Source organism: Rattus rattus, chromosome 3 (assembly GCF_011064425.1).
Source record: "Rattus rattus isolate New Zealand chromosome 3, Rrattus_CSIRO_v1, whole genome shotgun sequence".
In the NCBI taxonomy this organism is placed as follows: Eukaryota; Metazoa; Chordata; class Mammalia; order Rodentia; family Muridae; genus Rattus; species Rattus rattus.
The window spans coordinates 63,948,996-64,199,270 of NC_046156.1; the positions used below are offsets into that span (position 1 = coordinate 63,948,996).

At 48.4% G+C, this 250,275-nt stretch overlaps 1 protein-coding gene across 2 annotated transcripts; it reads right to left on the bottom strand.

The window, feature by feature from the left end:
• Positions 1–51,192: 51,192 nt before the first annotated feature.
• On the bottom strand, positions 51,193–200,501 carry Kcnn3 (potassium calcium-activated channel subfamily N member 3). 2 transcript variants are annotated; one of them, XM_032897952.1, is made up of 8 exons: positions 199,230–200,501; positions 157,501–157,596; positions 111,182–111,600; positions 76,481–76,622; positions 69,916–70,026; positions 60,347–60,474; positions 59,085–59,154; positions 51,193–54,710 (listed from the first exon to the last, which is right to left on the bottom strand). In XM_032897952.1, exons 1-8 carry the CDS (start codon positions 200,166–200,168, stop codon positions 54,414–54,416), a joined length of 2,202 nt encoding a protein of 733 aa, XP_032753843.1. In that variant the 5' UTR covers positions 200,169–200,501; the 3' UTR covers positions 51,193–54,413. The 2 variants fall into 2 exon arrangements, with proteins under 2 accessions (XP_032753843.1, XP_032753844.1); XM_032897953.1 differs by lacking the exon at positions 199,230–200,501 and adding an exon at positions 198,199–198,249.
• Between the last annotated feature and the right edge of the window lie 49,774 nt (positions 200,502–250,275).

The window sequence follows — 250,275 nt, forward strand, 5'->3', positions numbered from 1 at the left end:
GCTGCAGGACTTAGGCGTTCTATAAGTAGCAGGCTTTGTGACGAGTTCATAAGCTCCAGACAAACACGGCTAAGTGGCTAAAGATCTGCTTACTTGAGTAACATTTAAAACACTGGGGCAGGAGGTAGGGCTCCGTGTTGCAGAAGCAAGGAGCTCCCTTTAACCTAGGAACTCCCCATCTCCATCTGTAGCAAAACAAAACCCTTCTTGAATATGCAAACGTTTGGGCCTAGTGCCTCTAACAGACTTGTGAGTTGATCTCTTCTGGTCTACTGTGATGAGATAAGCAACTGAGGGGCCAATCGGCTAGTCCATGCTTGTTCCGGTTATGCAGTGGCTGGCTAGTCTTTGTATCTTTGTGTTTTGCCCATTTAGTTGTCAGTCAGTCTGCTTATGTAATGTGCACGTGTTCTTTGTTGATTTTATTGCAATTTTTTACTTCCATTTGTGTCTTTTCACTTTCTCCTTAAAAACTGGTATTCCTTTAATCTTTGGCCTTTTTTGAGGCTTCTTTTTGGGCTCATAGCTTATTTAAACAATATGTTCAGGAATAGGGGTGTCATTCAGTGCAACCCAGGTATACACAAGGCTTTGACTTCAGTTTCCAATACCACACATTAAAAAAAAAAAGAAAGCAGATTTATTTTAACTGTGGAGATTTAAAATTAACCTTTCCTGTAATGTCTTGTTATCACAGAATACTTTTTATAATTACTTTTCATTTAAATGTGTTATTCGCTTGATAAAATTTCGTATATCCTCATGGGATGCAAAATTGTTATCTGTCCATTATTGAAAATGTGGTGATTTTGATGTTCAAAATATCCTGTATCTTTAATGATTTATGCTTCGTCAATCAACAGTCACAGAGAAAGGCATGTGAAAAAAAATCTGTCAAAATCATAGTAGATTTGTCAGCCTTAGATATGTGTTTGTTTATTTATTAGGGGCAGAATGTTATGTATCTCAGGCTGGCTTCCTGTAGCCAAGGATAACCTTGTACTTTGATACTTCTGCCTCCAGGCGTGTGGCAACAGGCCTGACTATGTCTGTAGTCTGAATATGGTTAGAACTGTGTTACTATTTTTAGAAAATTAAAAAATATTTTAAACATAGTTCTAGGGGTTGGACCTCAGGTCTTGTGCTTTCTCTCTTTCTTTCTTTTTAAATTTTCTTTTTCTTTATTTTATTTTTATTGGATATTTAATGTATTTATATTTTAAATGTTCTCCTCTTCCCCCCTCTCCCATATCACCTCCCCCTGCTTCTATGAGGATGCTCCCACACACACCCACCCACTTACACCTCAACACCCTGGCATTACCTTACACTGGGGAAATGAGCCTTCACAGGACCAAGGGCTTTACCTCCTATCGATGCTAGACAATGCCATCCTCTGCTACATATGCTGCTGGAGTCATGGGTCTCTCCATGTGTACTCATTGGTGGGTGGTTTAGTCCCTGGGATCTCTGGGAGGAGGTTTCTGGTTGGTTGATATTGTTGTTCTTCTTATGGGGTTGCAAGCCCCTTCAGCTCCTTCAGTCTTTTCTCTAACACCTCCATTGGGTCCCCATGCTCAGTCTGATGGTTAGCTGCAAGCATCCTCATCTTTATCAGTAAGGTTCTGGCAGAGCCTCTGAGGAGACATCCATATCAGGTTTCTGTCAGCAAGTACTTCTTGGCATCAGCGATAGTGACTGGGTTTGGTGGCTGCATATGGGATAGATTCCCAGATGGAGCAGTCTCTGGATGACATTTTCTTCAGCCCCTGCTCCTGGTACTATTTGCTTGGAATTTTTTTTTCTAGCCTTTTACTCTGGGGTAGTGTCTGTCTTTGTCACTGAGGTGAGTTTCCTGTATGCAGCAAAATGCTGGGTCCTGTTTACGTATCCAGTCTGTTAGTCTATGTCTTTTTATTGGGGAATTGAGTTCATTGATGTTAAAAGATATTAAGGAATAGTGGTTGTTGTTTCCTGTTATTTTTGTTGTTAGAGGTGGAGTTATGCTTGTGTGGCTATCTTCTTTTGGGTTTGTTGAAAGATTATTATCTTGCTTTTTCTAGGGTGTAATTTTCCTCCTTGTGTTGGAGTTTTCCATTTATTATCCTTTGTAGGGCTGGATTTGTGGAAAGATATTGTGTAAATTTGGTTTTGTTTGGAATATTTTGGTTTCTCTGTCTGTGGTAATTTAGAATTTTGCTGGGCTGGCATTTGTGTTCCCTTAGGGTCTGTATGACATCTGCCCAGGAACTTCTGGCTTTCATAGTCTCTGGTGAGAAGTCTGGTGTAATTCTGATAGGTCTGCCTTTATATGTTACTTGACCTTTTTCCCTTACTGTTTTTAATATTCTTTCTTTGTTTTGTGCATTTGGTGTTTTGACTATTATGTGACAGGAGGAATTTCTTTTCTGGTCCAATCTATTTGGAGTTCTGTAGGCTTTCTACAGATGTTTATGGGCATCTTTTTCTTTAGGTTAGGGAAGTTTTCTTCTAATGATTTTGTTGAAGATATTTACTGGCCCTTTAAGTTGGGAGTCTTCAATCTTTTCTATACTTTTATCCTTAGATTTGGTCTTCTCACTGTGTCCTGGATTTCCTGGATGTTTTGGGCTAGGAGCTTTTTGCATTTTCTATGACTATTGTGTCAATGTTTTCTATGGTATCTTCTGCCTGAGATTCTCTCTTCAATCTCTTGTATTCTGTTCATGATTCTTGCTTCATCTATGACTTCTGACTTCTTTCCTAGGTTTTCTAGTCCCAGGGTTGTCTCACATTGTGATTCCTTTATTGTTTCTATTTCCATTTTTAGATCCTGGATGGTTTTGTTCAATTCCATCACCTGTTTGGTTGTGTTTTCCTGTAACTCTTTAAGGGATTTTTGTGTTTCCTCTTTAAGGACTTCTACTTGTTTTGCTGTGTTGTCCTGAATTTCTTTAAGGGAGTTATTTATGTCCTTCTTAAAATCCTCTATCATCATCATGAGATGTGATTTTAAATCCGAATCTTGCTTTTCCGGTGTGTTGGGGTATCTAGTATTAGCTGTGGTGTGAGAACTGACTCTGATGATGCCAAGTAGTCTCAGTTTCTGTTGCTTAGGTTCTTGCCTCTCACCATGTGGTTATCTCTGATGTTAGTGGGCCTTGCTCTCTCTGACTGGAGCTTGTCCCTCCTATGGACCTGTGAGCCTGTGATCTTAGGAGTGAGAGTGCTCCTGGGAGACCAGCTCTCTCCAGGCAGGTTTTGGATCTGGAGGGCTATAGGACAGACAGCCTTAGCTTAGCTCTGGGCACAAATGGAGACTGGAAGGGTCCTGTCCCAGGCTGTCCCCTTGGCTCCCGAAGCTCCTGTGCTCCTTGAACAGTCAGTGGAGCAAAACTGGGGTCCTACCTGTAGGCATAGGTGTAGGATGATGTCATCATGCAGGTGAAGGCAGGTACAAGATAGAATGAGGCCTGTCATTGGGCGAGAAGGCAGGATGGGCAGGAGAAAAGTTTTAGAGGAAGGAGGAGACTGGAACATGAGACAAGAGAAGCAGCAGGGAGAACATGGAGGCAGATGTTAAGATTCCTCTCTGCACATTTACAGGTTGTTATGAATATTCTTAAGGGATGGATATGTACCGGACTTTGTATGTCTAGGTGGGCAATTATATCTTATCAATTGGATCAGAGGTTATTGTTTTGTGTGTTCTTTCATGTGTTGATTTAATTGAATTTAAGAGAATTTGTGATGGTGGAGACACTAGGCCGCCACGGAACTGAGATGCGTGTGTTTGACATGGTGGCAACCTGCCTTGGGAACTAGATGGGTAGAGAGATTGTTGCCAGGCTCAGAGAGAAGCCATCGTCAGTGTGATATGGGATGGAGCAGAGCGGGTGAGAGGCTTTGCTGACTGAGATGAAGATGTCTACCAGATATCTTGGGGCACTAGGGTGCCTGACTTAGTGGGGGTTAAAAGACAGCATTTTTTATAATTTTACAGCAACACTTAGGAGTGAGAGCGCTCCTGGGTGACTAGCTCTCTTTGGGCAGGTCTTGGGTCTGGAGGGCTGTGGCATCGGGCACAGATGGAGACTGAAAGGGTCCTGTCCCAGGCTGCTCCCCAGTTCCTGTGCCCTGTACGCTCTGACGGGTCTCTCTTAGGACAGTCAGTGGAGAGAAAGTGGGGTCCCACCTGTGGGCTTAGGAGGGAGAGTGCTCCTGGTGACCAGCTTTCTGTGGGCAAGTTTTAGGTGAGGAGGGCTGTGGGACAGCCTTAGCTCTGGGAGCAGATGGAGACCAGAAAGCAAATTTTATTTTTCAAGACAGGGTTTCTCTGTATAGCCCTGGCTGTCCTGGAACTCAATCTCAGATGAGACAGAACTGGGAGAGATTCACCTGCCTCTGCTTCCCTAGTGCCTGATCAAAGACATGTACCACCACCACCACCACCACCACCACCACCACCACCACCACCACCACCACACTCAACTGCTGGACTATGACCCAGCTCAGTTTTTACGTTGTATTTCTAGTCAGGGTCTGTCTTAGTTGCCCAGACTGCCCTTGACCTCACTCTTTAGTCCCAGCAGGCCTTAAACTTCCTGCCTCAGCTTCTGCAGAGTAGGTGGGATTCCGGGCCTAGATCAGCGAATTACATTTTATATCCCAATAACTATTTTTTAATTAAAACTTATCCCTTTCTGCCTCTATAGTGCCTTTTGCCTTAGTCTGCTTTGTCCTTATTAACATAGCCAAAGCATCTTTTTAAAGTTAGATTTTGCTTGTAATTCCCACCTTTTGGAGGTCTTTTCTGTATATACACTCATGCATGCAGCTGAATAAAAACCCTCACTGCCTGAAGGGGACATCCACATTGTGGGAACTGAGCAGGGGAAGAAGGTCTTAATAGGTAAATATTCCTTCTGTGTGTTTGTTTATTTGTTTGTTTGTTTGTTTCAGAACAATTGCTCTTAGCCTCAGAAGTCTCTGATGACCCTAGACATCTTTGGTGTTGCTTGGTACGATAGCCCAAGCCTGTAGTCTCAACCCTAGGTAGCTGAGGTAGGCTGAGGTAGGCTAAGGTAGGCTAAGGTAGGCTAAGGTAGGCTAAGGTAGGCGGGTTGGTCCAAGTTGCAGGCCAGCCTAGATTTCAGGCCAGGCAGAGCTGCATAGCAAGCAGGCTAACAGCAAACACCTCCAGTCCCAGCTCTAGGGAGGCAGAAGTGCTTTAATCTCTGTGATTTCTAGCCCAGCCACCTGGAACTATGGAGTGAGACCCTATCTCAAAAGCAAACAAATAACAGAAAGTAAAATGAGCTGGGAGTGATGCGTGCCTTTGACTGTAGCAGTCAGGAGGCAGATCTCTGTGAGGTCCAGGCCAGCCAGGGCCACACTGTGAGACTCTGTCGCAGAACAAACAAACAAGCAAGCAATAACATGGAAGAATGGTCAAGAAAGGTTCCTGTTGTCATTTTCAAGTCCCCACATATTCTCTCTCTCTCTCTCTCTCTCTCTCTCTCTCTCTCTCTCTCTCTCACACACACACACACACACACACACACACACACACACACACACACACAGATCCATACTTGAATATGAACATGCAGGCACTCATAACCCATGTACACACCCCAAACTCCAAAATAAAAGATAAGAACAAAGGTGGTGAGGTGGTGCACCGTCTGTAATCCTAGCACTTGGGAGAGGAAAGAGGGAAGACTAGGAATTAAAAGTCATCCTGGGGGGTTGGGGATTTAGCTCAGTGGTAGAGCGCTTGCCCAGCAAGCACAAGGCCCTGGGTTCGGTCCCCAGCTCTGAAAAATAAAAAGTCATCCTGGACTACAGAGTGAGTTCAGGACTAGCCTAGAACATATGAGACCTTGTCTTTAAACAAATATGAGTGCTAGAGAGATTACTTAGCTCTCAGAGGACCAGGGTTTGATTCCCAGCACCCACATGGTAGCTTACAAACATCTGAAACTTCAGGGAATCTGGCTTCCTCTTATGGCCCCCGTGGGCACTGCATGCATATGATACAGAGATACACATGTAGGAAGCTACTCATACACATAAAGTAAACATAAAAGAGAGGATTGCTAGATAAATAGGTGAGCAGACAGACAGCAAGCTACGTTTGCTCCCCCTACCCCATAAAATAGAGCTGAGGAATTCTCTGCATTGGGAGAGGAGGCACAGTGTGGAGATAGGCCCAGGCCTTCGCCGTTTTACACTGACTTTTAATTGATCTTCCCATTTCTACCTCTGCCTTTATTTTCATTCTGGAGTCCTGAGGTGTCAAGACATTGAACTTGGAGTTCCTTCAGTGTGTATCAGTTTGCTTCTCCCATGGGAATGTCCCCACTTCTCCTGTGATGTCACTGATTGCTCAGTTTCTGATGAAAATGAGATCAAGCCTTCAGTCTTTTCTTTCTCTTTTGGGATGTCCCAATCACAGCTTTTTGAATGAGTCATCCTTTTTCTCATGCATTACAATGGTCGCATTTAACTGCCATAACAAATAACCACTATAAACTAAACTAAATGCCCATTTATAAGTGGTGCTCTTCCTGGATTTCATTAGATATCATTGTTCATTTACTTAGGGCTGAGCATTCAACAGTCTGTTCGTCTCAGAATCTATATATCTTCTTTGGTGAGATCTCTGTTCATGACTTTGATCTTTTTTTCTTCTTCCCAATTTAGAAGTTGAGGTGGAAACTTCTGGTTTCTTTGAAAGTTAAGTCAAATGTTGTTTTGCTGGGGCAGACAGGTGAAAGAATGTTTTGGTGAATCAGACTGTCTTAGTTAGGGTTTTACTGCTGTGAGCAGACACCCTGACCAAGGCAACTCTTAGAAGGACAACATTTAATTGGGGCTGACTTACAGGATCAGAGGTTCAGTCCATTATCATCAAGGTGAGAGCATGGCAATGGTGCAGACAGAGCTGAGAGTTCTACACCTTCATCTGAAGGCTGTTAGTGGAAGAATGACTTCCAGGCAGCTAGGAGGAGGGTCTTAAACTCCACGCCCACAGTAACACACCTATTCCAACAAGGCCACACCTACTCTAACAAGGCTACACCTCCAAATAGTGCCTCTCTCTGGGCCAAACATTTTCAAACCATCACACAGACACAGGTGAAAGACAGCAGACGTGTGAAAGGATGCATGATGTAGAAGGAATATAAATGGCTTCACAGACAGTTGGAGCTGGTACTGATGGCACATATGTATTGGTTCGCTTTACATCATTGCCAAGCTTCTCTTGTGGTGACTTTATAGAGAGAAACTCACCAAAGAATTTCTCAGGAGGTTCCTGTGACTTCTTGCCACTTTTGTGGACTTGGGCCCATTGGCGAGCCTTTCTTTCAGTTTCTTCTGGATTGAACTGCCCTTGATGATTTGCAAGTGGTGTCCCCCGCGTGGACTGGGCTGCAGTTGCTGGTTCATGTTTGGTGTTTGCTAGTGGACTGGGCTGAGAACAATGAAGATTGGAATCACCCCAAAGAACTATTTCTAAACAGATTCACTTTTCCAGTACCTCTGGTGGGTGGTGGGCTGGGGAGGGGGGAGGTTGAACCCTTATTAAAGTAGGCTGTAAAAACATATGCTTACAAATTTTATTTTACTGTGTGTATGAATATTTTGCTTCTATGTAAGTTTCCTACATGCATGCCTGTTGCCTGTGGAGACCAGAAGAGGGCACAGATCCTCTGGAACTATACTTACAGACAGTTGTGAGCCACCATGTGGGTGCTGGGAATTGAACCCAGGTCCTCTGGAAGAGTAAGGACTGCTCTTAACCACTGAGCCATCTCTCCAGCCCTTGTTAGCTTTCTTATTGCTGCTTAAAATTCCTGTGTATGTTTTTGAGGATGTTTTTTCACCAGTCATATCTTTACAAATATTGTCTCTATTACATTTTATAAGATTCTCACAACAATGGCTTTCACAATTCTAATGATAATAATGTTCATCTTATCAATTCTACCTTTCACTGGTCTCACATTTAAAATGTCATCATCAGAACCTATCATATCTGAATCTTTTTTTTTTTTCTTTTCTATTTTTCGGAGCTGGGGACTGAACCCATGGCCTTGCGCTTGGTAGGCAAGCGCTCTACCACTGAGCTAAATCTCCAACCCCTCATATCTGAATCTTAACCTGTATTATCTTCTATGGATTTTATGGTTTTTTTTCATTATACAGTTTTTGAAACAAGGTCTAGCCCAGGCTAGGCTTACAATAGCAAACTGTAGTATCCATATCCTAGTTATAGTTACTACTGCTGTGATGAAACACCATAGCCAAAGCAAGTGGGGAGGAAAGGGTTTATTTGGCTTTTACTCCACATTGCTGTTTGTTGCAGTAAAAATTAAAGAAGATTGTTTGCTATCAGTTCCCGCAGGCCGGAACCGCTCACTCAGGGGGCTACTCTGCCACGTAGTCGGCAAGCTGCCCTCTCCCGGCTGTCTCCCTTTTAGCCACCCTTTCCACGTGGTCCCCTAGGTGGTAGTTACCACGCCTGGCACACACACACACACACACACACACACACACACACACACACACACACACATCTTGTTCTGCAGGCCCTGCGAGTCCTCACTCCACACAGAACCAGATCTGCACACTCTGCCTCTCTGCCATTTCTTTCATACACTGTCCTCTTTAGCCTGGTAATATCAAAGTTCTAGAAACTTGTAATTTAACAATTAGATTTATGTGTTAAATTCTCAATCCACAATTCATCCACACAATAAATTCACTGCCAACTGACAAAGATAAACCTCGCACCTAGACGAGATAAAATCGCTCTAGCTCACCTAAATCTGAACCAGGCTCCTCCATAGTCTCCATGTTGATCTCACTCCTCCACCTCCCCCCTTCCTAGACTTTCCCCCTCCTATCCTTCCTCCTCATCCAATGAGAGGCTACACCTTATCCTGGACCCGCCTTGCGGCATAATAACAACATCCTACAGCTGTTCATCCCTGAAGGGAGTCAAGACATGAGCTCAAACAAGGCAGGAACCTGGAGGTGGGAGCTGATGCAGAGGCCATGGAGGGTGCTGCTTACTGGCTTGCTCAGCCTGCTTTCTTATAGAACCCAGGACCACCAGCCTAGGGACAGCCCCACCCACAATGGGCTGAGATGTCTGCCATCAATCACTAAGAACCGAGCTTCAGGCTTGCCTGCAGCCCTTTCTCAACTGAGGATCCTCCGCTCAGATGACTCCAGCTGTGTCAAGCTGACATTAAAACTAGCCGAGACAGTTAAAGAGTCTAATGAATTGAGCTTCGTGGCACGGGCTCCTGGGGAATCTGAGCGAGAAATGTTCAAAGATGGACTGAGCTGCAGAGGCAACAGAGGAAGCACCACGAAGGGGAATAAAGAAGAGGAAATGTGTCTATCAGCTTAAAAAAAACAAAAAACAAAACAAAACAACAACCCAAGCCAAACAGCATCTTACGGGCGTGGACATGCCTGTCATCCCAGCACCTGGGAGCTGGGGGAAGAAGTGTCAGAATCTCAAGGTCATATTAGTGAGTATGAATACTCTGTGTCCACTGTACTAATACATAGCAACTAACACGTGCCAACACGTAGTTTCTCTGAGGACAGCTTAGGCTACAGGAGATCCTGCCAAAAACAAACAACAAAACAAACAAAACCAACCCAAATAAAGTGAAATAGATAACCCAAACAAACCCCCGACTTGATTTTTCCATGCTAACATCCATTAGTTTAACATCTACAGTTCAGGGATTACCTTATGCACGTACACAGATGTGCAGCCAGCACCCACAATCTGATTCCAGATCATTTTTTGTCAAAACAAACTCCAGACTCACCATCCCCCCAAGCCAACCTTTCTCGGTCTTTTTAAAGAATCAACTATAGCTGTCTTTTTAGAAAGCAGAGCCTTATTATGTAGATATGAGTGTTTTAGCCATATGTGTGTCTGAGCACTGTGTTTGCCTGGTGCTCAAGGAGGCCAGAAGACGATGTTGGGAGTTGGACTCTGGACCTTTGGAAGAGCAACCAGTGCTCTTAACCACTGAGCCATGTCCTTAACCCCCTCCCCAGTCTTATGCCACCACTAATATAGTTTCTATTTCTATAGATTTGTCTATTCTAGCTCTTTTAAATTAGTGGAATCGTATGTGTTTCGCTTTTTGGACTTATCAGTCTTGCTAAGTGCCCAGGATAGCCTGAAACTAGCCATCCTCCTGCCTCAGCATCCTCAGTGTTGGGGTTATAGTTATAGACTGCCACACCTGGGGTCAATACAGGTTTCTTTGCCATAACAGGGCGTTTTTGAGGGTCACCTATGCTGATTTCTTCCCAGAGTTCCACACGCTAATGCAGCTCATTTGTTTGTCTGTTTCTAAAGTGCTTTATCATCTCTCAGGGATTCCAGATAGCACCACTATGAATGTTTGTGTGTTTTTGCACGGAAATGCTTTTGTACTGTTGTGTGCATATTTTCATCTTTCTTGGGAGAGAGAACTAGGGGGAGAATTTCCGAGTTAGATGATAATCCTATGTTTAACATTTTGAGGGGCTGCCAAAGTATTTCCCGAGTGTTGGGAACACTTTACCTCCCCATCTGCAGTGTGTATGGGGACTAGTTTCTCCACATCCCTTCCAACACTTGTTAATGTCTTTTTTAGGATAACCACCTGGTCCAGGCAAAGCCACTGCAGATGGGTGATAACTGATCATAAGGTACTGTGACTCCAAAGGGGCAGACTGATCCAGGACCACGCTGAGCACGATTGGACTAGACACTTGATCACAACACCCTGTGATTTGGGCCAGAGCGACGAATACCGCGGCCAGAGCGAAAGCAACTTTTGCTCACACTAGAATGTGCCTGGCTTATTTTGATCTCATATGAAAGGCATCAGGCAAGTTCCTGACCTTCACAGTACCAGAGTCTGGTCTGAAAACTCGACCGGCTGTGGTCTCAATTCCTCCTGGGTCCCTGCACTGTTGTAGTGAGTGCATTCTGTGATTTCAGTCTGCCTTTGACTGGCATTTCCCTAAGAAGGGTTGTGTAGTTGTTCACTACAAATTGACAAACTCCCTCCTGGACGGAGGGAAGACGCGGGTAAGGGTAACCAAGCCAATTTACCTCACAAGGCTTGAGTTGCTTAGGAAGTCACACTGTTCACAGAGCTCCTCCCCAAGGCTACGTAGCAGTGAGCTTGGACTGTGGAGACTCCGCTGTGGAGCTGCCTGGGAAGCTCAGAGCCCCAGGGAACAGCTTTTGTCATTGCTGTGCTGACCTGGGCTTTTACTCTCCAGTGCTCTGGTAAGCAACCCTAGTAAACTCACCAGTGCATCGTGCTGCCCTTTGGTGGGACTGCTATTTTTAAGGCTCCCATTGGTGCTCTGTCTGAGTGAACAGAAACCTGTCCAAAATTCCTCAGAAAAAGTCACGCCACTACCGAGAGGTGTTTGTGCATCTCCTTGAGGGGAGTCTTCAAACCCTCTGTCCATAGTGTTAATGGCTGGTGATTTCCTTATTAAAGCATGAGTTTTTAAATATTACATGTATACTTGCCGGACACAGGATTTGCAAATGTTTCCTCCAGCATAAGGTCTATGCCCCCCTCCACTTCCTTTCCAGATGGAGTCTTCCTAAGTAGCACAGGCTAGTCTCAGACATGTGGGAATCCTCCTGCCTCAGCTTGTAGGGACGAATAGGCTCAACTCTCCACTTTCGTAAGGTTCACTAGAGTGTGAGCATGCCGCACAGCGCTCTAACACTCAGCTGTCCTCCAAGCCCCCAGATGCATTCATCCTGCCCTTTTATTTTGGGCATGGGTGCATGGTGTGAGTACACTAGTGTGCATACAGGCGAAGGCCAGGTAAGACATTTGGCATCTTCCTCTCTCACTGCCTGCCACAGTGACATGAAGCAGGGTCTCTGGTGAACTAGGGGCTTGTCTTTATGACTAAGTTGGCAGGCCAGCGATCACTCAAGAGCCACCTGTCTCTCATCCCTTCTTCAGTGCTGGGCTTGCAGGCATGTGAAGCCATGGGGGTCGGGGGTCTTCATGTGGGTGCTGGGTCCTCATACTTACAGAGTAGGGGGTCTGATCCAGTGTTTTGTGAGACAAAGTCCAGACTGACCTGGAAGTCACTTGAACTTGCTAGAAGACCTTGTACTTGCTGGAATCCTCCTGCTTCAGCCTCCAGAGTACTGGGATCATAACACCTACACCATCAGGAATAACTAGCCAAAGACTTTTTGGCTCTATAATTTATTCTATGCTTTCTTTCTTTTCTTTTCAATATAGTTAACTCTTACATTAGGCCTGTGATAGTTTCTGTACTGGGTATGAAAAAACAGATCTAACTTTATTGCTTTGCATGTCGTTATCCAGTTGAGTCAGCACCGTGTGTTGAAATGTTCTTTCTTTATTCACTTCTATTGGACCCCTTGTCAAAACCCAGCCATAAATGTAAAGGGTTGTTAGTGGACTCACAGTTATTTTCTATTGACCATTCTTATGCCAGCACCACATTTAATTGTAATATTTCCATTTAAAAAAAAATAAGAAGTGGGAAGTGGGGTTTACCAAAATTATTTTTAGATGCTTTGGGTCCCTTGGATTTTCACAGGAATTTTACAGTTAACTTGATAATTCCTACCAAGAATGTATAGGCCAATTTAGGATGTCTTGTTATTTTAATATTGTCTTTTATTTATAAACATGAGGCATATTTCCATTCATGTTGATATTCTTTAATTTCCTAAAATTATTTTTCAGTCTTCAGTTATGTTTTATAAAGTTTTGTTAACCCGCCCCCTGAGCTTGTTTCCTTTTGAGTGTGTGGTGGTTTGAATATGCTTGGCCCAGGGATCAGCACTATTAGGTGTGGCCCTGTTGGTGGACCTGTGTCACTATGGAGATGGGCAATGAGATCCTCCTCCTAACCATACAGGAGTCTCAGTCTTCTCCTGTCTGCCTTTGGATGAAGGTGTAGAACTCTCAGCTCCTCCTGCACCAGGCCTGCCTGGATGCTGCCATGCTTCCACCTTGATGATAATGGACTGAACCTCTGAACCTGTAAGCCAGCTCCACTTAAATGTTGTCCTTTTAAGAGTTGCCTTGGTCATGGTGTCTGTTCACAGCAGTAAAACCCTAACCGAGAGAGAGTGCAACTGTAAATGCTATGTGCTCTCTTCTTTTCCCACTTATGTATTTACTGGAGTACACATGTCATGGAGCACGTGCAGGGTCAGAGGACGACTTGCAGGTGGGTCCTGGGGACCCAGTTCAGGTCATCGTCCGGGGCAGCAAGTGCCCTTGCTCACTGGGCCTTCTTGTGCTCTTTATTTCCTTTCTCCCCCCTTTTTTTTTTTTTTTTTTTCTTTTTTTTTTTCTTTTTTTTTTTTTTTTTTTTTTTTTTTTTTTTTTTGGAGCTGGGGACCGAACCCAGGGCCTTGTGCTTGCTAGGCAAGCGCTCTACCACTGAGCTAAATCCCCAACCCCGCTCACTCCTTTTTAAAAACTCATTTATTTTTATTTTTTGTGCACCAGTGTTTTACCTACATGGGTGTCTGTGTGAAGGTGTCAGATCTTGGAGTTACAGACATCTATGAGCTACCATGTGGGTGCTGGGAATCGAACTTGCGTCCTTTGGAAGAGCCGTCTGTGCTCTTAACCGCTGAGCCATCTCTGGCCCTCTTGTTCGCTCTTTGAGTGCAGGAGAAGAATTATTTTTGTAGGTGATCTTATACTCTGTGTCCTTAGGGAAGCTGTTAGTTCTAATAGTTTTAAAGGATTCCTTAAGACCATTTGCAGGTGAGACCGTCCTAGCATGTTGTTCTCCCTGCTCTCGGCTGATCGCGTTCACTTTCCTTTCCTTGCCTAATTATCTGGACAGGAAGTTCCATTACAGTGTTGATTAGTGGCAGGAGCAGAGATCCTATGTGGCCCTTGATTTTAGGGGGCTGAGTATGAGGGTGGCCATGAATTCTTCACAGATTGCCTTTGTTAGGCAGAGGAAATTCATTGCCATAACCAGGATTGAGGCTTGTTATCACGAAGGAGTTTAGATTCTTCAGGTTACTTTCCTTCCTTTCTGTTGACATGAACCCGTGTTCTATCTTCATTCTATGAGGACGGGAGCTGGGGCTCAGTGGTGGCTCACACCTTTTCTTGGTCTTTTGGCCAAGGTCAAACACATGCAGGGTGCTTGGCTGGCATGTGTGGGCCTGTGTTTGCTGCCCAGCTCTGGAAAGGGCATCTCTATCAGTGAGGTACATCATACTTTTTTGTTTTCTTTTCTTTTTCTTCTTGAGTCAAGGTTTTGAAAACCTAACTTAGCCTTGAGCTCACAGACTGGCCTTTGAATTCACAAACTGACCTTAAACTTTTGACGATTCTCCTACCCCTGCTGCTTAAATTCTGGGATTACAGGTGGGCTACCTTGCCCAACTTTGATTTTTTTTTTTTTATAGTGCGAAAGCAGTTACTATTGGAGACCCCATATCTGCCTATCTCTCTTTCAGTCATTTTCCCATTGCTCTCATTTAGAATTTTTGCTTCAAATGTTTTGATAACTAATCAATAGATACATAAGTTTTTATAATCTATTTTGTTGTATTTTAAAACTTTCGCCAGCATGTAATTCATACACACACACACACACACACACACACACACACATATATATATATATATACATATATATATATATACACACACACATATATATTTTTTAAATCAAGTTGGGACAGGCAGGATGGCTCAGTGGGTAAAGGCACTCACCACCCAGGCTGATGACCCGTGTCTCTTCCCAGGACCCACATGGTGGAAGGAGAGAGCTGACTCCTGCAGACTGTGCTCTGATCGCCATGTGTGTGCCTACACGAGCGGAGAGATGTACTGGAGATTTGTTTTATGGATATGTGTTTTGCCTGCTTGTATATCAGTGTACTACATGCCTACCGTGTTCACAGAGGCCAAAAGAGCATTGGATCTCCAAGACTGGAGTTATAGACAGGTGTGAGCTGCCCTGTGGGTGCCAGGAATCAAATCTGAGCGCTCTAGAAGGGAAGTCAATGCTCTTAATGGCTGAGCCATCTCTCCATCCCTGAAAAAGATATTTTTTCTCTAGACAGGGTCTCTCTATGTAGTCCTGCTGTCCTGGAACTTGATCTGTAGACCAGGCTAGCCTTGATCTCAGAGATCCACCTTCCTCTACCTCCTGAGTGCTGGGATTAAAGGCCAGTACTACCACTACCCAGCTTAAATATTTATTTTTATTTTCTGTGTGTTTGCCTGAATGTACATATGTGTAACACGTGAGTACCTGGTACTCAGGAAGGCAGAAGAGTGCATCTCATGCCCTAGACCTAGAGTTATACACAGTTGCGAATCACCATTAGGTGCTGGGAACTGAACCTAGGTCCTCTAGCAAGAGCAGCCAGTGGGCTTATCTGCTGAGCCATCTCTCCAGCACTGAAAAAAAATTAAAATGTAAAGCCTGTTTGTTTGTTTTTTTTTTTTACATGATGTTACTGTAGTCATTCTTTGTTTTAGTTGGAGTTCGTATGAGATACTGTTTCCTGAAATACTTGTTTCTCAGGTGTCTGGATCTGCAGCACTACAGTCATGGCTACAGAATAACATTTGGCTGCATATTTGGTGGTGAGCTCCTAATGGAGCTGGAGAATTCCCATTGCACAGTGTCACTGTTGCCCTTGTCACATTGTCATGAAAACCTCCTCCGTGTTTGCGGTGATGCTAATAAAAGCAAACCTGTAGCATTTGTATAAAGGCCCCACATCTCCCCATGTGTTTAGCATCTAACACTCAGTAGTGTTAGTAAACAGCTCTGCTGCTGGCTTATGCACTTACTGCACCATACTGCCATTGCTGTTTGAGCTGTACTCCTATGACTATGGAGAAGTCTGCTGTAAACAGCGAGCCGTGCTTGCGCAGGCAGCAGCCTCATGCACAGGATGCTTTCACCGTGTTCAGAGACGCGTCATCTGGGTTTGTTTAAGTACATTCTGTGGATTTCAGACATCTACGGAAGTGCCTAAAGAAGCTCTTCTCAGAATGCGTCCCCAGCATTAGTGACGCACGCCTGTGTTTGACTCTTGTGTCTTTAACTGCTGCGAAGTCTCTGTCCTTCACACAAAGGGTTTAATCCATTTATATCTAAAGAAATCACTAACATAAAGGGAATTATTACTTCCATCCTAGCAATTTATTCTCTATTTGTCTTACAACTTGTTTGTTCCTCATTTCCTATGTCGGTGTCTTTTAAAACACATATTCTTTTGTTCATTTTATTTTTTTGGAGTGAGATGTTTGAACTCTGTCCTCACTTGGTATTCCATCCTTTAACTAATCTATTTTTTATGTGCATGCGTGCTCTGCCTGCATCTGTGTCTGTCCAGCTGTGTGTGCATGGTGTTAGAAGAAGGAGTTGCATTTCCTGGAACTGGAGTTATAGACATTGTGAGTCACCACGTGGGGACTGGGGATCAAACCTGTGTCCACTGGAAGAGCAGTCAGTGATCTTGACCACTGACGCATCTCTGTTTAGAACTTTCTATTATCAAGGTAATCTTTATACTGTTTTTCCTTCTCATGTTTGTCTTTTAGAAAAATGATGCATATCAGATGCTCCAACAGTACACTTGGTCAGCATGTGGTACACATCTGTCACACACACACACACACACACACACACACACACACACACACCGAGACAGAGTCTCGGGTATCCCAGGCAAGGCAGGAAATTCTAAGGCTAGCTTAGCGGCCTGGAACTCTACTTGGTTTAGCTTGTACGTACACTGCTCTCCTAACAGGAACCAGGGACCTTACCTGAATCTAGCTGCACATACATCAAACTAAACAATGGAGTAGGTCTCTCTTCCTCTAGCAACCTTTAGCCAGTCTTCTTTGTGGTAAGTTTCCACTCAAGTGTATTGGGTTCATGCCTGGGTGCAGGAAGCAGGAAGCTAACTCACTTGAACTAGTGTTGGGTTTAAGTGTAATAAGGCAAAATATGTCCTCAAACTAAACTTTTAGGGGGAAACTTGTATTTACCTTCTTACGCCTGATACATAGATGGGCACACACATGGTTAAATCGGTTACACTGTAGGAAAGGATGCCCACACTAAACAAAGGCTTACATAACCCAGCCTGTCACTCAAAACAAAACCCACCCATGCCTTGCCTGTTACCAAGCAACACCTTTCCCTGAACCCCATGAGGGCTCCAGGTCGTGCTCTAATTCAAGACCCCTGGCTGCTTGCTGCATGTGTTTAATCTATATGATCTCTTTGCTTTAATGTTCCCCCACCATTTATCAATCTATATGCACACTCTCAATTATTTTGTGCTGTAGTGGTTTGAATAGGAATGGCCTCCGTAGACTCAAGTGTTTGAATGCTTGTCCCGTGGGGAGTGGCACTGTTAGGAGGTGTGGTCTTTTGGAATAGGTGTGGCCTTGTTAGAGGAAGTGTGTCCATGTGGGGGTGGCTTTGCAGTCTCCTTTGTTCATGCTACACCCAGAGTGGCACACAGTCCCCTTCTGCTGCCTGTGGATCGAGATGTAGAACTCTCAGTTCTTCCAGCACCAGGCCTGCCTGGATGTTGCCATGCTTCCTTCCATGATGATAAAGGACCAAACCTCTGAAACTGTCAGCCAGCCCCTAGTTAAATGTTTTCCTTTGCAAGAGTCGCCTTGGTCATGGTGTCTCTTCACAGCAATAAACCCCATTGAGACATATGCCAAAAGAACCTGGAAACACCCTATCCAGACGGCAATCATTGGAAACTGGCTGTCTTCAACTCCCTGGGTAGCAGAGGGTGGCCTTGAACCTCACATCTTCCTTCCTCCCTCCTGGGAGTACAATAGCAGGCATGCACTGACACACCCAGTGTATGGGGTGCTGGAATTTGGGGCTCCATGCATGCCCTAAGCACACCACATCCACAGTCCTTACAGTGTCAGTTTGGTGTGGAATTTTTTGTGAATCTGGTTTTGCTTCTTTCTCTCTCTGTTTGTCTGTTTCCCCACCTTCCCTTGTAGTCCAGGCTGGCCTTGAACTTCACATCTTCCTTCCTCCATCCCAAAGTGCTGGAATTAGACGGGCAACGCTGCATCTAGCTTCTTTTTTACATCCTGACATTTTTATTGTGGTAGCGTGTTTGTCGGCACTGTCCTTGTAAGTCCTGAAGCTACAGTGAAGGTCTGATCTTTTAGAAAAAACGCATATCCACCCGAAGAAAATGAAAGTAGATCTGTTCCTTCTTACTCTACACACACACACACACACACACACACACACACACACACACACACACACACACACACACACCACACACACACACACACACACATACACACACACCACACACACACACACACACACACACACACACACACACACACACACACACACACACACACACACACACACACACACAACTCAAAGCACATCTTAATTTAAAACCTGAAACATCTAACAGCAAACACTTCAGAATAAATGAGTAGGCAAGAACTTTCTGAAGAGAACCCCAGAAGCACAGGAGGTAGCCCAAGAAATGACAAAAGCAGTTACAGAAATTTTTTTCTGGAGATGAGGGGAGGGGGTTCTCTCTGTGTATCCCTGTCTGCGCTGGAACTCTTTCTGTAGACTAGGCTGGCCTTGAACTCAGAGATCTGCCTGCCTCTGCCTCTCAAGTGCTGGGATTAAAAGCATGCACTGCCAGTGCCAGCCCAGCTGCAGCTCCGGGACATTATGGAGTGCACAGCAGAGAAACTGAGCAGAGTGAGTGGACCGCCCACAGGAGGGCAGAGAACCTTTGCTGGCTATGCTTTACACAGGGCTAACACGCAGAATATATAAATAACTGTGAAAACTGAACACCAAACCCAAGATTCTCAATGTGGTAAATGGGTCAATGAACTGAACGGACCTTAAGAGAAGAAGCACAAATGGTCAATAAATATTTTAAAAGATGCTCCACAGCCATAGCCACCAGGAAAATACAAGTGAAAATTAGCCTGACCTTCCATGTCCAAACCTCAGGCAGAGCTGCTCTCATCAATAAACGAATGATAACGAATGCTGGAGGCTATGCGGAGGGGTGTGGGTGCTCGCTGATGATGATGGGGTGCTCACCGATACAGCAGGGTTCTACCATATGATTCAGCTGCACCGCTAGCTCCCTGGACCTGTACCCAAAGGACTCTAAGTCATTCAAGCCACCGAGACACCTGCACACCCATGTTTATCGCTTCTCTGTTGAAACAGCCAGGAGAAAGAACCACCATAGATATCTTTCAACAGGATGGATGGATGGATGGATGGATGGATGGATGGATGGATGGATGGATGGATGTACAGATGGATGGATGGGTGGATGTATGTACAGATGGATGGATGGAAGGAAGGAAGGAAAGAAGGAAGGAAGGATGGAGAAAAAGTAGCACATACACCCCCTGCAGTTTTATTTAGACATAAAGAAAGAATTGATTTTTAGTGCATCAGGATACTTCAAGCTCAAAATCACTTTGTTGGGTGTGGTGGTACATGCCTGTAATCCCAGCACCTAAGAGACTGAGGCAGGAGGAAAAGGACTTTGAGGCTAGCTGCAAGTTCTAGACTAGTCTGAGCCACAGAGGAAGGGAAGCCTCGTCTCAAATGCTAAAACAAAACCAAAAATTTAACCAACCAAATCAAAGCTCAAGGCTACTCTACGTTCTTGACTTTAGTTTTTTGGACCACATAGCAGGTGGGAGTCTCAGCTCCGGTGCCTTGAGAGGCCGACTTGACAGGTGGGGGCTGTTTCAAGAAGTTTTATCCCATTTTTCAAAGCTAGGTTCCTCTTTCATGAGACAGGCTTTTCTCTCTAGTTCATTCTTTCACCAAGCCCAGGGCAGGGGTCAAGGCTAATGGATGGCTGAATAGCCACTTCTGCAGCTGAAAGGGGCTAAGCCTGGCTTCAGTGTTGGTCTGACAGGGAAGCTTAGAAAGCCACAGGGTTCACCCGCTAGGTCTGTACTTTCCCCCTTTAAATTGTGTGTGTGTGTGTGTGTGTGTGTGTGTGTGTGGTGTTTGCATTTGTGTCTGTGGGTATTTGTGTGTGTATTTGTGTTTGTGCATATTATGTTAGTGTGTGTGTTTGCTTATGTTGTGTGTTTGTGTCTGTGTGTTTTGTGTTTACTTGTGTGTATGGGTATTTGTATGGTGTGTGTGTGTGTGTGTGTGTGTGTGTGTGTGTGTGTGTGTGTGGTGTTTGGGGGGTATTGCTGTACGTGTGTGGAGGTTCGAGGACAGCCTTGGTCTTTGCCTGGCACCTTGCTTGAGTCAGGGTCTCGTTGTTATTAAGTCCTGTGTACACCAGCCTAGCTGACCTGAAAACTTCCTACAACTTTCCTGTCTCCACCTCCCACTTCCTCACAGGAGCACTGAGACTGCAAATACACACTGTGTGGGGACCTGAGGTTGGCTCATGACACCCCGAGACCAATTTCTTAGCACAAAGAGATTTGTTTGCTGCAGAAGGACAGAAGCAGGAATAAGAGACAAAGACAGGAGATGGAGGACTAAGGAGAAGGGGAGGGAACTGGGGAGAGGGGAAAGGATACTTGTCCAGCAGGGATGGGCTGAGGACAAAGGACTGTCCCTGGATAGAGAAAGAATAGACAGGACGCATAGGAAAATGGTGGTTTGTAAAATTACAAAGGGAAAGCCAGTGTTAGGATGAGGAGTTTAATTTTGATTGGACAGATTAATTGGATGAGCCAAATGGGGATTTTCGTTGCTGGACTTGGTAGTCAGCCTCAGGAGGAGGAAGTGGCCAGATAAGGGGATGGACCTTGGTGACTAGTTTTAGGAATGTAATCTAACGGTTTCTAACAAGGCAAAGGGAAGAGGGGAAGGGCAAGGACTACCAGAGCCATGTTTTCGAGCTGGCTAGAGTTCCTAACCACTGCAGTGTCCAATTTTTCCATGGGTTCTGGGAATTTGAACTAAGATCCTCACACTTGCCCAACCAGTGCTCTTCCCACACTCATCTCCCCACACTCTGAATTTGTGGCTTTGGTTTATTTTTGGCCTTGAAGAAATGTCCTTTCTTTCCTGGCAGGTCAACTATTATTCAGTAATTAAAGAAATTTCTTAGTGTTAGTTTTTTTTTTTTATGTTTTGCTATTTTTTATTGATAATTTATGTGGCTTGTTGCCAGAACGAAGCCCCATTCATTCTTTGACCCCGGCCAGTTTCTACCTCTAAGGCGGCAGTAGCCAGAGCTTGCTCCGTGGCTTCCACTGCAGTGGGTCACTCAGCCTGCTGTACTCTGCACGCCTTACCCGGGCCCTTCCCCGAAACAGTCAAATAGAAGACTCACGCCGAGCCTCACCTGCAACCCCAGCTAGGGAGGCACAAGAATGAGGCTCCTGTCTCCTACACGAGGAAGCCCGAGGGCTTGAGACCAAAACCTGTTTGATTTAGAACCCGTGCTTCTAAAATTTCCCCCTGGGTGGCAAAAGAAGCAACGATTTAAAAATAATCTCGGCATATGTGGAATTTCCAACTAAAACATGTATTGTTTTTATACAGGAGAAATGGCCATTAATGTAATTTTCCTCTTTGCAGAAGACATTTGACATACTTAGAGTTCTGTGAACTTAGAAAAGGTTCGTCCCAACCCAAGTGTCGTTCCCGGCTTTGGAAGGCAAGCCTTGTTCAGTGAATACTTAGACGATCAGAGATGAGGTGAGGAAACCTTCCCCCTGCCCACACAACTAGGGAGACTGGCTATTCTGAGAACCTGCCCTGTCATTTGTTCCAGTGGATAAAACACTAGTTGTACAAACATAAACATGATTGTTACATGTCCGCTTGTCTTTGGCTTGGTTCTTGTCCTCCCCTAATTTGTCCTACCCTGACAATTATACCCAATCTTTTTCTGATGCAGGGTCCCATGTTGACTGGGTTGGCCTTGAACTTGGTACATATCAGACGTTGGTCTTGAACTGCCTCCGTATCCCCAGTGCTGGGGTTACAGGTGTGTGCACCACACACCCCACTTCACATTTAGTTTGTGGGCTGACAAGAGACCAAGAAGCATTGAGAACAGATGTCTAAAATGGTGAGCAAACCAAAAGGAGCAGCATGGTGCTGCCGAGGGCGGGGTGGCTCCTGGGTGGCAGCTCCACGATCTTCCTTCAACAAGTTCCTAAAGCATGCAAGCATCAGCTTCTACATTTATAAAACTACGCCAATAGTATCTCCTTGCTCACTTCATAGAACATTGAATGACCAAAGGAAACCGAGGCAGGTTAGAAAGACAGGAAAATTATGGGGGCATAGTGTTATCACTGATCGGTGTCTGGGCCAAGTGTTTTCAGATCCTTAGCATCTTATTCAAGAATGAAATAAAGGCTCACGTAGATGTAAGAGCAGCAAGGCGGCTTCAGTCAAAGCAAAGCGATAGCGCTGATCACAAAGAAAAGAGCTGTCAGGGGAGACTGTGGGCCACATGAGTGGGAACGAGCCTGGGCTTCTTTTATGTGGTCTGAAGGAAGAGGGGGCTAGTTACTAAGGGGCGTACTGTGGGCAGTTCACGGTTTTGATTGACAGGTTTAAGTTACAAAGCCTTTTCTCTACTGCGCATGCTCCTTCCCATAATGCATCTGACTTTAATCATACGTACTCTCAAATTACATGGTTATAAGAAGGCAATCGTGGGTTTCTTTCTTTTTTTTTTTTTTTTTTTTTTTTTTTGGTTCTTTTTTTTTTCGAACAACAGGGCCTTGCGCCCTAGAAGAAACTGAGCTAAATCTCCCGGTTTCTTTTAACTTTTCTTTTTTTTCTTTTTTTTTTTTTTTTTTTTTTTTTTTTTTTTTTTTTTTTTTGCAGGTCCTATAAACTATCTGAGGCTAGATCAACTCCCCTTCCCTTGGACCTGTGTATAACGAGTGTGATTGAGTGAAAGCTATCCACGCTTGATAGTTGTTAGGAGAGGAGAAAATTACTCCATTGTTTGGAGTATGGGAAGGGTGCGGCTCAATGTAGGTGGAGTTCTACTCTGCTCACGGGTTGCTAGGGTTATTATTTGGAGAGGGGTCTGTGTTCATAGTATGTGCAGGTGAGACGCTTGAGGTGCCAGATGGTTTATTAGAAAAGGAGTTTGCACACAGCCCAGACTCAGTAGAGTCACAGGCTGCTAAAATATCCCCTATGTTTTCCTGCTCCGATAATAAAGGACAGAAGTCTGGAATCTGCCTGGGAATCAAATATTTTCTATCTCTGGATCTAAACAGTGCACTATCTGGCTTTACCAAATGGTAAAGACGGCGGTTACTGAAGGGGACTCTTTAGGATACTAGCGGTAACGCTGGGCAGTATTGCCCTCTCGGACAACGACAAGGCAGATAGGAAAGACTGTAATTGGAGAGTTTAGGGAGAAAGTCTGGGTCCTGGCAACCCTAACCTGTGACGCTCAGCTACCCCTATCCAATGTACTAATTAAAGAGATAGGAGCGAGTGGGCAGCGGGAGAAAGGAGAGGTCTTCAATGTAGCCATATTGGGAAGGGGTGGGAACAAAATAAAGTGGCCCAGTGAGCCTCAACCCAATGTTGGGGCACTGGCATGGGGTTTAGGTTTAAATAGAGGGTCATTAATATGAATAATTAAGCGGTCCTGCCAACATGTGGTGTTTGCTGTTGTCTCAACATCATTATTTACACTCAAGCCTGTACAGTGCTTTTCTAAGCTAATGAGTGTCCTTCCTGCGTCAGAAGGGTGCAAAGGCAGAGCCTTCCCGAAGGTTGCTGCAGACCTCCCAGGCTTGTTTTCCCCTCCTCAGTCAGCCTTGGAAGGTGTGATCGGGGCTCCCCCTGCAGTCAGTCACAACTCTCACGACTTTGGGACTCCAGTGAAGAAAGGTACCCCTACTGGGTTAGTTTGCTGTTCACACGTTTACCTAGTCAACTGCTGCCCTGAATGGTAAGCTTAAAAAAAAAAAATCTCTGGAGCATTTGAGTCAAGGATAAAATGGCTTCTTGCTAATAGCTGTCTTTTAGCCCAACAGCTCTGGGAGGAAAACCAACACTTTAAGATGCCAAGGCTTTAAGATGATGGTAAATCATTATTACCTGTATACAGGAATAAATAAACCTCAGCCCTCTTCAAAGAACATTAGGAAACTTTATTGGGTGACAAAAACAAAAAAGAACAAACAACAACAACAACAACAACAACAAAAACCAAACAAACCAAAAACAAAAAAGAACGAAGAACTAGCAAATCAAAAACAAAAAACTAGACCGAACAAAGGAAAAATGGTCTGTTGACAGATGAGACACTAACTCCCAAGTCAGTTGTCACTCCAGTAAAAGTCCTTCTCCCTCTCTGTGGTGGTTAATCTTGATTTCAACTTGACTAGATCACATTGCATGGCCTGCCTCTGAGTGGGAGGTATCTGAGAGGTCCTCTCCAGCAAGGATGATGAGGAGACCTTCCTCCAGGGTGGGCTGCACCTTTCGATGGTTGTCTCAGACATACAGAGGTCTGAGGAAATGGAGTGTGGCTTGCCTGTCTACCTTCACTTCTTGCAGGTAAGTGCATCTGCTGTTGCTGCTGCTGCTTCATTTACCACCGCAGATGCCAATACCGACGCTGTGGCTGCCAACATCCTTCACCAACAGGCTCAAGAGTTTTCAACCTGAATGGATAAGCAGAGGCTTCAGAGAATCCCTTAAGGCTTCAGGACAAGGCCAGGATTGTTGAGACATCCACTCTGAGGACTGAGCCAGGTTCTCAGTCTCTTCAGGGAGTAGAGGACCACTATTGAAGTACATGGACTCTATTGCATAAGTCAGTCTAGTAAGCTCCCTTACACACACGCACACGCACATATGCACACGCACACTATCACATGTATTTATACATGTCCCATTAGTTCTGTTCATCTAGACAATCCTGCTTGACACACCCTTGTTGGCCCCTGTGGTAGTTTAAATGACAATGACTCTCATGGGCTCATATGTTTGAATGCTTGGTCCCCAGTTGGTGGAACTGTTTGGGAAGGATTAGGAGGTGTGGCTTTGTTGGAGAGGTATGTTGCTGGGGGTGAGCTCTGATGTTTCAAAAGTCCATGCCATTCCCAGTTAACTAGTCCCCTTCTCCCTCTCCCTCTCCCTCTCCCTCTCCCCCTCCCTCTCCTTCTCCCTCTCCCTCTCTCTCCCTGGTTGTTGTATTTCAAGGTGTTAGTCCTCTGCTACTGCTCCAGTGCCATGCTTGTCTGCCTGCTGCCATGCTCTCCACCATGATGGTCAGGGACTCACCCTCTAGAACTGTAAGCCCCAATAAACTCTTTCTTCCATATGTTGTCTCCATCATGGTGTCTTCACAGCAATAGCGAAGTAACTGAGAGAGCCTTGTACTTCCTATTTGAGCCCTAGGTTTTGCTTTGTCTCTTCCCAATTAACAAATGGATGTTTATTCCTTAAGGCAGGCTTCAAAACCCTAACCTCCCTGTATCTACATCCTAAACTACATACTATATTATAATTTGGTTTTTTTTCAGACAGAAGTTTGCAATGTAGCCCTGGCTAGCCTCAAATTTATGTCAATCCTCCTGGCAGTCCCTCAAGTGGTAGAATTACAAGCATGTCTGGTCTTAGCAGATATTTGGCACAATCCTAATCCCCAGATGGCTACATCAAAAACCCAACCTAAAACAGACTTTCAAGACCTTGTTCGTGTCCTCAAGACCTTGACACAGGACTACAACTTCAAAAACAAGGCTTTCAAATTTGCAGTCTTCCTTCCCATCCCCTAGGGTGATCCTAATTCCAAAGAGAGCCTTGGAATAGTTTCTGTCTGGAGTGTTCTATTCTTTAATAACCATCTTTGATCCACAGAGTTGTTGCTATGCTCCACTTGACCTTCCTCATAGAAGGGGGACCGGAGAAGTGGCTTTACGGTTCCGAGTACTGACTGTTCTTGCAGAAGACCCAGGTTTGGTTCCCAGCATCTACATGGTGGCTCACAACCACCTATAATTCCAGTTCCAAAGGATCACACACGTGTGGCTCATGCACACACATGGTGCACAGAAACTCTTGCAGACGCATACATACAAACACATAAATAAAAATAAATCTTTCCAGGTAGTGGTGGTGTTTGCCTTTAATGTACACACTTGGATGGCAGAGGCAGGTGGATCTCAGAGTTTGAGGCCACTCTGGTCTACAAAGCGAGTTCTAGAACATACAGGACTATATAGAGAAATCCAATCTTGAAAAATAAGACAAAACAAAAAATATTTAAAGTTAAAAATGAATAAATGCAATCATTTTCGAAGGGAGAATACTACCCTGGGTGATATTGGGCTCGTGAGTGGTCATACGCCCGTGACTTTTTTCTCTCCTTTGATATTTTAGTGTACACCTCTCTTATTTAATCTGTTGATGGTCAGTTGATTTCAGCAAACCTTCAGTGGATAGATGGGAAATTCACTTTGTCCTGTGCTACCATATGTACAGATATGCACAGAGAAATCGAACAAACAGCCCAAGACTACACAACTACCCTTAGGATGTTCTTTAAGGGAAGGCACTGGGTTCTAATCCAAGGGTGATACTTGTGTGTGGTGCTAGGGAGCAGGCCTAGGGCTTTTCACATCTGAGGCAAGCAAGCTGCCAAGGAGCTATGGCCTTCATGCTTCCTCAGTCTCAGGATGCCGATGTAAGATCAATGGGGACATACACGTCTTGATGGCATGCTCTGAGTTGCCTGGACTCACAGGCCATCCCTTCCCCATCAAGACCCCAGCCTGGGACACCAGACATCTTATCTCTAGGATGTGGCTCCTGAGAAGGGGGCTGTAGACAGGCACTTGCTATTCACCTGCTCCCTTCCAAGCTGTGTTATAGCTTCTCTGGGAAGCCACCTGTGCCATGCACCTTTGCCTTCACCGGGAACTGAGGGCTTGGTGACCTTCATGCAGCAGCCAGAGCTCTGGGGGTTGGGGAAAGCACCTTCCACACAGCATCTTCATGTCAGCCTCTCTGAAACCTTGTGAGTGAGTGTTGGCCAACTACCTCATGGGTGGGGAGCCTGAGGCTAAAAGTGCCATCATGCCAGGAGTCAGTGGCATCTCACAGGAGCCAGTGACCTTGCACAGTCACACCATGCTAGAAAACACAGACCCTCAACAATGTTCTGGAAGGTAACTTGCGAGGTTACAAGGGCACTGTGGCCTAAACATTATGACTTGGTCTTCTGGGTGAGGTACCTGGGACAATAACCAGCTTTTCTTGACTCACACAGGGGCAAGAGCTGCAGATGATGGTGACTTCATATACTGTGGTGGCAAAGGTTTCTTTGGAAATACTCCGGATGCTGGCAGGATGGAGTTTTGTCAGCCCCTCATCTGCTGTTTGTTTCCTGTGCTCCTCTGTGGTCCGTACCTAGCACCTGACCCAGAGCCTCTCCAACCAGGCTCTGCTCAAGGCCTTGAGCTAGACATGAAGCACGAGCCCTCATTGTCTTCTGGTGCTTTCTTCCAGATTTCACCAGGATAGGAACTCCTGCCACACAGTCCGAGTGTCTGAGGTCAAGGGTGGGAAATGTGAGCCAGTTCCTCCTTCCCACTCCTCCTCCCACCTGCAGCTTGAGTTTGTGTCTCCATTACAGCAAAGCAGGTAGCCGAATTCCTGGCCTCCCAAGCTTACACTTTTGGTGCCAAGCAAATAAAACACAAGTGATTTTGTTAACCAAGTAGCTGATGCAAAGAAGCCTTTATCAGTCAGGGTTGCCCAGCTGGAGGCTTGGGCATCACAGTCAAAGCAGGTGTCAGGAATGGTCATCAAGCAGAGGCGTCTAACCGTGGTCACCAGAGAGTGAAAGTAAAGTAGTTCCTGCCAGGTTAACTAGGAGAGAAGGCCTAAAAGAAGCCTCTGTGCCCTGTGGGAGACCTATCCTATAGGCTAGACAGGCAGCATGTGACAGTAGGCTCTGCCTGTCCACACACACACACACACACACACACACACACACCCTATTGTGAGAGTCTCCTGGAAAGTCTTCACTCATCATTGATGTATACTATTCCCCTCTCCTCCCCTTTCTCCCTCCTCTTTCACATCCCTCCTCCCTCTTGTTTCTGGCATTGTGGCTCACGCTGTCCTAACACTGTGATCATCTGGCCCCAGCTCTTCAAATGTTGGAGTACGAGTATGCCCTACCAAACAACATTGTTGTCCTTTTCTTTAAAGAAATTAGTGTGTGTGTGTGTGTGTGTGTGTGTGTGTGTGTGTGTGTGTGTGTGTGTGTAGATAGATGTGCATATCCAGGCCAGAAGAGAACATTGAATCTCCTGGAGCTGGAATTAGGGGTGCTTATAAGCTGCTTAATGTGGGTCCTCTGCAAGAATGTTAAATACTGAGAACCTCTTAGAGCCATCTCTCTAACATGGACTGTCTTTTTTCACATGCATGGGGTGTGTATGTGTTCATGCCTACTGTACTCTAATCTTTTTTCCCTCATCGTAGAGTGCTTACTTATCATGCATAAAGTCCTAGGTTTTATCTCCAACACTGTATAGTCTGGGTGTGGTGGCACTCACCCTACCACTCTGAAAATGAAAGCAAGAAAGAAGGTCAACGTTCAGGGCCAGGTCCAAAGGACAGCTCAGTGGATAAAGAGGTTGCCACCAAGCTCGATGACCTGAATTCAATCCCTGAGACCCATGGGAGATCACTGATTCTTTTTTTTTTTTTTTTTTTTGGTTCTTTTTTTTTTTCAGGCGGGGGATGAACCCAGGGCCTTGCTTCCTGAGCAAGCGGCTCTACCACTGAGCTAAATCCCCAACCCTGAGAGCACTGATTCTTACTGCATGTGTGAGCACTGATAGTTTGAATGAGAATGGCCCCCATAGGCCACTTAATTCTCAGTCAATGAAACTGTTTGGAAAGGATTAGGAGGTGTGGCCTTATTAGAGAAATTGCATCCCTGGAGGTGGCTTTAAGGTTCCCAGTACTCTTAGTGGATCAAGATGTGAGCTCTCGGCTGCTCCTTGTTCTGCTCTCAGGGACTTTAACCTTCTGAAGTTGCAAGCCAAACTAAAGAGTTCCTTTGTAAGTTGCCTTGGTCATGATGTTTTATCACAGCAATAGAAAAGTAACCAAGACACACGCACATGCAAAGTACACACATTGAAGACAGCAACAGGCATATGCCGCCATGCCCAGCTATGTATTTATTGTGTCTATGTGCAGTGTGTGTGTGTGTGTGTGTGTGTGTGTGTGTGTGTTGAATAGGTAAACGTCACACGTGTAGACAGGTATGCTCACATGTAATGTCCAGAGGTTGACATCTGGATATTTTCTCCAAACACTTCTGGCCCCTTTTATTTATTTCGGGGCAGTCTCTCATGGAGCTTTGCCATTTCGGATAGAATGGCTGGCTATGAGATCCCCAGGATCTGCCTATCTCTAACTCCCAGCTCTACATTACAGGCTTGGCTTTTATTTGGATGCCGGGGATTTGAACTCAAGCTTGTACAACAAGCACTTTATCCATTGAACCGTCTCCCTGACTCCTGAAGAATATTCTGTTCTTCATCAAGATTTCTATTTAATCTGCATCCATTTAGGTTCACATTCCTTACTTTATCCAGTGAGTTTTATTATGATACTGCATTATTTGCTTTGATGTTTTAATCAAAGATTTGGCCCTGAGAAAGCCTCCACACCAGCATCTCTCTCTCTCTCTCTCTCTCTCTCTCTCTCTCTCTCTCTCTCTCTCACACACACACACACACACACACACACACACACACACTTCAGTTCTACAAAAGGATATTTTATTCTGCAAGCTAGGAGCATTCCCTATATCTTTCTGACATGCTCCACTTATTAGCCAATGTTTAAAATCCTTTATGAAAGACTGAATTAGCTGTATATAGAATTTGGCTAATTGCATTTGCTCAGAGTGGTGTTTTCTGTTAAGGCAAAGTATCCCGATAGAATGTTAAATCACACGGCAGAAAGGATATAAAGGAAAACGCTGATTTATCAATGGGAGCTCTTGGAGTGTCTGGTCTACCAGGAGAAATGAAGCCATCTCATGTTTTCTCCTCTAGGAGATTATAATTAGAAGCTGAGCCTTTGCACAGCATTTTAAAGTTACTCTTAATCTTCAGCATCTCATTAAAATGTATATTTGTTGTCTGGGAAGACTTATTAATAGTTCTGCAAATTCTCTGCCGCTTGTTAGGAACAGATTGTATATGTAGATAGGCTTTTCAGGCGCTTGAGAGCAAGCCCCACCCTCCTTGGGGCTGTACACTTGGAGAATACTAACCAGGGGGCATCGTGCAACGCTGGTTGCTCCAGTTCCTTGCCAGCACCTAGAGACAGCACCTTCAGCAGCAGCACCTCCGAATCCGCCTGCACCCATCAGGGGACTACGGCTCCTAGAAATCCAGGAACTGCTGGCTTGGGTGGAGCCCATGGTCGTTCAGGCACCTCCCTTCTGTCCACAGGATGGCAGCATTGAGTCAGAGCTGCAGCCTGGTAGGGCCTGGCTCTGGGAACCAGAAAGACCAGGTTTCTTCCTGAGAAGGAATGGTTCCTGTCTTCTCCCAGGCAAGCCTCTAAAGCCATGCTGGGTGCAGTCTGCCCACCCCCACCTTCACGGCACCCAGTGAACAATGACAACATTGTGGTGTATTCGGTGACGTTTTGCTTTGAGAATACGAGGATACATCTCGGATAGGCCTTCAAAGTCCAGACTTGGAAGGTGCGATTGAGCAAGCAGGCTGAGCTCCCCAGCTCGGTTCATGTACAGGCCATTCAGTGTAAAGGATTATGGGTGAAGCCAGGGGTGCTTCTCAGGTAGAGAGGGCTTGCCAAGCATTGCAAAAACAAGACATACCTTACAAACATGTAAAGAGAAACAGAAGGCAAAACTGGTGTCTGTTTTGCCTTCACCTTAGCATCAGAACTTCATGGAGGGACTCGTTAAAGCACAGATTGCTGGCTCCTTCCCCAAAGCTCTTTGCTCAGTAGACTTAGGCTAGGGTCAGCTTATTAGCATTTTAACAAGTTTTCTGGGGATGTTGATGCAGCTGGACCAGGGAATTGGTGCTTTAAACACATTTAATCCTTAGCAGCCCTTTGATATGAGCATTGTCCTCCTTTTGCAGATAAGAAAACCTGGGTTCAGAAACATAAGTACTTGAGGCTAGGGATGTAGTCTAATGGAAGAGCTTAGGCAAATTCCCTAGCAGGCTGTGGTACGTGCTTGTTGGTCTGACTCCCTCTGTGCACTGTACCTGTACTTTGGTGGTTCCTCTGAGTGCCATGGCTTCCAAACACATGAACATGGGACTGATGTGGATATGACATTTGGAAACACTAAGAGCTTAGCACTTCATCTTTGCAGTTACTCAGGGTGAAAGCTAAGAAGGAGCTGAGCTGGCACGGCAGGCGAGCGTCTGTGTGCAGGACGAGGCTGTTTGCACTGTCTGTTGAAATGCCTTTGGAAATGAAGTGTTGATGCTATTAGGTATTTCAAGACCCAAACCCCATCCATGGATCTGGAAGACAGTGTGAAAACCAGGCAGAAGGGAGGAGCTACAGAATCTGTGAACTTGCCCACGGAGGGGAAACAGTTTGTCTATGGAAATGAGCAACTGAAATTGGGTGGCCTTTCCCCAGCCATGACTTGACACAATAATGACTCTTCCACAGAGCCCCGTGTTGCCTGGGCTGGACTGAGCAGAGGCTGTGTTTGGGGTTTACTCTTCAGGTGACTGATGCTTCCCTCCGACTCTGGATCCATGTTCAAACCTGAGCTCTCAGAGGCAGTAAGGATTCGGAGGAAGCATTTGTAAAGAAGCGGGAGAAGACACGGAAAAGAGAATGGAGGGGGAGGTGGAAAGAGGGATGGAGGGAGGGAGGAAAGGAAGGAATGAAGGAGGGAGGGAGACAGAGAAGGAGGGAAGGAGGGAAGGCAGGCAAAGGCAATAAAGAAGGGCTTATTATGGCTCAAGCCTCCAAGAGGACACAGTCCATTGTGGCAGGAGAGTGTAGCAGAAGGAGCATGAGACAGTGGTCACACTGCATCCATAGCCAGAAAGTGCGAGCGAAGAAGAGCCATGAACCTTGTTTGAGCCGGTAATAGTACAGTGCATCATGTTGGGGGGGGGGCAGGATTCAGCGATGCCTGTTCACCCCAGGGTGAACTTGTTCTTCCTTGTCAGGGTAAGCATGCTCAGCTCAATTTGTTCTTTTTTGGGACCCTACCCATGGGATGATGCCACCCACATTTAAGGCGAGACTTCCCACCTCAGTGAACCAGAATCTAAATATTCCCTCGCAGACACGCCCAGGGATCGGTTTTCGTGGTGGTCCTAAATCCTACCAAGTTGACAAGACTGACATCACATTGTCCAAACACCTGAGAGAGAGAAGCGTCTACCTGGCAGGGACTGAGACTAAAGCTGGTGGAGACTGAGCTCGCGGGAGCCTGGACCTGAAGGGCAGCACTTAGTCCCGCCTCCTCCAGCCCCGCCCCAAGCCTGCTCCAGCTCATTCGGAGGTCAAGGCCAAAGCCTAGGATTGCTAGTCCCTTTACCCTCATACTGTGTACTTGCTACTTCATTGTGGCCAGAGCTTGCAGGAGGGAAGGGGGTAGGACTTTTGAGGGGAAAATATAATAAGAGAAGGATGAGAATCTGTAAAGATTGCATCAGGTGTGTGGCTGGTTTCGCTTTAACCTTCAGAATAGCGGAGATGACTCAGACAAAGCGAAGAGTTGTTGGCTCGCAGTCTCAGGTTTCCCTTCAGACTGCTTGCTCCTGGTGCTCTTGTCTTGCTCTGTGAAAGGTCCGCTCACCTCAGGGGAGCCGGGGAAACAAAGAAAGACAGGCAGGGCTAGGGTCCCAGTGTTTGTTTTGATGGCCTTTCTATTACTAGCCCACCTGTTCTGAAGATCCCACTGCCTCTCCTCAGTGCCACAGGTACAGACAGGACCTTCAAACTTACGAATCTTTGGGGGACACTCCAGACCTTCTAGACCCAAAGTAGTATACTAGAAAGCAAAACCAACCCTTAGAGATGAAACTGATCTGGAGGCTGGGCCAGTGGCCTTGACGCCTACATTGTCATTCTTCCCAGCAGCTCAGCTCATACCAGGTCTCTGAAGTAGAGCACCCTGGGGCTGCTTGGGACAAGGTTTTAGGGCTCCAGTTCCAGTCCAGGGGAGGCCACCGCTATTCTCACAGTTAGAGGAGCTTCCTTCTGCCCCCCAGAGAGTGTGTCCCCTTCATTAATTCCATTCTGCTGATGTTGGTGCTTAACCTCCTCTAGTCACCCACATCCACAATGTAAGCATTCAAACGTCTCTCAAAGGCAGACTCCAGAGACACAGTATAACCCTTGATCAAGTAGAAAGGCCGGGCAGGAATTCCAATGTCCACTAAAGAGGGATCTGCAAATAAAACATCAACAATGGCACTTTCTTGACTGATCTCTGTTTACTGTCTGCTATGGACTAAGTGTCTCCCGGCTCCTGGGTTGGTGCTCCAATCCTGTTTGATGGTATTTGGAGATGGGCTGTCTCTTGGACCTCCCAGACTCCAGGGCTCTGAGAAAAGAAATGTCTGCTAAGTCACCCAGTCTACAGTATGTCTGTTTTAGCACCATTTCATAGCTACTTAGGAAGTGAATACTATATTAAAACACATGTGGTGTGTGTGTGTGTGTGTGTGTGTGTGTGTGTGTGTGTGTGTGTGTGTTGTCTGTGTGTGTCTGTGTGTGTGTGTGTGTGGTATCTGTGTGTGTGTGTGTGTGTATCTGTGTGTGTCTGTGTGTGTGTGTGTTACTATGGATTGAACCTGGGACCTCACACATGATAGCCAAGTACTATACCACATTCCCAGTCCTTTGTAATTTAAAATTTTTGAGTTAGGGCCTTACTAATCCAGGCTAGCCTTGAACTAGCTCTCGTTCTCTCTCTCTCTCTCTCTCTCTCTCTCTCTCTCTCTCTCTCTCTCTCTCTCTCTGTGTGTGTGTGTGTGTGTGTGTGTGTGTGTGTGTATCTGTGTGTCTGTGTATCTGTGTGTCTGTGTGTATATCTGTGCAGGCATGTGTGCTTGGGTGTGTGTACATATTCATGAGAGTGTGAAAGCCAAGATTACCTCGGATGCTGTTTCTAGGAGAGATGTTCACCTGGTTTTTTGAAACAGGGTCTCACTGGCTAAGCCAGGCTGCTGGGACACTGAGCCAGGGATCCTCCTGTCTCTACTTCCCCTGTGCTGGGATTATAGAATAGCAGCACCATAGCCTGCTTTATGTGATTACTGAGGCTTGAACTGTAGTCTGAAGGCTTGCGTGACATGTACCTTACCAACTGAGGCAGCTCCCCTGCCCTGTTCTGGAATGTTCCATACTCCTGCCTTAGTCTCCCAAACAGCTGGGGCTACAGACCTGTACCCCAGGTCTAGGCAGTACATTTCAAAAGGATACTATTGGGCTGGAGAGATGGCTCAGCTGTTAAGAGCACTGGCTGCTCTTCCAGAGATCCTGATCTCATGATGGCTCACAATCTGTAATGGGATCTGATGCCCTCTTCTGGTGTGTCTGAAGACAGCTACAGTGTACTCACATACATAAAATAAATAAATCTTAAAGAGAAAAGAGACTATTAATACACAGTAATGGTGTTATTGGTCACTTATTTTACCTACACTAACTCAGGTACAGTTCCCAGCAGCCCTAGGATATCAACGTGCTCGATTCTTCCTCTTCCTCATTGTTTTTTAGGTCAGACCAGTAGGCTGTGGGTAGCAGAGCTGTGTTTCAGACCCAAGATGTCTAGACCCAATGCTTGTGGTCTCAGTGCCAAGCCCAGCATAGCCCCTCAGCTGCAGCCATGTGTAAGAGTCACCTACGAGTCTATGGAATTAATTAATTGTTCCCCCTTGTCCTGGGAGGCTCCGAGGACTTGGGCAGGACTCTCTAGACTTGGGTTTTGAAAGACAAAGTAGAACTTTCTAGGCGAATGTAGATAAAAGTGGAAGAGCGAACGCACTCACAAACTGTAGCTCAATAGTTCTTAACCTTCCTAGCTCTGCAGCCCTTTAATGCAGTTCCTCATGGTGTGGTGACACCACCCCCCAGCCATAAAATTATTTTCATTTCTATTTCGTAACTATAATTTGCTACTGTTATGAGCTGTAGTGTAAATATCTGAAATGCAGCCACTGTGAAAGGGGTCGTGACCCACATGCCGAGAATCTCTGCCTTATTAAAAGCACAGGAACCAGGTTTAGAAAATCCAGTTGATTGTGCACCTGTGGCCCCAGGATGGCGTAAGGGTAGGGGTGGGGAGTGGGGGGGCAGGATGGGGGGAGCGGGCATAAGAACAGGAAAATTGGAAGGAAAACCCGTTGGAGCCCTGGCTGGTGGTTTGGGACCACACCCTGTGTTGGGCTTAGACCCCCAACAGGGTAACCTCTGAAGAATTCAAGGTTAAATAGCCAGAGCTTTGGACGGGTCGTTTTCTTTATTCTAAGACTGTAGACATGTTGAAGGAATATTAACATAAGCAGGAAAACAGGAAGATGACAATTTATAATTAATCTAGCCAGAAGCACTGTACAGACAAGGGCTGACTGCTGGAAATTGGATGTATTGTGAAGTGGTTCTTATGCCTCCCACTTACCTTGGGCTAATTGAGGAGAAAGGCATAAAAGTCCCAGCCATGGATGGAAAAGACCCACTGGGAGACTAGGTCTTTGTGCTGCCCGACAGCCTGGTCACCGGTTGACCGAAGAATCCAGCTGCAAGAGCTGAGCGGCTGCCTAGGGGAAGGATGCCCGCAGTTCCCGGAGATGCCACCCCTCAGGCCGCCTTCTCTGTTGGTGGCAGGGGCCCTTCCGGCTAAGGTTTCCCCAGTGCCCCGCCTTCCCTTTTAAATGTTCTTTGAGGAACTCAGATCTCTGTGAAATTAGATGAGGAGAAAACATTTGTCAGTCCTAACGACTTTTTGATTACTGGGAAGATTGTCAGGACGGAGTTCTGGAGGCTGGGAAGCCTTTTTAATCAGCTCGCGATGTGCTAGACCCCTGGGGCGCAGTGTGAGCCTCGCCAGCGGCCAGCTTGCTGCGCAGCCCCTGGGATGCCATGGGGACTTCCGGCTTCCTGACAATCTATGCTGACAATCAGTAGCAGCAGGTGTGGCAAGTACTAGACACACCAGTAAAAGCAAAAGAGGCAGGTGTTGAGAAAGCAAGCTCTCTTTGGATATAATATGAATACCAACAGGCACAAGCCAGGGGACCCTGAGGACATGACCTCAGCTGCTGCGTTTAATCTTCATGGCCGTCCCTCCGGCAAAAGAGCCAAGATTATTTTTTGTTTTGCAGGTGGGGAGACTGAGTTTGGAGATGGTGTCAGCTATTGCCTACCCATGTCAGATCAAGCAAATTTAACATTGTTTCGACCCGGTACACTTAACAGGAGGACGCCCTTTCTGTGTGCCATTTTCTCCCGAGTCCCCTGTGACCAGTTTCCAGGACTTTGCAAAATACTCAAGGTCAAGGTTCTCAGGGATAAAACTCTGCACTTACCTCAAAATGCTTGGCTGTCATTTAGGGAGATGTTTTGTTTGTTTGTTTCTAAGGCTCAAATGGCATCAAGGGACCCCCAAGAGTGGTCTTTCACCCTGGTTCCCTGCTTCTTGTCCCGACTCTCTGCCCTTCAGATGTCCCATGTCCTCTGATGCCTTGCTGCACTAGACCTAAGGTCGTTAAAACACTAAATATAGCAGACATAGAAAAGAATGCCAAAGAACAGCCTATGGTTGGATGTGAAGTGCTCCCTGAACGCTCATGAGTTGAAGGCTTCATTTCCAGTCCTGCGGCACTCAGAGGCCAGTGGATTATGGGAGGCTCGACCTGGTCAAGGAAGTCACCCATTGCTGGACTTGGTGGGGTGCACTGGCAGGCACAGTAGATTGCAGGGATCCAGGAAGTAGGTGCAGGCAGGCCTATACTCAAAGTGTAGTTTCCTTTTGGTTTTATTTTGTTTGTTTTAGCTTTTTAAAGCCAGAGTTTCATTTATGTCAGACTGGTCCCAAGGTTAGTGTAGCCAAGGCTGACAGTGAACTCCTGATCTTCCTTTCTCAGCCTCCCAAGTGCTGAGAAGATAGGCGTGAGCCAGCAGGCCTGGCCCGAAGGATACTTTGTTCCCAGAACCCTTCCCCTACTCTATACTCAATTTTTTTTCTTGTTCAAATCTGCCAGAGGTCTTTCGAAAGAATCAACATCAGGGTTTAAAATATAATATACAACATATAATACTATATATAGTATATACTATATATACACTATATACATATAAATGATATAATCTTATACAGTATATATAACATTATACATTATATTATTATAGTTATATATTATAGTTTAATATTAATTATTAAATTTAATATGATTATTTAATTAACTATAAAATATAGAATATCTTGTATATACAAGTATTCAAAATATATTACTATAAAACAAAATATTAACATTTAATATTTTAATAATATATTATATTATTTTTTAAAAATTATCTTTGCACTGTCTCTGTTTGTTCGTTTTGCTTTTTGCCCACATTGGCCTTGAGCTTGTTTTGTAACCCAGGTTGTTTTCAAAATCACAGGATAGCTGCGAGCCATCTGTTCAGCTCCACTCACGTATTTGGAGTTATTATGTTACTCTTTTAATTCCTTAAGTTGTACTAAACTCATTTTGAAAAACAGTGTCTCATTAATGTTTTGTTTTTCATGTTTAAAAATCTCCATTATGGTCTATTCTTTGATCTCAGAATCATTTATAGTTCTTAATTCTGGAGAGAATTCTTTTAGTTGTAATTTTTGTTTTACTCAGTTTGAGTATCTGTCACATGGTGATCAGAAATGTTTGTTTGCGTGGTCCCATTCCTTTAAGATGGACTGAACTCTCTTTAGGACACACTCATTGGTTGGTCTCCATTGATAGCCCATGGAGGACGGAGTGGACTACAGATTTGGTGATTATTGCACATTTGGGTGTCCTATCCTTTCACAGTGTTTGTGTGTTTGATCTACTACATACTCAGAGATGTTAACATTTCATGCTGCGGTCGTAGGGTCATCTGGGCTTTGTAATGATTCTACACCTTTGTCCTGCAGGCTTTGCGTTCGTTATTAAATGCTCGTATACTTGGTGGCTGAGGATTTATTTAGATCGGTAAAGAGCTTGCCTTGCAGGCATGCAGACCTCAGTCTGATACCCATGTCAGATCAAGCAAATTTAACATTGTTTTGACCCGGTACACTTAACAGGAGGACGCCCTTTCTGTGTGCCATTTTCTCCCGGTCCCCTGTGACCAGTTTCCAGGACTTTGCAAAATGCTCAAGGCCAAAGTTGTTGTGGTCACTGGTAATATCAGCCCTCCGAGAACCAGAAACAAATGATCCTTGGACCCTGTTTGGTGAGTTCCTATGAGAGACCCTGTCCCAAAACCAAGCAGGTCAGCACGAGAGGAATAACAGCCACATTTGTCTTTTGGCCTCACCAGCTTGTGCATGTGCCCACACACACACGCGAGTACACACACACACACACACACACACACACACACACACACACACACCACACCACACACACATTAGATCATAAAGCAGACCCCAAAATGGTGGAGCTGCTGACAGTGTCCTATGTGGCCTATGTGCAGCCTGGCCCAACCCAGACCAGATTATTGGGTAAATAGAAACCTAATTTAGTATTCCTCAGAAAACTCATAATGTGGGTTTTTGTTTATCAGGAAACCTACTTCTTCCCTTCTTTACCCCTAATGGTCCACTGCCATGGGCAAAATGTATCTCGCTCCCTTAACCCAAACAGCCTGCTTAGCTCAAAGACCCCTTCCTGCTATCTTATGAAACCCACCGGCTTTCCCACAGAGCTGGTGAGCTCTCTCCTCTTGTGCGAGTCTGGCAGTGTGTTCCCCTAATAAACTTTTTCTACTGTGGTCTAATTTGATGGTTTTGCTGTGCTTACTTACAATGTGTGCACACACACACACACACTCACACAACTGCACAGACACAAACACTCACACGTATATGTGTACACACAGTGCATTTAGAATCGTTATACTTTGGTTGTGAACCCAGTGCTTTTTACATTAATATTAATATTTTCCCCACCTGCTATTTATGTAACTGTGCTCACTTTCTTTGGATTAACATATTATTTGCATCTTTTAAAAGTACTTTACGCGGCTAGAGAGATGGCTCAGCAATTAAGAGAACTGGTTTCTCTTCCTGAGGACCTGGGTCTCCCAAAACCCAAATGGCAGCTCACGACCACCCATAACGTCAGTCACATGTGACCTGATGCTCTCTTCTGGCCTCTGATGACCTATATATCTGATGACCTAGGTGTACAGGCCATGTATAGACATGCATGCAGGCAAAACACTCACACACATAAAATAAAAATAAAAATTACAGTGCTTCCTCATTCTGTGTTTTAGAAACACCCCCTTCCTTCCTCCCTCTCTCCTCCCTCTGTTCCTCCGTCCCTCCCTCCTTCCTTCCTTCCTTCCTCCCTCTCTTCCTTCCCTTTTGAGACATCAACAGTGTAGCCAAGGCTTCCCTAGAATATGAGAAGCTCCTAGCTCAGCCCCTCCTGTACCTATAATGTTGTAATTATAGACATACACCACCACACCCACCTTATTCTCATTCATTCCTTTTTCTCTTCCTTCTTCCTCCTTCCTCCCTTCCTCCTCAGTCTCTCTCTCCTTCCTCTTCTCCTTCCTCCCTCCTCCTTTTCCTTGCTCTCTACTTTCTCATCTCATTTCATATACAGGCTGGCTTCGACCACGACCTTGTGGTACTCCCCCTCCATCCTGCTCAGCCTCCCGAGTGCTGGGATTGCAGACATGCTGCTCCACGGTTAGCTGTGCTGTCCACACTCATCTTCAGTTTCTCTGGTCGTGGAAGCCACCATGGCTCAGCCCGCTGAATAGCCAGGGTACAGTACCGTTCCTGGATGTCAGTATGCTTCCAGAATAGCTTGGGTTTATTGTGAGGGATACCATGGAGGATGCGTGTGGATATATAGGTGCATACACTTAAGCCCTGGGTTGTTCTGAGTGAGGGGCTTTCTATCTACCAGGCTAGAGTGCAATACATTCCCAGCATGTGGGGGCTTTCGCCAGTCAGGAAGCTTCCCACAGAAGGTTCGTCATGTAGGCACGATGAGTTACTAATGCAGTCTCCAGAGTGGGAGTAGGCTGCTAATTAAGGCCTGGCCTTTCTGAAGCTATCCAGGTGCTCAGCAAGACACACCTTGTTGAGAGTGAAGGACGCTCCTGCTGCCCTGGAAACTCTGGAATTTAGGGGCCTTGAGTCAGGAAGCAGAGTCAAAAACAAAATAGCAGAAAAGAAGGCTGCTAAGGGGAGAGTGCAGCATTGAGGAACCAGAGACAGGGGCCCAATAGGTATTTCTTCTTGGGCTACCTAGGGTCCCCTTGTACCCTGCACTCCTTTGGTCTATGATGGTTTAAGCTTCTTCCTCATGTTCCACAGAGCACCTCTTCCTCATGCCAGGTCTTCCTGAGTCCAAGGGACTTTTCTAAAAGTTCCAGTGTAAGCCTTGGGTCTGGGATTGGTTCACTTGGCTAGTTGATGAGGTGCCCTCATGGTCTTAAGTTGGCCGTGCCCGCCACAGATCAGGGAGCACTGTATAGTGGGAGAAGGGAGGAAGGTGACTTCACCAAAGAAATCAGTGTAGATTGCCACCCAGAGGGTTTGGGGTAGGGGCTGTGGTGGCAACATGTAAGTGTCCTCTAACATTCTCATCCATATGCTCGAAACAGAACTAAAGATGCAGATCCCTCTTTTCTTTGTTCTGATCATGGGTGGTGAGTGTTTTCTTATTTGGACTGAAACCAAACAGAGTCTTCTGGTGTCAAATTTGTGAGCCAAACAAACATCGCATTAGTATTCTTAGGAAACAATCACTAAGAAATCGATTAAGAGCCAACCTGCTGGGACTTCTAAACGTTGAGGTTCAGACCATGCTGTGGACGTACCTTCTCATTCCAAAAGGTGGGAGTGAGGAGAGTGTCTTTAGAAGGGACACTAGAACCACAGCTCTCAGGTGCCTACCATGGACTGCAGATGAGTGACTGGGGCGTGGGTACCCCAGTGTTCTCTAATATAAACTTGACTGCTTTTAGGTGATACCTGGGTCCTGGAAGCTGGAGGCAAACAGATTTGGGAGGCAGCTTTAACTCAGTAAGAAGGAAACTGTCTGTCACGGTGATAACATCTCGTGTGCAGCTTTTCCTTTTCACCTTCGGGCTTCTGGGAGACAGAGCCGCATTTTAAGAGATGTGAATACGTGTAAATTGTTTCTAGAAAAAAAAATAAAGTGTAAATTTCAAATTCAAGCTGCAAAAAGATGAAGCCAATTTGTGCTAATTTTCTCATGCTCTTTGCAGCAGTAGTGGCTACAATGAGGGCTAATAACCTTGACTACCATTAGCCTAATCCACTGTGCTGCTGAATATAAATTTGCATCATTTTGGTAATCTAATTTGGTATATCCTAACTGGTAGGGGTTCTTTTAGCTTTGTGAGTATTAACTCTAAATTCCTTTAATGATCTAAACTCCGAAAGTGATCAACACCTTTGGAATACAAAATACATGGCAAATGGATCAAATACGCACACTGAAGTGCTCTGAGGGAAATCAAGTGCTCGAACTTGCATATGTGTGTTGGAAAGTAGGTCCTTTTCCATTTAACAATATCAATAGCCAACTACTGAACGAGGGCGAAGTGAAGGAGAACTTGGTAAGGCTGCAGTGGGGTCTGGGTTTACTGTAGCGGCACAGAAAGCATTCTCAGAGCCAGGTGAGCTCACACACACACACACACACACACACACACACACACACACACACACACACACACACACACACACACACACACACACACACACTCCTATAATCCCAGAATTCTCAAAGTAGAGGCAGGTGAATCATAAACTAAGGCCAAAGCCTGCTATGTGGCCAAGCCTCACTCCCTCAGTCTCAGGATGACAGCTTCTGTCTTGTTTTTTCAATGTCTCAATGATTCTAGGAAAGTTGTTCCTCCTGGACTTTCACTTTCTATGTGAGAGGTGATGTGATGTGAATTTTTATTGTCAGTTTGATGGGATTCAGAATTACACAGGCCATAAACTTATGGGATGTCTATTGATGGGGGTCTTAAAGAGGCATCACGGAGTGGTGGGGTTGGGGAGAGACATCCCAAATGTCCATCATCCCATGGGCTGGGCTTCTGGACTGCAGAGAAGGAAGGGGGAAAGTGAACTGAGCACCAGCATCCGTCGCTCTCTGCTTCCTGACTGTGGGTGCAGTGCGGCCAGACGCCTCAAGGCCCTACCTTTCCTACCTTGATGGGCTGTGCTCCCAAACCATGAACCAAAACAAACCTTTTTGTCATAGCAAAAAACCAAGAAACTAATATAGGCCGCAAGGGCTGTGAGCTAGATGGATGGAGAGCCTGCTCTTCTCACCAGCACCTGGGTTTCAGGGCCAGCGCCTCGTTACTTATTTTAGTTATGAGTATGAATGGTTTGCTGTGTCTGTGTATGTGCGTCATGTGTGCACCTGGTGCCCATGGAGCAGAGAAGGGTGTCAGATGCCCTGGAACCGGAGTTACAGGTGGATGGTTATGAGCTGCCATGTGGATCCTGGTACCTGACTCGGGGTCTTCTGAAAGAGCAGCCAGTGCTCTCCGCAGCTGAGCCACCTCTCCAGCCCGCGCTCCCTCTGTTGACAGACATGAGCAACATGACACGAGCCTTTTCCTGGAAACGGAAGCCATGTGTGGTGGTTTTAATATGCTTGGCCCGTGGGAAGTGGCACTATTAGGAGGTGTGGCCTTGTTAGAGGAAGGGTGTCACTGTGGAGGTGGGACTTTGAGGTCTCAAGTCTGGCCAGTGGAATCAGAGCTTGCTGCCTCCGGAAGACAGTCTCCTGCTACATGTAGAACCCTTGACTCTTCCACCACCATGTCTGCCTGGATGCTGCCATGCTTCCAGCCATGATGATAATGGACTGAGCCTCTGGAACTGTAAGCCAACCCCAATTAAATGTTGTCCTTATAAGAGTTACCTTGATCACATTGTCCCTTCACAGCAATGAAAGCCTAACTAAGATACCATGGTTCTTCTCTCTTGAACTATTCTATTCCCATTGACCTGCAGGAGTCATTTTACCTATGACCCCTTGTGTTCTGCCATTAGTCAAATGGTCCATTTTGAAGAACTGGGGCCACCTTTGCACGCTAATGCTCTGTTTTCTACACTCAATCATGTGTAATGTAATAACGGTTCCATTTTTTTTTCTACATAAGAGACAGGATTTTATTCTGATTGGGTGTAATTTTGAAAAGATAAATGGGTTTAATAGCCGATACACTTTTTCTGTTAAATTCAGTGACATACCTGCTAGCAAGGATAGTGTGTTATTTTTAATTTTAACTTTTTCCCCCTAATAAAAGATGCCAGGCTGGGTAATTTTGGAGCATGCCTTTAGTCCCAGCACTTGGGATCTCTATGAGTTCGAGGCCAATTTGGTCTATAGAGTGAGTTCTGGGACAGCCAGGGCTACACAGAGAAATCCTGTCCTCAAAAAAGAAAAAGGAAAGAAAAAAAAAAGATGATCCTCCCCCATCATCTTTTTGGGGTAAGGCCAAAGAAAGACATGATGTCCAGACTGGCAGTGCCTACAGAAGCTGGAGGAGCTAGACAGAGAGGGCTGAGCCAGAGTAGGGTGGCTTTGTTTGCTTTTACAAACAGCATTTGAATGCAAATTAGTGCAGGTTCGTGGACCTAGGATTGAAAAGAAAGGGATCAGGCGTGATCACCCCCAACACTGTCTTCTTCCATAATTTTCTTCTCCCAGCCTCTCAGCTGGATGAAAGCCAAGTTCCCAGGAACTTGGGGCCAGGCATGGCCTTCACTAGCATCCATTCCCACACAGACAACCCTGCTAACCTTTAGAAGTACCCTCAGGACCCAAGCACCATCCTAGACATCTTGTTGACTCTACAGGGCTAAGTGGACCAGTGAGAGTGTTTTCTAAAGCTCCCCAGGGAGTTGTACTGTGCAGCCAAGCCATTAGTCTGGGCTCAGGTGGTTGGAGTCACTGCCTAGGGTGTCAGAATGGGGGTGGGTTTGTCTCTGGCTGGCCTAAAACTCACAGAGATCTACCTGCCACTGCCTCCTAAATGCTAAGATTAAAGGCCTGAGACACCATTGCCCGGCTAAAAACTCCTCCTTTTGAAAGTGCCTGTTTAAGAAACTGAGGAGATTGTTCAGTGGTTAGAGTGCTTGCCACACAAGCTGACTAGCAGACTCAGATGCCCAGCACATACATAAATGCTGGACGGGCTTGGCAACTACCAATAATTCCAGTTCTCTTGGAAGGTGCCAACCAACCGAGGATCCCTTAAGGAAGCTGGCTAGTCAGAGAAGGAAACAGAAAGTTCTGGGTTCAGCAGAGACCCTGCCTCGGTGAGAAGACAGTGTGGAGAGAGAGACTAAGTAAGTCTGTAGACAACACTCTCAACCTCCATGCCCACATGCACACGTGTGCCCAAACACTTATCAACATGTATGTGTACGTGCACATACATCACACACACATGTAAAATGATTTTAAAATATCCTGTTTAATGCTGAACATGTAACTCCAGCACTCTGGAGGCTGAGGAGCTTAAGTTTGGATGATCTATCTCAAAAAAAAAAAAAAAAAAAGTAGGAAAGGAAAGAGATGGGAGGAAACAGTTGCTTGCTTTTTCGTGGGTTGCGTGTGTTGTTTTCCTCTTGTTTATTTAATGCTCTCATATCATATCAGCATATGCTACAGCACATGTACACACCCGTTCCTTAGTATCCATTTAGGAGTGAAGAAGGCCACAGACTGAGATCTTTCCATGCCACACTCCTGTCTTTAGCACAGAGGAAAAAAAGTAGTCTCTCTCAAATCTTTCAACCTAGTACCCCCCACCCCGCTCCCTAACACACATACATATATTCTGATGCCCTAGGCCGGTTAATTGACTGACTTCACCCTGGGAGAGAGGATGTCAGATAGTGCACCCATTCTCCCAGTGGGAAAAATGACACCGCAGAAAATTGGGCAGCAAGTGTTTCATGGAGGCGAGGAGTTAAATGGAATGGGGAACTTGGGGGTTCACAGATGAGAAGCTGAGTGATGGGTCGGGTGGGCCCCAGGATTCCTGATAACCAGGAAATGTCACTGATTAGAAGAAACATAAGTAATGATTGGTTTGTAATTGTGGAGTCAGAAAATACATTTGTTTATGGAGACTTTTCAGGACAGACCTCTCAGGAATGAGCAGCAATAGAAATGGAGAGAGATGAGCTTTTGAAAAAAAAAATTTTTGGTCTAAAACCTAGAAAAATTTCCAAATATTAAGTCCTCTACAGGAAAGCACCTCAGTCATGTGATAGCGACAAGTTTCTGTCCAGAGCTCTGAAAAATTCATGGAAAGAAAAATAAGGGTCCAGGGTATCAGGTCAGGAACTCTGTTTCCTATGTATCTCCTGTTCTCCTGCATTCAGACCTATCAAGTGACAATCCTCCATATGTGCCCGCAGCCTGAGCGGCCGGACGTGGCTGTCTTTCTGGTTCCCGGACGCACACAGGGTCTCCTGTTCACACCATGCACACATGACTGCCTGTGACACAGATGGAATTTCAAAGAGGCATTTTACCCTTGTGCGTACAGGATCTGGACTCGGACTTGATCCCGGCTGTTGCCTGAGTGTCACCGCAGGCTGCTAGACAGAGTTAACCGGTTTGAAGAAGTACATGATGTATCCTCAGCTGCTGAGCAGGGCCCTGGGAACCAGAAAACCCCTCTGGAGTTCTTGATCCTAGCATTTAAGTTGGAGGGTGGAGGTGGGGGTCTGCGACTCAGGCAGAGGGGCTGGGCGCATCACTATAGAAAGGCAGGGCCCAGAGAGCTCCAGGGCTGTGCTAGGGGCCTTTTATCACCTGCTCAAATCAGAGGTGTCTACCCGGGCCAGGAGGAGGGGCTTTCCTATTGAATTTCCAGCGGCAATGTCAGAACTACATCCGCCGTAGGTCTGAGCTCCGCCCCCTATAAAAGAGTCTGCCTTTTCTCAGTACTGGACACAAAAAAGTCCTCTGCCAAACCATGCTGCCTCGCAAGTACGATGCCCAACACTAGCAAACCATGCTTGTCCACGCGAGGACGAGGTCCTTCTGACGCAGATGTGTGCAAAGGTAGGCACCCAACTGAATAAAGATCTTAGAGTTGTCTTGTGGAGACAACAGATACGGATTCTAACGGACGGCACAAAGTCACTTCGCTCGTTCTTATTTGTGCACTTCTCTCACAGAAAACGAAGTCACAGAAACAGAAAAATATTTCTCAAGTGGAAATTAGTTTCTTCTTTGGTGACTTGTGAAAGTTTATCACAACCCCATTCAAAACTTTCAGGCACTTTGCTTTTTTTTTTTTATCTTTTAATATCCTTTACCTTTTTAATAAAAAGTAAAAAACAAACAAAAAATACATCCATGTCCTGAATAGAACCTTTCTATGTAAAGATCTCACTAAACAAATAAACATAGAACCAAACAAAATAAGAAGCTGTGATTAGCAATATGATATATTATGAAGCATTTATATATGTATGTATATATTATATATGAATGTGCAGGTATATGTGTATGCACCTGTGTATGTATAAATATGTAAATATTTGCCTACATACACATCACACACACATACATATTTATACTGACCTCTTTAGATTGAAGTCCAAGGCACTTTTTACAATGAACAGGTTAAAGCCATTAATTTAGAACATAACTGTTTCTGGGTACATATCAATTTAGGGTGCCAATATCAGAATTCACATCTCTCCTTGCCCACCTTGCTTGACACAACAAAAAGGAGAACCCTCAGGAGATTAGGAATGTGTCGGAATGGCTGAACTGAGTTTTTTTTTCTAGTCCCCAAGAGGAGAGTCCTCACTGGGAGATGCTGGCTTTCTCCTGGAGGGACAGAGGACCTGAAATGTCCCATTTCTGCAGTATGCTAAGGAGGAACTTCTATCCAGGGACTTGCCATGGCTCCACCTTATAGTCTGAAGGCTTCGAGGTGGCTCAAAGCTGTGACTTGAGCAGTTTTTCACATCAGACTAGAGAAAGGCCACCTCCAATTGACATTATAGTTCATGTATATCATGTAAACTGTGCAATACCACGTGGAATTTTATGATACATCCATCTTTATCCTTGCAATCCTGTCAGAGCTGTCTATCATCCAACAGTTTGGTAACTTGAGATTGGAGGAAGAAATCGCTGAATTATTGGTTACCACTGCAGTGTGGTGAGGCCAGCGTGTCTCAGTATTGGTTGCTTACAGATCACCAGGAGCTCTGGTTAAAATGCCAATTGTGATTGAGTGGGCCTGGCATGGAGCCTGCTTCTAACAGGTGTGTGGGGGATGTGAATGCTGCCGGCTTTTGGCTCTCACCTGGAGTAGCAGGGATTAGCATATGGCTACACACCACACATGAATTATCGCCCAGAGCTTGCTTCCGCCAAATCAAGGATCTGGCTGTTTCTTTGATTGTGGATGAGTTACATTTTAAATGGGAAAGGCCAGAATATATGTGTTCTCTATACCTGTAAACATCTTAGCCAGTCTATAGATCACTAGAAGAAACAGCCAAAATAGCTCCATTTGGAGCAGGAGATGTATAAAGAAACAAATCAATGTCTCTCAGTCAATTACCAAATTGAGAGTTAGCTCATTTCCATTGCTCAGTGAGTAAGTAATGTGTTAAAAACAGGTGCCCTGGAGTTCTGATGGCTTTAATGGAGCTCAGCCTAGCACATAACTGAGGAGTAATTCAGATGCTGAAAGAAGCAGACGCGATTTGTTCACACAGACAGCCCTGGATACTCCAGCTGATTGAATGTTTAGAAACGTTGTCTGTCCTTGGTATGACTAACAGGCATTACGGGCTGAAGTTCAGGGAACTTAGAGGCTTCTAGTCTCTTTCCCAGAGCAGCACCTACGGTTTTGCATGGTCTGTGGATCTGTGTGCATTTCCAGGGTTTGTGAAGGGAAGAGGCAGGCAGGTAACTCTCCCCTGATGCTACTTGGTCTGCACCTGTCCTGTGCTGTGCAGAAGTGATGCCGGGAAGTAAGGTCCTCATCGGAGATGCGCAGATTTAGGGAAGACATCCTTCATCCACTTTAATATAGACTAGGACCCTGGCAATTCAGAGGAAGGAACTCTGTAACTCTACACGTATATCTCAGGTACTGTAGCGAGAAGGAGGGAGTGGGTTTCATGAGCTGTTTATTCTTGCCATAAGAGGAAATGTGATATTCAGAACCATCTTCCCCTCGCTACAGTGAATAGCAAACAAGGACGCTGGCTCTTTACTGAGTCTTGCTGTGCACATCCTGCCTTCTCCTCCAGCACCAATGACAAACTGGAGAAACCTTGATCTTCCCCTTCCTGAACCATGCCCCCCTCCAAGAGATCGCCAACTCAGAGAAGCACACCTCCACCCCCACCTCCAGTTCTCACTGGGCCCAGAGAGAACTCTAATCTTGGTTGCCCTCTTATATAGAGAAACTCGATGCTTAGAATTTTGAGTATTTTGAGGCAAAGTAAACAAGACTCTTTTTAATGCCCAATTCTGATATTGCCAGAGGAGAGCTGGTTGGCTATGCCTGAGGCTAACTTACAGAATGGGCCGTTTGCATTCAGATAGAAAGAGTCTAGCATTTACTTAACTGTCGGCGGCTACTCAAGGAGGGATGGCTTTACAAATCGCTTCTGAAATGGCTTGATAGAATTTAGGGTGGAATTATTCTTCCATGCTCACCTCAGGGCTATTTTTGTCCCTACTGCTCAGACTTAGGGAATGAGAATATGGCCGTCTGGCGTGCTGCGGAACCAGGACCCTGGGTTTGGGGGTCAGGCAACCGCTAACAATGATGTGTACTCAGAAACAGTCATTAGGAAGGCAGGCTGTCACCCAACCTGCTAAAGACTAGCTCAATACAAAATGTTAATCGAAAGTTACAATATATTTTATAATATAGCAATATATTTCATATTTAAAATAAACTGTTATGCTTTCTCCTATCATTAAAAAATAGCAAGCAGTACAGAGGCAAGATGCAAATTCATACTGAAGCCCATCTGGTTTGGAATATAAACACCTCCATTTCTGAGTTTGCTATGAAAACGGTTCCTCCATCAACATCCTATCTCTCAGGTTTCTTGTTCTCTTGTGGCCAGCACAGAATGGAGAGTCTGGGACTAAATTGATTGCACTCTTGCGCCATTAAACACCATGTATGACGAAGGTGGATCAGCTCTGGTTGGGATCCGAAAAGTAACACAGCTGGAGAATGTCACTTAGCCCCGTCCTCCCTCTGGGAAGCTGGATGTCAGCTGTTCCAATCAGATTCACTTTTTTATTTGTCACTGTTCCTATTTATATATTATTTATTATTTATTTATTTATTTATTTATTTTTGCCAGAAATGTCAGCATCTCTTTGGGATCTTAACTAGAGGTTGGTATTGAATTTGTGCTTTTCCTCCACCAGCTTGATTGGTCACAGGTCTCTTGTCAGTCCAGGCCCAAGGTTGCAGCTTCCAGAATATGGTTCTCAGTGTGTAAACAGCTGTTGCAGGGCTCGTGGCACCTGGTTCGGAGGTCGTCTGTTGAAGATTTGACAATGTTGTTCCGAGGGAACTCCAGTTCGTGTGTGGGCGTTTCCAGTAATGGCATAAGACAAAAAGATCACAGTTACATCCCCCTCTGTGGTTGTCTACAGACCACTGCACAGAACACATGTTCATAAGCTGTGGCCTAGTTCAACGGAAGTCTACACATTCCTTGTCTGGCAGGAGTTTACTGTTGGTGACTATTCATACAGCCTGGTGCAAGTTTCCTATTACTATAGGCAGACACTATCACTACCCTCCATCCCCCTGCCCCTGTCTTAGGGCTAGCTATAATCCCATTCCCCAAATGTTTGCTTTGGCAGTAGTGGAGAAGGAAGAGATACTGTCCAAGGCGTGAACAAGCCAGCTGGCTACAGGGGAGAGAACGAACTGTTCATGTCTGCCAGGAAGCCTCCAGATAGCCATCTAAAGGACTGAAACCAAAGACCATGAAGTCAACGGGGACAGCGAAATGACCACTAATGGATCCTTAATCTGCTTCTAGTAGCTTTGGGGGAAGTAGAGTGACTGGATGAAGTGGGAACCTATTTGAGCATTTAAAAGCAGTAGTTTGGAAAGTTCTGACCTGCTGGCAGTACAATGGTATCACAGTGTCTCAGCGGGGTTTCTCTAGCAGTAGCCAGGGTGTCTATTTGGAGATGAACACTGACTCTTAATTTGAGATACACTGTTTATCATCCTCCGGAGGAGGGGGGGCTTCCTGAACTGTGCACAGACCCCATGGTTCTCCCTGCAAATCACTACCTATCCCCTGTGCAGTAATTACCTTTAGGTAACTATCACTACATTCAAATGTAACATCTGAGAGCGGGTTAGCTAGTCAGTCAAGCAATAGCGTCTCCTTTTGTCTTCTACTGAATACTTTGAACTTAATATTAACTCATCTTCACTTTTAAATACAGGCAAACTGAGACATATTGGTGGGATATGTGACTCCAGTCTCAGGCTTTTACCTATTCTGATTTTTGTGTCACTAGTTTTCTTCTTTCCATGACTTCTTTGCAAGGAAGTTACTGCAAAGCGAAGGGGAAACTCTGGATACATTGAAATCATTATTTGTCAAGGCTGTGCTGTTCCCTCTTGGCCTTTAATAACTTTCCCAGCACTTGGGGGCTAACTTTCACATACAGTTTCTACATCTTCTAATTTACAAGGTTGCTGTTTCAGCGTAGGACCCTGCTGGGATCACAGTCACTGGTGATGCATGGCTATAGCCCCTCTCATTCATTTGGGTCATATCTCGAGGCATGATGTCATGGAGTTCTACATCATGGAGGTGATAAGAATGGCTCACAAACACTTCATGATGGTTTATTGATTGTGATCACACACGTGGCCTTTGCGCCAAAGGTGCAGATTCTTATTTGGATGTCAATCTAAGGAGAAATGAGCTTCTAGTCGGGCGTAAATTACCAACTGATGCTATGTCCTGAAATCCCACTGAGCTCAGTGGCCTTGGAGTATCACAGTGCATCCCTGACTTCACAGTACCTGAAGCAGTAATATGGCTTAAGCAATGACATGGTGGCTCTACAGTTTTCATTCAAGTGTCCAGATATTTGGGGATATATTGGAGTGCTTCTGTCTGCTACTGCATTCCTGGGAAGATGCCAGGAGGGCCTCTGTCACTGGTCAGCCTTCTAGGAGTGAGCGGAACTGGACCAGTTCAGGGCTAGAGCGAAATTACAGTAATTCATAGTTTTAAATTGCAGCCCACTCCTGAGACTCAGACCTCTCCCACTACCACATAGCCTGAGCGAGCACCCACTAGCCTCCTTCCTAGCTCAACTGAGATGCTTAGGTGACGTGGGATCATCTAAAAGATGCAAGGATACATCTGGGTGAGCTAAGCAGGGTCCTCAATACCTAGGTCGTCAAGGGTCAATATAATTGCAAGAGAATTATCACTTCCCTCATATTAGGGAAATATTAGGGCGAAGAAGCAGCACTTCATTTAACCTCACAGAGCCAGCCTTCTGATCCTGTCACGTTTCTCGAGGTATATTCTTTTGCTAGCAATAAGACCACCCAGACCTATTGCAATACCAATGGCCCAAGCCACCCTTCGAAGGCCCGTGTGTCTCTCTAATGCTAGTGGTACCCTCCTGAAACAGTTCTAGCCATCCTCTTGAAGCATCGCTAGCTTGGCCTTCAGGGTTTACTTAGCAAGAATAACAACAAAAGGATGGATTTTAGACCATGTCCAGGATTGATACACGGCAGGAGAAGTGGTAGGATCTTGCGTGTCACTTGTGTGAAATGGGAACTAAACCCTAGAGGTGCCATGCTATGGTCACACAGCACAGGATCAGAGCAAGCAGCAACAGAGAGCAGAGGAAACACTTGAGGGCCGTAGGTCAAATGATGAGGAGGTGGGCCCATCAGCAGCCCTCATTTTGTCAAATGCAAACAGTGACACAAAGAAGGTACATGCCTATTTCCTCTGTCTGCACGTCTGCCTGTAGGTACGGTCAAACTGAAAACAGGGATACCATTCTCGGGATAAAAATAATCTTTCAGATAATTAATAATTAAAAGAACAAGTAAAAAGAATTAAATGCTAACGACAAATGTGGCCTCTCTGGTGTGCAAAACGGCTAATGAAAATGCTCGAGGGAGCGATCAGGATAGACCATTAAGAGGATAGGCCATTAAGACAACAGCAGCAGGCTGGGGTGTGGTTGAGTGGAACAGCACTTGTCTAACATGCAGGAAGCCTCGAGCCTGCTCTCCAGCACTGCAGAAACAAGGTACAGACAGCAGCAGCAAGGCGGAAAGACAAACAAGAGACTTAGCAACAAACAAACAAAAAACCAAGGCGTGTCCTCCAGGCCACAGTTGTCTGCCTTGATGTCCAGCAATTTCCCTGTCCTGAAAGGACCAGGCCCAGCAGTGCACAAGAGAAATGCACAGAGTGAGGCGATACCTCCAGGGGGCTGTGGTAACCTGCCACAGGACTACTCTCCGGACAGCAACTATACACAGACAACGTCCTTTGGGCCTACCAAAAGATGGATGAAATGTTCCACATATAATTTCTTATAAGCAGAAATCGAAGACCTCTGGATGGAGAAATGAGAGATGACTCAATAGCTCTCCCGCACGGCTGTGTGCTCGGTCAGATCACGGAGCAATGGGGGGTGAGGGTGGGGCGTGCCTGTCCTTATACTGGGTCTGCTTCTTTCTGGAGTCTCTTGGAGTCTGAGATTCACTGGAGTAGGTTTTACCCCAAGATGAACATGGCACAATAGGACAGGCTTCTAACAAATGTGTCCCCTCACTTTACACACAAGTGTCCCTAGGGCTCCTTGTGTTCTCACAGTGTTTCATTTTTGAGATGATGTCAGGTAAGGTAGAAGGGGCCACAGGAGCCACTCCCCACCTTTCTCCTCCCAACCTAGCAGGGTTAGGCACTGATCCTTCCATACTCTTACATCTCTGGCCGGAGCCTGCTGCCGGGTGAAGATGCTTTGACAGCGCCCCAGACAACAGTCCCCGTTCACTATGGGGGCACTGAGCATACTTGTCTCCTCCTCTCCTACACACAGACACCTGGGAACGTGGGTTCCAAGGGCACACAGCTTATCTGGCTGGAAGAAAAGTCTTCAAAAGCTGTCTTGTTTTTGTTTTTGTTTTTGTTTTAGAAGGCTGCTTCTCTCTCCACAATGCCAGCAGTGCGGGCTTGGCCTACACTTGAATCAGGCAGCATGGGTGCCCAGGACACTGTCAGGGAGGGACCTGCATCTTCAGTGAAGCTCAGAATATGGCCCATCCCCTCTAACTTCCTCAACAAAACACACCCCACACATCATCTCAATGAGGAATTAGAGCTTGCTTATTGTGTGCAAGGCGAAGTACCAGGTCCCTTTCATCTGGGCTCAACTCAAACAGAAAAGGACCTGGATTGAACATCTGTGTATATATGGTGGATCGTATCATTGGATGGAAATTCTGGCTTTTTATTTGTCTCCATCACCCTCCTCCCCAGTCTAATTTGGGTATGTCCATTTTGGAAAGTTCTGAGTAGCTCTGTTTTATTTTTACCACCCAGAGGCTTCCTTAGACAAAAGGATAGGTGTGCTGTGGTCCCAAGGCAACCAGGAACCCATTCCCCAAACCTCATACCACCCTCGCCCAGCACACCCCTCTTTGGCTGGCTTCCCTCTCCTCTGCTTCAGAGTGGCTGCCCCTCCCCCACCTCCCTGTGAAAACCTGAGATTGAGCAGGGATTTCTGTTCTCCGCCAACTCTGCAGCAAGGGCCCTGACAGAGGCGTTGCTTCCCGTCACCTCCTCTTCCAGCTCCCAAGTAGAGGCACCTAAACAGAGATTAGATTTCTGGTTTCAAGGCATATCGAGCAAAGCACGCTGAGAGAACATGAGTCGGCTCATCGTTCCATCTCTCTTCGTTCTGTTCCCTGGTCTGAAACTTCCTTGACAGCAAAGCGACCAGGAGAGAGTTGATTTGCATCTTAAGACCTATGGGTAATGCTTCTGGAGTGGGGAGTTTTATTTAGCAACTGCTTGAACTTGTGTATGGGGTTGGGAAAGAGGTGGAGCTGATCCCGATAGGGCTGTCAGAGGGAGGGGCGTGGCTAGTTCCCACAGCCACACTGATGCCCCGGGCCTCCACGAAGGCAGTGAGCAGCTGCTGCTGCTGTTGGCGCAGGGTGTCTGCGATGAGCAGGGGCAGGGAATTGAAGCTGGCTGTGAGGTGCTCCAGCTTGGATTCCAGGCTGCCAATCTGCTTTTCCAGGTCTTCGCTCCGGTCGTTGAGCTCCGTGATCAAGTCATACATGACGTTCTGCATCTGGGAGAGACAGAGGGAAGACAGGAAGAAGACCATCACCCCAGAGGAACCCATCATGGGAAGGTGAAATGCCCTCCACCTTGCAGCAGGAGTCACCTCCACCCAGCTGCCTCTCGTGTCACCAAAGGAGAATTCCAGAACCTTCCAGGTGATAGACAGGCTGGGGTGGGCACTTTTTTCTTTTTCTAAAAGGAATGGATATCAATCATCAATTTTATAATTTGTTTTGTTCTTTTCCTACAGGGTTTTACTATGTACTCCTGGGTGTCCTAGAACTCAGTATGTAGACCCAGATAGCCTTGAACTCACAGAGATCTGCCTGTTTCTGCTTCCTGAGTGCTGGGATTAAAGATATGCACCACCACGGCCAACTTAGTTATCAATTTAAATAGCAAATATGCATGGAAGAAAAGAAGCATTTCTCCTTTCTTAAATTGAATATGTCTCTAAATGGATCTCAGATTCATACAGAGTGCTGCCATCTAATGAATCAGGAGGAGACTCGGAGGTGAGGCTGGCCAATGCTGTAGACTCATAATTAACAAGTCAAGGTTCAAGTGCAAGTCTTCAACTCACTGGCAGGCCACTTAACCTCTCCTACCCTGGCTCCTTCTACAGTTGGAGTTAATAACTACACAGTTATGAGATCGCATCCTCACCCCACTCCCTTTCTATCCAGCAGCCAGGATATAAAATGCAATTAATGCCTCAGGCCTGATCCTGGACCACAAAGGGCTGCCCTGCTGAGGAGCCACCTGTCTGTCCCTTGTCTCAAGAGGAGGTAGAAAGACCTGGAAGAGGTTGCTTCTTCTAAGGGCTGTCTGACCTGGCTGAGGTCTTGGTTGAGTAGATGACACTTGCCTCCTCAGAGCAGGGATGCCTCCCATGCTGCCTGGCAAATGCTGCACAGAGGGTACTTCTGATGGCCTCCTGCTCCCAACACTGTCACACACTGTTCTTGGATCCTACTTGTCATCAGTGCTCCCTGCACAGACACCCCGTGATCCCTGTGGCAGTTGCAGAACTCTAGACTATATACAACAGCCAATCAGCACTGGGAATGCTGGCTTGCAAGTCTCATACCCAGAGAGAGGAAAAGGGGTTCGGATGCCTGTGCCCCTGTGGGGTATGGTGTGTGTGTGTGTGTGTGTGTGTGTGTGTGTGTGTGTGTGTAACACTCTAGTCTCATTCTACCTGCCATTCTCTAGGACAGGGGTTCTCAACCTATGGGTCAAGACCCCTTTGGGGATGGCTTATCAGATACCCTGCCTATCAGATATTTACATTGTGATTCATAACAGCAAAATTACAGCTTCTAGGTTGCAATGAAGTAATTTTGTGGTTGGGGGTCACTGCAACATGAGGAAGTGGGTTCAGGGGTCACAGCATTAAGAGGGTTGAGAACCACTTCTCTAGGAGGAAGATGTAGAAGCCACAGTGACCAGAGGAGCAGGAATCAGGATGGGAGAGAAACAGGAGAAGGGGAGAGGGGAGACGAGCAGAACACAAGGTAGCAGCAGAGGAGCAGAAGGGCCATGGTGAGATTACAAGAGAGCCCCCTGCAGTTGGAATTTCGGAGAAGCAGGTCTGAAGATGGCTCCTCTCTGGTCAGCTCTGCCCTCCCACTGAGAGGGCAACTTGGCGGTGGAGATGGGCGTGGGGGTGGTCAAGTGTCTCCTCACAGGTCCTGAAAGGACGAACCATGGATTGCATGCTGGGCCACAAGTGCACCCTGAGGAACTCCAGTATGGAGTGTGGGTGACGGTTGTCTTATTTCTTTGGGTTCTGGTTTCTTATCTGTGCTCATAATCAGAACTGCCATTTTGAAACCTCTATAGCTCACAAAGCAGGCTCACAGCTCCTGTCTTACCTGACCACCCAAGCTTCAGATGGCGGGAAATGCTTTTATATCCCAGTTGAAGAGACTGAAGGAATTGTGTTAGGGGTCCAAGCCCTCCCAGTTCTGACACCATACCTGACATGGGGCCTGTTTGACACAGAAAATCTCAATCTAGGGAGGAGCAAAGAGCAGAGGTGGGGAGGTGAGGAGTCGGGAGGTGAATCAGGAAGGCAAAGGAGCAAGCGTGGCATCACGATGCGTTCTTTCCCTTGGCGGTGCTGCAAACAGGATGCTAAGGGAGTGGAGACCAGCATGAAGCATACATGACTGCTGCTTGAACCCGGGCTGGTCTCCTGGGAGGAAAACACAAAGATGGATGGATGGACGGATGGATGGATGGACGGATGGATGGATGGATGGACGGACAGACAGATGGATGGACGGACAGACCGATGGACAGACGGATGGGTGGACGGACAGATGGGCGGACGGATGGATGGAGGGCAGGGGCTGCCTCCGTCTCTGGTTTCATGCTGTTCTTTACAATGGCTCTGCACACTCTTTCTTCCACCGACTTCATTCCTCAGTGATATATGGCTTTATTTCCCAAACCAATGCAGGAGAGTATTTTCTAACTCCCTCCCCCTCCTCTGCTCCCCTTCCCCTTCCCTTCCCCCCTCTGTGTGTGTGTGTGTGTGTGTGCGCGCACATGTGTGTTTTGCATGCATGTGAGTCTGTGGGTGCCAGTTCATAGGTACAAGCATGTGAAAGCCCAGAGAATATGGAGTCGCTTTCTCTATGACTCTCTGCCTTATTCATTTGAAGCGGGGCCTCTTACTGAGCTAGAAACTGCTGTCTTGGCCAAGCTCACTGGCCATCAAACTTCATTTTTTCTGCCCACCAATGCTGAAGGCACACACAGCTCCTCCTGGCTCTCAGTGTGGCTGGTGGGCATTCAAACTCAGATCCTCGTTCTCGCCCAGCAAGTGCTGCAAGTCTACCAAGCCATCTCTTTCACCCCATCACTGAGAGACTGTGGACAGCCCTGCAGGAAGATGAACTCAAAACCTGGATTAACCTGATAGGGCTGGGGAGCCTCAGCCACAGTGTCCTGATGGTGAGTGGTGAGATGGGAAACATTGCTTGAGGCGTCTCATTGAGCCCCTGCTGAGACTCACAGAGTCAGTCCTAGCGGTTTCCTTCTTCCTAGTCATACGTGATTTGTCTAAAAGCAGACACGTGACTAAAACTGGCCAATCAAATCACCTCGCTCGAATTTAGCATTAAGAACAAAAGAAAGTCAGCTAAGCCCCAAGGTGACCTGGACTGGGGTAGGGGTTTGGGTGGGGGAACAAGCACCTGAGCAGGAGAGAGGATGTGGTATGGAAGTGTCTCTGGACACCCCCACATCTCCTGGGAATAAGTGGCCCCAACATATGGGGAGTACTTCCTGTTTTGATACTGGAACTCTAGTGTATTAACTAACATGCCAAGACTCCGAGGTCCTTTCACCCACCCCCACACTGGGCTCTGGGAAACCCCACATTCCACCTGAATGCCCCTTCCAATGGCACATGTGTCTGTGGGCGTCTCCCCAGCTGTGACCGAGGACCTCACTGGCATAGGAGGCTCTTTCTTTGCCTTGATCCCTCTATTGAACGAGGAGCCTGCACGCGGCCCAGCAACCAGTAATTTCTGCTTGCAGGCTCTTTTCAAAGGGGGCCTAATTGGCCCGAGGGAGTTTCCTTTGCTTTCTCAGGGAATAAGGTTCTGTTACAATTGACATCTGCCGGAATGTTCTTCCAGCCCAGCCCTGGGCTAATGCATTTGCTATATAATTTCTATCAAAAGGTAGTAGGGGGCAGGGAGCCCTCCTGGTCTGAATGCCCACGCTCAGTTCTGCCTGTGGTGCTGATTTTCAAGAAGAGAGACTGTTTATGACGTTTATGGCAGTAAAGGCAAGAAACACTGAATGGCAATGTCATACTGGGCCTTAAGACCTTAGGCTCTCGGGAACTCCATGTTCACTGTCAGCTGTCTGCCTACTATTACACACACACACACACACACACACACACACACACACACACACACACACCACTAACAGCATGTATTTGAGGTCGGGAAATCCTGGGCTGTAAAGATTAGAAGACACAGGTAAATGGGCTTCCTAGTATACCAACAAATTGTAAGAACTGTCATGTACAACCCAAGTCATCTGCATGGCCCTCGCCCCATTTGGTCCTCACTAAGATACTTCCTTGTGTGACTTCCGCTCATCTTTAGAAGCCCCTCCATACACAGATAATAACACACCAACAAGAACCGGTTAGCTAATTAGTTATGAGCAAAGACAAATCTGAGCTATTTCACTTTAGAAACAAATGCCAAGTATTAAAAGACAGGACACCCTGGTAGATTACAAATGTCAAAAAAACGCAAACCTAGACGTTTAAGTAAAGGCTGCTTTTGTCTTCCTGGTCCTGCACCGTGCTCTGTGAATGTGGGCCAGGTCTGCCCTGGATGACACTCACCTTGGAAAGGTCCACCAGGGTGTTGGCTTGGTCACTCAGCTTCCTTTGTTCCATCTTGACACCCCTCAGTCTGTGGGGAAGAGTTGGAACAGGAGTTCAAGTTCACACTAAAGTGTCAGCCCGTCAGTGTACCTGAGCTTGGATCAGCATTCGGACCATGAACACAGGGGTGGCTGGCAGAATTAGACTTGTCAGGACCCCAAGAAAGCAAACCGTTGTCTCCGTGCACACTTCCCTTGTTCTTTTCGGTGCCTGGCTAGCCTCAAGTCACTCCACTGCTGCCCCGCCTTCGCTTGAGATGTCCTCTCTCCTCAATTGTCTGCTTCCTGACTGTCCAGGCTCCTCAAACCTTTGGGTCAAAACAACTGTCTTTCCTTTGTTTCTCTGTCCTATTTATTTATTTATTTGCTTATGTATTTATTTCAGGGTGGGCAGGGTCTCACCTACCCTCAACCTGAGTGTGTAGTCCAGGGTGGCTCTCAGCTCAGTGATGCTCTTGCTTCAGCCTCTTGAATTTGAGGGTTTCAATAATGAACCACCATACCCAGCTCTGTACTACACTTAAAAAATCATATTCCTCTATCACAGAAAGGAACTAGTGACATTACATGTGTGTGCACACGCATGTGTGAAGGCCTGTGGGTCTGTATGCATGTGTTTGTTTTTATGAATATAAATGTGTTTATGCATGCACATATGTGTCTGTATATGTGTGTGTCTGTGTCTTTAAGTATGTGTTCTATGTATGTCTGTGTGTTTGTCTATGCATCTCTGTGTGTGTCTGTGTGTGTATGTGTCTGTGCATGAGTCTGTCTCTCTGTGTGTCCATGTGTGTTCATGCATGTGTATATTTCTGTGTGTATGTGTCCATGTATATCTGTGCATGTATCTGTGTCTCTGTGTGTATCATTGTGTGTATGTGCATATGTGTGTGTCTCTGTGTATATCCATGCATGTCTCTGCCTGTTGTGCATATGTGTGTATGTGACACTCTGCATGTTCCTGTGTGTCTGTGCACATGTGTGTGTATGTTCATCTGGGTTGCATGAATGCCTTTAGGTCTTTGCTATGCTCTCTTTCTACCACAGCAGCCTGCCCACTGCCTCACAGGGAGTCCAAGGCTAGCCCGGACTGCGTGCTTTTTGAGTAGAGCAGAGTGGATTTCTCCTGTGTCTCCCTGGTCTGAGAAGATGCAATGGAACCGTTGTATCCTGCCTTGGGTTTGGTCACATGGTCCGCTGCTCTGGTGCTCTGGTACTCACTGGTGAATAGCTTGGAGGAACTTCCTCTGGTGCTTCCTGACTTTGGCGTGGTCAATCTTCTTTAGCAGCTTTGTGTGTTTGTAGATGAGCCATGTTTCCCGGAGGACGTTGGCGGCGGCGTTCTTGATCTGAAGAAAAGGTAACAAGTTGCTGTCCGGTTAATTCCTAGGTTCGCACAATATTTTTTTTTTTCTTACATGTGTGGCTGCCATCTACCTCCTGAGAAAATGGCTCTTCAGAGACATACTTTCTTAATCAAGATCATGAAACTCTTAGAAAAGATGATTAAAACACGTCTTTTATTAATCCTGTATCTGAGGCCTAGACTGGAGCTTAGAGCCAAGAGGCATTTCTCCTCCTTAATGGCTTCATTGCTGCCTCTCGGCTGCCGTTGCTGATGCTATATTTAGATGGGCTGCTTAGCAAGCCCTTGAAGTCTGGGGTACAGTTTGGATCAGTAAATACATGCCATAAATGCCCTCATAGTCAGGGTACCACACCCCACTTGGGAGTAACAGGCTCCATACCGAGTGGAGATGTTAAAAGGTGTCTTTGAGAAAAGGCCTTTCTTACAAACTGCAATGACAGGTACCAACAAGGCCACTGTTCCTTTCCTAACTGGCCAAAGATTATGCGTTGTGATTTCACTTGTAAATGTAATTGGCACAAAACTGAAATCATTTCTGTGTTATCTGAGAATCAGGAGAGATGCTTAGGTGCGACAGCACAGCTGCCTCCTTCCTGGGGCCAGCTTCCCCAGGCACTGCAGTCACACTGTTCCATATACAACTCTGTCTTCTGTTGACATGGAAACCACTGATATCATCCAGCTCATGACTGAGCTGAGACATATCAATGGCATCCAGATGGCAGGGGACAAAGTTTTAATCCAAACACAGACATCTCCAGCAATTACTAGCAAGAACAAGAGAAAACACTCCTTATTAAGCACAAGCTAAACATATTTTTGATTAACGGTCTCCATTTCTGTCAGCTATGCACACTGGCACAGGCCCACAGGCCCAGGGCCTGGAAGTGAGGAGACCAGCCTAGACGAGATCAGGTGACTTGCCAGATAGGATTTGGATAAAATCAGAGCATACAGACCAGCTTCTGAGATTGACACCAACAGATGGGGCGTTGCTAACATGCTGAGACATGTGGGAAGGCCTAGAAAACATTGCTTCGCAGGCTGGTAACTTGTATATGTTTCAAAAATCTATTACTAAAGCTGGGCCGTATTCTTCATTGGTGTCGATGTGATGTTTTTAAAAGAACATCTAAGTATTTTCAGAAATGTCTAAGTGACATAAATATTACTTTTTTTGGTTGTTCAGGAAAAACCTACTGTGAAATGGTTTTAAATGGTTACATTGGCTACTCTGCCACTTTCTTGTTTGACAGGGAGCAGGTGGTAGTAAGACAAGGCTGGAGGTGGTCAGTGTCTGGCTACCAAGGCAGGGCAAGCAGATGATGGCTCTGGGCCTTGGCTCTGGTTGGCTAAATAGGTGGTGGGGAAGGAAGAGCTTTTGTCCCAGCACAGAAGATGCTGCTGTTGTCCCTTCAAGGAATGGGCAGTTTGATATAGGATATCTTCAGCTTCTGTGGATGCTTAGCCTCCAAGGAAAGCCTTACAGATAAGGAGGAGAGGAAAAAGTCTGCCCAAGATGTAACAAGGATGGGCAGGACCCTAGTTATACAGTGTCTTCTTAGAAATGTGGATAGTACCACAGAATAGCAGAACTGACAGCCTTTGACAATGGTGTCTCGGTGTCTTGCTAACAAACATTTGAAATGAGAAAACCTATAGGCTGTATGCATCATTAAGCAGTTTAGAAGCAAATGCTTAATTCTCTATAACAGGAAGGGAAGACATCTGTAGGCTAACACACGCACACACACATATGCATGCACACACATATACAAACACACACATGTATGCACACACATATACACATGCTCAGGCATACAAACATACACATACACATACATGCTCAGGAACACACATGCGCACACACTCAGGTACACACTCAGGCACACACATACATACATGTTTAGGCATGCACACATGCACGTGCACACATGCACGTGCACACATGCACACACACATACTCCCACACACATACACACAAATACATACATGGACACCACACACTCAGGCACACACACACACACACACAAGTATACACATGCATGTGGGCATACTCAGGTACACTCATACACGCATACACATGCTCGGGTACACACACATACATACACACATACACACATGTACATGTTTGGGCACACACACAGACACACACATTTGTTAGGCACTGCTGATGTGTGGAGGGAACAGCTGGCTTTAGCAAGGCTCCCCCATCCAGGTCTGGCTGACATCCTTAAAAAGCCCACTATCACACAGGGCTAACAACCACCTTGATTTTACATAGCCTCAGCCCATCAGCTTGCCAATGGCAAACAGTGTGGATTTGAGCACTATATAAATTTTAAAGTATCAGACAGATATCGGTTATTATTATCCCCGCTTAAAATAGAAGGAAACAGTTTCAGAGATGGGATGAAAGGCCAGACTCACACAGGGAGCTAATGGTGAAGCCTGAGCAATAGTCAGGTCCAAGAGGTGCACACAGTTCCCACAAGGTCTGAAGGAAGACAGGTCTGGATCGTATCTGAATTCAAACAGAACCCTTTCCTCTTTCCCAGGATCAAGGAGTTGAGAAGGACATCGTTTGTTTTTTGTCTTTCTTTCTTTCTTTCTTTCTGTCTTTCTTTCTTTCTTTCTTTTCTTTTTTTTTTTTTTTTAAGGCATCTGGCCCTCTTTCGGCAACATGACAGAACACAGATTTCAAGTCTTGCCTCCAACTCCAGCCTAAATGAAAGATCCTGAAGTCATGGTGTGGCGGGGCGGCAGAGGACTCACATCATCTTTATGGGTTTGAGAGGGAGGCCCCTGAGCATTCGGGAAAGTAATGGTAAGCGCGAGCCCTTGCTCTGACTGAAATTAATTGCTAGCAAACAGCCTTGCACAAAGCTAAGTAGATCGATATCTGCGACAGAAAAAGCAATAGACTTTTAACAGCATTGGCTCTCCCGAGCCTTCCTCCATTACACCTGGTGCCCGGCTCTGAGACAGCACCATTTCAGCCCCTCTTGGGGCCTGCCCAGCCTCCATGCTGTGAGACACCTTCCCCTGACGAAGGCTTAGGCACTTTCTGAGCTCTCCTGATGAACAAGGGTACCACACCTAGAAGATATTCCCAGGATGCAGGGTTGGGAGGGTCAGGGCTTGAGAGGGAAGCAGTGAACTAGAAAGGACTGTTCAAGCTTGGCTCTGATTGGTTGGGTTGAGGTGCCACTGAAGATGGCTGGGTGGGATCCTTTATGTGTAAATGGTTAGCGCTCCAGACGCATAAGCACAGGCTGATTGTGTGTTCACTGAGTCTATAAACCCTCTAACACTACACTGCTCTTTTCATTCTGATTAAGTTCTAAGTACCATATACCATATACCATACCATATATACCATATACCATATACCATATACCATATACCATATACCATATACCATACCATATACCATATTCTATATACCATATACCATATACCATATTCTATATACCATATATCATACCACATACCATACCATACCATATACCATATACCATATACCATATTCTATATACCATATACCATACCATATACCATATTCTATATACCATATACCATATACCATATTCTATACCATATACCATATTCTATATACCATATACCATATACCATACCATATACCATATACCATACCATATACCATATACCATACCATATACCATATTCTATGGGACTGTCTTTTTTTTTTTTTTTGAGACAGACTCTTACCACACAGTCATGGAAGTCCTGGAACTTGCTATGTAGACTAGGCTGACCTCAAACTCACAGAGATCCACCTGCCTCTGCCTTCTGAGTGCTGGGATTAAACAAGCCACTACCATTCCTGGCTAGGAAGGACAGATTCTTCACATTAGTGGGACTGGGGAAGAAACCGCTCCATGAAAATCTCCCAAACAACTGAGTTAATTTCTGTGCCGGGCCTTGCAGAGCACCGTGGTCGGCATTATTTCGTGTGTTAACCTCCAGATAAATGTGGTAGGTGGATGGGTTGTTTGCTCCGCCGTGGATCTATTGCTGAGCTCTCTGACACTCACTTTCTCTAACCATCGAAGGACAGTTAACAAATATTAGCGAGTGCCTGTGATGAACCAGACACTGTTCTAGAAAGGGAGAGGATAAAGGTCAACAAATCAATAGCATTCTCTCTCTCTCTCTCTCTCTCTCTCTCTCTCTCTCTCTCTCTCTCTCTCTAAACTGGGTCTCACTCTGTAGCATAAACCAACCTTGAACTCATTATTAGCCCAGAATGACTTCAAACTCAAAGTCCTTCTGCCTCAGCTTCTTAGAACTGCAGTGTGTACTACCACTCCTGGTGAACCGACAGCATCCTTGCTGTCGTGGAATTTATAATCTTTGGGTGAGGAAGTATGCAGTTAAAAACCCATAGTATCAGATCCTGAGTGCTTCAAAGAGAATTAAAGCATGGCTCAGGGCTAGAGTTTCACAAGTGCCCTTCATCTTTGAGATGGCCTCTGTGTTGCTCAGCCGAGAACACGGGTAGAGTACTCGGCAGAAAGCCTGCCCGTGGTGTGTTTCAAGGCACAGTTCCTTTGGTGTTGCTTTTTAAAATGTATGTTTCTCATTACATTTATCTGTTTATTATGGGGTGGTATATGCATCCCTGTGTATGTGTAGAGGTCAGAGGACAACTTCCAAGAGTCAATTCTTTCCTTCTACCGTGTGGGTCCCAGGGATCAACCTTAGGTCAACAGGCTTGGCGGAAAGTGTCTTTTCCTACTGAGTCATCTTATAGACCTGCTGTCCTGTAATTGATATCACTTTCCCAATACGTGTCAGCTTCTTCTCATGGCCCTAGCCCCCAAGGGAAGAAAATATACAAGAGGACACATGTCTATTCCCTGCAGTCTTGATCACGGCATCCCACGTGACAGGCTGCTCTGGCCAGCTCTCTGCCAAGGGAGCAGTGTCCCTCTTGTTTGGAGAGGGCAGAGGGGGATCCAGAGCAGCCTGGCAGCCACGAGCTACCATCCCAGCAGGCAGTGGGTGGAGTCTGACTGGCAGAGCTGAGGAGCAGCATGTTGAGAGACTGGGAGCCAGCCTGTCTCCAGAGCTTGATTGGAGAAGCCTATTAAACAGCACTGCTCCCTTCCCTCCTGCCCGTCCCTGACTCTTCCTCATCTCCCTCCAGTGACGACTGAACCTCTCTCTCATCACCCTGCTTTCCTTCCTCTCTTCCTCTTCTCTTCCTCTTCTCTTCCTCGTCTCTTCCTCGTCTCCTTCCTTCCTCCATCCTTTTCCACAGTGGCTTCCTCACCTGGAAGGGGCTTCATCAACATTTTTGTCAGGACTTTGGAATGGGGAGAGAAGCAGAGAACAGATGTATTCTGTGGCTCCGTGTTGGAGTTCGAGCTCTACCCATAGCAACTTAGCAATGAATGGCGGGTGACTCGCAGTGCTGTTAATGTGACACTGGGCTAGTGGAGTCAAGCTGGCCCCTTCATCTCACAGGCCTGGGACCTTAACCACCCCGCAAAGCTCAAGGGACTAACCACGTTACGTTGGGTAGTGGCTGGAGGGCTACTGCTTCCTGTGGGCAAACCAGATCCTCGGCAGGTAACAACTAGCTGCATGCTGGGCAGCCACCCCCCACCTCTCTGGACCTCAGTATCCACATCTGGTTTGAACCAGCTCATCTCCCCCAATCTTTCCTATTTTAGCACCCCACGTTTCTATTGTTGCTAGGAAAGAAACGCCATGCCCCGTCTCCCTGGGTCACAGCCTTTGTGGGAATGTCATTTTCAACCTTCTTCCAGGAGGATTAGCATTTCTGGTAATGGTATGATTGATTACCTAATGAAATGCTTCTGCTGGGCACCTGCTCATGAGCCATGCCAGCCATGGCCATCCACCTAGAGGTCCTTAGCCAGCCTTCCATGTCAGTATAACAGTGACAGCCATTATGTTCCCCTACAAAAGACTACTGCTAAGAGTAAGTCTTTGAATAAGCCTGCTGGAAACATTTTCCTCCCCAAGCCTTTGCCATTTTCTCAGAGTTCAAGTTTTATTTAGGACCGATCAGTAGGTTCTGGGGCTGCCAGAGGTTTTTTGAGTGTGTTAGTGATTTGTTCAGGGTGAAATCAGGTCTAAGGGGATGCAAGGTAAAGCACGGTGCAGAATGACTGGGAAGACCATGATCTGATGCAAGATAATTAGGTCTTGTGGCAAGAAAAAGCAGGAAGGGAATGCTTTATGGATGGGACAAGGGGAGCCTTGGGGATCATCACCTGTAAACAGCTAAGATAAGTGAGGGGTGGGGCCCTGAGGGGGTACAAAGTACAGACCAGCCTGAACTGGTCTGACAGTGGAGGGGCCCATCCAGAGCTTGATTGGAGATGTCTATTATAAACAGCTGGACAGTGATGTTTGTAAGCAGCCCTGGAGAGTCAGGAACTGGAAGTAGTTCAGAGCTGCTGGGTTTGACTTTATGCACTGATCTCATGGGAAATGTAGTTTGATGAGACTTTGGGGCCAAGGAATTCTTCTGCAAGAAGAAGGAGTCCACCCCAAGCCAGCAACACACACTTATCAAGTCGATTGGAGAGCCTACCACAGGTCTGACTGGAGAGTCGGCGAGGTCCACGGGTCATCTCCCAACCACACACAGCGTGTTATGTGTCACTTCCTTGGACATTATTGAGTAGCCCAGGGCTGGCAATAAGTTACAGTTATAGGTTAACAGTGGCCGTGACTGTGAAGTCAGTGTGGGAAGCTGTGATCCCACTAAGTACAGAGGTGACGTTGCCACCAAAGTTGACAAGTTATTCAGGTGAAAGGAGACACACCACAGGGTTTGGGAAGTCAGAGGTGAGTCCCTCTTCTATGCCTCCATTCCCCATGAGTAAACTCATGCCAACAGCCAGGTGCTACCTGGAAGGGCTGAGTGGAAGCTAGACCGGCTGAAGTGACATTAGAATGACTCCCATTGGTATGAGTCACAGGCTACAATTCATGTTTGCTTTCTGCTTAGATATTCAAGGGATTAACATTGCATGTACTTGCAAGGTTTTATCAGGGAAGCCACTAATTTTCCAACAGCAGCTCCTTTCACACTGGACCTTGCTCAGAGAATTCACTGGAGCCTTGGGAACAGACTGGAGTTGTTACATCTCTTTGACCCGTGAGTCACTCTAAGTGGTCACACGGGCTGTTTGGAAAGGGCAGCGTTCAGGTCAGGGACGCTCTAGGCTTCTGTAGTGGTCAGAGGTCAGGGCCAGCTTCAGTTCAGACAAGGCTGTGTATCAGGGCCTTTGTAATGCCGTGCCAGCTTTCAGTCTCCCTCTGAGAATCGTCCCTTTTGTGATCATTTCTCTGGGAAAAGATCTAGGATATTAAAGGGACATTTCAGCAGATTTAAGTGTTCTGGGAAAAGTGAGATGTTATTGAATTAAGAAGGCACCTCGCACTCACTGGCGAGCAATAAATATCTGCGGGTTTGATTTTCAGCCCTATTTCTCCAAAAGTAAGTGGACTCGAAGAGGATTTTAGTGAATTATTTTCGAAAGATTGAAATTAGCAGCCACAACCTCATCTCCCTCTACAATTATAGTGCAGGGGGAAAAAAATGTGCTTATTCTCCCAGCCCATGAGAGAGCTGGGAGCCGGCTTTCCTCGGCTTTATTTCCCTCCAGTGTCTGATTTACTGGGTGAAAAAGGGAAAAGACAAAGGAATAGAAAGAAAACACAGAGTATACGCTAGGCTTTAAAAAGCCACCAGAGCAAACAGGGAATGTTAATGCTTCTGTTCTTGGCAAACAGCCTCGGAGAAGATCTGGGAGACAAAACTCCTCTCCCCTCGCCTGCCTGCGGGGTTTCAAAGCAGGGAGTTGAGTTGACTGGGGATGACACTTGTGTTTTAGACCACCCATACCCCGAGACTTCCCCTTGGTGCTGAGCCTGGCTGGGGCACACTTGGAGAGGAGGCTGAGGATTGGGGTCCTCATAGCATTCAGTGTGACTGCTTCAGGGTGACAGTGTCACATAATGTCATGCTGGAGCTCCCTGTTTTCTTTTGTCTGGCTGGTGGCTGGGGGCCGAGATGCTCCTTGTGGTCTGTATGCCCATGGTATGTCAAGATTTGCTTGCACAGGTTCCTTTCTCATATCTGTGGCAGCTCTTTAAAGAAACCCCCAATCAAAGACCCAACAATCAAACGCCATAAATAATTCTGCTGAGAAGCTGAAAGGCCTTGGCAACCGCATACTCTGTACCGGCTTCCCCGAGGGCCCGCCTGCTCCTTCCCAGTCTCTTTTTGTTCTGTCTTCCCGCCTGTCTCTATTTCTAACACATTTTTATGGCTTTGAAACGTTAATCACAGAAGAGTTTCTCTAGTACTCAAATCCCCCAACTAAGACTGTGGGTTTGCTGGTAGATTCCTGCCGCCTGGAAGCCTTTTCCCTGGGGATCAGTGCCTGCACAGGGCCCAGCTTCCAGGTTTTTCCTCCAGAGAAGAGAAGCCATTCAGGTCATACACCTGACCTTCCTCCCTTCAGGCTTCCGTTTGTTTACAGGGTCTTGCTTGAAAGCTTTCCTTAAAGAAATAGCTCCTACCTAGTTTGCTGGGCCTGTTGTTGTCCCGAAAGCCGTATCCTTTTCTGTTCTAAAGACGCCTTATTAATCTTTGCTTGTGTTTTTATTTTGCTTTAAGACAGGGGTTGCTTAATGGCCCAGGCTGGCTTCGTACTTGTGGCAGGCCTCCTGCCTTAGCCTTTTGCGTTCTGGGATCACTGTGCCTGGCTTAAATGAGCTTCCTTTTCTCTGACAATTCAGTGGGGGGATCTGAGCCGCAGCTAATCACCCCATCCCTGCACTTTCGGTTTATCCTCTCCATAAGCTGAGTTCATAAGGAAGCCAGTGAGAGCCATCATCCAGACAGCCCAGAAGGGGGAAACGGAAGATGACATTTTGACGAGCAACACTGTTTGGGAATGTGGGCTCTACTGGAATCATCCCTTTAAATGACTTTTTAAAGGGATTGGATTTAGGTACATCTCCAGTATAATTTTAAGGCTCTCTACTGGCCTTAATGAGAATCATGAAAATGTCTGAGCATAGTCAAAAATATAGCATCATCCTGCGTGATCGATTTGACCCCATCAGGCAGGGAGGCAAAGCAGCTTCTTATCACTGTGTGCTATTGATCTAATTATCAATTAGGAAAATTATTTGGTTGCTTGATGCATGTGGCGACTTAACGGTGGGCTCACCTGGTTTTTGGGGTTCGTGCACTAAGTAGGGGCTGTGTGCCTGAGCTGGGGTGCTCTTAACCTTGTACTCAATGGAGCCTTGCTAGGGCACGCCTGTCGTCTGATCTCTCTCTCTAACCAGCTCCCACTTCAGCTGTGGACCTACACAAAGGCATGGGCATGAGGCGGCTTACCCGTTTGGTGAGCTGAGTGTCCATCATGAAGTTGTGCACATGCTTCTCTGCTTTGGTGAGTTCGAGCTTTCGAGCAACCACAGCTACCACGAGGGCAGTGCAGCCTGCACCCTGCCAAAGGACGTCAGAGGGTCCCCAGGAGAGAAAACACACAGTTAGGAGGTACAACACAAGGCTCAGTGTTGGCATTCCAAGGGAATGGTATAAGACTTGGAGTCTCCGATCAGTCAAGACCCGCCATAAAGCTTGCCAAAACCTGCTTGGTCCCTGATAGCCCTGTCAAAGAGGGGGGTCTGCAATGCTTCCTGTCCTGTGACCCTGGATGACCTGTGGGAGATGACTCTTCCCAGTGCTGGCCAGTTCTCAGTGCTTTGTAGTAAAAGTGAGTCTTGGGGAGGTAAACCCTTGGGCAATCAGGCCCCTTGCAGTGTGGCAGGTGACAGCGTCCAGTGTGGCAGGTGACAGCGTCTAGCGCATGGAGGCCCTGTCTGCTTTGACTCATTTGTCCCCGGCTCACATCAGCAGGCCCAGGGGGAAGACCCTTGTGCAGACCGTAGTGTGCAGGCCACAGCTGGCATTTGAGAGAGTCCTGAGAATGGCCAAATGAAGAGCTGACACCTTTTCGCCAAAGATGACAGTGGCCTCCCAGAGGGACACTTTGATAGTCACTGGCTACAGTGCTTGTCCCAGTGTGGGTCTTTCTTCTTGAGGCTCTAGGCTCTAGGCAGCACAGGGATCAGCTTTCAGAAGGAGCCGCACGTGCATTTTCAAGGGGACAATACTTCTGCCTACAGCTAGGATTTAAGTGACCCAGTAGAACACTCTCTGCCTTTCCAGGATCATGTTCTCAGTCTGTTCATCAGTCTCCCATCTCCCAACTCCCACAGGAGAACACAGAGAGGAAGAGCAAAGCAGCAGGCCTGAGAGAGCCACAGAATACCAGGCCGTCTTTCCTGCCCAGTCCATTAGCTATCCACCTGACTGTCAGTGCAAGGAGCGGGCCAGGACAGCAGTATGTCCCTGTGCTGAGAAACACCCTCCTCAGTGCTGCCTGGTGGCCTGTGAGTCGTGAGGAAGGCAGACAGAATCCCTTCACCTGGTTCTCTAGTGGCCCATGGAAGCCATCCCTGGCCTCTCCTCACAGACCACTGCTCTCTCTCTGAACACGGTGCCATCTTGACCACCACCTACGGGGAGAGGTGGAGGTCTTCGGAATTCCAGCGGTGATCCCCCATGCTACAAAGCAGAGCATGGAGCCCACATTAGCAGTTTGAGATGCTGGGGTGAAGGAATCTACCAGCAACACATTTGGTTTCATAGGTTTTATACTACGTGTGAGAAACAAGGAGAGTATTTCTCAGAAATGCTACATTCTATAGCCAACTTGGGACAAGTGTATTTCACACCTTCCCCCGTCCCTCTGATGAAGGCCATCCTGTGTGAGGTGCTAGCGTTGAAGGTGGCAACCCCTTCTCCTAGCTTTCCACACGATCCCATTAACACAGAGAAGTGACACTCTGCCCATTTGACCACCCAGCCCAAGCACAGAGCCCAGCCTGTGAACGTCTCTGGCCTCCTTTCCCCTGCCCATTGGGGGATGGGTGCATTTTCTTGGCATCTGGGACTTACTGGAGACTTTGTGCCCAATTTTTAGAGGATATGGGCAACTGGACAGCTCAGTCTATAGCTGTAATCAATTTAGCCAGTCTGTCAAAAGCAAAAAATAGCTTAAAAGAAACTGTCCTGGAGGGAGGATACGCCACCCCCCCCCCAAGCAAAGCCAGAAACATCCATCTCCTCTGTATGGAACATCCAAAAAGAAGGATGTGTCCTAACATTAAAAATGGAACATCAGAGGGAGAGGGTTCTCCCCAGGCTCTCCTGGGTCCAGAAATAATTCCACTTAAATCACCCCAGAAAGCCGGGCGTGATATCTAAAGAGCGAGTCTCCCTTTTGCTACATGGATCTTGGGAACATCATCAAAACAATTGGTCATGCACCAATTGCCGGGGTCTAGACAGGCGCTCTGCAGCTTCAGCCCTGGCCCTCAGCCTTGCTGGCTGACGATCTGACTACAGTGGACTGCTAACGGTAAGGGCAGTGCTTCACTCAGGAAATACCCATCTCACATGAGAAAGAGACTTTGGAGGGCAGAAGGAGGCAACCAAGTGCACTAAACCCCAGTACCCGATTTCTTTCAACCTAAAAATGTAAACATTCCCTCACAGATATTCTTCTTAGGATGCTACCTTCTTCACACCATTCCCACTTCAGTGGATTCGTACAATTTTAATGGGGAATTTACTAAATTTAATGACCTGTGTGTGTGTGTGTGTGTGTGTGTGTGTGTGTGTGTGTGTGTGTGTGTGTGTGTATGTATCTATGTATACAGGTGCAAGCATGGCGGTCAGAGAACAACAGAGAAGAAGCCAGTTCTCTCCTTGTACCTATGAGTCCTAGGGGTTGAACTCAGGGTATCAGGCTTGGCCTTTAGCCGATGTGCCATCTTGCCAGCCTGCACTCTTTGCTTTCTTTTAGATAATTCATTGACTGGATGTAATTAGGGAGATCGCAGACAATGATGCCGGGGCTATTAATGTGTATTAAGAGACAACCCTGTGAATGTGGTACCAAACATCAACACCCCCAGAGAATGGTGTGAGAAGCACTGTGCCCCAGGCTGCTGGTCCTCTCCAGGATGACTGAGAAGAGGGAAGGGAGGGGGGAGAGATGGAGAATGAGATAGAAAACACTTGGCCCTATTCTAATCAGCATTAATCAGAAAACAGAAGAAGGAGAAAGCCAGGGATAAGAAAACAAACAGACAAACAAACAACAGTTGGGCATGAGAAGGAAGAATGAAGAACCAGGGTCAGAGGTGAATGCTCAGTCTGAGGTCTTTAGAGGACACCCAGGAAGTGCCATGAGGCCCCCGTCCCAGTGGCCAGTCTATCGATCCCTATGGGTTTGATGTTCACTACTCTGTGTTCCCTTGGAAATGTCTTGCTTCCAAGAGTGACCTCGGTTCTCCTGGCTACCTGGGTGTGTTTGTGAGACTCAGCCATTGTGCAGCTCGCTGTGATATATGGACTGTCAGGAACCTGCCTAAGTGCAGTATGGGAGTTCATACTGTTCCAGTGTGGAATCTCAGTGGAGGTGGTGGGTAGACAAAGGGGGACAAAGAGGCATTGAGGAGAGGGCAGGATGGGATAGGAAAGATGGCAGCTACTGTAGTGACTTCTCTGGGGAGAAATGGGGAGAAAATCTGTGAGCAAATCAGCCTCTTGCCTTCAGATGCTAAGACTCGACTCCCCTGACGTTGATGGGAATCTTCGGTTCATTCCACCCAAGTCCTCTTTTAACAGAGTAGGACAGGACCTGCCTCCAACAAGCCCAGACTGCCCAAGGTATACAGGTAAGCAGAGTATTCAGACTGACCAGAGAAGGGGTGTCTAGAGGGGTGAACATATCTAAGTCATCAGCAGATTTGGGCTCAAGTCTGGACCCCAACCGCTCCACACCAGGCCTCCCACTTCCTGTTTCCAAGAGATGTCCAGCTGGAAAATCTTAGATGTTGGAAAAACAAGTGTCCCGAGGGGGAAAAGTATGAGGTGTTCTTAACTAAAGAGGCATAAAAGGAGATAAAACATAAATGAACGTGACACATGGAAGAGGGCGGCCAGGAACATTTATGGTCGACTCAGGGCTGCAGTAGATCCTGTGGGACAGCCAAAATACCATCAGCAGCTTGGAAACCAAGGCGTTTGAGGAGAGCTGCATGGGGCAGGACACTAAGCAGATGTCTTCCTAAGCCATCTGCGCTGCCCCCAGTGTCATTCTGTTTGTGTCACCTCTTCTTCATCAGTTCAAGGGGCATCTCTCAAGACACTGCTGGGGAAAGCTCACTGTCCCATTGGACAGCTACAAGGCCCATTTGTCTGCAACCCGCATTGGGGAGGCAGAGTGCATCCAGATCTGGGACACAGAGCTGACATGAAATTGCCACCAGGAAGACTCTGGGGACCCTGCGGCTCTCCCAGATACCCACAGAAGTTAAGCCAGAGCTTTGTTTTGCTTCTGGGTGCTGAATAGTAACTACATTGTAAAGTATTCTGGAAAATTCCTCATGGGGAGATGCCGGAGCTCTAGGTAGATTTGTGTTAATGAGTGAGCGCTCAAGTGCTCCAGGCCTAAGCCAACAGTGTCAAGTTGTCCAGACAGCTATAGGCTCTGCCTAATGGTGGATAATTATGCAGTTGCTGGATTGCCAAAGGAAAACAATGATTAAGGCCGTTTGCAGCAGGCACACAAAATCCTTCCCTTCCCTTCCCTTCCTGCGCAGCCCTTGCCTTGGCCTCGGTGGTGTCCATGGTAACCAAACAGGAAGCCCTACCTTTAGTCAAGGCCCTTGGAATAATAAGCAGGAGATATACATCATGTTGAGGGAGGGTGGCCTTAGCAATGTGAGCCCCTAGAAAGGAATGACTCAGCTGGAGAGTCGTGTTGAATAGGAAAAAAAAAGCCACCAGGCTTCCAGAGTGAGTGGCATTTAATATGGGTGAAGACATTGACAATGAACAAAGGGACTGTGCCATGCTGGAGCCTTTGTGGGAAGAGGCTTCTATTCCTCGAGCCAGGCTGTATTCCTGCGCTCCCAGGAAAAGCCCATGCTGGAATTTTAATACAGGAGGGCAGTGTGGGGTCCCTTGCCTGCTGCTCTTCCCACTTGAGTCTCACCACAAACTGCAAGCAACACCGTGTGCCCCAGCAGCCATAGAGGTTGCTGGGGAGGCAAAGGCAGACCACCGCCTACGCCTACAGAGAAGCAGTGTCTCGGGTCAGTGTCTCACGACCTTGCTTTAGAGCCCAAAGCCAGGAGATGTGAAACCCGGGAGCCAGAGAAACTGTGGGCCCAGGCAGCTTCCTGGATGGGGCACAGCTCCATGCTGAGAGGGAGAATGGCTGGTATTTAAAAATAACAGAGGCTCTTGCACCTCTTGGTGGAGAGGCTCCTAGTACCCTGCCTGAGAACTAGGGTGGGGCCGAAGCTCATCCAGGAGTCTCAGAAGGAGAGCCACAGCCTTCGGGTGGCATTTAACTCCTTTCTGGTAGGGAGACTCTTTGCCTGGTTTCCTGGTGACAGTTGGAGTTGTGCCAGACAGACTCCTACTGAACCATGGGAGGTGTTTGTTCTATAGCCTTACACTTACCATGATTTATCCCAGCCTGGCACTATGCCTCTGTCACTACGGCTGTTCCAAGGATGCTCGCTCACATGGGCCTGCCCTGCTTGGGAGTTGGAAAGAACAGGAGGTTGCGGTCAGCCAGCCCAGCCAGCCACCGCCCTGGGGTCTCCTCTGCTCCTAGTAGCCGGCTGGCTCCTGTCTCCCTGCCCTGGGTGGAGGTGGGCTGGTACCTTCCCTTTTGCAGACACAGGTTACTGCCTCACAGGAAGGCTGTCCTGCTTCCTGGGAGCAGTGAGAATGGAGCCCTGACAGGAGGACAACTGGGTGGAGGACAGAGCAAGACAGCGCTGAGAGATCTGAGGGTCAACCTGTGGCGACCTAGAACCTCTCTGGACTGAAACCCCGTTTTTAGCTTCGATGCCCCCCACCCCTGGCAGAGCTGTGTGCTCCTCTCTTCAGGGTTTTTTCTCTTCTAAGAGGAGGCTCTCCCTATGCTGAAAGAAGGAAGGCTGGCATTCATTCTGAGACTCCATGTAGGACATCAAAGTGGACACCCCTATCCCACCCCTAAAGTATCCCCCAATCCCGATTGTTTCAAAAGTGGGGAGATAGCTTGGATACAGCTCTCACTATTTACCCAAAATGTTCACATCAATTACTTCCTGAGGTCCACAAGCCAGTGAGGAGGCCAGCCAGGTGTCCAGCTACACTTTACCCAAGAGATTGCAGGCTCCACAGGTGACAGCCGAGTGCCTGGCCCAGAGGCCACAGTGAGGGGATAGTGAAAATTCTGGTCCTGTGTCTAACCTGTGCACCACATCCCTCCCACAGGCTGCACACTGCACAGGGAAAGGCAGAAAGAAAGAGGCCTGGAGCCTGAGGCATTTGGTTGAGGGTAGGAAGAAGTAGGCCTTGGTGCTGGTTGCCGGCCAGGAGACCTGCTGGTTTTACCAGATACCTATGCTGAAAGCATTTGACACTCACTAGAGCCTGTGCTCCAATGTTCAAGAGGGGAAGACAAAGCCTGGGAAAGTCAAGAGTTGGCCCAGAGCCATGTGGATGCGCCAGAACTCAAGCCAGCAGCCAACCCCATCCAGGACCCAGGTCCCTTCAGGCTGGCTCAATGTTCTATTTCTGAGCTCCAGCTACACTCGATCAGGACTGATACCAAGGAGCATGGCAAACTATAAGCTTGATGTTCCCTGGTAGTGAGCAGAGCGTCAGAGCAGCAACCAACTCCAGCTCATGCTTGCCCCGTGACTTGCAGGGGATAGGCATGAGTGCCTTGTGACTAGCACCCCTCCCTCTCCCCAAGAAGGCCCCTCTGTGCTCTTGCATGGCCCTTGAGGACAGGGCCACGAGCAGAGGCGGTACTCACCATGATGCCAGTGAGAAGACAGACACCTTTCCCACAGTATGTGTGGGGCACCATGTCCCCATAGCCAATGGAAAGGAACGTGATGGAGATGAGCCACATGGCACCCAGAAAGTTACTAGTTACGTCCTGCTGGTCATGGTACCTGCCGAGGGAAGACAGGAGTTAGTCCATGAGACCCCCATTCCCGGGAGCAGAGGCTGAGGACGACAGTCTAAGGTGGTGTGGGAAGCCACCTCTCTTTAGGCTCCTGAAGTTGCTGCATCAGAGCCTACCCAGGCCCTGCCTGCCGACAGCCGCTGAGTCCCAAAGGTAAAAATGTTTCGTCACGATCTGCAACACGTTGTGGATATACAGATATACAGACTATTGGTAGGACAGCTTCAGCTGAGATCGTGCATGAATAATATTCAAAGTTTCCTTCTAAATCGACCTTCTATATGACTATATGATTAATCAGAAATCACAGGCTCTTGGTCAGATCTCCCCCCCTCCCTCACACACACACACACACACACACACACACACACACACACACACATACACACACACACACACACACACTGAACAATGACTTAGACTGGTGTCTCCTGTGTGTGTAGAGGGAGGCCCTTGTGGCTTGGGTCTCTTTGGGAACTGACTCCACAGGCTGGGGCTCTGGCATGTTCACAAAGGCTCAGCCTCCTTCTGACTCAAATATTTGTGGCAGGACACAGCTAGAAATATCACGTCCCCTGCCTGGAGGCCATTCTAGCCATGTTTCCTCCCTTTCCTCCGGAGAACCTGGCCCCGGGGCTCTGCTCTGTGGATATACAGACATTGGCAGAGGGCTTTGTAGGAGAGACACCGGCAGGTACCTCCCTTGTTTTCTGGAAGGGGTCTCCCTATGTAGCTCTGGCTGGCCTGGAAATTGCTATAGAGACCAGGCTGACCTCGAATTCACAGGGATCCTCCTGCCTCTGCCTCCTTGAGTGCTGGAATGAAAGGCAAGAACCACCACATTCAGCTTGAAGGTGCCTGCTATTGTTCAAACGTATTCCCTCCTCAAATGCAGATGTTCCCCAGATGATGGGAGATGGCCATTTAGATAGATGGATAATTTGTACTATGTAGTTCAAGTTAGCCTTGAACTTCTGGTCTTCCTCCACAAATGACAGGATTGCAGGCCTGTGCCCTTTCACCTGACTTAAAAAAGTTTTTGTGCATCAGTCTGCTTGCTTTGCTCCTGTGCCTTCTAGATTCGAGGACATAACTTCCTTCCCTCTGGAAGATGTGTCAACCAGGTGCCTTCCCAAACACTAAACGTACTGGCATTTGTATAATGCCATGATATAATGGGCATCCTAGTATCCAAAACCATGGGGGCTAGCCTTTTCTTCTTTGTAACTTATCCTGTCTGTGGTGCTCTGTGACAGTAGCACTGTGGACTGAGGTGGGAGCAGGGCACAGTTCTGCAGGTAGGCAGGGGGAAAGGGGCTCAAACTCAGCATGCAGGGGTGGGGGATGGCAAGGGAGGAAAGCCCTTCCTCAAAGGGTCATTTTACTGGACCAGCGTGAGTGGCACCCAGGACAATCTTACTCCTGATAAATCTCCCAGCTAGCTATTTAGAACCCACTGGGTGGGGAACATAACAAGGGGCAGAGAGATCAAGCCAGCCTTTTTGAGGAGAGGGGGCAACTCTCTGGGAATGTTGATAGCATACAGATTCAAGGGCTGGTAAGGGCTGAGCCCTAGCTACACTGAGCTGCAATCTCCATGCCCTGAGACTGGTACCCGTGAGTGATCCCCAGCACTGCTTCCCCAGATCCACCCTCCCTGTGCCTCCCTTCCTTCCGTGTGCAGGGGTATCTGAAGCACAAGTGTATCTGGAGATGCCCCTGGAGGAAGCAGAAAGGCTGCTAGCCACAGAGAAGCGTCTAGTTGAGGAACACCGAGGCAGTACAAAGGATTACATCCACTGAGCCCTGCTGAATAGCTCTAAACCCACTCTATTTCTTATGGCACCCTTCGAAGTCCTGACGGGCCAGCAGCGAGAAGCACAGAGACGCTGAGTGATGCATAGGAAGTAACTGATGCAAAGCCCGTGACCTCTGCTGCCCCACTGGACAGCAGAGAAACGGAAGTGACTGGCACGTGTCCTAGGGAGAATATGTCCATGGAAGGTGGGCACCTGGGTTTCTGCAGTAGACAGATGGCTTGGGAGACCAGTGCTCAGAAGAGGCTGGAGGGCCTGGACAAATGTTTGTATTTGGCATTAGAGGGCTTGGAGGAAATTCTGGGTCCCTGGTAGAGGAAGTACGAGCAGGATGCTTAAAAAGATGATACACAACAGCAAGGAAGCCAGGTCTGCATAGTGCAGAACTGGAAGCAAGATGGCTGCCGCTCCGTACTGCCCTCAAGTCCAGTTCCAAAGCAACAACGGGTGGCAGTGGCTTTCACTGCTGCCTGTACACGGGCCTGGGCACCTGGAACCTCTGGGGACAGTTGAAGATAGCTTCAATCGCCCCATCATCCCTGTTTTAAAATAGGCTCCCTCCAATTCCCAGCCATGCTCTGCTTCTCCTAGGAGCCTGGCTGGCTGCTTCTTCCCAGCTCATGTGCCCAGGCTGACCTGTTCTGATCCCCTGGTCATCCTGGAGAGGCTCAGATTTAGCATCCCACTCTTCCCTCAGGGATCGAGCCTGCCACTGCCCCACTGTGCCACCCTCTCCTCTCACCCCAGCTGACAGGTATCTGTCCACCGTCCCGCTGGATTGTCCTTGGTCTGCAGCCCCTTTCTGATGTTGGGAGATGACAGGCTCTGGCTCCCAGGCTCTAGGCTACAAAACTAGATTCTGTGATTGGTGGCCTAGCAAGACTCAGTGGTAGTGGGAAGGACAGACAGACTGACAGAGCCTGCACAACAAACCAGCAGCACAGAAGCAAACGTTGCAAGGGCACAGCCGGTAGCACACAGGGCCTGGGCACCTGGAACCTCTGGGGACAGTTGAAGATAGCTTCAACTGTGACTAGCCAGGAAGAGAATTTTCTGGAGAAGAAGCTCCGGTCAGGTCTGAGGACAGTGAGATTCAGTCAGGATGGATGAGCAACATCTGGGTGTGGTCCAGTGCCAGCTGCACTGTGCTCCATGGCTGTGGACAAGTAGTGTAAAAAAAAAATTCCTCTGTGACTCAGTTTCCCTATCTGCTAATGGGAAGATTAAAAGAAAAAACCTGCAGGAAACACCAGGACGGTGCAAGTCTGTAGCCCCGAGTGGGTTCTCGGCACATATCAGCAGTGACTGTCTGTATGGGAAGGGCAGAAACCGAAAAGGTAGGATTTATGACACCAGAGGAAAGTCCGACAGGGGTATAGTAAGGAATTCACAGGACTGTCCCAGATGAATCTGCTGTGAGGCCACTGACAAGAGACTTGGCATGTGAGCATGAGCTGTCCGCAGTCTACAGAGGTCAGGCCCCAGGCGGGAAGCGTTTGCCGCTGCACCTGAGGCAGTAGTGGGAGCCTTGAATGACAACCAGCTGACCGAGATTAGCATGCGGCAGTGCAGTAGTGTGTGACCGGTGCGTCCCTGTGCCTGCAGCACCTCGCAGGTCTTTTCTGGCAAACTCTTGAGCAGCTGCCTGGCCTCAGCGTCACAACACCCAACTTTCACATGCGTGAATTCTGGGGTGCAGAGATCAGAGATAAAGGGCAGTTACATACAGGGCAAGCCAGGTATGGTGGTTCGTGGCTTTAATCTCAGCACTTGGAATGCAGAGGCAGACAGATCTCTGTGAGTTGGAGGCTAGCCTGGTCTACATGGTGACTCGTAGGACAGCCAGGGCTAGATACAGAGACTTCATCTCAAAAGCAAAACAAAACAAAGCAAGCAAGCAAACAAACAAACAAAAACACTTAAAGATGACAAGTAACTGCTTTTTCTATGATTTTTCAAAAATACTCTTGTGGGTTACTTTTATCTATCTATCTATCTATCTATCTATCTATCTATCTATCTATCTATTATGTATCTATTTATTATGTATCTATCTATCATCTATCTACCTATCTATCTATCTATCTATCTATTATGTATCTATGTATCATCTATCTATGTATCTATCTATGTATCTATCTATGTATCTATTATGTATCTATGTATCTATGTATTATCTATCTATCTATCTATGTATTATCTATCTATCTATCTATCTATCTATTATGTATCTATGTATCATCTATCTATCTATCTATTATCTATCTATCTACCTATCTAAAACAATGCCTTAAAACAAAATAACATTTTTTAAAAATCAAGTTTTTCCTTAAATATACATACATATATAAACAAAAACACCCTCTGCTGTGTGATAAGGAGAGGAAAAATAGAACCTAAGAAAGCCACCCACTCACTAAGTGCCCAGCAGCTGCCCTTCTTCTTGCAGGGTGACGGAGAGGCCAGCGTTAGTTGACCTGGCCCTGCTGCTGGGAGCCACTGCTGAGTTGTGGCAGGAGAGCTGTGATGGAGGTGAGACCCACTTGCAACTCACCAACAGGAAGTGATGAGCGACAGTCAGCTGGTGATTCAGACTGTGGGAGGGAGAGCAGCTCGAAGCCTATTCACAGTTTTAAGTGGTTTACACATCTCACACATCCACGTACTAATCTCATGCTATTTTTTGCAATAGAGAAATTTGGGGAGGAAGTAGTTTCATGTTTTTTCTTTAAGGGCTGAGGAAGAAAAGATGAAGTTTTTCTTTCAATTCAAGAATAATTATTATAATTTTCCCTTCAGGGTGGACCATGGCCTGCCTCTCTCTCTCTCTCTCTCTCTCTCTCTCTCTCTCTCTCTCTCTCTCTCTCTCCTATATAATATTACAAAATAAATAAGAGCTATGGAAGAGTATGACTGGAGAGCTATCTCATTAAACACACATGCCTACCTTTGTTCTACAAATCTCTTACAACTAAGTTTGTAGTCCCTTCTAAAAATAAGCAAACAACCGGGAACCTCTAGACATCTGGCGAAGGCCTCTAACATACAGAGACAAACTAAATTAGTCACTTAAAGCAAAGGAAAAGGAATAAGGATTGATCAAACAGATCGTTCACAGGGAACTATTGGGCAGGGCTAGTCAGCCGTGGGAAGGAACCTATAATTAACATTGCAAGGGAGATAACATAAGACATTGCACCTATGAAGCAAGAGTGGAGGGAGGGGAGCCTGTAGCCAGGATGTATCATATGACAGAAGAGCCTGTTTTCAATGAAGGAAAAAGAACGGGCGCTCTGTGCTGGGAAAGTCAGTCGGATGGAGCAGGAAGAGAAATCGCGCACGTCTCCCAAATGGCAGAAAACTGAAAGAATGAAAAGGAGCATAAAGCATGAGAAAACGGATAAATCTGTCTACTGGTGCAGGTAACAGTTCCTGAGAGACAGAACTCATGGGGTGGGGCTGGGAAGATCATCACTGAAGAAGTCATCCCAAAAATTCCCCAGACCGGAAGAGCTGAGCTTCTACGAAAGCCCGTGGTACAATGGACAGCGACAGGCTCCGGGCCAGGCATATTACTGTGAACGTTCTCACCTAGGAGGGAGATCTGCACAGATCCATGATAACAGGAGAGGAAGGGGTGAAAGTCACATAGAGAAATCACTGATTATGACTTTTGACTTCTCCCAGAAACCATGGAACTTAGAAAGTCATGGGATGCATCTGTCAAAAGTCTAAAAGAAAGTGAGGCTGGAGAGATGGTGGAGTGGTTAGACACACTTGTTGCTCGTGCACAGAACCCAGGTTCAGTTCCCAAAACCCATATGGTGGCTCACAGCCATTTGTAACTCCAGTTCCAGGGGATCCAATCAGTGACCTTCTTCTGGCTTCCACAGGCATCACGTGATGCAGATACTGGCACACAGGTAAAACATTCATACACATAAAGTCTAAAAGGAAGTCTAAAGGAAAATACTTTCCAAATCAGAATTCTGGTCAAGAGAGACAATCTGTGATGGTTTGAGTGACAGTGTTCCCCCATGGGCTCAGACATGTGAAGATTTGTCCATAGTTAGTGGGACTGTTTGGGAAGGATTGGGGAGTGTCCTGGATGGTTTTCTGTCCATTTGATACAAGGTAGAGTCATCAGATAGGAGGAAGATTCAATTGAGGGAATGCTCTCATGGGATTGAACTGTAATCAAGCCTGTGGGACATTTTTATAATTAGTGATTGATATGGAAGGATCCAGCCCATTGTGGGTGTGGCCATCCCCAGGCTGGTGGTCCTGGGTCAATAAGAAAGTAGACTGAGCAAGCCATGTGGAGCAAGCCAATAAGCAGCATCCCTCAAAGCCTCTGCACCAGCTCCTGCCTCCAGGGCCCGGCCTTGTTTGAGTTCCTCTCCTGGCTTCCTTCAGTGATGAACAGTGATATGGAAGTGTAACCTAAATAAACCCTTTGTTTCCCAAATTGCTTTGGTCATGGTATTTCAGCACAGCGATAGTAACCCTAACCAAGTCAAGAAGTGTGGCCTTGTTGGAGGTGTGTCACTGGAGGCGAGTTTAAGGTTTCAAAGGTTCTTTTCCAGTTAGCACTCTCTACCCTGTGATTGTGTCTCAAGGCGTGAGCTCTCAACGGCAGCCCCAGTGTTATGCCTGCCTGCCCGCTGCTGTTCTTCCTATAATGATCACAGAGCCTCTGAAACTGTACGTCCCAATAAACTCTTCTAGAAGTTCCCTGCCTCATGGTATCTTATTACAGCAACAGAAACCTAACAAAGACAGTACCGAAGCATCAGCTGAGTCTGAGAGAGACAGAGTAAAGGGCGTTTCCCTATTTCCAAGGCTCTAGAACAGCAGCTCTCAACCTGTGGGTAGAGACCCTGCTAGAGGTCTCATATCAAATATTGCATATCAGATATTTATATCAGTTCATAACAGTAGCAAAATTACAGTTATGAAGTAGCAGCAAAATAGTTTTATGGTTGGGGTCACCACAGCATAAGGGCCCATACTAAAGGGCCACAGCATTAGGAAGGTTGAGAACCTCTGGTCTAGAAGCTTCATTTTCCCCAGGGTGCCACACTGAGTGCCTTATTGGGGTCACTATTGCTGTGATGAAACACCATGACCCAAAGCAACTTGGGAGTGAAAGGGTTTGTTTCACTCACAGTTCATCATCAGAAGCAGTGAGGGCAGAAACTCATGAAGGCTGAAACCTGGAGGCAGGAGCTGATGCAGAGGCCATGGAGGGATGCTGCTTACTGGCTTGCTCCACGTGGCTTGCTCAGCCTGCTCTCTTATAGAACCCAGGCCCACCAGCCCAGAGGTAGAAGCAGCCACAGGCTGGGCTCTCCCCGATCAATCACTAATTAAGAAAACGCTCTACAGCCAGATCTTATGGAGGTGTTTTCTAAATCAAGATTCCCTCCTCTTAGATGACCTTAACGTGTGTCAAATTGACATAAAACTGGCCAGCCCTGTGGGGTTAGGTTCTCCAAAGTCCAGGAGAAAGAAGACCAGGGCTAGAGAGGTCTGTCCTACAAAAGAGAAAAGACCAGGACACCAGTCTGAAGGCAGGAGGCTCTGGTGCCAGCCAACTTACGACAAGTGGCTCAGACAAACAGCAACGCTGGAGTTAACAGGTGATCAGTACACAGAAACCCAAGCAAATGAGGAAAAGTGATAATTAGCAACTCTAGAGAAGATGAAAGGCTCCGGAGAAGAAGGAAAACGATGGAGTTTTACTATGGGATCCAACTATGAATAGACTCAAATTAGCCTTGATTAAGTAATGTAAACATTGATTTTTGATTTAGCCAAAGTAATATAGTTATTATTTAAAAAAAAACAACTGGGGACAGGAAGAGCTGAGGGGGAGGAGAGAGCTAGAGTTCACCTTTAACAGGAAGTGAACAGACAATACTTGACACCAAAGCTGCCAGAGCGCACAGTCTGAGCATGACTTTCAGAGGCCTGGAGGAAACGCTGAGTTCATCAGCAGAACCTTGGAAGTCAGATGCCTCCGGAAACAGATCAGCAGGGAGAGCTAGGCTCGCGCAGGCTTTAGAGTCTCTGCAGGAAGCTTGCAGGAAGATCTGAGACACATATCTGCAATCTCAGCATACAAGGGTCTGAGGCAGAAGGATTGTAGTGAGTTCAGAGGCTACACAGCAAGATAGTGTCAAAAAAAAAAACCTAAAATAAAATGATCAGTAAATATTAAAACATTTTGCAGCCATGCCTATCAAACATAAAAGCAAACCAAAGGTCAAGTACTCAGTTGGTAGGCTGCTTGCTTAATGTTATGGCTTCAGTGAGAATGGCCCCCAAGGCTCATAGATTTGAGTGCTTGGTTCTCAGTTGGCCGAACTGTTTGGGGAAGGATTAAGAGGTGTGATTTCATTGGAGAAGGTGTGTTACTGGGGTGGGCTCTAAGGTTTCAAAAGCCCACATCAGGCAGTCATCCTCTCTCTGTCTTTCAGATAAGACATAAGCTGTCTGTAACTTCTCCAGCACCATGACTACCTGCCTGCTGCCATGTTCCCTGCTGTAATAAGCATGGTCTAGCCTTCTGAAACTGTAAGCAAGCCCCTAATTAAATGGTATCTTTTATAAGTTGCCTTGGTCATGGTGTCTCTTCACAGCAATAAAACAGTAACCGAGATACCTAACACGCATAGAGCCATGGCCTTGAAACCCAGCACTGACATGACTGAATTATGGCACACATCCATAGATCCCAGCCCTCGGGAGCTGGAACGGGAGGATCAAGGGAGCTACTTAGCAAGTTCAAGGTCAGTCTGGGATAGAGGCAAATGACAAACTTAACAGGGCTTAGAATCAGCAAGGAGCCACCCCTGTGTGTGTTTATGAGTTCTGAGAAGTTTAATTAACAAGGAAGACCATCCTGAACATGAGAGCGCTGCCTCATGGACTGGGGTCCTAAAGAGGACCGGGTAGAGGTGAGCTGAGTGCCAGCATCCATGTCTCTGCACCCTGCCTGTGGACACAGTGATCGGTGGCCTCATATCTGACCCCTATGCTTTCCCGGCCAGAGTGGACTACATTCCCAGACCACAAGCCAGAATAAAGTCTTCCCTCTTTAAGTTGTTTTTGCTAGACATTTTGTTGCAGGGATAATTAAAAAAAAAAAGTAACCAACACACAAAACATAAAAAGAAAATAATAAGCATCCAGAAGGGCTCTCCAGCCCCAAGCCCCCGCCCCCACCAGCGTGCTCCCACAGTGCTCCATCACCACCTCACAGCAAGATCAGTACCCTGGATTTTTGGTTTCTCTCTCTTGTTTTCTTCACGGTGAACTTTACCTCACAGTGTGCTCTGTAGCCTTTGGAATGGCTGCTCCTCATCCCTCCCTTCCGAGGTAGTCACCACCTTTGCAACCCCGTTCTCTGAATATGGAATGAACTAGTAATTTGCTTCTTATGCATACAATGTAGCAGAGGCAACGGAAGTTCTCCTCAGAAGTTAGACTGTGGCAAGGCTGCGCTTTCTGTCTTGGTAATTTTTCGCCTACTGTCTCTGGCACTGCTCTTCCTGAGAGGATTCATTGTCATATCTTGAAGCAAGCCAATGGAGAGGCCCCTACAGTGAGGGCCTTTCCCTTGCCACCAAGCACAGGAGTGAGCTTGGACACCTAAACACTGGAAGAAAAAAGGGTCCTAACTTCATGAGACATCTTGAGCCAGAGGTACCCACTGGAGATGCCTTGGAATGCCTGGTCCTTGGAGATCATAATCATGTTTGTTTATTAAGGGGGCTCATGATATGATATGATGTGATATATGAAAGTCAGAGGAAAATTTGTAGAAGAATATTCTCTCCTTTTATCATGTGGATCAGAGATGGAACTCAGATCATTTGGTTTGGTGACAAGGGCCTGTGTCTACTGAGCCACCTTGCTGGCCCTCAAGTGTTGTCGATGGACTTTCAGACTTCGTTGGAGCTGTATTTCTCCGTAGTCATTACACTTACTGCTTCATGTTTAGGAAACCCCTCCATCCCTAAGATGAGACTTTCTGCAGTTCCTCTGAAACTGGTTTCCTCCCCCTGACTCTCAGTGCGTCCCCCATGTGGAAGTGGTTCTATTTCTGAGTTCTTCATACTGTTCCATTGGCCTATTAACCCTACAGTTACATAACAGTTCTCTTGTAGCCTTTTCTGGGTACCACCTCCATACCTATCATGTAGTAGGTGCTCACTAAACGTCTGTGGCACGAATATGGCTCTCTGATGTTCCTGTGCCATCCTGAAAGCAACACCAACTGGAGTCGCTCAGGGGAGTATGCTAGGAGCCCAGCTGTTGTCTCCGGCCAAAGTGGCTGCCAAATTCCTTGAGCTTGGCGTTGATTTTCACTATTAATAAGAACTCAGCTTCTTGACACTGGCTGTGACCAGTTCCAGAACAGGGTGATGGGAGTGAAGCCCAAGGGAAGAAGAGCATATGCTTCTTCCTTTGTCTCCAAGCGAGTTGGGACACTTGTGTGAAGTAGACTCTCTTCAGGAGTCTTTCCATATGGATCTCAGTGATGTGATGGCTCCAGCCATTTGTCCGGGGCTGGTTTGTTTGTTGGAATGTCGGACAGCTCAAGCCAGCCCTTCTGTAGAACTCCCTCCAAATGATGATTGCCCTCAACTTAGAGTTCACGCTCAGATTCCCACAGTCAAACCCTGTGCTGAGCCTGGAGATCTCTGCCCAGGTCACCGATGAAGAACTCACAGCCTGCATCTGGCTCGGTGGGAGCCTGGATCCCACTGCACCGCTCTCCTCAGATCATCCTGCCCCTTGGCATCCTCAGTAGCTTGCTGTCCTCCCCCCACTCCCTTTGACCTTGCTTTCTAAGCCTCTTGCCCTGGTTCCCTTGGTGTCTGTCCCAAGCTTACCTTGTACACACACCTCTCCATCCCACCATGTCTGCCTTTATCTTCACTGATGCCCTCTAATTGATCCTATAAGACCCAGCTCAAACCCCTCTGGTGGCTGGAGCTCTTCCCCTGACTTCCACACCGTGCAGCACCCCCACAATCCAGCTGTTGCTCTGGCTCTGTGCTGCTGTTTGGCGTCAATGTGAAACACAGGCTCTGGGACCAGACCACAAATTCTTGGTGCTTTCCCACAGTACATGCAGTACATTGTCTCCGGCTTTCCAGTAAAAGGAGACACCAGCTCACAGAGTTCATATCCAGTGAATGGGAACAGAGCCTGGCACGGGGCTAACTGAGCACTGTTAGCTGTCCTGCCATGACGGCCTTTCGGGTGAGACTTGTTTCAACAGACCTGGAGAAACACCCAAAGGCTGTCCTTCATACCTTAATGGCTTTGTGACCTTGAACAAATCCTGTCCCCATCCTGTCTTCAGGGAATCAGGTCTACTCACTCCAGCCCTATCTTACCAGAGTGTGGAAGAGCTGTCAGCCTTCTGTGCGTGACACAGATAGAGGCATGTGATTGCCTCCGGAAGAGCCTCCCACCTGGGGCTCTGCCCTAGTGGCAAGGACAGCAGCACAGACGTGGGGAAAGCGGGCATCAGAGAGTGCTGCTTGGGAAAAGCCCAGCTTCTCTGCAGTGCCTTTCGTCTGCTGAGCCACTCTGCCTTCTGGGTGGACCACTGCCCCTTCCCTGGCTCCACCAAACCTTGTCAGCTTTGCCTTAAAGAGAGTTCCAGAGTGTGAGCACTCAGGCTTCCCTTGTCCTGTCACAAGGCCCATGAAGGTGCCGGCTAATTTGGCCTCTCTGTTTCTGCTTGCACAGCCACCGTAGTGTCACTGCAGCAAGGGAATGGCCTATCAAAGAGCACAACAGACATCCCTGGGTCCTTCAGAGCAAAAGCTACCACTTCCAAGTGCCTAAAGACCATCCCTGCAGACCCACGGGGCCTCTGTGAGGTCCTTTGCTGTAAACCTCCCCTTCCTCCTCTGACATCTACTCAGCACCTCAGCAGCCTGAACTCTCCCCATCTCCTAGCTTTCCTACTCGCTACCAATGCTCAGAAGCCCCTTCCCCTAGACTACAGTAGTCCTTGGCTCACATCAGCGTCTTGGTAAGACTCTGGGTCACCCTGTTCCCACCTGCACTCCTGCTGCTCTTACCAGGCCCCGGCTTCCTGTCCTGGGACACCCCTTCCCCACCACCCCTTCATTGCAGCACCCAGCACGATGCATGTTTGATTTTGCCATTGCTGTTCCTATTTGCCACACCCCTTTACTGATGCGTCCCTGCTACTCAGTGAATGCTTGCTAAGCAAATGCATGGAAGGAGACAGGGGACAGCCCACTTAGTCAGAGCCCTGGCCCAAACAGGCAGGACAAAGTTCACAGAGCTAGAGGGTTGTTGCCTTAATTTCACATATAGGCAACAACAACAACAACAACAACGACAAATGATAACTGACCAAACTGGCTTCCCCTAGCAAGAGAAAGGAGAAAGCTGGAACCTGACCTCCTCCCAGCCCAGGCACAGAACCCACAGAATGCAGGACAAAGCATGGGGGCAGCCTCTGACCCTAGCTGCATCATCGCTGGCCTAGCAGTGTCTCTGCCTCCGGCTAATGGCAAGGCTGTGTGTGACTGGCTATTGCCAGCTCCTCAGAGGGAGCCTGACAAGTTAGTGCCGAAGGGGAGACTGGTCATGGAGTCCTTACTTCTGCCTTTGTCCAGGCCCCTACTTGGCTCTAAAAATCAAATATCCTTAGCATACCAGGGCCTGCCATCACTGGGATTTCTCAAGGGCTTTGTGGGTTCTGGGGAAATGTGGGGTGTGTGTGAAGAAGTCACTGAAACTCAGAGTTATCTGAAAAGTAAATGTCTTCAGGGACATCAGAACTATTCCTGCTTATCCCACCCAAAAGACAGCTCCTTCTATAAAGGTCTTCAAAGGTGAAACAAAAGTCAGAGCACAGGTCCTAGAGACCACTTGTCACGACGCGGTCAGAAAGCCACGTCCAGTACACTGTTTATCAAGAGCTGACTTCGAGTTTAGAGATGTGAGGATGTTCCCTTTTGTCAGCTGCATCTTTCCAAGGCCCATCTAAATCCAGCCGTTTGTTTCCAGGCTTAGGAACTAACAGCATGCACCCAGAGGTGAGGAAGCAGAGCCCCCAGAGGTCAGGGACATCTAGATGACACCAGCTGAGCTTCCCCGCATCTCTGGTTGTTTCCACTCCCCCCACCCTGCCACAACCTTCCCAGAGGAAGCAGTGTTTGAGGGGAGCCAGCTGCTAGTCCCTCCACAATCCATCTTCTTCTCAGAGGGAGTGCTGTCCACCTCTTTGGATGGTTATTAAATCAAAAACCAGATGGCTCATCTGGCAAAGCGTTCTCAATTTGCAGTGTTTCTTTCTTCTTATTAAAAAATATTTCTATGTTTTCTGATTGGGAAATGTTTAACAAGATGTGTGGAAGTGGAGAAGAGTGACTGGCTGGAAGGAGAACTATTCCTGGGGAGGTGTCTTCCAGGGCCGTAGGCTGTGTGTGGTGAAGAGGGCGTGGGCAGGGAGGTTTCCCATGCCAGCCCTGCAGTGTCTAGCCGTGGTAAGTGCTTGCCTCTCCACGTTTTAGGCATTCTCTCTGACAGGAAGCATGCTGCAGCTTTCCTGGGTTCACGGAACCATCACAGGAGAGATCAAACATGACTCCCACCGAACTTAGCTCTTCACACACATCGTGGCTGAGGTTAGCCTCTTCATTCAGTCAACAAGGAAGAGTGAGCCGGGCTTGGTATCTACTTCACGAAGCTAGACTCCAAACAACCCCACCGTGGCAAAAGCCATGTTTAACTGAGACAAGTGCATTGGCATGGGCCTAGACATATGGGACAAGGGACCTTCTGTGAAAGCAGTGTGTTTAAGGAGCCACCAGAAGGGCTGACATGGTAGGGCCCAGCCTAGGAGGTGGTTGAGAGTTGGATGAGGTAAGCGGAGGGTCAAGGAATGTGTAAGTCAAGACACATTCTCCTCAGATCACCAGTTCAGCATGTTAGTATGTGAGAGGCACGGGGCCTGTGCTGCCTGCTGCCTGCTCTCCATAACCACGCGTCTTCCGCCCCTACCCTTCCGTTGTCTTCCCCTTTTTCCTGTTTGTGTTTTCTGTCATTCTTCCCTCCTCTTTTCTCTCCCCTCTCCTCTGGTTTTCTCTCACTTACACGGCCTCCCGGGAGGCCTTAAGAGTGGGAGCCCCACGCTCAGATAAAGGTCACCCGCCCTCCACAAGGGACCATTTCAGGGGTACCGACCAGTCTCTGCTCATGGCTGCCAGGCTATCAGATCAGGGGGCAGAAAATGAGTCAGGACAAGGTCCCTACTGTGGGGAGACCCTGAGGAGTCAGGGCAGGGGAAGTGAGTGGGAAGGTGTACCAGGAGGAGAGCCATTGTCTGCTGGCAAGCGATCTAGGGGTGGGGGTGGGGCATCAGGTAAATCAACTGATCTCTGACCCTACTCTTGGCCCTTTCTCTGCTGCCCAGGTCCTCTCCATACCCATCTCCCCTTCTTCTCATGGGCAGTACCAGCTCCCACCCTCTAGGACCCAGGCGTTGTTCTCAAGCCTGTTCTACCATCACCATGCGTCCAGTGAGCTGTGCTGCAGATCTAGGCTCCACATTCCTGCAGCACATCACTCCAGCAGTGCCCCCACCGGGCATCTTGCCTCATAGTTAGCCTGTGCCTTCTTAGCTCCCTCTAAACTGCAGCTAAGGAACTCTACCAAAACACAGGGACCTCTCATGCTCCAGTACAACAGTGGCTTCCACTGGACGGCAGGAAGGAAGAAGAGCTGTCCTCCAGAGACACCTGGAGGCTCGCACACCAGCTATGGCTAAGGCCCCTGCCCCTGGACCCCTCCAGCCCTGTGGAGACCTCCCTTGTTCTGGGTTCTCACTTGCTTTCTCCCATAGGAAGAAGGTTCAGAGCAACTGTAGTGGAGATGACTTAGCCTGAAGCACAGGGGGAACAGAAGCCAGGGAACTCTCCAGCAGCACTCCTTTGTCGCCAGGAAAAACAGGAAGGAAGGAGGGAAGGAAGGAAAGAAGGAAGGAAAGAAGGAAGGAAGGAAGGAGGGAGGGAGGGGGGGAGGGGAGGAGGGGGAGAGAGAGAGAGAGAGAGAGAGAGAGAGAGAGAGAGAAAGAGGGAAGAAAGGAAGGAAGGAAAGAAAGAAGAAAGAGAGAAAGAAAGAAAGAGGGAGGGAAGGAGGGAAGGAGGGAAAAAGTAAGTCAGTCTGGGAACTGTTAGCTTTGACTAAGGAGCCAAGAACTGTGTCCTTAGACTGGGACTCCCACCTCCCTCTCTGGCACTAAGGAAGGCCTGACCCTCAGCCAACAGCTATTTCTTTTTCTTCCCCATGACCTGTTCTCACACTCCTGGATGCTGCTCACACTGGCCCTCCTGTCTGGAGACCCCTGTGGGCAGAGGACATCACCTCCTTTAGACTTTCTACCTAAGTGCCCTCTGAGCTTGTCAGCTCCCTGTAACTTCTCAGCACAGGCCTTGCCCCGCTGGTCCTTGGCCCAGCCCCTCAGCCAGGTTAGTGGCACCAGGCAAACTATTGAAAGAGGCAGGCACAAACAGGAGCTTTGGGAGAAATGGCATTTCAAGTTTGTCTCATTTCTTTCCTCTATGGGCCTCTGCTGTCTTTGATTTTTAGTCAACTCCACTTGCCCAGGGCCTCTATCCGTGTCTGGGAGTCTTCTCTCTCCAGGTTGAGCCTTTCTTGACACCTGCTGTCTGTCGCAGTGTTACTTGTAGGCAAAAATAAAAGTAGTTGGGAGTCTTGCAACAAATATTTTCTCTGTAATCCTGGTAATGTTCTATTTCCCACTTTATTTCTGGAGATATCTCCATGAGGCAGGTCGGGCCGGGTGGTAGCTTTATTTTAAGGAAGAATGACCATTGTTATCTATCGAGTCCAGCACTGAGTCGTGTGCCAACTGCATGCACTCCCAGATGTGAGAGAGGAGTTCTCATCATTTCTTATTTACTGATTGGAAACTCAGTTCAACCTAATATTTACAAAATAAAACATTCGCTTGAGGATACAGGTGCACGCTATAATCCCAAAGCTCGGGAAGCTGAGACAGGAGGATCAAGAATTTGAGTATAGTCTGGGCTACATAGTAAGCAAGTTCAAGGCCAGTTTGAGCTACACAGCAAGACTTGGTCTAAAATAGAAAACAATAACAAATGGATGGAGATAAACCAGAGGCAGAGCACTTGCCTAGCACATGCAAGGTCCTGAGCTCAACCTTTGGCACCTCCAAAAAGTAAGTCAACAAAGCATCAACTGAGTGGTTGAACCGAGAATAAGCTTGCTTTGCCCAAGTCCCCAGTCCTGTGTTTAGCCTTATTACGCCTCCAAGAAAGCAAAGGCCCAGGGAATTAGGATGGAGAGGTTTTTGGGGACTTCCTCCTTTCTGGCTTCTGAGCCTGAATCTATGAAAAGGACCCTTGTAACTTAGAGCTAGGGTTGTCCTGTTCAGCTGTGTGGGTTCTGTAGAGCCCCAGGAACTGACATTCACAAAGGCTTCAATGGCACCCCCTGGAGGGAACTCCTGCAGAGACACTGGTCCTGGATAGAGCCCCAAAGGAAAGAAGGGAGGTTTCTTCTCAGAGAATGAAAAGCAGGCAGGCAGGCAAACAAATGTCTCACCTAGACAGGGTTCGTGTGGGAGGGAGGTGGAGATCACTCTGTGGCCAAGAACAGACAGAAACAGAAGGAGGGATGCCCTGGAAAGGGTTTCCTTGTTCCTTTACCCAAGGGCAAGGCATGGGAGCTTTGGATGGGAGACCTCTGCCATTGAGAAGTAGAATGCTAAAGGGGAACCCTGGAGGCCAGGGGTTGTGGGTGGGAGAATTCTAGGGCACTAAGTTTGCAGTTATTAGAAAACCATGGAGAGAGAAAGGGGTTGTTGTAGAAGCGTCTGGGCCAGGCAAAAGACAGAGCTAGCCTTTGCCCTCAGGGACGAGGCGTGGGGTTCCCTGCCTATGCTATCTCCTTCTAAAATGTTCCCACAGGCCTGGCCATCATGTATTTTCAAGCAAAGGGTGTCTAAGTGTTGGGGGTTGTAGGTTCTTAGGAGCTATCTCAGGTCTGCCATTCCCATTGCCAGTTCCCTGAACCTTTACTTGGCGTGATTAGCCGGAAGGTTCTGGAACACTTCTCAGATGCTGAAACTCAGCACTTGTGAAGAAAAGGATGGTGAGAGCCAATCACACCCAACTTAGCCCCTCAGGACGAGTTTTCTTGCTGGACAGGCTTTTAAGTCTTCAAAGATGGCATGCCCCACCACCCATGGGAGCAGCCCCTAGAAACAGGGCTCCTGGCTGGAACTTAGGCCACAACCTTGGGCCTCTCTATCACCACATAGGGTGCTGCTGTTAGAACTCCATTTTCCTGCCTCTTGAACTGAGAGGTGCTTGCTGAGAGAAAATGAGAAGCAAGGCTAAGACAAGATGACCCACAGAGATTTCTGTCAGGTGCAGGGCATGGAGGAAGGTGTGACATCTGTCCTGCTTGGGACCTATCACTCGGTCTGCTGTCCTCATTGTAGATGAAGGACAGGGTCTGTGAGTGCTGGCCCCCCCATCTCCGGGTGGCTGTGATCTTTGGAGCACTGTCTTGCTTCCACCCAGCAGGGCAGATCAGGCAGAACTGAGCATCTACTTAGCCCTTAGCCCTTAAAGGCCATCTTTGAGAAGACAGACTCATAAGCGGCTTGTCTCGAATCAGCTCGTGATCACACTCGGGCTTGGTGCCAGATGCCTTTACCCACTGAGCCATTTCTCTGGTACCTGTTTCATTTTAAAATCCCATTCTATCTCCTGCCCTTTCTTCCCCTCCCACTCTCAAGGCAACTATCCCTGGGCTGGCTACACAAGCAGAAGCCAGGAGACCTGTGGCAGGAAACAAGACGACACCAACACCAGAGGTCAGCTCAGATGAGAGCTTTCAGGCTGACCTTGCCTTAGGCAGCCACCGCAGGTGCCTCCCAAGCCAGTAAGTGACTTCCAAAAGTCTCTGATGGCTCCCAAGTCAGTACTTTGACCATTGGCCATCCACAAGGATCCATGACAGGACAGTAGAACAAGCTCTGGCAGCAACACCACTGAAGAGTAGGAATGACTACACTCAGAGTTATGCAAACAAGTCTGCCAGTCTGTCTGTCTGTCTGCCTGTCTGTCTGTCCCCTTCCTTGGTCTCCCCATCATTACTCAAGAGAGGCCTCAGAATTCCTTGGTCCCAGTGTCCCTGGCCCCAGCTGTTTTAGAGGGAGCGGCCACACAGAAGAAGGTGCTTATAGCATGTTGCTAGGCAACAAAGATGTTGCCTGAAAACTACAGCCCACCTCTGACACTTCACAGGACTAGAAACCTTCAGATGAGAGCAACAAGGCCTGGAACAAAGGAGATGGAGAGGGAGGGAGAGAGGGAGGGAGGGAGGGACGGAGGGGCGGGGAGCTGGAGCTGGGGAACCCCAGGGAGGAGGGTGTGAGCTCGACAGGTGTGCAGAGCCAAGCTCATGCAGATGGAGGAAGCAGTGACTCAACACACTGAGGGAGTCCAACCGGGAGCCCAGCCCGGAAGCTGGCTGGTTGGTAGCTCCCTGCAAGGCCTCCTCTCTTTTGTGCTGATCCTGTCTACCGGGGAGGAGGTTTCATTAAAGAAGATGGTGGTGGTGACTGACAAGTGGTTTTTATTAGTGACTGACAAGTGCTTTTATTGAACAATGGCCTGATTCTCCACTGACTTTCAAAGAATCAGAGTTCTATTCCAACGCAAAGATGGCCCCAGCCAGCATCCACACGGGGCATCTATTTGCTTGTTGGCCTAGGCACCCTGGCTGCCCAGGGTACCCCAGCCAGGTCAGACCCTGCCTTATACACCTCCCCAAGCCTCTGCGTGTCTAAGTGGGAGGATGACTCCTGTCTTACTCCCTTCACAGAGTGCTGGGAAGTGACAAAGAAGACGGGGGACCAGGTACAGAGCAGCACATTGTCTATTGCAGAGCAAGCCCTGCTGCTGAGAGGGCAGTGCTCTGGGAGGCCTTGTGAGATGGACTTGCCAAGAGCTGTCAGAAGCAACCCTACAGCAGCTTCAGCCATGGTGAGAGAGGCCCCAACTCAGGCCTTAGGGTTTCCATCACTGACGTGGAGGTGAGCTGCAGTGTCGGTGAGATCACTGGTCGTGTGAGAAGTCAACCTCCTGACAGAGACTGCAGCAAGCACCAGCAAGCAAGAGCTCGCTCTTCCTCTCAGACCTCCGTGTCTGGCTGGGTCCCAGTGCTCTCCCTGCGGTGTACTTTGACAAGCTAGTCCCATGGTGGCGGGCTGATAGTCACAGGAGGCAACAGTCTAACTTCTGAAGTAATGGACAGTTCAAGATATGTCTATTCCCCGCAAAAAAAATCTATAACTGAAAATGTAAACAAGGGCAAAACTCATTAAGAACGATGCTAAGGAGAACAATGGTAGCTGACAAAACAACTAATTAAAAGCCACTGACCAGGCAACCACAGCACTCATCTGACTCTGTAGTGTGACAATATAGGTGTCGACTGTACTGGTTTGGTTATGAATTGCCCGGGAAAAGCCTATCCAATCACACTTCCTAAAGAACAACAGGCCATTTCCATCCTCGCTCCCTTATGAAAATCACTATTGTGTTGTTGTTTTTTGTTTTTTTTTCAAATCACACCAATCACAAAAGCTTCCGAGACAGCGGACAGCATGCCCTAGAGAAGTTGTAAAATAAGGTCTTGGCTCCCCCGCAAGACAGAGCTAATTCATTCTTCCTCTCTTTCCCTCCCTCCCCGTCTTCCCCGGTTGGGCACCCTAGGCCTCAGGCCTCCACTGCCAGAGCCCTGCGTCTTTATCCACAGAGGGGGTTCCCCTGCTCTCATCTTGCCCACTCGCTCTGTGGGTCAGCAGTAGCAGGAAAGCGTGTGAGGTGTGTTTTGGGGTCCCCAGCATCTGGTGGCTCTTCCATTTCTTGAACCCACCTAGGGTGTAAGCAGGGCAGGCTCCCATCTGTAAACCAGGAGCATGGGCCCTGCAAGGGAAGGGTCGGTGGACTGGTGGAGAGCCAGCCACAGTCACAGGCTCAGAACAGAGGGTGAATGACTGGCCCGAGTTCGTGCTCTTTGAGGCCATGGGCCGGGCTTGCTTTCTCCCCCCCTTTCCTTGTCTCCTTACCCTTCTCTTCCCTATCCCACCTCTACTCCTGTCCCTTCTCTTCTCTCCTCTCCTCTTTTCTCTTTCCCCCTCCCTGCCGTCTTGTGTGTGTGTGTGTGTTTGTATATGCACATAGACTACACACATGCATGTTCACCCATGCACGTTCATACCCACACATGCATATGTACTATACATCTCTCTGTGTACACATACGTGCCATGTGTGTATGTGTGCATACAAATAGATGTGTATGTGTACATATGTGTTCATGTGTGTTGTGTGAATGTACATGTGTGTACATGCATGTGCTTAAACACATGGATGTGTATGTGTACATATGTGTATACTATGTGTGTGTGTGCATGTGTATACACATCACGACACATTTGAAGGATGGTTAGAGGACAGCTCACTGGATTTGGTTCTCAGTTCTTTACCTTGTGCCATGGAGGTTGGCAGGCTTGAATGTAAACCCCTTTCCCACTGAGCTATAATCAGCAGGCCTTTCCTGTCTGGTGTGTTTTTAAAGACAGATCTTACTATGTAGTCCCGGCTGGCTGAGCATTCAGTCTCCCTGCCTCTGCCTCCCAGCCCTCATGGATGCTGTAACACTGGCAGGCCCCACTATGGCAGCTTGGGCCCGGGCAGGTTCACTATCAACAATAAAGCTCCCATGAAGAGATCTGTGGTGTTACTGCCGTCACTGCTAGAACTCAGCCGGTTAATCGTGGGTCACTGGCCTTGGGCAGTGGAAGCTGGCGGACTCTAACCAAAGAGTATGAATTAGCCTTCTGGTGGGAACACGGGAAGCTTCTGAAGGGTAGAAGAGTGTAGCAGAACCCAAAGCTTCTATGGACAGGGAGGCAACAGGGGGCGGGGCCAGCAGGTGCAGAGGAAGGTGAATTTGAGAGGAATTACAGACAAGAAACACAGAGCTTGAAACCCCTCGTGGAGGATTGGATTGGTTTGGCACAGACACAGGATAACTAATAATGTTGCCTTTGGAGACAGTTGTGTCCCAGGAGTCCATTTTTGCAAACCTAGGAGTAAGCTATTAACATAAGTGATAAAGACACCATTTCCCCAGCCCCAGGAATGAGCAGTGTGAGTGGTGCACCTCCATAAAGAGAAAGCAGAGAGCCATTCTTCCTCCTGAGGGCTAGCAGGTGGGTGTGGTCACAGGGGCTCCAGCAGCCCTTGTGGATCAGTGTGAAGTAAAGCCACGCCTCCAGCTCAGCAGGCCAACAAGGGAGGAGCCTCTGTCCCTGACATTTTCAGATGCCATTCTTGCTTACACTGACCCTTTTCCCATCTCCTTTTGCCCCTCCAAAGCTTTACTATTTTGCTTAAAGTTTTGTAATTTCTTTGCCAGAGTCAAAACTCTAATATGATGGACAAAAACAGATAAGGCTCCTGCGGGGGTGTGTAGGGGATGTGGGGGGGGGGGACCAAGAGTTAAAAGCAGTGAAGCAGGGCTGGAGAGATGGCTCAGTGGTTAAGTGCACTGTCTGCTCTTCCAGAGGTCCTGAGTTCAATTCCCAGCAACCACATGGTGGCTCACAACCATCTGTAATAGGGTCTGATACCCTATTCTGGTGTGACTGAGGACAGCTATGGAGTACTCATATAAATAAAATAAATAAATCTTTAAAAAGCAAAAAAAACAAAAAACAAAAAACAAAAAACCCAGTGAAACAGAGAGTTTAGGGTTGTGTGAGGGTCTGAGCACAGACCCAGTGCCTGGGGCACCAGTGCATAAGACACACAGGCATCGCTCCTCACCAGGCACAAGGATGTATTCGGGATGTAAGGCTCTAAGTCACTGTGTCCCTCGCTTGGCCTGCTGTGGTGGTTGCTTTCTGAGAGATTTCCTCGCTCATGAGGCACTGGTGAAGGTACCAGTCACCTCAATGGCTTGGCTGACTCTCTCATTGGAAACTATTAAAAGGTTTCTGTAGCACTTAATTTAACGTCAACCCTCAACACAGTGCTCTGTCCCCCTGGGGCTGAGATGGCCATTCCCTGCTGCAGGGTCCCTCTTATGGAGATGAAAGACACAGTGGGGTCTCAAGGACCAAACAAAGCAGCCAATGGTTGAACATGGGAAGCTTGGCAGAAGACAGAGTCCATGTCTGGAGTAACATCAGCTGGGAGATAGACATGGATTTTTTTCCTCATGGAACCTCACCCCTTCTTCCACCGCCATCTAAAGAGCCCCGGCCTGGCAAACTTTGAGCACCGCCCAGAGCCCAGCCCTTCAGGTAGCAAGAGTCCTTAGCACCCACTGTAAGAAAAAAGCAACTTTTGCTTCTGTGACTGGATACATTGTGGCTGGAAAAGAGCTGTACAATGCCACAGTCCTGTGGGTATCTCCAAAGCAGACATTGGGAGCAAAAAGATGTCTGCCAAAGAGAGGAGGGAAACCCCACAGTTGGTAGCACAGGCTGGTGTGTTGAGAGAAGCAGAGCTTCCCAGGACAGGGATGCTCCTGCAGAGCTCACCCATCAGCTGCCCCTGTACCCAGAGTTCAGCAGTGCCCTTGTTAAGAGACTTTCCTGATTCCCATCTAGGCTCTTCTAAGAGATACAACTGATAATTAGTGTACATTTAACATAAATAAAAGTCTGAAGAAAATAGTAACAAATATTCAGTTTCCCTCTTTAAGTGTCAAAGAGCAGGGATATACTGCAAAGGAAAAAGAAAACCAAATGTGAATGAGAAATAACAGAAAGAGAAACTCAGCTGTGGGGGAAAAAGTGATGACAAGGAGATTCAAAGTAGAGACTTGGGTCTAGTGCCCTTGGGACTGGTGCCCAGCGCTGAAGTCACCCCAGCTGCAGCTGGCTCAACCTGGGCGTGGCAGCACACTGCAAGGGTCACTCTGCTCTGGGCTCAAGGGAAAATTGGGTGCCGCTTCCCCTGTGGCCAGGCAGGTACAGAACGAAAGGTTTCTCTCCCAGGCCCTGCAGCTCAGTAGCAGGGGCGGAGGAGTCTGCAGGAGTCAAGGGAATGACAGCCGTGCATTCCCTCACCTTCCTTTGTAGGAAAGACCACAGCCTCTTTTTCTGTGCTTTCTGAATGCACCCTAACTCTCAATGTTACCTACCTATCTTCCCACCAAGCAAGCTGGCATCTGCGAGCCCCATCCACCCACTCTGTGGTGTCACAAGCCCAGGACACAGTCGCTTCCAGAGAAGCCCCCAGAGAGATGACCCGTAAGGCTCCTGTCTTGCCACCCTCCCTGTTTCTAAGGCCATTGGCTGCTAGATAGGAAGGGGAAGCCTCTGACAGGAACTCTTTGGTATCCTTCCAGGGAAATTAAATGTGGAAACTGCACCAGTCGACCTTACTTCCCAAGCCCTGTTGACATAACACAAGGGTTATAAATGCAGGGCAGCCCTGCTGCTGACTGTGCTTGCCTGTTTGCCTTGGCTACCCCTCTCAAAGAAGTGAAACTTACCACCTTCCTGAAAGGCTTTGGATTGTGCGGTCATATTCTTGACCCCAAACATATATATATATATATATATATATATATATATATATATATTCTTGTAAAACTGCAATAAGTCTAATGAAAAAATAACATTATATCCCATGGAGAGAAGAGCTTGCATTTACATGTGTTCTGTCTGTGCGTGTGACGGGCTGATGTCCTGTATGTGCTCCTCTCTGGATCTTACAGAAGACTCTTTTCCCACATCAATGTAATCATCGAAAGACTGACCTGTAAACATTGTTGCCTGGGAACTCCCTGTAAGCATGAACGGTGTCTTATTGAAACATGCTTTAAAAGACTATTTTTAGTTTATGTGCATGGGTGTTTTACCTGCCTGCATGTAAGCGCATGCAGTGCCCAGAGAAGTCAGAAGAGAGCATCAGATCCCCTGAATGGAGTTACAGGTTTGTCAGCGGCCATGTGCTGTGGGTGCTGGGAACCAAACCCAGAACCTCTGGCAAGCAGCCAGTGCTCTTAACTGCTGAACCACTCTCTCTCCAGCCCCTTTATTTAAGCATTTAAATCCTACATGTTCACTTCATTTCTGATTCTTTGATATTATAGACAAACATCACATTGAAGACTCTTGACTATCAACTGATTCTTCCAAAGAATTTTCTAGAAAGAGACTTACTGGGTTAAAGACATAGATCTCAAAGGCTTCCCAACAATGTTGTTTCCAGAAAGATGGTGCTAAACTCCCTGTTTGCTCTAGTGTGAGACACCACCCCACCCCACTACCCACAGGAAGACCTTAACAGCAACAAGTTTAACTTGTGGAAAACTCTTGGTTAGCAGTGGACGCACTGCATTTCATGTCTTCTCTGTGTATGTTCTCCGTTTTGCCTGCCTTCAGCAGGGAGGTGAACCGTGGCTGATTTCCACCATTGCTTTGGACAATGAGACATTTCTCTCTTGTCACGTTTGTTGCAATTATCTTACTTAAGTAACATTTGCTTTTAAATAGATTTTTTTTCTTGAGGCATGTAACCCAGTCTGATCTTAAATTCACTCCTGATCCTCCTACCTCTACCTCCCTAGCTCTGGCATTACAGAGAAGGATGACCATATCTAGTTTATTACATAGAATTATTATTTAATTAATTAATATTAACATGCATGCTGTATAATATAAATAAAATAATTAATAATCTATATTGTGTGTACAGGTACTTTGCCTGCATGTATGCCTGTACACCATTGGTATGCCTAATGTTTGTAGAGGTCAAAAGAGGGTGTCAGATGCCTTGGAACTGGAGTTACAAATGGCTATGAGCCGCCATGTGGGTACTAGAAATTGAACTCAGGTCCTCTGCAAGTGCAGCCAGCGCTCTTATAAGCTATCTCTCCAGCCCTGGTTCCGATATTTTAAAGGACAGAAATCTAAATTTGTGTTATGGTATAATCAAATATGCCTGCTTCCTTTCACAGTTCTCTTCTGAGATGCTCTGCCTAACATTTCTCTTCACCCCAGGATTGATTAAATATTCACTTTGATTTCTGGCTCCTGCTCATGGTTCTTCTCTTATATCTACCCGACTCTTTAATCTACCTGGAATTTATTTTGTTGGCTGATGAGAGGTAGCGTGCCAATTTGATATTTCATCCAAGCTTCCAATTTCCCCACAAATGTTTATTGAGTAATCTATTGCTTCCTAATTGGTTTTCTTTCTCCATGATTGGGTTTCCACACTAGGATCTATCTCAGGTTTTTCCATTGTGTTTCATCGATCTGACATTACTGGGCTCTTTAGTAATGAGTAATGCCTGAGGGACTTAATTATTCTTTGTTTTATAATACATTTTAATGTCCATAGGGAAAGTCCCCTCCTGGGCTTCTCCTGTACGAGCCAAACTGCTCTCACTTACTGATTAAAGTGCCCTAGGAATCACTCATTGTTTTCCCTTAAAATTTCTAATTTTGTTTTCCAATACAGCAGAAATTGTTTAAATTTATTAAACTTGTCAACTTTCAGATTTATAAATCCTATTTTAAAAATTTATTAGTTCCTGTTTCTTCACTGTAAATTTAGTCTGCTCCCATCTAAGGTTTATTTCATCCTTCTAAAAAACATAATTTCTTTTCCTTCTTCTCCTTTTCTCAGCTTTTTGAGACAGAATCTTGGTATAAAGCCCAGGTACTCAATGTGTAACCCCTATTGGCCTAAAGATAATCCTCCTGCCTCAGGCTTCTGACACACGTGCACAGACATGCGCCACAATATCTTCCTTTTTCACTTTTAAAACAAAATATGTATTTATTTTTGTTTTATGTATAGGGGTGTTTTGCCTGCATGGACATCAGTGTAACACATCTGTGCAGGGCACAGAAAGGCCAGAAGAGGGAGTCAGATCCCTTAAAACTGGAATTAAGGACGTTTGTAAGCTGCCATGTGGGTGTTGGGATTTGAACCTGGGTCCTGTAGAAGAGCAGCCAGTTCTCTTAACTACTGAGCCATTTCTCCATTATCTTTTACTTTTTAATAATGAAAACTGTGAGAGTACTTTCCATCTGAGTACATCTTTGATCAGGTCATTAGTCTTGAGATAATTCTCCATGAAAACTTTTAGTATTTCGGGTTTTCTTTTTTCTTTTTTGTACATGTGGTGTATGTGCGCTTGCGAGTGCACACATGATCGCTGAGGTGCATGTGTGTATATGGAGGTCCCAAGTTAAGGTGGGACGTCTTCCCCAATCCACCTCTACCTTATACACCGAGCCAGGGTCTCTCAGTAAAGCTGAGGCTTTTCCTTTTGGCTAGTTTGGCTCTCCAGCTTGCCGGGAGATCCCCATCTCTGAGGATCCGAAAGCCACACCCACCTGGCTTTGATGTGGATCCTGGGATCCAAACCTGATCCTCTGCTTAAGCGACAAGGGCTTTATCACCAAGCCATCTCTCCAGCCCCCGGATTTTCAATCTTATTTTTCTGGACAAAAGTTAACCCTGTGTTATGATACTGCTATCAGAATTATTTTATTTCATGTACATGGGTGTTTTACCTGCATGCATGTCTGTGTGTCCCTTGTAGGCGTAGGGCCTGCAGAGGCCAGAAGAGGGACTCAGATATCCTGGAACCGGAGAGCTGGGAGTTAAACCCTGGTCCTCTGAAAGAGCAGCCAGAGCGCTTACTTGATCAGCCGTCTCTCCGCACCCCCTCAATCCGAAATGTTAAATGATTCCTATGAACCACAGAATAATCTACGCTGTGAAGCCAGCCTGTCTCCACTGCCCTCTGCCTTAAATTTACATAACTCCTCTCTCTTACTTTGTCGGGGTCCCTTCTGCTTTCGGTTCCTCTTTTTTAAAATAGCACGAAAATAACTTCTGCTTTGAAATCTCATCAAAAGCAGGGGACACTGTGTCTTAATTGAGGAGGTAAAGTCTTTTTACATTGGTTTTCTCTCATCTGGTTTAATGTTTCGGTTTCGTCTTTATGTTTGGCCGACGAGTCACTGCTTCTTCTGCCTTAGCTTGGTGGAGCCGATGTTTGCACCATGCGCGTTGCTTCACCTCCTGAGGTCTCGGCTTCATCCTATGTGGATGGGATGTCACAGCTCCCAGGCCTCACATAGGCGAGGTACCATTTGAGTGTTGACACTCTGAGGTGGTGCTGTTTCTATCCTTACTGTATGATTTTGTAAGTCCTGCTTGTGGGAGCTGGAGCAGCGGCTCAGTGGTTAGGAGCACTGGCTGTTCTTCCCGAGAACCAGGTTTGATTCCCAGCACCCAACTGTCTCTGACTCTAGTTCCAGCGGGGATTTGATGCCATCTTCCGGCCTTCGTGGACACTGCACATCTGTGGTGCACTGACACAGACCAGCAAATGCCCACATGTAAAAAATAGATAGATAGATAGATAGACAGACAGACAGACAGACAGATAGATAGATAAATCCTATTTTAAATCCTAACTTGAGGTCACCTTAGGACTTAAATTATGATTCCAACTATATTTTTCTAGTTACTGAATTTGAATCTTAAGGATTAAAATACTCTAACATCAGACGATGAATTCAAATGTTTTTTATTAAACCCTTCGAGCCCTTGTCTTTTAAACATTTAACCTAAAGATTTGTAATCCTTAATTATTGTTCAATTATTTTATTTTGTTTCGTGCACCTCGTCTGTAGCATCTACTTTTCCTTTGACATTAAAATTTAGTTTGACAATCATGCGTAGCTCTGTCCATGAAAAGCTCTCTGGCTTTCACATCAGTCTATTATTAAGATCTTTTTACATTTTAGTTTTATTTTATGTGCATTGGTGTTTTGCCTGCATATATTTCAGAATGAGTACGATGGATTCCTGCAACTGGAGTTACACATGTGAGCTGCCATGTGGGTGCTAGGAATTGAACCCAGGTCCTCTGGAAGAGCAGCCAGTGATCTGAATCACTGAGTCATCTCTCCAGCCCCTATTATTAAGATCTTAATAGTGAGTCTTTTGTTGTTTCATTCAAATGACAGAGTGGGTCACAGACTGCAAACTCTGTCAAGATGTCCTACTGACTCTTAAGATTTAGCAGATCTGAGGAAAACAGTTTCGTTGCTCATGTGACTCTAGGTTGGCTAATCTTATGATTTAATACAATTCCAGAAACAGTAGTGAATATGTTTAGGGGTGGTCCCTACTGCTCTGCTGACAGAAAGAAGATAATGTCTTAGTTTGACCTTTCTGAGTCTACCAACTCCTTGCCTATCTGTCCGTCATTCTGGAAAAGTTTTCTTCATGTATATCTTTGGCTATATTTCTGTCCAAACCTTGACTTCATAGCCTCCATCTTTGTTAATCACATTTTACTCATCTCTTAGATTCTAAAATAGCTTTTTAAAATATTCATCATTCATTCATTTATATTTCTGGAAGAAGGCAGGTGCCACAGTCCATGGAGGTCAGAGGGCAACTGCAGAAGCTGGTTCTCATCCCACCACACGCGCTCCCAAGCTCTGACTCAGATCAGGCAGGAAACGCCCTTACCCATGAGTGCTCTCTTTGGCCCTCTGGGGAAGCTTCCAAGTTGGCCCTCTACTTTCTACATTTTAAGAAGATCAACATCACCAATGTGGGTTTTCTTTTTCACAAAACCAGTTTTGACTTTCCAGTGCCCTGAGCATGTGCAAGTGTGCTTTCCTTCCTCCACTGCTGTCTTCTTCATAACAGAGACTGCTTGTTACTTTCTCGTGCTTCGAGGCCTAGCTAATCTTCCAAGGCTGCTTCAGGTATCCCACAATTAACGTTCTTTGGCATCTTCGTGGTAATTTTTCTCTTCCTTACTGGGGAGCAGGACCACCTTGACTGGTTTCTTCTCATTTCTCCAGCTAGAGGTAGGACTAGAGGTGAGCTCCCCGCAAGGCATAGGATCCTTCCTGATCCATCATCCGATTCTCTAGTCAGTCATTCACAAACGTTTACAAGCACAGACTTCCAACAGTAAAAAAAAATTTTAGCATATATCATCCTCCTTTGTGTGTGTGTGTGTGTGTGTGTGTGTGTGTGTGTGTGTGTGTGTGTGTGTGTGGGTGTGTTGAACACCTGTATATTAAATACAGGCTTAACTCAAATTATCTTAGATAAAATAGCTATGTCTAGAAGCGCTTACCATTTTCACATAGTTCCCACCTATGTGGAAGGTCCACAGTGGAGTTTGTGCCTCACCAAAGGTCCCCACAACCACAGTCCCAAGCCCCATTCTTCAAGCCCTTTTCGGCTAAGCTTTCTTCAGCTCAGCATGGGGGCTTCCTCAGTGAGCTGCATCCTGTAGATAAGCTCCACACTGCTTTCTTTAAGTCACAGCCATGGCCACGGCCCTCTGTTCCTTCCTGCTTCTGCCTCAGAGCTTCACCAATCACCAACAGAGAACAATAATATGGGTTAGAGCTGGGCATTGGCGCCTTATGCCTTTAATCCCAGCACTTGGGAGGCAGAGGCAGGAGGATCTCTAAGTTTGAGACCAGTCTGGTCTACAGAGTGAGTTCCAGGACAGTCAGGGCTACACAGAGAAACTCTGCCTTGAAAAACAAAAGCCAACCAACAAGCCAGACAAACAAAAACCAATAACAACAAAAAAGAATGTAATTTGGTCCTTCTTTCTCCTCTTCTTCCTCCTCTTCCTCATCCCCCTCCTGCTCTCCAGCCACAGTTCTGAGAGTCAATCCAGGGTCTCCTCCTTGCTAGTCAAGTATTCTCCCCTGAGCTATAACCCCAACCCGAGAATGACCCGGTTCTCTCTGGTTCTACAGGCAAGATCTTTAAATTTAAATTCCTCATTAAAATACCTGCATAAAAAAATTAAAATTCACACAGTCATAACCAAACACCTGCTGACAAGGCCTGAGACCCTGAGACAGGCAGCCTGTGTACAGCCTGTGGAGCCCTGGTGGGGAAGAATTCAAAAGGGCCCAACCAGATAAGAGGTTGGAGAGGGTTTGCTTGCAAAGCAAGACTCAGCCCATGTTTGTGCTGTGGAGGCCTCTCTGCCTCTTCCGAGGAGATAAACACTCATAAGTAGGCAGCGAGAACTTCGTTCACAGAGTGCAGGGAAAGCTACCTTCCCAGGCCTGGCACACTGGGACCTGGGGCCTCCACTGTTCCCCTTCCACTGCAGCTTGGCATTTGACAGTGTTTAATGAGGAGGTTCCTGGGGTGGCCCTGGGAGGCCTGTGGGAGGTGGGCACGCAGCCAAGAGAATCCTGGAGAATGCTGAGTGCTGCAACTGTCAGGCTCCGTCCGGAGGCAGTGATGTAATGCATCTCTGGGGTCCCAGCAAAACAAGCCGCCGATGTTGCTGCTGCCCTCCTGGCAACCAGGGGTTGCTCTCCCAAAACAGGGCTCCTCTGTGCCATTATTAACTCCCGTCTGCCCTTGGCAGGAGGAGATGTAAAAACATTTATTGTCCCATAAAAGCCAACCCCAGATAGAAGAAATGACTTCTAAAGCACATCTTGCTAAAGAGGATTTCCATAGCAACCTCAGAAGTGTGTGCATACAGCTAGAGACAGGTCCGGCTGATGGAGACCACCTGAGCCGTGTGTAAACCCTGGTCAGGGCAACAGCAGCCAGAGCAGGTTCTAGACCCTGTCATGGTGTGTAATGCCATTGACAAGCCGCCTCCTCTAACACCAAAGGTGACAGAGCCATCATCCGATCAAACTGAGAGAGATCGAGATCATCTTGTCATAGCCTCCTCCCACCCTGGCTCAACCCTTCAGTCCCCCAGTACAGCCCTTGTCTCAGTGTCTCAGCCAGTCATGCCTATTTGACCTTGGAAAGCACAGGGTCACCTTCAGATCTAAAAGAAACTGGCTGGCCACAGCAAGGGAAGAGCTTTGCCTGCGTGCCTGAGTTCTGTACATATCTCACAGTCCTATAGGTCAGATTCTGGGCCAGAGTCAAAGACCAAGAGATCGGGGGACAGAAATGTTGCATGTGGGGAGGCTCTCATGATCAGCACAGGAAGCGGGGCACAGACTAGGTGTGGCACAGTGGTAACTGAAACCTCCAGTGACTTCTTAGGGACCCCTGGAGTCTGATGACCCTAGACTGGTATCCCTTAGAACAGTGCTTCTCCGCCTTCCTAATGCTGTGACCTTTTAACAGAGTTCCTCATGTTGTGGTCACCCCCCAACCACAAAATTATTCCACTGCTGCTTCATAACTATAATTTTGGTACTGTTATGAATTGAAACATAAATATCTGATATGCAGATGTCTTGGGTAAACCTCTGTGAACGGGTCATTCAAACCCAGTAGATGAAAACTACTGCTCTAGCAGGAAAAGGGGCCTTAAACTCTATCAGTGGGTTCCTGCCACCTCTGAGTAAGGGGCGTGCCCTGAGTCAGGCAGCTCCCTTGAGAGGTGGCCTTTTCACAGGCAGCACAGTACCAAGTGGAGGCGATTGGTGTTCCAGTCAACAGGGCAGAGTAGGTGCACTGTGATATCCACTGTACATACACATGCACACACAAATGTGCATGGGCACCCACACAGGTACACAGGAGCATACACACGTGAGCAAACATACATGTATGTATACACATGTATGCACACGAATAAAGACTTCATTGAACATAAAGTCAGCCCTGGAAACAGCATGGCAAAGCGATCGAGGACACGGACATCAGAGGAGCCCAAACGACAAGTCTGGCGTTCTTATGTCACCACAGTAGCCCTCAGACCTCAGACTGGGGACATGGCTACGACAGTCTAGAGCACAATTTCCTGTCCCTGCAGGATCCATCCTGGGTTAACAAGAGAAATTTGAAGTTTGGTATTGAACTCATGCTTATATTCTAACTGCTCACTTAGGAGCCCTGTGACCTCAAACTACTTACTTTCCAGCAGCCAGCTCTTACGTGAGGGCAGTCGACTAATCCTGTCGGGTTAGGCTGGGATAGCATGAAGCATGAGATACGAACCAGAACAGAGTGAGAAGCGGGAGCCAGGCCATGTTCCTGTGCTCAGCACCACGTGTGCCTAAGCCGTGCCTGAGCCTGTGATCACAAAGCCTTTTCCCTAGAGGGCAGACCGTGGGAGGCTCTGGCTTTCTTTGTTTCCTGATGTTCAGCGGAAGCTCATAAGTCACGTTTGCAAAGAGAACAGCTGGGGATTCTGTAGCAGCACAGGCAAACCAGGGCTAATCTTGTCTAACCTGGGCTAACAGAGACTAACACAGCCTAATGCAGTTTAGTGCACACTAACTTAATGCAAATCTAACCAGATAAGTCCAGCCTGGACTTGGAAGCTTTAAAGGGTGTTCAGTATCAACTAAGATCCAAAGACTTCTGAAAACAAGGACCTTCAAAACGTGGTATTGTTCAGAAATGAATAAATAAGTCACCATACTCAGGACAGTTTCAATAAACAATGAAGCTCACTTGCCAACATCTGGTCGTTCATCTGAACAGGCAGCCAGCTTGTTCATCTGAAATGCATGCCCGACAAGTATTCATGAAATACATGTATTTCAAACAGACAAGCTCAAGTGCCCCAAAGGGCTACACAAATTCAATCGCCACTGTTGGAAACGTTGGCTTCTGATGGTTAGACATAAAACAGGGTGAGTATCAGTGGACATTTGGTAGGAGTCTGTCTACTCTGGTTATTAAAAAAGGCGACCACAAAGATCTGTGTCTGGGGATTGCGCAATGCATGGCAAGGTACAGTTTGCAAGGATGGCTTTGCTCTAATAGCGAATCCTGCAAAGCACTTATCATTATCCTTCATTCACTATTGAAGCCCAGGAAGGCGGACTGACGGGTACTCCTCATCAGAGAGTCTCACAAGGCAGCCAGCACGGTAGTGCACACCGCCATCCCAGCATGGTGAGGCAGGAGGAGGGAAAGTGGAAACAGGACAGAGGGATCGCAAGTTCACAACCAGCCTGAACTACCCTGCCTCAGACAAACAGCAGAACAGTTCCATGAGGAGTTGGGGATTGGAAGCAAAGCACCACTTTCTCTGTCACAGGAAAGTATTCGCCTGAGAAGGTTTGTGAAGAGCTGTATGGTGTGGATCCCTGCTTGTAAAAGAACTTAGCTGCTGAGCTGTGGTGAGGCTCTAAATAGCCAGGTGGTATGACTTTGGGCTCTCCATTCCCTAATACTGACAGTCACAGCTTGGCTCTTAGAGGCTGCTCCTCTCATGTAAGGGCCATGTACTGGCAGCATGATGCCTGTGTGTGAAATCAGAAAGCCATACGTACTGGCTGACTACCCCAAAGCCAGCGGGGAAATCTCACTCATGGCTCCCCTGTGCTAACTATTAAGCCAGCTCTCTGCTCGAATTCTCTGCCTTGTTTTATCTCTGCCCAGAGATGGGTATAAGGGGGATCTGACAGTCAAATCGTAAGTGCTGATGTATTAAGAACAGCTACCAGGATCTGCGTAAGCAGCGTGGCTTTTTCTCTGTGCCTTCCCACACCGAGGCTCTCTACCTCAAGACTGTGGCTTTTTTTTTTTCTATTTATTTCAGGTGACGCTTACTTTAAAAAGAGGAAACCACAGCTTCTCAGGCTGACTCTACACATGAAATCTGACTAGAATGAGACACAGTCAACTTGAAAAGGACAGGTGTCACCAACAGGGCACCAGGGGTAAAGTGGGGAGATAGTATCATACTAAAGGGGAACCTCGAGTGTGAATGCTCTGGGAGAGGTCATGGCAGAGCCCTAGGTCTCTGGGAGGCCATCAGTGGTCCTCTGAGTCACCGCCCAGCCCCCTAAAGTCTCAGTCTGTCTCACCAGCACAGTGAGCCTCCAACTTTAAAGTGCACATGAATCACAGCGAGACGTTGCTGAAATGCCACTGCTGCTTCAGTAATTCTGGGGTTAAGCCCTGCGCTCTAACGAGTCTCCCATTGATGCTGATACTGTTAGTCAGTGGACCAAAACTTGCACAGAGACATATTACCAGAGGCGTGTGATTTAAAAAAAAACAATGTGTGGGCAAAATAATTACATGAGGAAATTTGAACAAAGCAAAAACAAATAGGCTTCATTACTGCAGGGCTTATCAGAGCCCTTTAAACGTTTGCCAGCAACATTAATCTCCAGGAGGAGGACATACAGAATCTTGTAAATAAATACTGAGCAGGGGTTAAGGATGTAACCAGGAGGCTAAAAAGATAGCTCAGTGGTTAAGAGCGCTGACTGCTCTTCCAGAGGTCCCGAGTTCAATTCCTGCAACCACATGGTGACTGGAGACCATGTGTAATGGGATCCGATGCCCTCTTCCAGTGTGTCTGAAGAGAGCCAGAGTGTACTCACACACATTAAGTAAATAAATAAATAAATATTTTTAAAGGGGAGGGGATGTAACAAGAAGGCTTTGACACTTTGGTCTAAAGAAACACAAGTTAGTTACGTATATTTTTTCCCAGCTTACCTGGGTTCCAATGTTTCCATATTCCACACCAGTTCCGCCCTCTTCTTCTTGCTCTCATTTTCTCCCTTGGGGTAGCTGAGAGCATTCCAGCCTCCTCCATCAGACCTTAGACCTGGACATTCCTACTCCTCCTCCCCCCCCCCCACACTCAGGGTCTCCCTGCAATACCTTTCACAGACTCTCACAGTCCAGGCAGCGATGATCCACAGAGAGATGCTGAACACCAGCAGCACCGTGCCCGGGCAGATGGTCATGAGCGTCTTCATGACGAATCGGGTGTTGAAGTTGATCTTGTTGAGGGCCCCGATGCTTCGGGATGAGGCATCCGTGAAGAGCTTGCTATGGAGCAGCATGACTCGGGCGATCAGGTATAGGCGCAAGAACATGGGGATGGACAGAATAATGTCCACGTCGGCCTCTGCCCGAGAGGGGGTGTAGGAGAAGGCCAGGCGAGCCGTCCAGAAGAACTTGTACTCTCCAGGAATCGGGTGGATGGCGCACACCAGCATCTCCAGGCTGATGTAGAGGATGCGCTCATAGGTCATGGCTATCCGCCAGTCATCTGCACCATTGTCGATCACAAAGAGCTGGAGGAGAAAGAGCACATTAGTGTGGCCAGGACAGGTGAGCAGGAATGTCACAGAAGAGGCAGGGAGGGGAGGACCACCTCAGGGACAGGCTAGGAGTCTGCCCGTGTGAGGGCTCCTGTGGAGAAGACATGCTTGGGTCCAGCTGGACGTCTTAGCTAAGACACCCAACCCTCTGAGTCTCACTTCCTCCTCTGGAAGTTGCTGCCTACAATATTGTCATGATTGTTTGTGACAAGGTCTCATTCTGTAACCAGCTAGCCTCAAACTCATGGAAATCCACCTGCCTCAACTTTCCCAGTTTTGGGATTATAAGAATAAGACAGCACCAGCATATCAAACTAGATATTGAGATATATAATAAGAAAGAATACATTTGGTCCTCACCTTGGCTGAGGCATGCAACTATTAAAACCCCAGGAGTGGGCTGGGTTATAGCAGAGCCTGCACAAGACATGGGGTTTGACCCCCAGCAATACGCACACATACACACATGTGCACATGCACATATACACATCATACATACATACCCACACCACATACACAAACACACATGTGTACATACATGCATACATGCATACACAGAGGGGGGAGGAGGGAGGGGTAGGGGAGGGGGGAGGGAGAGAGAGAGAGAGAGAGAGAGAGAGAGAGAGAGAGAGAGAGAGAGAGAGAGAGAGAGAGAGCCAAAAATGATGAGTCTTTGGGGCTTGTTTTGTTTGAGACAGGGTTTTACTATGTAGTCCTGGCAGACCTGTGTTTTGTAGACTAAACTAGCCTTGAACTTACAGAGATCCATTTCCTGCTGCCTCCTAAGTGCTGGGGTTAAAGGTATGCACTTTGCTGTTGTTAGGTGCTAGGGTTTAAGCCTAGGGTCTCCTACAAGCCAGGCTGGTGCTTTTGCTGTTGAGCCACACCTCCAGCACAGTCAGAGTCAGAGTCTTCCAAAGGCCCATGTCCTGACTGGCCAGCCTCTGGATGGAAGCAAGGAGGAGAATGACTACCAGCCCCACCCTCCCTAGCGGCTGACCATCAGTGGCAAGTGATGTCATCAAGTGTGCTACACAAAGAAACTTCTGCCGAGCCCAAGGACAAGGTTTGGAGACTTCTGCATAGCTGGCCACATGGAGGCACCTGGGAGGCAGCCTGCCCACAGAAGCCCCAGCAGCTTCGCACCCTTCCCATACTCCTGCCCTGGGAACCCATTCCAGCCTGCTCAGCAGGCTTCTCTGAAACACCCAGAAGGATAACCGTGCAAACGTGTCCCTGAGCTGTGCAGCTGATCCCAGCAGGTCATGGGAGCCCCACCTCTCAGCTCAGTCAGCCCCATGTGGACTTTTGAAGTGTGACAGAGCTGAAGGGCCAGGCCAGTAAGTAGCCAGTGTCATTTAATGTAACTTCAAATAGAATGGTAAGGCTGGGTTAAACTGCGGGGCACCCCTTTGGTGTTCGTGTTCGGCGTGTGGACAAAACTCTCACAAATTGGAGCTGCAGAGATGGCTCAGCCATTGAGGACACTGACTGCTCTTCCGGAGGACCCAGGTTCAAATCCCAGCACCCACCTGTAATTCCAAGATCTGACACCTTCACACAGACATGCAGGCAGGCAAAGCACCATTGCACATAAAGTGAAAATAAATAAATTATTTAAACTCCCCCAAATCCAATGAGCAGAGGGAAGACAGCCCGGGGAGAGCGCTGGGTCTCTTTCTGCCATCCACTGCCAAGTCCCTTCCAGCATGGAGGATCCAGCCTCCTCCTGATACTCTGTGCTATGGAGGATTAAGAGTGTTTTGTATTTAAAGGGGACACATGAGCAAGCAAAGCCCATGTCTGAGTCTTGGCACTGGTGGAGATGGTTCCTCTAGCACTGAGCTTACAGGGCAGCCAGGTCCTGACCCCCTCTCTGAAGGGCAGCAAGTGTCTGCAGTCCACTCAGGGTAATGCATCGAGCGTTCATTGCATGGCTCCTGAGCCTGCTGTTAACCGGCTCTGGAACCCTGGGTGAGTCGCTGAACCTCTCTGCCTCTCCATCCTCCTGCCTGGGGATGTGTCATCTGCGGGAGAGGCTACACCGGGTGCGTCGCACACCTCACATACAATACTAGATCCGAAGTGCAGCAGACCTGCCGTGCTCCCATCCCGCTGTTAGTGACCATGAGCAGAGCAGTGACCATTAGCTATTGTTAGTATCAGCCATGCCGTCTTTTCAGCCTTACTAAGGTTAGCATCTTGGTCTTTCCGTACAATGAGGGCTGGGTTCAGCCATGTCTCCATCCTTCCCAGCACCAGTCTTCCTCAGAGCTCTGAATCCTGGGGCCATGTCATGAGGACCCACTCCGGCAGGCTTTCCCTGGGTACCTACTGCTGCCTTACACATACTCAGGTGACAGTCACATCTGGGGAAGGCCTAGGCTTTGTCCCCGAGGGAGCCCCACCATGGGGTCCCACTGTGTTTGATGGCTGTTCAGGAGCTCCACTTTGGTCTTTCAGCAAACTTGGTCTCCTCTGGTCACAGCAACTCTGTCCCAAGCAACTGGGGCCTGCATAAGGTTGGAGCTATAACCAGGACAATGGAGGTACCCACCACACCCTCTATCTCCCTGGCTGCCACCTGCTGCCATGCACCCCACGTGTTCTGCCCAGATCCCCAAGAGCTGCTGCCCTCCAGCATGGCTTCTACTGGCCTTTAGGGGAGGCTTAGGGTGGAGGTCTTGTGGCCTAACTTGGCTGGCGTTTTGAGGCAGTGAGCCTTGGAGGACAGGCATCCCCACTTGCACACCCTGAAAGGACAGTGACCCCTGAATCCTGCCTGGGACCGGTTCTGAGAGGCCGGTGAACAGTCAGGATGGAAGAGAAAGAAGCTAATGAAGCAATGGAGGCTGGAGAAAGACGAGCTTAGCCTCAAATCCAGCATTCACGAAGGAGAAAAGACAGCTGCGTGAGGAGTTGAGGTCTGGTCCCAGGTTAAATGAACTAGGACTCCTGCCCTGCCTACTTCTGCCTGCGGCAGGTGCCTCTGCCTCCTCCAAGGGCTGGGCCCCACCCTTCTGCCTTGAAGGCAATCACTAAGCATCCCCCCCACCCCTTTCCACAGCCTTCCCACGAGTCCCTTCCTCCAAGGAGAAGTCTCACGCTGCCTGAGGCCTCCAAGAACAAAGCCTGAGAGTCAGAGTCCCTGGCACAGCAGCTACAAGTAGAATGCAAACAGGTGAGTCACACGAGGTAGACAGTGTGTGTGCGTGGTGGAGGGCTGTGTGGAGATGTGCTTTCTTGCTTTTAGTGTCTGCCGGTGACATTTGCGTGCTGCAGGATCAAGTTCCAGACATCCCAGCAGCCCACTGGGAGGTAAAAGGGGTGGCTGGGAAGTGGGCCTCACTCCGACCTCCCTGAGCCTCAGCTTCCCCTCTTCCTGTCCTGTGACCGTACAGGGCCATAACAAATGTGAAACTCAATAAGGTCATAAACCAGTGTTCAACAAACATATGAAAGGCCCGCTTGCCTGTTGGGAGAGGGTAAAGCAAAACCTCCATGCAAGGCCCCTGGGTGAAGCTCAGTAGGGGAAGCAGAGGCCACCCTGGGAATGCCTGGCTCAGGGGCCTCTCGTCATGAGTCATCTGTGAAGGGAGAAGGCACCAGCACAGTGTCAGGGGAGACCTCTCTCTCAGTGCAGTGCAACCTGGGTTTTCCCAGACACAGATTCATCAATTAGAAAGACAGATCTACGGCCATTCCAAGGTGTCTGTCTGCTCCTAACTGCTATCCAACAGCCCGAGTCATGGCAACATGACTCTCTGGCCAAACTCTTTAAATACAAAATTAAAGCCTTCCATCCAGTAATAAAGAAGCACATTCAGTTGCTATAGTAACTGGGTTCACGCAGTAGGAACTGAAGCAATGAGTAACAGATCCCTTTGATTGCTAGGTGGAGACCGAGCTGGTACATCATCTAAACTGAAGGACAGGGTCTCCACTGAGCTACCCAGCTCAACAGGAAGGAGCTGGCGTGGGGCGCTGTCCTCACCAGCCTCTCAGTTTCTTGATGCCAGGAAGATGGGTGCAGGAAGGCAGAGGCTGAGGAGCTGGCTGGACCTCCCACAGCCGCGTGTTGGACCTCGGAGTCGGCTTGACTGCCTCCATTAAGGGACACCTGTTCCCCAGCGCTCACTGACTGTCCTCTAGATGGATCACAGAGGCGGCTGCTGGGGCATTTACAAGCAGTGTGGATCTGGGGAGGTTGTTTGGAGTAGAGGAACAAGGAGAACTATTTCAAGCTGCAGACTCAGAGTACCTGCTAGACAGGCATCATGGCAGGGTTTGATGGCCCCGCAGAGCCGGGCATCTCCCAGAACGTCCGTGGCTCTCCCACACAGGACAGCCCTGTGCCTTCTACTCCTGGAATCACAGCTCTGCAGTGTGACCTCGCTTCCTGCAGATGCACCTTGCAGCTCCTCGGCCTCCTGCCCATTCCCTGCCAATCACAAATTTCATTTACTTATTGGTCTTTACTGCATTCCCGTCTGTCCTGTCACTTAGAGCAGTGGCTGTCAAAGCCGCTGCACTTCAGAGCCACTTTGGAGGCCTGATAAAATCCCCTTTGCCTTCCTTGCACAACAGCAGTTTAGCAGAAGAAAGGGGAGGGAGGGAAAAGAAGGGAAAGAAAAGCATCTCTCTGCCAAGGTCCATCCTCAGACCAAGCCTGGATAGGTGGGAGGGGAGGGCTAATGTCTGAACCTGTGGGAGGTGGTGGGGGAGGGAGGAGCTCCCCTCCCCCACTGGATTGTTCATACACTGGATTGTTATTTTCTGATATAGCACCTGTTGTATAGCCCAGGCTGCCCTTGAACTTACAATCCCCCTGCCTCAGCCTCCTAGGTGCTAGTACCGTTCTTAAAGCTCCGAAGGGTCACCAGGGACAGGACCCGATGACTTCAGTGGGAGCGTCTTTGATCTTTACTCTTGCCAATGCCTAAGCTCACTTTAACATGTAGTAGAGGCTTATTGAATGCTAACACGTACGTGACCTTGGGCAGCTAATCTTTCCTCTCTGGGCAGTTTGCTCCTCTGAAGATAAAGATTTCATGACGGTCCCCAGTGTGTGTTGTTCTTAAGTCTCAGACTCTGTGATAAAGCACAGGACCAGGAGCGCCCTGGAGAGAAAAGGGCTCTTATTTGGCTTCCAGGTTACAGTCTCTCATTAGGAGTAGCCAAAGCAGGAACTGAAGCAGAGGCCATGGAGGGATGCTGCTTACCGGCTCGCTCCCATGGCTCGCTCAGCAAGTGAGGACCACCGGCCCAGAGGTGGCTCCACCCACCGTGTCATGTCAGCCATTAATCAAAGAATGGAGACACTTCTACAACCGAGGCTCCCTGTTCCCAGATGACTCTAGCTTATGTCAAGTTGAAGATAGGGAACCTAACAGGCACATGCATTCTGCTCTAAGGAGACACAATTCTGTGGCACTTTCCTGCTGGTGCCTCCTACCTAGCATGTGTTCCCCTCAGTTCTGTGAGCTCCATAGAGCAGAGCCCATGCTGGTTCACTTGGCTTACAATGTTCCTGGCACATTGTGGCATTAAGTCAATTTCTGGTGAATGAGTGAGAACTCCTACAGGAAATTCATTCCTGGGCCTATGACTACCAAAGGGCCTGACGATACATTTCAAGCCATGGAGGATGCTGCCCCTTTCCCAGAGGATGGCCCCATCTGTAATAAACTGCCCCAGGTGATCTTCAATGTTGATAAGTTCTAGAGCTAACCTGGAACAGCATCTATTATTATTTTTCAAAGTGGCATCTCCTATTACGTTTATTACGTTCATTTGTTCATTTATGGAGATGCTCACGTGCATGTGTAGAGAGACGGAGGACAATCTGCTGGAACTCATTCTCCCATCCCACCATGTGAGCTCTGGGGATTGAATGCACGACATCAGCCTTGGTGCTGAGCACCTTTACCTGTTGAGCATCTTGCTGAGCCTGGAATCGGGATCTCAGGTGGTGCCGGGTCACAGTGATCTGGGGGAATGGGCAAGTGTCTCCACAAGGAACCAGTCACCCCAGGGCTTGATCTCAATGACCCAGCCTGACTGCCTCTGGTGGGTTTTGGAAAGGCCCTGGGTGATGTTGACGGCAGAGGCAGGGCTGCAGACAGCCCTGGAAGGGAGGGGTGTCAAAGACCCTGGGCAGACAAGGAAGTTTTCTCCTGACCCTGCCTGGGCTGGTCTGCTGCCCACTGACTCCTTGGGTAGTAAAAAGAAATCCCATCTCTAAACTACAGAATCTTGCTGCCTCACATTGGAAAAAGGGTGCTCTTCATGCAGAGAGGGGTCAGTCTGCAGAAGGGACATGTGGTGTCACAGCCCGTGGACTTCCCAAAATTCCACTCCTTCCTCATGGTGAGAGGTTGCTCAGGGCCGGATCCTTCTACTACTTCAATTACTCTTGTGAGCGGGAGTTACTACAGTGCCAAGAGCTTCTGGAGGCAGGTTGACACAACAGAGTGATTCCTAGTGTGCAGTCATTAAAGAAAAGCCAGAAGTAATTCAGCTCAACTCAGCTCAATTCGGTGGAACAAGCATCGAGAACCAACTAGCTAAGGACATTGTAGGGACATAAACGCACGTCAGACACAGGTCCCGGGAGCCAGTTTGCAGTCTCAAGTGGCTCTAGCATCAGAGAGGCACATGAGGACCCTCACAGGAGAACTTGGAGACAAGTACCAGATGTGGATTGCAGAAAATGTCCACAGAGCCACTTGCTTCTGTGAGTCTGACATCGCCTCTCCATCCCACAAGAGTTTAACCTGACCGCATGCCTTCCTTTGGGAAATGGGATCTTAGAAAATGCAATGCATCCGACGTTTAAAAGATCAGTTCTATGGGGCTTGCTACAGACACATGGCCTCGTTTCCTCTGTCACTCAACTTGCCAGGGGCTACAGCGAGGACTTCCTAGGCCAGCCTATGACCAAAGCTCTGCAGAGGACACTGAGCCCAGACACACAGATGTAGTCTTAAGCTATTGTCTTTCAGTATCAACATACAGTGATACTGACCTGTACCTATAGATATTAAGGTGGCTAGGTGACGGTCGTTCTACGCCCGACACTTCCCTTTTCAGTTCTCCTGTAGCAAGATCTAGAAAGAGCCCAAAACACCTATTGACACCCTCTCACCCCTATAGTTATAGGCTTGCCAGTCCAGGGGAGGGCAGGCCATGGTCAATATAAATCAAAGTATTAAAAGAGTTAATGGTCAATATAAATCAAAGTATTAAAGAGTTATTTTTCTGAACTGTTTAGCTATTTTAAAGTGTTTTCTGGAAGTGCTTAAGGAAGTTCACTGGTGAACTAAATCAGGTAACAGGGAGGAAATAGAATTTATGGAGTGCTGGAACAGCTAGTCTCCTTAGCAGATCTAGGGAGTTTCGTGATTAGCTGGCAGGGACGGAGAGATCATTGTGAACATCCTAACTCTGAGTAACCACTGATGGCACCAAAGAAAATGATCTCAGAGAGCACAAGGTGTGCCAGAGAGCACTGAGCTTGCCCCCAAAGCCTGGTCTCCACAGGCTAAGCTCAGAGGAGCACTGGCCCCTCCAGCTCACTGGGATGGGACTTTCTTCCTCCACAGGGTGTCTCTCAGAGGAGCTCTATCATCACTAGCTCGTGACAGCCAGCTCTGAAGGGCCATCTGGTCACCTCAGAACAGGTCAGTTCAACCAGACACCCTGGAGCCTCCTGTGGGACAGCTGCAGGCTGGGGTGTGGCTACCCTGGCAGGGAAGCGAGGAGAGGCCTTAACTGTCCTGTTTGTCACAGTGAGTTTGAATTGTCTCATTAGATCAGTAGTTCCCTTCCATTCGAGACTGAAAGACTTGGGCCCTTCTGCTCTTTATCTGAGCAAAATTGTCTCAGCCATCAAGGGAGACAATGTGTAGACAGATTCCAGCCAAATGAAAAGTGTTCATTCTTACTCAACTATAAAGTTTTTTAAATTAACGAGAGAAAATGAAGAGATGGAGGAGGGGAACTTTATGTTCCCTCTGTGGGGGAAAAACCTCAGGGAACTTTTCCATTGTTAAAAAAATGCAGAAGAGGGTTGGACAGATGGCTCAGCGGTTAAGAACACTGACTGCTCTTCCAGAGTCCTGAGTTCAAATCCCATCAACCACATGGTGGCTCACAACCATCTGTAATGGGATCTGATGCCCTCTTCTGGTGTGTCTGAAGACAGCGACCGTGTACTCACATAAATAAAAATAAATAAATCTTTTTTAAAAATACAGGAGAAGGGCTGGAGAGATGACTCAGCAGTTAAGAAAGCACTGACTGCTCTTCCAGAGGACTGGGGTTCAATTCCCAGCAACCACCTGATAGTTCACAACTGTCTATAACTCCAGTTCCAGGGGATCCAAAATCCTCCCAAGGACACACTCAGGCAAAACACCAGTGCACATAAAGTTAAAAATGAATGAATTATTTTTTTAACGCAGAAGATAACATTTCAGATTTTAAAAATCCAAGTTTTCTTAAAATGTGTTATTAATATATAGCTTGTAGATAAATAAACTTAAACTCCTTAGACTACATATTATGTATGTGCACCATTACTGTGGGGTTACCGTGGAAACAACATCAAAAAGTCCTGTGATCCCTAATTGGGTTTCCCTGAGGACAAGAGCTGATTGTCGGTGAGGAGATGAACTTCAGGTCTACGGCATCAGTGAACATAAAATTTCCAGTAAGCAGAAGCTGCATGGAGCTAGATGAAGAAAAGCAAGAAGAAAAATTGAAATCTAAAAGCAAAACTCGGGCTAGGGAAATGGCTCAGAGGTTAAGAGGACTGGCCGCTCTTCCAGAGGACCCAGGTCCAATTCCCAGCACTCATATCAAGTCCCAAGGGATCCAACACCCTCACACAGACAAACATGCAGACAAAACACCAATGCCCACGAAATAAAAATAACTAAATCAAAAACAATGAAAAAGAAATTTTTTTTCAAAGAAAAAAAATCAAAACCAAAAACCCTAGTTGGTGTCCTTGTCAGAAAGGCCATGGTATGGCCCCAGCAAGGCCAGAGCATGGTGAGTGGTGTTCTCCTGCCCTGCATCTTTCTAAGAAGAAATCATCCCCACCTGAAACTACCTTCCTGCAGCTGGTGGCACTGGGCCATGTGTAATGTCCCACAGTGGCTTTGGGCCCAGCCAGACCAATGTTTTCTAAGTAGCCCTGGCAGGCGCCACCTCAAGTCTATCGCCTTAGACACAAGAACCCTCTGGGACTTTGGAGTCTGAAGTTCATGTGGGGCTAAGGGAGGCCAGCGATGACCATAAATCATTGTGCCCATCCCCAGTTCTTGGAACACGAAAGCCTAGCAACAGCATATGAGAAGTTGCCTGCTTCTTAGTCACTCAGCAAGAGGCTATCCCTGAGCAGGACCAACAGGGACAGAGTACTCTGTCGCTGGCAAGTGTTTCTCGGTTCCCTGCCCTCAGACTCCTCATCGGGAACATAAGGGTTGGATCCAATTGCTTTCCGCTTCCTGCTAATGAATTGGTTTTTTAATGTGAGTTCAATATGAGAAGGAAACTCCACTTTCTAGGCTAAAGGATGGAGAGCATTGCTCAGTGCCAACTCACTGCCCTCCACCTACACAGATCTCTGTGCCACCCCTGTGCCCCACCGGCTTAGCACAGAAACCATTGCTCTCCTCCGGCTATGGTGAAAGACAGGGTTTGATGCTAGACTGAGGGGCCAAGTTCAAAAGCTCCCGGATGCACGCTGGGGAGATGCTCAGAGATGCTGTGCTCACATGGGACTCAGACTTGATTCTCGGCACCCCTGTGGTGGCCCACAACCTTCTGTAGCTTCAGTTCCAGGGAATCCAATGCCCTCTTCTGGCGTTTGCGGGCACTACATCCACTTCCAGCACAGATGTACATGCTGGCAAAACAGCCAGGTCCATTAAAAAATTAAAAGTGAAAAAAGATGCTACGTTGCTGTATGCACAGGCATGAAGCTATAGTCTAAGGGCTCATCGGTCCACCCATCTATCTGTGACAGGTTCTGACTGCAGACTCTTGTGCTAAACTCCAGGAACCCAGAAAACGAGTGGATAAGGAGCTTGGGCCCCAGAGCACACACTGTGGGGAATCAAGTAAACAGATACCTGCTGCCATGAAAATCAAACAGGGGGAGGAACTAGAGAAGTCTGGGAGTGGACAATGGGATCCTACCGGGCATCCAGGACAACACAGCCTATGGAGAGGAGGTAGGAAGAGAATGGAGCCGACCTGGTGCTTGATAGGGATGAAGCAGGAGACTGGCTCTGGAAGTTTCCAAGAAGCCTCCCTCCCTGAGACTTCTGGACTCACTGGGACTCTTCCTCATGTAGGTTTGGAGTTTGTCCAGGTCTACCTAATGCAATAAGGCCACAGAGACTTAGCCAGCCCTCGGTAACAGTGGCCACGCCCTGGACTTAGCAAGTGCCACCATTCCATCCACCCTCCAGCCAAGTGAATGTCCCCAAACAGAACCAAGCCACATAACTCCCCTCACCGGACCCTGCCAGTTGTCCCCCAGGTTGGTCTGGGTCAAGTTCGTCCTCCTAGCTCACTTGGTAAAAGAGCCCCTCTCGTCTGCTCTCAGCTGAACCTCCCTCCTCATCACCTGCCACAGCACACCCAGCACCTCATGCCCACCCAGGCACTCAGATGGCAAGCTGTGTCCTGTAGGGGTGTTAGCAACCACGGTGCCACTCCCCAGCTTCTCCCTGGGGCCCTGATGGGCTGATCCTTCTCTCCAGCTTCACTCATCTCCACACAGGATGAGCTGCCTTCTCGGTGTCTTCCCCATCCCTCCCCTCCTAGAAGCTGGGGAAGGATGGGCAGAAGTTAGCAGTGCCAGCCCCAATTCCAGGCTGCCTCACCTCAGCAGCAGCAGTGCTCGCTCAGTGCCACGCCTTATAAACTGTGTGCAGTACAGCACCGTCTCACTCAGTCCTGAACAGGGTTCCAAAAGTATCGTTAGTCCCATTGTACAGATGAAAACTTGAGGCTCAGGAAAATGTGGGGACTTACTAATGGCCATATAGTTAAGGAAGGGCAGTTAAGAATCTTTTTTTTTTTTTTTTTCTTCTTTTTTTTTTTTTTTCGGAGCTGGGGACCCAACCCAGGGCCTTGCGCTGGTAGTTTAGACTCTTAAAACCCACCCTCCTGTACTTCCTTGTTCTTGACCACTGTACCCCAGCCTGGACTATGCTGGGGGGTTGGTGATCTGATGTTTGCCTGTTTTGGACCAAGCTGGTGTGTGTTTCCAGTTCTTTCTGCCTTGACAGTGGCAGCTTCTGGCACCCATGATGTCTAGGGTAAGAAGAATGGTTTTCTAAACAGGAAGTTTCTAAGGTTTCATTTTGGCTTGACATAGGAAAGTATCTTTGGTAAGATTGGGATGGGGAGTGGGTTAACCATTTGAGCACCAGCTGCCAAGCCAATAAACCAACCTATTTACTGTTTGGAGATTCTTCAACCATGGCTTAAAGGGTGTTTTCAACAACTCAAATCAAAAGGTTTGGAATCGTTGAGCACCCTTGGGATCTGAGAGCAGGATCTCAGGGGAGTCATGGACCCACTAAAGGGCCCTTCAACTCACTGCCTAGAACCAGCTGTGGAGGCCTTGGCTTGTGATGCCAGCACTGGGCAACTGCTTCAAGGCCATCCTGAACTACAGAGAAGCTCTAGGCATTGGAGTGGGGAAAGAAATGGCAGAGGGACGGGGAGATGGCTCAGCAGTAAGTGTACTGGTCACTTTCCAGGGGTCCTGAGTTTGAGTCCCAGTACCCACGTGGCAGCTCACAACCGTTTATAACTGCAGTCCCATGGGATCTGCCTCAAACAAACAAACAAACAAACAAACAAAAAAGAAACCATATTTGGGAGGACCACCTACGATTTCAGCCCTTGGAAAGTAGACACAAGAGGATCGGGAGTTCAAGGCCAGCATGAACTACATGAGAGCCTGCCAAAGTTAAATAAAGACATGAGGCAGTACAGGGCCAGCTTAGGCCACATGAGACCCTGTGATAGATAGAAGATAGATAGATAGAAGATAGATAGATGATAGATAGATAGATAGATAGATAGATAGATAGATAGATAGAGAGAGAGAGAGAGAGAGATGATAGATAGATGATTGATAGATAGATAGATGATAGATAGAAGATAGATAGATAGATGATAGATAGATGATAGATAGATAGATAGATAGATAGATAGATAGATAGATAGATAGATACACAGACAGCAAGAGACAGTGAGACAGCTCAGTGGGTAAAGATGTCTGTCTGACGGGTGACCTAGATACAATCCCCAGAACTCACGGTGGGAGGGGAGAGCCAACCCATGGGAGCTGCTCTATGATTTCCACACATTCACTATGGTATGTACTTGCCCATATGCACATGCAAATAAATAGCTAAATAAACTCATTTCTATAATTCTTACATATCAAAAATAAACAAACAAACATGACTCTCTGAAGCACTAGCCCTCAGGGAGCACTCGCTGGTCTCCCAGGGAGCACCTGACCACTTGTTTACTCCATTCACACAGTTCTGAGACCCTTTCTTTGTGTCTTCCTAGTAACTGTGACACTTTAATACATGTGTACTAGGCCGATAGAAGGGCTTAGCCTTTATCTTTACCAATTTTTAAAGATTTATTTATTTGTATATGGGTGTTTTGACTGCGTGTCCAGAAGAGAGCATCAGATCCCATGGGACTACAGTTATAAACGGTTGTGAGCTGCCACGTGGGTACTGGGACTCAAACTCAGGACCCCTGGAAAGTGACCAGTACACTTACTGCTGAGCCATCTCCCCGTCCCTCTGCCATTTCTTTCCCCACTCCAATGCCTAGAGCTTTGGAGGATCCATAACAGGTTATTGTGAACTCTGGTCACTCTGCTGCACTCTAGATCACTTGAGTCTACTCTTGTTGTTCTACAGAGTTTGGGGTATAGTCACTCACTCTTTCCTCACAATGGCCCCACAGGAAGAACACTGTTGGGTCTCTAACCCACAGCTGAGCTGGGTCTCCCAAGACCTCAGCTCAAGCAGGTTGGAGAAATGGAGTCCATACCCTTATTAATAAACACCAGTTTTCAGTCACAAACCTCCTCTCGGTCCTGCTCCTGAGCAGCTCCTGTCTGAACCAAGAATAGCTGACCTCCTGCCTGCCAGCCCCTCACTGACACTGGGCCCTTGAGGACTGGTTTCCACATGGCCACAGCGCCAAGCACAAGCTCGGGAAGCATGGGTTTCCCAGATGGATCAGGTTCAGTAAGTTCTGTCAATGTGACTGAAAAGAAAAGGACGTAATTCACCAGCCCACCAGCTCTCTGATTCTCCCAAGGCAAGAGAATAAAGAAATGCACAAAATAAAGAAATAAATCACACTCATTAAAGAACTGCTTGTTTAACATTTTTTTAAGACCTGCAAAATGACCTGAATACACATCCTTGGGGAACCGGTTAAACCACTGTGTTCACACTATGGAACATTATGCAGCTGTTTAAAAGGAAGCCGTTCTATAAGTACTGACTTAGGAAAGGTTCTCAATGCACTGCTAAGCAAACAGAGAAAATGACCGTGCGCAGTGTGAGTCCCCCTTTAAATGTCAGCAACATGCAGACAAGCATCTCCCGATACGTTTACACGGTGGCCTGCTTTCCTGTAAGTGTGAACAGACTTGCACACAGGTGAGCAGACCACCTCTGGCTAATGTCACATCGTCAACATATCACACCTCTGGGGAGGTAAGAACGGGAATCGAGGGAGATATTGATTTTTTTTTTTTTACCCTTTAATAATTAGAGCACACCAATGCGGTAAAACAAGCCAATATTGTTTCTGTAATTTTAAAAAGTTAATAAAATGGGGTGTTGTTTTTAGCAGAAATCTCCTAGGGAAAGCCGCTCACGGAGCCTGCTGGAGATATTTTAAGCCTGGCCATTCTTGCAGGGAAATTGATCCTCCGGGTGCTCCCCTGCCCTGCTATTCTCTCTGCAGAAGTTCCAGCCTCCCCTCACTGCTGGACAATGCCTCTCCCAGAGGTCCCCAAAGTGTTCTGCTCCAAGGACAGCTCCACAGCTCCCCCGGACTAAGCCACCCCGCGAAAAAAGATTTCTTATGCACAAGAATTAAACAATGGCCCTTGTTCCCATGCCCACCCCATTACATGTCCTGCACCGGAGGAAAGCTACCCCAGGTTGTCACGTGCTCAGCCTGCCCAGTCCCATGGAAACTGGATCCCTATTCCAAAGAAGGTCTTCTCCCCACCACTGGGCACTTTCCACTGCCCCTTCCCTCCAGGGAGAGTCTGGAGAAAGCCAGAGAGGTGAAATCACCAAGGAGACAGTGCTGCTGGGCCTCTCTGGGCCAACTCCAAAGCCAGACTCGGTAGAGCACTGCTGAGTTAGAGCGAACCCCTGCTGAGACAGGTTTAGAACTGTCTCTGGAAGCCCGTGATGAAGTGGGGCTCAGGCTGAGGTGGCTGGGATGGTGAAGGGCCAAGGATAGAGCACTGCTAGCTGCCATCCAGCGCCCGGTCCACGGCACTGATAACTACTACTGCCCTGGACCCATACACCAGGACTCCTGCTCTACAACCCACATGAGGATTTGGCCCTGGCCCACCTCACAGAGCTGGAAACCCTGGGCCGTGCTGCTGCATAAGTTTATCTCCAGATATCCAGTTTATCCCAGAATTCCCTATCCAAAGAGCCAAGCCTGCTCCCACATGGTACCTTCCCCTTATTTGCCCTCCTCAGAGGGATGCTCCCCATACCTGGGGGGTGGGGAGCCAGAGGGAGCTTGGATGTGATGAGTGAAGTGTCCCATAAACAGGTTAGGTGCTGTCATGTGAGGCTGACCTTTAAACCCTGAAGATGTCAGGAATGGATCTGTCACAACTGCTTCTGACCATCTAAGCGATGGATTACAGCAGCAGTAAAAGCCACAACCATGTTTTCTAGCTCCTTCCAAGGTCAGGTACGTGGGGATGATGCCTCCTCATGGCCTGTCCTGCCTTCTTTTGCCCTCTGCAGCAGCCCAGGGCTTGCAGACCTGCTCTGAGAACTCTAGCCTTCGTAGAAGCCCAGGAGCCAGGGGCCAGTCCCGGACGTTTGAAGCACTTCCCCAGGATTCACTGGTCTCATTTGTGTATTACGATTCCGTGGTTTCCAAAGGAGAGCAGACTGGTCAGCAGTGGAATGCAGCCTCACTTGGCCCTGATGTGGCGTGACAAGGAGTAGAGGGGTCATCCCTTTGAGCATCTATGCTCCGATTTAATGAAGCCACCAGCAGGCTTCTAAGAGCTGCCACCCTCCCCAGCCTGCTCCAGCTCCATGTTGACCAGACTCAAGTCACTGACTCAGTCATGAGATCATCCCACTGAGACCTACAAGCCGGTTCTGGCTGGGCCCTTTGGGCTTTATTTATCTGACAAATGTACACTTGCCGGTTCCAGGCATTCGGTGACTTACAAATATTAACTCCATACCCTTAACAAACCTCTGTGGGAGCCCAGTTATTTAAAGAGAGGAAGCTGAGGCATGAAGAGACTAAATCGCACAGCTGCTTGGTGACTTAGCCTGGATCGACCCCTCTCTGGTCTCTCCAGCACGTCCGTGTGTCAGATTCCTATTGCGGCTTCGACACACCACAGCGTCACAGATGTCCATCTCAGAGTTCGGGAGATCAGACGATGACTCCATCTCTGGACTAAGTCAAGGCTCCGAGTAGGGAGGCTGAGGAGTTGTCCTTCCAGGCCTTCTCCATCCTCTGGAAGGTGCCCACTCTCCTTCCCTCCCAGTCTTTTGGACCATTTGCAACTCTGGCTTCACATCTTCCTCTGGGGTCAGGCCTCTCTGCCTCCTTGTTTACAAGAACCTTTGTGGTCACCAGAGCCCTCGGATAACTCAGGGCTGGCTCTCATCTCGGGTCCTTGATTTAACCACACTTAATCTAGGGATTAAGGGTTGTTGGGGGAAAGGATTGGCTAAACCCACCAAGAGAGCTCTTTTATAATTACATCACTTCCTCCTTTGCCTTCCTCCCTCCGGCCTTCCCCTTCACGCCTCACAGACTGAGGGCGCTTCAGAACGGTGAGGTGGAGTGAGTGGAGCCCAGTTGGTAGAATGCTTGTCCAGCACCCACAAGTCCTGGCTTTACACACAGAATGGCACAAACCTGGCCCGGAGGTGCACGCCTGTATTCCTAGCACTGGGAAGGGGGAGGCAGGAAGATCAGGAGTTCAAGCTCATCCCAGGCAACCTACAGAGTTTGGGGCCAGCCTGGGATACAAGAGACCTTGTCTCAGGGAAAAACAAAATTGTAAATGTGGTAAATTTTGTGCCATGTGTATTTTCCCATGATTTGAGAAAGAAAGACTTCATTCTCTATGCCGACAGTTTTAGCAGGGCAGGAGCCATAGTCAGTCGTTCTGTCTGTTCTACAGCTGGTACATAGTAGGGCTCAACAAGGTCTGCCTTTGACAACTGAGTGGGTCAAGAGCATGTCTGTGAACATGTGTGTTTTAAAAGCCCTTGAGGGGGTTGGGGATTTAGCTCAGTGGTAGAGTGCTTGCCTAGCAAGCACAAGGCCCTGGGTTCGGTCCTCAGCTCCAAAAAAAAAGCCCTTGAGACTGGCGATTAAGTAACGGTGCAAGTTTGGTTACAGCCATGTAACAGCACTGAGTGCGCGGGGGAAGGGGAGGAGACAGGCAGGGACAGGGCGTCCGAGCTGCCACTATGGTAAAGCCCAGGGAGAAGAAGGGGCGCTCAGACATTTTTCAAAAACTTCTCAAGTGTAGCTTGAATCAATGGGTCCACTGTGTATTTTACAGATAACCTAGAGCTCTCTTCAATGTGAAAGACGTCGTACTTAAAGCACATGGACACTAATTATTGTGCTCTCTTGTCGTCGATTGAGTGAGGTTATAGTTTTCCAGAGAATTCTTGAAACCTCTTAATTGTCTGGATTTGGAAGGGGAAGACACCTGCCCCAAGAACTAACTCTCGTTCCGTGCATGGTTCCAACCCTCAGAAATCTCATCTTTTTCCATCATTCCATTTAAAAAAACAAAAAAAACAACAACAAAAAAACACCCTTCTAGCTAGCCTGGAAAACCTTGGAAGAAACAAACAAACAACCCAAGCCATCAGCCACCATGACTGGTGCTATCTGCTTCATGACCATGGAGGGTTCAGCATCTCCAGGAGAGAGAAGCATCAATGCCACTGGAAATGAACAGGTGGCTTTAGCAGTGGATCATGATGGGGGACAAAGGGCCCGGATGTGGCTGATGGGCCTCCCTTCCTGAAATCAGGTGACTCATGCAGCAACCAGGTGGCTTGTTCCCTCAGTTCCCCTCTCTGCCAGGTTCTAACAGCCATGCCAAGTTCTCTCCCTTTTCACTGGGACCATGCTAAATAGCCTTTCAACCAGCAGCATGGAGGAGATGAGCTGTTAGTGGATCTCAGTGGAGAAATGCAGAATAACAAAAGGAACCGAAATGTTCCACAGGAAGCTGGCAGGGTTCCCCCTCCCCCACCACCTGGAGGAGAGAGGGTTTCAAAGGAATTCTGCTGCGCTCTACATCATCATAATCCCGGGATGGTGAGTACAATCTGATGAGCTAATTCAGGTGACATCTAGGGGACATAAGTCCCTGAAATAGGAAAGGGAATTTGCATGCTTTGTTGTAAGCGTCGTGTACTCCGGCTTAACTATCCCTGAGGGGCTCTAAGTATGGTAAAAAGGATTTGCCTAGAAAGACTTGCCAAGCCCCAAGGAAGGAGGGGAAAGAGAGAGAAACCCAGGAAAATAACTCCCTGGAAAGTGTTTTCCTAACAAAACCTAGACCTAGAGGTAAAGCCCGCCACAGAGGCAGGGGAATGGCTAGAATGGATTCTGAAGCCCTCTCCAGGCTGATCATAAGACTGCCTTCCCTTGCCTGGGATGTTCTGTGTCTGAAACGTAGACAAAGAGAAACAAAAGGCTCTCCACATCTGTGTCCTCCTTCACCCAGGTGGCAGGCAAATGTCTGCTTGTCTCCTGGATCCCAGCCAGACGCAGGGAGCACTCTGCTCCGTGAGCATCAGCTACACTAAAAACTCCAAACGATTGTACTCAAAACCCATTTGCACTAGCAACACCAGGAGCCAGAGCTCTCCACTCCAAATGGATATGGACAGTTCAATCCAGAGAGAAAGGGCTATTTAAAACTGTAATAAATCATGTGCCAAGTGAGGTGTCAGACATGCAAACCAGCAATGCTAAGTCAGAGTCTTCAAGCAGCGGGGTGGGGCGGTGCTGGCGGCCTCCTTCCTTCCATCCCAGGAGAAAGGCAGACAGGAAGTACCCACCTTGCTTTTTGGCCAGGCAGGTGCTCAAATGCCTGTAAGAGGCAGACCCAGAAGTTTACCCCAGCTGCACCTTATAGCAGACAGAAGAGATGGGACGGTATACAGGTGAGACAGGGGAGCAACTAGGAAGGGCTGGAGACTGCAGTGCAGCCCAAGAGCAAGGTCACCAGGCTGGAAGATGGACAGACCTCAGCTGAAAGTAATAAACCATGTTAATAGTTACCAGGAATGAGCATAATTAATGAACTCTTCAAATGATCAATGAATCATTAATAATTTTAATAATGGAAAAATATTGAATCCTGTAACTTATTTAAGATGCTGAAGGCTACTGCCTGCTCCCACTGTTGTGGGGCAGAAACACAGCATCAAATGGCTGCAATGTAATAGCTCCAAGAATGGCCAGAACCACTAAGTTAGGGGATGGAAGTGAAGAAATACCGAAGACCATAGTCATGACCTGGACAGAGCCTCAAGGGACGGGGATCAAAGATGATTTGCAGGCACTCCAGACTGGGCACCTTGCACTGAAGTGGCCCATAAGCTCACTGAGAAAGGATGGTGGGATAGATTAGTCATGTCTGCTGTGAGTGCAGCATAGGAACCCTATGAGCAGTTGCTGTGAAGATGTAGAGAAGCTCATTGTTCATTGACCTGTGGAGAGCAATTTCTCAGCCAGTCTGGGAACAGGGCTCTATGTAATAAAGGAGGCCACTTTGTCATACACGAGACTTCGAACAACTGGGTGGGTCCGTTTTGAGTCTGTACTGGAGTTACTGAGGCATGCAGGCATCCTGTCAGATCTTTTTGTATTTTCATAGAACATTCTCTGAAATGCCACTGGTGGAGCCCTGGAAGAGGTGGCACCCCCCCCCAGCTCTCAGGGGGCAAAGCCAAGTGGATCTTTGTGAATTTGAGGCCATTCTGTTTACATAGTGAACTCCACATAGTGAGACCATGTCACAATATCAACAACATCAACAGCAACAACAACAACAACGACGACAACAAAAACTGCTGTCTTGCCCAGGGTAACAAATGGACCACAATACCTAAGTCCTAAAGTCTCAGTCTCTGTGTTCTTGTGACACTCATATTTTTATCAGCCAAGAAAAAAACAACAAAACCAAACATCTGAGAATATGTTCCTTTTTGTATCATGGGAAGCTGGGTGCCTTCTCTGATTAGATATTGTGCAAAGAATCTAGTCACCCAGTCAGACATGTTCTTTGTGGACATACGAGAGAACATGAGGTCATATCTCAAAGCCACCTCTGCATGGCTGGAATCCCTACAGACAGAAAGGAGCTTCTTTAAGAGCGTTGGCTCTGTTCAGAGATGTACTGAACTCCTGCCTAACAGTGTGGGTGCAAGTTGTGGGAATCCATTCATTTACCAAGCGCTGAGCCCCTACTCTGTCTGATGCCATATGTGATTGGAGCTCCAGAGGCATGAGCCATGGCTGCCCTTGAAGGACTCAAAGAAGGGAAAAGGTTTTTGCATTGCAGACAAGGGGACAGGAGATGTCTATGTGCACAAGGCAGAGAGCAGTTGGGGAGATCATAGATGCTTCACATTGAGGGGATAGCATTTGAAACAAGAATACCTGGCATGTGCAAAGGTCCAGAGATGTGGAACCAAGGCTATACAGAACCTCACAGCGTCTGAAGAGTGTTTTAAGGAGAAGGTGACATAAATGTGGGTTCTGAGCAGGGCAGCTAGCTCCAAGACATGCTGTCCCAGGGAGTCTAAACTATATCGTAAGGACTGGTGATGAGCAAGTGGCTGCAGAGAGCTTTCGGGCAAGGTCAGGGTGAAGGTCACAGGTGTGAGTCTGTCCATTGCCTGTCAGCTCTGAAGGAAGGAGGAAAGGGCACAGAAGGAAAGGAAGCAGGAGCACCAGGAAGAGGATACCACTGCCACAGCACCGTGAGAGCCAGTGAGGGCGATGCATGGGATAGAGAATGTGATGACAAAAAATGCTTAGTCTCTGGAGAAGTAACTGGCAGAGTGCTTGCCTAGCTGCACAGGTCTCAGGTTCAATCTCCAGCACTGACAAAAGGAAAAAGAAAGAAAACGTAATAAAGGTGCCCGTGTCCCTTAGGAAACGCTTTAGATTCACAATGAGCAGCAATCTCAAAGAGCCTCACCGCCAGGTCCACGGCTCTCACAGAGCCCAGCCTGGGCCCCTTTTCCTGGCCTCAACTCCAGGTCTGAATTGTTCCCCTTCCCTGGTCTCCAGGGCTCTTCAGCCGCTACCCAGAATTATAGTTCATGGAGTACATCCCCTGTCCCCAGCAGAAACAAGCTGACGGTTGAATGGACACTCCACACATTTCCACCGAGGGCACATGCACGTGAACACACAATGCACTCGCACCCATCCACAGACATTTATTTATAAGGATGTTCAGCTGGTTGAAAATTTGAGGTACACAGGATGCAACGGTTCACACCGATCAGGTTAAAAATTTGTGGCTGGGGAGACAAGTCATGACTGAAGAACCAACTCTGTCCATAAAGCAGTCTAAATGGTGCCTGCAGCCTGGGGCCTCAGGGAAGACCAAGACCCTGCAACTGTCTTCATGTCAACCTCATAAGCCACACGAACAGCAAACCCTCTAAGGTGTGCGGAGTGCTCCAGCGGCCCTTGTCAATCTCAGGCAGGAAATGAGGCAGTGCCCAGAGGACAGGATGTGTCTTTCCTATCGCATGCCTTGCTTTGGTGATGAATGAAATGAAGCTGGTAGATTCAAAACAACCGTGGAACCGGAAATGAGAAAAACACTTGGGAGGAGGCACGCCAGTATACTAATCTGGCAGGCCCGTGGAAATGGGGGCGCTCTACTCAGCTGCACGAGTACCCTAGGGAAGAGAGATTGTGGCCTAAATAAGGGGCCCTGGGACACTGACACCTCATTCCTAACTAGGCCAGTTCCAGAAGGAAGGGAGATACTCCCCTGGGTTATCCTTTCCTACAACAGGGGGTGTCAGAGCAGTGGCAGCAGACTCACAGAACCGTCCTCCTGGTGACATAGTCACCTCACTTCTACAAAAATTCAGAACTCGGTTATCCGAACTGGAAGCAGCCAAGGAAGACGGCTAAGAACCTGGATTTAGTAGTCTGGCAAACTAGAGTTCAAATCCCGGCCCTTCTGTCAGCCAGCTGTGTGACTGAGGCGGTTAATTAGTCTCTCTAAGCCGCACTTTCCTGCAGAGATAATGCCTCAGTACACAGGAAAAGGAAATAATATTAACAGAAGTAAATCTTGCGATACCCAAATTACCATCAAAGAGATCTGCCTCTCTTGAAACCCTAGCCCTATTCAATCTCTCCTTCCATCATTTCCCACTATTGCTCTGGTTTCTTCACTGTCCTTAACCGAATTTACAGAAAACTCTTCTTTAGAGACAGGGTCTCAGGTAGCCCAGGATGGTCTTGAGCCCATCGTGTAGCTGATGGCTCCTTGAACATCTGATCCAGCCTCCCCCTCCTTAGCACTGAAGACGACAGGTGTGCAGCACCATGACTCAGTTCCCTGACCTCTTTGAGACTTCTGTCACCATGGCCTCCCCCTTCCCCTCCCACTGGAATGAGAGCAGGATCAGATCTCTCCTGCCTGTGACTGCATCCCCAGTACCTGGAATTGGGAAAGTGACTGATTCCGACTGGTGAGTGTGGAGCAGAGCCTCCCTCATGGCACGTGCTAAAGGCTTAGCTGGAGTGCTGGGGGCTGGACAGGGCAAGTCTTCATGCCAGGCTGTCTGGACTGTAGTGGATCTCCCACCGCTCCGGGCCTCAGCTCCCTCATCAGCTCAATCAGCAGACAGTCTAGAGATGGCTGCTGAGACGTGTGGTATCCTTGGGCTCTGTCTCTAATTCTCTCATGGAGCTGACTAAACATACCCAAGTCTAAAGCTCGTGTCCATCAGTGAGGCCTATGCAAGTAACGTTCTGCTCCATAAGTGCCACACAAAACCAACTGCAGGAGCTTATGGCGAGAGGGTAGCCCTGCAGATCTCAGAGCTTCTGGGGCACTAAGGTAGGACTGTCTCTTCTGTCAGGGGACCTTACTAACAGAGCATGTGGCCTCCCAACCTGTACGACCCTGTTGGCAAAAGCTATCTTGCTGGGCTACCCTCTCACTACAGGAGCTGGGTGCAAGCCCTAAGAGGAGGTGGGCTGTTATGTACCCGCCCTGCCTTTTGCTGTATACTATAGGCTCATCCCTGTATACTGTAGGCTCATCCCTGTATACTATAGGCTCATCCCTGTATACTATAGGCTCATCCCTGTATACTGTAGGCTCATCCCTGTATACTATAGGCTCATCCCTGTATACTATAGGCTCATCCCTGTATACTATAGGCTCATCCCTGTATACTATAGGCTCATCCCTGAGCTGCAGGAACTTCCTAGCAGTCTGCCCACATGCTTGACAAGGCAGCAGAGTTAGACTCTCTGGGTTCACCACTTAGAGCTCTGTGTCCCCCAAAGGTTCATGCTTCACTTGGATGGTGTCTCCCAAAGGTTCATGTATTAGAAGAGTAAATCCACGGGTCTGTAGAGATGGCTCAGTGGTTAAAAGCACTGGCCACTCTTCCAGAGGATCCAGGTTCAATTCCACATGGCAGCTTGCAATTGTCTATAACTCCAAGATCTGACACCTTCACACAGACATACGTGCAGGCAAAACACCAATGCAAATAAAAATAAAAGAAATTATTTTTTAAAAAAAAAGGAAAAAAACTCCTGTGCCAAGGTTGCAGTTCAGCTGGAAAAGTGCATGCCTACTGTGCACAAAGCCCAGGGTTTGTTTGATCCCCAACGCTGCTTAAAACCAGGTCGAGGTGATGCAGCATTTAAAATGCCTATAAGCCCAGCACTTGGGAGGGGAAGCAGAAAGACCAAGGTCATTCTCAACTACATAGTAAGGTTAAGGCTAACATGGACTATAGAGTCACTGCCATCAAAAAAAGGGTGGGGAGGCTGGGGAGATGGCTCAGCAGTGAAGAGCACTGACTGCTCTTCCAGAGGTCCTGAGTTCAATTCCCAGCAACCACATGGGGCTCACAACCATCTGTAATGGGATCTGATGCCCTCTTCTGGTGTGTCTGAAGAGAGCAACAGTGTGCTCATATAAAATAAATTTCAAAACCAAAATAACAACAACAAAAATAGAAACAGTTTTTTAAAATCCTTTATTTCTTAATTTGTGTTAATAGTATCTAGAAGTGGGTGCTTTAGGGCAGGAGGTCATGAGAGTGAAACCCCAGGTGGTTTTATTGGCTTTATAAAAAGAGGAAGCCAGACTAAGCTATCAGACTTGAAGCAAGAAACTCTCCCAGTTAAAGAGCATACACCAGCGCAGTGCTCTTATACTTTGTAGCCTAAAGAAATGTAAGCTAGAACTGCTCTCTAGAACATACTATCTGTGATATTCAGTAGTAGTAACAAAAATGCACTTAAGACAGGCTCCAGAACCACTGCTGTCATCGTACTGATTCTGGTGGTCTTAAAGAATAAAGCACAAAAACTTCTTACCCCAAAACAAGGGCGGGGGGACTTTGTTATCCCTGATTCCCTGCCTCAGCTCTTGGCAGATCGCAGCCCCAGCCTGAAATCATAAAGACCACCTATGCACCTGGAGAAGCCATGAGGCTTCCCTGCATCCATGTATTCAAGCACAGGGACATCGTCTCGGATTCCCGTGGCCCAGGTTCTCTGTGCTGATGACCCTGGGCTCAATCAGTACTGATGCCAAGCCCTGTCAGTCAGTCTGGATTTACGAGCCCTGTCACACGCTGGGTTAGTGAGCAGCCCTGCAGGGCAGCCACGTAGCCTTGCTCTGACCTTCTCTAGCACAGGACTCAAAACCATTCAAGGGATTTTTCTAACCCAAACTCTTACCAGAGAAATGAATACTGGGGGCCAGTGTTTTCCCATTCCAGCACTGAGCTCCGGAGTCAGCTGGTTAACCTGGTAGGGTGAAGGAGCCTCATGTGAATGAGCATCACCCTACCCTAGCAGACCATACAGACCTGCTCCCAGAGCAGCAGCCCAGAGACAGGTCTCCAAGGCCCGCTGAGCAAAAGCCCTCCCTGGATTCCCAGGAACACTAGGAAACATTTGTTCCAAACAACAATAAGGACTCCACACTGAGCCCCTGAGCTATAGCTGGCCCGGGCACCGGCCTTGTTTCTCTGAGAGAAAAAGGGAGAGACCATCACGCAACCCAAGAGAGGCCCCTCCATGCTGTGCGCTATTAAGTAGAGGGCTCTGCCTCTTTCCTGGCTGCCCCTGACTGGAGGACCATTTATTCTACAAAACAGAAGCAGGCCCTTCACATTCCGAAATGAAGTGTCAGCACACAGTGACAGCTAAGGTCCCAAGATACCCCTAAAGTCACTTTTTATTCTTTTCTATCCTGATCATTAGGGAAAAAAATCTCTCTCTATTTCTGTTAAGCCCATTCACTAGAGAGAAATAGATCAATGAGAAAGCCACAGGCCGAGAGCCTGTGCAGGGCCTCTGAAGAGCACTTTCATTCTCCCCACAGCCAACACCAGGACAGAGAATGCTCCTCCCACGCCCTGGAAGAAAAGCTAGCCCCAAAAGTTCTTTAACTAGATAGCTCTTTCTTATCTATTATACAGCACAAATGCTCTATCCAAGAGTGACATACCTTATGCTTCAAACAAGCACAGCTCTTGCCACTTATTTTTAAGCGCACTTGCCTGCTAACGTGACAGCAGAAACCCAGGGGGAGGCAGAGGGAAGAAGACAGAGGTACAGCTGTTTCTGCAGCTGGCAGCAACAACCAGCAGCAGCGGGATCGGGAACGTCTTATGAGAAGACCTTGAAGCTCTGACACCCCAAAAGGATATGGGGTCCAAGTAGCAGGTCCTGACGAGGGGCGACCATATGACACCCATACCCACAGCTCTCACTACGTTTCTTCATTTAATGGCCGAGGCAACCTGTTAGGGAAGATACTAGAACCGCTCTGCTTTACTGACGAGGGAACTGAAGTAGAAAGGTCTAAACCACTAGCCTGGGGTTATATCGCCAGTGAAAGGCAGAGCTGAAATTTATATCCAGATCCATTGGACGCTGAGCCAGAGGAAGGCAAATGTCATGTGTACTTATTGAGCTTGTCAGCAGGGACAAAGAGATTGTGACTCAGGAAACCAGCACAGAGCAGCAGGAGACACCTCCCTGCCACCCAGAAGCTCTCCCCAGAGCGAAGAGGTAGGAAATCTCAAAAGGTGCAGGAAAGGGTCCAGGAAGATGTAGAATCCCCTGTCTGGTGACTGTAAGGCAGGCGGAGGACACTCAGGACAGAGAACAGCTCAGTCAGGCATGGAACCCTGAGGTCTAAGTGCAAGGGTGGGTACAGAGAGCATGGACCACCACGTTTTAGAAAGGCAACCTCACCAAAGATTAAAACAGAGACTGAAGGAACACCCATTCAGAGCCTGCCCCACATGTGGCCCATACATATAGAGCCACCCAATTAGACAAGATGGATGAAGCAAAGAAGTGCAGACCGACAGGAGCCGGATGTAGATCGAACCTGAGAGACACAGCCAGAATACAGCAAATACAGAGGCGAATGCCAGCAGCAAACCACTGAACTGAGAACGGGACCCCCGTTGAAGGAATCAGAGAATGAACTGGAAGAGCTTGAAGGGGCTTGAGACTCCATATGTACAACAATGCCAAGCAACCAGAGCTTCCAGGGACTAAGCCACTACCTAAAGACTATACATGGACTGACCCTGGACTCTGACCTCATAGGTAGCAATGAATATCCTAGTAAGAGCACCAGTGGAAGGAGAAGCCCTGGGTCCTGCTAAGACTGAACCCCCAGTGAACTAGACTGTCGGGGGAGGGCGGCAATGGGGAGGGTGGGGAGGGAACACCCATAAGGAAGGGGGGGGGAAGGGATGTTTGCCAAATGTACATAAGAAATACTCAAGTTAATAAAAAAAAAAATATATACCTGAAAATATACCTGAGCAGAAAAAAAAAAAAAAAAAAAAAGAAAAAAAAAAAAAAGAAAGGCAACCTCACAACCCACAAATACAACACACACAAAAAAATAACATCTAGAATGTTACAGGAAAAAGTTAGATGACCCAGTCATCCTAATCCTCCAGCCAGGAATATATACATTCATATTCGCCAGGAAGCCAGAATGTCTCTGTATCACCCCTGCTGTCACCAGCATGCATGGAGCTCCCAACAGCAGGCAGAACCCCGCAAATCCAGAGGCTTCCTTCTGGTTGTGTTGTCTCAAGACCTACTTCTTTCCTGGCCTCATAACTAGATGCTTGTTTTGACTTATTCTGATTGTTTGGAAGGGACAGGCCGTCTTTGAAAGGGTCTTCTTATGTTGTGCCCTGACAAGCCAAGGCTCTGGCACCCTTCACTGGGGATGGAGCCTCTATTTCCATGTCAGCCACATGCCCTGGGCTTCGGTCTTGATGGGACCTTGGGAACAGCTCCAAAATCCTCTCTGACTCTGCTCACCCAGGAGCTCCAGGCTTTTTTCTATCCGTAGACTCTTATAGACTCCAGCAGCCCAGGAATAAGGGCCATCTCTTACTCCGGGTGAGCCAAACTAGTGGATTTGTGAACACTTGGGCAAACTCCCGGCTACTGTAAACAATTTCTAGAAGTCCTGTTTGGGGCTTCAGCTGAGGGTCAGCACACAGGCTGCACCAACAGAGGTGGGTCCTGTGAGATAGCAGTCGGAATTGACAACTGCCATTCGGTAATGATCTGGTGTTGTCATTAGCCCTTACTGCACCATGTTCCTACGCACTCATCAACACCCGTCTGCTTCGGACAGAGATGATCTTCAAAACAAGAACAGCCTACACGTCTATCTGACATTTGTCTCACTGTCCTGCCCGGGCAGACACACTCTTCCTCTGAGCAACATTATTTTACTGCTAGAACCAGGGAGTGTGGGATCCTGTTTTTAAGTGTATTCAACCATGCAGGGTTGGGACATGAGCCAGGGCATGGAAGAGCCCAGGGTTGGTGCACAGCTGTTCACACAGCTGGCAGAGACGCCCACAGCTGCCAGCAGCATCAGCCAACACTGATCAAGCCGGTGCTCCCTGTGAGAGATGAGCGAGTGGAGTCACTGGCAGTTTGGCCAGGGGGAACAGGAAGGACATGTTCTACCTTGCAAGCAACCCTTCCCTCTAAAGCTGCCCCCATCACCTGATTTCCCTCTGGCTGTCGTGATAAGACCTACTCTTCCCTGCCCTCACCCCCCAGCTGGGTAACCTTCCTACTTATTCTGACCACTTGCAACCTGCACCCTGTCCGTTTTTAAGGCCCTCTCACCCTGTGCGTCCATGTAGTTTTCTCTCACACCCCTTCATCATTGCTGCTATGGCCCCTTTGTCTGCACAACATGTCCACCTCTGCAATGATTCCCGATGCTCTCCAGGGGATATCTGAGGAGGAGACAGGCTCCACCCTGTTGAGGATCTTGTACCTGTCCTCTCGCAGAGAGCACCTAAATTCACAGGGGGACCTTGGGGCACCACTCACACCTTTGATTTGAGAGTAAATGCTGTTGCAACCTGCCTGGATTCACAATACTGGTGTAAGGGGCTTGATAGGGTATTACAATCCGCAAGTTCAAATGTGCAGACCCAGACAAAACTCACTAAGATTTTATTATGGCTGAGAATTAATGATGTGCCTTCACATCCATGACCCTCAAAATCCCTGCGCTGTGGTTTCCCTGCCTTTATTTCTCACCGCCATCTGCTTCCGACATTGAATGCTGTACTGTAATTAGCTGTCTGATCTGACTGATTTACCTTTTCCTCCACTGCGAGCTACCTCAGAGCAGGGAAGACACTTTACCCTTTCCTAACCTCACACTAAGTAAAGAACCAATGTTTTTTGTTTTTAAATCGACCGGCCCCACAGGGCTGGGTGAGAACACTGGTAACACGAGCAAACACTTCACTGTAATCTCCTCCATCTGCGAAGCCGTTAATCTTCACGCCAACCAGGTAAGCATTATTAGTATCCTGAGTGTATAGAGGGAACTGAGGCACAGAGGGGGAAAACAACTTGTTCCAAGCTAAATCAGAACCTGGCAGGGCTGAGGTTTGAACCTCCGCGGTGTGTTTCCAATCTGTTCTATCTGGGAGAATGGATTTAAACTCAAGGGGAGATGCTAACATGAACAAAGGATAAATTGATACAGTTGTGAAGACAGCCCTTCGGGAGAGATCAGAGAGACCCGGAACCGAACCTACTCATCACCAAAGGCTCTTCTGGGTACATGCGAAGCCCTGGAGCCTGCAGCCCTGGCTACAAGGAAGCAGAGTAGGGCAGAGAGGCTTGCAGCTCGGGGTCCTTGGTAGAATGGGAGAGGGGCTCCAGACAATGTATGTAGTTACTCGGGTAACTGGCTGGAGCTGTGGAATAGTTGAAAGTGATGGTTCTGTTACACTCCAGAATCAGCTTGAGAGCCTGGGAAATCCCTCAGCTCAGGACCTCCCCAGAGCAATTAAGCCTGACTCTCCAGGGGTGAAGCATTGGTATCATTTGGAAGCTCCCAGGGTGATTGCAGTGTACAGTCAAATTGAAGAACCACTGTGTCTCCTGCAGTGTCTCGGGAGGCCAGTTTGTGCTCCCCATTCTAGACTAAGATGTGTCAGGATTCAAACTAGGGTGCCTTCCATCTCCTCTCCCCATTGGCGGTGGGCTACCCTGCACTAGGGTTTCTCTCAGACTCTCCTGGGTCTACCACCTCTAGCCCTACTTCCAGTCTGCCGCTTAGCAGCCACATAAGCCTGGCCATGGGATCTAATACCCCATGAGGAAACTAAGCCTTGGTCTCCTTGACTGCAAGAAAAGGGCTGTGGTAAGCAGAGCAACACCCTTCAAACACTCATGTCTAGTTCTCAAAGCACAAGGAAAAATAGCGGATGCAGACCCAATAAGATGCTCGGTTTAGAAGGTGGGGAGCCCTTCCTACATTATCAGATGGGCACATACTGTCACAAGGGCCCTTGAAATACAGCGCAGGAGGGCGGAGAGTCAGCGGCAGTGTGACACAGCATGAGAAAACTCGACCGGCCACTAATGGCCTGGAAGACGGAAAGCAAGCCACTTCCAGAAGCTGGAAATGCCAAGCAAATGGATTATCCGGAGCAGTCCTGCCAACACTTGGGTTTTTGCTGGCGCCATTTTGAACTTCTGACCTCAACCCCCAAATGTAAGATAATAAATGTGTGGCGGTTCAAGCTACAGCAGCAAATACAAAGTGGATGGGAATAAATTGGGGAGAATATGAAGATTAAATAGGATCCTGTTTGTGCAGCACATGGCCCTGAGCTCAAGGCTTCGTTGCTTTCACTGCCACCGGCCAGGCGACTCTAACGAGAACCAGTTCCAAGTGCGGGGATGGAGGGGCTCCATGCCCCATGTGTTGACAATAAGCCTGTATCTGGGACCCGAGTCTGGCATTTGGGACTGGCCGATCTTTAACAGGAAGGATAAGAAGCTCCACTCAGCCCTAGGCTGGCTATCAACGTTGGGAAGAAGGATAATAAAGAGGGAGTGAGCTGACCACAGCTAAGAAAAGACCCTGAGTGTGACCAGCAAGGGCTCCAGAGACCTCATCAAAGGGCTGGATCCATTAAATGCGTCAGCAGGTACCAACATCAGGCAAGAACTAGCCCCCATGTCCCGAGCAAAGGCAGTCTTGTCAAGGAAGAGGCAATCAGAGAATACTCACCAAAGCCCCTGGTTGTGGCAGGCTTGGTAGTAACCTAAGCTGATACACCCAACATGGGTGTGTGCCCATCTAGTATACACAGAAAGAAACAGACTCAGAGAAAGCTAGCAATTCAGCAGAGAGCAAATCTCAGCAGCAGGGCTGACAGTCAAACTCATGATCCTAAATCTAGAATATTCCATGTCACGCCGTATTTCATTCTCTCTTCATAAAAGCCCAGTTAATATTTCAGATCTTACTGATTTAGACCCGGGAACATGAGACCACGGCAGTACGTGCCATTAATCTGCATTTCCTCTTTGAGATATGCCAGCCATAAAAACCGAAGCGCTCCAAAATTCACCAGCACCTAGAAAGGGGCCAGGAGAAATCTAGTGCTGGGTACCCATCTTTGTCAGCACAGGGCCGCTGTTGCAGCTCTGCATAACATTTAGAAGCCTGGGGTTTCCTGCGGTCCTTGAAGTTGAGCCAGCAGGTGAGGGATGACATGGCCACCCCCCTCTGTGGTGCCCAAGGACTCCTGCTCAGTTAGACATGCAGCCACCTTGAGAACTAAATTTATCCCCCAAAGCACATCTAGATCAGAATGTTCTCTACTTCAGAGTTCCTGTCCCTCACCGTCTTCCTCTCTCTTTTTCCAGAGCCAGGAAGTCAGATCCACCTCTGTCAGTCCAGCCTTAACCGCACTCACACACAAGCATGTGCAGACACAGAGTCAATCCACATCGACAAACACCGCATGTTTCAATACAAAAAAAAAAAAAAAAAAAAAAGGAAAGTATGGAAGCAATAAAAAGGAGAGAAAGAATGACAGAGAACACGTAAAGAAGGAGGGAAGAGGGAGGGCAATACTAGCAAAAGGGCTGGAGAAGCTGAGAAACAGGAACAAACTCTGAGTAGGCCCCTTGCTCTGTGGTCCAGACACAGCCAAGCCCCTGAGAACCTGCCCAGGTCACACCTCCTCCTATGGGCACCTTCCCAGCCCACTACACACAAGCTGTTCTGTGCTACCTTTGGGTTGAAGAGTTAAATTTCAAAAAGTTAGTCATAAACAAGGTCCGGACTACCTGAGGGAGACTATAGGGCTTGCCGGACCATTTGGAGCTGAAGAGTTAAAATAAAAACTTCATAAAAACTGCAAAAGAACAGCAGATAAGGGGGCAGGACAGAGCTGGCCTGAGATGTGCCCGGCCAAGCCTAAAAACAAGGTCAAGGGATTGTTCCAGGAAGGGGGCCATCCGGACGGATGACTCCCTGCTCTACAGATAAAGATAAGACGTTCTCCTATATTGAGAACACCCCAGCCCACACGTACTGCTTGCAGATGAGACCTTGTACCCATTTCCCTTGCTGATAACCACGCAAAACCCCCTGGCTTCTCCTATATAAACCCCTGCCTGAAGAGGCTCGGGGCCGATTCCTCTGTCTCCTGTGTGAGATACGTGTCGGTCCGGGATCTCGTTAATAAACGCTACCTCTTGCTGTTACATCAAGACCGGCTCTCGTGATTCCTGGGGGCACCCCATCCCATGATTGGAGTGAGAGACACATCCCCGTTTAGGGGTACGCTCTTTCAGGGTGACTCGCAAAGGGGCCAGGAGAAATCTAGTGCTGGGTACCCATCACAGGAGCCCATGCCGCTGCCGCTCTGGGATAGTGGCAGTTCCCAGCTATCTGGTCAGACTGTCAAGTTTGAATCTGGAAGGCAAGAAACCATTCAAAACCTCGCCTTTAAGTCCCCAAGGCTGCTGGGGAGGGATGTAGTTTGAGGTGGAGGTAATTGAAAACGCTAAGAGAACAGCAAGCCTGTGAAATCCTGTAAAGCTGATGGATGGACTCTGGTCAAGCATCCAAAAGGATCTGACAGTGCAAGACAAACTGGGGCTCTGTTGAGGAGATGCGGAATCTCAGGATTCCAAGGTTGAGATGGTACTTTTCATTCCTGATTCTCAACCAAGTGCATATGGTAGCTCTCATTTTTTTTGGTCTTGGAGGTCTCCAGCGAGGGAGAGTTTTCAATCAGCACAGACCTGAACTTGGAATTCCAGGCCGATGCCTGTGACCTGGGAACTAATTCTCCCACGTATCTATCTGTCTCCCTACCTCATTGCCAACCATTGGTCTTTGATAAGCTAGGAAAGAACTTTCATTCTTTCCTAAAATCTCTGCCACAGTAGCTTGGAGACATTCTCTAACACACATACACGCACGGGCACGTGCACGGGCACACACGCACTCACGCATGCACACACGCACACGCACTGTCAGATTACCATCCCTTGCCCTACTCCTAAGCAGTCTGTGACTGCCACCATTTTAGACTCACCAGGATGACCCAACCCCACCCACCCTCACTTCTCTTCAGTCCCTTTACACCTGTGTCTGTGTCTTTCCCATCCCTAAAAGCACTATGAAGTTTGTCACCATCGTAGCTGCTGACGCATGGCTGACAGCCATCTTTGCTAGGTTAGAAAGAATAAATTTTACCTGTGTGACTTTACTCCAGTCTTGATTTAAAGTGACCATATGGTCTAAGTCAACCAAGAAAAAACAAACAAAACAAACAAACCAACAACCCTCGTCCTAGCTACCTCTCCCAGCTGCCCAGCAGGCTCCCTCCCCTACCAGCCCTCCCCTGCCCTTGCTAGAGCTCCTCCAGCTTTCTCTCATCTCCTCCTCAGCACCAGTGTGAGCTCCCTATTCTCACCTCAGTGAGAAGGCTCCCCATGCTGTTCACTGTGCCTACAAGTCAAGATGTCTAGCTCAGATTAGATCACAAGTCTGTTTAGGGCCAGAGCATTCTGTCCCTGTGGTTCTTGGCTCTGAACCTTCAATAGCTCCCTTACTGAGGGGACCAATCACCTTTTGTCTAGACCTCAGGCAAGGTAGAGAACAGTTGCTATTCCTAACAACAGCAGGAAGGTAAACATGGCCTAGCCTGCCCCTCCCCCCTCCACACCTAGCCTAGGCTTGGCTCTCAGAGGACTACAGTTTCTAGTACATTCTAACAAGTGGTATCACAGAGAACTGACAGGGATCCTAGAGAACGTTTAGCTTTCTGCCCCAGTGGCACCAGGGAAGAAACTGGAAGAAGCGAGGGGTGGGGTCTGTGAGCAGGAAGGAGTCCGGGACATTGGTTGTCATGCCTTCGCTCATGCGATGCTGCCTTGCGGTCTGAATTTGGAGGCTGTGGCTGCTCTGCACCTGGCAGATGGCTCCACCAAGGCTGGCTACTGATCCCTGCTTTGTGGCTGTAGCAAGCTTAGTCACAGGTCAGCAGCAAGGGGCAAGCCCAGCTGCTGTGGTGGAGCAATCGGGAATATTAGAGCCACGGGGCATGTGACTCTGTGTCAACACTCTCCTTTAGCACTCAGGCTGTTGGAGCAACATTGTTACAACACCGTCTTACCAAATGGTCAAGTGTCATGCCTTACCCAATTTCAGAGCCCAGGCCCAGTGTTCTCTCCCAGCACCAAGCACTGTAGCTCAGTAAGCATGAGTCACATAAAATGAGTGCTTCCCAGATGCTCGCAGTGTGTAGGGAAAGGTAGGGTGGGCAGAGCATGATTTTGCAGCCTAAGGGAGACCACTGATTTTTAGAATAAAAGGCTTGCAAATATTTGGGCTTCTTTTTTATCCGAATTCCCTCTGTTAAGTCCAACAAAAGAAAACAACTGTCCCAGATTCAATTTCTTGTTCCACATCTATCTCAGTGATTTAGACAAGGCTTTTACATCGAGAACAAGAAGCTGGGACTGCCCCAAATACCATACTGCTGAATGAGATAAAAGGAACTCAGGGGAAATCTCACAGGGGCAACCAAAGGGATAGCTTTCCCTCGCCCCCTCCCCAAAATCTGCCTCTACAACAAAGATGACAGAAGGGGGGACTGGGTGAAGAGCTGAAGGATCATCAGCTCAATGAAGACAGCATGCTTTGAATGAACCAATGAGCTGCTGTGGAAGCCATCTTTGCTCCAGTCAAGAGAATGAGAAGCCAGGAGGTGGCCCCCTACTGTCCAGGTCAGAGTGGTGCATGGACCCAGTGTGGTACTATGCCTGGATCTGTTCAGAGCAGCAGAGTTGGGCAGGACCCCTAGCCCTAGCTGGAAAAACGAGGGGAAAAATTTTAAATGACAAAATTCAACCTGAACCCAGGTCAAGTGCCCATGAGTAGCCCTCCTCTCTGACAGGGGGAGGGGCAGAGTGAGGGAATTTCTTCTAACTTGCACTAAGTCTTTTAAACCAGAGAGAAATGAAGGACAGGTTCCCATCTCTTCCTGTGTTAGAAGGATTTGAGCAGTGCTGATTTCGCCATCTCTCCTAGAAATGGTAAAATGTCACTTTACTAGATTCTTGCCTAACAGGAAACTAGAATTTCCAGAATTTTCTTGGCAGCATAACGCAATGACAATTGTATAGAAGTCTCCCGACGGTAAAAATTCTACAGTGTCTTCCAATCTTACAAACCCTCAGAGTCAGTTACTGCTAACCCAGTTTAGAGTGGAGCTCCCGCTGAGCACAGCACCTTGATTAGGCATTGAAGGAGCAACTACCAAGATGACTACTGCTCCTCTGATTGTGCACAGAACCTCGGTGGCTGGCGCTGTCATAGCACGTGCCCCTTGGGAAGTGGGGTCCCATAGCATGTGGGAGAGCAGACACAGTACAGTGGGTCTAAGACACATTGCTGATGGGGGATTGTCACCATTGTGGGGAGAGATCACCATTTAAAAATGGTAGCTATACCCTGCGTAGTCAGACTTGTCGGGCATGGATTATTAAATAAAAATCTCAGCGCCAAGTGTAGGATACTTCCCTATGGGGTCAGGAAGATCACAAAGGCTCTTAAAACAATATGAGCTATTGCCACGGTTCTTGGTTCCTCCTCCCAAAACTAAATGGTAAGACCCAAGTGCAGGAGATACAACATGCTTTCATTGAAGGACGTAGAAAAATTGGGCAAACTTGAAAACTGTCCTCTGGCTGACTAGCTTCCGTCATGCCAGAAGGTGGAATCCAGGCCAAGCCTGCATGCTACCGTACTGATCTGCCAGAGGAGATGGGCCCACAAGTGCAACGTTGGCACAGAGCTTGTGGCTGTAACCAAGTACTCTGGGATTGGGTTTGAGACTTAGTTCACAGGAAAGAATCTGGACCTGCTGCTGTAAACTGGCCCAAAGTCCATGACTCCTGAGGCCACAGGTCCTAGGGGACAACCTATTACTGTTGTTTCACTAAACGGCATGCTGTTAAACTGTCTTCCAAATAGTTATGCTCATATCCATAGAGTAGGGCTCAGCTTAACGTTAGCCACAGAATCCTCTCTCGGCAGTGGTCATAGTGAATGCAGATATTAATAACTAGTCATAATACTAAGAATCGATCTATACTGAGTGCTCAGTCCTAAATAGGACCCCTATATTTGCACCCCCAAAACAATAGGGTGGAAGGTAAATGGGTATGGGTGGCATACTTCTGAAAATTAGGTCAGCTCTTAGGAGACTGAGGCAGGAAAAGCCAGTTCCAGGCCAGACTGAACTTCCAGGTGAGCCCTTACCTGAGACGAAGAAACAAACAAATACGCACAACATAGCAACACGAACAGTGGATGGGTTAACTCCGACCAAGTCTTAGGTGTTCGAGTCACAGAGTCAGAGATGGCTTTTTCACGGCTCGAGCTTGCCACCCTGGGACTTTGGAGGAGGAGGAGGCTGGAACGGAGAGGTGAGGAAGCCTGGGCACGTATTGTAATTATCTTAAAGGCTTTGAGTAAAGGCCGGCCAGTTTGTGTTTGTAAAAGACTGGAGAGAGGTCTCCTTTAAACCACAAGACACCAGAGCAAAACAGCCTGCCATTTTGATGGCTTTCTACTGCAGCTTTGAGGCTGTTAGCTAGCTGTCCAATTCTGCTTCTGAGAAAGAGGCAAGGCTGTTAAGAGAACGACAAGGTTGTTCAAATAGGCCCCACCAGGAGCCTGGTGACCACGCCCTGTCTGTCACTGTCCTCTGAAGCTCTCAGCCACTTTTCTTCTGTTTTTATCTCCCAGTCACCAAGTGTCCCTCAGCTATGGTACCTTCACAGAATCAGAAGCCCAAAGATCATTTGGCCTGATCTATCTACTTTACAACCACAAAAAAAGAAAGAAAAGAAAGTTGAGCTGTTGGTAACCTATCTGGCTACAGTGACCAACGCTCCAGACATCCTGGACACAGCTCCAGTCCCATGTAATAGCACAGAGCTCACTGGAGCTAGAGCCCTGGGGGTGGGGGAGCAGATAGGAAACCCTTCTCACTCGCTCAGTCCCCCTGTGGGTATGGTGATACTCTGCACTGCTGAAACCTCCTGAACAACACATCCTATGCTCACTCCCTTCACATAGCCCAGGGTGAAGACAAGTGTGTGGTTTCCAAGGCAACCTATATTCAGGTGGATTCAGCAGTCAGCTGCTGGGGCCTGTCTCAAGCCAGTGAGAGGAGAAGAAAAGAGAGAAGTCACCTTCCATTTGCAAACATAATTCCTCCCAAATTAATTTGCCCTGGATCTCTGTCAGGATCTAGGACAGAGGCCTACCACCCTGGACTCCTGGGGCCCAGGAAGCTTTTGGAAAAGTTGGCAAGAGGAATTTGCACGGCTCCAGAGATGATTCTGGGAGGAAAGTGCATACTGTGCAAGCATCAAGCATAAGCACCTGAATTCAGATCCCCAGCCCCCACATCAAAGCTGGGTGTGGCAGCCTTATACACCCGTAACTCTGCAACACGGGCGGATCCTGGAGATTTGCTGGCCAGCGTCCTAGCTGAAACTATGAGAGACCCTGGTTCAAAAGAACGAGAGAATGATAGAGAAAGGTATCCACTGTTGACCTCCAGTCTCCTTGTGTATACACGTAAGTGAGAGCAAACACACACACACACACACACACACACCTCCCCATTCGTCCTCTCCCACAGTTAAAGAGGCATAGTCAGTGGCATACAGCAAGTGGACTTGGGAAGTCTGGACGTGTCTCTCCTGGCTGGGACAAGTCTCAGCATGCCCAGGATGTGGGTTTTCATACTTTTAATAAACACAGCGCACACTGCAGGAAACAGCATGATCCAGGATGCCCATTTCCCAGACACAAACGTGAACATCAGTGCAGACAGCTGAGATGAAGCCTGGCCCTCCCCCTCACCCCAGCTGCCATGGCAGAGCAGGGATCTCAGTACCTATGAGTGGAACAGAGGCAAGAAGTCCTCTGTGAGGCAAAAGGGTTAAACTCAAGTGTTTAAATAATAAATAAAGGCACCGTGTCACATAGAAATTGACCATCAGGGCTGATGTAATCATGGCAATTCATGGCCAGGGGCAGATCTAAGTGAGACATCCTAGGACTGAGGTAGGCTAACCAGAGAGCAGCGGTGGGCAAGACCAGCTCACAAGAGTAACCTACTGAGACCTTTGTCCTTTGGGATACAAAACTCACAGGCCAGAACCTAGCACTGTGGGCTTAGACCAGCCCAGCCTTTTAGAGAAGGGTTTTCTCCACGGAAAGAAGAAAGACTGTGCATCCACCTGAGTTCAGTTCTCTCCCTCACTGTTCCGCCTGCTCTTGCTAAGTCTTGCTATGAGCTAGACAGACATCTCTTAGCTCCAGGACAATCTCTGTCATCCTGGAGCCTACATTCAGGGAAGTGGGGCTGACAAAAGCCAGCAGTTACCACCTACCATTCGGGCATGCGGCAGAGGGCAAAGGGCTAGTGCTAAGTCCCAGACTGGACAGGCACCTTGCCTGGAGACTGGAGGTGGCCAGAGAGGAGGGATTAGCAGGCTCAAAGTAAAGAAGGGGAAGAGGCAGGTCTGTGAGAACACATCCAGATTGCAGAGTACAAGCTAGGTGCAGGGCAACCATCACCACCCCGGCCACGTGCCAGCCGCTGACTCTCCAACCTTCAAAGAAGGTAAACTGGTCTCCTGCTGAAGCCCGAGCATCTGTATTCTTGCCGCTCGCTCTCTCTCTTGCTTTCTCGCTCTCTGGCCTTCTCGCTCTCACTCTGTCCTTTCTCCTTTTACTGAGACATGGCCTCACGCTGTGGCCCAGGCCTCCAGCTCTTGCTCTCCCTGCCTCCTCCTGAATGCTGGGAGTACAACATGGGTGGGTGTCTTCATGGCTGGCTCTCCTCCCTGCTTCCTTCTCTCCAGCCCTAGCAAGTACAGGCTGATCCCAGGATCAGTAGGCCTGCGGTGAGTCCCTGGAACATGCTCCCCCATTTTCTGTTTCTCATGTGTGCTGTGTTCTATCCATGCAGTGCTAATGAAAGTGGAACAGGAGCGGGCGTACACTTGGCAGAAGAGGCTGCCACGTGGCGCGTCCTTGTCGGGCTGGATTCCTCCTCAGTGCTAGAACCACCTGAGCCCTGGTCTCCTCGGTGCTGACCAGGATTGAGCTGACGCCCTCAGACCAAGCCAGGATGAGAAACCAGGCTCTGCATACGCCAGGAACTCAGAGCTGGGAGTTCATTTCTTGTGTGTGTGTGTGTGTGTGTGTGTGTGTGTGTGTGTGTGTGTGTGTGTGTGTGTTTTCACATGCATGTGAAGGTCAACATTAGATTTTGTACTTTTTGTGTCAACTTGACACAAGTTAGAGTCATTTTGGAAGAGGGAATCTCAACTGAAAATATTCCCCCACAAGTCTGGCCCATCGGCAAGCCTGTGGTGCATTTTTCTTGATTAATGATTGATGTGGGTAAACCCATCCCCTACAGGGTGGTGCCTGGGTGGGGTAGGAAATCAGGCTGAGCAGACCAGTCAACGATATTCTTCCATGGCATCTGCATTAGCTCTGGTGCCCAGGTTCCTACCTTGAGTTCCTGCCCTGACATCCCTGGAAGATGAACTACAAGCTGTAAGACAAAAATCAATCCTTCCCTCTCCAAGGTGCTGTTGATCGTGGCGTCTTATCACCACGGTAGAAACCCTGACTAAGTCTGCTATCTTTCTTAGTCCCTCCCCACCTCATTCTTTGAAACAATGTCTCTCACTAAAACTGGAGCATTTAAATTTGCCTAACTTGGCTGGCCAGTGAACTCTAGAGATCTACCTTTCTACACACAGACACAAAGATACACGGACACATACAAACACACACAGAAACACACACATATACATACACACATGCTCCCCTCAGAGGTTACAAATAGATCAAGCCCAGTTTTTACATGGGTGCTGGGGATCTAAAATGAGGACCACATGGTTGGCTGGCAAATACTTTACTAACTGAGACATTTCCTCAGCCCCAGAACTAGTACTTCAAATGCATCAATCAAGCAGCCAGGAATTCCACCCTCAGGACTGTCTATGGTGCATCTGCAGAAAATAGAGACAGCCTCTAGCTCCCATGGAAGAAAGGCATAACTTCTTCCTCCTCTTCTTGTAACACTCTGAATAGCTCCAGGCCAACTCTGTCTCCAACATACAAGGTCCCTGCTCCAGGTGATTACAGTGCCAGGTTCACCTCCCTAGGAAACCAACCTAGCCCCTCTGGAAGATGTGCCCCACTGCTTCCTCCTTCCTGCCACATGGACTCATACCTCCCCTTATGGTGCTTAAGACCCTGGGTCAGCTGGCTCAAGGCGGGGATCAACACATCCAGAGGCAGGAGTTTATAACGCGCTCCGATCGTAGGTAAGTAGATGGGCTCAGTGTTATAAATTACAAGTGGGTAAACTCACTAATTTAGAGACATCAGCACAGAATGCAGCTGTTACACCCTTCCTCTTAAGGCCAGGTCACCTCCTAAGTTCAGAATGTGATTTGAGTTCTCTTTTCTCTAGGAAGAGGGAGGCAACAAGCAAGACTGGACTGTCTGTCTGTCCCCTGATGGGAAGATGCCACTAACCTATTTAGCAAAAGGACCCCAAAGAGTCTGCCCCCGAAATGCCTCCTGTATCACACACATCATGTCTTGGCGACAGTACATCGTGACCACTCAGGAGGCCGCTTGGATCTCCTGGACAATTGCACCATAGTGGGTGAGCTGTTTACAATGTAAGCTGTCTCTTGACTATAATTTATGTCCTATCATTTTAAACAAGTTCCCTGACTTCTGAAAAGCCTATTGGTATTTAATAAAGATATCCACTTTTATATACCTAATAAATGAAAATCCTCAGTTTGTGTCCCTTGGGTTCCAAACTCATAAAGTGGAAGGCTCGTCGTATCTTATCACTGTCGTTATGTTTCTGTCACATTAGAGGAAACTAAAGAACTGTGTGGCAGCTTCCGTTAGGACCCGATGAGGAGTAGATAAACCCTGTCCCCCTGAGTCAGCTAATGAAACAACACAAGCTGTAACTGGTGGTGCTTACAGCTTCTACTCAGGGGCTTCGTGATGTGAATTCCCACTGCTGTCCACACCCCAAGTCTAAGCCAGCACCTCCTCCATGGGGCACTCCTCCCTCCCTCTCTGTGGGCTCCTGGGTCAGAGGTAACCCCCTAGTTATTCCCTCTCCTTTTCAGCGGGCTCCTTGCTGGTAGCCCACAAACACACATCTCCAGTCCGCAAAGGCAGACAGACCACCTGTGTTCCCTGCCGCCACCTGTTCGCTCTGCCCCCCCACCTACACTGCCATTCCCAGTGACTGTCGTGACAGGGAACAAGTTAAAGCGAGGACGGTGTGTTCTTCAGCCCTGCCCTCTACACAGCAGAAGCAACAGCTCCTTCCTGTCCTCCCTCCTTGTAATCTTTAACAGTCTTCTAGCAGCTCCTCCCCCACCTACTTATCACCTGTCAAGGTTCCTCTGGGGACTCTGCCCTGCTCCCTTCTTTTATCTCTCTGGCCCTGCACATCCATCCCTAACTACTCGACATCATTAGCTCCCGTTCCCACGCTGAAGGCAGCCAGAGGCCCCCTCCTATGCCAGAGTCGAACCCAACACCAGACCTACCTTGACCTCCTTCTGTGTTTTCAGTTTTAATGAATGGCGCTCTCCAGCACTGAGTTCTCCGAGCAATTGGGAGACTCCTTTCTCCCTGCCGAGAATGTAACCACCCTAATTGGTAACCAAGTCTTGTCGTTTCTGTTCGCTCAGCATCTCTAATACATGTTCCCTCCTCCGTCCCCATTCCTGCACTCATCCTGGTCAGACATCACTATCCGTCACCTGGATGTAGTAATCACCTTCTAACTGTCTTCCTGCCTCTGAAATCCACTCTTCTAACACTTGCAGGCAACTGCAGAGTATGTCTAAAATGTAAATATCCTCAGCTTGACAGCTTTCTGTAAGTCCTGCTGCTGACTTTCAAAACCCCTTAGCAAGACAAACAGGTGCCACTGGGCCTGCCCACCTTCCACAATGGAGACACCCCCCCCCAACCCACACACTGCCCAAGACCTTAGCCTTGAGACATTCTGAATGGACATGAAGTTTTCACTCCTGGGCTTTTATTTATTCTATGATTTCCTTCTGTTTGGGATACTGTGGCAGTTTGAGTGAGAATGTTCCCCATAGGCTCATATATTTGAATGCTTAGTCATCAGGAAAAAGCACTTAATTTAAGAATTAAGAGGTGTGGCCTTGTTGGAGTAGGTGTGGTCTTGTTGGAGGAAGTTTGTCCTCGAGCATGGGCTTTGAGTTTTCATGCCAGGCCTCTCTCTGTCTCTGTCTCCCTCCCCCTCCCCCTTCCTCTCCCTCTTCCTCTCCCTCCCCTTCCCCTTCCCTCCCCCCAGCTCTGTCCTACCCTCAGATCAGGATGTGGCTCTCAGCTACTGCTCCAGTGCCTTGTGAGCTGCCATGCTCCCCACCCTGATGATAATGGACTTTAAGCCTCTGAAACGGTAAGCAAGCCCCCATTTAAATGCTTTATTTTATGAGCTGCCTTGGTCTTGGTGTCTCTTCACAGCAATGGAACAGTGTCTGAGACAGACAGCCTTCCCACCATGTGGGCAAGTCATCCAGGGCCTCATCTGAGCTGAAATTTTGTAATGTCCAAATGTCCTGCACGACGGTCTTTGTGGTAGGGACTACCACTAGTCTGACTTTTCGGAAGGAAATACAGTAAAAGAGAGTTTTAAAAAAAGCACTTCTAAAGGTCACCTACCCTAACCACCCTAACCCTAAAAGGTGACAGAGCCTGGCCTGAACCCAAGCTGGGCTGCTCTGACATCCAGGTTATCAGAAGCCTGGTAGCCTGCTTTCAAGGATAGCACCAGACACAGTCGAGGCTCAACCCCAGGAGTGGTGACGATGATATCAGGGTTTCTAGGGATAAGAGCTCCTCACTGGCGGTGCCCAGGGTGGCCTCACAAACCCCTGCTGAATAACGGAGCTGGCTGGGCTACGGAGAACAGGGCAGGCTGGCTACCAGGAGAGTCGCCATGTCCAGTGCCCTCTGCATAAAGCAGGGGCACACCAAGGGCATCTCAGGCGCAGACACAGGAGTGCCATGTCTGTGGACAAGCATGACTTCCAGTTCCATTTTAGTGAGCGTCCAAATTGCACAGCTTTTGCCTTTCCTTTCTTCTCAGAATACACTGGCCTGGGGGATAAAAGGTACCTGAGTCTTTCACAGCTCCATTCTGAAAAATGCCACAAAAGATGAAAGCTGGGGCAAGGCAGGGTGAGCATCTTCAACAACGGAAGTGACCCATGGCAACCTGGCTCTGTCCTTGATGCTCTAAGGACAGAAGGGGGGATGCTGAGAGCAAGCTCCTCTCAGCAGAACAGGGTGCCTTCTGGATGCACGCTGTCACTGGTAGGTGCTCCTCCCCGAGCCATTACTGTAGCTGTCAGCTCCATTACTGTAGCACTCAGACAGCCCGGCAGGCCGTGTGCTAGCTTGGTGGCCACAGGAGATGAGACAGCCACAGCCTTCCCACCCTGCTCACAGCAGCAGCAGCAGCTGGCCTGCCCCAGGAAAGCATTCCCATTGTTTCCCCTGGAAACTGTCAGTCACACAGGGGACAGCTCCTCCCCACACACTCAGAAACCAGGGCCTTGGAGGATGAGAAACCACGCTTAGACTGGGCCATTTAAAACCAGGGGTCTGGGACCCTGATAACTGGACGAGGAAACTGAGGTCCAAGACCGCAAGCAAAACAGTAATAAAACTGGTTTTAGAAACTAGAGTTCTGCAGTCCAGAACTGTCCTTTCCAGCTTTTTCAGGCATTGAATATTTTGCGAAATGCAAACATTAATGACATCTATGCCTTGGAAGTGATCAAGAAAGCCGTTGTGCAGAAAACGGTAGCCAGGTGAGCACGGATGGGAACACCTCTCTTGCTGACTCTCTGCCCAAACCATTTATATTCCCTTCAGGAAGGAGACAAGAGACAGCACACACAGCTGTAGGGAGCGTGTGAGTTGTTAAGGTGAAGATGCCGCCATAACGTCCCTTGGGAGTCAGTGGGGACAGTATGATGAAGGTCTGGGTCAGGGATACAGGAGGAGAGCCAGACACTTGTAGCCCTGGGCAGCAGTGCTAGTGACCACGAGGCTGGCTCCCCTGGCGTAATCCAAAATGCAGCCAGAAGTTAGAGGACAGCCGTGTGTGGAATGAGAAGGGGAGTGAAGTTTCCAATTCTAGAAACCGCACTCTTCTCTGTACCATCCCCGCACCGCTTAGATTCAGCAGGGTGGGTGACGGGACTCCCGTTCTTTGGGTGGGAAACTGAGGATTTATTATCATCCCAAGGTCATCCAACCTGCAGTATCTGAGGCAGGAGTCAAAGTCACTCTTCAGTCTGAGCGTAGCTCAGCATCGGATCACTGGCCAGACGAGCACAGAGCCTGCGGTCCATCCCAGAACAACACATAAGAGTATTACATATAATCCATGAAAAAGACCAAAGCCACCCATTTCACCTGGTTTCTGTAAAAGTGTGAGTGTTGAGCCAGTGTAAGTTACCCAGAGAGCATGGTTAAGGCTGGAACAGAATGGTCCGAAAGCTGAGAGTGGGCTAAACAGTCTGCCAGCAGCCTGGCCCTGCCCCCCAAGACCAAAGGCTCATTGCGGTTGAACTATGTCAGGTCTGCCAACCTGAAGCAGGGAAGAGGACGGATCCTAGGAGAACCAGAGACCTTACTCCTTCCTCACAATGCCTGGAGCGGAAATAGAAAGGGAAGGTGTCTGGGAGGACCTCCGTGTGCTTAGAAACTGCCCGCTGCCCCTCCTCCCAACCCCGGGTGCAGCTGAATTTTGATTCTTCTTTTTCAATCTGGTCTGACGACTTCCCACCCAGTTTCTCTACAGATGAAACCATGAGGACGCCCAAGGGTTGAAGAGTCTCAGGACTCCACCCCCACGCCACCCCAGCTGGCTCCAGGCAGGGCAGAACATGGGCTGAAGCTGATGACATGGCCCTTTGGTCATCTTCACTTATGCTACTGGATCCTTTCAGAGATTCGCTGGACAAAGTTCAGAAGCTTTGCCCAGTTAGAACTCTATGAAGAAATTTGCCTAGTAACCTCTGTACTTGGCCTCCAAGTAGAGCCCAATCTAAGTACACAAGACTGCACAAAAGCTAGGGTCCAGCCTCTAAATGGGTGTCCTCATGTCACTGGTGTATTGAGCGTCCTATAGTCAGGCCTACAGAAGACCTACAGTCAAAACCACTGCATACATCTAGCCACAGTAACTCCAGAACTTGGCTAGAAGCTGGGTCCCTCTCAGGGACCAGAAGGCTACCCATGATACCTCTGTGTCAGGACAACAAGAACAGAAGGACCTAAGCTTACCAGCATGTCAGCTAGCATTTACACATACACACAACCTTGTTACCCTACCCTCACACGAGCCCAGCAAAGTTGGAATAAAGCTTCCTTGTTCCAGGTGAGAAGGCTGAGACCCAGAAACACCCAGCAAGAAGAAGTCCTGACCAAAACTTGACCCCAGTCTTTCTGACTCTTGAGTTCTGGTCTTCGTCAGTCTCTTCCTGCTGCCCAGATGTGACTCTGTCTATGCTCCTCTGACCAGAGGACAGAGGGAGTATCCAGATTCACACGCACATGATTAGAAACATCTGGATATCTTGGATGACCTGGGTCAGCAGTGAGCAGATCAGTCTGCAGGCCGGGTGGGGGTGAGACAACTCACTGCCACAGAGGATGCTGGGGTCCACTCAATCTTACGCTAGGCTCATAGTCCACGTTGAGCCAATCTCCCTACATATCAGCCAAGTTGGAAGAATACCCAGATGTTCAGGAAATATTTCCCAGAGTACTGAATCAATCCTAGGCAGCCAGAAAGAGAGGCCCCACCACAACCACATCACACAACTCTAGCTAGAAAATGGCAGATCCCAGCCTGGTGTCTTCAGAGGAAGAGTCTCCACATTCAAAACTGCAGGGTCCCTGCTGGTGTTTGAGGCAGTGTGTGTGTGTGTGTGTGTGTGTGTGTGTGTGTGTGTGTGTGTGTGTGTGTGTGTGTGTGTGAATTTGTGTGTGCACGTGCATGCTTCTGTACATGTGTATCCACACACACAACCCCCAGTCATGAAGACATATGCGCATTCATGAGGCCGCCTCAGAGGAAATAATGTCTAGTTGTTCTAGGGTCACAGGATAGCCTCAAGACACCCTCTGTGAAGATCCAAAGAGAAGATTTCAGACACCATCTGGTGGGGTCTCTCAGGTTGGGCTGAGGGTGGGTGGGTTCAGCCCAGACCGAGGCAGAAGGGTGGGCTACTACCTGAAGTCGGGGGAGGACATACCTGTACTTCCCTTGTGTGGTAGGCGATGATCAAACCAAGCAGGATGATGGTGGATAAACTGATAAGGCATTTCAGGGCCAACGAAAACATGGAATCCTGCAGGAAAGAGGGAGAGAGAGTTAGGGGGCCGGGCAGAAAGCATCACTTGAAAGGGGTGTAGCAGGAAACAGCAGGGCAGAGGACAGACCATCCCCAGTTCCTCCTAGGAGCCGGGTGGGGCAGTTAGCCTGAGCCTAGGCTGCCCGTTCTGAGCCTTTGCTCTTAAGGAGAAAACATCCTCGCTTTCCCAGAATGACCCCACTGGGGCACAGTGTTTTATGTATGTGATACCTGGCTAGATCCTAGTTACTGATGTGTAGAATATTTGCCTCCACACTCATAAGTCATTTGGGTGTAGTTCTTTTTTGGGCCACTGTTATATGGTTTGGGTGTCCATGACAGCTTGTGTTTCTAGCTTAACACAAACCAGAAGATTCTTAGGCCCCTCTTGTCCCTGGCTATGAAGAGCTCTATCAGGAATAAATCAGAATGTCCTGGCACCTTCTCTGTGTCCTAGCTCAAGGAGAGGGCAGGAGAGGGGGACAAGAACAGCAGAAGAGTCGCTGGATAGGGGGCCAGCAAAGGAGCAGAAAGAGGTCCAGGGCAGGGGAAGGTTGTGGTGGCCTCCTGGTCAGGGCAGAGGCTGCTCCCTGTGACTTCAGCCCAGGTGGCTTAGGGGGCTGTAGTCTGTGCATACGCTCCTTGGCCGTCTGCTGAGTCCAGAACTTGCCCCAGCTACTCAGAGCTGTGTAACCATCATGGTACCGGCAGCAGCTCGGCTCAGTGAGTGCCGGCTGCCAGCACTTTTCGCCCTTTTCAATCAGAGTGTCTAGTCAGGACTTGCCATACTCCTGAGTGTGTCTGGAAGAGCTACCCCCAGTCATAAAGGAACAAAGGAAGAGCCCTGAGCAAAGGCAGCTGATAGGTCAAGCAGAATTTCCAGCACCACCGTGTGGGCTCTCTACATGGTCTGAGAGCCGAGGAAGGCAACAGAAACAGTGCTATCTTTCGAGGTAATCAATAATGCACAATTTCTGCACACCCCATCTACATAGCATGCCCATGGGGGTGAATGTCTTATGCCAGAGTTCAGAGTCAGAGCCCCAGACCCCTAAGCCAGAGCACAGCTCATTTCCCTAGACCAACTCTCCACCAGGAAACAGGAATGCTCTTGAAAATGTTCCTTACGCAGACCCAAATGGCAGATCAAGACAAGAGACCAAAACCCAATCAGGCAAGCAAGACTCACTGTAGTTTTCTATATAGAGCAGTTATGGTTCTGCGCAACTATGGTGCCTTGCAAAAATAACTAGAAAAGGACTAAGGCTCTTACCACATAGAACTGCACAATGTTTGAGGTGACGGGGGTGCTTAACAAGGTGATATGATAATCACACACCAATACACAGTCCCAGACTCTAACGGAACTCCCATGACGGTGTACAAATACTATGTCTCAGTTAAAACAACTAAGATAACAATGGAAGATGTTTCGACAGCGAGGTATGATTAATTGCCAGAGGATACTATGGGAGAATTGAAAGGGCTTAGGGGAGGGAGACGTCCCTCACGGGCAGAGGTGAAAGGTATTTGGGAGCTGCAAGGCAAGGTTCTACGGTCCAACATGGCAGCTACAGTTAAGAGGACAGCTTGATGCTTGGATCCAGGACTTGCAGGTGCCAGTGCTAACCCTCTCCCCTGCCGGCTGTGGACTGAGATAGAGCGGGAGCTGCTCTCTCTCATGCGTCTAGCCATTCCACAACTCATCTCTTCGATATGGCTATTGAGACCAATTTTAAGTCAGGCACAAATTAGCCCTGAAGTGACAAGGGAGAACCAGGGAGATAACTCATGTGTTCATTTACTCGCGCTTTGGTTCCCTGTGTGTTTGGCTGCTGTAGTATCTGTGGTTGTGCACAGGTAATAGCAGGTGTGTGCATGCACTACAGCCCTCGCGTGGGAGCCAGAGGACAACCTTTGGAGGTCGGTTCTCTCCTTCCACCTCCACGTGAGGTCCAGGGATTGAACTCAGATCATCACAACTGCTTTTGCCTGTGACCCCATCTCCCCAAGACCCCATTATGTTGTTTTCTCAGACAAGGTCTGGTTATGCAAGCTCGCCACCTTCCAACTTCAGCATCCCAAGTTCTAATTCACTTAATTTGGCAAAATTTTCAACCAGTTCTTGCCTGAATACCTGTTGGATACACCACCGTGTGGTCCATGCTGGGGGATAGAGAGGGCCCTGCGCACAAGAAGTTTTCAAGTTTGTCTTCTTGCACAAACTCTCGCTTGCACTATGTGATCTAGCTGTGGAGAAGCGTGTACATTCTGTACTACCCAAAAGCAGACAAAGGGGTGTAGCTCAGTGGTCGTATAGCTCAGTGGAAGAGGAGCACCAGGCACACAGGCCCAGGTTCCATCCCCAGCACTGAGACTCTTTATCATCTGCCATGATCTTCAGAATTCTGAGGACTCTGGAGTACCTCCTTGAGCTCACATATATAGGGGTTCCTTGGGGAGTCCTGGTATTTTGCTGATGCAATGTGGGCACCAAGGAAAAGAGAGCATAGGTCTGACCCTCCAGAAGTTTCCAACCTTTGAAAGCTTACTTGATGCTGATCCCAGACCTAGCTGGGGCTGAAAAAGAAGAGGGAAAAAAAAAGGCTGGAAGCTCAGGGACACTCGGGTTGATGTGGGACCAGATGAATTTCCCTACCGGAAAGAGCTGGGATAGCTCATAGTGCTTTCCAGCCAGAAGTGACCATAAGGTCCTTGTCAGTGGGGTCCAAAGGCATGTGGGGAGCATCACGCCCACCCCAGGAAGGCTTGTGACCAGTGGCACACTTCCACCTTCATTTCATTTTCTTGGCAGAAATTAGCTAAAATCAGCCTCTAAGTATATATCCATCATTTTTGGGGGAAGAGGTAAAAGGCCGGGGGCCAGACGCTGTCTCCTCTCCTTTAAGCCTCTTCCGTTTCTTCCCAAAGTTGATGCTTTTCCATTAAAAGGCAGCTCCCAGCTGCTCGGCGGTTTTGCCTGGTGCAGCCTGCTGGGCCAGCAGCGGCCTGCAGAGAGGCAGAGCTGTACCCTGGACTAATGGAGAGTTACGTACAGCCTTGAGATCTCACCACCTGGAAAAATATGTCGAGGAAGTCTAACTGGACCTGGACCATTTTCCATTTGCTAAAATGTCGAATTATCCTCTTTTCCACCTGAACTCCACTGACACGACCCTTCGGGTGACACTAATGACACAGGCTGACTAATTAGTCACCAAACACCACATGGCGGGGCACCTGCCATACCCGCTGTGCCCCAACACACTCCACCTGGGACCTTAAAATTGACTCACTGGCCGGGAGGAGTCCCATGGCCAACTGGTCAACCCTTCTCCCCTATGTTTTTAAAAACAAGGAAATAATCCTCAGCATGCAGAATACATAGGACACACCCCCATTGATAAAGGATCGTATTTATATATAAAGACTCTACTTTTAGTTTTTAAATGTGAATGTAAGAGGGGTGCGTGTGAATGGTGAACGCAGCACCCAGAGTCTGGAAGAGGGAGTCAGATTCCCAGCCAGGTTACAGGCAGTGTTAACCTCCCAGTGTGGCTGCTGGGAGCCACATTCTAGTTCCCTGCAAAAGCAGGGTGCACTCTTAATGGCTGGGCCGTCTCTCCAGCACCTATGGGGGCGCGGGGGCGTCTTTAAGTCCATCTAGTCCTACAGGCTTATGGATGTGCAAGTGGCTCAGACCATCTGAGGCCACCAGCGATGGACACCAATACAGCCCTGAAGATGGAGAGATCTGAAGACATGGAGAGAAATTGTGATAGAATATTAACTGAGAAGCTTTGAGCTTCAAACCATGTATGTAGCATGGTTTTGATTGTTTTTTTTTTTTAATTTCCCATGTAGAAAAAGATTGAGAAAATATCAATATTCTGCATTATAGGGCGTTTTCTTACCACATTTCTTTCTCTCCTCAAATTATGAATGAGGATATAGCATTTTCTAACTAGAAAGCTTATTTTTAAAAATCTGAGCCATGGACTGCCAGGAGGAGGCTTTGTGCAGTGGAGAGATCCAGCTTTTCCTGTCACGTGCATCGATACCAGGGTGGCTGCAGGGGTGCCTGCAGCCTCAGGTCCATCCCTGTGACAGGGTGAACCACCGAAGCTCCTCTGGGCTTTGAAAGCTCCATTTCACTCACTCCCGCCTATTTCCTAGTGTGGGCTGGAACTGTAACTATTCTCAGACCGAGCAGGAAAATGCACACCAAGGCCACGTGGGAGCATTGGCCTCTTAGTCCCTGAGCTGGGCTTGGGGCCTCCCACCAACTTCAGACCAGTCTTATTGCTTCACAGATTCACAATCTACCTAAACTCACATGATAGCATGCTTATACTATATGGTCCCATCACATATCAATGCCCTGAATCTAAGAGGAACTTAGTAAGTACGTTATAGCTAGTCTTCAGTGAGCCCTGGTCACATCTTACCTCCAGCACGTACCTATCACACAGTTTATCTCACCTCTGATAGAACCTGGTGTTTCCATTTTACTGGAAACATCAGAAGTAAAATACTACTAGTTGGAGAGTTGTTGAAGGGACTGTTCCAAGGTCATGTGATTTTAGCTATGTGCTACATTGTATTTACCCTGCCCTTCAGTGTCCCAGGTACTGTGTGAGACTGTGTGTCTTGTTACCTCAGTGGAGCCTTGGGCTGCATAAGAGACTTCTGGTTGGGTAGGAGACCAAGACTCATTCCTGGAGATGTTCCTACAATGGTCCCTGTCCCACTCCTGGACACAGTCAGAGCTTCACAGGTCTGTGATTGCCCATTGATAATAATCTAGACCAAAGCACTACTACTACATCTCCCACTACTCCACCACCACCACCACCACCACCACCACCACCACCACCACCACCACCACCACCACCACCACCACCACCACCACCACCACTACACTACTACTACAACTACAACTACCACGATCTAACACTACTACTACTACTACTACTACTACTACTACTACTACTACTACTGGCACCTACCATGCAAGGGAGGCATCACGAACTCTCAGGTACAGGGAAACTGAGGTTCCAAGGAGCCTAACTTGTCGAAGGACATAGGCAACAAATAGCAAAGTCAAATTTGAGGGAGCCATGTTGTCACCTAGACCTGTCTTTCCCTCAAGCTCTGAGCCAGCAGCCCTGAGGTCGGGCTCCACTGGCCTCCAGACTCAAAGAGAAGCTGCTCAGGGCGGCTGGGTCCCTTCCTGGGGCTGTGCACAGGGTGATGGAGTGGTTCCCTGGCCCCTGAGCCAGCAGTATAAATTGCTGTCCTGGCTGCCCTGTAGCTTCCAGAGACAAGCCAGAATTGTAATGATTACAGTAGATCTTCCCAGAGACTTTGAAGTTTCTAATGTGCTTTATTGTTTGGAACATTTGGGAGGGCAGAAAATAATGCAGACGGAGTCATGTAGGGGCAGCAACCAAAGTGAAATGTAAGCTTCGTCAACACAGGGACGCACAGGCTCCTTCCCCAGTCAGAGAAATCAGCTCCAAGGCTGTGCATGTGAGCACGCAGCACACGCACATGGCCCATTCATGACTTCTGTCACTGGTTAGAAGCCCTCAAGGGAGAAAGGTGACAGCATCCAGAACCTGTATTTCCCGAATTAAGGTCTGATGTGCCTTCCTGACTTCACCTCGGTTTGTGCATTCGACTTGGGAAATAATTGAGTTAGAAATCTTTTCTGTTTAATAAGGTCAACCTTTGCTTCAATTTCACGGAGCGGCTCCAAGACTGATTGATATTCAGCACTGGCTTCGTACTGTAGCTCTGTAATGGTTGTCCTAATTAGACACTCTTGCTAATTAATGCTATGCAGATTAAGCCAGGCCTTCCTTCCCTGATTCCCCACCCCAGGCCCTTGGCAGGGAAGTCAGCATTCCTGGCTGCTGATCCCCAGAGACACCCCACTTCTCTTCTCTCCCTGGGCCTTTCCTTCTGCACCTAGCCTAGCCTCCCTTTTCCCTGGCTTCCATGCTGCCACTTTCTCCTGACTTTGACTTCTGAACCTTCAGCATCTTGCCTCATTAGACCTTGGCTGGTCTTCCTCCCAGGTGTAGCTGCCTGAGGTCATTGGGGTCATGAGGTCACCTGAGGTCATGCTCGGCCCACCAGCATCCTTAGCATGATGTCTCAACCCATTGTAGGTATTCATGGTCCAGAACAGAATCATAGGAGGGTGAAGCCTACTCAATCCTGCCCTCCTGAGAGCAGGGGAATCTGATGCTGTCATCACAGTGGGAAGGGATGGTCGCTGGGCATTACAAAGGTCTGAGAAACAGTACCAAGAGCCCAGGGACTTCATCAGGAAGAGGGCTTGGAGGTCAGCTCTAGCGTAGCTGTAGAGTGACCAGTAGCCAGGGCTACGTCTAGACAAATGCCTGGCCTTGTGCACTCTCTTCACACCTCAGACCTCCAAGAAAAGAAGGTTCTGGAATTCAAACAACCCTGACATTTAGCTATGTGTGCTTGATAGCCTATAGCATCAGGCATACACTGGCCATGACACATAAGGGTCAGAGGAACACTCCTTTTGCAAACATTTCTTTTGTAGGGAATAAAATTGTGGGTATGAAATAGCCAGCTGCAGAACCCATTCATTCTGTCTTCTCAATAGAGCAAGGAATGGTTTCTATTGTTAGTGTGGGCACTAATAAGAACATTTTTACCGTCTCTTTCTATAACATAGAACTTGGCAACAAAGGACTAGGATTCAAGTCATGTCTTTGACACTCGTCCACTGTAACATTGGGTTCCAGCTCCTTCTTTGGACCTTAACCTCTTTTTTTAAATATTTATTTATTATGCATACGTCATACAGCTTTCTGTCTGCATGGATGCCTGCAGGCCAGAAGAGGGCATCGGATCTTGTGAGCCTCCATGTGGTTGCTGGGAATTGAACTCGGGACCTCTGGAAGAGCAGACAGTGCTCTTAACCGCTCAGCCATCTCACCAGCCTGGATCTTAGCCTCTTAACAGGGATTCCAGTTCCTCTGTTCCCACTTCACATATATAAGATACAAATGAAAAAAGAAAAACGATATTTTTTCCACATTTTTTGAAGTCAAACACCCTTTGTCTTGCTACCCAGAGCAGAGAAACCTGAACTGGTCTCAGTGTCAAGCTTCGTTATCAGCACCCTGTGTCCTCAGTACCTCAGAGATGCCTTGGGATGTCGCTAGGCTACATCCATGCTCCTACACTCAACCAGACAGGTTACAGAGCAGTCGCTCTGCCCAGACTCTGGGCTGAGCCCTGAGGTAAGCCTTGTCGTCACAGTGTACTGGGACTGAATCCTGCCCACAAGCTGAGTCCTCTTCCACTGTGCTCAGCATTTGTTCCACTCAGAGCCAAGTGTCAGAAGGGACAGAGAGACAATGGGCAGGGGCGTCTGGAGGGCAAACAAGGCAGAGACAGTCAAATGGGCAGGAAGCTCCAGCTGAGAGAAGACCTGGTTCTTTTAGTTATCAGGGAGTGACCCGGACCAAGAGAGGTGACACTAACAATCGTCTGAACAGCCTCTGCCTGCATCCCCAGGAAATGAGACTTTAGAGAGCATCCCTTCCGCCAGGGTACAACCTCTGATGGTGCAAGGTAGCCTGAATTAGGCTCTAAGCCTCAGATGCCTTTCCTGAGACCCTTTGTATAAGAATCTAGTGGCCCCAGAAGGGCTTCAACCTCACAGTGACCCATGCGTGTGACTCTTTTCCTTTTGTGTGGCACATCTGTTCTGAGCTTTCCCCAGTCCTGGAGTGCATCTGAGACACCGTGCCCTGGTAGAAGGCCCCAGATGGAATACCCTTCTCTCAGGCCTAGGCTCAGCAGGGCACTTACGTGTAGTCTTCACAGCTTAGGAAGGGATCGACCTTAATCATGGGCAGAGAGCTTCTTGGAGCCCTCCCTGCTGTGCTCTCTTCAACCACCTTCTGTGCCTCCTGGTCACCCATCATCTCAGCTAGGAGCATTACCTGCCTAGGATAATCCCACGGACCTGATCTGGACCCACACTCTCCCCGGGGCTGCACATGCAGGTATCTCTTCCCCGTCAGTACTACACAAGCTGGGGTCACTTAACAAGGTCCAACCTGTTCCTCACCACTGCTCATCCCAGCCAGAGTATCGGCCACAGAGAGTAGCATCTTTTAATAAATAAATTCATTCCTATGTCATTATATGTGAAATACTGTCCAGTATTTAGTAGGTCAATAAATATCAGCTGAATGTTCAATACTGACTATTTGAAGGAAGGGAACAAAATTCAGAGATGTGCCTATAGGTAAGACACTTCCATCCTAGATTTTCAAATCCATGAAGCAGGAGTTGGTGATTAAAAGGACAGGTTATGTGTGTTCACTTGCCTTATGTCCCACACTGGCTTACTGTATGGTGCCACACTACAGAGGAGGTTCTGAAGCTGAGAAAAAGCTTGTTGCTTACTCACAGTCCCTGGACAAGGAAGGAGTAGAGGTAAGATTTGAACCTGGGCAGGCCTGACTCTAAGACTTGTTCTCTCATCTCAGGCCAGGCCCCAGTTGTGTCCCTTAAACCTCAGCGACTTTGAGGCATATCAACAATGACAGCCTGAGGTCAGGGTTCGGGGTCTGGGTTGTTCCTGGGTCTAGACTAGGCCCAGGCTGACATGGGGAGGGTAGGCAAGAAATACAAGTGAGTTAAGGAAGCCAGCCTCTTGGACTAAAACACATTAAATCAGTTTGGCCTAGGGCATTTCTCTGTGGCCTTCCACTTTGTCACTTCCAGAAGGACATGGAACCTGATGTCTGAGGGACATCATGTAGTGAAAATAGAAAGGACATTCAACTCTGAACAGAGGGTGGCCAGGCATTGTCTGGTGAAGCCAGCATGATGACCAGAACACCAATTAAGAGGCAATGATCCTCCCCGGGGCCTGGCTCTCCCACTGTGGTGCCCCCAAGGAAAGCAAGAAAAGGTCACTTTGGAGACCAAGCTCTCCAAATATCAAGTCTCACGAGTTGCCCCTTCAGCCACAAACACAATCCTGACTTCCTTTACAAGATCTGGGCAGAAAGGAGCTGGCAAACCAGGAAATCTCTGTGGCATGCTGCTTGTATTTCCTGCCACACTTACAACACTGGGGAGTAGTCAGTATTGCAGTGAGCACTACATGCTTGCCCTGTGCCAGGCACTGTGTTGTGGGAGGCAGACACAACAGAATAGAGCTTTCCTAAAGCTGGATTGCTACTGCAAAGGGAGCCATCAAGGCCCCTTCCAGACACGAAATAGGCACAAGCAAGTGAGATTCAGAGTGCTAAGGAAGGGTGTCAGCTGCAGACCTATCAGTACCTCACAGAAGCAGAGTGAGCCAAGGGGAGCGTGTCTCTTCATCCCTACGATGCGTGTGGATGTGGGTTGCAACCCCACGATCACCCAGGTCCTAGGATTAAGTGCCCTTGGCCCCAACCAAAACAATGAACTCTGCCAACCTTTTAAAAAGTTCTCCAATTATGATATACAAGCTAGAGGTGAAAGCTTCTATCCTGGGGTTCAAGAAAGAATCCCGGGAGGCAGGAATCACCATCATCACTGAGACACCACCAGACACATGATTATACCCATAAATAACCGAGTCCCTGAATCTTGACATTGGTGGCAACTTAAAAGCCACACAGCCATATAACCCCTGCTCCCCGTGTGAGAGTTGCTGCAGTTGGTCCAGGCTTGGTCTGACTGATGGTTTCAGAGACAGAGGCCTCACTTCCTCTCCAGACAGCCTATGAGAAACGCCTTGGCAAGGCCCCGACTTTCTCAGAAATCTGATCTGTCTTCCTAGGTGTAGCACAGAGCTGATGCCCATGTGAGTCCTGCTCCAACCCTTACCTCATAGGTATCTATGACAGTTCCCTTTCTCAGGACACATTCATGCCAGGTCTGAGGTATCCTTAGAATTCTACACAAGGACACAGAGGACAGGATGGCTGGTTTGTCTCCCCCAGAAATCAGCCTGTGTTAGAGCAACCTTCGCATCCAGGCCTGAGGTCCCAGACTCACCTGGAGGTCCATCCGGCCATTCTTAAATTCATCTGTTCTGCAAAAGCCTGGATCCCTGTCCGAGAAGCCACACCCAGACCTATCACCTAGTCGTCTGCTTTCTCCAACAGTCAGTTTGTTCCTCCTTGTCTTTCTCTTTCCTCTGCTGTGGCCAGTGAGTGTCCTCAGCCAGTCAGAAATTTAATGAGTCTTACAGTGTCCAAAAGCACTGCAGAGCACACACCTGCCATCAGTCCCTGGCCTCAGACCACCTAAGCCAACCTCCCTATTTTACAGATGAGGAAACCGAGGCCCAGAAAGAGCTCCCTCCCATCCAAAGTCACATTCAAAACAGGAAGGGACAAGGGTCCCATTCTCCCAATGCTTGGGCTGCCATTTCTCCCGGCCTGCCCTCCCTGCAACTACCTTGAGCACTCCCGCAACGGTCCTGTCTGTCTCCTCCTTGGCATCTGAGTGTTCTCGTCGCAAGGTTGGAAAAGGACCATTTCTCTGATGGCTCATTCAAGGGCAAATCAAGAGAAATAACAATTACCTACTCCAGGTTCTCCATCTTCCTTTCACTTAAAAACACAACCGCTTAAACATAAATAAAGGGAAATGGTCTGGAAAAATAACCAGTTGGCATGGAACAATTGGCATTTCAGTCTGCATAAGAAGTGGAAATTCTGTTTTCAGAAACTCAGCCCAGCCATGAGTTGTTAACTCCTAACCATTTGGCACAGGCTCTTCAATTGTTTGAGTGTGATGGATGATGTTGACAGAGTGGTGGAGACCAAACACGGGCTATTAATAGGCTTGAGCATGGTACCTTTATAAACTCTCTTTCTCTAGTCCTCTGGCACCAAACTGTTGCCAGCCTGCCTACCTTTTGCTTTGCATGGCATCAATGCCAGCAATGAGCCATGTCACCCACCCAGACCGAGCAAGCTTATCTGAGGGCCCAGAAGGCTAGCTACAGGTCACATGGCCACCTGCCTCTATGGAGATCAAGCAGTTGCAGGCAGTGGATTTCCTTCCTACAATCCCAGCATGCTTCTTTTCCAGCTGGGACCTCAAAATATGGCTCTCCCAAAGAATAGTCACGTAAGATTCTTCAGTAAACAAGGTGAAGGGCCAAGAAGACATCACCCACACTCATGAGTGCATCCATGATCAGCTTCAAGAAGCATTCCTCGGACACCCAAGGGACAGGCTCAGGGACATTCAAGAATCTGCCATGAAGGGAACTAGGACCCCACATTTACACAGTGAAACAAGGCGCAACAAAGCTGTCCAGGCTGAAGGAACGGGGCTTTCTCCATCCCGTGGTCCAGAAATACAATGAGGGTGAGGAGTTGTGGAGACAGCACTGTGCTTTGGAAGCCTGAGTCCCTGTTGCCCCCTCCATAGCGACATGTCAGTGTGCATGTGCGCTAACCATGGAGTGCCGGATGGTTCTGAAACGACCCTAAAATGAACCACAAGGCCAGAACGTGTCCCTGTCTGGCAACAGTAGATTGTCCACAGCTTTGGGGGCCCCATAAAGCTTACTCCTGGGAACCCTCCGATCGTACACACTCACGGATCTCCTGAGGAGCTGCTGTCCAGTAGGTCCTGGGGCTAGCGGTTTTGTTTCTTGGAGTTTTGTTGGGGGATTTGTTTATTCAGTTGGTTGGTTGGTTGGTTTGAGCTTTGGTTTTTGGTGGTAGGGTTTCTCTGTGTAGCCCTGGTTATCCTAGAACTCACTCTATAGACCAGGCTGACATCAAACTCACAGAGATACACTTGCCTCTGCCTCCTTAAAGGTGTCTGCCCCCACCACCCAGAGAAGCGAGCTGTCTTTTTAAAAAAGACCCTTGACAATGGAGAAGACAAGTATAGAGTGCTTGCCCATAAGCGTTCCCAAGGTTACTGAGGAGGTGAAGGGGCTAGACGCTAACCTCAAACTCTCCTCTCTCTTCTCCCTTCCCTCTCCCTCTCCCTCTTCCCCCTCCCTGTCCCCTACCTCCTCTCCTCTCCCTCCCCACTCCACTCTGTCCTCTCTCCTCTCCTCTTTCCTCTCTTCTCCTCCCCCCTCTCCTAACCCCCTGGCCTCAGGATCTCTCTCTGGCTGGCCTGTAACTCACTGTGTAGCCTGGCCTCAGACTCACAGGGTCTGTGTACTCTGAGTGTCAGATCAGAGGCCCAGCTAACCTCAAGCTTTCTAATCCCACGTTCAAGATTGTAGGAGTCCCAGACAGAAGCCCTGCTAAGGCCACTCTGCTCTTGCTAACACCTGCTCCCCTTCTGCAGAAGCCAGGTTGACTGATCCCTCCCTCTGTGCTCCATCTGTTTCCATGGCCACAGAGCATCCTGATCCCAGCCAGCTGCCTCCACCTTCATGAGGCCAGCCACCTAGGAAGCCAGTCCAGAAATTGCAGGTGGACCATTTGGCCCTGTTACCATCTTTAATATCTATTAAGTGACAGCAAATCTTCCTTCCAGGATTGAAGAAGACCAGACTTCCTATGAGCTCACAGTACAGCCCATACACACAGTGTCCATCCTCCCTTGCTAGCCCAGAAAGTCCAGTTTGTGTCTGGCATAATTATTAATGTGAATAGTAACAGTATATGATACTCAGTGGTGAGTCAGTTTCCTTCTTGTCCACACTGTGTTTGCTGCCAGAGGACCTGAGAGATGTGCTCACTTTCCCTGCCCCTCTACCCTGAAGTCTCTCGCCTTGCAGAAGAGAGGAGTGGAGTTCTCTACTGCACTGGCAGACCCTCCACCCGCCCATCCTGCCCCAGCCAGCCTAGCAGACAGGCATCATTTGCTAGATCAAAGTAATTATTAGTAGACACTATTTTTAGCAAGGCGGTGTCAGTGTGCCTGGATTAATTGCACTTATATGTCACTCCTTTAAGGGTTATCACATCAATTATGGGCAGCCATAGTCATGAGCCTTGCTTGCTTTAACCCTTGCTGGCTTGAGTTTATCAGCACAGACGGAGACGGGAACCCGTCAAAGGCTAACTATCAGAATGTACTTGTAAATAAGTCATTGAGTCCTGGACATTGGCTTAGAATTTTCCAATTTATGAGTTTCATTTGGTTTTATTTTTCTCACTTTCCTATTTTATCCTTAGGAAATAGAGCAAATTTGCTCCCATCTCATGGACAGAAAACCTGAGGCCCAGCCTATTTAAGCAATTAGAGCCACACGATGAGAAGTCCAGATCTTCCAATGCAGCATTGCCAAAACATTGTCAAGTCTTCCCTGTAGATCCATGAACATGAACTGTACTGAGGGCTTTCTGTGCTTTGAAGTAGCCCCATGGCTGGGCACATGGCCCACAGGTACCTGGAATCAGGCCTGACAGGAAGCTAGGCAAATGCATCAGAGGGGATGTGTGCCAGACTCAGGAGCCCTTTGCCCTGAAAGTTTCAAGGAGCCTCACTGACAAAAAGAAAACAATTTCAAAAACTCTAAGAAGAGTATGTCCAAATCGGAAAAATATGCAAACATAGAGACCCAGAACCTTCCATCTTCCAGCCGTGTGGCTGGAAAACAAGTCTTGCAAGTGAGGAGGTAATGCGGCTCCCATTGACCCCACCAGATGTCTCCTGGTGTCAAAATGGGAGAAGCCAAGGAAGGCCAGTTTACACTTGAGTAGCTTCTGTTTGGGTCCCAGTTCGGAGTTCAGCAGCCCCACACCACTCTCACAAGTGTAGATCTAAGCAGGCCTCTGTGCCATCTCATCAAAGCCTGTCTTTACAGACGATGAAGCTAGCCAAGCATGGTGGTGCATGCCTTTAACCCCAGCACGAGGAAGACAGGCAGGTAGGTAACTCACCGTGAGCATGATCTCGAAGCCAGCCTGATCTACATAGTGAGCTCCAGGACAGTCAGAGCTACTTAGACAAACGCCGTCTCAGAAAACAAGCATGATAAAACCGAGGCACCATGCAGAACCGAGCAGGACAGAGCTGAGAAAGAAGAGAGACCTGACCTCCCTTAGCCTCCTGCTGCCCAAGGCCCTGTTCTCAGCAAGGAACTGAGGCACTGCTGGCAGAACACTCCCTCATGGGAAAGTTTGCTTCCACTCTCCCATCTCTCTCCAGCTTCATCTCATGCTCCTCACCCACACTTCTTCCCTTTTGCACTATTTCTGTTTTCCAGGAACCAGCTTTAAGACTACCAGCTAAAGAGTAAAGTCTTGAGGAATCAGCTAGAGTCCGGAAAGCCCAAAGGCCCTGGACTTCTCTGGCCAGCAGAGGTAGGAGGGAGGGGCTCATCTCTCCTTCTCTCCCCTTGCCTTACACAAGACCTAGCACATGCAAAATAAATGGTAGATGGAGAATGAATGGATTCCCAAGGAGAGAGCCCATCTTTCAGGTAGTAATACTTAGGCATTTAGAATCTGAGTCACCCTAATATCCTCATCCCGCTGACTAAACAGATACGTATTTGTTTACCATCCATTATTTAAGCTTTTTAACTCTAACAGCTGTGATCAAAGACCAAGGAAAACAGAGAGCCTTGCCAAGCCCTCCCGGGGCTCCTTGCCCTGGAGGAGCACTTAGATGGGATAGGGAGCACGGGGCCAGTGAGCCTTTCAGAAGTAATTCCCTGGGCAGGAAGAGCTGACACTGGAGTTCCCAGACAACCGCTGTAGATGACAACAGCTGAGCTTTTAAACCAAGGCAGCAAAGGAAAAAGACAGTACGGGCCAAATGCACTGTCATTCCTCCACAAAGACGTCACTGGCTACCAAGCAGCTGTCCCTCGTCACTTGCAGACCAGGTGGAGTGTTGTAAGCACGGGAAGTGGTTAATTCACTGAAGCAGCCCAGCTGGGCTCAGGGTGTGACGGGTGGGAGCTCCGTGTGCTGGGGTCAGAGGGAGGAAGCCAATGGTCGGCAGAGTCAGGAGGGTGCATTCCTCCTGGAGGACCCATCCCTCTGGCTCCCACCTCCTCCAGCTGCTGGTTATAGCAAAGGCAGGACATAGAGCCAGATGGCAAGAGGAGGAGGGACAAATACAAAACAAAGAGATGCCGCCAAAGAGGGAGATCTTGGGAATCCTAGGGCAGGGCCAGGCCTTAGGCGCCTCACATCTTACAGGCCAGGACACTGAGGTCCAGGTCACAGTCACACACACATTCTTGAGACTTTGACCACTTTCCCAGCTTCTGAGACAGAGCTAGGCACTGCAGGGTGCAAGTCCTGCCTACCTCCACAGCCCCACAGCTCACACTCACATCCTGGGATCCGGACAATCAGACCTCCCACCATAACACACACACACACACACACACACACACACACACACACACACACACACACACACACACACGAGTGTCAGTTATCTTCCAGTCTCTCTATTTCCTCCAGAAACCCAGCATTCTGCCTGAGATATGAGGAAAAAAGTATCACTGATATTGATAGACTCTGTTGTCAGAAACAGGTGAACTCACACCTCGTTGGCCTCAGGAAGCTGCTTCACCTACAGAAAGGCCAGACTGCCGTGGACATGCTGTAACCCCTAATTTTCTCTCTGCCCTCCCCACATGGGAGAGGAAAGGGGTTTCAGGCACAACTGAACTGTGCGAGAAGTCACAGGGAAATGGTGGTGGAAATCCAAGTGGCCCGAAGATCAGCTCCCACTGACGCTGACACGGGTCATCAAACAGTGATGGCCAAGAAGTCAGGCTGGTGACTGAGCTCGCTTATCCATGAAATGAACCCATAAACACATGACCATGACCATAGAGCCAACTGCAATTAGCAGCCCTTAGGAAGCAGAGCACAGTGTTCCCTACCCCCACCCAAGACACGCACTGACCCACAGGAGCACTGAATGACCAGGACCCTCCAAGGGCTCCCATTGATGTGATGGTTTTATAGATCACTGCCTTCCAAATGACTTTCCCTTTATGAAACACCAAGAAGATGTCACTGCTCCACCCCTGTACCTCAGCAGTCGACATGCAGCAGGATCGTAGCAGAGGCTATACCTGGGGGTACAAATGACAGTCTACACAAAGTGCACCGTCATACTCAAGTGACCAGGGATACGGCCTAGGCACGGAGTGTCTCCACATCAGGAAAGTCACCCAGCTCGCACCACAGTCCAGCTCATGTTTGGCAAGTCCAAGGACTCCCTGCCATTGCCTAGAGAAGCACCCTGGGGACTCTGATATAAGTGAAAGTGTTTCTGAATGTTAGAGCACAGAGACAAACAGACCGGACATGGCACTGCAAGCCACACAAGCCACGCACCAGAACCGTTTCTCAGAGCTGCACCACGCCATCAGCTCTTTGCCAGGAGCGAAACAGCAAGCAGGCCTGCAAGGTACAGAGCAGTTCTCTAGGTTTGCATGGGGTAGTGAGTTTGGGGGTCGGGATTTCAAAGACCCAAGCTAAGAGCCCACCAGGAAAGGCACTTGCTAGAAATGGTGCTCAGTCCGTTTAGTTCGTCTATTTATCACTTGCAATTTATCTAGTATTTCCCGAAAGGTCACTGGGTGGTGATTTCAATATTGTAAAATTTGTAGAGATGCTCCAGAAGAAATGTACAAATTTCACAGGTTTATGCTGGCTTAAATGTGATATATTTTATTAAAAGCATCTATTCTGGGTGTACTTTGGATAGGATTTGGCAACTGATTGGTTAGAGATCCAAAAGGCCTATGCTATTAAAAGATTCGCTGTGGGGTTTGGGGGCTGGTAAAAAAGAAGTAGAAATCAAAGGCGTCTGCAAAGGTATGGTTGGTAGACAGCAAAAAGCATTCGAGATCACAAAATGCTTAGTCATCTTGCCGTCCCCCAAGGCTGGGAGAAATGGCACTGACAGAAGGGAGGGCTTGCCACGGAGCTTCCCACCTGGCGCACCTGCACAGGTTCCCCCTCACCCTCCCCTCACGGCTTCTCATTAGCTAAACCCAATCTTTGTCATTGAAAGGAAAATAAACGGGGAAATTGCCTGAGGAAAAAGAGGCCTCGTTGTGGACCAGAAGATTCTCCGTTTTCCCTCAGCCCCCATCAGATCCTCCCAGCAGCAGAGCCATTTTCTTCCTGTCAGCCCATTGATGCACAACTTCCTGTCAGGACAGCAGAGGAGTCTGGGGAAATGTGTCTTCCTTCACAGCTTCAGCTGGTGCCAGGCAACAGCGGAGAGCATTTCAAAGATACAGCAAGCATCTTGAGCTTCTGATTCCATTAGCCATCCGGAGGACTCAAAGCCACCAGGAGGAGACTCGGGAGAAGCCTGACCATTTTTCTTTGGGTCCAGCACATCCTAGCTCCCCTCTGGGCACCCAACCTAATCATAACCATGATGGCTATTAGGAAGGCTAAAACTGGCCCTAGAGTGACAGAAATAGTGTTAGAAATGAGGAACAATTCTTCTAGGAAAAGACTGGCCGCTGAGGACAAACTCGTAGTGGAATAAAATCAAAACCCTTCCTCCCTCTCCTATCAGAGCCCACATTAAATGCAATGAGGAAAATCCTAATTACCACCATTTATTGAGTTCTCCCCAGGAACCTGCATCATCTCCTTTAATCCCCAACAAATGCATAGTGTGGTTCCCAAGCTTTGCAGCACATTAGAGTAACCCATGGAGCCTTGGTAATTTCCTAGTACCCAGGCTGCACTCGCAACCAATGAGGTCAGAAGGCAGGTAGCTGGGACAGGCATGGGATGTTGTTGTTGTTGTTGTTGCTGCTGCTGCTGCTGTTGTTGTTTCTTTTCTTTACATCAGGTTTTTAAAAAGATCCCAAGATAATTCCAAAATATAACAGGGGCCAAACAAGATAGCAAATGCCTTTAATCCCAGCACTTGGCAGGCAGAGGCAGGAGGATCTCTGTGAATTCAAGGCCAGCCTGGTCTACATAGAGAGTTTGAAGCCAGCCAAGACTGCAAAGACCCTGTCTCAGAAAAACTAAAATGTAACAGGGCTGCTGTACCCCCAAAGAATGTGTTACTATCCCCTATTTATCCATGAGAAAATGAACAGGCTAAATTGCCCACCTAAAGTCCCACAGTCTATAAACGGTCATCACTGTCAGCCTCTCAGATCTGCACGACAGATCCCTACTGTCTACCACCCACATTAACCAGAGCCCCTCTAAGGTCAGAAGCCTGAACACCGAGGGTGAACACGAGGGTCTGTGCAGAGCTGAGAGAGCAGACTGTGTGCATGTGCACAGCCCCACTAGGCAGTTGTAAGATTAGTAGATTCTGTCCCATTAGCTGGCGATACCATGTGAGAACTTTCCAGAACAAAGTCCCACCTAACCCAAGAGGATGACCAGGTGTAAAGAAAATACACACAAGAGCATACGTTTTCCCAGCAGGCAATGATGCAAGCCCAACATGGAGCAGGTGAGGAGAGACTCCTGTGACCTGTGAACTAGAATTGTCGCTCCATTGGCTACTAGACACAGTCACTTTCCCCTCTCTGGGCCTCAGATTCCCCTTCGGCCCATGAGACTCCTTCCGGCACCGTCTTCCACCGTTCTTATGGGTTCTGTGCTTGGGTGTGAGAGAGTATGGAAAGAGCTGTAGCCTCATTCCAGAGTGAAAGGGTCCAGATGCCAACCCTAGGCAGGAGATGCTGGTGCACCAGCTGAACAAACAGGCCAATGGGAGGAGTCTCATTGCCCCAGCCATGGCCCTGTGAGCAGGACAAGGGCCAATATACCAGGTTTACCTGTCCTGGAAGAAAGGGTCTGTCCATCTCTGGAATTATCCTGCTCAAAGTCCCTACCCACTTTCCTTCACCCTCTGGTGCCAGCCCACCTCACCCTCACCAGTAACTGCTTCCGTTTCCCCAAGACTAGGCCAACTCAAACTCCCTGACATGGCTCATTCAGGGCCCTCTCTGCGTCCTTCACATTCCTGACTCTTGTGTTTCTGGTTTTAGTCCCTCTCTTTGTTTCTATCACACTACACAGATCCTCTGTTCATACCTCAGTCACCAGAGGTCCAGGTCAGACTCCAGTCTCAAGAGAATAGGCCTTGGGGCTTGGGGGGTGTCACAAGATCTCTCTTAGATCTCCACAAGGTCTCCTGGGCCCCCACTGGCCATGAGACCAAGCCTTACCATACTCTGCTATGAAATGGGGACCATAAGCTTAGTGACTTCATGAAATACCAGGACTCTCAGTAGGAACTCAGCCAGGAAAGCTGGAAGTTCTTGTTTATCTTCAGGGTCTTAGAGCCTCAAATGAGCCCTAATACTGGGAAATTTGAGCAGGTTTGACTACACTAAGCTCTAGACTGTTTGCAGACAGCCCCCTCCGCTAGAGGGGGCAGGGCTCTAATCTCAATCTACTGGACAGAACACACCCACTGCACCATCCAGAGAAGCCAGCTGCCCAGCTGCTCCCCATACCTGTTTGACTTACATAGATGGTTCCCAGCACCCCTTAAACCTGAACCCTCCAAATCCCTAGGCCTCCGGGGTGTAGCCATTGGGTTCTGACCTCAAATACCCTTGATCTCAATTTCAGCTCTTGTCAAATTCAGGGGAAGGGTGGGTGCTAATGTTGGGGCTCAGTTTGCCTAGCACACAGAAGACCCTGGGTTTGAGTCTCAGTCCCTAAGAGTATAGGACAGAGGAGAGCTTAAAAGGGTTTGGGAAGTAGGGTAGAGAAACAGAACTTTGAAAACTCCCATAGCTAGAGCATAAAAACCTTTCAAAACAACTGTCAGATATGTCCAGGGAGAATGCAGATGAATCAGGAGGTATGTTCCCCCAAGATACCTTCCCACCTCTGCTTCATAGAGTCCAAGAGTCACCCAGTGGCAAGACCTACATAAAATTCGAGATGTCACTTAACAAAGTCCAGTGCCTCAGGCAGGCTCAAGAAGCAAGCACAAGGGGCTGGGGATTTAGCTCAGCGGTAGAGCGCTTGCCTAGGAAGCGCAAGGCCCTGGTTCGGTCCCCAGCTCCAAAAAAAAAGAACCAAAAAAAAAAAAAAAAAAAAAAAAAAAGCAAGCACAAGGCTCTCTGTGCCTACCTGGGTGACTGGCAGGTAAGGGTGACCACAGAACAGGCAGGTGGCTAGCAGGGAAATAAAATAGTAACCTCAGGGCCAAGTAGGAGCATGGAAAGAGGGAAACTCACCCTGTGGGGTGAATGGGGAACCCTAATATACACAGATCTGGGCAAGTACCCTCACTCCTTCCCTTTCCCCTTCCCAGGTCTCCTTCAGCCCATCTATTATGCAAATTAAGCAACTACACCCAGATTTGCATAATATATGCATTGTTAATACTTGATCCTGTCAGGCTCTCAGACTTTATAAAGCAATTTTGCTACCTTTAATGGAGAGTCAGAGACAAAAGTTCTAGAGAGAGATTTCTGGCCTTTTCTCATTATACACAGAAACAGTGTTTAAATCTTCATTTGGGGAATCATTGACAGAAATGAAGTGACTACCAGTCAGCAAACACTTCTTTGACACTTCAGTCAAGAATGTATCATGGTCCCAGATGCCTGGCACAGGCTTGGTCAGAGGTCATGCCAGTCAACTGTCTTACACACTGACCTGTATTCCCCCAGCAAGCAGAAAAAGGAGAGCCTGCACTACAGCTATGAAGTCACTTTGAGCTCCTGAGTGAGTCCAAAACAATGACATCCACATTCCGTGCCTTTCCCTTGCATAAAATGTTTAATTCCATTATCTTACTCAATACACAATAACCTTTTAAAACTCCCATTTTAGGGACAAGGAAACTAGGATGCAAAGACATATGAGTTATTCACCAACAGTCAGTCTAGGATCTCTGTATTCCTTCTACAATACCCGTGAGAGAAAACTCCCTCTTCCTTCCAACACTGCTTGCCATGACAGACATCATCAATCAATCATAGCACTTTTCTCACTGAGCTCAGATAGCACCTCACCATCCTTCTCATCACAGCTCTTCTGGCAACTGGTTCCAACCATTCAGAATTAACGCCCAGATAAACGGTCTTTGCTGTGCCTACTCTACATCCTGTCAACTCTTCAGTACCCAGCCAACATGGTGCCAAATGCCATACATTTCTGAGGAGAAATTATAGGCTATGCCCAGCCTGGCTGCTCATCATCAGAAGTCCCATACACATCTTTGTCTGCTGACCAGTTCCAAATGGGTTCTGAAGGAATGGGACGTACCTGCCTTTGGATCACATGAACCAAGAAAATCTTTACTGTCACTGCAGGGGCCCTACCACACGGGACCAGGAGCCCCCTTAACCAATTCAGTTGCAGCAGAGAAACATTTCCAAAATGGATTCTGGCCTGAGTATTCTGGAACAAGGCCCTCCAAAGGGTTCAGCCAGAAGAGGAGCAAACACTATTCCCAACACACACACACACACACACACACACACACACACACACACACACACACACAGCCTTCTCCTCTAAGAGACCTTGTTTGAATAACTGCAGGACAATCCTAAAGTGCTCACAGTGGTCCTCAGGGACACCCTTGTTATTCAGGGCAGGAACATTTAAACCTTGCCTTTCCCCAGTGCTCTACAATCCCTCAAGCCCAGAAGAAAGTCTTGGCTCCTTTTCTTCCTAGTTGGAAGACAAAGCTGTCCACTAGCTCTAGAAAGTCTTCTGGAATCCATCAGCGCTGGCTTTTAACCAGTCCCCATGACACAGATAAGACGTGCTCCGTCTGCCTAACCCAAGATTCAGCCAGTGCCTCTCCTGGCTTGAGCCTCTGGCTGCAGTCTGCACTTCCTTCCTCTGCTCACCCATTCCTCTACCTTTATCTCACGGAGACCTTGTATCCTCTCTTGGTCACCTGGCTCCCACATCTAAGCCACCCTGGGAGGGTTCATCTTTCAAGTCACCCAGAACCTCCTGGACCACAACTCAAGAATGGTCTTGATTGCAGCCATATTGACCCTGGGCTGGAAGGTCGGGTACGTTCTAGTCTGGGGGAGCATCTACACCCCACCACCACCAAAGAAGAGAAGAGTATCACCGACCTTGTTCACAAGTGCAAAGTAAACCAACTTTCGGTTGGCTTTATTCATGTCTCGTATCTCAGCAGACAACATGACCCCTCATGGACCCTGGAATAGACAGATCTGTCCCACTCCTCAGTCCACCATTGCTCTTAGGTGACTATGACTAGTTTCCTCAAGGTTAGATCAAATCCAGGAGAAGCAGCCATAGTCACGTGGGAAATAAATACAGCAGCCAATAGAGCCCTACTTCCCTTGTCACTGTTGGAGGTAACCCGGGCATTGGGGACTGCCCTGTGGGGACTACTGTACCTACTGAAGGAAGAATGGACGCTGATTCATCTGCAAGTCACTGGGGCTGTCGACACAAGTACACCTTATCGCTGGCTGTGATGGAAGCATTGGAGCATCCCCAGGCCCAGCACCTGTCACCTCCACTGCACATTCGGGTGGCCAGTTAAGACACCGGAGACCAGTCTTTCTGCTCTCACGTGGCTGGTCCAGGTCTGCCCAGCCCCTCTTCAGATTCTCTACCGTTGGCCTCCCCTTAGGCCTGCCTCATACTCACCAACCTCTGCTATTCCATGCCTACCTCAGCCTTGTTCCCTTACACCTGCGAGCAGCCTCTGTGTGTTGGTGTCAGCACATCGTTGATCTCCTGGAATCTTCTTGGGGGCTCCAGAAAGCAGCATCACCATCCTGCACTATGCAGGGCCCTGCCCCTCAGGGATCTTTCATGTCTGTCCAGCTCACACACAGAGGGCAGAGGACAGTGAACATCAGTACACGCATCCCGGTCCAGGCAGGACTCCTCCTGGAGCCTGAACTGGGCCAGGCCCCAACTACAGCCCTGGAAAGAGACCTATCTAGTCTCCGAGGGACATCATGATGGAGGGAGGAACTGTGGGCCCAGGAAAATCTCCAGTAACACAGACAAGACCAGAGGCTAAGCTGATTGGCTGACCACACTGACCTCCTCTCTGGTCACCGCACCGAAGTGACCGGTAGGGACGCTGATGTTTTGAAAAGATGGTCCTGAATTAGATAATAGAAATCATCTGTGAATCACGAGGTGGGATGACCCCAGGCTTCCACAGCCTCCTGCATTCCTCCAGCCCATCAGAGCCATGGCCTGTGAGGACTGCCAATCCCACTTTGCCTAGTTTATCTCCTTCAGTGGTAACCATCACTCACCGCTCCTTCCCACCCCGTTCAGTCCATCACCACTTCCCGTCAATAAAGAGAGGGACTGCTGCTGAGCTAAGACCCTTCCGAAGGCTGTGTTCTTGAATCCTCTCTTACAATCACTGCATGGGTTAAGCACCAATACACTCACTGAAAATTCCCAGAAACTGAGGCCCAGAGCACCCTGACAGTTACCCACTTCTCCTCTGCACAATACCCCGGCTGCTACATGAAGCCTACAGGGGCTGGCTCTGCATGCTGTCCCTACCCCAACCATATCTTTGAAAACATGCAGGAAGAGAGTGTATCCAACTCTATCAGGTCTGGCTGGAGGCCAGGGCTGATGGGTTCCAGAAGGAGAGCCCCCAGCCAGGGTGTTGGTGCCAGTTGGTGCTGGCTGGTATGGGCACTCTGCCACCACACTCTTGGGGACAGCAGGCTGCCTGGCTGCTCACTGCTGTCTATCCTCCGAGGAAGGGCTGAATTTTAATCAAAGGAGGGAGGTACTCAGGCCTCGGTATTTCTATCAACCCTCACATGCAGCTTCCGTAATCGCAGGCCGGAAGGAGGACACCCTGCCTGTGCTTTCTTGTTGGTTCCCACCTTTTCCTTCCACTGTCCCTAGCTTGGTTCAAGCCCTCACTTCATGCTGCCAGCTTCTTCCTACTACTCTTCTCTGTGCCAAAGCTTAATCACACTACTGCCATGTTTCCCTTGCCTTTCAACAATCATGCAAAGCCCTTGTCTGGTATACAAAGACTCAGTGAATGGGGAACTCCTGTCCCGTTCCAGTCTGTTCTTTATCTCTCCCAGGGAAACCTGCCTTTTTTTTCCTCCCTAAGAACACCTGCCACTCTCTTTTTGGGAGCCCACCAACCCCACCCGACTCCACCCCACCACTGTCCCTTTGAGCTCAGAACACTCTCCCAATTCTGCCTCATGAGCCCTGAAAGCCAGACTCAAAGCCCCACATATCTGAGAAGTCAGACACTCAGATTCACAGCACACCCTTGAGGAGGAGGAGGAGCCAGCGTGGTACCCACAACAGTCTGCATGCCTCCGAGCTACTGAAGCCTGCACACCCCTTAACCAGATGCTATCCATCTCGGTGTTCCCTAACAGCACCAGAGTCAGCACCAAGCAAAGAGCAAGCAAGCATCAGCGAGAGTCCTCCCGGTAGGAAGTCCACGCACAGATCCTCGATCTGTCTTCCCCAGGGGCTGGGCTGCAACTCAGCACAAGTACTTGCTTCCCAAGGTAGACCTAGAGAGCAGTGACCCATACAACCTCAAATGGCTTCTAGCTTGACCCAGCCTGGTACACCAACTGTTTCTCCCCATGCTGGGAAATCTGCCACTAAAACCAGCTGAGTCTCTCACTCACAGAGAAGTAAGCTCTGAAAAGTCCATCTTTCTTAAAAATGGAGACTTCACCTCTACTCGTTCTCAGAAACAACAACAAAGACTAAGATGAGGGGCTGCAGAGATGGCTCGGGGCTTAAGAGCATTGGCTGCTCTTCCAGAAGACCTGGGTTCACTTCCCAGCACCTACATGGCAGCTCCCAACTGTGACTCCAGTCCCAGGAGATTTGACAACCTCACACAGGCACATATGCAAGCAAAACACCAGTACACATTTTAAATAAAAAGACCCAGGTAGAGTGGTCCCAGCACCTGAGGCCTCTTGGAGGCCTCTGGAAAAGCCCCTAAGTCTCTCCTTCTCCAGGCTCCCAGACTCTGATGTGGCTCACCTCGGCCCTGTCTACAGACAGAGCCTCCAAGGTTAAGGATGTGAAGACACAGAGATTGAAACAAAGAAAGAACTCTGGAGGGGCATGAACTTGAACATGAAGTTAAATGTGATCTTGATTTTAAATTCGAGAGCCTTGAATCCCAGCACTCAAGAGGCAGAGGCAAGTGGATCTCCGTGGGTTTGAGGCCAGCCTGGTTTATCTAACAAATTTAGACCAGCAGGACCTACATAGTGAGACCCTCAAAATAAAACCGAAGTCTTGAGTCCCACCTAGTCCAGCCTCCCAGAGAAGAGTAGTGTCACGCTGCAGTTAGGGTGACAGTTCCATCCTTCCGTTTGTCCTTGTAACGAGCCATTTATTCAGGCTTCTTCAACCTCTGCCGTTTGGAGCCAGACAATGCCTCCTCGCTTTGGTATTCCCGGCCCCTGCCCATTAGGTGTCTGTCAAATCCTCCCCTTGGTTGTGATGACCAAGTGTGTCTCCAGGCCCTGCTACATGTCTTCTGAGAGCAGAAGCACCTCGGGTGGAAAGCCTTGGCTCACAGGCCAGATAGATGCCATCACTGTCCCCTCCATCACTGCCTTCTCCTGCCTCGTGTTCCTCATCAACATCCAGGCCCCAGACAACCAAAGGCCAGAGAAGCTTGCGTGAGGTACACCTGAGGTGCTTCACGGAAGAAGAAAGGAATCAACACTGACACAGCTGATCGCCATCATCCACTCACATTGCCCTCGCCTGCACCACTGACGGGCAAATACAGCCGAAGATTGAGTTACTAAAGTCATATGGTCAGCTAGTCGCAGGGTCCGACCCTGAATGGATCAGAAGGCCCACACCCAGCATATCTGACTGACCAGTGAGGGGAGCTGGCCCACAGTTCCCAAAGCCTCAGACCCTCACCCTCTGAGCCAAAGGCCAGCCATCAGATACCAAGAGATCTCAAGAGGACATCTAAATCCATCCCTGCTCTTCCCCACTCACAAAGTCATCGTGGCATGGCTTAGTGGTCCCCGAGAGCCCTGGGAGAGCCAATAGGCTTTGAACATGGCGGTTTGGCTGGTGAGCAGGAGACTGGCCTCCCAACACCTAGGCCTCACCTCTGAGCTATCTTGTCAAGCTCACACACACACACACACACACACACACACACACACACGCACGCACTGTCTACAGAGCTGAAAGTGTTAGAACACTGGGAATCCATGGGTGCATCTTATTTCTGTCATATCTGGACATACCAAGGGAGTCTCTGGTCACTTCTGACCCACCCATCAAAGCGTTCTGGGGTCAGCCCAGAACAGGGAGATTTGAACTTCAAATGGGGACTGACCCAGAAAGACCCTATTAGCTTCCTGTGACCTTTGGGAACTAAACACCAATCACACTTTAAGGACAATTTACTCACTTGGGTTCTGTGTGTGCCATTTTGTTTCTTGGATGGGGGATGGGGGCACGGCATGGGTGTGGTCCTTGGGCGTGGCCCTTCCCCGCTGCTCTTCGCCTTCCACCTTTGAACAGAATCTCTGCCGTTCACAACTGCATATGCCAGGCTAGTTGGCCTGTGCGTGTCCAGGGAGTCTCTGCCTCTCACCTCACTCAGAAGCCCACACCTCTGTGCGCCCATTTTCATATGGGTTCAACGTTTTGGGGGGATTCAAACTTGAGTCCTCTCACATGTACTACAAGAGCTTTCCCCATTCACCTCTCTCCCCAGCCCCTCCTTAAGTTTCTAAATATTTATTTATTCTGTGGGGCTGGGAGGTTAGGCACACCAGGGCACACATGTGGAGGTCAGAGGGAAACTTGCAGGAGTCCCTTCTCCCCTCCCACCCTGTGGGTTCCAGGGAGTGGGTTCCAGTTGACAGGCTTAGCCACAAGCACCCTTACCCTGCTCAGCTGTCTTGCCCACCCCTTGGTTTTGTTTTAAAGGATGCCAACCTTGTCCCAAACTGTCCTCTGGAATGTAAGGGGATCTGCCCATCATGGAAAGAGGCTGGCAGGAACCGTCTATAGCCCAAGTATGGGTCTCACAAATCTCCCAATTTCTTGCGCACCCCACACCCAGTCTCTAGGGCTGCCCTAGGCCCCTTGCCCACCACAACCCCACCTCACGAGCCTCACCAGAAGCCTACCCATCCTTCCAAACACTGCAAGGACCAACCACTTACATCATCTGGCTGCGACCTCCGGGTCTCCGTCACTACCGGCCTCACCTGAAGTGTCCCCAAACCTCACATGGGGCTTCCCTGTCTGGGCCTAACTCTAAAACCAAAGGCATCCTGTGGGCCTCTACTCAGAGCCCTCACCTAATGCCATCTCACCAGGGTAAAGGGCAAATTCTTCACAGCGTGCTCCAAGTCCTGCCTCCTGGCTGGGTTCAGCCCCCTCCTGTCACCCATGTTCCCTACTGCTCAGCCAGGCAGAGGGGCTCCCCACTCCTGGGGAGCCTCTCATAGATGTCACAAGCCCCACTGACGTGGTCAGTGTGAAGGACTTACATGTACATGCTGTTATTAATTATTCATCTGAATAATGACATACCCGGGAGTGGGAGACATAGCTCAGTAGTATAGCATGTTCCTAGCACATGTGAAGCCCAAGGCTCAACCTCTACTACCAAAATAAATAACCATAAATTCTAAACTGGTTCACCATTAATTTATTAGAAAACTCTAAAGTATGCCTGCAACGACGTGGGTGTTTATTTAACTATAAATTTTATGGACTCTAAAACAGGGTAAGTGTTTCCAGTGAAGATTTAGATCTGGTTGAGATGAGCCATCAGACAGACCCCAGACAAAGCACAGCAGACAGGATGGAAAACGTCTCATGGCAAAGGTTTACATTGCTCACGCATTGAAATTGTAATATCTTGCTTCATCACGTGAAACGACAATGTTAACACATTTCATATGTCCTACTTTTAAAAATATATGACTACTGGGAAGCATGAAAGGACCATGTGTTCTACGTGTACTGGGCAGAACTATCCAGACCATGGCACGCATAAACCTGATCCAGGCCTTCAAGTGGCAAGTTCCCACCTCCATCACCAAGGACGCCTGGCTTGCTCACCAACCTCAGACCTTCACCAAATGTCACCTTCTCAGCAAGGCCTCCTCTGAACACTTATTTAAGATGACTAGCTTCCCCTTGGAACGCCGTGCCCTCCTATCCCAGCTTTCTTTTCCTTCATAGAACTTCAAACACAATATATAATTAGCTGATATCCTTTACTGTTGGGTTCAGCTATGGAAATGTGCGTCCCCAAGGGCAAAACTCTGGCCTACGGTGGTTTTCCTACTGTGTTGTGAGTAGAATAATTGACTGGCCCCTCACAGGTGGCCACTAGCCATCTGTTGGCTGGGTAAAAGTACCTGCTTTCCTACCTAGACAGGCAGTTTCTCAAGCCCTATATCTTGCACATAGTAGGTACTTGATGGCACTGTTGTCCAGTCACAGGGGAAACAGCGGCAGCTTAGCTGAATTATTCACAGAAGGCAAAATTGAGTAGCAAAGGCTCTGAATTGAACTGGGTATCCTGTACCTGCCCCGCCCCATCACAACCTACCTCTCTCTCCTTATCCCCAAAAAGCTCCCCATCAGCTCAACAGCCTTCAAAACTCTGAGGGGTTGGGGGCAGTCATTTCTCTCCCTGCCCGTCAGTTTTTATTCTCCCAGTGAGAAGACAAATCTGCTTCCCCTCTGCCAGAAGGCCTCGGGCCACAGCTCCTTACATTATAGTAATTAAATCCCTGCTGCTCAGAGGGTTCAGGAGACAAACAGGCCTCATGCCAAGGGCTGGCCTGCAGGGAGGAGGCAGCCAGGAGGGCAGCTGGCCAAAGGGCCTGTCTCTCAGCCATCTCCTGACAGTGAGGAAATCCACTTAGTTGCATTACCTTCACACGTGGGACATGAAGATAACCCTTCAGCCCACCCTTCAGTGGACCCTGCACACACTGACGGGCAGTACCCTGTCACCAGAGCACCGCCATTTTCTCCTGTTCACTCCCTAGTTCCATGTGGTCACCAGCCCAAGTTGGTCACTCCTCCAGCTCCCTGCTCCATTCTCCAGATGACAAAGAAAACAGCCAGCCGCCAAGTTTGCCCAAGCCAGAGAGGTTCCCACCAGCTGCCCACAATCTCAGCTGACCCTCACTGAGTGGCCAGTGTATGGCAAAAGCCATGTCACAAGCTTACTGACAGCACCCCGACATTTCCCGCAGAAGCCTGACCTCCAGGTTGCCGTGAATCACCGAGGACATTGCGAATCGATATGTTAGAGCAACTTCCTAAAGCTAGCAAGTGACAGAGCGGGGCTGAGACCTGGAGAGTCTGCAGGAGACCAGTGGCAGGATAGCAGGATAAGCACCTAGGGCCCAGATGACTCTGCCTGGAGGAGGCAAGGAGTGGAACCCATTCTAGCCCTCAGGTGAGGGAACAAGGAAGCCAGATTTGGAAGTCGATTTGGTGAGAACATTATCGATGTAATATTTAACACTCATCAAGCCCTTCCCAAAGCCTTCTCTTCATCTTGTCTCCAGCACAACACACACTCTCCCAGGGAGGAAACATCATTGTCTCCATTTGCAAACCTAGAGACTGAGGCTCACAGAGCCACAGAGCCAGGACAGAAACTCAAAGGGTGTGCAGGCCCGTCCTTCCCTGTGGCTGGCTCCTGGAGCTCCCGCAAGTCTGTACATTAAACTGACAGCACCCTGCCACCCCTCCACACATCCCAGGGCATTGGGCCAGGTGACTGGGCCAGGATGAAGTAAAATAAGGGGACAGGGAGCAAAGTGAGGCTCTGAAAGACTGAAGAGGGCTTTCGGTGTAAAAGAGCACACTCTTGGGTCGTACTGCAGTACTAGGGAGGCCGAGGCAGACAGATCCGAGTTTAAGGCCAGCCTAGTCTGCAGAGCAAGTTCCAGGACAACTATGGCTACACAAAGAAACTCTGTCTAAAATAAAAACAGCTAAGGAAGGAAGGAAGGATGTAAGGAAGGAAGGAAAGAAAGAAGGAAAGAAGGAAAGGAAAGGAAAGGAAAGGAAAGGAAAGGAAAGGAAAGGAAAGGAAAGGAAAGGAAAGGAAAGGAAAGGAAACCCAAGAGCCAGCCTGCTGCTGCCTTACTGCTGTGCAGGAAAAGAGAAGAAAAGAAAAGAAAAAAAAGAAAAAAAAGAAAAGAAAAGAAAACCCAGGAGCCAGCCTGCTGCCGCCTGTCTGCTGTGCAGGAAGGTGTCAGCCACTCTGCCCTGGGCTCAGGTCCCAGCTCTGATGCTCCTAGCTGGGCAGTACACATATCCCTTCTCTGAGGCTCCAGACCAGCATCTCTAAAATGGGGCTATTGATGTCCACCGCATATGCTGTAGCAAGGCGTTAATGAGGAATTTCATCACTGAATTAGATGCCCATATCCACTTGGCCATTTGGTCTCTCTCTCTCTCTCTCTCTCTCTCTCTCTCTCTCTCTCTCTCTCTGTCTCTGTCTCTGTCTCTCTCTCTCATTACATTTATTTACTTATTTGGGGACGAGCACGTGGAGGTCAGAGGACACCTTACAGAAGCTAGTCCTCTCTCTCTCCACCCCCTGGGGTTTGAACTCAGACAGTCAGACTTGGCAGAGAGCAGCCTTACCCTCTGAGCCTGCTTTATCCTGCTGGCTCTGCTGTTGTTTTCAAGGAAGGGAAAGGAAGCATCTGCTTTAAGACTGTGGCATACTCTCCCAAGCTGCTGGGACAGAAATACTGCCGATGATGTCATCTGCCTGTGATGAAACCCTCCAGACTCAGCCTACATCTAAGTCTGGCTCCCCACTCCATCCATTTCACCCTAGGGGATCTCAGGATCCTTGACAACAGTCTGGACCAAGGAGGAGTGGGAACCTTGGGCCAACAAAAGTCACGGGCTTTCAGGACAGACATCAAAGTCACCAGTGCCATGAACAAGAGCCCATAAAAGGCCATGCCTGCCCAGCTTGCTTGCCACTTTCTCCCTGCCATCCTGGACAGGAAACCCAGTGCCTTGAATATGTTAGGTAAACAACAGACCACTGATTTACACTCTCAGCTTAACCCACTTCTAGTCCCCACCACTACCCTCAACAAGAAGAATGAAAGCTCCCACCTTCCATGGCTGGAGAGATGGCTCAGTGGTTGGAAGCACAGAGAATAGGGGCTCAATTCCCAGTACCCACATGGCAGCTCACAACTGTCTGTAACTCCAGTCCCAATGGATCTGACACCCTCACACAGACATACATGCAGGCAAAACACCATTGCATACAAAATAAAATAAAAATAAATCATAAAAATAGGCATTAAAAAATAAATTTTAAAAAATCCCACCTTCCACTGTGCAAAGCCAGCCAGCTCAACAGTCAGTCCCTGCTCCCAGGCTGTGGTGATAGCATAAACACTTTTAAGAAGAGATGGGGGCACTAGAGAGATGGCTTAGCAGTTAAGGGCACTGGCTGCTCTTCCAGAGGTCCTGAGTTCAATTCCCCCCACTAATTCATTCATTCAATTCTAAGATGGATGAATGGATGGGTGGGTCGGTGGGTGGATAGATAGATAGATAGATAGATAGATAGATAGATAGATAGATAGATAGATAGATAGATAAGATGGCAGAGAGCAGTCTGCTGGCTGAGTAAGGAGAGACCCCAGAGCTGGCTCTAGTCCTCGGGGACACAGATCCTTCCACTCCAGGAACCTAGAGTGCTTGAAGAAGGGTGAGAGAAAGGTAAGAAGGAAAGGACAGAAGCCCTGGATCCTGTTGTATCCCTGCTTCTTACAATGCCAGGCCTCTTGAAAAACTCACACAACCTCTCTGAATCTTGGAGTCCTGAACGGTGGTCCCTGCCCTGTCTTCCTCACCGAAGTGGGCCCTGTGCAGGAGTCACGTCCACCCAGGTTGGTGGAGCTTGACCATTCCAGGCAGGTATGAGGCTACCTAAGGCAGAAATGCCCCCGGCTACCCCCAGAGAAGGCCTGTTAGGGTCCTCTTCCCAATGGCCTCCAGGACTGAGCCCCTGCAAACACAGTGGCCCGAACCATGACAGCACTGTTACACTCTCAACCTGAGAAGGTTCAGCACCTTTGTCAGCAGCTCCAGATGGCTCCGGCTCCATGTGCAGGAGCTGTGTGAAAAGCTAACATCTCACACACTGGAAGTCAGAAGAGGAAAAAAAAAATGGCTAAGCCCCAATCTGTTAACATCAGAAACCTCACAAAGGAGAGAAGGCCCAGAAAAAAAAAAAAAAAAAAAAAAAACCAACCCTGGTAGAACCTCACTGGAATGTGGGCAGGTGGCAGCTCAGGCAAAGGTGTGAGGAGGAACCGCCAGCCTGGGAGAGGTGTCAGCCAGCCACTATGCTGGCCACTTACTCAACTGTTACCACGTGTGAGTCTCTCTGGGCCAATGAATGTCAATATTCCCGCTTACAAATGGGAAAACTGAAGCTCAGAGAGGTTGAGTCATGGCTCTTAGGGTGACTCAGCAGGAAGGGTAGGCCATGGTTAGGACCCAGAGCAGTCCTGGCTCTTCCGAACTCCCCCACAGCCTTCTCCAGTTCCAAGCCCACCCCACCCCCACTAGAAAGGGGCTCTGGAGATCAGCTGATCTTACAGCCTCCTCCCTCTTTGGTGGGTGACCCTCTGTGCAAGGTGCTCATTGTTACCGACTGCTCCAGGCCAAACACCAAATACCTAGCCTTGAACATGCTGGATGGGAGTCGCAGAACTCAGAACCCGCAGCTCCAAGGTGCAAGCACCAGCCCACTCAGCAACAAGCTTGCCACAAGCTTCATTTAAGCCAGTGTTCATGCTCAGTAGACACTGAGCGACCTTCTTGTCCTTTAAGAAAAATGCCCAGCGAGCCGGCTCCACACTAACAGATGCTAATTTGCATATTGTTTCACACATCATCTGCCCGAATCACCAAGGTGCTGTTCAGAATACAATTCGAGTAGCATGTAATTGGGCCTTGGGATGGGAGGAATGGCTTCCTCACGGGCAAGCCCAGGTTCCCTGGCATAGCTTCCTCTACCCAATTACTGTTGGTGCCCCCTGGTGCCTGGCTGGGAACATGGCCTTAGTGTTAAGCAGGGTAAAAGAGGCAGAAGTTATACAAAGTATCCCTGTCTCAGGTCTTGAAGGGAAACTGTGTGCTCTTGATGGAACCATCGGCAAGATGTAGCAGTCTGTACTTGCCTGGATCTGTCTCAGGCCAGTCTCTGGGCTGGTTCCTTCCCTACAGCCCCAAGCTCTCAGTCTCATTCTGCTTGATCATCATGTGTCCCCCTGACCTTCCTCTCAGCCTCTGGCCTGGCCCCATGGGTCTATTTTTGTGCTCTCTCCACCTGTCCAATTTGAATGCCTACACCCAATTAGCTATGCCCAAGCCACAGACTGCCAACCCTGAGTATACTCATGATACGAGACTCCAGAAGACCAGGCCAAGCCACCATGACAGTCCCGCCCTCCCAAGAATGGCCCTCCCTCTCATTACACACTAAGACCTATCAGCATTAATACTGGGTGGCCTGGCCATTTTTTCTCGAGAATGAGGGCAAGGTCATATGCTCAACTCTTCTAGAGTCCTTTCTCCTACCCTGAAGCCCACCTTCTCTTCTCCACAACCACCTGGAAAACATGCACAGGGGACACGTGTACTTGTGGCCCTCCAGGCTTGGTCTTCCAAGTGGTATCCTCTAATAAAAGCAACATCTGGCAGCTGCTGAGGTCAATGCATGCCCAGGTCTGTGCTGTACTACAGGACACTAGGCTAGAGGGAGAGAAAGTGCTGGGTGCTACAGTACAGACAGACGTCTTGAGTGCTGTATTCTGTGCTTCAAAGAGGGCTGCTGCATGCTACGGTGCAGGGAAGGATTCTGGGTGTTACATTGCAGGGAAAGGCATTGAGTCCCACGATCTAAGGAGGGTTTGGAAATCCCTATTCCCATCTGCAAAAACAGGCTTCATCAAATTCACTGGTATGTCAGACTTAGGATATAGACTTAGATGCCGACCCCTTAGCTACCGTACCAGGCCGTCCATAACTGGTAAGATCATATTTGAGGGGAAAAGAGCACTGGATCTTTAGAGTTCCTGGCAACTCACTATTAAGTCAGTAATTGTGCCCACACCCCGGGCAGGAATGTTTTGATCCCTGCTCAGAACCTCTCAGGATGAAACACAGCCCCCAATAAACTCTCACAATCCTCTTTCTCCCATCTGCCCGTATGTGCACATCCCGGGGGCATCTTCAAAATACCTGCATAGATTATAGTTCCCACACACTTTATCCCCCATCCCCTGATCCTACAGTTCTCACACTCAAAAATGAGTCTCTCTTTCCACAATGGTTCATCTGATCCTTCAATAACTACCCCACCTTCTACAGAGAGCCTCCAGCACATCCAGCCCAGGTTCCTCTCCCTTGTAGTGTTTCTAAGCACCAATACCATAAACCGCCCAACCCGGATCGATGTCGTCTGGCTGGCTGACTGCCCACAGGATACCCCTAGAGAACATGGCTTTGAGGACAGTGGCTCAGCCAGTCCTTGTGGGGGACATGCTCTGGAGGCAGAGGAGGAGTTCAGCTCTTAGGTTAAAGTGAGTTAAGAACAATCCCAAGAAGTACCAAGAACCAGCACCTCCTTGGGGCTCCTGATAGGCAGAGGCAAACCCTCTTCAGCACCAGCTGTGCTGATAGCTCTAAACAAAGGCACAGAGTAGGGAGACTCAAGAAAGCAGGAAATTCTAGAACAGCAATGGAGAAACCCCTCAGAGATTTCCTCACTCAGTTCCCAACTTTCTGGTTTGGAGAGAAGGAAAGAAAGAAAGAGAGAGAAGAGAGAGAGAGAGAGAGAGAGAGAGAGAGAGAGAAAAAGAAAAAGAAAAGAAAGAAAGAAAGAAAGAAAGAAAGAAGGAAGGAAGGAAGGAAGGAAGAAAGGAAGAAAGAGGGGTTTGGGGATTTAGCTCAGTGGTAGAGCGCTTGCCTAGGAAGCGCAAGGCTCTGGGTTCGGTCCCCAGCTCCGAAAAAAAGAACCAAAAAAAACAAAAAAAAAGAAAAGAAAGAAAGAAAGAACTAATAATGTACCTCAGCTCTGCGCTTCATTCTAGAGCCATCTAAGAAGGGGGTCTGATGTCTCGATTTTCTCAGCTGGAAAGTGTGGTTGGTTATAATGGTCCTGAGCCACTGTGGGGACCGTGTGGAGCAGCAGTTGGGCTGTGCCTGTGAGATACACGATGCAGAGCCCCAACTCCCCGTTACCACCTCAGCAGCTAGCACTGGAAAGAAAGGAGAAAACTAAAAGAAGATCCAGGCAGGCGGGAACATGGTAAACCAGCTAGTTCATGGGGGAAAGGGGTACAGTCGCTTGGGGTGGGGCGATGGTGCTGTGGTAGGTACCTACATCAAGCCTGTACAAAGCAAGCTCGCTTTCCCTGTAATCTCCACAACTATTTCTTCACAATTTATCCAGGGTTATCCTGCTAGTGGATGTCCACACCTCCATAGAGGAAACATCTCAAGGACCTGCCATGAGCCTACCCACAACCTCACTGAACAGACTGCCTACCGCTGGGGAGCTGGTTGCCCTACAGAACCTTTGGTCCGGGTTCGTGCACCAACAGCTCCCATTCCAATCAAGTTCTGCCTATGTCTTGGCCAAGCTTCTTCGGTCCCAGCCTTTTGCATCTCTGGCCTTGGTCTGTTTCTTCTAAGAATATATCAGGGGCTAAGGGTGCTGGGGGCCAGGAGGATGGTTCAGTCAGCAAAACACCATCCATGAAAGCATAAGGGTCAATCCCTAGTATCCATATAAAAACTAGGATACAGGGGTAGATGGGATAGGGTGAGAGCAGAGACAGGAGCCCTTGAGCTCATAGGTCAGCTACATCAGTGAGCTCTGGGTTCAGTGAGAGACCCTGTCACAAAAATTAAGGACACCAGACACTGACCTCTGACTTCCACAGGTACACATGTTATATGCACATGAACACATAATACAACAAACACATGCGGAGAGAATGTAAGTGATCTAAAAGGACAAAACCAAAACAGAATATAAACAATCTGGGCTGGGGAGATAGCTCAGCGGACTGTTTACCTAATAGATGCAAGGTTCTGCATTGAAACTTCAAAATGGAAACAACACACACACACACACACACACACACACACACACACACACACACACAAGAAATCTAAGCAAGCATCCAGCAGCAGGCACAGAAACTTAGAGTCAAAAGGGCAGGATTCTTATCTCAGTACCACGCCCACCGGCAGTGTTCGCTTAGTGAGTGATTTCATCTGCATAGGTGCATGCCTCCAGCGCCACCCACCTCTGGGACTCTCGGGTGTAAAGTCATCCAGTTCTTAAGAAAAAGGTCCTTGCCTTCCCTCACCTGTCACTCAGCAGCAATTCACGCAGGAGCAGTGTGGGGCAGAAAGAAACAGTGTGGTCCCTGCCCCCAGCCTCTCCCCTGCCTCCTGAGCACCTGGGGGTGGAATGACAAGGGGAGGGGGCCTTGAAAACCCATTAGCCTCCTCCGGACTTTCCACACAAGAAAAGGCACTCAGTTTTCCTCCCCACGGCTCCTGAGAGCGAGCAGTCTTAGAATTACCAACCCTCATTATTTAAAGAGGAACTGATGGCTTTCTTCTTTCTCGATCTCCCTTTGGGGTTTTGAGAGAAAAACAACTACCATTGAATGCTCTAGTAGTCCTGTCATGGCCCAAAGGAAAGAGATAGTGTGTCAGTACAGTACCACCGCCGACCCTCACAACACACACACACACACACACACACACACACACACACCGGTGTGCTTCATAAGTAACTGGCATGGACCCGGAGCTCTCTGCTCTGATTTTACATTTGCATCGGAGCCTGAGTCACAACACAGGTTACTCCAATTTTGTTCTGTTTTTCTCTGCCTAATTTTTCTTAAGGGGATCTTTTGAGGATGACCTCATACATCCTCCTTCCTGGAAGCTAAATAAGGGAATCAAAGGCCATGGAGTAGCTTTCTAATTAGCTTATTCAGAAGACAAATGCCCAGCCATTGTCCCAATGCCCAGCACTGCCTGTGGGGAAGGGAAGTCTGGAAGCCCTGTGGAGTCTGTCCCCAGGATAGTTATAAACGGTGGGTGACGTGGAAAGGAAAGTAGGTGACAAGTTACTGGTAATCCTATAGGTTACGAAGATCTGACTCATTTGCTCACTGTCCACACAGAATATAAATAAATGGTCACCATGGGGGCAGGGTTGTGGCTGTTTCACAGTCAGATCTGCTCGTCTTCCTCTGGGCGGGCATGGTCAGTCTGACAATGAAAATGCAGACCTGAGGCCCTTGGCTCTGGCTCTCATGGTCCTGCAGCCAAAGTGCTTTATGGACTCTTCTGCCTTCATATCCCCAGAGGGCATCCTGCAGGGGGTCCACACAAGAGTCCGACCTATTTCTACCTCCCCAGCATGCCTGAAATCACAGTTACTGGTGCCCCCCAAAATCCTCCAGAAATACATGCTCCGGCAATCAATAACCTAGCCTCAGGAGGCACTTGGGCCCAAAGAGGACAGCAGGGTCCTTCATACTATGTACCCTGGCTACCACTCTGTCCTTCTGCAACTAGGGCCTCCGTCCCAGGAAGGCAGAGGATCAAGACTGAGGTGCGTCTTGGGTGTGGGAGACACGCTCGTAGTGTTTACCTATGGTATGAAGCTGTGGCTACCACCTCCCCACACACACCCCACAAAGACCAATAAAAGCCTAGAATACTACCCGTCATTCCTGCCGAAGACTAGAGGGGCTTTCTAATATCTCTGAGGCCAGCAAAGAGATAAGCAAGAAATCAGGCCAGGCCTAGAAGCCACCATTCTCTGAAGAGCATGCAGTAGGTACCTCCTCTAGCTGCTCAGTAGAACCAGCTCAGGGTGTCAGCCCACTCGGTGGTCTGAAGAAGGAATAGTAACAGGACGAGAGTAGAATGTGCCCGGGTGAGCAGAGAGGGACCTTGTCTCTTTGACTGCTTCATTCTAGACACAGGCCAAGCTGGGGTATCAGAAAGGAACAGGACAAAAAGTCTGATTGGGCAGACAGGAGAGACCAGGGCGCAGAGGTAAGGCTGAGGCAGGTCTCTGGGCCAGCAGTGGAGAAGCTATGGAGACTGTACAAAATCCGTGAAAGCAGGCAGCTACCCTGCTGCCCAGCCTGGGGAAGCAGCCACAGGCCGAGGAGGCCTAATGTCCTGTCAGGGCGTTAAAGAGGAGCGAGCAGGTCAGGTTACCTGTAACTCTTCTGGATCTAGTAGAGAATTACTGACAGCTTAAGGTGAAAGGTCTACATGGGACAAACCAGCTCCAGAAGAAAGTAAACAGTAAGCAAAAACAAACAAAACCTAAATTCCCGTGGCCGTAATCCTGTTAGACTCTAACAATTAGAGGGAGTCTCATAGGCAGAGACGGGATCCACAAGACTTCCAAACAGGATCTTGAGACTCAGCCCTCTCCTGTTGTCTAAGTTTCCAAAGAGGAAACCCACCTACTAAAGATGATGAAGGTGGGGGAGGATGAGTAGGAGAAGGAAGAACGGGAGGAGCAAGAGAGGGAGAAAGGGAGGGGGAACAAACTAGACCCCCCCCCATTCAGCTCAGAGTCAGCCTAGCACTTTTAGGGGTCCAAAACGCCCCCACCCCACCCCACCCCGCCAGGCTTCCACCACCTTTCTCAGTGGATCTTCCTCCCTTCCAGTATCATCCCCTACAGCCTGTGAGGGTGGGAGGGGAGAAGCACTTTGTCCCCATTTCTCAACCCCCTCTCACTGGCTCCCTTTTGCAACAACTTTGAGCATGCTTTGGGTATCTGCCATGTTGCTTTTCTCCCATGATGATTGGCTCCCCCCGCCAAGGGTAGGTGGACAGACAGGGTACAGCCTCCTGAGATAAAGCAGAGAACTTCCGAGTTAGCTAAGGCCCAGGGTTGCAGGCCATCAATCACTCAGAGCAAAAGGAAAATGTCCTCACAAGGGCCTTTGAATGGCAACTACCATTGTAGGTACCCAAAATTACTGGTCTATCCTGGGGCTTCCAGAATCATCAGCAAAGTCAGGCAGGCACACAAGAACCCTAGCAAGGGAGTCACACGTCCATCCTGAGCGTCTCTGGGCTCTCCTCTCACAGAGCCCATTTCTCTGCACCCCAAGGCTGGGGAGCTGACACCTCTCCCTAACTGGTGCCTGGTGTTTAAAGACAGTCTCCAACCAGACACAGGTTCTTTGTGGAACTTTCCTCTTCCATCCCTAAGCCTCCCTTCCCATCCATTTCAGAGCCAATGTTAGAATACAGAGGAAGAAGATCTCCCTCCTCTGTCATTACAAACAGCCACAGCAGACCCCTCTTAAACGAGCAGGCACTCTAGAGGGCCTTGACCTCGTCTGACTTAGTCTCCCCACCTGAAAGCTGGAAACAGCTTTGCAGAGTACCACAACATCCAAGAATCGCACAGTCAACCGTGGCAGAGCTGAAACTCCAGATTTGGTCCTATTCTTTGACACGATCCTGTTTGCCTCCATGGTAGATAGGGACATTTGTCTCACTAAACATTTTGTTGTTCCAATCCCATCCCCAAGGTACACCGGAAGTGGTCACCTCACAAACTGAGGCAAGCGGGAGCTTCCTGGCCACTGTCCCTTAGTACCATCACCACCAGAGAATCAACGGCTTGGGAGAAGAGAAAGCACACACCTCGGGTGATCTCACCCAGTCAACACTTACAGCCTCCCTTCCGGGGAAAGCCTCTTCCCATGAGTACTCCATCAGAGGAGATAGTCATCCCTGCCCGGTGATCCCCCTCCCCCAGCACATTCAGAGAAAGGATCAAGGATCCCACATTCAGAGCTGGACAGAGCCACTGAGTGCTAGAAAAGCCGGTTCCTTAAGAGCGACCGCAGGGACCACTGAAGAGACCATGCTAGTGCCATGCCACACCTCCGGGATGAGGGCTTCCACGGATTTCCCCTAACGAGGATTCCTAATTCCCAGGGGGTGGTTGCCAGCCCATCTCCTAAGCAAAGCACACAGCAAGAGAGGCAGCTTGAGGGAGGCAGAGAACAGAGGGACCTGCAGCCTCCCGGGCTCTCATTACAGGGAATGACTAAGTGAGCTGGGCTTCCAGGGGAAACCCCACTCTGCTCCTGGAGAGGTCTGTTCATCCAGGAGCTATTTAGACTGAGGCAGTTTCCAAGTGCTCTGGCTTGGGCAGTCCCTGCAAAGCAGCAGGTCCCTGGACTCTCTGCTGGGAAGTCTGGGCTCTGTCCATGCAGGTTGCCTGCCGAGAAGCACTGCCCATGTCAGGTTAAAGGGAGACTCTGGGGATGGGGGAAATCTGATCAGCACCTCCCAGGTTTTTGTGACTAGATCTCCACAAGGAATGTGACAGTCTCCAGCAGCTGTGCACTGCCTGAAACAGGCTCTATTTGAAACCTCCAACAGCTGAGCCCCTCCCAGCTACCCGCCAGCCAGCCCAGCCACCCCTTGTCCAAAATGAACAAGCAGACACTCACACAAGTACACATATACACATGCAAACACCAACAAACTGGGACCAAAGGGTATATAGTAGGGGAAACCGCTTGTCCAACGATTCCCTACATCTCCAAACCTTCCAGCATGCAGCTTCCTGGCAAGTACAGCACTGACAAAAATCCACCTTTCTCAAGCTCCTTCCCCTCTGGGAAGGAAGCCCTCTCCTCCGACTGAAAGGACAGAGCAAGTGGGGCTCCCCTCACCCCCCAAGACAGTGCCTGGTGCCCGCCGTTCCCCATCCAGCGTGCACACACGTACACTCATCTTTATTTATCCCAAGAAGGAGTTGGGGTGGGAGGAAAGAACCAAGGCTGAGCTGGGGTGCCGACTCCCGCGACCCGCTGGGGAAGCCCTGTCATCCCATCCTAAGGAGAAGCGCTCCCCGTGCGATGCCAAGGCGGTGCCCATCTGCTCTGCCCGGGTAACACCTGTAGCCATTTTTATCAGGCCATGTTTACAAGACAGCAGCAGGTTTATTCTGAGTCCTCTTTCCTGAGGGAAAGCACTGCTGACTCCCTCCACCTATATTTTTAACCCGGTGCCCTTGGGAGAGACCTGGGAGCATCTGTATTTTACCCTGGAGTCTCTCTGGGAAGAAAAGGGAAATAGAAACTTGAGGGGGGGGGCTGGAGAATGGTACAGGATCCCCACCCCCAACCAGACATTTATTTCTTTTTTATCCTGGGGAAAATGGAGTGGAGCAGGGAGGGGAGACGAGGAGGGAAGTAGCAGGAACTGGCAAACACATCAAGGCAGAGTGTAATTAATTGGTGCGTTAAGCTGCTGGGTTATGCTTTAGTACGAGGAGCCTGGAGGAAAAGAGCGATTTCTCAGAAGGGATTCTTTAATCCTCCCTAACGCAGAGTCTGCAAATTAGACACAGTGCATGGGGATGTCCCCACAAAGGGAAGCAAGAAAGGAATTCTCACAGGACCAAGGAAGAAAACCATGGGAAGTTAGGATGTTCCATGTAACTAAGCAAAGGAAATACATCTCTCTCTCTCTCTCTCTCTCTCTCTCTCTCTCTCTCTCTCTCTCTCTCTCTCTCTCTCTCCTCTACATACTCCTTTTGTTGAATGTATAAAGAGAAACCACAGTCGTCCCTACCTTTGAGTACAAACCCCAAGACAGTTCGGTCTCTATCACCATAACAACAATTCCAAACATCCCAAAAATCAGAGCATAGTCACTCAGTCGCTTTCTCTTTTCAAACAGGGCCCTCCTGTGCCCCAGCTTATAGCCAATGTTTTGGTTTTTCCGCTTGTTGGCTTTGGGGAAGGTGGTGCTGCCGGCAGTGGTGCCGGCATGCTGGTGGTTGTGGGTAGCGTTGGGGTGATGGAGCAGAGTCTGGTGGGCATGGTTATCCTCTCTGGAGGAGATGATAATCTCTGGGGGGTTGCTGGGACTGAAGAGCTGGAGGGGTTGGCCCTCAGGCTCGGCCTCGATAAGGTTTCTCCGAGAGGCGCTGAGGCGGCTGAGGGGCTTCATGACCCCACCGCTGTATTTGCAGGAGCTCATAGCTATCTCCGTGAAGGGATTGCTGTCCCGCCGGTGCACCAGGGGGCTGGCCTGCCGGTGCCGGCTGCCTCCACCAGGCCCACTTGTGGCTGTGGAACTTGGAGAGTGGCCAAGCAAGTGGTCATTGAGATTTAGCTGGCTGCCTTGCCTGGAGGAAGGGTGGAGGATGGCGGTGGAGTTGGCTGAATTGGGAGCCCTGAAAGCCGTGGGAGAAGAGTGCAACAGACCAGGATGGACAAGCTGGCTCTGGAGTTGGGCAAGCTGAGGCAGGGGGTGCAGTGGAGCCTGCTGCTGCTGCTGCTGCTGCTGCTGCTGCTGCTGCTGCTGCTGCTGCTGCTGCTGCTGAAGCTGCGGAGGCTGAGGCTGCAGCAAGGGTCCCGGAGGCTGCTGGGGGACTGCTGGTGGCGCTGACGGTGGTGGCGGTTGCTGTTGCTGCTGTTGCTCGTCCCCAGAAGATGGACAGGGACACTTGGGGTCTTCATCCAGGTCCCCCACCCCCGAGTCATGGAAGTGCCCAGAAGTGTCCATCTTGGGGCCTGGCTGGGTTCCCTGCAGCACGACCCTCCACCCCAAAGCCACCCTCGTTCCAAAGATGACCTCAAAGAAAGCCAGGCATCCAAGCTTCCCCACCAGAAGTGTCTTGGCTCCAGTCCTCTCTCTTTGGTTTGCTTCAGTTCTCTGGGGCTGCCACTCGAGTGTGCATTGTATTGGGCGGATAGAAAAGCCAGGAGAGGAGCTGGGAGAAGGTGGAAGGGGCGAAAAGAACTCTATTCTGAAGGCGGTCCTCTAGGAGTGTATGAGGCAGACTCAGCTTCACTCCTCGCTGGCTCAATCGCTTCGCTCTCCTCCTCCTGACACTGTTATATGGCAAGCCAAGCCCACTTATTAGCCAGCAGTTTCATTGGCTTAGCTTAACTCTCCAACCCCCTCCTAACTCCGCCTCCCAGTCAGGCTCCGCCTCAAAGAAGGGGCCTGCCATCCTTCGCTCCTCGCCGGGTGGCAGCGCAACGAGGACTGGGAACTGTAGTTTTTGCTCCAAGACCACTACCACTCCGACACCTCCACACTCCGCCCCCGAGCTGAGCAGCTGCCTTCTTTCCTCTTGGAGGTATGGTCAGGATAACTGATGCCCACAGCAATCCGGGATGAACGTTGGCGCTGGGGCGGTGGAAGGAAGGGATTGAGAGCATCCTGAAGGGGAAGCTGTCACCATGCTGGGGGAACCGGGAACGGAGGACAAACGTTGATTAATGGCCAGTGTCTGTGCAGGTTGTTTCACGCATTGCATTCCAGGTACACCTTCCAAAGCCCAAGGGAATAGGGACTGAGCTCGCATTTTACAAAGAAAATTCACACCGGGAGATGTTGAATGTGAACCGCCAGAAGCGGAAGGGACCTACTCCTCCTGCCAGGGAGAAGCTCACCTACCACTGTCAGAGCACCTGCGCTGTGTACAGGAGCCTCTGTTATTTCCAATCGTCACATCAACTCTATGAATGACGTCATCGTCCTAAAAAAGAAATAAAAGGAGGAAAAAGAAAAGAAAAGAAGCCCACTCACAGGCAGATGAGAAATATAGCTCTTGCCACTCCACTTGTAATTAAAGGCACTGGGATTTGAACAGAGACCAGTCAGAGCCCACTGCTCCTCTGCCGCTGCCCAGATGCCTCCCCCCATGCTGATCAACACACAGTGCTCCTTCAGTAACTAGTATTCACATGATGGATGGGAAAGGGCCAAAGGGAATCCATCAAGGAAGAGCTAACTTCCCCAAAGCAGGATGTGTGAAGTAACCTGGATCCAGCCTCTTCCGGAACAGCTGGGCCTGGAGTCACCTCAGGCTCTGTGAGGAAGACTGGAGATCCCAGTGACTCCATGTCTGACCTGCCCCATGGGTCTCTGAGAGTCAGAGCTGAAAACAGCTGCTGGCTTCCCTGGTTCAGACTCTCCTCATAAAGTATTTATTAGGCTCTCACTGTGTGCAGAAGAAGCTCCAAGGGGACAAGGCCAGAGATGAATTCATTTCCATTTTTAATTGTGACAGCCTATAGAGAGTAGTATGAAATTCCTCTAAGCATACCTGGGGTCTTAAGGGGGAGATGTCGACTGTCGACCTCCCAGTTCCCCACCATCCTCAGGCTTCTGTCTAGTGTCTTCCCTAGGTGAGTATGGAAATGCCAGGAGACCCAGGCACACACAGAGATGCATATGTGTGGCCACGCACGTGTACAGGTATGAGCATACACTAGCCCGTGCACACGAAGCGTGCTTCCAAAGCACTTCTCCTGAACAGTGAGCACCAAATCTCCATGCCAGAGAGCATGACAGAGTTCCCACCAAATGAGCTCGGAGCCCTCCCCTCTGCAGGCTGCTGTGACGACTGAGAGGTGAACTACAAACCACACCCTCATCTACCTGATGATAACATTCACTCTTGCACAAGATTGCTATGGAGGATGATGGAGCAATGAATGTACACACACACACACACACACACACACACACACTAGTGCAAGCCTAGTGTCTCAGGCATGTCTCCATGATCGGACAGGCTCCCAAGCCCCTACCTTATCTTCTAGCAAGCCCAGCAGGACCAGTCCATGTTCTCACCTGCCCCCTTCCTCCCCACCCCCCTCACCCACCCGCATCAATCCTGAGCCAACGGTCTGACTCAAGGCTCTGGATCACATGATTAGGTTTAATGATCGTTAATAAATTATTGCTAATACATTGTTAGGAGCAAAAATGAGCTGCTAGCACTGGAATTTCGTGACAGATATAGATTCTGCTCAGTGGAAAATTAATTTCCAGGCCTGGAAGTTTCTTTGCCCACTCTACCACACAGGTTGACTTCTGGATCCACTAACCTTTCTGGGTCAGTTATTCTAACTGTGACAGCAGGATCCAAATAGGGAAGAAATGCCACCATCATGAATACAGCTGCTCTACAGCCAGAGCCCATCTGGAAATGGTCTAAACTTGAGAAGGATGCTCTCCCACCAGGGGTGCAAAAATTGTGTCCTGAGAAAAGTTGTACTTAAAGCTGGAGCACACTCCCCATGGGGGAGTCCTGACTACCATGGATGGTCACCCAACACAATAAGGTGCCCTTCTGGTCCTCAGCTTCCTACTCTATAAAAGAAAAGAAAAGAGGGTCCCTGGCTTCTGTGAGCAGACCAATATAAGGATCCTATCCCACCCCCACCCTCAAACCTCCCACATCACTGGACATAGCAACTTTGCCCCTCCACAGTGTGCTGGGCAGTACTGGATGGTTGGGTGGGTGGGTGCTTGGGTGCTTGGTTGGTTGGTTGGGTGCTTGGGTGCATGGTTGGTTGGGTGGGTGGGTGCTTGGGTGCTTGGTTGGTTGGGTGGGTGGGTGGGTGGGTGGGTGCTTGTTTGCTTGCTTGCTTACTTGCTTGCTTGTGTGGGTGGGTGGGTTGGTTGGTTTGAGACAGGGTCTCTTTATGTAACCCTGACTGTCATGGGCCTCGATACGTAAACCAAGCTGGATTCAGACTCACAAAGATCCACCTGCCTCTGCCTCCCAAGTGCTGGGATCAAAGGTGTGTGCCACCACACCCGGCAGGTGGTTTTTAAAAGCCCACTGTGACAGGTCTTCTGAACTCCAGTTCACCAACGTCACAGTGGCAACTTGAAATCATTTGTGGTAGGAATGTCTACCCCACAGAAAGAACACACACGCCCTTCAGGGCTTGTTTCTTCCTGCCAGTGGCTACCAAGTTTTTACTGGCTGTAAGCATCGACCAACACAGGGACACCTCCTGTTCCAGCTTCCACTCCTGCCCATGGGCTGCTCACTTCCAAAGACTCTGTTCCTAGCACAGAGCACACATCTGGCTTTCAGAGAAGCCCTGGGTCAATTGCTAACACTCTCACATCCCCATTGTTAGCCTCAAGGGAGTGCCAGCCACAGACTTTAAAGTGTGTGCAGATGAGTGAGTCGGCCAGGATCTCTGCATCCACAGAGGCTGAGGGGAACAGCCTTTCCATCTGCCCTGAGCTGCACTGCACGCACTATCTTCCCACCACTGTCACATGTCCAAGTGTACCACAATCATGTCTATACACAGCAACCCATGAGTTGGGAGCATCATGAAACAATTGAGACACTAGACATGTTTTTAAGACTTCTTATAAATACTAATGAGTAATGAGTGGCAGAGCCAGGGTGAAGCACAGGTCTGTCCACATCCAATAGGCAACCCTTGGGAGCTTACCTGCTTTCTATAGAGAAGTCATAGCTGCATGGGTGACAAACAGCAGCAACACAAATCCTAATGAGCAGGCAAGACACTAGAGTTCATTAAGACAAAAGAGGCTTCATGGGAGAGCCTAGAGAGATGGCTCAGAGGTTAAGCACACGTGTTGCTTTTGTAGAGGACCTGAGTTCAGTTCAGAGCACACATATACAGTAATAACAGTAACAAACAATAATAACCCCAGTTCCAGGAGATTGATGTCCTCTTCTGACCTCTGTGAGCAGTAAACACACCTGGGTGCACACACAAACACACAGGTGAAAGTCACAAAAGGAGTAAAATGAAGACATCTAATAAATAAAATATTTTTAAGAGGGAGGCATCCCAGCAGCTGGAGAGGTGTCTCGGTGGTTAAAAGCACTAGCTGCTCTTCTTGAAGACACAGGCTGCCCTTCTAGGAGGCCAGGATTGATTCCTAGCACCCACATAGCAGCATGCTCAACCGGCTGCAACTTCAGTTCCTTTGTATCTGATGCCCTCTTCTGGCCTCCAGAGGAACTGCATACAATTGGTACACAGCCATAAATTCAGGCAAAACACTATCTACATAAAATAAAATAAAATAAAAATTAAAAACTTGTAGAGAGACTTTATGGAGGTGGTAGGACTGGAGCCATTAAGTCTTTACTCTGCTTAAAGAGAAAGGGTGGCACATGGACCTCTTCTAGCTGTAAAGAAGAGGGGTTGCGGTGGAGTGAAGTTTCTTGCTTCAAGAAGTAGTGGAGAGGGCTGGAGAGATGGCTCAGTGGTTAAGAGCACTGACTGCTCTTCCAGAGGTCCTGAGTTCAATTCCCAGCAACCACGTGGTGGCTCACAACCATCTGTAATGAGATCTGATTCCCTTTTCTGGTGTGTCTGAAAACAGCTACAGTGTACTTATATATAAAATAAATAAATATAAAATAAATAAATAAATATTTTTGGGGGGGTGGGGATTGTTGGTTTGGTTTTTTGTTTATTTTGGTTTTGGTGTTATTGTTGTTGTTGTTGTCTTTTTGTTTTGTTTTGTTTTGTTTTTTTCAGAAAATCCTTCCTCTCCTGAAATCCCCAATGCAAACCAGGGCCCTTCCTTCCCCTCTGTCTTTGGCCCCCTTGCTAACATTGTCACCATCAAGCAGTGCAACTCTCATGACTTCATCTGTCCTTATTCCTGCACTGTGCCTTTCTTAGAGACAGAACTGATGTCGTTTTGTCTCTGCATCACACAGCACAGGCCTGAGAGTGAAATCAGGAAGAGAAGGGAAGAGGAAGTCACAGCCTTTCCCTAACAAACAAGCAGTTTTCCATGTGTTAAAATGGGTGTGGCAAAAAGGTGTTTCCGGGGTGTTCCAGCTCTACGAATCCCTCCCGTCATTCTTCAGAACTCATTGCCTAATCAGAGCTGACTGGAAGTAGTGGCCTGTGTTGTCAGCACCAAGCAGGGGATCTGATTGTTCCTGTACGACAGATGGGTGGGTGGATAATAAACACCATGACAAATAATAATGGGGGACCCCTTAGTCATCTAGGGGGGTGTAGATCAGAGGCAGCTCTGGACCACAGACCTAGCTCATCAATCTACCCAGATTCGGTCGGCATTGTGTTCAAATCTAGAAGCTTCGTCGTTAGATTAATTGGTGCTATAATGATCAAAGCAACTGTGCTTGCATAGTCCCTCAGAGCTTTTACATAAATTACTTTATTTGCACTTCCTGGAAGCCCACAGACTGAGGCACTCTTGCTCCCATTCCCATAAGCTAATGTTAGAAAGGTCTCCACGCCTCTCAAGGTCACCAGCGAACTATAGAACCTCCTCCCTTCTGCTTCTGATGCCTTCCTGCCTTAGCTTGCCCTGAGATCAGTCATCCTGGGATGTAAGGAACAGGGACCTCCTCAGCCTCCTCTATGCGCGTGCGCACAAACACACACACACACACACACACACACACACACACACACACACACACACTCTTGGATATCTTCTCTCCCTTCTGAATCTTCTTGCCATTTCTTTTGTGTGTTTTTTCTCTCCTGCTTTTAATTTGTACCGTAAGTCCCTTGATGACAGGAGCTTAGGGTACAAACTGTACAACATACAAACATAAACATACATAGACACATGAACACATGTGAACACATACATACATGAATATATATATACGTGTGAACATACATCCACACATGAACACACACGTACATGCACAAACTCGCACATATACACATGAACACACACACAAACACATACGCATACCCACACACCACCGCAACAACAACTCGCCCTGAATGCAGAGGGCATGTTGAATAAGTGAGTCTGAGTACATTTGTGAGGGTTTGGGGCACCTTGACTTTAGGGTCCTTGCCCCTGTCCTGTATCCCTAGCCCTAGGAATGCCAGTTGATAAGTATAAATCCCCTATAATATTTCTTTTCTCTGATTTCCTCTATGCTCAGACTCTGAGGTGAGGTGTGTGAAAACTTAACTATAACCCATCTACCACATAAAGACTAAGGTATGACTACAGGCCACCAAGCCACACACTAACACCTCTTAGCTACCTATGCATGCCCAGGAATCACACAACTCCCTGCTTTGCTAAGCAAAATGAAATTGTTAGTTTAGACATCACTGTGATGGGGACAAAGGAGACCTATGGCCTGTCCATGTCTGGAGCACTTTCTGGGACTTGTTCTGTGCATACGTGGTGCCAACAGCCAAGGGTCAGATCAGCATACCCATTCTACAGTTGGAAAAATGGAGTCACGACAGCAAACAGCTAGCTCTCGTGAACCAAAACAGTCATATCTGTTGACTCCACCCTACCACTGGGCTCTTTCCTCTGCCAAGAAGGTGTCCCCTCTGCTTGTCACTCGTATCCAGGCCACTCAGAAGCTTCTATGATGACAGGAGAGCTCTAAGGAGCCCTCTCTGGGGGAAACACTGAGTGTGCCCTTGGCCATGCGGGTCAGCTGGTCCCTCCCTGGTGAAAAGGTGGGAAGGGTACCTGGCAGAGCACTGGGAGCAGCCATGGGCTGGGATCCCACCCCTGCGGCTCCCAGCTGCCATTCTTCTGCTAGGGACCATGAGGAGCACATCTCCCCACTCAGCTTACAAAGCCAGACCAGGGACCATGAGGAGCACATCTCCCCACTCAGCTTACGTCTTCTGCCAGAGCTGGCTGTGAAGACCAAGACACGTTATTAAATGCTTCTCACGAACCCTTCTCTGGCGCTTCGGTGCGAGGACTTACTGTTCTGGACAGATGAATCACTCCAGGTGGGAGCAGTTGTCTGCGGGGTCAAGGTCAAATGAAAGGTATTGGCTCTGTGACAGGAAAGACGTGTGTCTAGGAAAAGGCTGGGGAAATGGGCACAGAGTGCCAACATTCTGTCACCATGGTGGCCTGTTGGGTTCCCAGTGGTAGCACATACACTCTGTAAACAGCGTCACCCATCTGGACCGAGAAAGCCAGCAGCTGAGGGAGGCTCACATAGACCCCAGACTAGAGAGGGCTTCACCCCAGAGCCTGGAACTACCCAAAATGGTGTCTTTGCAAGACCAAATCAAGGAGAGATCCCTTCACCTGCCAGACTGACTGTCTTGTGAATAGTGAGGACGTCCTCCAAGGGAAGGGCTTCTTCACCTGGGTGGCAATCGTGCCTGCTGTATTCTTAGCATTTGTAACAGTGCCCACCACTTATTAAAATATACTGAGGAAATTGGCTTCTTAGCTCCTGCCCCAAAAGGATTAAGGAAGAAAGTCTCTAACCGTTTCCCAGACACAAAGGAGGCCCCAGTACCACCCAAGGAAATAGATGCAGGTAGACAGGGACTGATAGGGAAATTCACTCTGGGCCTGGGGAGCAACTCTCCTGCAGAGAGAATGAGAAGCAACTGTGGGTCCCGACTGGGGTTTGCCCTGAGCCTGCTGAGCCCAGCACAGCAGACCTGTCAGCTAAAGAGGAAGGGTCTGGGGGTCCGTACACTAGATACAACTCAGACCCTACTGGCTCCAATTTGCTCTGGTCACCCACCTAGGGTAGAGCGACCTGTGGAGGGTTTGTGAGGAGTGCGATGCCCTCTGCTGGTGGCGCAAGCACATAGACTTGCACTCAAGGCAGCTTTACACACACACACACACACACACACACACACACACACACGTACACACGCGCACACACGTACACGCACAATCACACACTTGCACGCACCCCTTAAACCCAATCTGAACTTGCCAACAATCAGCCTCCTTCCACAAAGACCCAGGAACTAAAGTGAATGCCATGAACCCTTGTGATATTCTGAAAAGGTAGCTTTCTTTTTGGGCGGGTCGGGGGAGATTCACTATGCAGCTCTAGCTGACTAGAAGCACACTGTGTAGACCCTGTTGGCCTCAGATAGCACAAAGGTAGCTCCTAACTGTAGAGACTCTCCGAAGTCTCGCCATATGGCAGAGAAGCTGTAAGCCCTGACGTCCTGTGAGGACAGCACAGTGCCTTTGAGTGGAATGGCTGGACAGGTTCACAGAGCTGCCTCAGGCCCACACTCACTTACAAGAAAAGCAAGCTGGGAGAGGACTTCATAGACTCACACACCTTAGGACAAGCTGGGCGCCACAAGTCTCTCTGGCATGCCCTCTTTCCCTGACCTTCATCTTGGTTTCAACGGGACGTGTAGCAGCCGCCCACCTCAGTATTTGTCACCCTTACAACCCCAGCCTCATATTATCACTGTCCCGTGAGGAAGGAAGCCCGTTTCCCCTCACTACACACAAGACCCAGGACCGAGGTCCCAGATCCAGTGCGTTGCTGAGGTGCTGAGGTGCGGGGCCAGAAAACACTTGCCTATCCCTTCCTTTGCCTCCTTTCGCTCCCGGTAAAGGTGAAAGCCAGAGGGTTGCTATGGACACGCGGCTGCGCTCTCCCTCCTCAGCAATAATCCGAAGCTGTCCTCCCTGCTGGAGACCAGGTCTCTAATTGCCAAGCCTAGGAGGCAGCCCGGATGCCTCACGGGAGGAACTGGGCAGCTGAGAGCCGGCCGATTAGGTGGGCTGTGGAAGGAAGGAGAGTGACAAGCCGGAAATCACCTGAAATTGGAAGCAACAAGCTTGACCCATGTCGGGAGACTGACAAAACCAATGTCGATTTAGCCGGAATTAGAAAAGCAATAAGTGTTTAAACAGGTTCCCTGTCAAATCGGACACTTAATCACCCTGACCAGTGTCTCTCAACAGGACACTGGGAGGAAGAGAGAGCTGAGAAGCCAAGAGCTAGGGACAGAGCTAGGGACAGAGCTAGACTGTGGGAAGACTTTCATGACCTTTTCGCTCATACAAAACAGCCATGGTCCAAGTGTTTCTGGGTTGGATTCCTAGCCACTGTGCCACCCTGTGGGCAGAAGTGCCCAAGATCGCCACATGTCCTCTCACTCGTACAACCAAAATCCAGCTCATCGTCACCAGTGTTAGCCACTCTTTAACCAGCCATGGACTCAGAATATTCCCTGCAGCGGGCTCCCACTGTATGACTGTCGCTTTTAATCTCACCACCATCATGAGGTCAGAGACCATCACCGTTCTAAACACCTCCTCTAGGACACCAGGATACAGCCACTCTATTCTGCTCCCAGCCATAAGATCAGAAGTTCTTCTCCACAGTGAAGTCACCACAGCTGCCACCTACGCTCCAGACTGGGACGAGACCTTGCCGCAGACTCGAGTCCCATGTTAAGGATCCTAACCAGAGACACCTGCTGCTGGACAAGACCAGGTGGCTTCACATTTCAGAACCTTTCAGAAGAGGGCATGGGAGAAATCATGTCGGTACTGAAAGTCACTGTGCATGAATTCCAGGGTGGCCTTCTGGGAACCATGTTGTCTCATCCAATCTGTATAAGTGACTTGGCACAGATGTAAAGAGGACAAGGCCAGCTGTGATGGTCACCACCCCTCCCCCATCACTTCTTGGAAGACCAGAATTTGAACAGACTAGGGAGTCATGGGAGGGACAGATAGAGAAAGGAGAGGAACAAGATGTATGTATGCATGCGGGTACATATATGTGCGTATGAATAAAACCGTGTGTAAAGAGGCTGGAGATGACATAGGGGAGGGGACCTACGACTTTTCTAACTGAACCATTTGCCAGGAGCTCTCTGCACAAAGTTGTCCCCATTATGGTGACATCGGTACACAGACCCGGGGACCTGCCCCTGACCTAACACTGAGTCCAGACACGGGCCACCCAGCTTCACTCCTTCCCATCTGGTATTCCAAAACCACACGTCAGAGGGGGGATAGGTAGGCTGTGTGTCTCAGAGAGGACGTGTGCCAAGTAAAAGCCATTATTCTAGGGGGGAGGTTCTTTCCTATCATTAGGAAACCTTGCCTACTCTGATTGTTTCCGAAACTCTGTTCCCAGGGCCATTTTTATGACAAATGGCTGCTCCTACAATCCTGTGGCCCCATTCTAGGAGCTCCTGGGTAGCCTGCTGAGCGCTAATCCTCTTTTCTTAGTGCAGCGTTTTCTCCCTTCTACAAGTGATTAAACCCCACAAACTGGCAAATGTGAGCCCCTGGAACAAGAAAGGCCAGCGGCTTGATGCATCTTGCCTTTTCATTTGAGCTGAGGGGGGCAGAGAAGGGGCAAGGAAAGAAACCAGGGCAAACATGGGTCCGCAGCTCCCAACATCCACCATCAGTTGTCATCTCCAGCCAGGGGTCCTTGACTCTGGCCAGGGCAGCACTTCAGCATCTCCCAACAAGGGTCAGACTGACCATCAACTTCCCACACCCATGGAGAGGCTTGGGATGCCCCATGCTGATCAAAACTACCGTGGAGAAGTAGCCAACAGGAGGCCCTGCGTTTGGATTTCGGAAGTTGATTTGGGTGCTTCGGGCAGCAGAAACAAGGGAAGAGAAAAAGTCTCTTAGTCTGGCCAGTCAGTCCCTACAGAAGAAACTGAGTCCAAAAAAAAAAAAGGATGAGGCATGGCTAAGGACCTAGTAAGACTTAGGGGATTTTTGGGTTGTTTCAGCTCGTTTGTTTGTTTGTTTGTTTGTTTGTTTGTTTTTCAAAATATTTATTTCATATGAGTGTTCTATCTTCAGACACACCAGAAGAGGGCACTGGATCCCATTACAGATGGTTGTGAGCCACCATGTGGTTGCTGGGAATTGAACTAGGGACCTCTGCTCTTAACTACTGAGCCATCTCTCCAGCCCCAAGGTTTTTTTCTTAAAGGTTTATTTCTATATGTATTTGAGTGCCCTGTCTTCCTGTACATCTGTCAACAGAAAAGAGGGCATCAGATCCTGTTATAGGTGGTTCTAAGCCACCATGTGGTTGCTGAGAATTGAACCCGGGACTTCTGGAAGAGCAGTCAGTGTTCTTGACCACTGAGCCATCCCTCTAGCCCCAGGTTTATCTCCTCACTCTTCCTCTCATGCCCTTAGAGACGGAACCCAGAGCCTTGCTCACACTAGGCAAGCATCTCCCACTGAGTGACGTTCCCCACCCCTTATCGTTTTCCTCTCTAAGTTGCCCAGACTAGATCCTTCTGCCTTTATAACTCCTGAGTAAGTATGATCATATCCCTAGCCCTGGCTTCTCAGTCCCCCTTTCTGAAGGGGGAGGTATTTCACCAATTCAAATCAAGGCTCCAAAGCTCCTCCAGTGAGCACATTCATTTGGGCCATGTTCCTGTGTAAGAGAAGGGTAGGGAAAGAGGCGACCCCTGTTTCCAAGGAATGGGAGCTCATGCCAGAGTCCCACAACATCCATGCAGCTGGCTCTGCCCACCTGAAGAGAAAGGCCAGGCACTGCCAAGCTCCTGTCCACCTGAGGGTCCTTAAACCTTCCCACCCGACACCCCCCCCCAGAGCAATGGTTCTCAATCTTTTGAAGTCCAAAGACGCTTTCACAGGGTTTGCATCACTTCATAACAGCAAAACTACAGTTATGAAGTAGCAATAAAAATAATTCTAGGAGCAGGGGTCATCACACCATGAGGAACTGTATTAAAGGGTTGTAATGTTAGGAAGGTTGAGAACCACTGCCCTGGAGAGCTTGGAGATGTCTCAGCCACACTAGCCCAACTCCAGGCACGGCCATGAAGCTTCCCGGCCTCCTCCTTTCTCCTCTGTCACCTCACCCTCGGCCATTTTAAAGCAAGTCGGTAGCTTTGCCAAGCAACACACAGGGAAATAGAAAAGGAGAAACGTGAGTCTGTGTGGCAGTTTGTCAGCTGCACCACAAAAAAAACGACACTGGGGGAGGTGATGGCCGCCAATGACTCAAAGCAGGTTCAGAGATTATCTGCTGTTTTCCATTATCCACACCCCTCATCACCATAGAGAATCGAGGATCGGGTGTATCTTCCTCCCCCTCAACTCTGTTGCTGGCATTAGAGATGTGATTTGTACTTTGAACAACTGTGGGTAAAGGACTCAGAATGGTCTCTGTGTAAAATTTCCCCAGCGCTGAAATGTCATGAAATAGCTCCCTGCACCTGGCACCTCTTGGTCCTTTAAAAATAGCTAGAAGATAAACACATCTAAGGAGAGGAGAACTGACGCTTTCTGAGCATTTGTGTGTACTCAGTACTCGCTCTGAGCAAAGGAAGCATCAACTCAGAGAAGGGCACTGCTCTCCTGTGATCTGTCACTGTGTGGGACCACAAACCTGGAGCTCCAACATGGAGACCATCTGACTCCAAGGTTACGTCCTCACCTCGTCTCAGTGTCTTCAGCCTCCCTTATAAGTCATGGTAGGGGAGGCTCTCTGTGCCCGCTCAAATGATGCTAATTGCCAGGAAAGAAACAACATCTCAAGTACATATCCATTATTTCCTACCCTGGGAACTAGGTAGCACTTGTGAGCATAGTTCTTTGGGAGTTTGTGCTCCCCCATCCCCAGCATGCTGACCACAACATATGCAGACATCCCATCGGGGCTGGAATAGCCCAGGAAAGCCAACCCTGTGTTACTTAATAACAAAGGGAACTGCCCTAGAAGCCCCTAGACTTTCTCCCTCACATACTCAGACTCAGACCTTTCATTGGCAAAGGTGTTGCTGCTTTGCGAGGGGCTGACTTCAATAGCTGATGTTGGCCCAGGAGTTGGGATGTAGAACACAACAGTTATCTCTGGCTCCTGGGAAGGCAGGTGCTGGGTCACCAGGGGCCCCAGGCTGGTGAGAGAGAGAGAGAGCAGCTCCCCCCAGTCTAGACCCAGAAGACACGCACCAGCTCAATGCCCTTGCAGCTTAGACAGGAAGGAGTGAGGCCAGCGGCTGCACCCAAATGACAACCCGCTGGCCCTGTGAAAAATATGGGGGACACACATGGCTGACTTTATTAGAGAGATTTGGGGAAGAAACCTCATTAAAGATTTGTTCTATCACATACCAGGGAAACAAGGCCTTTTGTGGAACTTATGAGCAAATGATATAACATCTGGGTCTTCAATATCCTGAAGGAGGCTTGGTGGTTATCTGCCTAGATAGGTTTCAGCCCAGTAGACATGTAGGAGCAGGGGGAGGGAGCCCTCTGAGTTCCTGCCTACGAATCCAGACTCTAAAATGCCACGCAGAAGGACAGCAGCCTGTTCAGTGTTCCCTGACTCTGCCCTTTCCAAATGCCTTAAAGCTGAGCTGAAGGGGCCCTGAGGATGTGACCCCAAGGTGAGCAGGAGGCGTGAGAAGGAAAGCCAGGGGAGGTGAGACAGAAGCAATGGGAAAAGGAGGGAAGGACAAGGAAGGAGGGAGGCGATGGACGGCTGTGGGAAGCCAGACAGAAGGAAGAAACCAGAGAGAGGGGAGGGCAGCAGGAACAGAAGGTGCACAGCAAGCCCTGCTGTCACATGGACGCTTAACGTCCCCAGCCCTGGGCCCCTCTGGGAGAATCCTTTGCTCCTGCATGGGGACGGAAATCCGGGACTCACTCACGGTCTCCAAGCGCAGCAGGATCCAGACATTTCCAGTTCCTGCATCTAGTGGCCCTGCTGGGTGGAGGGGTCACGATTCAGACACCTTGCTCATCATAAGTCTTCATTTAAAGGCAGAATTAGCAAAGAGTCAGGTCTCAAAGGAGTTTTGTCACTGCAAGCTGAGACCTTTGAACCCTGTTCCTCACCCTGATTTACTGGCTGGGAAGAAGACAACAGTCTATAAATAATCTATGTATGCCTTATAGCACACATGTCTCCAAAACCAATTCCCAAAGTCTCCATTCCTCCGCCCCCCTCTCTTCTGGCTAGAGAACTCTTATTCATCCTTCAAAACCCTATTGAAACGATGCTTCCAAATGAGGGTTTTTCTTGACCTCCACATCCCCAAACAGGGTTAATTAATCCCACATCACATTGTTAACACAGTATTTGTGTGTCCCAGTATCTCAGGCAGTGCCAGGAGCATCCTGGGAACTCCATAAATGTTTGTTAAAGGGGTGGAGATCAGTAAATCAATAAGTCTGCCTTCCTGTCATGATTGAGAAACTGCTTTATTTTTATGAACCTAAACTGACTTACAGAGCTTCTGAGTAAAGGAACATTAAGTACCGCCTTATAAGTTTAATTACAAAAGGACCTAGTCATTAGACTCTATTTCACTTGAAATACTTCCCTGGCCTATATCAATCTATAGATGTAAAGGGAGGGTTGGTTTGGTTTGGTCCTGGATGTATATAGAGCATATGCGTCGTCTCTCTCTCTCTCCTCTCCCTCCCTCCCTCTCCTCTCCTCTCCTCTCCCTCTCCCTCCCTCTCCCTCTCCCTCTCCCTCTCCCTCTCCCTCCCTCTCCCTCTCCCTCTCCCTCCCCTCCCTCCTCTCTCTCTCTCTCTCTCTCTCTCTCTCTGTGTATGAGTGTGTGTGTGTGTGTGTGTGTGTGTGTGTGTGTGTGTGTGTGTGTGAGAACAGAGGAGGTAGGTGTTGAGACAGTCTTGCTTTATAGCCCAAGATAGCCTGGAACTCACAATGTAGCCCAGGATGGTTTAAACCCAAGCTCTTCCTGCAGCTGCCTCTGCGATGCTAGCAGCTCTTATGCCCAGCATACAGGGTTCTAATAAACGTGCTTCTCTGGGTCTTCATAGTAAATACTTTCTCATAAAAATTTCAAAAAGAGAACTGGGCATGGTGTCTGGTGCCCATAGGCCTAGCTCAGGAAAGAGGAGGTTTTGACAAGTTCAACTCAAGTTTTGACAAGTTAGCCTGGGCTACTCATTAAGTGCCAGGTTAGCAAGACTGGTATCTCAAAAGGGAAAGGAAGAGTATGGGGACCAGCAGGTTGCTCTGTAGTGAAGCGTCTGCAGCAAAAGCCCCATGGTGAGTCTGACCCCAAGAGCCTACTCTGCAACAGCGTCCTCCAACCTCCTCAGTAACAATATTTTTTTAACTAGTAAAAAAAAAAAAATAGAAAGTAAGAGAAAGAGAAATAAAAAGAAACTCTCTGGAAGCAGCAAGATCAAGTACAGGACAAGCCTTGCATCCCAGACAGCATCACCAAGGGGCTGTGTAGCTCAGCGGCTTGCTCTGCACGGCACCTCTAGGCCTGGGTAGACATGGAGCCCATGAGACTGAAAGGCCTGGGCACCTGTCCTGTTCTTCACTCAGAGCCAGCACAGGGCCTGAGGTGGGACCTGTGCTCAGACATCTGACTGCAGCCTCCTTCTTATATGTGTTAAACTCCCTGGCTGCAGAGCAGTGGGGAAATCTGGGAACTCCATGACTCCATGTTAGGTTTGGACAAATAGCCCAAGTCCTTGGAACAAAAGTATGTTTGTGTGTGTATGTGTGTGCAAATGCGTGTGTGTGTGTGTGTGTGTGTGTGTGTGTGTGTGTGTGTGTGTGTGTGCATGTGTGTGTGTGACCCCACCTGTGTTCCTCTGTGGCTGGGACAGGCAGCGCCATCAGTAGAACCAACTGTAAACCCCTCAGAAGCTGCTTCCCTCTATCACAGAGGCACAACCCATGTGCTGGCTGTCCAAACTGTAGAACACCTCAGAAAGCCCGAATGTTCCCCTCACTCTCTTTGCAGACATTTCTGGGGCCCCTGCTGTATTCACCCAGTAGTTACAGCTGAATAATCTGGGAGACCCCATGAGGATTCACATTCATGTCTACCTTGGTCTGCCTCTCCAAACCATCCAGGGCCCCCACCCAGGCAGTCCTGTGTGGTGGGTGCCTCCAAAATGCTCTTGGCTGCCACCCTCCCTCCTATCTGTATCACTTCTCCATATCACACTACACAGTGCTCCTCTAACCCTCAGATTTATGCTCCATGTGTCAGCAAAGAATCTTCTGGAAATGAAAATATAGACCCATTACTCCTCTGCTAAATAACCCCACGGTGGCTTTCCAGAGCTGTCAGGATAAAACACAGCCCTCCTTCTCGAGACTACTCTCTCCTAAGGTATCATTTCCCATTCCCCACGTACACTGCACACTGCCACCCCTCCCCCACCTCCTTCCGGTGCCTCAGAGTCAAGTCTGCTCAGCTCAGAGTACCACGGAGGCCTGCAATGCTAACAACCCCCTCACTTCTTTGCTTGGTCACCTGCTAATTAAGTCTCAACCCTAGAGTCCCCCCCCCCACCCCGTATAAACCTGGCCTCCTGAAAAAGGCATCCCGACTCCTCAGCTAACACAGCGCCCATGTTACTTCACCATTGGCACCCGTCTCAAGCAGCACATGGAGGTCCATGAAGGATGAGGACTCCAGAACTGACTGTGGTTTGCACTCTAGGCAGAGCAGAGGCTCTGGAAGCGATTTCGGAGAAATCGGAAGCAATCACATACAGCTTGGCTCGCAAAAGAAAGAGAGCAGGATAAGAGATGGCTAATAGCGCCATACACGGTGCCTCAGGAAACCAGGGTAGAACTGCTGTGAGTTCAAGGCCAGCCTTGCCCACAGAATGAGTCTCAGGCCAGTCTGGGCTACAGAGTAAAACCCTGTCTCAGACTTTAAAAATAAAAATAAAGAAGTGGCTGAGAAATTCTGGTGAAATCTGACCAGAAGTGGCTGGCAACCCAGAGAAAGTTGTCTAGAGAAGAAAGGTCAGGTCCAGGCTGGACAGAGCATCCTCAAAAAGCACATGGGCTACCCTGCTGAGAAAGGATGCACAGGCCGGAGTCTGGGCGTGGGAGGGGAGGGCATTGACTTGGAGTCATCCACACAATGTAGATGCCCAACATAAGGCAGTATAGAGAGGAAGGTGAGAAACTGGGAAGACATTTGAAAATAGGGTTGGTACACTGGGAGATAAAATGGGTTAAATGAGACAAGCGTTCTTGTCTCAAGCAGCACATGGAGGTACATCTCCACACTAGGGAATCAGGAAGAAGCAAAGACCAGACAGGAGAGCACCCCCTCACAGCACAGGGAGCTCTGTGCATCTTACAACTGGCTGCCAACAAGCAGGCCTGCAGTCTCAGGATAGGTCAGCAGGGAGCACCTCAGGTCAATGGATTTAGTGAGAAATGCCAGGTGCACAGAGGACTGAGAAGAGGGTGAATGGATGGGTTGCGGGGGTGCTGTTGGGGTACGGAGAGAGGTGCTTGGATCACGAGGAAGCTTCCTGAAGAGAAAAATGCCTGTCTGAGAATGGACAGTAATATTGTGGAGTGGTATGTCAAGGGTAGGAAACAGGACACTTGGGGCCAATGGGAATGGAAAAACAAAAGTAGAGAGTGAAGGTGGAGAAAAGGCCACATGGCGCCTAAAGTCAGGCCCTGCAAGCCTGAAGCACCAATCATGCAGCTCAGAATTCAGGCGAGAGTTAGCAAGTCACCACTGAAGGGTTTAGTCAAAGCCATGATGTGGTCAGACATCAGACCATGTGTGGAGATGTGGTCAGATGGTGAGAGACAGACACAGACTCCTTCCCGGTGGCCACAAAACCATCCTTCCTTGCAACAAAACCCAAGATTTGTTCAAGTACCTCATCCTCATGTGGTCACAGGTCTTGAAGAAAGTCTGTATATCATAGTAATTAGTCTAAGGCTACCATGACAGTCCCATTCTCCTAATGGCCAGGGAATGAGAGGGGCATCGCTAAAACTTCTGGGGAAGTCTTCCTTCCTTTCTTCCCCCAGTATGGAGTATTGAAACCAGGGCCTTGCATCACATGCTAGGCAAGTGCTCTACCACTGGCCCAGATCCCCAAACCTCTTATTTACTTCTGATTTTCATGCAGAGTCTCACTGAGTTTCTTAGGCTGACCTTGAACTTGTAATCTTCCTGCCTCAGCCTCCCAAGTAGTTAGGATTACATGCCTGTGCCACCAAGCCCACACTGCCTTCATTCTCGATGTTGCTGGGTCTGTGTGATGCCTGAACCTACAGTAGCTATCTTGGGTGTGTGAGTGGAGTTCGCCTGTGAGAGCTCAATGAGGACAGCAGAGTCAGAAGACTGAGTGGGGTGCTGGACCACACCGCGGAGTTACACGCTCAGCCAGCTCTGATGAGTCCGTCCTTTAGGCGTCTTAAGAAGCCTGTGCTCACACTGCGGCCCCTTCTGTTGAAGTCAGCTTGGGCTGAGTTTCTCATTATTTGCATCTTAAATCATCAACTCAGAAAATAGGAACAGATTCTGTATTAGTTTCTTGTGTACTGCTGTGGTAAAGCACACGCTCGCCAGACAGTGGTGAGGCGGGCCTTTGATCTCAGCCCTTGGGAGACAGGCGCACAGGTCTCTGTGAGTTTGAGACCAACCCGGGGTACAAAGTGAGTTTCAGGACAGCCAGAGCTACACACAGAAACTCTGGCTAAAAAAAAAAGAAAGAAGAAAGAAGAAGAAGAAGAAGAAGAAGAAGAAGAAGAGGAGGAGGAGGAGGAGGAGGAGGAGGAGGAGGAGGAGGAGGAGGAGGAGGAGGAGGAGGAGGAGGAGGAGGAAGAGAGGAGGAGGAGGAGGAGGAGGAGGAGGAGGAAGAGGAGGAGGAGGAGGAGGAGGAAGAAGAAAGAAGAAGAAGAAGAAGAAGAAGAAGAAGAAGAAGAAGAAGAAGAAGAAGAAGAAGAAGAAGAAGAAGAAGAAGAAGAAGAAGAAGAAGAAGAAGAAGAAGAAGAAGAAGTAGCTGGAGAGACAGCTCAGGAGTTGAGAGCATTTGTTTTTTTGCAGAAAACCCAGGTTCCATTCCCAGGACCCACAACCATCCTAACTGTAGTTCCAGGGAAACTGTTGCCCTCTTCTGACCTCCTCCAGCACTGCACGTAAATACATGCAGACAAGACACTCACATAAAATTAAATTAAATTAATCAATAGAATTTGCCATACTAGCAAACTAAAATACCGGGATATATATAGCATGTAGAGATATAGAAGGATACTAAATAAATTCAAAACATCATATTTCTGGCTTTAAAACCCTCACACTAAGACTAGAACAAAAACTTGATAAAGGGCAACTATTAAAAACAAACTATGGTTGCCCTTTAATCCCAGCACCAGGAAGCAGAGGCAGCTGGATCTTTGAGTTCAAGGCCAGCAGGATCTACAGAGTGAGTTGCAGAACTACACAGAGAACCCCTGTCCAGCTGCATGTCTGCCTTACGGCTCGGGTGCTCCAGAGCTGCAGACAAGCTCCTGGGTAAGAAACAGCGAGGTCTGGAACATGTGCTGTGGTTCTCAGTCTCCTGTGTACCCAGATGCCGCTGGGGTACCATGGGAGTTGAGAACTGGGGTCCCCAAGTGGGCACTTTGCCTACACACCAGGCAGGAAGGGGATATCGGAGCCCAGGATGGGGCAGAATCCGATTTGGTTCTGAGTGAGTGCTGAGTACAGAGGGGCTGGGAGAGAGAAGGCCTTCCCCAGGAGATTTAGGTGGGGCTTGGCTCTTACAGCACAGCCCCCCACCCCACTCCCCCAGGTGATCCTTGATGAAGGAGACAGTCCTTGCTTGTCCAAACTGCTTTATTTGATGTTGGATGTGAACACACACATCTTATTCGGGGTGAAGCAGGATTAAATATCTTTTGCAGGAAGGCTATCTTGATACCTCATTAACATGGAGAACTCCAGGTCTGTGTGCTATGTGACGGATTGTCGTGGTCCTCAGTTGGGTGTCATGGTTGCGTGTTCCAGATCAGGTAGGTTAGCAGGGAGCTGGCCCATACCTACCTTTCTCTTTCTCGATGTTGAGATTTCCCAGGGTTTGGGAAGGCTCAACCCTACCAGTTCTTCTTACAGTTCCACTTGCCCCACAAAACCCCGTCTCAAAAAAAAAATCAGAAAAGAAAGGAAAAATGGTAACTAACAACACATTTGTATAAATTGCCCTTCATCGCTGTAACCAGACACCTGAGAGGAAGACCTGATCCTGGCCGTGGTTTCAGTCCACCGTTCCCAGGGCCCATGGAAAAGGAAATCTACAGAGGTAGAGGGGGAACCTGGAGGAGACCAGGGACAAAAAGTAGTCTTCAAAAACACAAGGCCTGGAGAGACGGCTCAGCAGTTAAGAGCACTGGCTGCTCTTCTAGATCCAAGTTCGATTCTCAACACCCACATGGCCGCTCACAACTGTCTGCAACGTCAGGCTCAGGGGGATCCGATTCCCTCTTCCGGCCTCAAGGAGCATCAGACACATATGATGCACAGACACACGTGCAGGCAAAACACCCATGCACATTTAGAAATAATAAATAAGTAAAGCACACCTGTAGTCTTTAAAATCAATCCACAGTGACCTATTTCCTCCAGCTAGGCCACACCTCCTAATATCCCTGTCAGTCATGAGGACCACGTGTCCTGAGGACTTCTTGCTGTTACGGCGTTGTGCTCTTCTTGCTGCCCTCACATCCCTTGTTTTGTATATAATTTTTTTCTTTTTTTTTAGATTTATTCATTTATTATATATAAGTACACTGTTATATATTATATATAAGTACACTGTAGCTGTCTTCAGATACACCAGAAGAGGGCATCGGATCCCATTACAGATGGTCGTGAGCCACCATGTGGTTGCTGGGAATTGAACTCAGGACCTCTGGAAGAGCAGTAGGGTGCTCTTAACCGCTGAGCCATCTCTCCAGTCCCCTTGTATATAATTTTTTAAAGATTTATTTATTATATATAAGTACACTGTAGCTGTCCTCAGACACACCAGAAGAAGGCATCAGACCCCATTACAGATGGTTGTGAGCCACCATGTGGTTGCTGGGAATTGAACTCAGGACCTCTGGAAGAGCAGTCAGTGCTCTTAACCACTGAGCCATCTCTCCACCCCTCTCCCCCATCCTTCTTAATCTATAATTTATATGAAAACTTTAAGGAGGCTTCCAGTCCCTCACTGGACAGTACCTCTGGGAATCACAATAATAATGTTTGATCTCTTTCAGGTATTGCTGCTGGAGCAGATTAATGATTCTCTCACCACCCTTGAGAACGTAGAGACATAGACTGTCGACAGTGACTTTCACCTTTAGAAAACATTTGGAAAAATAAAGTTGTTATTGAAGCTAGGTTGAGATGTTTATACTACTGGCTCTGATGTAAAAAATCTTAGGGAACAATATGAAGGTCAGAAAGGCACACTCTTCTTTCTTACGCTAGGGATGTTTTATGGTCAGGGAACAAGAAAAATGGCAGCGCTGGCTGACATGACTCTCACTGAGGCTGGGCTCGTGGTGATGATTTCTTACACCCATGTTTGCCCTCAGCTTCCTGATATGGTTTATTAAGAGTTGCTGGTGAGTAGATAAGCATTCTGAGGATTTAAGGTAGATATGACTGATTTTTATATAAAAGTTTAGATTTGTGATTCTGTTAAGGTTTTTACAAAATTAGTTTTAAGGATAAATAATAAAATAATTACTCCTTTCTTTGTAACTGCAAATTGCTGCCTGCCAGCAAAACTGGCTGAGAAAACTATCTTGCCTGCTTACACCTTGTTAATCTATAACAAGTTGCTTGGTTATGAATGTACGTGGGTTTTTGAGAATCTTTTTTTTTTCTTTACCTGTACTACGTAATGTTATTTCTTGTATAGGTATTGGAAGACACATTGGTTTTTTTTATACTCATTTATTAGAAGAAAACTAAAATGTAATCGTATTGTAATTGTATACTGCTTAAAAAACCTGCTGGGATATATATAAGCAAGGGAAGGAGGAATAAAATATGGTGTCGTGTAGCTGGAACATTGTTTCTCCCATCCATCAACTCTGTGTGTGTGTGTGTGTGTGTGTGTGTGTGTGTGTGTGTGTGTGTGTGTGTGTGTGTGTGTACATGTAAATTTTCTCTCTCTCCTTCTCCTTCTCACCAGCCCCAAGGAATTCAGAAAGTTCACAGTTTTTCTGCTGGCCACAGAGAGTGCCAGCCCCAGTAAATTAAGCTTTGTTCTCTCAGAAAAAAAAAAGTAAATCTGCCGAGTGACTTCTCCAATCTCCAGCTGCCTTTGTCGGCTGCCCCTGTAGGTATCTGGATCCACCCCAGGCAGCAGCTCTAAGCACACACGCACGCACACACACACACACACTCACACACACCCTTGGCTGTCCTCCCCCCCCCCCATGTCGACCTCCGTTTACCCACTGTGGATGCCAAAGCCAGCCATTGGCACACGAGTCCTTTGGGCTAAGAGAACACGTCAGACTGAGCCAGTGCAATAGTTCTTCCTCCTAAAACTGAGAAACCAAGAACAAGTCATGCTGTCCATCCAGTGAACTGACGGTTACAGCCACACGGCCAGGAAGAGAAGGCAGCTGGGGACAGAGGCAGACAGCCACCACCAGAGAGAGGGTAGGGGGGAGACAGGGGTGGGGCGAGATAAGTGGGAGGGGGAGGACAAAAGGAGAAGGAAGAAGAAATGAAGGGAGGAAGGAAGCAAAATGTCCCTAAAATTCATGGGTGACGTGACTATATATTAAAAATGTTCATGGAACTGTACAAAAGACACGAGAACTGATATGTTAAGTTAAACATGGTTTGAGAATACAATGTCAGTATACAAAAACTAAAGGAAGGCCAGGAGGATGACACCGCACCTTCAATCCCAGCACTCGGCACGCAGAGGTAGGTGGCTCTCTGAGTTCAAGGCCAGCCTGATCTATAGATGGAGTTCCAGGCCAGCTTCAGCTGTACAGCCAGACCCTGCCTCAAAAAGAGTTGAAATAATGTCACAGGCAACAATGTCAAAAATATAAAATAGGTAAATTTGATTTTTTTCAAAGATGGACGGACGGACAATGTTCCCTACAGGCTTGTGTGTTTCGGCACTTGCTCTCCTGATGGTGGCAGTGTTTGGAAAGCTTTCGAAACCTTGATGTTTCTCTTCGTTATAGTTTCCATTGCTGTGATAAAACACCACGGCCAAAAGCAACTTGGGCAGGAAAGGGTTCATCTCTTCTTACAACTTATAGTCACCTAGGGAGGGCAGGAACTCAGTCAGGAAGCTGGAGCTGATGCAGAGGGATGCTGCCTACTGTCTGATTCCTCAGTTTGCTCTGTCTGCTTTGTTTCTTTCTTTTAATTCCATTTGTTTCTTTGTTTAATTTCATGTGCATTGGTGTTTTGCCTGAATAAATGTCTGTATGAGGATGTTGGATCCCCTACAACTGGAGCTACAGAAAGATGTGCACTGCCATGTGGGTGCTGGGAATTGAACTCAGGACCTCTGGAAGAGCAGCCAGTGCTCTCATCTGCTGAGCCATCTCTCCAGCCAGTTTGTTTTCTTATAGCACCCAGGACCACTGGCCTAGGTGTGGCACCACCCACACTTAACTGGGCCCTCCCACAGCCATCATCAATGAAGAAAATGCACCAAAGGCTTGCCCACAGGGTGATCTGGTCGAAGTGTTTTGCCAGTTGAGATTCCCTTTTGCCAAAGGACCCCAGCTGGTGTCACACTGACATGAAACTGGGCAGCACAGGTTTTATAGCCTAACTTCATTGCCGTTTGCTCTCTGCTTCCAGACTATTGATTGAATGTTCCAGTCGGCCTTGTGCTCCTGCAGTCATGCCTGGGTACCATGATGGACTGTATCACTCTGGAACTGTGAGCCAAGATGACCCCTCCTCCCTGAAGTTGCGTTTGCCATAGTGGAAGCTAAACTGCAACACAGCCCACGGTGGTCCGTAGACTCAGTGCAATTCTAGCTGAAATCGCAGCAGCCTTTTGTAGAAATACACAAGGTGACTCTGAAGACCGTATAGAAATCACAGGATCTAACAATACATTATTGTCTTAGTTAGGGTTTTTTGCCGTAAAGAGATACCATGACCACAGCAACTCTTATAAAGGGAAGTATTTCATTGGGGCTGGCTTACAGGTTCAGAGATTCAGTCCATTATCATCACGGTGGGAAGCATGGCAGCTTGCAGGCAGGCCTGGTGCTGGAGAAGTTCTACATCTTGATCCTAAGACAGCAGAAGAAGATTATGTACCACACTGGGTGTAGCTTGAACCTCAAAGCCCTCCTCCACAGTGACACACTTCCTCCAATAAGACCACACCTCCCAATAGTGCCACTCCCTATGACCAAGCACTCAAACTCGTGAATCTATGGGAGCCATTCCTATCAAACCACTACAACTGGACAGAGTGACACATGCCTGTAATCCCTGAACTCCGGGAGGAAGAGGCAGAAGTATTAGCATGAGTTCAAGGCCAGCATGAGCTACATAACAAGACCTTGTCTCAAAAACAATAACAACAAAAAAGAAAACCACTGGGCTTGGAGAGATGGATCCATGGTTAATAGCACTTGCTGCCCTATCAAAAGTCCTCCTACGTGGTGGTTCACATCTGTAACTCCAATTGCAGGAGATCTGGTGCCCTCTCTGAACTGGAAAGGTACTACACACACAGAGGGTACACAGACAGACATGCAGGGGAAACTGCTGCATGTAAATAAATCTTGAAGAAGGGGGAGGAGGAGATACACAGAGCGGTGGAATAGAATAGCCCAGAAATAAACCCACACAGGTCAACAACTGATTTTCAACCAAGTTGAATATGAAGGTAATTCAGCAGAGAATGGATGCTTTTCCTTCCATCAAACGAGACTACAGTAGTCACTCATGCATCTGCAAAGACACTAACTTTGCTCCATACCTCACACCATTATTAGTTAATGAAGTGTCTGACACTTAATCTATAAAACCTCTAAAGGAGAACACAGGAGAAAACCTTAGTGACCTCATGTCCGCCAGAGACACCTCAGAGGCTTACAAGAGCACAGTCCCCGAAAGAAATCGTGAAAATCAAACTGGGAAACTGCAGAAACATACAGGAGTGCTGTGACGTCACTGCACCGAGGGCCAAGGAAGTCCACTAGGCTGTCGATGATACACAACAGTTTCCCATCTCTTCTTCTGCATTAAAGAACCCCCTGGGGCTGGAGAACAGTCTCAGTACTTACAGTAGGGACTCCTCTTGCTGAGGACCCAAGTTTGGTTCCAGCACCCACATCCAATGGCTCACTCACAACTGCATGTAACCCCAGCTCCAGGGATCCAGTGCCTTCTGCCTTCTGAGAACACTGGCGCACACGTTCCCACACGCACACGCTACGCATAAATAGGAATAAAGAAACGATTTCCTGTAGGGGAGGGGGAGGGACTTCCCTTTGGAGCTGTGCATGGTAGTCCACCCCTGCAATCCCAGCACTTAGGAGGCTGAAGCAGGGGGATCACAGCAAGTTCTAGGCTTGCCTGGTCTACACGTTGAGTTCCCAGGCCAGTCAGGTCATACACCTGTCTCTAAATAACTAATTAATTGCTTATTAGTTAATTAATTAATTACCCTTTCACGCCCACCTTATTTGCGCATGTAGCAGGCATTTGTTTGAATGAGAACGGATCCCACCTCAGTTCTGAGGCAACATTATGCTCCATAGAATCTCATTTTTTTTTTGTTCCCACAGTAGCTGATTCAGGAAGGAAAGATAACACTAGCCTAAGCCAGTTAGCACACGGACTCCCTCAGGCAGGGTAGAAAGCTTCAGACTTCTGGCCTCTGCTCTTTCTGTCCATTATCTGCAGAGGTGAGTGAAGTCCCTGTGGCTGTGGTACTCATCTTGTCTCCTCCACAAAAGCCAGCCCAAGGACAAAATCAACACAGCAGAGAACAAGAAACAGCCAGAGCCTGGTCAAACCACGTCTGAGCTAACGGTAGTTCTGAAACCGTCGGTTATCTATGGCATAAATTCCCTTTATTGTTTAAATCCACTTGAATCGATTTCCTCTGTTCTTTGCAACCAAAACTAAACTATTAACGTAGGAACACGGTGCCCCAGACGAGATGACTCAGCAGGTAAAGGCGCTTGCCACCAAGTCTGACAACCTGAGTTCAAGTCTCAGTACCTGCACAGACCTGGCATGTGAATGGGCCAGCATGCACACACAATAAATACACAATGAAAAATGATCTTAATGTGGGAGCTCAAAGGAGAGCTGGTTCATTTGACCTTGTAAGGCTCTTCAACAGGGAAACCACTTGAGCTTTGACTGATAGGAGAGAAGAAGGAATGATTAGGGTTAAGCCTCTCAGGCAGCTCGAGAGGCCTTCCGTAACCCTGAGGTGACCTTAAGGCAGTGGGACTCCTAGGCTGGCTACGTCGCTTCCTTCCCTTCCCCACACATCTGCCCTTTCACTTCTCCTTTACCTGGTGCTGTGGAGATATTAAGAACAACTTGTTCTGCCCAGGAACTGGAAAGGGCCAGGGGGAATTCACCAGAGGAAACCTGTTAGGCAACAAAGCGTACCCAGCTGTCCAGTCAGCGTTTTGGCATTTAAATCACACAGTGCCTCCCTCCGGAGTGGCTTTCCCAGCCTGTGAAGAAGGTGTTCCACTCTACTGGAACCCCCCTCCCCCACAATACCAGCAGGCTTGGAATTTTACCAGCTGGGCAACACCTCATCCCTCTCCCAGGGTCCTGCAGACTTCAATAACAAAGTCTTCATCTTCTAGAAATCCCTTCCGAAGCAATTCTTTGCTCTCGGGCTCAGATAGGATCAGGCCCTTGATGTGAGCTGGTTAGCTGCCTTCCTCCACAGCTCTCTGCTCGCTTGTGCAGCTCCAGCAGGTTACATGGCTTGTTCTAAGCCATGAGGCGAGCATCTAAAAGGGGCAAGACTCAAGCACAGACCTTTGAGACCCATTTCCAGACCCCTGCACCTACCTCTACTCTCATTCAAAATCTAAGAAAAACCATCTTCACGCACCCTTCCCAGCTGCCGTGTGAACAGCTTCCTGGAGACTTAAAGACCCACCACCACCACCAAAATCACTCATGTGGGCCTCAGATCTCTGCCATGATCTTCAGCTGGTGAGGCGGCTGAACCAAGCATGAACAGGTTGACCTTCAGTCCCCCACCAACAGAGAGTCACATAGTAAGAAACGGCCTACATATCCTCATTCACCAGCAATGGTCAACCTGTCACGACCCCTTTAGAGGTTCAACGACCCTTTCCCAGGGGTCTCCTAAGACCACTGTTATGACTCATAACAGAAGCAAACTTACAGTTATGAAGTATCAACAAAAATAATTTTTATGTTGGGGGGCACAGTCACAGCACTAGGAAGGTTGAGAACCAACACGCGCACACACACACACGCACACACGCACGCACACACACACGCGCGCGCGCACGCACGCACACACGCACACGCACACACACACACACGCACGCACGCACGCACGCACACGCCATGGTAGTACGGAGAAGGTATGGGAGCTGAAGGACTGAGCCAACCCATACTCAGCTGGGATCATGAAAAAGCCCCTGACGGAAGGAAGGGATCAGGGGAAGTTCAGCTTCCTACCTGCTCCAGGGGAAACAGAGCATAACCCCCCAGGGTCAAAACCTGTGCACCACACTCAGAGTTTCCATCCTTCTCAAAGGCTCACAGCGGCCACGCTTCCTTTCCCACGCTGGTAGCAGGGCCCAACTCCTACGACCCAGCCTCAACAGAACAATGGAACCAAGAGGCCTCCTAAATTTAGCCAGCCTGCTTCTGACCCTGCCAGGGCAGATCCAGCTGCAGGACCCCCTGCGTTGCCCAGGGCTACCAGAGGACTTCCTGTGCTGGGGATGGGAAATCCCTCTCCACCTACCACCCTCATCCCTCTGGGCCAGCTTCCACGGAGGACATAAACACCAATGGGCAGGAGTGTGAAGGTGGGGAAGGGGGCTTGAAAGTAAAATGGAAGGCACTCCTCTGAGAGAAAAGGGACCGGCCGAACAGGTCCCGAATGATACCCCTGCAACTTCTGAGGAGCAGACATTTCTCCAGTCCCCAAAGTCACCAGTGTCCCTTCTTCAGAGCACCTTTGTTTCCCTAGCAGACCTGACGGCACTACCTTGCTTCATGATTACTAACAAGAAAGTGCAGCCTCTCAGGAGCCCCTGCTCCCTGCCACCGAACCTATAGTAACCCCACACCAGGGCACCTTTTCAGAGGGCAGGGTGGCTCCCAGCATTAGAGTGGCAGAGGCTCTACAGCAAGTTCCCAGGCAACCTAGGGTAGACTGAGACCCTTCCTGAAAACAAACAAAGCCATTATGACGCTTTGAATGAGAATGTCTCCCGAGGGCTCATGAATGTGAACACTTGGTCCCCAGGGGATGGCACTGTTTTGGGAGGTTTACCTAGTGCAGCCTCCATGGAGGAAGGATGTAAGGAGAGCAGGCTCTGAGCTTTAAGAAGCCTTACCTACCTCTCGTTTGCTCTCTCTGCCTCCTGCTTGCAGTCCAGGAGGTGAGCTCTCAGCTTCTGCTCCTGCCACCAGGCCTGCTGCCCTCGTCTTTGAAATTGAAGGAAGTCAGACCTTCTGGAACGTAAGTCAAAGGAAGCGCTTTCTTCTACAGGTTGCTTTTACCAAACTAACGGAAAGGCGCCTGATCTGGTCACAGCCTCTGTTCCCGCCTAGAAGGACAGAGTCACCGCTGCCACTCGACCTGGACCCCATCCCTCTTCCCTTCTCAAGGACATGGCTCCTGCCCTCTTCCCTTCCCCTCAACCAACCTCACAAATCTGCAAATGTTCCCCAGGACCTTTCTGTCTTCAAAAGCGCCCCCTCAGTCTCATATCTCCTTCCAGCACCCCACACCTTCCCACCCTATCCATTCACACACACCCCCACCTCCCACCCATTTACCCACCCCACCCCTGTGGCCTTCTTCCTGCCCTGCCCCTGTAACTTTCTTCCCGCCCACACCTAAAGCAAAGCTTCAGAGACTGGGTTTCCACCTTTATCAGGCTCAGGCCCTCTCTGCAGCACGATCCATCCATTTACTTAGACGGTCCAGTCAGAGCCTCAGGACTTTGTGCTACCAACCAGAGAAGACTCCTCCTCAACATGCGGCCCCTCCATTGCACCTTTGGCCTGGGTCTCTCCGAGACCCCGTCCTTTTCCCTAAGCACTTTTCTGTCCACAGCCTGACATATCCATTCTCAGCTACGTCCTTCTGCTCATTTGACCTTTACAGTTGGCCGACCGTTCTCCCTCCCAGGACTCTCTTACCTGTCACTGCGCTCCCCTTAGAGGATCACCTGTCCTAAAGATTTGTTTTTCGAGATAGGGTTTCTCTGTGTAGCCCTGGCTGTCCTGGAATTTGCTCTGTAGACCAGGCTGGCCGAAAACTCAGAGATCTGCCTGCCTCTGCCTCACCAGTGCTGACACTAAAGATGTGCATCACCACAACCAGATGTATCCTGGGGATTTTAACGCCATGTCCTCCATGGAGGCCCCAGACCTACACTTGACAGTACCGACCTCTGTATCTTCCTGGAGCCCTACACTCGGCTATGTGATTGTCTACACAGCTACCCGCTGTGTGCGGCTGACCAACCCACGTCTCAGACATCACCTTGGGCTCAACAGGGGTTTTACAATTCCTAAACCCAGACCTCCCTCAGCCTTCCTCACCACAAGCAATATTCCCATTGGCCCAGTCAAACCACCCAAAGTCAGTTTGTCCTGCCTTTGCCTGGCCAACCACCACAGACTCTCCATGTGCGTCTATGCTTCCTCTCTTGCCTGATGCAGTTGACTTCTTGTCCAGTGAGGATCTCTCCTAAGAAAGGTCGCTCAGAGCCCCTGATTGAGTCCTCTAGGCTTCTCAGCACATGACAGAGGCTGCCCCTCCTCCTCCCACCACTCTCCTATCCTAGCAGCCCCCATCTCCAGCCAGCTCCTACTGTCCTGACTTTGCACGCATGTTTCCTTTGCTGCTTCTTTTCATCCTTGGATTCTAGAGGCTCATCACTGAGGGCTATTTCCTCCACAGCTTTTCCTTGACCACCTAACCTCCTGGATTCATGTCGCCATCTTAGTTTTCAGATTATCACTTATAACCGCCTCCTCCTCCTCTTCCTCTTCCTCCTCCTCCTCTTCCTCTTCCTCACCCTCCTCCTCCCCCATTTGCTTAAGTCTATCTCCCAGGATGAGAATCAGAGTCTGCAGAGACCTCATCACTCCTGTCCAGCGCTGTGACCCTATGGCTTAGGACTGCACAGGCACAGAGCTGGTGGTCAACGGTTATTTGTGGATTGGATAAATAAGAGTTCTAGACTGTCTTATGTCACTTTGTCAAAAGAGTTTGCTTTTGTGATTCCAAAAATCAAACCCAAGACCTGGAACTGCTAGGCAACCGCTTTACAGTGAGTCACCTTGTACAGCTCATAATTTTTTTTTAACTTGAAAGGTCAAAATTGGAACTTAGCATAAAATGATCAACATATAAGATAAAGGGAGCATGGAGAGAACTCTCGGGAGGCTGACCCAGCAAGCGCTGTGGAGCCTATGGTGAGAATATTAAGGGTGACAGAAACCGGGGGTTGGGGATTTAGCTCAGTGGTAGATTGCTTGCCTAGCAACCGCAAGGCCCTGGGTTCAGTCCCCAGCTCAAAAAAAAAAAGGTGACAGAAACCCACCAGCAGCCGCCATTATGACAGAAATCCCAGCACCCTGGGTAGTAGACCAGAGCCCTCTGACCTTGTGATGTGACCTTTATTCATTTATTCATTTATTATATATAAATACACTGTAGCTGTCTTCAGATACACCAGAAGAGGGCATTGGATCTCTTTACAGATGGTTGTGAGCCACCATGTGGTTGCTGGGAATTGAACTCAGGACCTCTGGAAGAGCAGTCGGGTGCTCTTAACTGCTGAGCCATCTCTCCAGCCCTGCCCTGTGTGTTTTGATGGCACCCTTTCACAGAATGTCCGTTTGTAATTTTCTGCTGGTGGCATTGTTTTCACCCTCAAAAGGTTTTGATTTTGTGTTCTTAGGTTTGGGGATTTGAGACTAGGTTGTTTAACTATAGTCTTGATTGAAAATAGCCAGTGTTTGCCAGGCGTAGTGTTGTGAGCCTGTTATCCAAGCCCTTGGAAGCCTGAGGCAGGATTATGAGTTTAAGCTCAGTCTACACTGTGAAGTCTAAGAGCACCTTGGCTAGATAGCAAGGTCCTGTCTCACAAAATCCAAAATAAACTAAACTAAGATACTCAACTTTTCCACATCTGGAAATTTATTCCGGAAAGCTCTCACAGAAGCATGAAGAAATGAGTACACAGAAACTTGGAAAGGACCCAAATGTCCTTAAATAGAGAGCTGGTTACATAAACAATTACACAGCCACACAACAGGTCATATACCGCCATTGAAGAGGATGCCATAGTGATCTATGGCGCACATTTCCAGAAAGAAGCCTACTGTGTGTCAGGAGGGGAGGTGAAGAAGTCGCAGAGTCAGAAGTATACAGATTTTATTTTAAAACAAAAATAATACAGATGTGTATATGATTATTTTTAGGCGTTATGCACCACGCCTAATGACTCTGGGACCGGGGGTGAGATAGGGCACTCACTGGCAATGTTTTACCTTTCTGCATTCTTGGGGTTTGTGTGTCTGTGCATCGTGTCTGTGATCAGAAAACACAGGGAGCAGACAAGGTCAAGCAAGGACGGTGCCGAGGAAGGGGAGAGAGCAAACAGCTGTGGAAGCTCTGGGTGCAGCAAGAGACACCTGGGGCCCGGGTCAGGAAGGTGATGGCCGGTCTACAGGCACCGTGCCACAAAGACCTCTGGAAGAGCAGTCTCAACTGCTGAACCTTCTCTCCAGCCCCCCGTTGAATCCTTTTAAATAGCACAGCATCACTTTCTAAGGTCATTTTCCCCCTCTCTTCTGAGGTGAGCACGGCTGTGTGAGTATGGCTGAGTTAGCAGAGCGTGCTCCATGGCCGCTCACAGTGACTGGAAGATCTCGTCACTGTGAGGTCTGCGCACATGTGGTCTGGATGAAGGTGCAGAAAGCTTGGTTCTGCGTCTTCCCAGTGGCTGTCAGGTGAAGAGGAGACAGAGTGGGGGAATGGTTCCGGCCTTAAATGTGATAAGATTGAAAAGCCCCTGAAATAAGATTTCAAAACGCTGGCTCCGTGTGGACATTTGGCTCCACCTTTCCTAAGCTTGATTACTGTAACCAGTGTTTCGCCTTTTGTTTTGTTTTGGTTTGTTTTTTTTTTGGTTTTGTTTTTTAAAGATTTATTCATTTATTATATACAAGTACACGGTAGCTGTCTTCAGACACACCAGAAGAGGGCATCAGATCCCATTACAGATGGTTGTGAGCCACCATGTGGTTGCTGGGAATTGAACTCAGGACCTCTGGAAGAGCAGTCAGTGCTTTTTTTTTTTTTTTTTTCTTCTTTTTTTTTCGAGCTGGGGACCCGAACCCAGGGCCTTGCCTTCCTAGGTAAGCGCCACCACTGAGCTAAATCCCAGCCCGCAGTCAGTGCTCTTAACCACTGAGCCATCTCTCCAGCCCTCACCTCTTGTTTTTTAAGAGGTAAAGGGATGTCTTTGAGCATGGAGGCTGGAAACAGAATGCCTTAGGCGATTCGTTTACAAACGAGATAATAAATATAATAAAATATTAATAAATAATAAAAATCATAAATAAAGGTTTATAAAACTTAGTTTACAAACTAGAAAAACTGACGGCTCGTGATTCTGGAGGCTGAGATACCCACAGGAGAGGTTATTTCATCCTCCTGCCTCTGCCTCCCAAGTGTTGGGACTAAGGACGTTACAGCACCGTGCCAGCTCTCCTTCCTTCCTTTCTTAACCACATTTCGTCTCCACCTCGTGTGTTTTCACATGGGGCATCAGAACACAGCTTGCTGGAGTGGGGTTTCTCTTTCCACCCCTGACTCGGGTTCAAGCTTTTGTGTCAAGTCCTGTTACACAGAGCCCTGCCCTGCTGTCTCTTAGATAACTGATACCGACACAGCACCAATTAAGTGAATGTTTTTTAACCAGATGATCTGGGTTTTGCAAAAATGAAGATTTAAAAACAATAGTTTTTATTGAAAATATAGACTGTGTTGATGATATTTGTCTTCGTTGCTTCCGTTCCTGGTCCATGGAAGAACCCAGCACATGTACTAATAATCTATCAGCTTTGATAACATGGGAACTTTATGTTGTTAGCTTGCTAACTTCATCTTTTCCTTTTCTTTTCTTTTAGTTTTTTCGTGACAGGGTTCCTCTGTGTAACCCTGGCTGTCCTGGAACTCACTCTGTAAACCAGGCTGGCCTTGAACTCAGAGATCCGCCAGCCTCTGCCTCCCGAGTGCTGGGCATGTGCCACCATTGCCCAGAGCTAATTCTGTCATTATAAAAGCATATTTACCAAGGTCAGAGCTTGTTCTATTTAACTGTAGCTTATTTATAGCTCTCAGATGTGCAGAAATCTAGCATGCAAATCCTCAAATGTGTGAGGCAGGTGCCTCCCAAAACAGCTCAGAGGTGAGGCGAGCCTCTGTCAGTTACTAGAGGTAAACACTCCAGCCTCCAGGACCATCTCCCCTTTCAAGGTGCCAGGACCCTAGAGAAGTGGATTCCTGATCTGGCCCTCGGCCCTGCCAACAGAGGGCGGTCTTGCTCCACGGCCCCAAGCACAGTAGTCCAGGAACAGTGTGGACCAGATGCTAGACTAGCACTGTCCCACCTTCATGCTGCCCAGAAGTCCAGAGAGACTGGGGTGGGGTGGCAATAAATCCAGGTGGCTCTGGCATGAGTGGCTCTCCCAGAGTGAGGTGTGGGCTGGTCCTGTGGGTCCTGCCAAAAGCCAGCTTTGGCCTCTATGCCCCACACTCAGCCCTACAAGTTCAAACAGCCATCTGCAGCTCCAAGTCCTCGAAACTTGAAACTTCCAGAAATAGCTCTCCTTCACACAACTCCCTGAAGTGACACAGTCTCGGAAACTGAACTGTCTCAACCGTACACAAGAGTGACGTCACCAGCACACGTCTGGATCAAAACCGGGACACTCAAAGTACCAGGACTGCACTTTCCCAAGCAGAGAGGACGACTGCTCAGTGTTCCTGAAGCAAAGGGACTGCCTGAACTGGAAGGAAACTTAGCACAATGTCTGTCTGTCTGTCTGTCTGGGTGGATATTTATTTTGTTTGTGTGAGACAAGCTTCTCAGGCTTACTTAGAACACCTGATGAGGCCACTCTCTTTAAGGAAATTTGTTTAGAAGTATATATAGGTGTGTCTGTGCCTGCATGAGGGTGCTTGCATAGCGCAAGTGCCAGGTCCCCTCGATCTAGACAGACAGATTGCAAGCCACTTGACATGGGTGCTAGAAACCAAACTCTGTCCATGGTAAGTGCTCTTAACCACGAGGCCATCTCTCCAATCCCATAGGCCACAACTGCTAAAGTTAAAAAGTTCTTTCCATTTCAATTTTTTCTTGCATTTAACATTTACTATTACTGTTATTGTTAATTATTGTGTGTGTCTTTGTGTGTGTGTGTCTGTGTGTGAGTGTGTGTGTGTGTGTCTGTGAGAGTATGCGTGCGTGTGTGTGGTGGGTTGAGGGGAGAGAAGGATGGGGGGAAAGTGAGTGGGTGTACACAGGCATCAGCGAAGGCCAGAGAACAACTTTTGGGAGTCAGTTCTTTTCGACTCCATTGCTGGGGCTTGAACTGCCCCTCCCCCCTCTGATTTGGGCCACACCCAGTACTTCAGACTAGAAGGCCGGTGATTCTCCTGTCTCCAGTTCAGACAGCTTTTTCATTTTATTTTTTAACCTATTTTACATTATTATCATTGTGAGTGTCTGTCTGTCTGTGTGTGATCATATGCACACATTTGTGCCTGGGAGGCCAGAAGAGGATGTCAGGTCCCATGCATTTTTGAGCCTCGTAGCTGAACTAAACTCCAATCTTACAGAGCGGCAAGTGTTCTTTTTGTTTTCCAGAGCTGAGGACCGAACCCAGGGCCTTGCGCTTGCTAGGCAAGCGCTCTACCACTGAGCTAAATCCCCACCCCTTCGGCAAGTGTTCTTAACCTCAGAGTAGTCTCTCCAGCCTCCAGTAGCCAGCCTTTTAAACTGAGTTCCTGATGGCCGGCACCTGTAACCCCAGCACTTGGGAGACTGAGGCAGGTGGATCTCTAAGTTCAAGGTCAGCCTGGTCCACACAGAGAGTTCCAAGGCAGGCAGAAATACAGAGAGAGGCCCTTTCTCAAAAAAAAAAAAAAATACCATAAGTTGCGTTCCACAACTGGGCTTGGTGGTCCACACCTTTAATCCTAGCACTTAGAATACTGAAGCAGTCAGATCTCTATGAGCTCAAGGTCAATAACTAACCAGCCAGGACTACATAGTGAAACCACAGCTCAACAACAAGTCAGTTCCAGGGGCCAAACCTACACTGTCAGCCTTGCATGGCAAGTGCTGCTACCCACTGAGCCACCCTGCTGCCTCTCTCCATGTTTCCAGCAGAAGGTTTTCCCTTTTAATTTCACCATAGCTTTATAAACCTGAGGGTTCAACTCAGCCAGGAGGCACATAAGAAAAGGGGCAGGCTGTCTAGGGATGAAGACAGCCACTCCCGACTGTCATTCCAAAACTTGGGAGGTGGAAGCAGGAAGATCAGGAGTCCAGGTGAGGCCAACATGGCCAATGTAGACCTTAATACAGCAAAAGAAATATCCATGCAAACACAGGAAAATCCCAAGTCAAGGTTAGCTTACCAAGGGAAGAAGAACAAGGACAGATGGCAAAGGTCACCTGTATTTGTATTATAAATGGAAAAGAACCAGAAAAGGCCAGAGAAAAGGGCAAAACAAAAACAAAACCCAACTGTGTAAGTTTCTCCATCCTGGAACCTACAAGGCGGAGAGAACCAACTTCCACAAGTTAACCTTTACTGGTGAGTCAGCTGTGCACACACACACACACACACACACACACACACACACACACACACACACACACGCAAGCATGTGCTAAAAATAAATTAATTTTAGAATAATAAACAATAAAATAAGGAAGAGGTCCTGAGCTGGCGGTGGTGACTCATACTTGTAATTCCTGCACTTGGAAAGCTGAGGCAGGGGGATTGCTGCCAGTTTGGGTTGTATAGTGAGTCCCAAGTCACCCAAGCCTGGAGATACAGAGCAACACCTTTTTTAAAGCAGCAACCCTGGTGTGGGGTCTGAAAAGAGAAGCTCAAGGAAGAGGAGGGTGGAGAAACTGACTGCTGGGGCCAGGACAGCAGGGGAGTCGGCCTGGGAAAACCAGGGGCAGACTCTCTACCACAGAAGCAGGAGGAATTGAAGAGAATGAAGTTAAGAGGGGAGATGCGGGGACAGGCTAGGGATTAGCTGTTCTGGCTTCTGTCACTGACCTGGATGGCAGGACAAGAAACGGCAACATGGCCACGCCAGGTGCCTGGAGGATTTGAGCAAAGAAGCTCCTTTGCCCCAAACAAGTGGTCACCTCATGACCACAGCTTCCTGGTCACCCAGTGTCTCCACAGAACTAAGAGGGTCACGGAGAACAGTTATGCAGTATTTTAGAGGGCAGTAAGGCGACATAGGCAGTTCTGTGGAATTCCACAGCAAGGACACTTCACTCTTGGGAGGGACAGAGAAAGAATAAAATCAAGGAAGTGACTCAAAAGCTGAGAGCAGAGCACGAGGAAGAGTGGCCCGGGCAGAGGGCAGAGCATGCAAAAGAAGGCCGGGAAATATGAGCTTGGTGAGTTCCAGAAAACAGGATCAGCAAGCTCAGGGTGGCCAGGCACAGTGTGACTGTCCACCGTCCCCGAACTGAAGCAAAACTGGGTCAGAATAGGGGTGCTGGGGGGAGCAAAAGGATTGTAGGTTCAAGAGCACCTGGGGTACAGAGTGGATTCCAAGCTAGCCTGGAATACATACATGGTGAGATTTTTGTCTCAAAAAGAATAAACTAGGACCAGGGAAATGTCTCAGCAGATAAAGACACTTGCCACCAAACCTGATGACCTGAGTTCATTCCTAGGACCACATGACAGAGAGAACTGACATTGTCCTCTAACACATTTTACACATGCACACGCACACAAACACACAAGCTTGGGGCTGGAGAGATGGCTCAGTGCTTAAGAGCACTGGCTGCTCTCCCAGAGGTCCTGAGTTCAATTCCCAGAACCCACATGGTGGCTTTACAACTGGCTATTTAACTATAGTCTGATGGGATCTGATGTCCTCTTCTGATGTGCATATATGCAGACAAAATGACCATATGCATAAAATATATAAATAAATCTAGAAGGGGGGGAGGAGGAGGAGGGGGAGGGGGGGGGGGGAGGGGGAGGAGGAGGAGGAGACAAGAAAGGAGTTCAGAATGGACAGAGAGGTGAAAAGAAGCCATAGGGAAGAACATAGTCACATCCAAAAAAGCTGCCGCCCTCAACACAGCAAGTACGTAATTACACCTTCAGGCCACCAGAGGTCACTATGTAACCTCTGAGGTCACTTCATAACCCTTGAAGCAGCTAACAGTAATCTGCAGGAACAGGGCTTCCCGAATGCTGGGCTAGGTCCTAGGGACTCCACAGTCACAAGTTGTGAAAATGACCATCTGGCTAGCACTAAGTGAGTTCAAGCCCTTCCTTAGGATGCATGAGAAAGACCAGACCCAGTACCCTAAGGAAGAAGATAGGAGAATTGGGGAACACACAGGGATGCTGCTTGGCAGGCCAGGCCCCCTTCATCTCCTCTCATGCATGGGTAGGCATGCAGGATGTAACACTGTACACCTAAGTACACGCTGACGGTAGGGTTTTCCTGTGCCTCCTCTAGCTTATCGGTGAACTAGACCAAAGGGAAGAGCTGGGTACTATTCAGATATATGGAGCTCAAATCCCTGCTCAGTGGGCAGTGGATCCTCCCATCTCCAAGTGGGTTCTAACATCCATCCTTCAATGAGCCCAACATGTAGGGCTCATTCCCAGAGCAGCAGCAGAAGCGCCTATCCCCAGAGGGCCTGCTGTGGGGCAAGGATGGCCTAGTAATGTTGAGAGGCAAGGGGACAAGGGCAGAGACAGACAGCATGAGCAGGGTTACACAGACTGCACAGTATGTCACCTGCCTTTTCCAGAAGGTACCAACTGTATTCACGCACACACACACACACACACACACACACACACACACACACACACACACACACATCATCTGAGCATAATAGTACACATCTGTAATCCCAGTGAAAGAATAAAGATTTTAAACTATCCCCCACTGACCCCGCTATGAGGACAAGAGCACCTCACAGCAAAGAATAACATAACATGTTTTGGGGATGTAGCCTGGCTATAGCCACCACAAACCATCTGGCCTCGATAAGGCCTGACTCAACAGTCCTGAGAAAAACAAGAACTAGGGTCAGCTTGCCTCAGAAGCAGGGTGGCCTAGAGTTGAACTGAGCCCAAGTTACAAACCAATGAAATTGCTTTGTGTGACCTTTGCCAACTGCCTATGTAATTTTCCCTATAAATACCTTCCCCTAATTGGGCTCGGGGTGGACTCCTCTGTCTCCTGTGTGAGATACGTGTCATCCCCAGAGCTCTGGTTCCTCAAATACACCTCTTGTTTATTACATCAAGACCGGTTTCTCATGAGTTTTTGGGGGGTTGCGTCATCTTGAGATTTGAGTGGGGGTCTTCCCCACCCCGGTGGTCTTTCACCAGGACTTCAGAGGCTGAGGCAGGAGGATTACTTCATACTCCAGACTGAGCTGCGTATATAGCAAGACCCTGAATCAAAAGGAAAGGGGATGGGGAGGACTGGAGGGATGACGCAACACTAGCTGCTTCTTCGATGGACTCCGGTTCAAGTCCCAGCACCCACAGGGCAGCTCACAGCCATCTGCAACTCCATGGAATCTAATGCCCTCTTGTGGCTTCCTCAAGCACTGCACATACGTGTTACACAGACATGTAGGCAAAACACTCATACGCATAAAATAAAAAAATAATAGATCGGGCTGGAGAGATGGCTCAGCGGTTAAAAGCACTGACTGCTCTTCCAAAGGTCCTGAGTTCAAATCCCAGCAACCACATGGTGGAGCACAACCATCTGTAATGGGATCCAAGATATATATAAATATTTTTTGAAAATGAATAAATCTCAAATAAATATATAAACAAACAAACAAAACAAACAAACAAAAGTGAGAGGGGGAAGGGAGAGGGAGGGAGCTGGCAAGACAGACTAGTGAATAAAGGCACCTGCTGTCAACCTGACAACCCATGATCCACATAACAGAAAGAGAATAGACTCCCACAAATTGTCCTCTGACCTCTACAAGATATGGTGGTATATACATACACCATGTACATACACACATAGATGTACACATGCAAAAAATAATTTTCTAAAGAAAAATAAGAAAATTGGAGGCCAGTGAGAAGGTTCAGGGTAAAGGCACTTGCTACCGAGAACCTGACATAGTAGGAGGAGAGAACTCCTCCAGGTTGTCTTCTGATGTACACACGCGCACATACACATACACATACACACACACACACACACACACACACACACACACACACACACACACGTGCATACACCATGGCATGCATATAGAAACATAAAAAATAGATAAATACTTTTAAAACTTAGAAACTCGGGGGTTGGGGATTTAGCTCAGTGGTAGAGCGCTTGCCTAGCAAGCGAAAGGCCCTGGGTTCGGTCCCCAGCTCCGAAAAAAAGAAAAGAAAAAAAAAAAAACTTAGAAACTCATGTCCAAGTCCAACCTCCTAGCTGAACAGTTTGAGGAAAAGAAAACTGGTCTCTGGGAAGTCAAAGTTTAGGGCAGGTCTGCACAACACGCCCCAGAAGTAGCACTGTCCCCAGTTCACAAGTGGGACTGAAGGCTCAGTAAAGCAACCGAGTTTGCTCAACGCTCACAAGTACCAACAGGTGAGGGAGGATCCAGCCCAGTTGCGCAGGACCGTGAGCAAAGTCACTTTACCTGTCTGTGGGCCCTCACTCTTCCGTTTTAAGTGGGAATGGTAAGCTATCAGTACCCATGTGGCAAAACCCACAGTGAAACAAACTATGCCATCCATCTTCATGCCTTCTGTGCCCACCGTGTCCCCGACAGCCCTGCCAGCAAAGTTCTGAGCCCCTGTCTTCTCTCTGGTCCTCGCTGAGAGAGGACAGGTGCTGGCAATGACTGCCAAAAGGGCTCAAGACCTTGGCTCACCACCCTGCCTGGCTTGCTTGGCCAATACTCAACAGGATTTATAACACATTTCCTGGAACATCCAGGATCTACTAGGACAATGCCAACCCGAGGCAGCTGCCCGAAGCCTCCCAACCCTTCCGCAAGACCAGCCAGCCCTTGTGGAGACTTGCAGTGCCATTGGCTCTGATCTGGAAGTGCCTGGAAGCCTCCTAGGGGCAGACGGACATTGCTGGGAAGGTCCCCACTCAGCAGACACCATCCACACCCAGATGGCCAGCAGCCATAGCAAAGGATGGGGCTCCACCCTGGGCATCCCAGCCTCTACCTCAGAAGAACAGCAGGTCCAAGGTTGTGCCCATCTCTCATGCCAGTCACCCCTAACACAGAGGCTCATTCCCTTCAGGGAAGTGACTCTTGGTGCCAGTAGGTTTACTTAATCACAACAGGTAGCGTGGGCAATGACCTAGTGTCCTGTAGGAAAACTGGAAAATTCCAGAAAACAAGGATGGTCCCAGCTCCCAGGGACCAGAAGGCTCTGGCTGGAGTTTCTCTGCCATCCTCAGAGAAGGCATAGGTTTCTATCCCTTCGGTGACTCCATCATGGTGGAAGGACACTGTGAGGAGTCAAGAGTCCTGGGGCCAAGTCCTGGTTTGTCACTGTTTCCAGCCTATCCTTGACCAGACCACTTCTCATCCTGGGTTTCATTTTCCTCAACTGTGAGCACAGGGTTTGGTGCTGGATGCTGGAGGTCTGACAGGATGCTGATAAGTGACCTCACAGCCAGTGAGGTCCCAGCTCCCAGGGGCCAGGAACCAGTAGCTGTGACAGAGAAAGTAACAGAGCAGGAAGCAGGCAGCAGTCACCTCACAGCTGTCACTGAGCACCTAAGGAACCTGCCTTGGGCTGGGTGCTCCCAGGAAGGAAAGGGTTAAACCCCAAACTGCAAAGGGAGAAGGACTCTCCCAGACACTTGGCCTGCACACAAAAGGAAATTTTCAAATCCAGAATTAGGTCATGAAAGTGACAGTGACTAATCCCATGTAAGAAAAGTTGCTAAACTCTGAGTCTCAAGTGCACAGGGCAAATGTCAGCAGTCACCACAGTGTCACTGCCAGCAGCGGTGCTGTGGGCCCTTAAGTGAGCGCAGGAGTTGGTGGCAAGCCCAGGACCCTTGGGTCCCTCCCTGAACACCAGAGAACGGGAGTCTGAGGGAAGCAGCTCTCCCACCCCTTGTGCTATGTCAGTTCGAGCAGGGAGCTGCAGCCAGACTCTAAAGCCAGGCACAGAAAGGAGTTTGCCACCTTGGACCTTAGTCCCGAGACTTTTAAAATGAGGTTAACGTAGTCATCTGGTGGTCATGGGGTTAAATGCACGTACACAGACCCCTGCAGCTGAGACAGGAAAAGAGTCACCTGTGAAATAGATGACGATGGATTTTTATGGTGGTGAGCTGAACGAGCTGGCACCTGCCGTTTACTAAAGCAGGCTTTCAAGTGTTCAGGGAAAGTTCTAGCCAGTTGGGATCAGGTTGAGAGCTTGAATTTTCCCTCAGTAACTGTGCCTAGTGTCACAGACCTATAATTACAGTTACTTGGTGGACTATCTGGACTCGAGTGAGCTCTGTTAGCCTGAGTGAATTGAAGTCTCTCTCTCTCTCTCTCTCTCTCTCTCTCTCTCTCTCTCTCTCTCTCTGTGTGTGTGTGTGTGTGTGTGTGTGTGTGTGTGTGTGTGTGTGTCTCCTCGTTCTCTCCCTGTTCTCTCCCTTCCTCTTAAAACAACAACAACAAAAAGGGGGGGTGGGGAGGAATCAGTGTCTGAATTCTGTCAAGCATGAACATAGTCCCAAATTCAATCACCAGCAACGCAAAAATAAAAAAGGAAGTGAGGCACTGGCCACCAAGCCTGAAGACCTGATTTGCCTGATTTGGTCCCTGAAACCTACACAGAAGAAGAAAAGAATCAATTCCGACAAGTTGTCCTCTGGCCTTCACACACACTCCTCTCCCAAGAATAAAGAAATAAATGTTACAACAATCTGTTGAAGAAAGAGGTTGGGCAGTGGTGGCCCACACCCTTAATCCCTGCACCGGGAGGCAGAGATGGACTGATCTCTCTGAGTTCAAGGCCAACCTAGTCTACAGAGCAAGTTCCAGGGCTGCCAGGGCTGCCCAGGGGGACTCTGTCTTAAGAAACCAAGACAGATAGACAGAAGGCTTACTGGAACTATTTCTACTATAGACATGAGCAAATGCTTACAAGCCCGGGTTTTGGGGCTTTTGCTATTTTTCAGAGAGCTGACTGTAAACAGACACCAGAACTTCCTATGCCACCAAGAGTGGCTTCTGCCCCATTGTTTCCTACACTCATTTTCCCCCATTTCTCTCTCTCTTTCTTTCTTTTCTTTCTTTCTTTTCTTTCTTTCTTTCTTTCTTTCTTTTTTCTTTTTCTTTTTTGTCTGTTTTTTTTATTGTTGTTGTTGTTGATGATGATGATGATGGTGGTGGTGGTGATGTTTGTTTGTTTCTGTAGACCAGGCTAGTCTGGAACTCATCGATCCTCCTGCCTTTGCCTCCCGAGTGTTGGGATTAGAGGTGAGCGCCACCACTCCCCGGACTTCCTTTTTCCATTTTCACAAACATTTATGAGATCTCTTATGTACTAGGACAAAAGACTCAAAAGAAAATATGCCAATAAAAACATCCATTAATTGTTCTCAGGGTGGTGGGGCACTAGGAAGTGAAGAGAGGTATCCCTGCCTTCTTCAAGTTATGGGTTCCAAACCCAAAGAATCTGGGACGGGCACTGCAGGTAGAACAAACATAGAGGCGTGGGCGTGGCGAAGGCGTGGGCATGGGCAGCCAGGGCGGGTGGCTGTGCTGTGTTGAGATAATTGACTGGTAATCAGGCTTGCTGTAAACTCTCCCAGGGTGATTTTCTGCCTCATTTCCCAGAGTGCTGGGATTATCACTCTGTACCACCACACTGAGATAAAGGTGACCTTTTAATTGCCTCTTTTTGCCAGACACGGTGCCCATGCCTGTAATCCCAGTACTTGGGCAGTATGGTCAGGAAGGTTGAGAATTCAAGGCCAGCCTCCACTGTAGGAAGTTTAATGCTAGCCTGAGCTACATTAGACCTTGTCTCAGAAAAATAAAATAAAATAAAATCCTTGTCTACGTCCAACACGATATAGTTGTAAATCTTAACTATAGTTATAAAACACTTCCAATATAGATGCAAGAAGATTGAGGATGGAGCATTCAAAGCCAACATTGACTGGTTTTGGTTTTGTTTTTGTTTTGTTGTTGTTGTTGTTGGTTGGTTGGTTGGTTTGGTTTGGTTTTTTTTTTAAAGGACCCTGTTTCAAAAACCCAAGGGTAGGGTAGAGATCAGTGATAAAGCATTCTCCTAGCCATGTACAGAGCCCTGGGTTTGATCTCTAGCAAAAAAAGAAAAAGAAATGAAGGGCTGAGAGAGAATGTGGGGGAAGGAAAACCCCTAGGAATGATTAATGTAGAGAAAGTTTTACTCGTTACATTACAGACGGCCAAAAAGCTCACCCATCAGCCTCCCCTTGCACTACAATTTAGCACCGAATTTCCTTCTGCTTCCAAAACCCAAACCTACTCTGAAGGGGAAAGGGAGCTTGTAATATCACGGAAGCCAAGTCTTCAAGCGCTCAAAGGCATCTGAAGAACAGCCCAAAAGGTGAACAGAGTCCAGGCCCACTTAAACGTCCATCTCATTACTCACTAAAGCCTTACTGGGGATGGTGAGCAGCCAACACTTTCCCCTTAGTGCACGCCCTTGTTCTTTCTAGCTTAAGAGATGCCAGGACTTGAATCTCAAAAATGAAAGGAAAGAAAATCCAAACCCATCCCTGCAGGGAAACGGGGTTACCTTCACAAGAACAAAAGTGAAGGTGTCCTTAGACTCTGGACCACACAGCATCAGCAGATGACGGAACCAGGCCATGGGTCTGCTGCCAGCCACGTCACTGTGCATGCACAGACACCACAGAATATCATTCTTTCCCACGTGTGGGTTCAGAAAATCTCTCCCCTGTCCTATCTACATCTTTTTTTAACGTGTGTGCGTGTCCATGAGCACATGAGATCCGAGGACAGCTTGTGGCAGTCTATTCTCTCCCTCCATCGTGTGAGTCCTTGGGTTGGACTTAGGTCAACAGGCCTGACAAGAGCCTTTATCCTCAGCGCCGTCTCAATGGCCTATTGGAACTTTCTGTTGCACATTAATATAAAAGATAAATACATGTGTTTTTGAAACAGGGTCTTCTTGTGTAGCCTATGCTGGTCTCAAACTAGAGATCTTCCTGCCTCAGGCTTCCAAGTGCTAGGACTACAGGCGTGGTGTGTGCTCTTACCCAGCTCTCCTGTTGATTTTATTCATGAGAGAATTTTATTCCATGGCTCAGGTTGGCCTCAAACATGGCAACCCTCTGCTTGACTTCCTAAGGAATCATTTACCAGCTCTAGTGACTTCTTTTCACACCTAATTCTCTCTCCCTCTCCCTTCCCCCCGACCCCCGCCTCTGTGTGTGTGTGTGTGTGTGTGTGTGTGTGTGTGTGTGTGTGTGTGTACGCCCGTGTGCGTGTGTAGGACCGAGTTCCATCTTAGGTTTCTTTCTCATTTGCTCGTCGTATCTTTTTCTACCGTCTTCATGTGTACACTGTGTCTAGTTGCCAGGTGTGGTGATACAGCGTCTAAGGACACCTTTAATCCCAGGACTCAAGAGACAGAGGCAGGGAGCAGGGTCTCTGCAAGCTGGAAACCAGTCTGATCTACAACATAAGTTCCAGGCTCGCCAGACCGATAGGCCAGCCTGGCTTAAGGGGGCCGGGGGGGGGCATTGGAGAGATGTCTCAGTGGTTAAGAGCACTGACTGCTCCTCCAGAGGTCCCGAGTTCAATTCCCAGCAACCACATGGTGGCTCACAACCATCTGTAATGAGATCCGATGCCCTCTTCTGTCTGCTGCTCTTCTGCCATGCAGACACACATGCCAATAGAGTGCACATGTACATACATACATAAATAAGTCTCAAAAATTGATAAGGATGCTGAAGTGTGGCTCTCTACAACTGATGGCTTTTGGCAGGGGAGTGGGTGGAGAAGGGCTCATCTTCCCTTGTGGGGCTGGCCACTGGGAGTCTGTCCATGCTTCACTGGGTATACAGACAACACAAAATGGACTTGTTTTTCTCTTTCTTTCCCTTCTCTTTCTTCTGCAGGGCGAGGTCACAAAGGAGGGGGATTGGACCTGGGGGGACTTGGAAACAAGCATGCTGGGGCCCGTGATGTGACATTCCCAAATAATTCATAAAAACACTGTTGGAGGGGTTGGGGATTTAGCTCAGCGGTAGAGTGCTTGCCTAGCGAGCGAAAGGCCCTGGGTTCGGTCCCAAGCTCAAAAAAAAAAAAAAAAAAGAAAAAGAAAAGAAAAGAAAAGAAGAAAACACTGTTGGAGGGGCTGGAGAGATGGCTCAGAGGTTAAGAGCACTGATTGCTCTTTCAGAGGTCCTGAGTTCAAATCCCAGCAACCACATGGTGGCTCACAACCATCTGTAATGAGATCTGATGCCCTCTTCTGGTGTCTGAAGACAGCTACAATGTACTTATATATAATAAATAAATTAATTTTAAAAAAAAAACACTGTTGGAAAAGGAAGAGGAAGGAAAAGGGAAAAAAGAAAAAAGCAAAGGAAGGAAAGAAAAGAGAGAAAAAACAAAGCAGAGGCAGGAGAAATGGCTCAGTGGTTAAAAGCACTGGCTGCCGGCAGAGAGCCCAGGTTCAATTCAGCACCTACATGGTGGCTCATAACGGTCCGTCACTGCAGGGATCCGAGCCCCTCTTCATCCTCCTGTGACACTGAATGTACCAGAGGCACAGACACACATGCAGACCAAACACCCAGACACATTAAATAAACAACTTTTAAATGTGTGTGGCCACATGTATGCCACAGTGAACAGCTCTGTGGAGTTGGTCCCCTCCTTTGACCTTTGATGTGGCTTCCAGGGAGCAGTGCTAGCTCTCCAGATGCCTCACCCAGTCTTTACCTAGTGGTGGGGACCTCAACTCAGACCTTGGGCTTGCAAAGCCAGCCCCCCAACCCCTGAGAATCCATTGAGTCTTCTACATAAATGACCACTTTTTTTTTTTTTTTTTTTTTTTTCGGAGCTGGGGACCAAACCCAGGACCTTGCGCTTGCTAGGCAAGCACTCTACCGCTGAGCTAAATCCCCAACCCCATAAATGATCACGTTTTATAGATGTTGTTGGCTTCTTTTTAAATTTTATATCATATTTATTTCCTTATGTATTTGGGGGAACATATACATCCCACACCACAAGTGCGGAGGTCGGAGGACAGTGCTGGGAAACCAGTTCCCTCTTCCCACCACGTGGGTTCTAGGGATCAAACTCAAGTCCTCAGCCTTGGTAGCAGGCACTTTACCCAGTGAGCCATCTCACTGCCTCCGGATGCTCTTGGTTTGTCTGAAGCACTGTCTAGAGCAGTGTTTTCAACCCTCCTAACCCTGGAACCTTTACTACAGTTCTTCTTCCTAATGCTGTGACCCTTTAATATAGTTCCTTATGTTGTGGTGACCCCTAACCATCACATTATTTTTGTTGCTACTTCATAACTGTAATTTTGCTACTGTTATGAATTGCAATGTAAATATCTGATATGCAGGGTATCTGATATGGGACCCCTGTGAAAAGTCATTTGACCTGTTGTCTGCAGGTTTGGAAGTTTAGTTTTTATCTTCTAGAAGTTCTGACTATTTTGTCATTTGTTTTTTTGAGACTGGGCTCAGAAGGAGCCCAGACTGGCTTAGAAGTCACCTGGTAGCCTATCTAGCCTGGTGTGGTTTATTCCCAGCGCTCAGGAGGCAGAGACGGCTGATCTGTGAGTTCATGCCAGCCTGGTCTACTTAGTAAATTCTGAGACAGCCAGAGCTGTCACAGAGAGACCCTGTCTCCAAAAAAAAAAAAAAAAAAAGGCTGACCTTGAACTCATAACCCTCTGCTCCTACCTCTTTCGTGGGTCTGCAGGAGTATTCCACTACACCCAGGGTTTCAGTAAAAGGTCGTTATCAGACTGGAGGCATTCCATTCTATTTCTAGTTACCCAGAGATTTCATCAAATATGAACACAGAAATAAAATGCTAGCAAGGCCCTCTTTTCTGGCTGGAACCATGCAGGCCTTTGCAGGGAAGAAAGAGAATGTTCCTGCTGTGCCAGGAACCTTTAAAATAAAAACAAAGGAATTTTTGCAGAGTTGAAGGTCAAGTGCCTGTAAAAGAAATTTTCCCAAAGGTTGCTTTGAAAGACAAGGAGAAACTTATCTTCAGGGGGGAAAAAAAAATCTAAGCAGAGGACTGGAGAGACTGCTCAGTGGTTAGAGCACGGCTTCTCTTCCAGTGGTCCTGGGTTCAGTTCTCAGCACCCATGAGGTAACACATTTCTGGTTCCAGGGAATCTGACGACTTCTGCCTTCAACAGGTGCCAGGCATACATGTGGTGTACAGACTCACAGTCAGAGTACCCATGCATATAAATGAAAGGAAGATAGAAAATAAAAGGCTAAGCACTGTCACAAGGTGCACTAGCAAGTGTGCAGAATTGAGAGGTGAAGGGGCAGAAAGGCGGGAATGGTGGTGTGCGGACAGTTTCACTGATGAGCATACTCCTTGCCTCCGGAGGGCGGAATCAGCCACCACCATCTACCGTGCCCACAACTTGGCTCTCCCCGGCCTTTTTATTTTTTTAAAGATTTATTTATTGTATGTATGTGAGTACACTGTAGCTGTCTTCAGAAGGCTACACTACACTCCACCAGAAGAGGGCATCGCATCCCATTACAGATGGTTGTGAGCCACCATGTGGTTGCTGGGAATTGAACTCAGAACCTGTGGAAGAGCAGCCAGTGCTCTTAACTGTTGAGTCATCTCTTCAGCTCTCTCCTGGGCTTTTATTTCTTGCTCCAAGCCTAGGAAAGCCTCTTAGTCTATCCCTTTGCATGTGTTCCCCTTACCCATCAAAACCATCAATGTCACCCTTCCATCTCCCTAATCAGACTCAGTCTTCCCTGTGGCGTCTCCTGCCCAACCCCTACCCTGAGCCTTGTCCCACTATTATCTGCCCATCACAATTACTGGCTGGTCCCCTCCATGGATCAGTCCTCCCCTGTATCTCATACCATGTTGGAAGGTCAAGAACTATGCCCTTCCAGAATTCCGCTCAATTCCAAAGCCCTTCTGCCTCCCTTACACTGTGCCCCTGAGGGAGGGCTGCTCAGCACCAGAAGCTAAGAAAGAGAGCTGACACCTGAGCAAAGAGAACAGGAGTCTTTCTCAAGTGCCAGTGCCTAGGCGTCCAATTAAGGGTCTTTGAAGGGGCTGCCCAGGCATGGAGGTAGGGTGTGGACTCCCAAAGAAGGTTCTGAGCCTATGGCAATTGTGGCCTTTACAACAGGACCCTCCAGCTGAGTGCAAAATCCAGCTCTCTCGGTAAGTGGTGGTCCCCACTGGGTGGGTTTTACAAGCTCTCTGAATCTGCTCATCTTTAAAATGAGGTAAGGGGGTGTGGGGCTGGAGGGATGGCTCAGTGGTTAAGAGCACTGACTGCTCTTCCACAGGTCCCGAGTTCAATTCCCAGCAACCACCTGGTGGCTCATAACTGTGTGTAATAGGATCTGACGCTCTCTTCTGGTGTCTGAAGACAGCTACAATGTACTCATATACATAAAATAAATAAACAATTCTTTTTTAAAAAGTGAGGTAAGGGATATAAAAATACCAGTCTATAGGAAGTGGATGTCCTTAAGGTAGTGGTTCGAAACCTTCCTAAGGATTTAACTCTTTAATTAAAACAGTTCATGTTGTGGTGACCTCCAACCATAAAATAATTTCATTGCTACTTCATAACTGCAATTTTGATACTGTTATAGACCATAACGTAAATATCTGATATTAAAGATATTTGATGTGTGATCCCCTCTGAAGGATCGTGACCCACAGGTTGAGAACCACTGCCTTAGGAGATCCCTGTTTCAAGCTATTGCTGTGCTAGGTGCCCTGTCAACTCAAGGCTTTTGCTCAAGGGTTCCTCCCAGATGGGTGATTCAAAACTTTATCTTGTGAGTTTGGGTCACTTCTGTAGCTGGGACTATTTGTTTATATGCCTCTGCTCCAGATCCAAAAGAAAGAGTCCTACACAGTGGGGACCATGCTGGCCTGTCTAGGGAACTCTGACTGCCTTCCCAGTGAAACTCCCCTCTGGTCCCTGGTGCCCTGGGGGAACCACTGTCTCTCCTCTAAGCAGACCCCATACTCAACTTCATGGGCTCATGGCCTGATGCCTGGCAAAGGCAGGTAAGGGAGTTAGCATAGGCCAGAGTGAGCCAGGTTTATTTGGGTTGGGTCACGCTGAGGTATCGGCTTCTCCCATCTCCCTTGTCTGTGAGAACTGAATCTATGTGGAAATGAAGGCAGGGTGAGCACCAGAGGCTTGCCCTGGGGAGAGCATGGAGCCACAGGGCGTCATATCATCCACACGGATGTGGCAGAAGATGCTGGCCACTGGTCAACCATTCCATTCTGTGGTGAGCCCGGACACCCATTACTCTGCTGGCTCCGGGCCAGGCTCGTCACTGGAGTTCCTGGCATCCACCAAAGGGACACAGAATTTACCTTCCTTACCCGTTTCACACAGTGCCTGTGACAAGCCCAAAAGTAAGAAATCATGAAAAGCTATGAAGGTGCAAGGGGCTGGTGCACTGGTGACAATTCCTGTGGTGACAGAGCGTTTCCTAGGGCCATCCCAGAACACAAGAACCACAGACCCACTCCCACCGGTGACACAGAGACCTGTCCAGGCTT

Bases quoted from the DNA above. Each gene is read 5' to 3' on its own strand.
- Kcnn3 (XM_032897952.1), bottom strand. From the start codon at position 200,168: ATGGACACTTCTGGGCACTTCCATGACTCGGGGGTGGGGGACCTGGAT. The intron at 157,597-199,229 runs GTAGGGACGACT...TCTTTCCTGCAG, and splicing joins CTTGGGGTTTGTACTCAAAG to GATTCCATGTTTTCGTTGGC. The intron at 54,711-59,084 runs GTGAGTGTCATC...TGTCTCTCCCAG, and splicing joins CCCTGGTGGACCTTTCCAAG to ATGCAGAACGTCATGTATGA.